The 288,358-nt window shown below is 42.8% G+C and overlaps 1 protein-coding gene across 1 annotated transcript; it reads right to left on the bottom strand.

Annotated features, from left to right (window-relative positions):
- Nucleotides 1-61,103: 61,103 nt before the first annotated feature.
- On the bottom strand, nt 61,104-230,446 carry MED13L (mediator complex subunit 13L). Its single transcript, XM_054646098.2, has 31 exons — nt 230,312-230,446; nt 211,365-211,602; nt 149,378-149,462; nt 145,011-145,094; nt 107,308-107,453; nt 105,353-105,547; nt 104,778-104,969; nt 100,685-100,847; nt 99,773-99,877; nt 96,744-97,472; nt 95,864-96,086; nt 95,322-95,427; nt 94,180-94,304; nt 92,921-93,020; nt 89,407-89,627; nt 86,125-86,330; nt 82,954-83,900; nt 82,122-82,301; nt 80,260-80,483; nt 79,504-79,696; nt 78,649-79,096; nt 77,152-77,371; nt 74,649-74,837; nt 73,031-73,254; nt 72,441-72,583; nt 71,101-71,259; nt 69,708-69,884; nt 67,459-67,613; nt 65,404-65,565; nt 64,990-65,102; nt 61,104-63,953 (listed from the first exon to the last, which is right to left on the bottom strand). The coding sequence occupies exons 1-31, from the start codon at nt 230,381-230,383 to the stop codon at nt 63,821-63,823; spliced, it is 6,657 nt and encodes a 2,218-aa protein (XP_054502073.2). The 5' UTR covers nt 230,384-230,446; the 3' UTR covers nt 61,104-63,820.
- Nucleotides 230,447-288,358: the final 57,912 nt, after the last annotated feature.

Genomic DNA, 288,358 nt, shown 5'->3' with positions numbered 1-288,358 from the left:
TCACTGTTTAAGTTTTAGATTACTAGCACACATATTTGTTTTCAATGGTAAAGAGAATATTGGGCTCAAGAATTTTTAATTGGACATTTCATGTTCATATCCATAACTTAGGTACTTAATGTGATTTTGATATTTCTGATAACTTTTTTCCTCCTCTGTATATATTTAAAGAAAATTTAAATACACATTAAATAAATCTAATCTGTTGGTATTTCAAAGTGTTTACTTAAAGTGAATAATAAAAATAATAAAATAAAAATAAAAATAAAAATAAAAATAAAAATAAAAAAAATAATAATAATAATAATAATAATAATAATAATAATAATAATAATAATAATAATAATAATAATAATAATAATAATGTCTCCCAGTAGGAACCTGTACAAATATTGTACATCCTTGGTATGATCCTGTTATATAGGACTACTAACTGCAAAGACATCTATTTGTGCTTACAGTGATGCTTTTAAAGAATCTGTAGAATTTAAACAAGGTCTAATATCGAATGAGTGGAGGTGTCTGCCTCATATACTGTCCAAGGAGTTACAAAATATTTCAAACTCTGTTAACAAAATCATGAAGTAGAAGGAAATGCAGCTATGTCAGATAAAAACGACCATAACTTGTCACTCATACATTATGAATTTACACCAGCTCCATTTTCCTTTCACACCAAGCACAGAACAAGAATCTCATCCTTCAGTTCTGACACAACCAAGACCTGCATTTCTCACTGCAGCGGCTCCTGGATCCAACCTACCATTGTTCTGGGAAGGACACAACAGATCCCACTCCTTCATCTGACCTCCCAGCTTCCAAGCAAGTTCTGTACTTTCTAAACCCACCAGGAGAAAAGAAACGGACTCAGTGGCTCTAAATCAAGTAAAAGCAGACCACCACTGAACTTTAGAAATCATTTGTAAAAACACCTTTAGTGGGTGTTTAATGAAAGGTACTGCTCCACTGGGAGGAGGAATTTTTTGGTCTCCAACAGTCATTTAAATATCAGATGGAAATTACAACTAAAGTAACTGTACTTAAACACAGCTAGAAAATACAGGAGAGATTTTTCTGAGAAAATCACGGCAAATTCTGATTCTACTCCCCCAACAGCCAATGTTCTGCCTGGACAGATAAATTATGTTTGTATATAATACAACACTCTGGGAAACATATTTGCCCCCTTTTTGAGGAAATTAAAGACAATTTTTTAGGTCTGTGACACAAACCAACAAAAGCCAGGAAATGCAGTGTTAGGACTGACGTTGTGTTCTTACCTCTCTCATCATTGTGCTTTTTCCTCACAATAGCATGAGGCAAGTGGGGAATATCAGTCTTAACTTACATTTCCTGGCTTCTTCCAGCTGCTGTCCAAAACTTTACAGTTGTTTAGACAGAACTGAGTTCTTTTGTATTTCAAGTTTGTGTTGTGCAGGAACATAAAATGCATCCAATTATGAAGTCAACTAAGACTGAATACACAACTTTTTGCTGCGCTAAGAAAAAAAGATAAATCATAGTTTTATTTCTATGTTAGGAATTGGAAAGAACTAACAGAAATAGCTACCAATGAGATACAAACCCTTTTCTGTCATTAATGCCACAACGCTGTGTACTATTTAACATCACAGAGCATTTTAAACTACATTATTTACCAAGGACACCAATGTGATATAAAAAGAAGGCCTCAACCTCTAAAGAATTTTGTTTAAGAGCACAGTTGGTGAAACATCCAGGTATATTTGAAGCAAGTTGTCCAAAGGAAGATAAGCTACAAAGGGGAAAAAAGCAAGAAAAGAAAAAAGAAAAAGACAGTTTGAATGCTAACACTATTACTTAGTGCTTAATACTTCAATAATACTGAGTGATGAAAGACTGAACATACAGGTTTTCTCCATGTTGATTCTCTGAAAGTTCTTTTGCATATCTTCTTCTGCAAAATGTTTAAACTTTAACTACATTTTAGCATTTGAAGCATGATATATGTGCATGTAAAACTTCCAGTGTGTACACAGTTATTCATTAAAACAAGCTTTATGACACTCTCGGTTAATTTTTGCATTTTTAAGGTGCATGCAGAAAGTTGTGGGGTTTTTTTTAAAAGCATTTTGGTTGGATTTCATTGAATGTGTTGTACACCTTGACATTTTAGGTACTTTAATGGGGTTTTCTTAGTTACAAAAACGAAGTTCTTGAAAGAGAGGTTGAGAAGGGGGGAAATCCTTTTAGGAAAAAAGAGGGGGGCGGTATGCGTAAAAGGACTTTATTTTCTAAAGCTCAAATTCCAAAGGAGGAAGACGGGGAGAAATAGGAACTGAAACTAATTTACCTGCATTCCTTTGTCACTGCTTGGCCCTTGACTAGTAAATGATTCCTTTCACTAGCCAATAAAACCAAATCAAAAGCAGGCTTAGGGAGCAGAGGGGGAAGGGGGGCAAGAGAGTAGATGAGAGAATCAACTTAAACTTTGACAAAAAAAAAAGAAAAAGGGAAGAAAGCAAACTCACTTCTCTTGCTTTCCAGAAGCTCTCAGGAGCTGTAGGCCTGACTCCTTGTGCTAACTTCCCAGCATTAGCACAGCACAAAGACATTCCCTACCTGCTTTCTTGCAGCACTAGCTAAGGTTGTTCCATTGTTCCCCAGGACAGATAGAGCTGCTTTTGTCTCCATGCCACGCTGATCCCAGCCCAGCCAATTTAGGTACAGTGGGAGGCCTGTGCAGCGGCTTCAGAGGTGAGGGGTATCCCAGAACAGGTTTGCTCAGCGCTAACCTGATGCCTCAGCAGCAGATCTGTGAGACCTGGGAAATGTTCACTTCAAAGGAGGCACCTTCAGTTACATGACAGCAGCGCTAAGAGCTCTGAGGATGAGAGCCTGGCATCGTGGATGCTGTGCAAACATGCACCCTGGTATCTTCTCCCCTAGAGCACTTCACATTCTAGAGAAGCAAGACAGGGCTTCAGAGAAGGACACAGAACGTACAGACAGGGTCAAATTTTCAAAAATGCCCACATGCTTAAGGTATATTGAAGTCAGCTGAAAGATACTTTGAATTCTGATTTTAATTTTTACCCTATTAATTATTTTTAATAAATGATTGGTGGGAAAATAGGCTAGATAAGCTCCTCAAAACCAGACAACAGAAAGTATGATATGGACATTCTTTGTTCTTGAAACCATTACATCATATTTTTAGCATCAAAGGGGTTTCCTCAGAGCTCAGTATATAGCTTTTTTCAGAACTGAATTTTGTTTTCTTCTTTCATGCCTCTCTTGACTAAAAAGAAGAGTTGATTAGAATGACAAGGAGGCAGTAAAGAGCATAATGAACAGGAAAGCCAAATAGATCTCTCAGTAACACGCACATATTCAAGTGGTTGTAGTGCTGCCAAATACAAGTCAGGACGTACAAGCGCAAGTGGAAATAACTGCTTAAAGTCCTGTCAAGGTCAGGATCATTTAAAGCTTTGTATTTTAATTTTAAGGCATTGTATTTTAATTTTAAGGTGTTGCAAGTCTGTGGAGAGAGGGTGCAGGGACTGGGTCAGACAGAAGCAGAGCCTACCAGCTGCTCCAGCACCCTACGTGTGTTGCTTCACCAACACTCACAAAAAGTCCTAAGGAGTGCAAACTCCACAAAGACATGGATCAGCAGCAGAGCAGAAACTGGACCAGATCTTACCAAGACATCAGCCCTAAACACTGTCCATGACCCTGGGGTACCTCTACAGTAGAGGTTAAGGTACAGTCACAGACAAATACTTACCTATTTTCTTCCTGCCTAAATTAGTGGGTTGTGCCCAAATGACCTGTATTCATCTCCAGGGCAGAGGAAAACACCATCAGTGTATGCACAGCCACACAGTATTATTGTCTATATCTGTAAAAGATATAGGCTCACCTTGGGGAACTTGGATGAACTTCCTTCCCAGGGGAGAGGGAGAGCTGCCTCAGGAGACCATGACAGTTCTAGCTGGGGTCAATCAGCAAAATCTTTTTAAACTTTCCACCTTAGGGAAAAGCTTCCTCAATAAATTAGGTCAGCATTCAAATAGCAGGTGAAGCAAGCATCCTTTCAGCGGCAGGGAACAGTCAAGATTCCCGCTGAGCAGTGTTTGGGGTATTTATTCTAATTAGCAGTAAATATAACACATACAATAAAGAATTCTAAGAATTCAAAATTTCCCTTTCTATAGTACGCATATACATACACACATTTTACAGTCCTGCTTTCCCAGATACTCAAGCAAACAATCACAAATAGAGGTGTAGCCTTGAAGAACTTGTTAAGACATTTAATATGGGAAAAAGAGTACAGTAAGTATCAGTGTGACAGAAGATTTCAGGAGCTCTGGGTACCTGCAAAGGACCAATGCTCTGTAATAAAGGGTTCCATTTATAGTGATGAAGAAATAGAAAACTAAAATTCCTTAGTGTAGCTTGAAACTGCACTAGGCAGGTGTACACACTGTGATGTGAACAAAGAATGAGATGTGGCACACAAAGCACCCAAATATCAGACAGGATAAAGGTTAGTGATACAATTACCAGAGGGTGTAAGATCTAACAGAGCCATAAAGCCCCAGAACCAGTACAGTGACACCAATGTGCAGATTTATTCTGGAAATGACAGAGACATGTGCCAGCTCATACATCTGAATTCACTGGGTTTTCAAATGTGGACAGCAGAAACTCTGGACTGGTGACTACCTCAGTGAAATCCCATGGAAAAGAGGCTGCAAAATAAAGTTATCACAGAAGAAAACCCACAGAACACAGGGTCACACTTCTTCCTGGTATCTCAGAAAAATACTCCACAGAAGTGTCAGCTTTTCAGTGCAGATGTTAATAAATAAAGTGTAATTTTTCCTTCTGTCAGAAGACCTTCACCAGATTTATGCATATGTCAAGATATTCAGACTCATACAGAAGGATGGTAATGGGCAATAAAAATTACTATTAAAAGCAAATTAAATCAGTAGGTATCTATGATGTCTGTAGCCTACCTGAGAGAAGGTGTTAGGAGCTTGGTTCAAATGAAACTCACTAAGCCCATGGCAGAGCTGTGTAATGTAAATATGAACAGCTGAAGGCATTGCAGTCATGAAAATCCAATGGGAATGCTGGGAAAATCTTAGACATTTGCTCTAACGAAAGAAATTGTGAAAAGATGGAGTACATAAGAAAAGGTAAAAAAAAAATCTCTTTTGAAAATAAATTACTATACAGAGGAAAAGCATTGCCCAGACAACCAAATTCAGTCCAGACTGAGACACTGTTCTATTAAGCATGGTAGGAGCATATAAGAAATCCTGGCCCCGTCTTGAAGTATTTGCATTTAGGATGATGAAAGGAATTCATAAATGCTGAATAGTTGGGATGTTCTATGGTCTGTTTGCAGACAAACCATGAACAAAAACAGGGATGGAAAAAATTAAATTAATCAGGAGAAAATATGCACCATTACTTATCCTAGCAGACCTCAACAAAGCCAAGGATTCAGTTGTTGTTTTTTTTTCAAAACACACAACTGATCAATGACAAATATTTTTAACAATATCAGTGTACAAACATATATTTCTTTGTGCATTCTTGGACACTAACTTGGAAAGTGGAGTGAGTCAGTCATCAAGTGTAGCTGTAGGAACTTCAGCATATTTAAGGCCTCTAATTTTTCCCACTGAATTCTGCAAAGTTTTTTAGACTAGCAAATTATAATAATATTATGCTTTGTGAAATAATCTTCCTTGCTCTCCCTAATCTCTTTGTCTCCACAAAGTCTATAATTTAATGGAGCAGGATGCTTCAAAATATTGCCAAGGCCATTATCTCCAGTGGTATTAATAAACTTGCCTCCAAGACACGCCCATACTCACATTCCCACATGCACCCATTTCACATGGAAGGCACAGAGAATGCCTCAGCCCCTGCGGGCAATATTTCTGAGTGCTCTGAAAGAAACAGTGCTAAAGCAGAAATAGGTAGGGCATGGCAAACACATGAAAAACCACTCCCATATCCACGAGAAAGCAGGCTGAGCAGCCCATTTGCCAAGCTCCAAGTTTCCTGGAGCAAACAAGTTGCAGGAAACTCCTCAAACAAGCCAGAGCTGGCCACACAAAAAGTGTAACCCCTCCCTTTGGTTGTTACGTTATAATGGGGCAATCCCTGGCCAGAGGGCTTGAGGAATAGGAAGGCAGGAATAGGAAATTTCAAGATCCAGTTCATGGAATACCACAGTGAAACATTGGCTACCAGAGCACAGAAAAATACACATCCCCATCAACTTTCCCTGATCTAAAAGCAGAAAATAAATGGTTCAGGGAGATAATGTCTTCTCAAAAATTTATAGAACGTGTCAGTCACCCATAATTTGTCTAATAAATACATCAATGCACAGCAGGTTAATACAGGCACAGACACACTCAGGGAGGCAAGCAGTGAGCACCTCCATCTACACATGTAACCAGCTGCCTTTCTTGGTTCCACAGGAACAGGTGATGAGGCTGGTCAGCTACAATCATACCTGCAGGAGGAAAACACCACTGATTTCTGCCACACAGTTCTGCTCCAAGCTGCAGGCCAAGTTCTTATTCACTGAAAACAATGCAGGCACAACACATTTCTTAGACCAACCTAGTACCTGTCCTACCCTACTCTCTTCTAGATGCTTTAGGACAGCTTTGGCTTTAGGTAAGAGGATGATTTACAAACACTCAAGATCTAGCAGCTTTTTCCTCCTCTTTCTGCTGATCAGGATTGTTCCCTTTGCTGGCTCTTAAAACATCTGCTAACTCACATCAGGACACTTCACCTCCTCTCCACGCTTTCTGCAGTGTCTGGTCTCTTGGAGCAATGCAAGAGGTGTTCATCTTTATCCCCAACTTCTCCATGCTCCCCTCACAGACCCTCTTTGCCACTGGGTAGAGCTCTGTGGCTCACTGCAACTGCAGCAAAAGCAGCACGTGCGTAGTTTTACACACACCGAATTTACTGGTGACAATGACCTCTCTGCCATTTCACACCTCACTGCTTCCTACCCTTTTTCCCCTGCATCCTTTAGTATCCCTATACCCATTCCACCTTTGGCTTCCCCACAAACCCTATCCAAGATGGTACAATCAGTCCTTAAACCACCTGCCTGCTGAAAACTACAGAAGAGTTGCAGATACTTTATTTTCTCTCAGGAGTTCACAAAAATCTCTCTGCGCAGGCACTAGAGAGCTGGGTCAAAACACCATGTTAAAATAACCAAGCTTTGGGTTTTAGTTTTCACCCAGAGAAGGAAGTACATTCCATGCTTTGCCGTTTCCAGGCCTTTCTTTAAAAATCCTTTCTTTTCTTTAAATAACAAGGGGTAGCAGTCAAGTGAAAGCAAGGGCTACTTGATCCATTGTTTGGCCCCCAGCCAGGTTCTGCTGGACCCGCTTTCCCTCTCAACCACCCGTTTTTCTATCGGTCCTGTAATTTGGGGAGATTAAGATGTATAGCCTGTAAATTGGCTAAACTTTTCCAGGCTGCTTTAATGAGACTTCATATAATAGGGTTGGCTTTTTTTTTTTTTTAATATTTTCCTTAACGTGACCCATATGGAAATAAAAAGATATATTTTTTAATGTATGCTAGATTATGGCCGACATTTTCCTCAAATTAAAATCCATGCTTCAGCAGCAGCATACATTTTCAATGATGTCAAATATATTTTTTCAGCCAACTGGCTGGGGTCACCCTTATAACTCAAAGTTTAAGTGTGCTGGATAATCAGTAGAACATGTGAGACTCTGTAGGGCACTGTGGCTGCCTCGGTGCCTGCTCAGGAGCACACAGGGCCTATTCTACTCCAAGGCACTCGAGGTAGGAGATATGGAGTAAGACAGGGATAAAGCTCTGCCTCGGAATGGGCTGACAGCACACGGCTCACAGCAGGAACCAGGTGGCTCCAGCCCAGGCTGGCACCAAGCTCTTCTAGCAGAGATCTCCAGGACACCATCACCACGCTCAGCTATAGGCTAAGACTAAATTTACAGGCTGAGCTAAACCCACCAGCACTTCTCCACTGACAGATGGGGTGTCCTTTGTTGAGAGGTGCCATACAAGCCTTGTCAACCATTCCTGTTATCATTTTGTTGGGAATGACACCCCATGGGAGCAGCCACAACCTAAACAAGGGCTGTTCTTAGCTTTATTCATAACATTACAGAAGTACTTATTTACCTGATCTTCCCACCTTAAGAATAAAGTCAGAATATTATCTATAGCAAATGTTTGGGCCAATTGACACTATGTTTTTAAACTTTGTTTTAAAGCAGCTTGCACAGATTCCAACTAAGGCTGAAACAGAATTTAAATAAATTTCACATCTGTAAAGGCTAAATTCAAACAACTTGGAGAAACATTTTCCAAATTCTAAAGCAAAAGAGAGAACTCTAACAATTGCCATGCAGAAGTTCAATTTTCTAACAACTCTTTTAACTCATAAGTAGATTATAATGAATCCACAATTGTGTGGGGAACCACAAGAAACACTGGGCTTTCAGCTTTAAATAGGTTTTCCCTTTTTATTTTTTTTTTACAGTTTGTGGTTAGAAATTGCATTGTCATACAATTCAGTCCAAAATTCCCATTTCCATCAAAAGGATGTCCATTCAGCTTTACAGAAAAATATGCTTTAAGTCATTTCATAGCTAGCACAGGTAGCAATAGCTTAGAGTGGAAAACTGAAACCTGGCCTATACTTAAAAGTTGCATAAGAATACTGGTATTGACTGGGTGTAGAGAGTTACTCCTGTAACCCTAATATGGATGAATTCAAAAATGGGCAAAAAACCCAAAAGCAAACAACCAAAGTCAATTTTCTTCCAGGGCTTGCCTCGGGCATGAGGAAATCCTTATAAACTATGCAGACAAATGGTTCTTTTAAAGCCGAGGCTCCACTCAGAAGATTCAGTGATACAATTGTATCGGGGTATTTATGGCAGCAAATACTTTGTAGGTAATACATAAAAACCCACCAAAACCTCATTTACAGTGGAAATTACAGGTAATTAAGATACAAGGGATTATGTTACTTCAAAAAAGATTCAAATAGGTTATGGGATACAAGTATCAGGCTTCCCCCATAAATAAATTTGTTCAGTCATACCTGGTTTGCCCAACCCCTCCGTCTTCCCATCACTATTCTGCTCCTCTTCTGTTTAAAATTTCACCCTGTAATATTCATTTTTAGCCCAGGTCTCACAGATATTGAGCCCCCTGGGGCCTTGCTCTATCACTGTACAACTCTAATGGGGTTTTACTAAACAACAACAAAATTATTTCTAAATAACTGTACTAACAACATATTTGTGACTGCGTATATTCAGATTTCCTGGAGAAACCAGTCCTGCCTTACTGAATGGAGCCCAGACGGGCCACCAAAGGCTCTGGAGCAATTTTATCCCAGGATGCAGAGGACACAGTGGGAATTAAGGAGAAAATCATGTGACCCTAAAGGTATGGATCTGCTGAACAAGAATAAAAGAGTTTTGATATAAACTGTCTATAGTCATAAGCAGAAACAAGCATAGTATTGGAAATGCAGACTAGGACACAACCAAACCTTCAGGAAGGTTGTCATTGAAATGAACATGAGATTAACTATTGATACTGAAACAGCCAACCAAGAGTTTTAAAGTCATTTGTAGCATTTCACAAACAATACCTAGACGAAAGGCCATAAACTACAACACAAAAAATTCTACCTCAGCATGAGGAAAAGCTTCTTTCCATGGAGGGTGGCAGAGCTGGAACACCTGAAGTCTCCCTCTTTGAAGACATTCCAAACCCACTTAGACATGTTCCTTTGTCACCTGCACCAGGTGGCCCTGTGTAACTGGGTGATCTGAGAGGTCCCCTCCAACCCTGACTATCCCGCGAACCTGTGAAAGCCGCATTTACTGCACCTGAGGTCACTTTCCTTATCCTCAACCTCCTCCCGCCGCCAGCGGTCCCTCAGAGCCGCATCACCACCACCACCGCGCTTCGTGTCCCTCCGCGCCTCATGGCGTCGCGCGCTCGAGACCCAGGGCTCCATCTCCGCGCCTCGTGTCCCTCCGCGCCTGCCAGCGCGAGCGCATCACCGCGTTGCTCGCGTACCCCTCCGCGCCTCATGGTTTGCGCGTTGGAGCCGCAGGGTCGCGTCACCGCGCCTCGTGTCCCTCCGCGGCTCGGGCCGCCCTCGCTCTGCCCTCCCTGTCCCGCCGCCACCGCAGCAGGTGGCTGGTCACCCGTGTCCTGCCAGGAGCACATTCCAGCGCCAGGGACATCCCAGGTAGGCTTGAGGAAGAGATCAGAGATCCTCTCGGATGTTAGAGAGTCACAGAATGGTTTGGGTTGGAAGGGATCTGTAAATTTCATCTCATCCCAAGCCCTGCCATGGGCAGAGACACCTTCTACTATCCAGGTTGTTCCAAGCCCCTTCCAGCCTGACTTTGGGCACCTCCATGGATGAGGGAGCCACAGCTTCTCTGGGCATCCTGTGCCAGGGCTTCACCTCATAGTATAGGGACCCTGTAAAAGGAGAATGTGGGCTACCCTCAGGTAGGAGATGAGGGTGACAATTATTTTCTAAACTCAGCTTTGTGGCATTCTGTTAAACTCACTCATGGCATTGAGTCAAATAAAATAAATTTAATTAATCAAATAAATTTGTCACCAGAAAATAGACAGAAAATGCCTTGGTTTCCTCTCCCATTGTGAGAGCTTGAGTGGCCTTTCCCCATCTCCTGGTCCACACTGGCACTAGCGAGACTGAAGCATTCAGATAATACTGAAGGCTGAAACTGAGGCAAGTAACAAGAATCTAGGTGATTCCCAATAAAATTAGTTTCACTCTTGGTTACAGCTTGGTGCTAGTAACATCAAGGTTGTAGTTTCTATCCCTGTAGGGGTCATATATATTCAAGAGTTGTACTTGATGATCCTGTGGGTACCTTCCAATTCAGAATATTCTATGACTCAAAATCAGTGTTTACTCTATACTGTCATGTTTGTTGAAATGAATCAAAAATATAGAAGGTAACTGAGGCAGTTTCCTGAAAATCAGAAAGTTATCCCTGGGGTTCTCATTGTTCTGAAGTTTGTTCTCCTGTGTTTCTCTCTAAACTCTGTATTTAATCACCTTATTGTCATTGATCAGCCATACTAAAGCAAGGCTGCAGTTCTGATTGGATATTACTGCATTTTAGCTGAGTACCAGAAATTTTCTTAATGGTAAGATCTGTTTTAGACAGTTGAACTCTCTTCCAGTGGAACTCACAGAGGCCCTGTTTTATAGCCAGTGGTAAATTCATTGTACAAAATGTTCAGTAGGCTGTAGTTTCAGGACAAAACTAAACTAATGTTCTCTCTCCAGGATTTTGGGGAGTTGCTCTGTGAACCATGGGAGCTGTGAAAAAGCTGGGGTTTCCCAGCTGCCTTGCCTAGATTGCTTACACCTGTGAATAATTAAGAGTTCAGTTCTATAAGCTCTTCAGAACTTTCTGGAAGGTCATAAGTAGCTGACTCGCCAGATCATTGAAACTGTTCAATTTTCAGTTGCAGAGAAGGGTTATATCAGCAGAATCAGGTCCCTAATAAAATTCAGGAATGGGCAAGAGCAGCCTTGATGCAAAATTTGAATATAGCATTGATATATTTATTTCTTTTGATTGTGAACATTTTCACACTCTACAGTAGTAACAAAAGCATTAAATTTGCATTTAAATCTCCTTATTCTATAGCTAACACATTGAACTGTTAAAAAGATTCCAGACTATTTTTCTCAGATCATTTCTAGGTGCCCTGTATCTGCTGGTTTCGTTTAGGAACTGAAGGACAAAATGGAACTAAAAACTAAAAGCCAGAGTGGTATCTTGAAGTTAAAATATTATGTATTAGGGTTCCATAAAATGTTCTCAATCAAACAGGTCTATGGAAATATATCTAACTATCAAAGCAGAGTACAAAAAAGGGTGAAGAGGAGGAAGAATGCAGATTTTTAAAAAACTTTGGGAATGCTGAACAGAATAAATCTCCAGTAAGAAACAGGGAAAAAAATCAAGTAATTGTTTTTGCCTCAGCACGAAGCATTACAGAAATACCTGCTTTGGCTGATGAGAGGAAAAGACAGGGAAACAGAAGATGTTTTGAATGTTCAGTGCCCAGGCAGTGGAGTGGTTTGAAATGTGCTCTGGTACAGCTGTGTTTTGTCACACAGCCATGTGCAGGCAGCCTTTGGTCTGCCTGCCAGGACACTCAGGTAAGAGTGAGCAGTGTCAGCTCCTGCCACCTCCCAGCCCTGGCTGTGCACAGCAGGTGCTGCAGGCTCGCTGCCAGCTGAAAGCCCCCTTGTTTTCCCAGTTAGGCATTCCACAGGGTTACTGGAAAACAGCTTCAAGTGGCCATCCAGTACTAGGGAGTGTTTTTCACCACATGAACTGATTCTAATGGACCCTAGAGGGCAACTGGTATTTTCTAGTATTTGCTATGGCACTTCTGGAATGAAAATAACTCTTGCCAGACTAAACAAGGCTAAATTAAATGAAAAAAGATCCTGTCTCTAGGACAAGTGCAATAACTTGTAGTTATAGGGCAGTGGAGGAACTGACAGAATAGTTTCTTTTGGATACGATGATGTCACAGTGCACAGCTTTGGTCTATTGACTGAGGTGGATTTTGTATTCCCATGTATCTTATCATCAGCACTCTCAAATCAGTTTTACCCTTTTGAGGAAGGGAAGTGAGAGGTGGAAGTTGGATTTTTATTGGGCACAGCTGGTCCAAGGGACGTCATTTATTCCTAGAGCCAGGGCTGTCTTTCATATGAAACCATGGGGTGGATGGTGGGCAGGGGGAATCACTCGAAGTAGTTTCAACAGCTGGGGGTCAAATTATAGGGAAAAGTGGAGAGAAGTGAAATTTATAATCTATAATTTGAAACCAAAATAAGAATGAGACAAGCTTATTTGAAGGACTGGAAGGAAAAGGATGTGATATATGGCCTGATACAGCCAAGCAAAATGAACACTGCCATTGCACTATTACTTTGCAGACAATCCAAAAAAACCAAAAGGGCCTATTAAGGCTGTCTCTGTGGAGATCTAATTAGGTCATACAAACAATCTCTTGTTAATAGGACCCTTTAACCGTACCTGGACACCTTAAGAAGTCTGTAGCAGATATAGGCAAGATTCTGATCCATGAAGGGAATAAGAAGTGAGCAAAAGCAAAGAAATAACAGATGAGAAATTGGCATAGGAATAAAAAAAGGTCTATAAATAGAATTATTGAAGTAGGAGAGGAACGTGAGAGCCTTATTCTTCCCTAGAGGTGACGTTGTCCTATTCTGTGAGACATGATCTGCTTTGCTTGAAGTTTAGGGAATGGAGAAGAGGAATTGGTAGGAAACAATGCATTTTGAGGGGGAAGAAAAAGCTTCCATGGGAGAGTGTGGGAAAGATCATGTTAAAAAATGTGTTTGTTTAGAGTGACTGATAGCAGTGACTACCTGTATCATCCTAGGGAAGGAGATGTAGAGGTGTAAATTAAAAACAAGTGCAGTGGCACCACTTCTGGCTTCAGGGAGTGTGGGTCCTCACTTAGTGCAGACTGGACTTGTTGAGACAGCACCAGCACCAAGTGACCCACTCACCCTACACTGGAGGTGTGGTCCTTCTCTACACTTACCTTCTGTCCCTCCCAAGTTTCCAGGTAGCAAATAACTGTTTCACACCTGATACTCCCATTATGTCCCAATAATACTCTGTCCACTTCTCTAGCACAGAACCCCACTCCTGTACTTGTTATAGCTAAGGGTTGACTAATATTTTTATGAACATATCCTATAATCTTGAAAGAGTTATGGACTTAATCATAGCAGGATGCTCTGTGGGCCAGCAAATGTTCATTGTATATAGCAGTGTACCTGAATAAGGGAGAATTTAACATCTGAATACCTGCAGAAAGCACACACTGAATGAGCAGTTGTTCATGGCATACTTGGAATGTGCTGTTCAGTCACCAGTGGGTGTACAGTATTTCTGTCACCTGAGCCCTGTAACTGACTCACTTGGGGTGAATTTGCAGGTGGGATATTCACAGTGGCCTGGTTCTGAGCTATTTGCAACAAGCAATATTGCACACTAACACTTACAGGTAGTAAAGCATCTGAAATTTCAGAATGTCACAATCCACTTACAAATGGCTTGATACTATAAAGAGCCTAATTTAGTACTCAGACAGAATCTCCCCTTGGGTATTTAAGTCCCACTGAATCAGATGCTAAGAGAATCAAAACCATGAGAAAAAACCACTTTGGACACCTTTATATGCATTTCCATCCAGCAGTGCATGGCCCTACAGCATTTTATCATCAGTATTTAAGCTCAATACCCATCTGAAAACCAGAGAGGTCATATGGCTTTGCTTATGCTGTGCTGAATCATTTCCTAAAGAGTGTGTAGGTAACCTGTAATTCAGCTGGTAAAAAGCATCCCATCCCATCCCATCCCATCCCATCCCATCCCATCCCATCCCATCCCATCCCATCCCATCCCATCCCATCCCATCCCATCCCATCCCATCCCAATCCTTCACCCCTCATTGAGGAAGACTGCAAGTATAGCTGTCCCAGGGAGGGGATGGCTTAGGAGATTTGTTAGGCTTCCTTTCTGGCCTGTTTTCTATGACTCTCTGCTGTGTTCTATAAAGTAAGTCTGACACTCCACTGCTTGGATTTTGGAGCAGCCAAGTTATAACTAGTTTAAAAATCCCAGTGAAGGGACTGTGTCTACTCATCACCCTGGACAGTTTTTACCAGTATGTGTAACCAAAGGCAAAGTAGGAATACTGCTAGTCTCAGGAGGAAGCCAGGAATTTTAGAAGCAGCACTGAAAATAAGATGAGCTACCTGTGGCAGAATTTCTTCAAACTCAACTACATTTGCATAGTAGTCTACAGAAAAGTGTCCTCATTTTAGATCACTTTATTCACAAATCTGTCATCTCTTGTTGTATATGCAAAGGAAGCAGTCAAAGAGCTGCCTGGGAGTTCACCCTGCCATGACTGAGCTGCATTTCACTTTAGATTGAGATGGAACTTCTTTACAATAGATCTTTGTCTACCGCAAAAGTTTGCAATCAGGGGTTTCAAGAAGGCAAAAAATAAGAGTCCAAAAGCTAATTTTAAGTATTTATAACAAAATAAGTAATCTATGTGCCAGTTATATACAGGCACCCTGTACATCAGCAGGTGCCACCACGTATAGGAAACTCAAGGCAGTGATTTGGTAGCAAACCAACTGAGCTGATACCATGTTTTGTTGGTGACATCATCACTGCTGGATGGCTCTTTGGAATAAATAACCTCTTCCACATGTCCCTAAGCACACAGCTCCCAAAATAAATTTCAATTGCTGTAAGGCTCAAGGACGTCCTAAATTACCTTGGGTTAATAAGCAGCAGAAATGGAAAAGGAAGGAGTCCAGGATTTGTTTTTATTTCACTAGAAATACTTCAGATGAAGCAATTGTTAAATGCATTAAATACTATGCAGGGCGAGCAGGAAATAAAAGCATGAAGGTGGGAGAGATGTTTATATCAGATTAACGTACTGAAAACCTGGCAGGAAATACTGCTCTAACTTGTGTATTGCCAGACTGGAAACCATTCAAGATAAGTTGAGGTTCTGTAACTGTTTAATGAGCACTGGTTTTGTCAGGAGTTTTTGCAGTGGGTTATGTTAAATATTTCAGAATATAGACAAAGTTTAATGTGAAACTTCCCTGTGGAAAGAAAACCCCACAAGAATACTTGCATTCTCACTCACAAACAGCAGAATTAATTCCCAAGGAGATGATCACTGAAGGGTGGGCAAATATAACTTCCACTTAGACCTAATCTGTAATTCTGAAGTGTAAATGGTACCTTTATCTCTTGCTCTGAACGGGGAGAATTTAAGGAAGTATGAATAGATATGTTATGGATGAGTAATGCCAGTTTATTTAGAAGTGTCCAGAGCAGTTGATCTTCTTCTAACAGGTGAAAATGAGTCCTTAGGCAGTTTATGCTGGTTCTCTTCTTAAAGAAGTTGGATTTAATTATTCTGATGTGGTCTTTGCCTATCAGTCTGTAATACTGTCTAGAGACACTTTTGCATTTAACATGCCCTGTCATTGCAGCAAATGGTAAACACTATTTTAATACTCAGCTTGTGTTTCTCTGAGTTTTTGAGAATTTTGGCTGCTGCTTCAAGCCTTGCACATCTGTGTAATGCACCACAGAGAATACCATGGTTGCATTCCCTGATACTTTGTGAAGCTGGAATTATATTTAAATAATAATTGGAATGTTATTATTATTAATATTGATTAAGTTCCAGTTTCTAAAAATATACAAAGCATAAGGAGGAGAGATGTAAATAAATTATGAGTGCACAATATAAGAAAGATCTTGTCCCTACAGCTACAGAAGAGATGAGGGATTTCTCTCTGAATGTAGTGGATGTTTTCTAAGCATCAGGTTTGCCTTCTCCCTCTGCCCTGTTAGGATTTTTTTCTTCTTACAACAGATAATAACAAAGCATAAAAGCACAAGAAGCTGCCCTGAGTAGTGTTTTACCCTCAAGACCTGTAGGGAAACCATTTACAGGAGTTGCTACCTCTGTACAAAACTAAGAAGGAAATAAAAAGCTCATGAATTTGGAACCATCTTTCTGCTTTTTGTGAGAAAAACCAGGCTTAGCTTACAAGTGCAATGGGAGAAGCGACCAGTGTCCAACACAGATTCCCTTTTTCTTTTTTACATGTTGCACTATGGAGCACAACACCACTTTGGTTCATGACAGAAAATTAAAAAGGAAAGACAGCAAGTGTAAAAAAACCACTTGCTAACCTAAATGGTGGGTGGTTTTGGTTGGTATCATTTGGCATGTCCGGTGGTGTGCAGCTGAACTGGGCTGAGAAGCTGTGACAGGCAGGCTTTCAGAGAACTGGTACATTCAGAAGTCCCATTACACCACTCATCTCTGCTGGTTTTTTCCTCACAATGCAGTATTTTCTCTTGTTCTTTGTTCAGTGCCATCTTAAAACAATTTGAACATCACAGTTTAACGAGACCCTTGCAGACTGCACTTACCATTCTGCATTTCATCCCATCCTACTTGTTCTACTCCCCAGAGAAGCTGAGGCAATCCCTTCCACTGCCTGGTGTGTTCCCCTTGCCCACCACGGCTAGGACAGCTGCCAGAGGTGGAGGTGAGCAGGAAGCAGTGATGGAGAGAGCAGAAGGGAGCATCTGGCACTGTGAGATCACACTAGTAAGAGCTGGTTTAAAATTTCTGTCGATGACAGGCAGTTCAGAGACACTTGACAGTTTTATCACAGCAGAGCACACTGTAATTTCACTGTTTACATGGTGCATGTGCTTGCATTTTACTGGTGTTTGTCCACCTCCCCACCACAGTTACATGAATGCAGTGACTTGAGTCACAAAGTGACTTTGCTCTCATCCTCTCTGTCCTATACCACATCACACTGAAAATCCAGCAGGGAAGAATGCCATCTATTTATCCCATCTCCCAGGAAATACTGGCAAAGACTGGATGTTTTAAAAACTCTGAATAGCACAGGAGTTTGAGTATTCCACTCGGTGGAATTTTCAGAGACTTAAGCCTTTTATGAGCATTTCACCTCATATTTGCTGTGTGGAAATGGTTCTCCCTGTCCCAAATCCATCTCTATATATCCTCTGTCCCACCTCTCATGTTTACAGAGAATGCCATAATCATATAGTGCTAGGGCTTGTCACAAAAGAGATATGTCTAAATGGCAGCCTTTCAGGATTTTAGCTCCCTCTTCCAGAAAACTGCAGTTGCAATTGTTTTCAGCTGCATATCCTCAGCTCAAATCAGCTGAGATAGAGACCTTGGCAATCATTTCTCAGAAGCAGAAGTGCCAAAAATGCCTGCATTGAGGCAGATTTTTGTGAGCCTTTAGCAATTCCACAATCCTTCCACAGACAGTGAGAGCCTTGTGTGGCAAACTGTAAGTATGTGAGTAAAGATTATTAGCATATGACTCCACCACCATGTTTTCCATGGCAGCAGGGCACAGTGCCTGGGACACTGAGGGAGCAGAGGTGGGGGGTGACCGGGCTGTGCTCCCTGACCTCCCAAGAAGAGAACCCAAGTAGTCTCTGACAAGCCTCGTCCTTCACACCCCGAGACCTTGCTGTAAGCACTGTTCCTCCAGATCAGTCAGGGCAGCAAGAGGAGGGCTGGGACAGAGGACAGCAAGCCCAGGGAAGTTTAGGTTAGCAGGCTATAAATCCCCCTTCCCCTCCTCCCTTCTTTATTGCCTGTCTTTGGAAAACACAATCCGATATAAACCAGAGAGAGTGGAAGCAGGGCAATAAAACTGTACGGCAGGAGCACGAGTGTCACAGGGGTGTTATATTACTGGCATTCCAAGTGGCTGATGTCAGGCAGTGAGCAGCAGGGCCCACAAACCCACCAGGGCAAAGAAATGTCCCAACTGTCCTTTTTGGCCCTGTGACATCCCTTTCCTTCAGATCCATTCTCAACTCTTATGCTATTCATCTCTTCTGCCCTTTGCTACTCCCGAGTCCTTGTGTTATGATTTCAGGGGTTCTGGTTTCCAGGCTGTTCAAGTTGAGCACTCAGCCCTTTTGACCACTAGTCAAGATACTCTTGAAACACATGATGTGTTGTCTGATCCACGTGTAACAGGATCAGCAGTGCTGCACATACAAAAATTACTTCTTGATGTGCACATGGTTGGATTAAAATATATATGTATGGATTTATTTTAAAGCTAATTTATGCGAACTCAACTCTTTTTAGATAGGGCCAAGAGTCTCAAAACTGGTTAGCAGTTCTGAATGCCCTACATGAGTGATGGTTTTCACAGGACTGGCTCCCAGCATTTTCTGAAAACCAGGCCCCTTTAAGGTACTATTAATTGTGCACTTAAAAGAGTTTTCAACTGTTGTTTCAATATTTGCTGTGAAAAATTGAAGGAAAGACACTTAACCACAAGTTCTGAGGTATAAATGTTGCTCAGAAACTCAGATGGACTTCCATTCATAGGAGTTGGCACAAGTACGATTTCTTGGGGCTAAGTTTCTTTCTCCTCAGTTGTCTTCAGTTAGGTGTTTGCTATAAATTAACTTGCAAAGCTCATAAAATTGGTAGACTGAAAGAAATATCTCTGGAAAAGAATTCATCCTGCTTTTTTTCGGATACGGTCGCACAATCAAAATTAAGCCAGCTTAAGTCAAGATGCATAACTCATGTTTTTCTCTCTCTTCTTGTTGTTGGTATTGTTCAGAGTTGGTTTGGGTTGGATCAGTTTCCCAACTTGATTTGTTCCGCGGCTGTATGAATGCTTGCTGGCACATGAAACATGGGGAAACATGCAGCTAAGGACAAGGGAATATGAGGTGAACTTTTGGGGACAACCTCCCCTTATGTGGATCCACAGCAACCCTGTAACAGCACCCTCAGAGATGCCTACCACGATGGCTTTGTCATCCTCTAGGTTTGCACACCTTTTTGTGGAGTTAGGACATGTAACAAACTTAGAGATCTCACTTTGGACAACCAAAGTTTGGTGAGGCGGATCTCACCATTTATCATTTAAGTATATTCCAGTTCTAAGGGCTACTCTGCAGTGCCAGTATGCTTATTGAAATGGTAAATTCTGAATGTAGATTCACAGAGACCTGTGCTTGAATTTCTCTGCCATTTTATAAATATGACACATGTACTCTGGGGTAGCTTTGGAGCATGTTGGGAAAAATATCCAAATTAACTTTTGAAGTGGACCAATTAAAGCATAGTAAATCCCTGTGTAGACACTCTTCCTGAGTATCAAAGAGGCCTTAATTCAGGTCAACCTAATTTATTTTGTATTGAAGTAAAACAAATCAAATAAAGGTCCCTTTAATCCTAAATGAGAGTGCCTGTGCAGGCGGGTGGAGGGGGCTTAAAGCTATTCAGAATTTAATGGCATTTGATAGCAATTACTTAGAATAATCTCCTTTATGAGGGTTTTTGGACACTCCTCTCAAATTCAGTTGCACTGTTTGTTTAATTATATGGAATAAAGTTGACATTGAAGAGTTAACGTCAGAAATTGAATTCCAAAGGGTTTTCTGTATGTGAAATGTTGAGATTTTGAATGACCAAGGAAGCAGGAGAAGGATATATGATTATCTCACAATTATAAATATGCATTGCTCTCCATCTCATTTATTTCTACACATTTTCTCAAGTCTGCATAGCACTGATTTTTAGATCTGAGTTAACTTTTTAGTTCAACACAGCACTCTGAAGAGAAAACGAGGTTCTTTTCATTGTCTTCTCCATCCACATGGAAATTTAATGTACAGAGTACCATACTATTTTGCATGGACATATCATATAACACCTCTAATCCTGTGATCCTAAAGGGTCTTCCAAATGTCAGTGAACAAAGCCTGCCCCTGAGAAAATCAGAGAAGTTCCATTATCCCAGATTTACAGATAGGAAAGACACAATCCTAAGAAGTGAATTGTCTTGCCTAAGGTCACACACAAGGAGAGAATGACTGCACGGAATAAAACCAATTCTTCTAAATCCCTGTCTTGTGACTCAGTCACAAGACTCCCTTCTCTATTGTTTTATAACAATAAACACAAGACTTATTTCCACTATCTCCCCTTCCAGAAATTCTGCTGTCAATACAGTCCTTTCTGTGGTAGCCACATTGTCTGGCAGTATCTATTAGGAAAGATGGAGAAGTTACTGGTGGTATGCTTTAGGGCTGCCATGGCACTTGAGTGTGGTGGGGTCTTTCTGCTCCTAATCCATTGTATCAGCTCCTGGCAATTCAAGCCCTGTCTACTGAATTGCTGGGGGTGAAAGGTCAATGCATTAAGCATAGCAGATTAATACACTGCAGTAAATCCCAGAACCAGCACTTTAAGGAGCCAGTAATATTTCACACGTGATTGTTCTACCAATTGATTGCACCATCTTGTGAGCGCGTTGTGTGTGTGTATTTCTTTGACTCCATTTACGAGCTTTCCCAAGCTCCCCTGTTTAGTGGAGATTGCTGTGTCCCACACTGGTTGCACTTTGATCAGGGAAATTCAATACCTGAGGTCTGGGCTTTATAGGAAAGCAAGGTCCAGATTAAGGGAATTAGCCACAGTATATCACAACTAATAAAAGAGTGATTGAGCCCCACCACAGTGCTGCCCCAGGGGATGGCAGAAAAAAGGAGGGGGGCAGTTAGTGGAGGGGGAGGAAGACTTGCAGATAAAGCCATGTCCATAATTAAAAATGAATAAACCTGCCATCACATCATGCCTCTTACTGTGCTAGCAACCAAAGCAACATCTTTTCACAAAATGCTGCAGCTACAGCCTTTTCTTTACTTTTTTCCTTTCCCGTTTCTTCCTGTTGACCTTGTCCATGCCCACATTTTCAGTGCAACTAAATGACAAGTCTTTTTAGGAATTTTGTAGAGAAATAAATTGCATATTTGTCTGATTCTTATGTCCATTTCATGGCAGTGATTAAATGACTCAGGTCAGTAGGGGCTAAAATTTCAGACACTTGACAAAAGCAGGAGTAGGAGCACCAACTATTGTGTGGATGCTGGGATTTCTCTCAAGATAAGTCTTGAGAGTTTTGTAAAGGGCAGGCTGTTGTTATTATGAATCCAATCAGAATCATTAATCTTTCTTTATACATACTGCTTTAAAGGAAAGAATTAAAAAATCAAACCAGATCTGAGCATGTAGTTTGCTCTTGGACTAAGAAAATTGCTGCAATAATTTTCTTGGAAGGTTTTCCTAGTAATAGGCCAAGACACAGTGTAACATCTGAATATCTAAATCAAGAGAAAGTAGGTTTTATGATTTTACAGACAGTGACTGAGGAAAGATTACTGATCATTCTATCAGAGGGAATCAGACTGCTGCAAAATCCAAATCATTCAGTTACAAAAAGATTTTGCATCAACTGTCTTCACTAAGGTTGTGAGCCTCACTTTGTTCTAATTTCCTTGCCCATTTTTTTTCTGAGTTTTTAATCCAGACCAAACTTCCCTCGAGTTTTTCTTATTCTTTTTAAAGATAATTGCTTGAACTGGGAGTGGCAGAAAGAGTAGAAAAAGACCCAGCACATGATGCCTGTGTCTGGCATCTCCTTTGTCATACACACGGCTGGGGCTGGGTACGCTGTTAGAGGTGCAGTTGTGCATGAGCAGCCTTGATTTGTTTCACAAACTGAGTACTTGATTTTTCATGTTCTTTGTCCATGATATTTGTTTGGAAAACAAATATAGAAAAGGACCTAATTTTATAGTTTCTCTTTGCATTTAGAAGTCTGATCATGTAATGAATTTGGAGCTTCCTAATTTGAATCTCCAAAAGCATTTTAGCACATACCTAATCTGACCTGTTGTGTGCTCTAGGAGTTTTCCTGCAGTCAAACACAAGGCTAAGTGCTTTGGTGAGTCAGAGCCACAGCAATTTAAACTGGACCCATCATGAAAGGAAGAGTGTGTTAACCATACTTAGTGCCCTGCAGAGTTTTAGGATTTCTGTGTGTTGGATAAATGTCAACATCCTCTCCAATGACAAAGTCCTATCTTTTTGACTAAATCTTTTTGTTTCAATGCTCTTCAGCATTCCAGCATGAACAATGGTCCAAGCCAATGAAGCCAATGGAAAGAGCATGTTCAACTAAATGCATATTTCGTCAGGTTCTTAAAATCCATTTTTACCTATTATTTATTATTACTGTTTATTATTATGGTATAAAGTAGATGGCTACATAAATACATATCCTGTCTAATTAGGCTGCTCTGCCTGAAATCATCATTCATTTACCAGATAATGCATTTTCATGCAAGTGGCACAATAGTATTGATTAATCACAGTAACTCTTGACAGTGTTTTTAGAACACCTGACCATGCACAGTACTTTGAAAGCATCTGCAATTTTTTTTTGTCTCCTTGTGCCAGCTAATTAAATTTGCCCCAAGTTTTCAGAAGTACATAAAGTAGTTTTCTTCCAGGATCAAGATTTCCTGCTTTCTAACACTTCTGTTTTCCTTAAGACCAGGAATCTTTGTGCCAAAGCACACATTTGTGCTTGTCACATTCTCTCTAAGCAAGCCAGGTTCCCAGCCTCCTCAGCTTTATCATTACAAAAGGAGATACAAAAAGTGGACAGAAAAGAATATTCAATCCAAGTTTGTTATGTTGTGAAAAGTTATCAATAATTCAAGACAAATGGTTGGTTGACTTAAGCAGAAAATTTTGGTTAAGTATCAGGTCCTAGAAGGATTTTTTTTTTCATGACACAATTGAGCCATCTTTTTGAATTGTCAAATTGTCTGTCAAAAGTGGGCTAAACTCAAAAGCAAAATTATATGTATTAGTTGAGACAGTGACAGTGCTGAAATGTATTAAACTTGTTCAAGTACAAGCAAACCCATGTTACTGTGGTACAGAAGTTAAGCACTCAGGAACATATTTTATTTGAAAGTAAAATGTAAATAAGGTGGAGAATTTCAGTTTTGTAACCACTTGCTGTTAAAAACTTAAACCTAAACTTTGTGTCCTATAAAATCTTATTAGATCATGTGCTCTTATGTAGTCTGTTACCTCACAGTAATTAAAGATCAGCTGAAGCAACTTTGTGACAGCACAGCAATGCTTACTGAAGATGGTCAATGCTGAGCAGTTTTTCTCTCTCTAATCCCCCACTATTGTCTGTAATTCTACTGGTTTAGATTATTTGCTTTCATTCTTCACCTGCCAAATAACAGGGAAAAAACATAAACCCCACTTTCTCTAAAATACCTTCTAGCTGTCACATCAGAAGATGCCTTTAACCCGGTGTCCTGTGCATGAATGGATTGTGGATCTGGGTATCAGTGAGACAAAGTTGTTTAGGGAAATCATGTCAAAAAAAAGCAGTGAAGCTTGTTTGAGAAACCCATTTTAAATTAAATGGGCAATCAATGTACCTAATGCAGTTCAGCTTTCCTTAGCATCCCCAGTCCAGTCCCTGATACCTCTCCAACCTACAACTAGTATAAGTTTACTTCACAGTCCTGAAACTTTAACATTTTAATGAGGAAATGTTTTGTCCCATAGAAGCTAAACTCTACCAGAAATGCCTAGGTAAGAGCCAAATACTGAAATTTTTTATGTACACAGTAATCCTTTTTCATACAATACTGCCATACAGCTAAGAAATTGATTTCTTTCAGAAGAAAACAAGAGAGCAGCACCCATTAGTTCTTAGTTAAATATTAGATGAAATTACTTAAATGCAAAATTTATGGCATTCATTCAGTACAGGATTCAGAATAGTTTTTTAACTGCTTTGTTACTTTTTCCAATCCATGAACAATTTACATGGTGAGGGATTATCTACCACTTATTTAGGCATTTATTCCTGCTTCTATTCAAGTGAATGGTAAAATTTTGATGGGTTTGAACAATGAAGAATCAAGGCTGATATGAAGATTCCCATCAATCCCCATAGTCTTTGCAGCAGGATCCCACATGAGTGTAAACTTGAAGCAGCTCAGTGGAGTTATTCTAAATAACCCAAAACAAGTCTGTTACTGTAACTTGAGCCTGTTTTATGAAGTGGCAGGAAATGAAGACACTGTTGATGGGCAGAACTCAGGAAATTGATTAAACCCCTCAAAATCTCTCTTTTGAGATCCATCTCCACAAGCAGCGGATGAATGCTACAAGTGATGATGAAATGCCAGTGAGCAGGGCCAGCCCACATCAACTGTTTCATGACTGCTTGCCAGACAAACAGATTGGTTGTCAGAGCAGCAGGAGAAATAACTTGGACTGCCAATAACCAGAAGTTGAAAATCTGGCAAGGTCAGTCTCTCCCTCTGATCCCAATGCTCAGATACTGACTTCTGATCCCCCCTGACAATGTGATAAAATTCATATAAACTAAAACTGCTTTAAAAGTAGTTAGATAGGTAGCAGCTAGCCATTAAAATATTTGTGTGAAGATATCCTGAGCTCTGCCAAACAGGATGCACATTGCTGTGTAAAAACCATCCAGACAGGACGGATGGTTTTAAGCATTAAAGCTTATGATGCTGTCATCTCCACATAGTCACAAAAGATACTTTTATGAGACTTCCACATCCAGCTCAGCATATCCCCAGTTCCAACTAGACTGTGCCTTCCAGTAATGCTCTAAGTCCAGTCTCAGCTATCCAATAACATTTATCTTTCATTTGAACACTTTTTATCCATTTATGTCAATATAAAGAAAGCCCATTTGTCCTTACCATTTCATAGGTAGGGACAAAATTATTTACTCAAAACACTCCAGTGGCAGAGCCAGCAGTAAATGCAGTTTCCTGATTCAGTGCCCTTTTGGTGAACCACACTGTGCTAGTCTAACATTCCCTTATATCTACAATCTCATACAGTAGATTGGTTATCAACCCCTATTATCTTTAACAACATGTACTGTAGTGTTTGGCTCTTCTAAGAAATGAGAGACTAGCAAATATTAGGTATAATTTTCTGATTTTGATTACCATTGCCCTAAATGGATAGTATCATAATTACCACCTCCCCATCCCTCTGTTCCTACTCAATCAAGTATTTTGAAACCATTTGCTAAATAAAACTTCACTCTACCAAGGGGTCTGGAGAGATTTTGACCTATACAGTGCTACTGTTCTTTCGTTGTTGTTGTTTAAAATGGTCCCTTATTAAAATGGGAGCATCTACTTCAGTCCAGATTATCAGTATGGGTTCTGTGTTCCTTTTACCTGCACTCCAGGTATCTCTTCTCTGTATTTACAGAAAACTGTAAACAGTTGTCACTGGGACAGCTGAATGCAGACCTTCTGTCCATACAACAAGTGGATTTGTTCATCCTTTACTTGAGCTGGTACCACTTATCCTCCCACTGTCACCTTCTACCACAGCACAGGGGGTACTAATGTTCTATAGGAACAGGTTCTGACTAAGCCCTCAGGCCTCCAGTTTTTCCTAGGGGACAAAGAATAGAACACTCAGGTCTGTGGTTAATAGAAGGTGAGCAAAATGCTTCCCAGGTCAGCTTGAAATCAGATGTATTGAGGAATATTTTCTTTGAATGTGTTCTCACAAAATATTCAGAATGTTTTCAGTGCTTCCTTACATAATGATGGCAGTGTGCAAGGAGCTTCCTTGGCAAACACAGAATAGAAATCTTTGGTTTGGGAAGCTGACAGATCTTAAACCTTAGAGATGACTATCATTTTACCCTGGCAGCTTGTAGTTCTAGGCTGCCACATTTGGCATGCTTTCTCATCAGCATTATGCTCTGGTAGACAAAATACGTAACATTTTTTAGTCAGGCTGCTATGATGAAAAGCCTTTTCTACACAGTGATTCTGGCTGATCTCCTCTTGCCTGGGGTAATCCTAACAAATGAAGTGCTGCAGTCAGGAGTGAATGTCAGTATACACATGTTCAGAAAGGGCAAGTTTATTGCTAAAGATAACATGGAAGTAGCACAGTGAAGTCAGTATCTAAGTGTGGTGATGCCCCCAGTATGGACTCCTGTAACTGCAGGCTCAGACACACAGAGCCTGCTAGAACTTTCTATTAATTTGTTTTCATCTGGTTTTGTAGCCAGTTGGCCCATGAGAACATGTGTACAGCCACAGATAGGTATAAGATCTGTTTTTCCTATGATTCTGATGGCGTGGAGGATTGTGGAGTTCAGGAGATCCCAGGAGAACCATCACAAAGGGGTGAAGGTTGTTTGACCTGAGCATCTTTGATCTTCTGGACAAGAGGCTAGTTTGAACTGGAAACAGAGGTATAGGTGACTGTAAAAGGCAGTAGAAGAGTGAGAAAAAAATCTGCTGTTTGGGATCAGTGCACCTGGATTTGCCATGGTGCTATGTAAACAACTAGAGAAATCCAGACTTCCACTGTATAAATGAAGATAGCTTTTCCTGGGAAATCTGGCCTGGCCTTCCATAGGCATGGAATGCCTTCAAGCAGCAATAGGAAGATGATAGAAAAGTCCAGTGAATAAAAAATTTAGATAGATACCTAGCACCCCAAGAATTTCTGTGATTGCACATGGGACATCAGAGGATCTAGGCAAGCTTCAAAACTGGGAAGCCATGGGACAGTTTATAAATTGCCCTTTTGTCCTCCCAAGTGGCACCACGTCCTCTGTCCCTACTCTGCTGTTTACTGATGGCACTTCCACACAGTGTCCACAGAAGCCGGTTGCCCAAGAGGAAGACTCTCACAGAAGTGAGTCCTCAAGGCCATACTGAGATAAACTGAATGCTTCACTGTGATTCTGTGAAATTTTCCAGCAGGTATTCAGAAAAATATTTCACTGCCCTAAAGGCAGGTTCTTAATTTACTTCCTGCCCTGCACGGTATCTCACTCTTGCTTGTGTTTTTCTCTTTATTTTGAGAGTAGGGGACTGGGTTTTTATGGTGGCCATGTTAATCGTATCCCTGGTGGTCACAAAGGAGTTTAATAAAAGGGGTGGGTGGCTGGGTTAATTATTTTTTCCATCTGTCTTAGGAGAAGAGTGTTTTAAATAAATACAGCTCTGTTGGAGCAGAGGGGTTGCAAGGGTAACGTTTTTGTTTCCCTTCCTTTGTCACCCCACCACCCTCCTTCCCACCCCCCACTTTATTTCCTGCTGTGGAGACAAGTGACTTAATAAACTATTATTTATTTGTTAAAGATGTCTCTTTGCAGCACTAGCTTTCCTGCTGGGGAGATGAGTGTCTATAAAATATTTCCAAAGGTGTACCTCCTTTAAAGATTTAGTGGGTTTCCCAATAGCACACTCCAAGTTCTGCTGCTGTAAAAGTTGCTGGCTGTTTATTTTTCAACATGTTTAAGAGCCCAAGTGATGGAACAAGAAGAAAGTTTTGTTCTTCCACAATTTTTTTAATCTGCTTCTACTTTGAGTCTCAGTTCTGTACAGCAGGAGCAAACTGCCAAGCCACCACTGAGCCCTATTTTGTTTAACAAGGCTCTGGTTTAGCTCAACTTTATACCATGCAGATTTACTAAGCAGGATTGAGACCTTCATTTTAAACAACTTTGTGAACAGTTGCTGAGCAGGGAGGCTTGAAGTTAAACTCTGGGCTGGAAGGCTCTGGGCCACAGATCTCAGTATCACAGTGGCACTCAGTTTCTTTATTGTTTCAAGACAAGTTATATTTTTACTATACCAGCATCTATGGAGGAGACTAAATACAATACATTCCTGCTGGGAGAAAAGTCAGCATGGACTTTTTTTTCACCACTGACACATCGATTCATTTTTTAAAAACGGAGTTTAATTTCTAGTTTTTGCTCAAAAATCCAGTCTCTTGTGCTTAGTGCTCTGTCCAGCACCTTTCTGCTTTCCTCATAGAAATCAGTAGAATATACTACATAAATATTGCATCCTAAGAGTACATATCTTCACAAATGGTGTACAGTTTCTCCTACAATTCTATAGAATTAGGAATTACTACTGTAGGGATCATGCAATGTGTGTAACACATACAGCATTACAGTCTGGTGGCCCAGACAAGCTTAACCTGCCAACTTCAGGAGCCATGATTCTGTACAATATCACATCATTTGCTTTTTATAGCCTCCCTGTATTGCATCATCCCAAAGCTACAGGTGAAACCCCACATTTGGGTCCAATTTTTCCTTGGGAGAAACCCTCAAAACTGATAGATTTGAGGTATGAGGATGCCAACCAACCCAGTGTCTCTTTTGAGTGAAAATTCCTTCCGATGTGTGGTTTTGGTCCAAGTTCTGGTTGTTTAGTGCTGGTGTTAGACCTGGCACAAATTTTAAGCCTGAAGCTTGGCATATTTAGGAGCTACCTGAAGCAGGAGAGTACTCACAAACCTTCCAAAAGTAAGGAGCTCAGTGTGGTTCTCTGCTTCCCCCAGGTGGAGGTATCTGTGCTGGCATGGTTCTGAGATGGGCACAGCCTCTGCTGAGAGCTTTCCTCAGAAGAGGGGAGAATAAATCACTAGGGGATCCCTGAGACAAACTAGGTGGGAGGAGGAGGCTGCTGAACAGAAGCCTACTGGAGACATGAAGAAGGAGGAATTCCCAGCTTGGGAAGTGGATAGAACTGAGATGCCCAAGGTATGACTGCTCACTCTCTGTCCACTGTTCTGGGTGAGTTGTATGTGAGTTTCTGCCTGACATCTTCATTGAGCAAAAATACCATCTTGCCATCATAGGATGAGCTCAGCATTCTCTGTTTGTGCATTACTGCTGAAGATGTTCCAAGAATATTTGTGTTCACCACCTAGATGAACTAAGAAGGAGAGAGCTATGCAGGGAGAAGATAGGGGGAGCACTAAGAAGATTTGAGAGAAGAGTTGAAACATCATTAGAAAGAGCAGGCACTGACTTGAGTTCTCTTAAGCCTGGCCTTACATTGTTTGAGATAACACATAGGACTCCTGCATCATCTCGCATTGTAAGACAGGCCTACTGGATTGCCTTGAGCCACAGGTCCACACCAGGCAGGTCACTCTGAATGTAGCTCCTTGGGACATTAATTCCTTCCAGTTTGTGAAAAGTTGCAGAGAGGTTGCTTCTCCACTAGGTACAAGGAGAAGGAAGGAGCCTGCAGAGGGAGTAGAAGACAGTTCAGGAGTGTAACTACTGAAAAGATGCAGTGGAATCTGCTAGGGGAGTGCAGGGCTCACTTCCTCTGTGTAGATGACCTTGTGTTGAACAGAAAGAATGCAGGAAAAGTAGAGAAGGCTTGGAAAATGGTTCTTTTTTGACAACTCGATTGTCTAATCTCAGGAGGGCCCTGAAGAGAGATGAACCAGTGCATGATAAGAAACTAAGAGAGTGGGTGTTGGAAGCAGACTGTTAGCCAGCAACAACTGACAGCTGTATAAAATTCTGGAGACAGATAATTGCAATCAGGATTCAGTTATGTGAATGCAAACCAGAGCACAGATAACTGAATGGAAAAGAAATATTTCATTCCTGTATAAGACTGAAAAAAAGCTAGGAAAAATAGGTGAAGAGACGTCCTATGTACCATGAGTGAAATGATTATATTATTTGAAACTTCTGAAGTTCAGGCATTATTCAACACCCTAACTATGTATACATCTGCTCAGAATGGCCTCAACTGCAAGGGCCACTTAGAGTTTGTGGTTTTACCCTTGTTCCAGATTTGGGGTTTTTTGCTTAAGCAAAACACCAGTGTGAAATTGGAGAATTCTGAAACATCCCTGGATTTAAAGCAGTGGAATCTGAAGCCAGGACCTTCCCTTAGCTTTGGCATTACCTCTCTCATTTTGTCCTCATTGATTTCAACAGTATTGCATGTGTAATAAAGTAAACACGTCAAGATTTGGCCCATAGCAGGAGTCATAAATTCTTTGTTTTTGAAGGCCTGATCCTTCATCCACTGATGTTAATAGAGGAATTCTTATTTGACATCATTTGGGAGGAACAGATCCCAAGGCGTTTGTTCTCAGGCATATCAAAGCAACTATTTTGTATTGAAAGTAAATTAAAATGCAATATTCCTACATTTGCCAGGAGTGTAAATCTGAGCACCACAAATCAAATTAATTGTATATCTATGTCCAATATTTCAAATGAAATCTGTGACAGTCAGACAAGTTGTTCGATAACTGATCTTTTAAAAACATCAGAGCAAGATTATTCAAAGGATTACTTCAAACCACTATTTAGTGGCTGAAGCACGAAACAATCTCAATTTAAAGTTTAAGTTTAGCAATTTAATTTGAAGTTTCTCTGTATTTTCTCAAGGATGTTTGAGGACAGAATGTCACCTGAATGAGCTACTCCCTACACTAACCAGAAGATGACTGGATAGTTTACATCTGTGTACTTATTGAAAGGAAGGCTGAAGAATCATTTTTGTTGGTGAGTCTTGCAGCAATGTTATTATGTGGGAAAACAAGTTCTTAAAGAGAAAAAGAGGAAAAAAAAATTCTAAATGGTCTCTGATCATATCCAGCTTCAGAACAATGTGAGGATGTCCAGGATAATTCTTGATTAATCATTTTTAAATCATTCCCCATTTAGTTTAGCAACGCACCTCCCTACCTCACTTTTGTTCATTTTTTTACAGAATATTTCTGACACTATAAATTCACTATGTAGGGTTACATCCTTACTTTAGGAAGGAATAATTCCTTTGCTTGTCTTGCTAATACTTGGTTGTTTTATGTGATTTATGTGTTTTATTTGTTGTGGAAGTCTTAGTGTATTTGTGTGTATACACATACTACCTATATATAAATATATGTATATAAGTAAATTAGTTTCTTTTCTGTTTTTCTGTAAAGTTTCTTTCTAGGGAAGGCTACTCTTTCTAGGTTTTTATAAGCTGATGGAACAGGCTTGTCAAATAGTCTTTATGAGAGAAGAAACAGGAAGATGGCTTGGTTTGCAGACAGAGGGTTATTGGGCAATTATGTTTTTTATAGAGCTGTTGTAGGACAAATCACGGGCCTGCTTTTGCCTTTGATGCTACGAGGCAGACGGCCCAATAAAGATCAGAACAAGGGAGGGCAAAGGGGGTCAGGGACAGAGCCTTCCCTTGGGGTCCCGCTTCTGCCGCTCGCCTCAGAAACCAGACACCCCTTCCAGATGCACCATAGCTCCACTGTGACCCTCCTGATGGGCTATGCTGGGAAACTGGGAGTGCTCCAGGAAGTGTTCACCCTGCACAACCAGCTCCAGGGATACATGGATGCTGGGGAGAAAGCTGCCCTCTGTGGTGTCCTGGCACAACCACAGAGATTGTTTGCTCCCATGATTATAAAAAACCAACATGCAAGAAACTTTGTGTGGAAAAAACAGCGTAGCTTATTCAAGGTTATATAAGTGGCAAGACTCTCACTGCATTTGTCCCTTTCTTTATGTCTATTTCCTTTTGTACTTCTGAACTCAATTTTCAGCCACTCTCTAACTTCTCACAATTAGGAAGAATTCTCCTTGGGGTGAGTTGTCCTATTGATTTTTATTTTGATTCACCTTCATCGGTTGCAGTTGGGCCTGTAAGAGAATCTTGGCTTACATAAACTACAAGTTATTTGTCTATGCCAATTCTTTTATATATAAACAGTTTTCAGTAGAAAGGAGTGTTTATTTTGATAATGGAGAGTCATCATATGCCCATGTAGGGGACACTGGGGAAATCTCATCTCTGGAGTGTTCCCAATCTCCAAACATTTCTGCTGCCATTTAGAGATATTTCAGTTGGGCAGTTCATTCCAAATACATAATAGATAAATAAATTTGGAAAAAAAAAAAGTGGTTGCACATTTTACATCATCTTTCCTCATTATTCAAAGCAGCACATTATATGAACCTGAGCTATTTCTGTTCTGCTTTATTTTCCTTTGAGATACTTTGATGGCATTAGTTAGGTAAAGACCATATCCACATAAATGCTGTGACTAGTGTACTAGAGGGACCTTTGGGAAAACCCTGCTCAGCTCTCAGGGAGTTGGTGACTGGGATAAGTGTCAGAGTCCAGAACTGCATGGAAAGGAGCCCTGTACCTCCAATGCTTGACTGGCCAAAGCTATAAAATAAATACATACACAACAACACAGGTCCACCTAGGAAAACCTGGGGCAAGAGATCTGTTAGAACCAAATTGTTTCATAGGGTTAAAATTGTGGCTCAGTTACTTAAGACAGTTCCTGCACTGACACCTGGCACAGGCTTCCAAATTATCTATTTTGATCGCCTTCACCACTTTTTTCCTCACCAGGAAAGTGTGTTGTGTCATGGATATTGGAGAGACCAGAAAGAGGGGACTAAGGGTGCTAGAATCACAGAAGTAGATTCAGTGTGCATTATGTCATGGAAGATGGAAGTATTCCGCGTGCACGTATCAGATTTTGACCCCTAACTTTCCCTGCAAAAAGTATTGACCCCCCTGCATCCTCAGGCTATCACAAAATTAGCTGTTTGCAATGAACTGAACTTAGGAAAAGGTAGGATTTATTAAATACAAAATGGACTGACAGAGTGGAAGCTCTCTCCCTTCCAGCATGCCACTGATCTACTTGAATACCAATGGGAAAGGGGAAAAAATGTATTGTTTAATGAAACTCACCAGTGTTTGCTTTTTATTTGCTAAATGCTTGACCAGTTACAGAGAAAGTAGAGCATTGTCAAATTCCTATTGAAGTACCAGCGAGATTAGCTAGGGAATACCTAAGAGAGATAAAGATGGATCAGTTCTGCCTGCTACACTTCCTTTTACTGTGACTAGTTTTCCTGTTTGATAAACCTGTAAGCTTTCCCCTTCCTCCACTACCAGTCACAGTTACACTTTTCCAAAGACATCTGCTCCTTGTTTTTTGAGGAGTTCTTCAAATGATTGTTGGTCTGTGGCTGTTTTCAAGTGTCTGCTATAAAACCACAACATGACTAGTTGATGTTCATTGTTGTTATTCACAACTCAGCATCAAAAATTAAGTCTCATTCTGCACTCTGACAGAGAGAGAGCTCTGAAACACAGCGCTGGAATTGCCACCAGCTTCAGAGCCCTATATCAGGACTTTCTGCAGGATATACAGGATTCTAATTTCCATGTTTATAAGAAACCTAACTACTTTGAAATGTAAGACTTTATGGACAACTAATTAACATGTAGTGTATAAGAAAATAAAAGTTTAGGGCTCAGAAGGACCTCCTTAACATGAACATTAGAAGTCTAAAAGTCTAGAAGATGGCTCGGTACTGGGCTTACATCTTTCCCTCCTAGAGCTGAGGAATCCATATGTGTCCATTGGCTGAGCAGCTGGTCCCTGACCATCAGGAGAATTCCAAGAACAGTCCCTTAGGCTTCCTCCAGTGGAGTCACGGGCAAGAACCAGGCAGAGGCACCAAGCTCTGTGCCTGAGACATCTTGAAGACTTAAATAACTGCACATTCCCTGCCCTCCTCTCTGCCTCTGCCCCCCAGTCATATTTCACCTACCTTGGGAAATCTGCAAAATTTCACCTGTGACAGCTCTGCTGACAAACAGGGGAGATCAGAGCTTTCATCTGGGTGATGAACTGCCAGGCTGTCAGAAGAGCAGAGTATCTGTGCCGTGGTGAGACAGGTCAGGGCTGCCGCAGGGGCTCTGCATCCTGACCTTGGCAAGGCTCAGGGAGGACTGGGCTGGAGCTGCTCCTGCCTCTGCAGGACAGTTGTGGCATGTGTTCCCTTACAAGGACACAGAGACAAACCAGAGACATCCCTGAGCACACACATGGCTTCGGGAATGGTCTAGGATTACACTCCATTTCTCAAATGAGGGCCTCCCACACTGGGGAATTAGTTGGCAGAGAGGTTATAGAAACTGATAGTGAGGTAATTATATGTAAAATTAGGTATTTTCATTTGAATATCTGACTGTGAAGCCATAGCATTATATTTCCCCAGCTGTTATACAGCACTATTTAATCCACCTGAATTTTGGTACATTTATAAAGCACCAAGAGTAGCAACTTGTTTTTCTGCATGACACCATATACAGAAGAGGACTGTGTGAGTATTTAAGGAATTTCTCAATATGTCCTCTTCCAGCTTCACTGGATCTGGTTTTTGAAAAGAGAAGGATCTTGTCTGGACATTTTGCTATCTACTCACATACATGTGATCTGGGTTGGGAAAACTCTGCATGGTTGTAACTTCCTAGATCAGCCCAGAAAATTGGAACAGGAAAAGAATTTAGAAACCCCAGTTTCATGCCCTCTTTCTGTTTGAAGTAAGCTGAACCCACGTCTAATTCTCTGACTGGCCTGAACAATGTACTTAAATCTTCCTTGTGCCTAGGCTAAATATTTTATTTTTAAAAATGGAATAGAACTAATCCTGAGCATCAAGAATATCTCTATGTTCTCAAATATCCATCAGCCTTGTGTCAGTGCTTTAAGGAACATGCAAGATCCAGGGTTCAGTCAAAAATCAAATGAGGGCTTTTAAGCCAGCTTGTTAGTTCCAAGGATGAAGACTTTGTCAAGCTCTCAACTTTGTTTTAACCCCTCCTTACAGATGAAGTCTTCTGTCATCTCAACATGAATTTCTGTCAACATGTGGGGAATTTTGCTGAGAAATTTTCCAATCTTAACACATTACAGATGCATTTTTCTGCAAACATCTTGACTGCAGGGTGGCAGTTTCAAAGCAGAGACAAGAAGGTAGGAGAGGTGGGTCTCACTGCAGTGAAAGCCTGTTATGAGAACATTAGTCACCTAATCCCTAATTCCTGGGGGGACTGGGTTGGTACAAGATCCCTTAATACTTGCCTTGTTTCTTACAAGCTTTCCATTTGCATCTACTAATGACCATTGTAACAGACAGGATGCTAGGATAGATTTAGCTGTGATTTAACCCAATCTGACTCCTCTTGTGTGATTTGATAGTGTCTCCAAGACACTGTCTCTCCAGTGAGAAGATTTCCAAGGTTTACTCAATTTGAGTAGTCCCCATCAGTGGAGTTAGGGAGCTGTGGTGCCTCTAAGTGCTTGACAGAAGGACAGTGACTTTGTTCATCTGAAGTGGGACTGAGAGGCCTCTCGAGGCAAGTGCCTTAGTGAAGAGCAAGTGCTATAATTGTTCTTTCCCTTCTTGCTCCCTAAATTTAAGACACTGAACTGTTAAGATCAGTTGCCTGAGGTGAGAATGTTTCTTGGTGCTATAACAGGATTCTCTTCTCCTGGGGAAAGTACCGTGTCAGACTAGTTAGTACCTCCTTGCTGCTGGCAATTTATTTCTAATGGCAGGAGCCGGAATTCCCCTTTTTCCACAGGAGACAAGGAAGACATGAGGCTCTGGCTGTTTGTTGGCTTTTCTTGCCTTTTCAAAATACTATTTAAAACTTTCTAGATGTAGTTTTGCTCATTCATAGCACAGCGTAGTGCTTCTACACCTATGTATGTTTTCTCCCCCAACTATACCAAGAAAGTTCCCTAGTGAATTGCAATTAGAGTGTGAATGCCAGGTTAGCTGGACCAGTAGTAAAATAATAATAAAAAAAAAAGGATGCAGCAAGCTGTTGACTGCAGAGAGAATCTATGACCAGTAGAAGGTAAATAGAGAGGGGAGGAAACCTCAGCATTGCTGATTTGTGTCTGTAGGTATCACAGAATAGACTCACTGAACTCTTAACTGCTTAAAATTTTAGAAATAGACTCTTCAATGTGTTTTGAACCTCTCTGCTGCTCTGTTGGCATATAATACCCTTGCAGGACTGGCAGTGAGGGCTCAGGGGCAGATTACTGCATGGGGAGTTCTCTCTCATCATCCAGTCTTGTATGGAGCTCTCTGAAACTTAAGAAGCTTAATGGTAACACAAGAGGAACACTGGAAAATAGTAATACAAGTGTTTGGATGGTTCTACACTAATGCTGTGGAGCAGTCCCTGGAAAGATGGTATAGTTAAAATGGAATAATGTGCAGGTCAATGTCAAGGGCAAAGTGTAGTCTTCTACATCTGTCCTTGCATTGGCAAAGGAACAAGAAAATCTGCTGAACATTAATTAAACCTTTGTTTTTTTATTTTCTTTTCCAGTCACCTCTTGAATTTAGATCTTTCAGATTTCAAATATGTCCCAGAAGTACTGCAGAATAGTGAAATATCATACTTACAGTGTTTGAGGAATCAAGAGGAAAATGCTTAAACTCTTCAATTATCTGTTTTCCCTCTAATCTCCCTCCTTTGTCAATGTAAATTAAAACATATTAAATTCCCTCTTGTTGTGGGGACAAAACTAAGCGCACAAGGGGAAGAGTGGGAAGGGAAAAGGAAGGGAAAGAACATGATATTCGTGCACTACAAAGTAAACAGGTCCAAAACAGTCTTAAGTTTTACAGGAAATGCACAGCATGCCAAGTCACACATCCCCTGCCACCTGCCTGCCCAGAGCACAAAGGGGAGTCTTTGGACACACTCAATTTCATATTGGGTTGTGTCACTAGACCCAGGAACTGATGGGAAGAAGACAGGTTAAAGAACCTTATTCTTAAGGCAGCCCTCTTTATTCCCAACTAAAAGCATCAGAGAGGGGCTTTCCTCTCCACTTTGTAGAAAGAGCAGAAATCCCATTTCACCCTCCTGTTCAGAACTGCCTGCCTGTACCTGCTCCTCCTGCCTCTGCTGGTCTGCTGTGTGTGTTTGGAATGAAAGATTTTCCCTGCAAGCCCTGAACCTCTTCCCTGGCCTGTCAGGCTCTTATCAGCACAGGTTCCTCAGTGGGCCACTATGATTTACTGTCCAAATAATGCTGTTCTTTGTCAGAGATTGTGATTGAAAAGCCTTACTTTGCAGCTAATAAGCAACTCTTCCCTTTCCCTCATGTTTTTTTACCTTTCTTCAAATATTGTTTTACGAGCCCATTGCTTGCTATCTGCCTGACACAGAAGCTGTGCCTCAGGGCATCATTTTCTCACCTCTAAGCCAGAGGGTTGTTGCTTTGATGCTGGGTTTGAAGAGCTTGGAACAGCTCCATGAAGGGTATCTACCCTGTCTCCCCAGGGCAATCTGCTCAGGTGAGGAAAGTTGCCTTCATGGTTCATACTGGCATTCTGCACATTGCTGTTTTGTTTTGTTTTTCCCTGATACAAAAGTAAAACGTTTTATAAAGGGAGAGGGCTTGACATTTATCAGATGTTTGAAAATGGCAACATGAACAGGAATGGGAAAATGCCTGTTATTCACTGCAGGTTTCTAAGGCTAAACTTCCAATACTTGAGCACTTTGTTCTTAAGAGGTCAAAGCAGCAATCAGGGAAGGGGATTCTGGGCTGCAGTATGCTTCCAAAAAAATAGGAAAAGACAATTATCCTTTCACTAGCCCACAACTTTAGTTGCTACTTGTCAACTTTCTTCCCATATAAGAAAGGCGAGGTTTTCTTGTTGATATCAAGCAAACCAGACATTCTACGGCTTCATTTTCATTAGAACTTCCTATTAATCATACTATTTTCCAGAAAGATCCCATTTCTATTTATGCCTAGAAATTCACATACTGAAACTATGCCCATAACCTTTAAACTAAGTCCTGTCCTGAGATGCCTTCAACCATGCAGGAAGATTTGATAGCATGGACACTGCAAATGCTTTTTATCTTTAATTCAAGCACAAATACAACAAGACACACTCAGTTGAGATGATATTTCAAGCACAAGGCAATAGAGATGTCCAGACTACTCACAATTCCACTCAGAATTGATTTTTTTCTTTTTTTCTTCTTACTTTACATAGAGGCATGCAAGTGTATATTTCACTATTTATCTTCATACTGTAGAAATGTGTATTTTACCTTATCATTTTTCTCAAATGCATGTTATTATCTCGGTGTACACCTGAATGGTGACTTGACAGCCTGTCATTTTCACATGTTAGAACACATTTTAAAGTGTCTATCAAAGGAGCCTGTTCTTAGCACCAGCTCTGTCACCCTTCAGCAGGACTGCTTATTAATCATCATTCACATAAAAAGCTGTTTCATTTGTGCAACAAACATGAGAAAAATAAAAGGGCAAAAAGGTAAAGATGCATAGATTCTTTGAGATTTAGTGAAGTGCAGTTGAAGCTTTCGTGCCACCTCAAGATATCTTGTCAGATTCCATGCATTTTAAAAAGAATTCCAGAGCAATAAACAATAAGAGCTCCCAAGTTAATGCAGCACTGCAGGTAGTGACGTAGATCAGCAGGGTTTCTAAACATGCTGCAGCAGTCTTTGCAAGTACAGAGGTGCTAAATCTGACAACCCCTCCAAATTCCAGCTGTAATTGTTTTCTCTCCATTAATGTCTCATTGCATTTTCAATGGAGACATCATTCCTTTCTTTGTCCTGAGCTCATGTGTAACATTCCTCCATCACATTAAACTGCTGCCAATTTCTGCCCTGAAGGGGGCTGCAATTAAGTGGAGGATTAATGCTACTCCTTCTTTGACCCAAAACAAGCTTGAGTCCTTGCTGAAGCAGAAACTTGCTCCAACTATTCTATTGGATTTGTTGTTTCTTGAAAGAAAAAGCAAACGTGGACTTCACACCTGGCTCGGAGTGTGCTGATAGGAGAAAGTCAAGCGTAGCTGTGAGTACTCTTTGCTGTTTGACTGGAGGCACAGAGCCTTCCTATGGTCCAAAATGGGCAAATTACTGATACAGTGTCAAACTTGACAAAACAGATCAGATTAATGCCTTGCCATTTAGTTTCTTCTTCAAAGGGGTACTAAAATAGTATCTAGTCCAAGAAGAGCTCCTTCTTATTCTATTCATGTAGCTGTTAAGTTGAATTAAGAGCTTTTGGTGGTGGTGGAGTTTTGTTCCTTCAAGTCAGGTTTGAATTTGGTTTGTGTATGCCAAGCATTTGTGTGATCTACCTGGAAGTGCTCAGCATCAGTGATTTTGGTTGAGAGACAGTTCTGGTTTTGTGGCTCTCAGAGGTGGTATTTCTCACCCTTTTCTGAATCTGAGCAGCACTTGAGAACCAAGACTTTAATTAATGATGGCATTTCAGGCAGCTGCTGGTGGCTGCCCTCTTAAAGCAGAGTACATCTCGGGTCACACTGACAGCAGAGGGGGCAGGGGAAGAGAAAACGAGGAGACCCATGTGCACAGAATTGGAAACCTATCTTCTGCTTGATTGTGTTTTAGCAGTTAGAACAGAACTGTTTAGGACTGCTTTATTTTTTTTAGGTTCTTAATTGTTGAACAAGCAGTTCAGCATTTCAGTCTCCTCTGCAGTTTTCACGTTGCTTGTGTCAGAAGGGATGTCTCTCATCAGCCAAGTGCCCACTGGCACAGGCACTGAGAGTGTCCAAAATGCCAGCTGCAATTAAGCATTTCTGTTGTGAAGCCCACAGTTTGTGCATGGTGAGAACAACTTCCCTCCCTGAGCACGAACTGGAGCCTACCAACCTCAGCAGCAAGAAACCACACATCCTTTCTCAGGTACTCACAGGCACACAATACAGAGGCTCACGTGTAAATTGAGCAATATATGGCCATTCTGTGCATCCATCCACTGCTTACAGAGAGCAGAGGTAGAACCAACCTCAGTGCTGTCCTTAGATTTCTCCCTAAACTAATGGTCTGCTATGTGACTGCTTACTTGGCAGCCAGTCCTATTCAAATTCAGGGACAGATTTTTTTTTTTTAAATTTTAAACCCCCCTGTTACCCCTGAAGAACAAGTACAGTCAAGGAAATAGTGCATTTTTATCACTGAGTCACAGAGCTGACACAGGTTTTACTTTTGTCCATAACTATGTACACAGACAATATGTGATGGTGTGGTTTAGCCCCAGGCTTGGCCTATAAAGCTGAGCAGAGGGAGGCTGAGGCAGTTCCCCCTCCCATTTCAGTGTGAAGTCCTGCTCATCTGCGTTTAGCCTGGGTTTGCAGAGCTAGCAGTTCGAGTTGCCATCACTTCACTTGCAGAGACAGCACATTTGAGCTGAGGTCTATGGAATGCAATACAGAATAATACTCCCTTCTCACTGGGAAATGGCCCAAAAGGCTCTTGCTTGAATCCTCAGGGTTTATGTGGGACTCAGAGTTATCACCTCAGGTGGCTTGACCCACCTGGTTGTGACCTCCAGCTAACACAGTTCTTCATCCTACACAAACAGAGGGTTTTTCTCCTTGGTACAGAGCAAACAGTTTTAGATAGTGCAGATTTGCTTCCTTCAGGCTGAAGGAGACAGAAGGCTGGAGCAATAAAATCCATTATATATATAATTTTGTATCTCCTTATCATGAACTCCTAAGAAAGGGAACTAAGAGGATCACTACTGAGAAAAGCACTATAATTGTAGCTCCTGAGCAGCACATGGAGAAAATTGCCAAGGCAACCAATCATTCCACAGCAAGGGCAGAGGTAGTTGAGTTGAGGTTGTTACAAACCCCTGCTGTGCATAATCATATAGTAAGCAACATTTTTAAAAGGCTCTTGTAAAAAATAGGACAGAGTGGAAAGGAACGAGAGAAATTAATTTAGTCCTATTTTTCTGCTTGTTCACTGATTGAGGTATAAGAGCAAATTATATGTGTGTCCTGCACCTGAGGACACTGGGGACTGGCAGGGAACAGCTGCTTCCTTCAAAACAATGCAGAGTGTCTGACACATAGGGCACTGGGCTAGTTTTACCTGAAAAAAATATACTTTTGTTTCTAATGTATTTTTAAATATGAAATCTGAACAAAAGTGCTCTTCTGATACAGAAGATTAAGTCTTGGCTCTTTGTTACAAATTGTGTTCTTGGGGGATTGATTGAAGCCAACAAGATTTTGTGAATAGGATTTATTCCTGAAGTATGAGATTTTCAGATCAAATCTTTGAAAATTAAAAGGGTGTATCCACACCATCCTTCCACCATCAGCAAACTCTTCTGTAGCAGATCTTTTCCTGGATTCCTCCATCCCATTACTCCAAGCTATTTATCTGAGCTGCTAGAATTCAGCTGTATAGCAGTACAGTGATTCACATGGCTGGATCATCATCTGAAGCAGATAATTTTAATTCTTGTTCAAATTGACCTTTCCAGGCAGCTATATCAGTGGTTCAGCCTGTACTGCTGCCCCACAAACAGTTAACCAGCAGAACAAAGCCATGACCAAAGCTAGGTACCCCAAGTACAAACAGCTGCCAAAAAATTCTGTCGCAATACTTCAGTGAACAGCACTTGTCACTTTTCCAATTCTAGACACTGCTTTCCTCCAGTGACCTTCTACTTAAACAAGGAATAATTACTGCTTCACAAATGCCTGTTTCTATTAGGTTTGCTTCTTTTTTGTTTTGACCCATACTGGCTCCAGCTAAATAGTTTGCAGACCAGACTGGAAGCGTTCTAGACCCACTTGTGCAGATTTCAATTTCCACAAGTTGAACTGACCCCTAGTTTCTGTAGCTAGAGCTGTCTCCATCATACATGTGAGCATCAGAAGTGGGATTCACCTGGGATTGTCCCACAGTGATGCTCTTGTTGCATAGCTCAGCAGTAGCCATATAGCAGGGAACAAACCAAAAACATAACCTACGAAACAAAAACACCGCTAGCTGTCTTCATTTATATGACCTGAAACCAGACAAGTACAATTAGTACACTCTGAAAAACTGAGCATAAAACCTTTTGGAAGAACAGATGCCAGCTGAAAAGCTGAAGCACCACAGTAGCTTGTGCTGTTGTGTGAAATTTTGCCTTAGAAAAGTCACATGTAATAAATATGATACTGATCTTTGCCTTATTGGCAATTAGCAGGGGTGATTTTTATTCAGACTGGTATCTTGTGGCAGACTAACTATAGAGCTCTCCTGCAGTGTGGTCTGATTTAGTGATGGTACAGCTAAAAACCAAATAACACTTGCCCAGACCTTTCTTTTACTAAAATTAAACGCCAGCTCATTCCTAAACAAGTTTGAACTCTGTATGTTTGCCCTTCAGTTCCCTCCAAATGGAAACTGACATTCAAGGAACTGAAAATCAAATTCTTTAGTTAGCACAGGACCCTTGAAGAAAGTGGTTTTTCCATACACATGAGGTGACCAGAGAGGTGGATGACTCTCTTCTGTAATATTCTGAACCTATGGAAGGATATTTGCTTGTCCTGCCATTCAGGATTCACTTCAATATTGATGTTTCAAGCCTCCAACCCTTTAAGGGTCCTCAAAGTAATCTGCATATCTTTTTATTGACAGATTCAGCTCTTTCCCAACCTTCATTTTAGTAGATGAGTCCCAAATTCACTGTTTCACTCTTGCTTTTAAAATATTTTTCCTGTTTTATACATCACCTTCAGCCTGCAATACCATATCTTTCCATAAAGAATTTAGGTGTGGGGTTTGTTTGGTTTGCTGAGGAAGGATGCTTTTATGTTGAGGCAGACAACTGCAGTTGAGGGTATTTAGGTTGTGCCCACAGGGCTTCTCACAGAGTGAGCAGTGTGTAGCAAGTTATTACTTGACTTCTATGGCATTGCTAAAAAAGATAGGGATAATACTTCACTATTTCAAGGTGATACAAAACTAGCATACTGCTTGAAATCATGCTGAAACAGCCTCTTTTCCCTCAAATAGAAGGTGTAATGGAGGCAGCAGTTTGTTATTATGTATTTACCCAATCTCATCTAGATTTTACATGTTTTTGCCCTGTGGTTATGTCAAATAGGGAAGAATATGGGAAATATGATTATAGGCTGTGAAGTAAATTGCTCTTATTTGCTGTTTTGTCCATAAAAGCTTCTTGGGGGAGCTAGGAGCTCAAAGGTAATTTTAGCTATGTCAGAATGGGGTTTATGCACCAATGAAAGCATTATCCTCTTCCCTCTCCTCTTAGCAACCAGAAAGTGATTTGGGTTCCCCCTCTCCTGCTCCACCAGGTTAGGAAGGAGCCCATCTGGGGTGGCAGGGCTAACTGAGCTACTCAGAGCTGATTTGCTTATGAGCTGCACTTGCAAATTCATCTGTGGAAACACAAGCTCAGAGCTTGGCATGGCCCATCTTAGAGACACAATGGCCCTCCCTTCACTTAAAGCTGACCACAGCCAGGTTCCCTTCTGGTATCACTTTGAATTACTGTGTTTGACAGAAATTATATAAACAGTATTTGTACACAACAGCTCTGTGCCCACCTGGTCTTTTCTGCAGCCTTAGGAAAAGAATTGGACAGTATTACAGTCATCGAGCTGGTGCTGCTTGGGCTATTCTGGAGCTGAGCCATGGATCAGTGGGCTCCTTTCTGGCAGCCTCTTGCCACTCCTGCTTTAGTTACTATGCTTTGCTTTACTCCAATTTCCACACAAATTGTGCCTAAGTGTGCAGGAGAGGTCTTAAACAAAGATAGAGAAGTCTTGCCTGGTTTTTCTGGCTTTACAGTCCAAGTCCTACACGTGTGCTCCGGGAAGCCCAGTGGCTTGGACTGAGAGAGCAAGACTCTCCTGGAGGCCTGGTGTTACAACTTTGGCTTGGCTCAGAGAAGTCAGGAGCTTCTTGAGTGCTTGTCAGTGCTCCTCTTGAGGCTGAAAACAGCATTTCCAGTCCAGGGAGCAAAGAGCAAGAGACAAACCAAGGTGTTCTACACATCAACACAAGGCACTTTGTCCAGATAATTCCAGACAAAGAGCCTTATGTTCATGCCTGTGAAGTTTTGCCATTAAAAGAGAACCTCTTTCACTTCCCTTAGATTTGAAACAATGCAGGTGCAGCTCCAGGTCGTGAGGCCTGAGATGTGCAAACCTGGCTTTTTGATCAGTTCAAAGCTGTACATTCTGATGTCTCTCAGGTCAACCTTTATCTCCTGAAATATATTGTAGGAGCAAAAGAAGTTCTTAAACTCTGGGGAGAAACTGGTTCCTTTCCTGTGAGACTTTGCTCACTCTCCCATTCCCTATGAATGTCATTGTATCTGCTGTTTGCTGAGCAGGAAATGCATTATTAAAGCAGTTTCTCCTCCATAAACTGCTTTGCATCTGACTGTTCCATTGTAAATCCGTAGCCACAAAGTCAGGCCACCTTGGGATAACCCAACGTGAAATCTGACCTGATGAAAATGGTTCATGCCTCCCAGCCTGCATTGCAACCTGTGACAAGGGCTTTTATTATTTATTCAAAACCTGTTTAAATCCCCCTTTTTCTGAAACAACCATTTTAAAAATATTAAAACACCACAGCTAAGCTGGGAGATTAAACAAGTTTAAACCTTATCATCGCAGGTGGGATATTAGTCCAATAAAATGAGGAGGGATGGCAGGCTGCATGGTAACTGGAGCCCCTTCTACTCAGTAACTAATCACTGAGAAAGCATTTGGGGAAGGAGGGGGAGAGGGGATGAGGGACTGACACAAACAATGCATCCAGGCTCCTGGCAACCCTCTCTGTTTACCATGGTGATGCACAAAAGGAAGAATGCTGCACAGAGTAGCAGACCTGGATCTGTCCCCATAACACTTGCCCTAGATTCAAGTGCTCTGGGAGGCTGATAATGTGACCTTCAGATATTTTTTCTGATGGGTGATGCTGTAGCTGGACAACACTGTTCCAAAGCTGTCAAAAGGCTGCATAGTATTTGCCTACATTTCTTCTATTACACATTTTTCTTTTACATCTTTAGCTATCAATGCCTCTCTTCCACATTTCTGCTCTTGTACTGAGACTTTTTAAAGAAAGCCACAGTCTTTCTATGGGCCTTCTTCACTCAGAAGTGTAACTTCATTCAAAGTATTTGAATTAAAACTCATCAAAATCCGAAGTTTTCAGGTGAGGGATGACTATTTAAAATAATACTCTTCTCTCTTGTGAGTAGTATTTTCTAATAGGCCATTCATGCATAAGGTTCCCTAACTTCTGTTTTCCAGCAGGTGTATTTATGGGAACAACTTCAATGTCCTACAGCTGGATCAGCCCTTCCCTTCTGTCCCCAGACTTCAGTCCAGGAGGACCACAAGTGGAGGTACAGCCTGGGGAGCCCCAGCAAGAGAGGAGGCACTTCTAACCCTGAGGCACAGATGTGCCAAACAGGAAAACCCTTCACTGCCCAACACCACAGTAAGAAAGGAGTTTATCAGTACAGGTACTTGACCATCTGAGTAGTGAGACAATCATTTCATGCTAAGAGAAATTACATTGGTTGCTTACAAGTTTAACCTCTTTTGTCACCAGCATTGAGACCTATGATGTTTCTGGGGCATCTTTACACAGACACAGACTTACAGTGGAGAGGATCCAAAGTGAAAAAAACCAAACAAAACAAGCAGTGCAAGCAAGATTTTCAGGGCTACATAAATGTCCTGAGTGAGGGGCAGTAATCACTCAGTGATATTTCAGTAATTCAAGTTCTCCAGCCTTGAAAAGTTTTAGGAGGAAAATTCAACATGTATAAAAATCCACTATGATCTTACATAGATGAAGACAAAAGGGCTAAAAACCAGAACACTACTCCTGTCCCTCACTGTTGATTCTGATAAAACTTTTAACCAGAAACTAACACTCCTCACTCTTTACAAAGGAGAAGGAAAGTTTTGAGAGCTGGAAGCTGGTTTATTTGAGCAGGACAGGTTTCATCTGGCTGTCGTTGAGGAAAACTTTGAGTGCACATTCATTTCTTTTAAACACAAACCTGTTTCTAACAGAAGAATTTGTGCTTTTATCATGTATCACAGGTACCTAGGCAGGCAGTGTGCACTGTATAAACCCAAACCATTAAATAGCTCTTGGCCACTGCTTAAAGTGAGACAAGGATCTGCCTGAGCTATATACTTAAATGCTTAAGAGAGGAAAAAAAGGGGAACAGAGTTAATAGAAATCTCAGAGCACTAATAATGCAAGTGTAACTCCTAGAAGAAGAACTACTGAATGGTGCATCCAGAAATACTTAGGAGGAATCTGAAAATAGTAAATGAGGTGCTTTGAAGGGGTCACCAGTGGGTGTGAAGGACAAACACAGTGTTAGAGACTGATGGGGGAAACCCTCTAACCTTGCTGGGTTGCCTGAGAGCAGAGCCAGGGGGAGAATAGGTCCAGAGCAGGTGTGAGATGGTCCAGCTTTCAGGTATTTTTGAACACACTTACCTGTAAGCCTGTTGCCCATGTTCCCAGCCCTTGATGATTGCATCTGCCTCTCCTTGTCACTAACACACCTTTTTTGGTGGGAATTGTAAAGAAACATTTAGTTGTGACTGAAGGAACACTCCACCAGGGAGTGTGAGAAGGCTGATTTCATTGAATTAGAGATTTCCATGAGATTCTAAGGAGTAGCACAGAAGTGAATATACAAGGAGGATCCACATGGGCCACAGAACATCCTGATTCCTTTTGGAGGATGGACTTTCTACTCATGATGTAGTTCAAGTACGTTTCCAGCTCTCAACTCCAAAGGGTTGGAGTAATTCCCCAGAGGTTTGAGGTTGTGTTAGCATTCTTGGATTCTTTGGGGTTTATTTAACCTCTCTCCCATTAAGTATGGCCTCTGCAGTATGAGAGGTTTCCTTTTTCTGAGAGTGACACAAGCAGTTCATCCCCATTTATTATTCCTATCTACAGTTAAATTTTATGTCAGGGATAATCATCACTTCCTATCTCAGCTACATCAGTCTCTTCCTCTATACCAACTTATAATCAATGTAAGTTTGGGATATAATACAATTTTAAAGCTTGCTGCTAAAATATTCTTGCATCAGAGGTGTACAGAAAACATCTCAGTCTGATGTGTGTGGCTACATGTCCCCACACTGCATTGTCCATTGGTGCCCAGTTTGTACTTTGCAAACAGCACCAGACCAGCCAGTGCTGAGCCTCTGTTCCACTGGCTGCTGTATTTTCAAGTACAACAAAGGGATACCTTTGATGACCACAAACACAAGTGCTTGCAGTCATGTCTCATTCAAGTCTAATGGCACTCAAGATGCCCAAAAATCAAGTTAATTATATGGTGCACAAGATGCTCAATACTGCCTTCCACTCTCAGGACACAGTCCCAGTATTCTACACCAACCATGTCTTCAGTGAAAGTCTCTTTAAATATGTCTTCTTTAATTCAAGTAAAGCAGCTCTTTATCAGATCTATCCATATACATAATCTCAATTTTTTTTTTTTTTTTTTTTTTTTTTTTTTTTTTTTTTTTTTTTTTGGTCAGACCAAATCCAAAATCCCTCTGGTTTTGAACATTTATGAGGCTCTAGCACAAAGGTCACCCACAGAACACAATCCAGCCAGCAGCAGGGAGAGCTGGCAGGGAGAGCCCCTCGCCCTCAGCCCTGCTGCAGGTGAAGCCCCAGGTGTGCACAGGGAGCGCTGACTACGGGGACGTGGGAATGAGATCGGCAAGGGGAGCCTCAGCTTGCTGCTGCCACAGCATCTCACAGGAAGTGTCGCTGGAGCGTGGTTCTGCCACCTGGGGCTGAGGTGTCCCCTCGGCCGGTGTCCCGGTGCAATGGGGACACAGCATGTGAGAACGCAGCCAGTGCGTCCTGGCGCCTCGAGCCTTGGGCTGCGGCGACACCTCCCGGGAACTGACGGCACAGGAGCAGCCCCACTCCTGCACTGCCCCGGCTCTTGTCCGATCCACCATTGAGAGACAGTCTTTTGATTTTTAACATGGGGTCCGGAAACTTTCCCTATTTGATATTTGTTACGTTCATTCCTCAGAGAAGTAGCCCTTTGTTCTTCTACCAGGAAAACTTCTGATCTTGCACACAAAACCAGTATTAAGCTTGTAGGAGACAGGATTCTAAGCTCTTTTCTATAGAAGGTACCTGGAATTTAACTGCTGAGTGGGTGAAAAATGCTTGAACGGTGTTAGTTAAGAGCCCTTTTTGCTTCTTAACCCAGTCAAAGGGCCAGAACATTTCCCTGTATGGACAAACGCTGGCGCTGGAATTGGATCGTAGGGATCAGGAAGTACCTGCACACACTAGGAAAGTTGCTATACCCCAATCCAGCCCAAAGACTCCCAAATTATACAAAGCCTTTGTTCTGTTTATGATGTTTGAAAGGTGATATGTGAGAATGGAGGACTCTCTTGGGGAATGCTTTGGTAAATCAGTTGTGGTGTGACTGGGTAAGTCATTCCCACATCAGCCCTTGTGCAGGTTCCTGTCAGTGGTGTCTGTCACACTCCAGAGAGTACTGAGAATTTAAAACCCCTGTCAAAGGCAGAAGCTTCCAAAATCTGAGCAGCAAGGAAGAACACAAGATGTCGTTATGTGTTTCCTGCTGATGACTTCGGCTCACTTAGTAAAATCAAATGCCCTCTGTAGTTCCTCACCCCAATGGGATGCCAGTCCTTTACCAGGAGAACAGCCTGGTCACTGGACAGAAGCCTCACAGTCCTAGCTGGCTCTTTGTGGGAATTCCAGTGTTTTTACACCAACATGGATCTAAGGATGCACAAGTATCCTGCTAAGCTCCCTTTGTAAGCAAAACCTGGGATTTCACACAGGCTCAAGTTGTGGGGAAACTGGCCACTGAGAACAAGAAACAGGACTGACTTCTTCATGTCACTGCAGAGACCTCTCCTGTCAGCTCAGTCACATCCTGTCTCCTGAGCACGTTTCATTCAGAAAAGAGTGGTTCTTGCTGCACTTCAGAAACAAATATGTAGTGGTATCATTACATTCAGACATAAAAAGCAGACTAAATCATCTGAGTTCAAGCTGAAGTGGGACTTTAAATTGTTCTGCCAACTTGGACCCTTGCTGTCAGTTGCTGTGCAGTGGGCAGTGGAACAGGACAGTATCTAAGCACTCTCACTACCTTTCCCCCAGAAATGAGTGCTAGAGTTGTAACAGCAAGAGTGTTCCTAGATGCTTGTTTTTCAGTCTGAGCTTGTGGCCATAAGGGTTTTTTTTCCCCTCCTTAACAGAATGGCACAGTCTTCAGCCTCCTCCCCTGGTTCCCATCTTCTTTGGAAAATAAACAGCTCTGATTGTTGTGCGCTTGAGATTATGAAAACATCAAGTCCATTAGTATTTGGCAAAGTGCTCTCTCATTTCCTTCTGATGTAATAATTGAGAGAGAGGGAGCGGAGACGGCAAAGATAGCACAAGGCACAAGTTAATGACCTTCTCGCATGTATGTGTGGGCTCTTTGAGAGGGAGCCTTTTCCAAGCCCCATCTCGCCTCCACTCATACTGTTTCAGCTGAAACACTGCTTCAATGTGGCTTTTATTATTTGATCTGATGTCCCTTGGCCAGCCTTCAGAGGCAGCTAAATGGCAGGCAGGTGTGGGGGGCTAAGAGACAAAAAGCAAATGGAGCTAATGCTTCAGCAGGCCTGCTGCACACAGGCCCTTGGCTCCAGTTCTGCAGGCAAATGCCACTGGTGCCCAGTTCCTCTTGCCTGCTTTGGTTTCACTTACACATTTAAGTCTACAGGGGGAATGCATCCTGCTTCACTCTCTGAGGGAGATTCTTTGGAAGACTGAAGGCCTGATAAAAATCAGGACGTGGGTGGAATGGCTGAGTGTAGAAAGGGATCAGCTGTAGAAAGAAAATTAACTGAGGTCAGTGGTTGCTACTCTATAAGTGTTGGACTGGCCACCCACTTATTTGATTGCCAAATTTGTGGCTTCACTTTGGGTGCCTAGAGCCAAATTAAAGTGGGATAGATTCCACAGAATGGTAGTGGAATTTATCCATGTCCCCACTGTTTCCTGCTGGCTTTCTCAAGACTTTACTTTAGTCTTTTGAAGTGCTTCTAGAAGCCTCCAGAGATGTGTAGCTTTCCACATTAGCTTAACTGGAACCTAAGCCAAAATTCTCATCTCATTTAAAAAAAATAATCTGAATTTGACAGCTGAAGTTTTAGATTAATAAAAGAAAATAAAGATTAGCCTTTGCCAAGTGGTCCCCTTTGAGGGCTCCACCTTGAAGTGACAAGTCCCTGGGCTACCTGAGCCAAAGGGTGATAATATGGATACTCTTTGAAGCCCAATCCTTCCCTGTACCAGGTGTCCCTGCTCCCACTGGATTCACATAGTCAGCACTCTGGAAAGAGGAAGCATGTGAAGGATCACAAGTGGATTTCAGTGGGGTACTCCCTCCTGCAGCCAAGGGTTTCTGTCAAGGAATGAGTGGAGCTCTGAACAACCTGGTTCTATTGGAAGGTTCCCTGCCCATGGCAGGGGGATGGAACTGCAGGATCTTTAAGGTTCCTTCCAACCCAGGCCATTCTGTGGTAAAGGACTACTGATTTCTCTGAAGGATTGACAGCAGTGCCAGAAGGCAACTCCACACTTCCTGGTGCCTAGAGAAGGAGTCCTTCCCCTTTCCTCCCAAGTAAGGGTGTCCACCTTTTCTCTCTGTACCCGAAAGTGTTGCAGTGGGAGAGTTAAGCAAGTTAGTTTGATGTAATCCAAGTCTCATCAGGTTTGAGCTGGCCCCTGTTTGCCACCACAGCACCCTGGACTTACATGTTCAAAGCCAAACTATGTTCTTTGTGCGGCAGCATTGGAAGACTGCTGAGGAGGGGGATAAGTTTTACCATCTTTTGACCTCCCATTCAAAAAGGAACTGACAAATGGATTATAGGACTGATCTGTACCAGAAGCCACATTATTTTTAAAAGGCCCTTTAGAAGGTCCCCCAGTTGGTTTCAGGGCTGTGTAACAGTCCTTCCCTGCCAATCTAATATACCTTTATATTTGATCATGAAAAATTTCATATCAGAAAAATGCTCTTTTCCAGACCTAGCTGCAAGGATAGCCATTACCTTCCTCCCTGTACATTTCCTCTCCTCATATTTTATACATGCAAAGGCATATACATTCTTATTCCTTTCTGCCATCACACGGCTGCAGTTCTGATTTCATTGATTGCACACACCAGTGTCTGCAGAGCTACCTTAAGTAAGTTGAAGCCGTTGGGAATTCAAGGTGAATACATTTTTCTCCTTCAGATACGTTGTTTTAGTTAAAAGCCATTGCGGCTGCTCCATAACAAAACCAGACATAGTGGGCCCCCTTTGTCCGGCTCTTGGCCAAGGTAGCGTGTATGGATTAAGTGATGAATTGCAAAAAGGGCCTAAAAGCCAAGCTGTAACTTCACAAAAAGGCCATTAAAGGTGAGCACTGTCAGTGAAGTGCCCATTCAGAAGGGCTTTTATGACCCTCTGTGTTCCAGAGACACTCAGGAGCTACAAATGGTTCAGGCTCCCAGACTTGCTGTCCAAGTGACACATCCTCAGCTGAACCTGGCTGGGAGAGCTGCTCCTTGCAGGGATGGGAGTGGGACACTGGCACTATCTACACCCAGCAGGTGAGGAAAAGCAACACCTTAGTCCTGCTCAGACATAAGAAGTCATGAATTTAACCTCAAGGTGAAAAAATTGAGGAGAAAAAAATGAACAGAATATGAAAGCACACACTTTTTGGGCTACTTTTACCTCCTAAACTTCATCCTCATCAATTCTGCATAAAATGTAATTTTGTCTCTTCTTATATATTCCTTCATATGGTTTTCAGTGCATCTATAAAGCATCATAATTTCAATTACTGACACTTCTTTAGGAACATCTTAGAATTTTGTACAGAGTGGAGGGATCCACATAGCTTAAGTGACAGCAAATAGCTCACCTGTGGACTGTGACATGCACATCCTTTTGCAGCATAAAGCTGCTAGAGGTAAATTGTGCCTGAGTTCCCTTACACTCCATATTAATCTCTAAAAGATGAAGGAGAATGAATTAAACCTGAGCCTGATTGTTTCTATCAAGCTTTGAAAACACAGTTCATGGAGCAGCAGATTCATTACAAATATTTTGATTGCTCCCTGAAAGAAAAACATGCAACTTTCTTCTTCGTAGGGGAACTGAAAGGAGTGGTTTGTTGACTTCTTCGTGGTGCTTTGAAATCTGTAATTCAGTGCACTTGTGAAATGTTGGATGATGGTTTGAAATCATTTCAATTCAAAGCAAGTAAATCTACCCAGGCTGGAGCATTTGCTACCTCATACAGCCGAAGTGAGCAGTCATTTCTCACCTGGAATCCACAGCTGAGAGGTGTTTTGGGGCAACTGCAGTTTAGCTTGAACTGTATTCAGCTCTTGGCTGAGTTTAGTTTCAGACAAGACAGGTTGAGGTTATTTCTTTCTCCACAGCAGCAGCTGCTTTTCTGAGATCTGAGCCGTTTTTGCTGAGATCCCCTCACTTGTACCTCCACTGGCCCTTAAACCCCAAGTTCCTGCTTAGGTCCAGTTGTAATGCTGAGCTGAGATCAGCCCTTTCTCTCTTTCTTTGGCTGAGAAGAGCTGAGGCTGGAAGCAGCTGGGTGAACTTTTACCAGTTTGGTTGCAGTTATTTGCTGTGATGCTGCTGCTCCTCCATCAGCAGCTCCCTCCCCAGCACCCAGCCAGACACAGGCTCTGCTCAGCCCTGAGGAAACAGCTCCCCTGGCAGCGTGCCTGTGTTTGGGGCTTCACTCTGACATGTCATAGCCTCACACATTGCTGGGGAGGTGTTGGAAAGGCACCGCAGCCTCTCTCTGAGCGGTGCTCTTTAAACTTTCTACTGATTAGGGGCCTTTTAGCACTCAGCTGGCTTTTCCTAATGGATTTTGCCTTTTCATTGAGACTATTTTTTTTGCAGGCGTTGCCAAAGTAAACAGTCACGGATGGCTATTTGGAAAGCAGGGGAGAGAAGAAAGGGACCCAGAGTCAGGACTGGTCCAAATGTGTCCAGACAAGCACTATACATCAGCTGATATGTGTTGGGGGCAAAGTGCTGCCAGAGTTAAAATTTCTGGGAAAAGGAGTCCATTTGTTGAGAGACAGGCACAACAGATACAATTGCAAGGTCTTCTCTTGGTTCAAAGATGCTATGCCTGAATTCTTGAGCCTTTAGGGGGAGCAGGGTGTGAGCTTGGCATTAATCAGCCCCCTTCTGATTTATTTCCAAAGTCTTGAAGTCAGAGGAGGTGTTTGAGTAATTCCAAGCTTACAGAGTTCAAGCATATCAATCCTTCACTGCTCTGAAGCAGATAATTTAGCCTTCAGCCAGCTCACTGTGTGGGAACCTATCAGGCACTGTCCTAAATGAAACTCCCTTCCTCTGTGCTATTCTGGTCAGTGGATATCACACATCTCTGCAGAAGTTCAGAATTTGGTTCAGGCCAACAAAGAAAACTGGGTACAGTGGCTCTGTCCCCAGCTGGATCAGTGTGCCTGGTAACTTTGTGTAGACCCTGGATGCACTGCAGAAGTGTTTCAGGGATGTAATATATTTATGGCCTGCATCAGGCTCTGAAAAGAGTTCTAAATTTTACAGTTCCTTCTCTGCTGCCTTGACACAAAGTACAAGAGGAACAAAGCAGACCTTTTGTGTAGGAATATCTTCTTTGCTCCTTAGTTCAGCCAGCTGCTGAATGTTTGCTCTTCTTCCTCCTCAGATTAACTACAAGGGTTCAGAATTTTCTCCTTCAGCTGGGACTTGTTCCTTGCTGGAAGCTTCAGCTTTGTTTCATCTTACAAAGCAGTGAGGGTTCACCTGGCTCCTTCTGGTCAGATGAGCATAATTCATGGACAGAGCTTGGGCTACTGACAGCTAGATCTGATCTGTTGTCTCAAGTGCTTAGGACTCCTGCAGCCTCCTCTCCCCACAGCAGAGTCACCAGAATGTCCAGGGGCAGGCTCTCATGTGACTTTGATCCATGCCAGGGATGGATTCCAGATGGATACTTCCCCAGAGTTGGCCTACAGGCATGTTTCACACAGCATTGATGGGGTGTTAACGATGCTAAAATTTCAGCCAAGCTCCTCAGACATGCTGGGTTGGGAATGAGGAGAGGAGTTTTTTAATAAAAACCTGATGTAGACCGGGCACTTTTACCTGTAGTGCAGCCAGAGGAGCCATCAGAGCACCTGGAAGAGGGAAGTGAAGGTGCAGCCCCTGGCTGTTACCAACTTACTGAAGCACCACTGGATCTTGGCATTTCCCATGGCTGGGACGAAGCCATTTTTTGGAAGGTGCAGGGTGGTGTGCAAGTGGTGGCGTGATCCTGTGGGGTCTGGAGGGGTTTTGCCACCAGGAACTGTGAGGTGGCCCAGGGCAAAGGGAGCTGAGGGAAGGATCAGGCACATCTCCATGGAGCAGTGGCTGCAATCCTGCCTCCAGCTCCCCACAGGGCTTGCAGTGCTCTGGGACACACACAGAGCTCAGGGCAGTCCTGCGAAGGAGCTCAGGGTCTTCTCCCCTGCCCTCAAGTCCTGCCTGATTCCTGGGGTGGGGACATGCCACAGGCAGAATGGAGCTGAGCCACTGGGCTGGGCTTGGGCTGCCTGACTGGCATTTCCACACACCTGCTGGGGTCATTTTTGGCTCAGACATCCCACTTCTTTTTTCCTGAAGTGAATGATTGTGATCTGTATCCTAGTTTAGAGTCCATTCCACATCTGTGTGTTTGGCTTAATGGTTTAGGTTTTGTGTGTGTGTGTCTTACTGTGAATTACTTCTTATATTTTATTGGCCAGTTCCACAACATTCTGGGATCTTTCTGTAAGTCTTTGCAGAAGCCTGTATTTTTTGTTGTCCTAAATAATTTTATATGATCTTGACTAAAGTTTGCAAACTAATGCTCTGCATTCTGCTGCCTGAGAATCTTAAAATGAACCAGAGCTCAAGTGAGCCAGTGGCATTTGTTGTTACACAGGCAAGAAGTAGCAAAGCCAACAGTTTGCCCAAAATCCCACATTGGTTTGGGCAGCTTTAGAGTTTTGATCTTTCCTCTCCTCTCAATCCCTTTAGCATGCCTTCTTTACTTGCTTATTATATCTGGAGCTGTTCTTCTGATTAACTGCACCCTTAATAACTGCAAAGCCATTGCTCAGGAGGCTGAAGGAGTGGGCAGTAGTTGCACAGAAACCTGGAACAGCAGTTCCATTCCATGAGTGCTGGCCTCAGGCACTCTGAGGTTATGCATTAACACCGAGTGCCAGTGCCCCTCACCTGCACGGGCACCCTGGGCTGCCATCTCCAAGTCTCCAAAGGAACAGGGAACTGGGGTGGAGGAGCCCACACCAGAGTGCTGCACATGGAACAGAGGTCACCCCAAATACCCCTGACTGGGAATCTGTAGACTATAGCAAAGGATTTGTGTTTCCTGAATGGACAGGGGAGTCATTCAAGTCACCTAAATAACAAAAGTAGAGAGATTCTGGGACAATGAGAAAAAAAATCCTCTCAGCTTCTGACTGAATTTGTTTGGGGATGGAAGATTATGTTTTGTGGAAAGGGATGCTCACTTGTGTGGGATATTTCTTTTAAATAAAAGTAACATTTCACTAGTAAAAGGGTCCAACATCAAAAAACAAGTTAGCAACATAAAGTGCAAAGAGAAAGGCAAACCAGTGATGATGAGGGGAATCTCCAAGCAAAGGAGGGGTGTCCTCTGTCCCTCTGTTGCCATAAAAGCAACAGGGCCCTTGGTGGTATGAGTTGTTTTCCACTTGGGCTCTCCCTGTTGTTTACAGCTCTAGTCACCCTGAGACCAGGCTTGGGCCCATGCAGGTCCCTTTTCTGTCCCCTGCCTGTCCCTGGACACTGAGCCGGTGCAGCACTGTGTGCCATTGCACCATGGGGCACTGCAGTGTGTGCCATTGCAGTGTGTGCCATTGCACCATGGGGCACTGCAGTGTGTGCCATTGCAGTGTGTGCCATTGCAGTGTGTGCCATTGCACCATGGGGCACTGCAGTGTGTGCCATTGCAGTGTGTGCCATTGCAGCATGGGGCACTGCAGTGTCTGCCATTGCAGTGTGTGCCATTGCACCATGGGGCACTGCAGTCTGTGCCATTGCAGTGTGTGCCATTGCACCATGGGGCACTGCAGTGTGTGCCATTGCAGTGTGTGCCATTGCAGTGTGTGCCATTGCACCATGGGGCACTGCAGTGTGTGCCATTGCAGTGTGTGCCATTGCACCATGGGGCACTGCAGTGTGTGCCATTGCAGTGTGTGCCATTGCACCATGGGGCACTGCAGTGTGTGCCATTGCAGTGTGTGCCATTGCACCATGGGGCACTGCAGTGTGTGCCATTGCAGTGTGTGCCATTGCAGCAGAACCTTCCCCACACACCACAGCCTAACAGAGGGAAAGAAATCCAAGGGCAATTACTTGGAACTGAAATGTTGCTGAAGCCAGGAGCCCAGAGAGCTGCCCACAGCAGCGTTCTTTTAGCACTTCCATGGGCCATTACCCTGCTGGGATTAAGAGCCCCCTGCCCTGCCATGCGCACCCTGCCCCATCACCTGCCTCTCCTGGCCTGTCTTTTCCCCAGGCGCTAATGAAATTACCACCGAGACTGATTACAAGTGGGGTGGAGCACTTTGACCAATGAACCCACACCTGCTCGCGTGGTTGACCTTTAATGATCCAGCTCTGTAGCTCTGCAGTTTAATTTGGTTTTTTAAAGCCTGGTTTAGGGAGAAGCTGGAGTTTCATTTGCCATCAAAACATGACCCCTGCTGGAGGACCAAGGATGTGACTTTCAGTTATTCATAGGGACAACCCCACACAGAGAACGGCACAGTTGTGATTAATGTGATATGATACAGCTGTCACTGGCTGCAGGAAATCACAGACAACTAAAAAACGGTTGGCTTAAGAAGACTTCTTATTCACCCAACTCTAAAGGTAAAAAAGTTTTTCTCGGTATTGGTTTTTGGTTGGTTGGTTGTGGTTTTGGTTTTATTTTTGGGGTTTTTTTCATGCATGTGATTGTGTTTTACAGAATTGCAGGAACCAGTGAGCTTTTCCTGCAAGGCTCTGTGTCTGTGTGTAATTTTGTTTTTTTTTTAATGGGGGTTCTGGATATCAAATCATCTGGCAGAAAGTTCTCTAAACACTTGCAGTAGGAGCAGTGCATTTGAGGATGTAGTTTGTTCCTAGATTTATACCAGCCTGACATTTTCCCAATGGCAAAATATTTAAATAAAAACAAAGAGAGTGTCAGGCTGGTAGGAGTTTTTTAAACATATGTCTAATTTAGTGTGTAAGGAAAATAAATTCCACTTGTGAGGGCCCTAGGCTTGCCCTGGTTGCCACGTGGGCTGCAGCAGTTCCCTGCTGGCCTGGCTGTGTCTTTTAAAAGGGCCCAGCTGGAGTGAGCATCACTGCCTGGGGAGCAGCTGATGTTGCTGGGTAGATGACAGAGGTCCTGCAGGGGCAGGTATTGCTGAAATGAAACATCTGTCCAACAGGAAAAGGTGTGTGTGCTGCGGGAAGGAACCCACATTCCTGGGATGTGAAGGTGGAGGAGGTGGCTGGGTACCAGGGGCTGGCTAAGAGCTGAAAGCTTTGGGGAACAGGGGAGGTGTCAACAGTAGAGGCTGCTGTTGTATCCTCAGAGCCATATGAGAGTGGCCATGGAATGGGACCAGACCCTGTGGGGCAACCAGAGGGAGCAGTGAATTCCAGTGGGTGTTGCAGGACCACAAAACATGTTCCTGTAGAAAGAGTCCCCAGCAGTGCCATGTCCTGCTGGTTTGCTGCAAAGGGGCCCTTGTGCTAAGCTGGTTTTAAACCATGATTCTGAGGGGTTTCAATAAGTAGCTCTTACAGGGAAAAGCTGGTGTTTATCAGATAAAGGAGCATGTGCTGTATGGTTTTGGCTTCTATCAGCTGTACTGGAGATGTGTGTCCATGGTTGCAGTGGCTGACAGAGCCCAGCATGTAACAGAGCAGGAGCTGCTCATACAGAATGGCTCAGACTGGAGCCTGCCCTGCCTGGAGCAGAGCTCCTGAGAGATCCCAGCACTGACAGCTCAGGGCAGCCTGAATTCCCAGCTGGCCTCACACAGACACTGGGGCCATCTTCTTCCAGGCCTCTGCAGAGTATTTGAGGCTGCAAACAGCCCTGAAGTTTCCATAGCCCATGGGATGTGCTGTGGGATTGCTGCTTTGATACCTGGTAGGGAAACAGCCAGTGAAGCACAAACCAGCAGTGCCACATCAACTTTTGTCCAAGGGTTAAGGTTCAGGGTCAAAATAGGGAAGTGGAAGCTGCATAATTTTATAAATCCTGTTTTGTTGTCAAAGAACAAAGCCTTCCTATTTGGGGATGCAGGGCTGTTCCATTTCCACTGTAAATGGTAAGACTGCCCATAAACCTCATGTTTACTTCACTATTTCTGATGCTTTCTACATGTGCTGAAACAGCTTTCAAGTGGCCATGACATTTTGTCAAAAATAGAGATGGCAGTTCGGAAAGGAAAAGTAGTTTAATGTCAGCCTAATCTTGAAAAGCATTTCTTTACTGGAGTTAAAGAGCTGAGTCCATCACCACAGTGTTGCACACATTTGTTGTAGATGTTCCATTATTGTTACAAATCAACTGAGATTTCAGTTTTTTCATTCAGTCTTCCTTACAGTCCTCATGGAATGGATTATTTAATTGGTAGATTTTGTCTGTGAAGCCAGTGAATTAGACACAAAGTAATCTCCATGTACCAAATACTGCTCTGCAGTAATTCCAGGTACTTGCAGCTCTCAGAGGAAAAGACCAAATTGTAACTGTTCTGTACAAACTTGGATAGGGTAATTGAACAGTGTCATTTAGAATCATAATTTACAGTAGTACAGTGAAGTAAAAGATACGAGCTTGAAAGTTAAAAAAAAAAAAAGTAAAATCTTATATAGTAGAGGAAATGTATTTGAATTTCTGTATGGAGGCTTTGCCCCAGAGGTCCCCGTTGCCTGTGATGGGCTGCAGCTGTGATGTCCTTAATTGGGCTGCAGCTGTAACCAATGAAGATGACTGGGATAAAAGGGGGTGGGTTAGCCAGTCAGGGAGAGCCTTGGAGGAGCCCTGACCTGAGAGAGAACAGCATGCAGAAGAAGGAGTCAGTGAAGAACTGCAGCCATGAGAATACACCAAAGAGGTATGGACTTTAGAAATCTGATAGAACAACAGTATGGGACTCTAGAAATAATAGAACAACAACAGTTGGTGACCCTGACGTGATAGTTAACAGAGGATAAGGCGGCCAAGAGCTGCAACAGAACATAGCCTTTGGGTCAAGGAGCTGTGAAAGAGTATGGCCTTTGAGCAAGGAGCTATGTGGGTTGTACATGGCCTGTGAGTCATGGGGAAATGTATGTATTATACTTGAACATCTGTACAACTGTTAACTCAAAGTAAAAGAAAAGGGGGAAATATAGTAGAGGAAATGTATTTGAATATCTGTATAGAGGCTTTGCCCCAGAGGTCCCCGTTGCCCGTGATGGGCTGCAGCTGTGATGTCCTTAATTGGGCTGCAGCTGTAACCAATGAAGATGACTGGGATAAAAGGGGGCAGGTTAGCCAGTTAGGGAGAGCCTTGGAGGAGCCTTGACCTGAGAGGGAACAGCATGCAGAAGAAGGAGTCAGTGAAGATCTGCAGCCATGAGAACGCACCAAAGAGGTATGGACTTTAGACATCTAATAGAACAACAGTATGGGACTCTAGAGAAATAGAACAACAACAATCTTAGGGACTATTTTTGTAAGTATTTGAATTCAGAACTAAGAAGCACCAAGATTCAAATGGACAAGAAATAACATGAGGAATCCCAAATCCCATTAAAGAGGCATGGAAAGGAGTGGCAGTTCATCCCTCCAGTCACTGGAGATGTCATGGGATGCTTATGTGGGCTCCAGCTATTATGGAAAATGAGTTCTTGCAGGATACTTTAAGGGGGTGAGCCACAAAAATCAGCTGTGAGATGCTTGGAATCTGCAGAAATTCCTCCATCCCCTTTTGCCAGCCAGCACTGCTGTAACAGCAGCTGTCCCTGCAGCCTGGGGTGGCACAGCTGGCTCCAGCCACACATCCCAGGATGGCACAGCTGGCTCCAATCCCCACCCCCCACATCCTGGGATATCACAGCTGTTCATTAAATGTCATTTTTGGCACTTCTGTATTTGGGAATGACTCTGCTAATCCCAAGAGTGTCTTGCTCTGAAGAGACCTCCTGGAGTGCAACAGTCCAGCCCAGCTCTGCACACAGCAGTTACACTTAGCACAGAATCCACAATTAGCACAGAATCTCAGAGTATCCTGAGCTGGGAGGGACCCACAAGGATCATGGAGTCCAGCTCCTGTGGGCTGGGGCTTCTGCAGCTCCTCTGGGAAGCCTGAGGCCATGGCTCTGGTCCCTCATCCAGGGCTGTCCTGCAGCCACCATGGCCCTGTCCCCATCCCTGTGCAGGGAGAGGGGCCAGGCCTGACTTGCCCCTGACAGCCCCTGTTGGAGACTCACCTGCTGCACAGGGAGAAGTTCATCCATCACTGATGGACCCCTGGGTTTGGAGTTGCCCATGGAAAGCAGCCACTGCTCCTGTGGCACTGGATTATCCCAGGCTGCTCCCCCCACCCCTCTGGCAGGATTTTCCATCCTTGGCATCAGTGACACCCCATGTCCCCTCACAACAGCCATGGTTTGAAACATTTCATTCCAGTTCCATTCACAGCCCTGGATCTGCACCTGGCAATTCCTTCCCTGGGAATGCCAAAACTCAGAGCTCAATACAAGAATAAAACTGCACCAACAGTTTCAGTAATTCAATAATTTATTCATCTAAAAAAGTGTGTAAAAGTATATAGCTCTCATCCACAAGGTATATATGAATGACATTTAAAATGGAGGTCTTTTATTATTATTGTTTCTTTTTATCAAAGTCTTTTTTAGTGTATTGTACCAGCGATATACTGTAGATTTAAAATGAACTTCACATTTTTTTTTGTTTTCTTTCAAATTGTCGGCTATATATAAAAGAAGCTCACTGCAAAATGCTCAGAGAAAAAAAAAAAGAAAACAAAAAGAAATTCAGAACTCCCCAGAAATGTACAGCTTTTACATTTAAAAAAGGTTCTGAAATATACATACAAGCATGCTGGACATTCCCCACCCTCCCGCTCCCTTTAGCTCAAACAACTGTAATAATAATTCTGATTTAGGCATGATTTTCCAAAGTTAGAAATAAAAAAAAAAAATAATAACTTTCTTCACTCTGTAGGAAAGCCAGGGCTTGTACATTTCAGATTAATTCAGTAAAAAACTCACAAGTAAAATAATGCATATTTAAGAGAAATATTATACAGAACTTCTCACACTGAAGTACATAAGATTTTTCTTTAAAATCTATTGCCATTCATTTATTTTGCACAAAAACGTATAAATATGTCACCAGCTTCTCTTAACTTAAAAAAATTAAATAAAAGACACCAGATGAAAACTACTCCTTGCTGCCCTTTTTTTAATTTCTAATTTTTGCTTAGAACCAGGTTTGTGGGGAAGAAACGCCCCTGGATAAAAACGGCCCATTTAAAAACAATAAGCAAAATAATAATCCAAAGTTCAGATGAATCCTGGGAACAAATAACCCCCAAATGGTAAAAGATTACAAATGTTTACTTTACATTGTTTTCCTCCCCAAGTTAAATTTTTTTATACAAGTTTACAATCTTCATCTTTTTATGCTCTTCAAAAGGCCTTGAGAATTTTCTTTTCTGATTAAGAAAAAATAGTACTGCAATATTTTTAAAGTCAATTTTACACTGTACACATTAGATACAAATGGTTTGATATCAGATTTTTTTAACCTATACATTGCAAAGAGGACACCCACACGGAGGGGTGGAGCAGGGAAGGAAATAATCCATTTACAGGTTCCTCTCCTGCCTTCACCTTCTCATTACACAAGCAATTCTTTTTTTTTTTTCTTTTATTATTTTATATAATTTGTTTTAAATGTTACATTATCTCAAGAAAAATACTTTTTAAAATCATAGAATTTCATTTTTTTTAACCAGAACATGAAAGTCTTTTGGAAGAACTCTAAACTTGGTAGTTTTTCTTCACAGCCAGGGGAGGGGTCACCCAGCCTGATCCAAGTGCCTGACCCTGGCCCCCTCCTGCTGCCCAGTGCACCCCCAGAAATGAGGGAATGGGGCTGGAATAGGAACCCCTGGGAGCCTGGAATGAAGGAGTCATAAAAATACTTCAATTAGCCATTAACCTTCCCAATGGCGATCATTTCACTAAACAAAGTAACTTTGCCACCACAGTGGTGTAACTTCAAGTACTAATTTAATGATATAATTTTTAAAAATTATTTCTTTGAAATAATATTCCTATAGTCAGAAAAAATACACCAGATTTGTGACTGATTTAGTGTAAACAAAAACCGTATTTTTGGATATGTACATGGACGAGTCTGCCCAGAATTCAAGGGCGACTTGGCTTTCAGTAAATACTTTTCTAGCATCACTAAATTTACTGGAAATATATTTCAATCATAGCTCTACAAGAGAATAATTTGCCACTTTCCACTTGCCCTGAACTGGGCTTTAAAGTATTTTTTCCTCCCTACCTCCCTCTCACTCTTCTCCCTTAGGTAGTGTTTATCCTTCATTAAACACTGGCCATTCCTTGCTTTAACCAGGCTAAACACAGGGGAGAATTCCTTAAAATACAAGATATCCTTACCAGAACACGTTTCCTTTCCCAGACTTTGATTGTTATGAGCTTCTTTTGATTTCCAGGTCAGAAGAGTGAGAGGTCTGTAGATAAATAACCCTACAGTGGAACGGAGCTGGATTTTTAAGGTATTTCTACTGTTCCTGGTCCTTTATAATTTAATCCCTCCCCTCCCCAAACCTAAAAATAAATAAAGTATCTCCAGACCATTCATATCTACATGGACAGGTAACAAATGCATGCATTCATCCCAATCCACTCTGACAGGAACTCCAGGTAGACAGAAAACTCCAATATTTATACGAGACTACAACTGTGTGGTTTTGTGTTTGTGGTTTTTTCTTCCTGCAAAGTCCCAGTTTACGACGATCAAACAACAAAACACCTGAACTGGTCACTACAAGGTGGTTTTTACTCGGAGGGCTGACACTGCTCGTGGGTCTTTATCAGTTCCTAATGCAAAAAGATCCTGTAGTCTTCCTTAAAAAAATAAAATATTAAAAAAAATAATCACGCTGACCAGTAGTTACTGAGCCACCAAACTAACACTGGCTTGAGGTTACTCTGTGTTCACTGTTCTTGGATGTTCCCAGATTTTGGACTGAAGCTGCCAGAGATGTTAATGGGTAGTTTAGTTTTGAACACTGCAGAATTCACATGTGCTTTTGGAGGAACAGAAGCACAGCACAGGACTGGTCTGAAGAGAAGCAAACGGAGCTCTTTGCAGGTCGTGGCACGTTCCCGGGCGGAGGGGAGAAGCAGCCAGAAGAACAAGTGCTCGTGTGTGTCCTACAGGATGTTCATGATGGCGTTGTAGAGCTGGGTGAGCACCACGAAGTGCACGGGCAGGCAGGAGCTGCGGTCCTGCGTGGCCGGGTTACAGGTGAGCCAGGACAGGGCGTTGTACTGCTCCAGCACAAACCTGCACAGGAGGCACACACATCACAGCCTGCCCTGGGGGTGTTAATGGGCTCTCCTGGACCTGCACCCTGACAGAGCTGCCAGTGTGCTGGCAAAGGAGGAACCTCACTGAAAAGCAGGAGGGTTCAGCTTTGCTATGTCTGAACTATTTGCATGAAGGCCCTCCCAAACACACACAGACTCTAGACTCACAGTGGTTCAAATGCCACTGCTGTCCAAGCCTTGGGGATTGAACACCTCTGCCTCTCTGGGCACCCTGTGTTTGCTCACACTGTTCCTGTGATCCTCTATCTAATTGCAATTTCTCATCTTGTATTTTGTGTCTATTGCATCTCATCCTTTCCCTGTCCACTGCATTCCTGTTTTACTCAATACCTGGGACACCTGTGAGAGCTCAGTCCTCCAAGAGGACACAAATTCAGATCTTCTAGAATAATACACCCCCCATTTCCTTAGATTAGACATTCCTGTTCCCTGCTGATGTTTGTTTGTTTGTTCACTGGGGTGTCCCACACTGTGTGCTCTCATCACACAGATCTGTGTCCAGTCCCCAAAGGTAGGATGGAGGCAAACAGGCCCCACACCATCCTGAACAAAAAAACACACACCCTACATGCATTCAGGAACAGTGCCTCCTTTATACCCCAATGCTAGTACAGTAGCATCAGGGAGTGCTTTTATCTCCTCCTACAAATCCATTGGGTTCAGTGAGGTAAGGTAATGAGAGGCACAGCTCAGATTAGATGTCAGGGGAACAGAGCATCTGGGTGCAGGGCAAACCATGATGTCCCCCTAGCAAGGCTGAGCTGTTTTGAGTTTGCCTGGCATCATTGTGCACAGCAGAGGGAAACCCACAGAATTCCCCCTCAAAGCCCTGCTCTGGCATCTTGGAGGAGGAAATGCCCCAGGACACATAGGGCATGGCAGGGCTAAAATGTGCTGATAAGTAATTGTGATAGGTTGGAAAGGTTGCTCTGAAACCACTGAGCTCAGTCCCCTAATGCTTAGGGCAGAAATGAAAACCTAAAGGGTGTTACCTCAAGACATCTGATGTAGTTTTAGAGTCAAGGGGGTGAGGAACTCGCTGAGAATTTCTGGCAGGTAGAAGCTCGTCTGTCTGCGCTACAGAGATGTGGTGATGGAGAGAGGCCTGCAGAGGGAAAGAGCAAAAATTAACTTCTCACACAGCATGTACTGCTAAAGATTCCCAAGAAACATCCATTGTGAATCACCTGAGGACAGTGTGGGAAGTTGGCAGTTCTGTTTTGAACCCCCCATGACTACATGTATTTCCAAATTAATGGTAACAATTTTGAATAAACAGACTGGAGTTCTGCAGTTCTGGAATGGGAGGCCTCAGGTTCACTCTGACACCACAGACTCCAACTGCAGCTTTTACAGGCATGGAAACAGCAGTGGATAATGAGTGCTCCATGTGGAGCATGACAGACCTTTAGGAAGAGGGGACACTGGTTCTGTGCCTGAGGACAGGAGGACCAGAACCACTGCGGGAGGTTCTCCGCTTTGGCAGTCGACACAAAGTACCCCAGAGCCAGGGGCTGCTGCTTCAGCTCCTCGGGGGCTTCTCTGGAGAGGAGACGTTCACCTTGGCTCTGCAAGACAGGGAAAAGGCAGCTCTGGGGGTGCTGTCAATACAGCCCACTCCTGGAACAGGGACTTCATTTGCTAATTACTGTCCTGTGACAAATGAGCCCTCCTTTAGTCAGTCAGGAATCTCAAAGTTACCCAGGCCCTGCCTTATTCCCCTGTGGTTGGGTTCTCCAGGCTTATGTTTCAGAAACTCTGTAGATTCCTAAACAGCTGGGAGAGCAGTTCACTTCATCCATAAATGTCAATAGGTTAAGAAAAAAAGGCAAAGATTCCACAGCACAGAAAGCAGCTCAATTACAAATCCCTCCCTGCCAATCCCTTCCAGTGGGTCTGGACAGGAATCCAAGGCAGGAAAAAAGCCTGGAGCAGGGGGCACAGGGAGCCCAGCACACGGGGCTGGTGCCCAGCCATCAATTATTGCCCTGACCCCAGGCCCACGGGGGGATGATCACACACTGCTGCTCTGCTAAAGCCAAACATTACACTGCAATTACCAGGCCTGGCTTAATGGTTAATGGGAATTACTCGGGTTCAGCTGGAAGGGCTTGTCCAGGGCTCTGGGCTCAGGCCATGAACCTCCCAGGGCTGCTCCCAATGGATGCAGCTCCACTGAAGGCAAGCTCTGCATAGAAGTGGGACAGAATGGATTGCTGAGGGAACTGGGGAGAGAGAAAGTGAGGAGTTTTGATTTATGGCTGCAGGGTTTGGCAGCAGAATTTAGAAGTTTTCATTTGCCCACACACCAGTCTGGAATAACTGGGACAGCAATATGTTGTTATCAAGCCTTTGATGGGAGAGTTACACAATCCACACAAGGTGGTTGTGGACTGAGCTCACAAAATACAGGATTAGTATTTCTGTGGCTGAGGCAGGAGGCATTTCTCCCTCACTGACTGTATTAAAGCTCCACTGAGGCATTTTGGAAGAGTTTGCAAAGGAAACTTGCAAACTTCCTTCTACTTCCAGGGGTGAAACTACCACCATTCAGTCAGTCCTGTTCAGTAGTTAGAATTCTGATCTGGAGATGTCTCATTGGTATGTCAAAAATGGTATAAAAGTTACCCTGCTTCTCTCATAAAATACTCTATTATTTAGTAAAGAAGTAATATGCTAGTACTTCCAAGTTAATAGTTCTAGAACAAAACTTCACAGAAACTTGCAAATCACAGAACTCCGACCTAATTGTGATGGAAACCATTTTAAGAGAACAGCTCAGTCTTACATGATTAAATGTAGGAGTGAAAGAGTTCCATCCAACCTGATCCAAGCTAAGCCAATTCAAAAAAACCCCCATGATTTACTGAAAATAATTTGCATTTTAAGTAATCACTGATGTTGGAACTGACTTTATAAAAGCCACTTCAAACAAAAATAACTCCCAAACGCTGTGTGCTCTGGGCTAAATAGTCCTAAGAAAACAACATCTGCATAACCATCCAGCACCTGTGGAGTTTCCATGGGCAGAGTTTCATCACTGGGAGAATTCTCTCCCTCTTGCCTCCCCTGAAATGCATGGGAACAGGGCTGTCACAGCTTCCCTTCTCTCAAAGACTTGTCACTTCATGCCAGAGACATTCCATAGGATTTTCCAGGAGGGAATGGATGAGTACAGATTAAATCTATGCAGGGTCATCAGCTATGGCTGTGCCACACAAAAATAAAGCTGCTCTCCTACTGCTCTCTCCCCCTCAATTATCAACCAACAATTAACTTGAAGGGTGCAAACAGCCATTGCAGAGACACCTCCAGCAGTATTTAACCTTCAATTTTAAACTAAGTTTTGCTTGCTGTTGAGCTAATTATCTGTCAGGATCTAAAGGAAAAAGATTTTGTTGGAGGATTTGGGTCTTTGTATTTTATTTTAAGTGCTGTTCCCTATGGTGCTGCAGCCTTACCCTACTGTGATGGTAGTGAGATCCCACTCCAGTGCCAGATGGTGATCCAGGGGAAGGAACTGGGGAGGAATTTGGTGAAGAGTGAAGATTCCCTGTTATCAAAATTCTAATGTCATTGTCCATGTCATCTGGGAATGGGAGGTCAAACATGTCATCTGAAAAGGAAAAGAAAGGAAAATAATTTCCAATGTGCTATATTCTTTTCTCCAAGAAATTTTTATAATTTATTACCTTTCCCTTTAATTTATTGACTTTCCCTTTTTTCTTTTACATACTCCCAAGATAGATGAAAGCAGAGGTAGAAATTTTAATCCCCCTTAGAACCTTTGACTGCAACCACACAGACATAAAAGGGAGAGTTGGCAGGCAGCTATTGGGATAATGAGTTTTAGCAGTGGCCACAGAGTGAACAGAATTCCCATTGTAGCAACTCCATAAAATGCAGACTGAATTTTGTAACTGAACAACTGACACCTCTGTGCAGTTGGTCACAGAGACCCCTAAAACTTGGAATCATCACACGGAGCTCCAGGTGCTGCTGCCACAGGTGCTGCTCCTCAGGCTCCCAGAGCTGCACACGAGCTCCAGCCTCTGGGAACAGCCCTGGCAGCTCCAGGGAAACTGCCCCTGGAACCTGTGAGGACAGCAAGGCCCTCCTCACAGCAAGAGACTTGTGATTCTTTCAGACACTGCACCAGGATCCCCAACAAAACAGCCTTCACATCCCACTTTCACCTCAGGAGTTCCACATAGCTCGTTAGTACAATCGGCTGGATTAATTTGGTTTATGTTAATATAGGGGGAGGGCTAAAGATACTGGAAGATGTGTTTGCCTTATGCATTCCATTACTCATCATCTGCACACAGGTTACAATACTCTGAGTAAGTTATGGGAGAGAAGGATATGGCACCATCAACACAGCCAAAAATTACAGCATCACAATATGGTTTAGAGGGGTTTTTCTTATCTAGATTTCTCAGCAGGGGAAGAAATCCAAGTGTTTGCTGCCATTTAAAGTACATTTTAGTGGGTAGACACGTACAGTGGGAGCTGTCTGAATTAACCGCATTAATTAGAATTGTAACCAAATTTATACTAAAACACAAAGACCTAAATAGAAGTCATGCATCCTACATATAATAATAAATAACAATTTCTCTTGAAAAATATTAATTTACTCCATTTAAAATGGAAAAGTATATGTGTCCTGAACTAATTTCACCTAAAACCTCAGTACTGAAACAGGCAGGAGGTTGTTTTCCTTCATCTCCCAAAGAGAACCTCTGGATTGCCAGAGCAATGTTATAACTGAAGTTTATTAACTTGTGTCCTACAGCCTCAGTAAACAAACCAGAGCCAATATCATGCTCTGCTTGGCCCCTAGAGCAGAAATGAGCTGGCTAATGGCAGTAGGAAGCAGCTTAATCATTAAGTAGAGCAGAGTTAAGAAAATTAAATTTAACACCATTTTGGAAAAGGCCATTCTTGTACCTGACTCTAATTAGCATCTGCAGCACCAACGGGCAGGTTAATGCAGGTTAATGTTTGTCATGCTTGGGAGGGATCCCAGTGCCTCCTGGGACAGGGATTGAGAGGGGCAACTTCCCTTCAGAGGCCCTGGGACATTCCAGGAGGGACAGATCAAAGCCTTAAAAGCAGTAGCCTGCCTTTGTCTCCAGCCCAACTGCCCTCCTCATTAATACAGCCACTGTACGTGTTTGTAGCTACTCTTGGTTTAAATTGCTTTGCACTCATTTAAAGGATTTGGAACAAAGCAGGAAAATGCTTATTTGGATATGAAGCATTAACCAGAGTCTTGCTGACTCAAACTGCAGGTTCAGTGTAAAAGCACTCTGGGGGCATCAGGAAATCTCAGGTTGGGATATTTTCCCTACTCAACCACAAACGCCTCCTTTGTGTCAGCTCTGCACACAACAGGGCATGATGTGAAGCATGATTGGAAATCAGCGGCTGGCCTGAGCAAGTCACAACAAGACAAAGCACATTCTGGTCTGTGCCACTTGGTGCATTGGCTGGTCCTTGTCCCTTCTGGAATAAACCAGTGTGACTCCAAAATAGACTCAGGGAGAGCACAGAGTTTCCCCCTGTAGCTAAAGCCCTGCATGGTTCCCTTGCTGGGGTGGTGTGGGGTCTGTGCAGAACCCCAGCCCCCTCGGGGGTTCATTCCTGCCCAGCTCAGCTCTGCCGACGCCCTGGAAAGGCTCCAGGGGACTTCCCCCTCACTCACCGTTGGTGGGGCTGAAGCCATCCTCGTTGGGGTAATTTGCAGGTGCCACCTGGATGGTGGCAGAGGTGGGGAACACCAGGATGTGTGTGCAGGAGGCGTCCTGGGGGGTGTTGAGCTGGGACGACTGCAGGTTCAGCGCCGTGCTGCGCCCGAACACCGAGCCCATCGTCACCGCATCTGTGGGGACAGACACAACAGCACAGGTGTCACTGCATCACCTCCCAAACACGTGTCCAGGACACCTCTGCCCATCCCACCTGCTCTGCAAACGCACAGACACAGCTGAAGGGCCTTATCTTCAAAAGATTACATTGCTGCAAGATCTTGACATTAAGATCACCAGCCCCACCCCTCCTGTCATTCTGCTGGCCCTTAATCAAATATTTACTTGTTAAATGAGCAAGTTAAATTAATTTTTCGCACACATCTCTGTAGAATTATGAAATACACCCCACTTTGGTTGATATGAACACAAACACAAAAATAAAGCCGCACAACAATAAAATTTCTCTCTTCTCCTGCTCTATTCTTCTCAATTACCCACCAACAATTAACTTGGAAGGTGCAAATACTCAATGCAGAGACACATTCTTCGGCAGTATTTAGCCAGCACCTTCAATTTTAACCTAATTTTTGCTTGCTGTTGACCTAATTATGTGTCAGGATCTAAAGGGAAAAAAAATCTGTTGAAGGATTTGGGTCTTTCTTTGTGTTTTACTGTGATATGAAAAAGGCCTCATTTGCCATCTGTTTTCTCACATTACAAAATCTCTGCTTTGAAAATATTCAACATGATAAGTAATTTTCAAGCTTAATTAATTCTGCTCTGTATTAGTCTTTTCTTTCTAAACTTAAAAAACCCCAGAGTGGTTTGTAAGGATATGTTAAGGATGTGTCACCACATACATTAAAAAGTACATTCTTGGGTAAAATAACAAAGGGAACCTCAGCATTAAATTTCACTCTAACTTAAGCCCATGGACTGCTGCTTGTAAGTGAACTCTGAATAACTTCAGCATGTGAGAAAGCAAATGGGCTTATTCTAATTCCCATTTCCACAGGCTCCTACTCATTCCCACTGTGCCTCCTCCGGGCACGAGGCTGTCTGTGACACCACTTCCAGCCCATGGGAACTGGGCTGCCTGAGCCCATGGGCTCCCTAGGGAACAGATCAGCACTTTGGCAGTGGCCTACAGTCACCTTCCCTTGGGAGACTGCTCTCCTCACATAGCATCTCTCCATGGTATTTTGGGAAATTCTGCTGGCTCAACCTATTTTCTGCCACACGTAGCCATGCTAGTCAAGTTCTTCACAGAAATCCCAAGATTCATGTGCCTAAGTGTGAAATGTGATAAGAGTTTCTCTGGCATTGCCATAGTTGGCTAAAACATACCTGGCATCACCACGAATGATCCCTGTGGCTCCATGGCAACGAGGCAGGCACTGAGGATGGAGGGGGAATCTGCTGCAGAGATGCCACACATGCGGCAAACCTCCTTCAGCTGTTTGCTGATTGTCTGCAGGGAGCACTCCCCGAGCAGGATACTCCAGTCTGCAAGGGAAAAGCATCATGGGAGGACAGAGCTGATGCACAGCCAGCACCCACTTGGAAACAGCAAAACTTTCCCAACACTTGGCATTTCCCTAATCCCAAACTCTCCAGGACTGACTCCTGTGCATACAAGGGGCCCTGTAAACTGAGTGCTTGAGGAGTTCCTGTGGCATGTTTTTATTCCATGGCAGTCCGTTGGCTTTCCTTTGTTCAATACATTTTTTCCCAAGACCTTTTTGTTTGCTTAGTGATGTTTAAGCTGAGGAATCACAACTGAATCCTGTCTCTATTTCTGTGACAGGATAACTTCATTCAGAACTTTCTCTAACCTCTGATAAAGGCCCCCAACTTCCCATGGAAGGACAATGTGCAAATCCTGCACAACATGAGGGAGTAGCATCAGACCTAGGGCACAAGCAAGGAAAGGTTTATGGAAACCAATACAGGAATTCAGTGCCAGGGCAGGACTGCAGCCAGTTCTCCTGTAATCCATGCTGTCATGGCCCAGGAAATTCCAGTTTGGAGGATCCTGATGATTTCTCTGCCAGGTACTTTACACTCAGATCCACTTGGTCAAGTGGGCATCACTATCAAGACAACAATGGGGACAAAGGGAGAGAAAGGGCTTCAGCAGCTCTGGTGTTGATTATAAACTCCTAAGGAGCCCTGCCTGGGAAGCCTGGATATCTGGCTTCCCATCCATGTTTGCCCTCACTAATCTCTGGCAAAATAAACAACAGTCTATCCTGTCTGTGATGTGATTTGGCACACCTTGTTTACCTTTTGTAATGTCATGGTTCAAGGAAGCAGAGACAGGACTAGGGAAGGTTAAGCCAAATTCACCCCATCTAACGCCACTGTGTGATGGCAGAGTCTCAGCAAGTCTGCAGGTGATGCAAAACTGAGAGGAATGAACGGCCAAGTCCCCACCCCTGGAAATGTTCAAAAGCTGTGTGGATGTGGCACTTGGGGACATGGATCAGTGGTGGCTTCAGCAGTACTGGGGGACAGCTGGACTTGATGAGCTCAGAGGGCTTTTCCAACCTAAACAATTCTGTGGTTAGATGATTATCACTCTCAATTTTGACAGGTTTGTGATCAGGTCAGAGCCATCCTGCCTTGCACCCTAGGTCCCTGTCCCACTGCACACCCTGGGAGTGGCAGCCCTGACAATTGCCCACCTTTCAGCTCCCCGTGGCCCAGGCGGCCCAGGCGCCCGATGACGACTCTCCAGGGCAGGGACGTCATCTGGACAATGCCAATGCACCACTCCCAGAGCTTCTGCAGCCCAATCTTCCGGGCAGACAGCTTGCTCCTCCTTGACCTGCAGGGGAAGGAATTAAACACAAGAGGGAGAGGACAATCAAGGACAATATTCAGATTTCTGTTCTCTCTAATTATGTCACTGTTTACCACCTACAGAGTTCTGGGCAGTCCCTAACTTACCTTTTACTACTACTAAGAAGAAAAACCACATGTCTGCTTTCAGCACTGTTACTGCAGTGCCATCAAACTGCTGAGCAACACACCAGGTGTTCCTCAAGGTAAGATTTGTAAGCAAAAAAATTTTAAAACAAATTGTCAAACAAGTGTAACTCAGTCACTTTTCCCTGTGCAGATCTGAAAATCTGGAAGTGCCAACTGAAATGTTCTCACTGTAACAGCAGCATGATCTCCTGAGCAGGAAAGGGGATGGAAGGGATGTGCAAGGAGCTGGGTGAGGGATGACTCCAGCCATGGATCCATGGGAGAAGCCAGGGGCAGTGAGTACCTGCTGGGCAGGTCGATGTTGACAATGCAGGTCTCCAGCAGCTCCCCGTGCAGGTCGGTGCAGGACGCCAGGAGCCAGCGCTGGTCGTGGGACAGGCAGTACCCAACAAAGAGCACGTTGTATTTCTGACTGGCCTCTCCAAACGTCTCTCCCAGCTCCGTCTGCTTGTCTTTGATGGGGGCCAGGATGAAAGGAGGTGAGTACAGCTGGATTGGGCTGGGCCTCTGCAACAGAGTCAGGACAACCATCAGGGGACAGATCAGAAACTACTGAACACAAGGAACACACACACACACTGGCAGCGAGTACAGACACAGGCAAGTGTGAAACAATGAGTAAATTCAAAGCATTCCTAGTCAGGAGGGAGATTGGGAAAAGGGGGGTTATAGACAATTCACTGCTGCCAGTTAAAGCTGATGTGTTCAAACCTTATCTAAAGATTTCTTTTTATGTACAGGTAACCCAGGGTATGAAAGCAGCCTTTGGACCCGTCTCTGACATAGGCAGGAGTTTAAACCCCCTCAGCTGTCAGATCCTCCTGTCCCTTAATCATCTTTAGGCCCTTGGCTGGATTTGCTCCAGTGCATCCAAGTTTCTTGTTCTGAGGAACCCAGAAGGGAAGAGGACAGGCACCTCCCTGGCTGGGCTGCAGCACCTTCCCAAGTCAGCCCAACTGCTGCTCCTTGGGAGCATCCATCATGTCCAACAGGACCTCCAGGTCATCTTCTGCAGAGCTGCTTCCCACATGGGCACCCCAAACCCATCTTTGCCTTGGAACTCCTCTCTGGAGAACACACAGGAGGGGCCTCACCAGACGTTCCATAATTAAAAAACAGTCAGGGTATTTTCTTAATTCTTCAGCAAAGTTTGGGAGTCTGCAGTGCAGACTGAGAGCAAATGTATAAAATGCAATAAACAGAGATTAATTAAATGCAGTAAGTAAATGCCAATAGGTTTGGCTTTGCAAGTAGGTTTTTAAACCCTCCAAAGTAGCTCTTTATGCCAAGGTAAATGTTTAAGTGTTTTGTTAGTCCATTAGATCTAAATAAAATATTCATAGTTATCTTTCAAAGAATGCAAAACATTCATAGAAAGTAGGATGGATTATTCTTCCTTTGAAATCCCTGAAATTCCAGAATCAGGGCTTTAATATTTACAGTTTAAAATAGATAAAAGATAAGCCCATTGAAGAGGGGGATTTCTCCATTACCTCAGGGAATTAATATAACATCTGCAATTAGGCACAGGAACTTATTTCATATATATGCATATAGATGTGAATAGAAATAAAGGTTGGGTTTAAACTCTGGTTGGAGCACTATAGACTGAAACCACAAAATGACTCAGAATCCCAACTAACAATGTTCATTTTCTCTTCTTTCACACTTTAACCTTTTACTTTATGAGTCAAAACCAGAAGCTTAAAATGTAGCAAGTTAGCCTAATGTTTTTGTTACTATTTTCCATTCCATATTAGCTTGCCTTTTCCCTTTGTATCATCATTGTCTTCTATATCTTGAAAAAAATCCCCAACAAGTATTTTCTCTACTCTTTGATATTTGAGGAAAGTGGTTACAGTTCATTAACAGACTTTGATTTTCTTGCCACCAATACCAACCTCAGGGTTTTTGAGGGTCATCTCAATGCTGGCAGCTGGCCCAAAGCCTGTGAGGGACTTGATGTGGATCTGTGTGGGCAGGGGCCTCCTGCACTGGCAGTACACAGAGAATGCCAGAGACTTCAAGTGCTGAATGTAGAAAACCTGTTCATCCTTCATTGTCTGCAGCATGTACTGACAAGGCACAATCTGTGGAATTCAGACACACAATAAAACAGGGCTGAGAGGCTTCCAGGAGCTGCTCATTAATATCCAACCAGATCCACACAGTCATTAGTCACCAAACACCCAGCACACTTTGGGATGCTCCACGATTTGCATGACAGGTCCCTTGGCAGGAGTGGCTGGGATTGCATTCTCTGGGACAAAACTGCTTCCATCCCAATGAGAGTGAATTTTAATCCATAAAACCCAAACACTTGTATTCAAACACCCTGAATTTTTTACAAGTGTTTTTCTGGGCAACATCTTCACTTGCAGGTGGCCTCAACCACACAGTCCCTGAAGGTTGTGTTCAGGCAGGTTTGGCTCCATGGCTCATGGTTGGGAACTGTTTGCTGTCCTTGTGGGAATTGGCACTATGGTGTCATCCTTACACAGGGGTTTAGAGGGCACAATTAAGATTCTGTTACAATGATTTGTGTGGTTATTTCCCCTTTTCAATTTAGTTCCCAGTGGAAGCTCAGCAGCCTCAGCTGCTGCTCAGTTTCATTTGTTTCAGAAAGTCAAGGGAAGCAGCCCACAAGGTTTCAACCAGCAAGAACCAGAGCTACAGGGAGATGTGCCTGGGAGATGAGTTTGGGGGTTAAGACCCAACTACACAACAAGAGCAGGAAGGAGAAATGGCACAACACTCCTTCAGAAGGAAACAAAGCATGACAAAATCCCAGTTTTCAGATCAAACCTATTTTAAAATTAGAATTAAATCCCTGTAACCTCACAGTTTTTATCTACTGGTTTTATTGTAGAAGTCCTACTTGTGGCTGTCAAAGTGTCTTTGCTTTTACAGTGAGATCTTTGGGGCAGAAGTTGTCAATTTAAAACATTTACATTGTTGCCAACACTACAAGACCCAAAGAGATTCTTTCAACAAATATTTTCAGTAGTAATAAAACTTAAGTGTCACAAAACTTAACTACTTTATAGTTCTTGCTTGAACCTTCAGAATCTTGGCAGCACATTCTGCTTACTAAATGTGCCTGTGTGTTTTTAAAGCCAGCTTTACCCACGGTTTGCAGGAGCTGGGCTTTCCCCCTCTGTACAGAACGGTAATAAAGCTGCAAACATTTGGGTTTGATTTATTTTGAAGTAACTGCGTGTTGTGTGTGCTGTGGTACAGCTGTGAGAATACAGTGTTGGAACTGGATCATGTTTCCCTTGACTTAGAGAAAATTGCTGTTTTGACTTCAACTGGCAAAATGTATTTTGGGGAACAAACAGTGAATGTGGAAACAAACAGCACTGAGAAAAAGGGTCAGTGTGCTACAGCCTCAGCTCCAGTGGCAGTGCAGAAGTTACACAGTTCTTGTGTGCCAGACACTGTAGTGTCAGTGGCTACTTTGGTTTTAGTGTCTCCAGGTCTGGATCAATGAATTGCCTGCAGCCTAACAATATGAAGTTCTGGATCTGATTTTGATTTCATTCTCAAGCCTAAAATATTTTGGTGACAGTTTCCCCCATCCTTTCAGGGGACAATGAGGTCAAAACTATCAAAATTAACAGTTTTCCATGGCCAGCTTGAGACACCACAAGAACTTCCAATTTTATTTTTTTTTAACTAATTTGAAATACCTTTAAACCAAGGTGAGCAGACGTGGATAAGGTGCACAGAAATCCTTCCCACACCATTCCTGCCTGTGGCCTCTGGGCTCCCATTCCCCCCACATTAATTGAGGCTCAGCCTCTGTGACAGGAGGCCTGGCAAAACGCAACCAGCCTGGGCAAGAGGCCAAGAGCTGCCTCTGGCTGCACAAATTAAATTCTTCAGCAATTCCATAGTAAGTAACTGTTTTTATATGCCAAGTTACATGGTAAATTATTTTTAAGAAGCAGATAATAACAATACAATAGTTATATTATACATTAAATGTCTGGTTTCACGTACTTCTTTTGGATTAAACAGTATAAATCAAGGGAATATAAACAGCAAACAACTCAACATGAAAAGTAATCAAAGGAGCAACTGGCCAGTTTTGGCAATGGCAATTCAAGTTACAACCTAAATAATTGAAATCCCTCTCCAGGAAGCATTGAGCAGACAGGATTGCTGAGACAACAGGATAGAGTCGATGCAGGGATACTGCGGCTGCTCTAATTAATTTCCTCATCAAAACAAACACAAGGGGTTGTTTTAATATACAGACTTGCACTGTCAACAAAATAATTTGTAAATGCCACCTACATTTCATGCATTATCTCTCATTTATCTCTTTCAGCACAGTATCCATATCACACGTGTGCTGTGACAGCCTCAGCGTGAAGATACAGAGGAAGGCAGAATTACCTGGAGAATGAAAGAATTCCTCATATTCTCAGGCAAGTTGTCCAACATTTCTGTGTAGCATCTCATGAGGCTCAGGAGCCAGAAGTTGGTGGAGGCAGACTCCTCATCAGCAGTGTAGGTGAAGGGGTCCACCATGTAGATGACCACAGCAGGGGGGTAGGCGTTGCTGTCCGCAGCGTCCGGCTCCGTGGGGATCCCGATCCGCTCCCGCTCCGACGAGCTGGGGGCAGAGGCACAGGTGAGAATTGCTTGTGTCTGGGGCCAGGCTGAGCCAGGGGGAAGGAAAGCACCAGCAATTCTGACATCCAGAAGCAAAACTAAAACCCGTGAGGACAGGCATTGAGATGAGTTGTGCTCTCAGCAGCTCCTAACCCGAAAAACCTGGGGTTAATCAGGCACTAAAGGTACCCTACAGTCTAACAGCATCTCACTGAATGCAATCAGACCAGATTATACCTGAAGAATATGGAAAAGCTGACTCCTTAGCTGTGTGTCTGGGTTTTGGTGAAGTTTAGGGTTTGCTTTTGGGAAAGGTGGAAGGGGAAGAGTAGGAGTTTAGAAGTATCAAAGCAATTCATGGAGCCTGGGGTCCTGCTCAGGTCCAGGGAAGGCTCCGCTGGCAACAGAAGCAATTGAGAATTTTTTACTGGTAAAATGCTCCTCCCATGCCTCAGCCAGGAGAGCGAGGCTCAACATCTGTAAGTGATCAAAGCAGCTCAGCCTCTGTCAGAAGCCCTGCAGCTGCTCAAAGGGTGTTTTGCACAGATCAGGGAACAGATGTCTCAAGGACAAGCCCAGCTACAGCAGGATGTGGGCATTTCCCTCTCTGTAATACACACCAGGACCATCAGCAATGTGCATTATTATGAGAGTAATGAAAAACATGCTGCCTCAGGAAGTTACTTACATACAATGCTAAAAAACCTTTTCTTAATTTTAATGTGATGGATGGCTATTCATAATGAAGTCTTTAAAAAAGTTGTGCTGCCCAAATTTATTTTAAAGCAACAGGACTACAATTGTGTCTCCTGACCTTACAGTGTACCTGCTTGCAAAACAACACCTGCAATGCAAAAAAATTAGGGGAAAAAATCCATGGCTTGCATTTTGCATCTGTTAATGTTGCATGTGTGATGGAGCAAGAGGAACTAAGCTCCATGAGGTACCTGCAAGTGCCAAGCCACAGGTGGAGCACACCCCATGTGCTCCTGGTGCTGCAAGGAGAGGGCAGGTGGAGGGTACTAAGGCAGCTCCACATCCATGCAGCTCAATCAGGCTGGGACTCTTGTGATGGAAAAGGGGAGGGTGTTTTTTCCAGCTCCCCTTTGCCAGTGACTGCTTCACACAGGAACAGGCCCTGCTCTGCTGCCACCTGCTTGGCTGTGCTGCACCTGTCAGAGGAGCCTCTCCTTTGAAGGGTTTCCCTAAGGCTTAGAGGCTGTCTGAGCACAGGACAGGGGATTAGTGAGCAGCACTCTGGGCCATGTGAGCACTCACCCTTCCTGTCCCTCTTGCTGCTGCTGCGGCAGGTTGGGGCCCGGCTCGGTGTCCGCCCCGGGGCCCGCGCTGCCCTGCGAGCGCTCGGCTGAGCCTCCCGCGGCGCTGCTGCTCTGCCCCGAGCCGGCATTGCCGCTGAAGCCCGGCGTGGAGGAGGCGCCCATCTGGCTGGCGCCGGGCGTGGCAGAGGACGCGGACAGCTGTGGCACCGAGGAGCCCGAGGAGGACGCGCTCCCTGCCGGAAGGCTCGTGGTGCCCGCGCTGGGCGTGGAGCTGAAGGAGCTGCCCGTGGCAGGGGCCCCAGCGGCGGCCGAGAGACACGAGGAGGAGCTGGAGGGAGCGGGCCCCGAGCTCCCGGGAGCTGCCTGCGGCTGGCTCGGAGCCGGCGTTTGGTACTTGGGGGGCAGCAGAAGGCTGCTGTCCAACTGCAGGGTGGCCAAGTAAGGTGCTGGAATGGCAGGGAAAGAGGGATTAATGACAGTCAGATCAAAGGAAACTGCATCAGCCTGCAAATTGGATGACGTTCCCTGCACTTTTACAACGTTCTAAGAGTACACAAATGCTAAGAGAATTGAATCTTCATGACCAATGTTTGCTTTGGAATCCATTTCTCAGGGTGTCAGTTCAAACTGATATGAATCAATTGTCTTTAAAACCAGGACTGACTTTGCAGGGCTTTGTGACTTTAAGCTGGTACTGACACCTTCTGCTCTCTGGCCAAACCGTGCAAATACAAATACAAAGCCTTGTATTATCTTTTAAATTTTTAAACAGACCATAATCTGCATCTTTAGCAAACTCTCAGTGGGTTTGCAGATGCCCCTCGCAGTGCCCAGAGCCGGGGGTGTCACTCACCAAGGTGATGGCGGCAGACCTGCGCGTAGAGCTTGAGCCTGGAATGATTGTCACAGTCCTCGGAGCCCCAGGGCTGGCTGAACCACTCGCTCACCAGCTCGTCCGTCAGCTTCTGCGCCACGCTCTTGCCCACCCGCATGATCCCGTCCCGCAGCACTTTGCAGATGGGCTTGTGCTGCCCAAGTCTGCACATCTGCCAGGGGAGGGAAGCAGAAATACCTGTAAGGAGATGCCAGCCACCCCAGGATGTTACAGAGACTGGCTTGTGGCTTAAGCCCCTTATTCTCAGCACACAGCTAGGGGCTTCTTAATAAATATCTAAAAAAAAAAAAGTTACATTTATCTTTTGACTTGAACTGCACTCACAGCAAAACTAAGGAATCTGACATATTGGGGAGTACATGCTAAAGAAATAAATGCTTTTATCCCCAGCCTAGCAACTGTGAGAAACCAACAGCTTCTTTAATGTGCTCCTTGCTCTTTAGGCTTGGTTGGGCCATCACTGGGAAGCTGCAGCTCTATTAATGCTGCTGGGAAGAGCAGACAGCAACAAACACTCCAAAATGCCCAGAGAATCCCAGGGTCACTTAGACAGCATTCATGGACTCTGAAAGTGCAGAAAGCCCTCAAAATGAAAAAAAAACCCTTATTCTAATAGTTGTTACTTTAAACCCCATAGATGTCTCTCAGTGGACATGCACTGGAACAGCAATGACACTTAAGAAGCAATAAGTCAATGTGGTCCCTCTTTCCAACCTCGTATACAGCACTCAAGTCCCTGAAGAAAGTTTTGGCTCCGTCGAGCAAGGCCTCATTTTCTGGACACACCACGATGTAGGCGACATCCCGGTGGCCCCCATAGGGGTCCAGCAGGAGCCTCTCCCAGAAGGGCAGGGAGAAGGGAGAGATTGTCAGGAAGTCCTTGTCATAGCCCACCAGCAGCGTCGGGATCGGGAGAGGCTCAGGAGATTCCTCAGAGCCTTCACAGGAGAAAAAACAAAGAAAAAATGTTAAAATATCCGGTTTAACAACAGTGGATCTCTGATGGCCCAGGAAGTGGTGGGCTCTTTTACAGGAATATTGGAAATCACTCATCCCTTGCTGTTCTGAGTGTCCTACATGTTTAGCATGGCGTGGAAATGGTTATCAAGGGTGTGCAATGTCTGATAAACCATGTGCTCCCAGCCTTTCTTCTTGGACAAGATATTTAATAAAGGAGAGGGAAGATTTATATCATACTTAAGGAATGTCATATAATCAAAGTTGTTGGCCGAAGTAGAGGGAGCTGATCCAAGCACCACTTAAACTTTCCTAGAAAGCTGCAATAAAACATCTCCCAGTGTACTCCAAGTTCATGTACTGCCCTTCCCGAGGCTTCATCTCCTGGTTTTCCTTTGTCGTATCTATAACCATAGCCATGGAGTTCCTATTCAGTCACAAGTAATAACAGGAACACACAAAATCTGACCTTACAGCTCTTCATCCACCTCCACCTGGTTGTGCAAAATTACTGAGGCTTAGAGAAATTCATTCCCAGGTATATAATACTACACAAAGTTATAATTCTAAAAATTGCCTCCTGCCCTTCTCCATAGGATGTGCTCCAAGCACTGCTGTCCCCACAGAGAGGATTATTACCCTGTGTAACAGGGTGTCTCCCAGATACTGCCTCAGAAGAAGAAATATTGCTGAAAATGTCAAGCTAAAATATACCCAGTAGTTCCTGCAGAATATAATTCAACTTTATTAAAAAGTCAGCATCCAGTAAAATTCACTGACTTTCCATCAAAGGTTCTGCTCTGCACTCTATGGGAATTTTGGTGCTATTCTCTGGTAACAATTGGCAAATCCTAACTCTTCAAATTACAAATGCTGGGATAATTATTAGAAGTGCTGCTGGTGGGGCACAACAGCTTTAGACAGGAACTGGAGTTACCCCCAGTTATCCCAGCCCCAAGGAAAGGAGCAATATATCAAATGCCAATAGAGAGCAAAGTGTGGTGGAGCTGGTAGGAAAAACATTAAACCAGACTGCACTGGTTAAGCCTGAAATAAACTGCAAGCAAGAAAATACAGATTGAAATGTCAGTCGTTATTCTGCAAACCTACACACACAAAGTCTGGGTTGTTATTTTGCATTTTACAGAAGTGCCACTTACAGCCAGAAGATACTGAAAACTTCTCATTAAGGCTACAGGAACCTGCATGGAGAAAGCATTCCCAGTTTTTCAGGATTTGCAGAGCTCACACAAGCTCTGTTCCCATTATGATGTGGCTGATTTCAGCAGTCCCCTCTGCTCCCATTTCGTCTACACCAGGCTGCTTTGGTCTAACCTAACCCTGGTCTAACCCTGCTTTGGCCTGAGCCAGCCCCCCTTCAGGTGGGGGGGCTGAGCCTCACCCACAGTTTCTGCTCCCTTTAAATCTGCATCACCTGGAGGGGTAAAACCTTCACCAGGGTGTCACAAAGGCCTTTTGAGGCACTTGAAACCTCTGTGAAGAGCCCCCCACCCCATGACCCCAAGCTGTATGAACAGCCCCTTCCTATCATTTCCAGGACAAAGTGCCCTTTTCTAGGCAGCTGCACTCTAGCTTGGCACAGAGCCCAGTGTAGGTACCATAGGTCCCCCGTCCTGCCATCTTATGGAATTGCTGCCAGGTGAGTGGTCCCTGCACGTGCTGGATGTTCTCCCAGGTCCTTCCTGTCCGCTTCTTCTGGATGGCATCCTGGAGAAAGGGCTGCAGGGAGAGCAGCATGCGCACCACGTCCTGGGAGGAGAGCATGCTGATGTCCAGCACTGCAAGGGACAAGATTAGCAATCACTTCAGGGAGGGACAGCAATCCCTTGGACATAGCAACAGCTTTTGTAGATTGTTCCTTGAATTGCTCTGCACACTGCCCATGGACTTTGGGCACGTCTAATTAGGTGGACAGTACTCAATGTGCCATTTCATGGCATTTTCAAAAACACTGCTGTCACCACAGGCCTTTACACACACATTTCAGTATCACTGGTGTCCAGCTCAGGTCACAATATGTCAGAGCTGTATAACTTCAGTATACAAACAAGTAATATTTAATTATAATTTCCCCCCCCCCCTTGGTACTTTTTCCCCCCTAACTCAAACAGAGCAATTCTTTTCTGCTGACTGCTTATACCCTTCTCCAAAATCAAAAAGGGCCCCTAATTTTCCCTCCCCCCAAATACCTGAATCTGCTTCAGATTTGTGAACTTCCACAGACTCATTCCCAATTTAGGCCACAAGGTCTGAGGACAACTAGATTATTGGTACTTTAGGTGTAATTTACAAGCTTTCAGAAATCTACTTTTATCTCTAGCATATTTTTAGTCCTGTCATTTCCCACATAAAGATCATGTGGGTCACAACTAAACAAATTTACAGAGGTCTCAACACATTCAGAGACAAAAGGCTCAGCTGTGCATGTACCGTTGCTGTGAGGCCAGGAATGGACAGTGGCACTTCGGACAAGGGCTTCGTCCACCTTGCCCCCCGTGGGGTTGTCCACGTACTGCCTGCCCTGCTCCAGGGCATTGAAACATTCCACCCAGGAGTCGTTGCTGTCAGCCTGCAGCCGGTCGTAGCTCAGGTTGACACAGGGCAGTGTCTGGCGGTTGTTGGAGGCCATGTAATCCAGGCAGCTCAGCGAGGTGAAGGGCTGCGTGTGCTGGTTCTGCAGCAGCAGCAGGAGGCTCATGGGAGGCTCCTGGCTTCTCCTGGCTCCTTCTCCCATCTGTGAGATCAAGTTGCTCTGGCAGATCATCAGTCGCCTTTCTGCAGCCTGGCCGATGTCCGAGGTCTTGCCGAAAATATCCAGCTCGTCCTCGATGAAGAGCCCGGAGTTGTAGCCGAGCTTGCGGTTCATGATGGCGCTGAAGCCGCAGGTGCAGCGGTACTGATCCTCATTGGAGGAGTCGGGGATGTACAGCCCCACGTCGGCGCCCTTGATGTTCATGTTGCAGGCGCAGATGCAGCAGCTGTCGAAGTTCCTGTCCTTGAAGATGTTGAGCACGGAGTCGGAGAGGATCAGGGTCACGTACAGGCTGTGCGCCTCCGGGATGGGCTGCACCGTGCCCGGCTCCACCGAGTTGAGCGGCCGCGTGGTGGAGGGGGTGGAGGCGGGGGAGCCCTGGTCCGTGCTGTCGTACTTGACGGAGCCCTGGCCGCTGGCGGTGCCCCCGCCCCGGGGAGTCCTGGGCGTGCGCGGCGTGCGCGGCGTGGGCACCGAGAAGCGCGGCGTGGCCGGCGACGGCAGCACCCCCGCGCCGCTGTTGCTGGCGGGGGCCGCGCTGTTGAGCGTCACCGGCGTGCTCATCTGGGGCGTGCTCATCTGCAGGTAGTCCTGGTCTGCCAGGCTGCCCACGCTGGGCACGTTGCTGCAGGGAAGGGATGGGAACAGAGACCCGTTCTGTCAAAGCTCATTTTTAAATACATGGAGATAGTGGAACTCACTGAAACTGCAGTAAAGAACACTCTGGTCATAACCTTGACTCATGGCTCTCAGCAGAACTCAGAATTCTCACCACTGTTTCTTATCATTGTGATAAAAAGTATTACTTCACCCTCTTAAAGATTATTCTTATGGCTTAAACCTCAAATGCTCTTGAGAACAATTTCTAGATAAATGATCAAGTTAAGATTTAGAATGTTTGCAACTTTTTTAGAGAAAAAAGAAAGAATAGTAGCTTTTATTTTAAACATCACTATCTGTAAAGAGATACAGATTAGTAGGAATTAAACTATTTCAGAGTGATAAAAATCTTTATTTTAGAAATGATCACTTGAAATGGCTGTCAAAAGTCAGACATGTGGCTCTGATACACGGTGTCACCTGATGGACACACTCTGTATGTCTGATTCTATAAATGCAAATCCTCATTTCGGATTACACAGTCTGTGGCACAATGGGATATGTTCCATTACAAAGTCTTAGTCCAGTAAAGCTAAGAATCGTATTTTTGGGTCATCTCCATTCATGACTGAGTTTTATTACTTTGGTTTTGTCATTTCCTGCCAAATTCTAGTGACCACAGAACAATTTGTACATTCCCATGAGATCTGTCTTCCATCTGCAAGGACTTAATTCTAGAAACAGGTAATAAGGGCCCAATCAAAGAAAAAGATCTTACTTTTCTCTTTCCACATCTCTTCTAACCTGCTTACTTTTCTTGTACTGTGTAAATTACATATCAGAATGAGGAAAGAGTGTAAGATCTCAATAAGTCTCTGGATAAGGAAGGGGAAACAGGATTTTTCCATGTTTGTCTGTCCTCACAGTGTATTTTGTGTGTCATTGTAAAGGACTAGCATTTGAATGCCCACCTATCATTAGTGACTTGAAAAGGAAAACATTGAAGACCTCTTTCCTTACAACCACTTTATTACCTTGAACTGATGTGTGTCCAACTCAAAGCAGGAGAGGGGAAAATAATGAAGCAGAGTCTGAAGGAGTTGTGGAGCTGCAGCAGCGTGTGTGCCTCAGACTAATAAGAAAAGGTGACCTAGAAACCCTGATTGGCAATCACCACTCTGTCGGAAGCCTGCAGTAATAATCCTCACTCTAATTGGATTAGATTGAAAATGAAAGGGTTTTTTCCCCCAACAAATACCTGAAATTAATAACCAGCTCAGGCCCGGTGCATCAGTTACTATTATGAAAAAACCTGAGAATTAAATTGCTCCCTAGGCACTATATCAAGGGTTTACAATTTCTTCTTTGCAATTCTTTTGAGAACACTGAAGGACCCTTTGGGGCTGCAAAAGGACTGATTTAAAAGATTTACAGACTGATTTAAAGATACAGACTGCTTCCTCTAGAAGTGAAGTAGTGCAGCAGGAGACCTTTGTACTATTACTATGCTTTTTAAGAGGTTTTATTAATTTAATGGTGCAATTATTGCTAGCTTTCAAAACCTCCAGCAATGAATTTCCTCCATAAACATTGCTAATTTCTGAGAACTGAGTGAGGAATCCAAGCTTTGAAAATGAGTGTCAGTGGTTCCCTGTAGGTCACATCACTCTCCTCTTTTGGTCTCAGGAAGGGTGGGACAGGGCAGGAATGGACCAACATCTGTCTGATCAGCAGCTCCCCACAGCCCCACTCAGGGACACCACAGGAGCTCAGAGGAGCTCCACTGGCCCACTCAACATTTTCAGAGCCTTCAAAATGGCAAATGGAATCACCAGGATCAGAGATCACCAGGCTGGAGCTCAAAGTGACACAAGGGAGCCTGGCTGAAGGCTGAACATGGAAATGGGACAGCAGAGATGTGATGGGTTGAGTGCATTCAATTTGTTCCCCAACACTTGTGGTTTCAGTTGAATCACAATTATTTTCTTGTATCAGAAATTACCATTAACTCAGGCACTGCATGTTCCCGTTCTTTTAAAAGCATTGAGAGTGGACACACTAACACCCCTGACTGCCAAGGCCAGCGTTAAATGTTCCTGCTTTCAGAACTGTTTTGATCTCAGTCAATGACAAACCTAAAAGGTTTAAAATACATTTGCAGGCTAAAGCACTGTCAATACAAACAACCATTTTAGTTACCCAGCTTTAGGCATGGGTTTGACAGACCCATTTCCTCCAGCTGTACTTACTTGTAGCCATCTCTGATGAAAGTGGCTGCAGGTGGCAATGGAAGTTGTTCAATTTTTGGAGGGACAGCCCAAGAAGGCCTGAAGATGCAGGCATCTGGAATCTTCAGAGGTAGGAGGCACTGGCTGGGCAGGATCTTCAGTGGAGCAAACAGGGAAGAGCCCACGAAAGGTTGAAATGATGGAACTTTGTGCACATACGAAAAATCCTGTAACATCCAAGCGACCTTGGTTACAACAATGTGGTCAGGCTGCTCTTTGAATATTTTTTAAAATTAAAATCTATTGTACTGTTTGAACCCTCTACAATTACCTTTTTACCCCCAAATGAACTATATTTATTCCTTCTACAAGGCATTCAAGAGTAGTTCCTTCAAGGAAACTCAGCTGAGGCTCCCTGTTATCCTGAGATGCTGCACAGCTTTATGGCAGAAGGTTTCACAATTGCATCAGGCTCATTTCAGACAAGCTGTGCCTGAAACATGAGTAGTGCACCATGAAAATTTCACACTACCTAACTTTTAGCACCTCGTTTAGGCACTTAAAAGGTTGATCTTTGCAAGACTTCTGTACTGACAGTGAGGAGAGGCTGCCACAGTGTGAGGAACCCTGAGGTGCCTTGAGGCAGCCTCTAAATAACCCCCACTGTGGGGGTTCACATCACTTTGGCAATAACAGTGCACACTTTGCCAATCATTACATGGAGTGTTAAATCCAAATATCTAAACAATCCAGCAAACACAGTATTAGCTATCAATGAAGTTCAGCCCAGCTGGGCTTGCAGTGACTGTCACATTTGCTTGCAGAGAGTGATGACAAGAACTTCAGCCAGAGTTTCTAGAGCTATTCCAGCTCTTTCAGGAGAACAGAATTAGTCCTCTTGAGGCACTACTGCAAAGTAAAAATCAGCATGAAAACAGTAACAGCAGTCTCAGTATTTAACATCTCATTAGAGCTTTGCATTTTTTTCCCTTGCACCTTGTCAAGCATTGAGGGATGAGGAATGTGTGGATTTCTATCTCCAGCTGCTGAATGCTCAGCACAAGGAATCTACTTCCATGTTCTCAGGATGATCAGCAATGGGTTTAGTGCTTGTTTCCCCCACTGGTGTGTATGAGCAGGTGTGACACACACAGAAGCAAGTCAATTGTGCTGTTGAAAATGTTCTCAGGCAGAATTGAAGTATTTTAATACTCCTGTAATGGCTGTGAGGGAGATTAAAATATCTTTGGTATCGGTGACACCCTGAAATCTGCTCCCACTCCAAAACCTTCAGCTCAACGAATTCCAAGACAGACTTTTCTTTTTCCCAGGCCCAAGTTATCCTATTCTTGAAAAAACAATTTACTGCACAAGCAGAAGAGAAAAACCAGCAAGGTCTGTGGCAAGGCAAAGTCTTACAAACCTTATAAAAAACCTTATTTCAAACCCCTGTAGTGGCATAACAACTTGTGGATGCAGCAGCTCAAGATGGGCAATGGAGACTGTCCTGGAGCACACACTGAGAAGGTGCCTCTTCCCAGTGTGCCTCCAAGTGAGAGCTCAGGGAGGGAGGGAGGGAGGAAGGAAGGAGAGATCTGGCAGTACCAAAGCAGACTTGTGCCTTGTCCTGATGTCCAGCTGGCTTCTGCCATCAGGAGGGACACTGGGAATTCCCTCCCACATCTGCAAAGCCCCTTTCTCCACAGAAGTGCTGGGACAAGCTCCCCACAGCTCAGCCCTTGGCAGGGGAATGAGCTGGGAATTCTGGGGTCTGACTGGACACCCTGGACTGGCACCAAAACATGGGAGCACAACCCTGGAATTCTGTCCCACACACTGTCCTGCTCTCTGGCAGGGACAGGGACTCCCTTCTCTCCCAGGGACAAAACTGAAAGCTCCTGTGGAAGAAGTCACCCTGTGGGACTTGCCACAGCCTCCCTTGCAGTCTGCCTGAGGGATGCTATTCCTGCTGGCAGGAAAATGTCCTGGCTGACAGCTGAGCACATCATTTACACTGAACAAAGGCATCCATCAGTATCCTCACACCAACACACAGCCACTTCTTGTCCATGCAGCTGCAAGTGTGCCCTGGCTCAGCAATGCAGACCCCTAAAAATCAGCCCTCAATCAATTCCAACATGGGCACAAAGGAGAGGGAAGGAGGTGGTGCTGGGGACAGAGACAGCTGCTGAAATAGAAGGAGCAGGCTGTGGCACAGGAGGGACAGAGTGGGTCTGAAGGAGAAGAATTAGGCTATACAATCAAAGGCTGGGGACTACCAGGAAGCCAGAGTTAGAGTGGGCATCTCCCTTTTTATTCCCTGTGTACAGAGCAGCTTGCTGCAGAACAACATGCTGTGCATTTCCACACAAAAAGTGCATTTTTATTAAAAAAAAAAACCCTCAGGCTGTATGCATGGAAATATGGCAACTGTACCTTCTGACAAAGGTGACAAAAGGCAGCCCCAGAAGTTCAGTAATGCAGGACACACAGGCAGAATGATTTGTGCCCTGCTCTTACCCTGTGATGGAACAATGACACAACCAATGTATATCAGTGCTGATGCTGGGTCCCTCCATGGGATGCTATGGAGAAATGGCCACACTGGGATGTCACAGGAACCCAGAGTCCCCAGCTACAAACAGCTCTTTACTGAGACACTACAGGACTCAAGAGAGGAGGAACTAGGTGACATTACCTGACCTGTGTTATACAGAAAGTCAGATAAGAATGGTCCCATCTGGCCTTAAAACTTGTGAAGTAACATCAGCTGAAGAAGAAACAGAGCAAGTTCAACCCCTGGGCTTTCTCATAGAGTTTCAACCCTAACCAAAAAAGGAACATTTCAGAGAGATAAAGGCAGCCTTTCTACATGCACCACTTTATCCCACTGTGTGCCAACGTGGCAGCAGGGAGGGGGGCACAGCAAAGGTGCCATAGAGAAATTATCTAAAGAAATACATCATTTAACAGCTACTTAGCCACAAGTGTGGTGTTTTTCCACACATGGACATTCTTTCTGTTAGGCACAGGGCTCATTTCACATACAATACTGTTTGTTTCCTGAGAACACCCAGAACCACTACAAACATAATATTACAAAATGTCTACAGTTAAAATCAGGGAAACAATTAAAAAGCTCTTCTACTAGAAAAGAATATTTTTGCAGCTCCAGGCTGACAGGTTCTTTACACAGGTCCAGCTCACATTTTTAGTTGCTACACACACTACATGGGACTTGTTTATAAAACTCAAAGTGTGCATAGAGGACTTTGTAAAAATCCCACATTGCTGGCATGTTACCTTAATTTCTTCAGGTTTAGGGCTACCTAATCCATCCTCCACCTCCATTTTAAACTCAGCCAGCTGTGTTGGAACCATGTTGACCATAGGACTCTCCATCATTCCCAAGGCAGTCACGGTCTCTGAACTTATTCCATCTTTGTAACTCATCACTGGGGAGAAGGCAGGGTGCTGTTCTAAAGAGGGTGGTGTTGGGAACATCCTTTGGAGATCTGCAACAGCTGAAGAGGATGAAATAACACAGTTAATCATTCAAATATACATTCTCAAGGAAATTCAATAAAACAGAAGAGACCAATTCAATGCTAGCTCTTATTTCATCAGTTAAAAACTAGCAAAGCTTCTCCAGATTTACTGGGGTTCTGACAGCAGTGTAAGTGTAGGCCAAAAGTTAACTCCTAGGGATAAATTCCCCAAATTCCTGGGGATACTCTGCAAAGTTATTGTTCAGCAGAAACAACAACTTGGTAGATGGACAAACAAATGCAGAGTTTACCAGCAACTAATAAATCCTTCATAACTGGAGAGCTGAATTGGCATTAACACCAAGCTCACACCACTGACTGTTTCTAAGAAGCCACAGAGGAGTTTTCTCCCTTTGCCAGAGCTGACCTAGCCCTAAACCAGGAGGCCTTTGGAATTCATGTGTCCTGAGCTGGATTTCTCCACTCGGTCATTGTAGCCTTGTCTGGTCCATGGCAACACAAATCCTGCCACAAACACAGGCAGTTCTGCCCAGGAGCAGATTTCCAGGCATCCCAAAGTTCCAGTGCCAGAGAAGCCACAAAATTATTATTTTCCATCACAAGATATTAAGCCAGGAAGATCCCTAAATGACTTCTCAGGAAATGAACACAATGGAATCATCCACTGTCTATTTTTCTTCTTTAAGCAGAACCAACCCCAACAGAGATGCTCTATACAGTGTAATGCAATCAAACACTAAGTATTGCATGCTCTCCTTCCAACTACAGCTTCCATATTTATTTTGTGTCACATTCAGCATAAATGCTTTCTTTTCCTGACTTAAATTAGGACAAATCCTCTCTGGACAAAACCATCAGTGGCTAACCACTCTAATTAGAGGAGGGTGAATTCCCACAAGTGTCTCCTCTTAGATACTTTTTTGGACAGATTTAATGCCCAATCCCATTTCCATACCCAAGCTGATGGGACACAAGGACACCCTTATACTCAGTAACATCTGCAGCCTAAAGATAATGGAAAATTCATAAATTAATACAGATGGGTTTCTGACTGGCCAACACTGTGTTGTGGAAATCCCAACAGGTAAGAAGAAGTACTGTTCTCAAAAACAAACAGAAAAAGGCAGAAATAAGAGATGGGATTAGAATTATCTATGGACTATGAATACCTGCACTAACAGTACATTTGTGTGGGATGCTGCAGCCTCAGGATGTGTCTCCACTCTACCTTAACAGAGCCAGCCCTGCATGGGATGCTTTTGTGCTCAGAGATGACACAGTCAGGCTACTGAACCCTTTAGACAAAGGGATACCACTCAAATAGGGGCAGTCCTCTCAAAATGCAGTTCTGTTGGTAATAGCTGTCCCAGCTGAACCCAGTCCTTCACAATCTGGAGCAGCAGAGTAAACAATGGGCTATGAATTATTCCCACTCTGTCCATATTCTTTTTTCCCCACTCTTTCAGTATCTGAATTTAAAAGCCCTTAGTCTTGTCCTGATACAGGGATAAATTAAAGCTGAAAAAAAGTTCAGCAGAATGGAAGAAACTCTTTTCCATGAACATTAGTATGGAATACAATGTTCAGGCTGGCAGCTGTTTCTCAGCAGAGAGAGGTGCTTTAGGCACTGGAAGGGGACAGGGAGGAAGGTGAAAATGAAGGGTGGCCAGTAGGAATTTATGATGCTGTACAAGGCACTTCAGCTCCCCACAGACACTGCTGTGCCTCCACAGCTGGTGGCAAGGCCACGGCTACAAGTGGAGTGTATCTGTTTAACTTCACACTACATCATTTTCTCACCTCCAGCTCACTCCACTTAGCAAAATTCTGCAGTGCAGATTCATAAAAAAGTTTAATTACAAAAAATCCCCCAACCCTACAGCAACAGGCAACTATCATCATTCATTTTCATGTGTGTCATGCTTGAAAAAGCTTTGCATATTTTAAAAAGCTATGGATCAACTAAACCTGTCAAAATCCAATCTCTGTATACTTCAGACTTCTACATTTGAGTAAATCAGCACAGCTTTTATGGGTCCATAAAACTCTGACTCATCTCCTTCAGACTGGTTTTTTTCTTCACCTCAATTTGTTCTCATTACCAGCTGAAGTTAATGAGAAGGTATTAAAGAATGATTTGCAGAGAGATTGGATTTCTGCTTATAGTGGCCACAGAAATCAAACCCTCTTTCCTTCTCACCACAAAGTAATTTGTAATTTGATTTGTTACTATTATACCAAAAATTCTCACCTTCCTCCTGTCCCACAAACACAGACACATTTCTCCTTCATCTCAAGAGAAATGCCACCTACACCAGTAGAATCAGAGACCTGTTCAGGTCAGAAAAACCCTCTGAGATCATCAACTCCAACCACTCCCAGCACTGCCAAGGCCCCACTGACCCATGTCCCCAGGTGCCACATCCACAGGGCTGGTAAATCCCTCCAGAGATGGGGACTGCAGCACTGCCCTGGGCAGCTGTGCCAGGGCTTTACAACCCTCTCAGTGAAGGAATTTTCCCAATATCCAACCTGAGCCTCCCCTGGCACACTTGAGGCCGTTCCCTCTCCTCCTGTCCCTGTTCCCTGGGAGCAGAGCCCGACCCCCCCGGCTGCCCTCTCCTGTCGGGTGCAAGAAATGCAGCAAAGCCCTCAAACCTCAGAGTACAAGTTACCATTCCCAACACCTGTTGGCACAGTCCTTAGAAAAAAGCCCTGTTGTTTTAATGTAATTTCATACAATTTCAGAAGTTTCCTGCACTCCCATCACCTCCCTTGTCCATGTAAAGAGCCTGCACAAGCATCACTACCACAACCAACTATAAAAGGTCCACACCATACCTCCAATTAGAACCCAGCATTTTGATTTTAATCATGCCTTTCCCAAATCCAGATTAAACCCTGAAGGTGATTTTAGTTTTAATTTGTCAAATGTTCAATGCAATTTTCTTCCAAGACAGGTTGAACCATCATGGCCATGGTTTTAAATTCTTCGATTTTGTTAAGTAGAAGGATTTATACTTAAAGAGGGATTTGGTAGTGGCTGAAGTGCCCAACAGTGAGCAGAGAAGAAAGGGGAAAGCTTCCAAAGGAAGATTTGTAACAAATCCCTCCCATAGTTCCAGACTAAGACAACAATGTCAACAGAAGAGTACCTCACATATCAGCAGGCTCATTAAAAATCCATGTCTGTATTACCACTGCCGTCATTAAAAGCTAGCACGGGAGCCCCCTGAGTGAGCCCGGAGCCCCTGCAGGGCTGTGCAGTGACCAGGGGCGGGGTGTGGGCTGAGGAGCTCGGTACTCACTGGGAGGGTAGGGAACCGCGGTCCGGCCGTCCTTGCCCAGGGGCCGCTCCTCGGAGCCCGCTGCCGGCAGCTTGGAGGAGCGCAGCGCTGGGGACACGGCCTGCAACACCAAACGCTGCAGTCAGCACAGCCTGACACCTCTCGGTGGCACTGCACAGCAAACACAATGGCTGCTTTTCTACTCCCCCACCCTCTGCCCACAAGGAGTCTGGATTTTTTCCCCCTTCAACACTAAAAACAACAAAAAAATTTGCCTGTCTATATATTCCCCCATAAATTGATGCATACATATAAGTATGCATTTTTATAGTTCTATACACATACAAATTATATTCAAAATTTTATCACAAGCCCTGGGCTTGAAATGTATGTGGCTGCTCTATTTATTTCCATGTTTGGATTACTTCAAGGTAGTAATGGGAATATGACACAGAGTAAGCCCAACACAGGCAAATGTTAAGGCAGGAAAAACATTAGGGCTGTCCAGGGCAACTTCAGAGAAGAAAGTAATTTTTTATTTTGACAGAACAGTCCTCTGGTAGATTTACATATTAACTGTGGCATCTGAAGTGCAGTTTGTGTGGAACCACCATAAGGAAATTGGTGCACTTATAAAGTCCTGCCAAGAAAAGGCATAAGACTTTTAAACACTGTTATCTACTAACAGTCACTTTAAGACTACCTTCTGGATCATTATGGTTGTATTAGATTATGCTTAAAGATAGTGACTATCCAAATCTTTGCCTTCCCAGGAAATTTATTGCCCCTCATAACTGATAAAAATCTGCACTTCCCTCTGTATTTCCTAACATGCAGCAACTATTTCTCTTTGCACTGAAATGAAGTGCTCGGAGGAACATGAGGTAACATGACTCAGAGAATTACTGGAATCCTGTAAGGTTGAATTTATTTTTCTTTGGGCAGGTTCTCGGACAAGGTAAAAGAACCCATCACCAATTAATAAAACTTGGATCTTTTCCACCATAATTCTCAAACAAAAAATTCTGATGGAAGTCCAGGACACAGAACTAGATATAATGGATTTATAAAGCAACTGCATGGCTCTCCCTATGGAAGCTCCTTATAGTCTGTCCATGCAGGATGGATCTCCTGAAGATCTCTCTGTTTGCCAGCAATCCTTCCTAGCTAAAATCCAAGTCTGCCTACCTGGAAACTCTCTCCCATCTCTTAGGGATAATCATTCCCACTAGGAATCTGTTTCTTGGCCTACAGAACACTCATCCCCACAAGGAACTCACCCCAAGCTCATCCTCGTCGGAGTTGTCGAAGATGTTGTCGAGGTCGTGCAGGGACGGGGCCAGGTCGGTGACCTGGGTGAGGCTGCCGGAGCCGGCCCTGCCGGCAGCGCCCTCCTGCCGCGGGTCTGCCAGCATGAATGGGAGCAGAAGAGTGAGGGAAACTGAGCACGGGCAGGGAAACTGAGCACGGGCAGGGAAACTGAGCACGGGCAGGGAAACTGAGCACGGGCAGGGAAACACAGCACGGGCAGGGAAACACAGCACGGGCAGGGAAACGGAGCACGGGCAGGGAAACGGAGCACGGGAGGGAAACGGAGCACGGGCAGGGAAACACAGCACGGGTAGGGAAACACGGCACGGGCAGGGAAACGGAGCACGGGCAGGGAAACTGAGCACGGGCAGGGAAACTCAGCACGGGCAGGGAAACACGGCACGGGCAGGGAAACACAGCACGGGCAGGGAAACACGGCACGGGCAGGGAAACACGGCACGGGCAGGGAAACACGGCACGGGCAGGGAAACACGGCACGGGCAGGGAAACACGGCACGGGCAGGGAAACTGAGCACGGGCAGGGAAACTGAGCACGGGCAGGGAAACGGAGCACGGGCAGGGAAACTCAGCACGGGCAGGGAAACTCAGCACGGGCAGGGAAACTCAGCACGGGCAGGGAAACTCAGCACGGGCAGGGAAACTCAGCACGGGCAGGGAAACTCAGCACGGGCAGGGAAACTCAGCACGGGCAGGGAAACGGAGCACGGGCAGGGAAACTGAGCACGGGCAGGGAAACACAGCACGGGCAGGGAAACACAGCACGGGCAGGGAAACTCAGCACGGGCAGCAGCACAGCAGCACCTCTGCCCCGCAGCACTGAGCCCTCTGCTCTGCTGGAGCCTTGCAGGCTGAGCAGCAACCACCCAGGGTCAGCCAAGAAACAAGGAAGGAGCTGCTGCTGCTCATTTAATATCTAAAATATATATCATTGTTTTTATAAAAAGGACAAGGAAAATCAAGTTTTTTCCAGCTTGGGACTGTCTGTAGCTCTGATGTTACAGACAAAAGTTCAGATGTGATTTTTCCCTCCAGATGTTATGGCATATAGGTATTTTTGCTTTGCAGATCTAATTAAAGAACTGTAACTCACCAGTTTTAGGAGCAGAACTGAAAATGGACATGGCATCTTTTCCATCAGGAACTGGTGTGGAATGACCCGTTGGGGGGATCTCCTTGGAACCAATCCCATCTTCTGACTATACAAAAAATCAAAGAGATTTCATGACTATGAATTTAAGCCATGTAAGAATAAATGTTTTCCTATGTCCAGCCAGAGTCAGGGGTCTGAGTTGAATATAAGATTTACAAAGGATTCCATGGACATCAATTGAACTCTGACAGCCAGTCCAGGTAATTAACCACCTTGAATTCTCCAGGAAAAAACATCTTTTAGAATGTTTGCTTTCACAGCCAAACACCAAAACAGCTCCATAAAGGATAAGATACATAAGGAGCATCATGCACATGATAATATAAAGTAATAGTTTTTAAAAAAATTAAATATAAATATATACATGTCTGATTTTGTTTTATGGAACAGACTTGTGTCTTCCAGAGAGCTGTAGAGCAAACACTGTGCACAGGATAAATCCCACAAGATCATTAATGCCAAAGACTGGATTTGCACCTTACCTTGTTCTTTTTCAAAGGATCTTTCTCAGCCCCAAGTTTGCATTTTTTATTGACAGTGAAACTGTACTTGATGTCTCCATCTTCAAAGGTGTAAGGATCACTGGTGTCCCCCCAACCTTCTCCAGGGGGTTGTAGTAGAGGCAAGGGGTCAAGATAGTTCAGGGTCTGCACTGGTTTCTGCTCTTCCAAAATTTTAAACCGTTTATTAGGTTGTGCTAAGAGCCTGAAGTGAAAATAAACAAGCAAGGCCAACATGAAACAAAACCAGCACGATCTGCAGCTGTCACAAACACAGCTCACTCCATCCCCCTTGATCAAGTAGAAATGTTTTTTTCCTCAAATAAAGGATGTATTGGATATATTTAAACATTAAATACCTTACTGTATTAAGACCTACTTTGGGACAATGAAAGAAGAATCAATTTTGTCACTGTATAAATGAAAACACTTGGAAGTCCAGCCTTCCTGTGTTTTTCAGGCTGAAACCCTTTTCACCCTGGCAAACTCCATTGTAATTATCAAGCCCAATAGTCTTTTAACTCAATAACTCTTCCTCAATTAATTTTTCCCATACATTTTCATTAACTACTCTCTCTGGTGCATTTTTTAAAATGCATTATCAGAATGCTACAGTAATTTTTAGGCTAGCATAAAATACAAAAATAGGTTACAAAGCGATTGATCAGTTTTGTAGTGTCCAGCAGAAAGCCAGAAATGGAAAAGGCAAGCATGCTGCACTAGAGTGTTTCTATTTAACTATTTGGTGCTCTCTGCAGCACCTGTGATGGTGAAGCCTTAGCCTTTCTGAGTTGAAAAGCAGAAATTAGAGTTTGGTGATGAATAGAGCTGCCCAGCTCCCCTGCTCAGAGTGCTCTCTCACCTTTTCAGTGCAGTGCTGTCGGGGTTGATCTCCATCCTGCCATCCCACCTCTCACACGGCAGCTCCGGCGGCCGGAACTCGGGGTCGTCACTCGAAGGGACACTATAGGTCCTCCACACGTCCACGGCCTCGTTGCTCTGAGTTATGCCACAGTACAAGGCTGTCTCACTGACCTCTGCCATCAGAGGTAACCTCTGTCCCACCAGGACTGTCCTGTCATCTAAGCTGGGCAGTGGCTGCAGCTCCAGCCCGCTGCCGTAGAGTGCTGGGTTCACAGGAACGGAAGGGGGGTCCAGGTTCTCTGCCTCCTGACCTCTGGGCTGGGGGCTCAGGGTGGGAGGCAGAGGGGAAGTGGGGGAATGGGGTGAATCCATAGGATTCATATTAATTTGCTTGCTTGCATTTCTAGCAGGTAGCGGGAGCGGCTTCTCGTATTTCCTGGAACTGGGGACTTCCAAGGCGGCCTCCATCCCGGCCAGGCCCAGCTTCTGCCCGGCCGCCTCCTGCTCCATGCAGAGCTCTTCAGTCACCGAGGGCCGATGGTGGAAAGGCATCAGGGGCCTTTTCTGCAGTTTCTCTCCCTTGTCCTGCCGCTCGGTGGTTTTGTGCTTTGAGGAGGCAGGAGGGGGCAGTGCCGAGGCCGCCGCCGTCCCCACGGGGAAGCCGGGCTGGGGCAGCGTGGGCGGCCGGCCCGAGGCACCGGCGCAGCGCTGCTTGAACACCTTGTGCCTGCAGGAGGAGGAGGAGGAGAAAGCACTCACTGCGTGCTCCGGGCAGTTTCCCACCTCAGGGGAAAGGCAAACGCAAAGAACAGCCCTGAGAAACCTCCCGTCTGCTCCTGATATTTTAACAGCCTTTTAATTTCTGCCTGATGGAGAAAGTCTGGATAAATATTTTTAAATATTCAAAACAAAATAATGCAGTAACATACAATCTTATTACTGGCTTCATGTGGCATTTTTGACTTTGCATCCAGTATCTTTGAGAAGCACAGGATTGAATTTCAGTGTTTCAGGTCCTGCTAACAAGTATTTTCATCATACTGATGATGATTCCCAACGATGTGACAACAGGGATATAACTCTGCCCATACTTTTACTGGTCTTTTTTGTTGTTCAGGGCTTTTTGTTTAGCTGTTTATTTGATTTTATTACGCTAAACAGAAATTGAAAGATGTGTTTGTGCTTAACATTGAAACCTGTTTAAAAATAAACACCATTTCAGAATGAATCACTCCATTCCTATTTTATGAACAACAACAACAGGACAACAAAAACGCATTTCAAAACATGTAATGTGCTTTTTACTTAAAAAGATAACCCACATGATCACAAGTGAAGTGGGCTACATTGGAGACACCCAACCCTGTATATGGGTTCAGACACAACATTTTGTGCTTGCTGTCCCTGTTCCCTGGAAGCATCCAGGCTGTGTGGGGTTATCCCAGCTTTCTGCAGGGCTTTGCTGTTCCCAGGACATGCTGCAGATTCCCTGCAGCAGCAGATGGTCTGTGCCTGCAATCACCCTAATGTGCAGCTAATGCCCTGGTAACTGGAGATTTGCCTTAAGCATGTTCTTGTAACATTTCATTGCCTTAATTCTCCATCATTCACCGTATTTTAACTGGCTGCAGAGAATTATTTCAGACATTCTGCTCCTCATACACCAAGCTGGGTCTGCAGGAGACTGAATTTGATGCTGAGTACCAGACAGCCCTTTGAGACTCCAGATCTAAGATCATATCCTGTCATTTATCCAGTACATGGAATGGGCACAGAAATGACTAAAACAATTTCTATATGCCAGTAGCTGCTCAGGTTCTGCAGCTACACACAAAGTACTTATTGCTGTTTGAAACCAGGTACTGCCTTCATTTTAAGGATAGTGTTTCCATTTCCCAGTTGCTGTGTTTACCAACCCCAGCATGATGCAGTTATCACTGGAAGAATGAACAGACAGTGTGAAATTCCAAGTGCAGCTGAACTTATCCACAGAACCAGGCTCCCACTGCCCACTCTTGATCCCCTTGCTTTCCAGGCAAAGCTGGACCTCAGTTTTCCACAGGAAACACTAGGCATTCTGACAAAACATTCATCTGTTCCAAATTCTTGAGTATATAAATACAAACAATGTGTATAATCAGGGGGGAAGAGCTGCAGAAAGAATCCTCTTACTTGGGATAGAGCAGGGAGTCTCCAGGTTGAACATTCCACCCTTGTAGGATGCACAGTCCCTTCATCCCTTCCTCTGACTACACAAAGAAGAACTGCATCCTTAAGGAATAATTTCTTTTGGTCAAGGTGCTTTTATCACCTATCTTACAAGTAGATGGTGACCTTGGGAATTTCAGTAAAAGTGTTTCACAGGACTATTTCACTGCAAACTGGAGCCTTTTCTAGCCCTGTAAGAGCTCTCTGATAGTTTTAAGAATGGTTAAACATATTGGTGATGATGGTTTGCCTTTCCTGAGTGAGGAGTTCTGGAATTTTAACCACCCAAAGATGACAGATAACTTTAATAACCTCCTGAAGTGTTTGTGTGTGTGAACTGTGAATTCTTTCTGATCCAGTGACAGAGGGTGACCAGGCTGCAAAGGTTTCATATTCTCTTCTGTGGGTTTGGTGCCATGGCAGATTGACCAGAGGCACATGAAGTGATTTGCAGTATGTTTTCCCTCTTCCTCCAAATACCAGGATGATCACAAACTTAGGAAGATCCTGCCCTCTTCACCACAAGCCTTAACAACTTAACCAAAGGTTACAGCACTGAAAAGCTGCAGAATGAGTTCCTTATGAATGGGAACTGTTGGAGTGATCCTGGTCCCAGTAACATCATTTTTCCACTTGGATCCTGCAAGTGACAGTGGGCTGAGATGCAGATTCACCCCCCAAATGTGATCACAGGTTGGATACTACAATTTCCTCTTGTGTCAGCTAAAGCTGAGGTAACTCCCTTCTGTAAGTGTACTTCTCTCTGAATTAAGCAGGGCTCTCACAATATGACAAATGTTTATTCTCTTCAAAGCTCACCTGGAACAAGAACAACTGACTCTTTGGACTGGATCCACAAAATCCCATGAAACACTATTGTTAGGAACTTCCTCCTCCAAATTTGCAGCTGTAATTTGATTCCTCCTGAAGAAGAGAAAATTATTTTAGTAATCACCACCTTTTGAGGAACAAAATTTTTAAAATGTACATAATTCATATATGTTCCCCTCAGATAAATTATTTCCTTCTACTTGACCTTCGAAATTGACAGCAGATCCCTGCACTACTCCTTAAATTTACAGTTTGATTTATGTAGGAGGAATGTCTCAGCTCTGTGTCAGATAACTCTGTCTGGAGTCCGAGCACAAGAAACAAGGGCAAATTAGTCTGACATACCAAATGAAGAAATTGCATGGATATAAGAAAAAATAAATATTTCAGGGCTCACCATGCCATGATACACTTTAAATCTCCAGTACTAAAGGTCTATGATACTAACATCTATTTATACACTCTTGTCAGTTGAAATTTTAGTCTAACTCATGTAAGGTTTCTCATATACTCCCCTTAGAGCCCTAAATATCAAATATATACAATGTGTCCTGCAGCCACCCAGCTTTCAGTGTAGTAACTACAACAGGAGATGGAAGCTGCCATCTCTAAATCTGAGAGCACTTGGCTGAAGGCACAACCTATGGATGTGTGACCTCAAGGACTGTCACAATTAGAGTACACAACTGCAAATTCAATGGGAAGCGTCAGGAGTTCTCAGCTGAACAGAGGGATAAATTTTCTTTAATAATACATTTTCTTTGATAATGGTGTTTGGCATCATTAGCTCTGATTGGTGGCAAAGGAACCCCGTAAAGAATAACAATAAGGCAAACTATGACAATTTTAGCTGTATATTATGTGTTATAAATAAGCAAAGCATGAGGACTGCTGCCATACTTGGACTGTGCCCTGTTGAGGATGCATTCCTTCCACACACGGTGAACAATACGGTTGTGAAATTTGGGAGTAATCTTGCTTGTTTTCTTTGGACTGTGGACACTGACTGTCCCCTCCTGCACAGCTGGATGGCTGATGCTGCTCTGAGAGCAGCCACTTTCTCCTGCAAGAGAAATAAAGCATTAATGTCAGAACTGTTCTTCATACTGTCACTTGTTATTTTTTCCTGGAAGTCTCTTAGCAGGCTGCTGACTACACCAATGTTCACATTCACTGGGAATGCTCAGAGCATCCTTACAAACATATTTAAAGCAACGCGTCCTTTGAGGTAACAAAGATGGCACTGGCTTGTACCACAGGCATGGGCAATAGAGTTGTGCAAGTACTGCACCCCATGTGATGTGATACACTCTGTATATTCTGTATCTCTGTGTATCTATAAAAATACACTCCCTAATAAATGGAGGTACTTTGGATAACCCCTACAGCTCTGGACTGAATCACCAAGAAATAGTGAAGATAGAGCTTTTTCATTATTATCCTGTATGCTAAACTTGAATTTATATAGTCTTTGGTGAGTTGCTTTAAAGATGAAATTTATTGTAATATGGATGGTCCTAAAAGCATCTATTAAGAAAACTAATAATTTATGTAGACTATTTCAAAGCAATATCAGTTCTTTATACTTGATATTAAACCTCACTGAAGAAACGAATGGATCACTGATGCTTTCCTACAGACACAGGCTAGGAGAGCTGAGGGTGTTCAGTCTGGGGAAGAGAAGGCTCCAGGGATAGCTCAGAGCCCCTTCCTGGAGAGGGGGCTCTGGGACAGAGCCCCACTCTGGGCTGGAGAGGGACTTGGGACAAGGAACAGAGGGACAGGACACAGGGAATGGCTTCCCACTGCCAGAGGGCAGGGAAAGATTGGTAAGGAATTGTTCCCTGGGAGGGTGGGCAGGCCCTGGCACAGAGAAGCTGTGGCTGCCTCTGCATCCCTGGCAGTGTCCAAGGCCATGCTGGACAGGGCATGGAGCAACCTGGGATAGTGGAAGATGTCCCTGCCCATGGCAGGGGGGATTGAGGCTGGTGTCCTTTCCAACTCAAACCACGCTGGGATTCTGTGCCATTTCTTTACAATATGCTTGAACTGAAATATTAAAATCAAAACTGGCTTTGGTAAGATTTTCCAGTTGAGATCTACACTACTACAGAAATTTCCAACAGCTTATCACCAGTAGATACACTATTAACACAGCATATGATATTCTCAGTATGTATTTTCTGTGTGGTTATCAAAGAGATAACAAATGAAGATATTACTTCAACATGTTTGAGAGCCTGAAAACTCTCTCCACTCCATTCCTTCCTGTGATGCAGCAGCTTTTATCAGCTATTGTACAAGCAGATGCTTCTTTTCCTGCCCTGCAATGTGTTTCTGCTTAGCTGAACTGAACTCCAGCACATCCATCTTGCCAAGGCCGAGCTGCAGCAGCAGAGGGAGCTTTTTGTCCACTGGCCCGGGCAGGAGTCGCTGCTCTGGGCTGGAACAGCCAGGAGGGATCTGCTGCATTTTCACAAGGTCACGCCAGGGTACAGAACACTTCGTCCTCCCACTGACGCAATCCAAGCAGCCTCAAGTGTGAAGTGCTGAAGGGACTCAGAGCTGCACATCACTGCAGCTAACAGGGAATCCTGCTGCTTGCCACCAGGTGATTTGTAAAACACAACTTCTGAAATGGTGCACAAGCTGCCTAACCCTGCATCTTCTTTCATTCTTCATGTTTTTATTTCTTTCTCCAGTTAGATCTTCCCTGATTATCTTTTTGTAAAGTCAAACATGGAAACCCCTGGCCATACTGAGGCTTGTGCCTCTAACCATGCACTTCACTGGCTTTCAAATGCTCTCCAACGAGTGGGAACTTGACAGATAATCAGAAACCAAACAGGTCAGAACTTCAGAATTGGCAAATGTGCCCTCCTTTGGAGAAGGAATGCATGTATAGACAAACATCACATGGACACAGAGGCATCACGTGTCAACAGCAGGAGGAAAACAAGAATAAGTCTGATGGGAAGGGAAGGACAGGAGGCACAAGAGGATAACCAAGGAACGACCAGGGTTTTCAAGGTACATTGGAATGCATTAATTATTGCTTTCCATTATTATGTAATATTTTGATACTATACAGTACAGCAATATACAACATAACAGGAGACAGAACTGCACAGCAGGCAAAACCACTTTGTTCTCACACACTGACACTAATTTTTGTCCATGAACATCCCGGGCACAGTCCTGGAACACAGAGAGATACCTCTGGTAGGTAATGGCACAGTGAGTGGAGGACACAGCCCCCACCAGGGGCCACCACACAACCCCTGCAGTCCAGACTGGTTCCACTGGTGAAAAGTGCCCTTCTCCAGTTCCAGCAATGATTTATTTTGTTACATACTTTAGACACAACCATGGAAAATGTGATTAAAAGAAAACATCTGAAGAGATCATCTAGTCCAGTCCTTGCTTTAAAGCTGGATCAACAAATTTAACTAATCTTTTTCTTAAAAACCTTAAAAATGCCCCCACCAAACCTCCCAAAACCCATCACCCATCTGCTAATGGAGCTTCTGTAGCTTCCCAACAGCCAACTTCCTCCAACATTTCATTATCCTTCCTCAGAGCAAGTTGTTCCTCCTGTTTAACCCAGTTTTGCTTCGCTCCAGTTTAGATTCATTACATACTGCTTGCAGAGAAAAGCCTGTTCTTTTTCTCCTTGAAATTCCACTTCTCTAGACTAAATCACCTCAATTCTGTCCATCTTTCCCTGGAGGTCCTGTTTGTAAAATCCAGGATCACTCTCACTGTTCTTTCTTGGACTCCAGACAGTTTGTCCACATCTTTAGGTGCTCCAAACTGGGCATGGCACTAAACCCACATTTTAAAAGTATTGGGCAGAACTGAAGTATTATTTCTGTGCCTCACACTAATCCAGTTATGGGTCCCATTAGTGATTCTGGACTGCATGACATGCTTTTCCAATCCATTTCTCCAGTTTTTCAAAGTCTTTTAAAATGGTTTTTGATAAAAAAAGAATTGTTTCATTGTTTGCTGGAGAGGCACCCCTCTGATACAAATTCATGCTGCCCTCAAACAATAGCAGAGATCAAACAGAAGCTGTGACTGCCAGATTGGACAACATGAACACTTTTACATAAAATACAGTTTATGAATATTCAAAAATAGAATCCCCCTTGTAATACTGTACAAGTGTAACAGGGTTTTGAAAATCTTAAAAATACAATAGCACATTAAAATATGCATCAATACTTGAACAGAGATTGTTATTTAAATGGTGATTGTCTTACTTCACTTAGTCATTAATTGGCTTCTTGCTTATTTTAACTCTCAGTTCCTTTGAAAAACACCATTCCAAGTGAATTTACATCTCATATTCTGACTTATTAGCAGTAAATTCTAAATACTTTGATTGTCTTCATCTATAGGCTCTAATCATGGACAAGTGAATCCAGACATGTTCTCTTTGCCTTTGCATCAAGGTTCAAAGGTTGGACTTGATGATCTTAGAGGTCTGTTCCAATCTCAATGGCTCTGTTATTCCAGGACTGACCCTGTTGATGTGACAGAACTATCCCATAAAAGCTAAGCTTGGGAGCTCCTCAATGAGGGCATAACAAGGATTCTTTAGCCCCATCTGGCTGCACAGTCTCACAGAAACTTGTAGGGCCTTTGTGTCCTTGACACTTCTATTGCTCTGTGAATTTTAGTAAGAGCTCCCCGACAGGTTCAAAAATTTTCAGAGTTCAAGCAGAAGGTTGCCTGGTGGTGAGAGGTTTGTGCTGCTTTGCAGCACTGCACACAGATGTGCCTACAGGAAGGGGAGCTGAACTGAGTTTACCCTGTTTTGTGTAAAGGGGTGGTCACAGCACTGGCTTCCCTTCACCACAGACCTACAAAGTCCCCCCCAACCCTCCTCTCCCCTGCCTGCCTTTACCCTGCCCCTGCTCACACATGCACTCCCCAGGAGCTGAGCAAAACCCAGAGTCTGAGCCCATCTCCCCAGGCCACTGCTTACCCATAACAGCCTGCTCTGGAGAGGTGGGGGGAGTCAGGGGCATCCCACAGGTACTGACAGGATCCTTCACGCTTCCAAGCCCCTGCTGTCCCACATTTATGTGGCCTGCAGCACTGGCAGAGCTCTGTGACACTGGGATGTCACTCTGGGAGATGAGAACAAAGGCTGAAGGATACACCATCCTCACACCCCCTGCAGAGAGATGGAAAACCACAAGTCTTAGACACACCTGATAATATCCAGCAACCACAGCTACTTCCACTTGTTTTCAATGTCAATTTGACAAAACTTATTATCTGAAATACAAAGAGCTAAGGATTTCCATGCTAATATACATCCAGCCCTCTGTAACCAGCACAGAGCTGAACCAAGTAGCTCAATCCAGTGAATAATGGCATGTGGGATACAGGGAGTACAAAAGCTTGAGGCGACAGAACTACTCAGATGTTCTGGTGTCAAGAGAGCTACAAGAGAATATAGGAAAATTATAATGGCTCTTTCTGATTAATTAGATGACTTTTTTTTTCAAATCACGGGGAGGAAAATAATCCTTCAGGCAGAATATTGAAACTTACCAACAATGACTTCAACTGCCACAGGGAAATCGTTGTCATATCCCAGCTCTTCCTCCTCTTTCATGCCTTCCTTTTTCTTCAGCACCATGGGGTAGAAGTACTGCCACTCCTCCATCAGCTTCCGAGTGGCAGGGTCTGACATCTTGTACGACTGGCCCGTCAGGGTCCCGTTCAGGCCATAAGGACTCACCAGCACTGCAACACAACAAACAGCAGCCCTGAAGGACTCAGCAGCACTGCAGGAGAATGAGCAACACTCCCACAGCAGGGCTGCTCCAGCTCTGCCTCTGCCTGAGGACTGAAGGGTCCAGGGAAAGCCACTGCAAAACCCAGTGCAGGTGTGAATCCAAACCCACAGAGCACTGAGCCCTCCCGAGCTAACACAGGACCCTGTGGCAGTTTGGGTTCATCATTTCCACCGTGAATGAAATTCCAGCAACCCCAGTGTAGTGAAACAGCATTCAGGGATGAGCACTCATGGAAAGAAGACAGGACAGGGGTATTGGAGACTTCTCAGCTTTAAAAACAATAGATAATACATAAAGAAGAGTCACAACAAACAAGGAAAATTACTTTCTTAACAACAGGTATTTCCATTCTGACTCAATTTCAGTTGTATTGCTTTTAGTTGTATTTGATTTGAGTCATGAATTCAGCTCACTGAAATAAAATGTATGACTGAAGTGCCTGAGCCTCTGTCAAAGCTTTATAAGTAGACACAAAATGTTTTCAATAAAGCTTCTATAAATTAACGTGTCTATAAATTATCATTTCATGTGTCTCTGGGTGGTTTTTTTTATTCTGTGTTGAACTTTACTAAGATTTCTTGCTTTAATTGCTTTGAAATTATAATTTCAGACTGTAGTAAAGACAGCATAATGCAATGACTCAAAATTCTTAATGTTTTTCTTGGTTTTTTTTAGAGCATCATATGAAAACTGCATTATGAATTTACTAAGCCATCAACTTAATTCTGTAAAATTTTAATTTCTTACAGTGGCAAATAAATAGTCACAGATACTTAAAGTTTTTCATTGTTTCTGCTACATTTTCACACCCACCACTCCTTGTTTTTAAAATAAACCACTAAATAGTTGCCAATGTATGAATGAAAAGCAGTCCTGAACCAGATAAGCTCAGTATTTGCATCCACATAGGATTCAGAAAGAGACCATGTCAGAAAACCACATGTGTGCACTGACTTTCTTAAATACTAATTCTTTTTAAACAGAAATGATTGATTTGTTTGTGTGAAAATTGCGTATTTTATCATTGGCTTTTCGCAAATATTTAAATGAATATTATATGTGTTGTGTTAGAAAGTAATGCTATATTAATTCTCTTAAGTAGTGTGCTAAATATAGTTTTAGGTTATAACATAATGTTAAAATAGAAACGATGCTATGTAAGCTACTTTTTTAAAGAAAGGACTCGCAGCGAGATAGCAGCCACAGGACACCTGAATCTTTCAGAGAAAAAGAATTTCTTGCTGCATTATCAGAAGAAACAAACCTCTTCCCACCTTGCTCAGGCCTGAAGGCACCGTTAGGATTCAGAGGAAGAAGCTGAGGATGGTCAGACAGAATCCTTTGTTTGAATGGAATGTATGCATCGTGTATGAGGTGTATGAATATGCAACAGGTTAATGTTTTTAAGGGTTAATCCTCTGTTAACGTGGGTCCCTTTTCCGGCTTATGCTGCCCAGAAAAAGGCACCCAGACGTCCATAACTCTTTGTTTCTATTGTCTCATATTGTCCTAATTCAAATGGTTCAAATTATTATTACTCTAATTATATTACTATTTTCATAACCACTTTATTACTATTAAACTTTTAGAATTTTAAAAACGAGTGATTGGCGTTTTTCACATTTGGCATGGAAGGTTACCACCAATGAACAGACAGCAAGTTCTGGAGAACCACCCCGTCAGGGCCATGTCCCGGGTGCTCGGTACCTTGGAAGGGCGAGGGGGAGTTCTGGGCCATCTGGATGTGCTCCTCGGTGATCAGGTAGATGGGCTGGTGCTGCGCGATCTCCACGCTCGTGCACACGTTGCTCTCCCCGTGCAGGAAGAACGTGAAGGCACACGACAAGTGCTCACTGCAGGACACAGGAGACAAAAGGAAACATTGATCGGTGTTAATGGGCTCCAGGAGGGAAATTCAGAGCTCCGAATTTCACACACCCTCCTGTCCTGTCCTGAGGCTCATTGCCTGGCCGGGAATCATGTAAACAGAGGGATCTGTCACCAGACAAATACCTGACAGTGTTTGCAGCTGTCTCATCGATATGTTTTCCTACTTGTTTCATTACAAATAAATGGGATTTTAAGCAGAATTCAAGGGGTAAAATTACGGGTCTTTAGAAATTCTTCAAAGTTCACCCTGTGAGAAATAGCCACTCACTTTTCATAAATTTAGATAGGTTTATTAAACCAACCAAAAATACAACAGAAGACTGAACAGAGAAAATGGTATGGTGCTGGAAGCAAAGGATCTTCCCCACCATGTGCTCCCCCCCACACAATGGAGGTTTTGCCTTTTAATCCCTCCCAAAAATTCTGTCCATCAACTCCTTCTTCACTGTCCAGTGGTGGAGTTTACTTTCTCAAATCTTGATTGGAGGTCAGATGTCACCATAGTGACAAGCCGACCCTCCCAAATATCCCAACCCTGGCCGTCCCTTGATAACAACTCAGGGGGTAAAAAACCCAACTTTTCTTAACCTATATCCATGATATTTGTCTGTTAATTTTGAGTGTCAATCATCACATTACTCATCTATCACAACCCCACAATGAGATCCAGATGAAAAGAAACAAAGGAATAGGAAAGATGTTTGCATAACATCTAATGAGAATCTTGATTAAAAAATATAAAAGCACGTGAACGTTACAGAAAGTTGTCAACAACCTAAGGTGAACCATGGATTTGCCACTGCTGACCAAATTTAACTTGAAATGAACTGCATTGAAAATATTTTCACTTCATTCTACCCATAGAGTGACTCACATCACAGCAAAGTATTTGCTTAAATATTCCTTGCTACAAAGCCACAAGAAAAAAGAAAACAAAGCACACTTCATGCTTTTAATCCTCATTTTAATCAACTAAAAATGTACAGAGCTGCAGTAAGTGTGCAGAGATTTTCCTGTCCAATTCAAGAGCTGCGCACAGTTTTATGGGTGTTGGCTTTGGCACAGGGCCAGCCCTAACGGGACCTGTGTTTTACACACAGCTCTCACTACCTGCACCAAGAGGAAAAACCAGAGGCAATTACAACCATCTCACTTCAGCGTTTAAGTCAACCAACTGCTCTGCTACTGCTGCCAGTTGGCTTTAAACAAAGGCACTGATGGTCTAGAACTGGGAGCTGCTCTAATCTCACTAAATCTCTGAATGATTCCACACATTGGGCAGAGTAACTTCTCATCTTGTAGCCCAAATTACTCTTCTGTGAGACTCAAATCCTACCACAATAAGAGACCAGAAGAAAAAGTTCAGCTGAGAAAAATCTGGAGAGAAAAGGTTACTGTAAGGACAGGCAACAGCCACACTTCCCTGGCACTGCCATCCATGATTCTGAAGAACTTTGTAACAATAATTCCACTAAATAAAAGGTTTCATTATGTTCAATTTTCACTAAAGAAAGAAATTTCACTGTCCTCAGTGATGAAGTGGTAAATGGATTGTTATGTTACATGGGGGGAAGGGAGGGAACAGGACATGGGACAAAATGGGTCAGACTCCAGGTATTTCTGTCCTGCCCCAAGAAGAGAAGCAAATCAATTAATGTAATAAAACCCCCTGAACAGTGGATTTCTGCACATACAAGAAATACAAAATTACAGCAAAGTCCAATCATTTAAAAAAAGTCCATTAGTTTCCTTACACAGCGTGAACAACTTTAATATAAAGAAGGTTTTAATAAATAAAAACCCCATGAGAAATCCAGTGTAAGATCAAGTGGGGATAATGTCTGCATAGAGTTCACGTGCAGCAGGTCAGCATTTCCAAAGCAGAGAGCAAAACTGTTTTTTTTTTTTTTAGCTCCTGTCTTTAGGATACACACAGAAACACTGGATTTTGCAAGCTTCCTACAGGATTTAACTGTAGGTCTTGCTTGGCTGCTATTGAACTGAAGGGAAAAAATTGAAACCATCCAGGGAGACTCTCAAGTGTCTTGCAAAGTGCTCTGGCATGAACAAATCATGTGGAATCTTATGCAACACTCACAGCTACCCATAAACACTGTGAGGATAAGGAATACACCAAATCACAGCTTGTAAGTCAAAAGATTCATTTGATTTTGGAGGGTAGGCAATGCATGCCACTAACTTTCAACTGAGAATCACCTAACAGCAGAATTAGTCACTGAGATCACAGAATTAGATAGCTTCAGACTAAGAGTACAGACAACTAATTATGGGGGGGAGAGGTGTACAAATACAGTATCAGCCCATTTCTCTTCCCTGAATGCCAGACTAAGGAGTAACAGTAATGAATGTTACTGCTCACACCCAGCAATAAGGACGTCAGCAGTGAAAGTTGGATCGTTTCTGGACTGGACCCCAGTGAAACCATGCCCAGCTCTAGGAAGAGTACAACAAAGCTCACTCAGTCCAGCAGTGCTTTCCTTCAGACCAGAGCTGGTGAAGCTCTGGCACAAGCCCCCCTGGCCAGCAGGTGCAGCTCCAGGCAGACCTGAGTCCTGCTGCCCTCCCTGACTCCCCACAGCTCTGCCAGAGGAGAGGCACTGACACACAAGTGAGGCTCCCTCTGGTGCCAGTCACTGCCATAAGCTCAGCTTTCAAGACCAAAAATAATCAAGATCAATGCCTGAGGACTTCCTGCAGTTCCCAGGTGACAGTTTGCTTTAGTAACAAATAAGAATTGGATTTGAGCACACGCTGCTGGGCCCTGTCCCACCCTGGCATGTGCTGCCAGCCCCTGACATTCCTGCATGCAGCACAGCTCACACCACTCCTGAAATACCAGCCCAAAGAAATCACTCTGGCTACAAATGTGAGCCAGATCTTGGAATAAAATCCAAGTGGAGAAATCTCACCCAGCTCCAAGCAGCCAGCCCTTCACACAGCCCCAACACAAGGCTTCACCTGATCCACCACTGAGCTCCACTGTACCTGCTCACATCACATAAAGTTCCAAAACACACAAATTGCTCAGGCCCTCACCAGAGTCTCCCAACATTACCAATATCCAGTTTTCTTCAAGATCCACTTCTCTTTGCACCAACAAAAAACACAATATGCAGATCAGGCCAGGATTCCAAAAAACATTCAACAGGATGTTCAGACTGATTTTTTAATTTTATTTACATTTATTTCAACCCAGTTCAAAAAGTGAAGTTGACAGGCTTTTGAGAAGTCACTCTCTGCAGGTTTTTAATCAGTCTCATTTCTGTATTCTTTTCTGATCAGATGATATAACTATCAGAAACCACCAGGAAGGCACATGAAATGGCTTCCAAATGATCTCCCTACTCCTCAGAGTCTGCTGAACACCTCGAGCTGCCAGCTCAGGACAAGTACAATAATGCAAAAGTTGCTCATCTTGCACAGCTGTGCTATACAGTCACTTTGCACACACTAAGGAATTACACCAGGAACAAAGGGCAGTCAGAGGCACAGTTTGACTCCTCTGATTCTGTTAATAATAAATTTACTTTATACCTTTAAATTTGAGCCTGTTTTGCCCTTAAAGTGTTTTCTCCCAGTCTTTATCTCAACTCATGAACCTGTTTTTCCCCCTCCTCTGCCCAGCTGTGGCAGAGGACAGTGAGTAGTGAGTGAACAATTTTTGTGGGTACCTGGCATTTCAGCCAGTGCCAAGCCACAACAGTGTGCAAATGTGTGCCAGTACTCTGGCCACACTAGGCAGGAACTCTTTTTTACAGGTGCTTCTTCAGAATCCTTCCTTTGCTTTCCAGTGCCTTACAGCTGCCTTGCTTAGGATGTCATCTCCCTCAGTGGAATGTATAGAACATATACAGAATATATGTTATTTTCTACTCTGGCTGCATGAGAGGTGAGGTGGGAAAAATGTTGAGCACTGGTCTGCAGCCAGCAGAACACTTTGGCACACACCTTCAACAATATTTCCACTACCTTCACTGAGACTTGTGTGCTAAAATTAAAACAACTGCTTAAATAAAAGGCATCTATTAACAGAAATACAAAGAAATAGCAATGTCAAATAACCTTCTGTAACAAAAGATCTGTGTCCTTTTAAGTATTACAGGTACTTTTTCTCTGTAACACAGAAAGATCAAGCCTTCACTTTGACACCTAATCACCTGCAGCTGACATTAGCTGTCTTTCAGGTGTTTCCTCTGGGACTTTAATTACCTCAAATAACTTTTGAGATGCCTAAAAATGTAGCTGAATACCTTGGCAATGTAATATTTAGGGCTTCCCATAAACTTTATGAATGCCAATTCCTTAGTTAGTATAAATGACTTAAAGAAAACATTACATTTACTTACATATAAAAAAAATCAGATGAGGATTATGAAAACTCAACTACATTTAAACTCCACAACATTGGCAGAGAAAGGGAACAACTGATGGATTCAGGTGTTGTTTCCAATACCCAGTGGAACCTGTTCTGCTTTCAAACTCTACATGAAAAAAATGCCAAGATAGTGCAATTCCTAACAGAGTTTGGAATGTATGTACTAATGTATATCTTGTATAAAGTTAAAATGCCCCCTATAGATTTCAAAATATACCACAAATGTGGAAATTAAACTGCCAGTAACAATTACTTTGGGATTTGGGGAAGAAGATCATACAAAAAAAACTAATTGAACACAACTGATTCTTTTTCTTATTAGAGGGATATTGAAACAGTAGTTTGATGGTATGAATTTTATCCTTATTATTTTAAGGACTTGAATCCATTCCCTGAAAACCCTTTGCTGCCATGCAGTGCCCAGTGTCTAAGCTTGCTTTGTCCCAACCACTGCAACTTCCTGACACACCTGGAAAGTGCAGTTGGGAGCCAGATCCCTAAAGGTTCCTTAGAAAAACACAGTGAAAATTTAAGAATCCTATATTTTTACATATCCATCCTCTTTTCAAGGCTGAGCATTTTTAAAATACTTATTTCTCCACAGAGGAGCTGGAGCTGCCATGCTCTGCCCTCCGGGCTGCAGACAAACCTCTTGTTTCTCCTTTACTTTGTAAGCAATTGTCCCCAAAGCCACTGACTGTGTATGATGAATTGCATTTTCTGACCAATAAATTGTACAGCTGCTCACATTCTCTTCAAAGTTAAGACTGGGATCTGAAAGCCCTCAAATCACAGTTACCCCAAAATAGCTTCATCAAGTCTGATGTCAGAAAAGAGGCAGCAGCAAGGCACAGGCATTAGGAAAACTGTCAAATCACTTGTTTGATGTGGATTACAAAAAAAAAGGGCATCAAAAGGCAAATTTGAAATAGAAGAGTAAGTGAGAGCAAAGTAAATACTTTCCTTTAAAGCTGCTGAAGCAACAGGACAGGAGCAGGTCACAGTGGGGTTTGGGCAGGAGATGGCAGCACCTGGACACCCCTACAGCCAATAACACTCCAACAGCACAGTAAATTAACAGTCCAGTATGGAAATCACCTCTTCTTAAATCTTCTGGAAATAAATATCCCCAGGGAAGCCTGAACTTGAACAAGCTCCCACTAAGGGAGCCTGCTTTGGTTTGAGAGAAGGCAGAGCCCCAGTCCCAGTGCAGAGTGGGTTTAAATGTACCAGTTCCCAGTTAGGCACTTCCCTAAGCTGAGGGCAGGGGTGCACTCCCAGAGCACCCAGATCCTCCAGGACACAGCATGGGCCAGGCAGGAGCTGCAGGGCCCTGCCAGGCCACTGTGGTGGCAGAGAAAGCTTCCTCACACACACCAAGAGAGCAGAGGAGCACCTGGAGCAGCAAACAAAAAAGGCCAGGCCATTTTCTGGCCCTTAGGGAAATCACACATTGAAAGCCACAACTAAAGCTAAAAGAAAAACATTTCCAGGCATGAGACAATTCCAGAGTTTTCTGGACACCACAGCCTCCCAAGAGCACCCAGCCCCCAGTTCTGCACCAGAATGGGAGCCCTACAGCCAGGTTCTCTCTGCTGTGGCCCCAGACACAGATCCACACTGAAACATGGAAACACCAACCTGGAGCCTGCTTGGGGCTCTGTCACTCCACACACCAATCCCTGCCCCACTGGATACAGAATTCCACACTGAAATATGGAAACACCAACCTGGAGCCTGCTTGGGGCTCTGTCACTCCACACACCAATCCCTGGAAAGCAAGGACTCCCTGCCCCACTGGATACAGAATTCCCTGTGTGCTGGAGCCAGAACAGGGCTGAGGACTGACAGTGCCCAGCAGCTGGAGCTTGTCCCAAGGCTAATGAACACCCAGCTGAAACCACCTGGGCAATTATTTCACTGTATCACAGCACCTGAAACAACTTCTTCAGGTGAACACACTGCTGGCTCATGAACAAGGGAAACTGATGTCTGGTTATACATCTCTGCCCAAAGTCACTAGTTTTTGTATAGCACAGAGTAAGAATACAGGAGGCCAAGCTGCAGATTAAATCATATTGCTTTGGCAATGACTCCTTGTCTCTTGATTTTGTTATCTCTTTCTCTTCCCCAACTCAAAGAAATAAAAAGAAGAGCAGGGAACAGAACATCAGTTCCCAGAACTACCAGATCTTTAATAATGGTATCTCTAAGTCCATTTGTTGTCTCACATATTTGGTTGGATTTTTTAAAAATTATGAGATGCACAGACAGAAACTTTGTATACATATGAATTGCCTTTAATGTTTTTCCAGTAGTGAAGTAAAGCACTAAGATAACAGTTTCACAATGCAGCAAGCATTTAGATAACATTATCTAAACACTTGCTGTGTTACAGACTTATTGTCTCAACACTGCCTCAGTTGTCACCAGCAAAGCCCTGACCAAGGCCAACACACACCTCCCTAACAGGATTCCCTCCCTGATCCCATCTGCAGCAGCCTCCCACCCTCCCCTGTGTATAAATGTATGCTCAGGGTGAGCTGCCAGCCTGGGGGACAGGGGGGGTAATTCCTCCAGTGCATCCATCGATCTGCAGCGTGACAGGGGAAGAACAGCAGCACCTGCACAAGTCTGGGGAAATGCTGCACATCCCATCAGCCCATTCTGAGCAGCAATTCCATTGCAGGATCACTTGGAACAAGACCCACACCAAGTCTGTGCTGGAGGCAAGGTCATGTCCAGCGTCCATAACCTTCGATGGGAACGTGGCACAAACTGCTCCCATTCCCTGCCCTGGCTTATCCTGATGTCTCAGGCTGGGAGAGCTCCAGGTTTGGGATTTCTGGAGATGCAGAACAGCAGAACAGGTTTGGCTGTGAGTAAATACCACAGTGACAGTGCTCCTGCTGAGGAGTTAGCACCTTAGGGAAGCAGAGCTTCACCCCACAGGCTCCTGCAGGGAGGAACAGGTTCTGCAGCAGCAGCCATCCCATGCTTGCCTGGAAACTATACACAGAAATGAGCATGTTTTTATTTACTGAAGCAGTGTTCAATATCTGAAATAAAATTCCTGCAGTGAAATCCCAGTGAATGTTCCTCCCTTGGATGGTGAGGGATGCAGCCAGGACTGTACCACACCATGGAGCTCAAGGCACTGGGGATTACTGAGTCCATTATTTGTTACGTTTGTGCCCCACTTCAGAGCTGTGCTGATTTAGAACTGCAACTATTTTGAATTATATAAGATGTCAGTACCAAAAAGTGATTCTGCAAGTTTATTATATTCATTATGAATTAAAATTCATTGTGATGAGACTCTGGATCCTGCCCTATTTAGAAAACACAGAAGTTGCTGTGACCATATTTCTACTGTACTACAGGATATAGACTTTAAAATACTATATAAATGCACACCAAAAAAGAAACATGGAAGTTATTAAAGTTATTTTCAGGTTAATGCCAAAATAAACACATATTTTTCACTGGAAATTCTGAGCTTTTTAAGATATATGTCCTTAGAATTCAGGAACTTGCTTATATCTGTACCAGCATTACCAGGTATTACAAAAACAATAGTACCAGCTGGTGAAAACTACAAAATGGATTATAATTAACTAGAAGATTGTCAGAATGGATGCAATTTTTCTTGCTTTAGCATACTCAAAATACCAACACATCAGGAAAAATTGCATATAAAGCTTCTAAAATCCCTGCTGTTATCACCCTCTGTCATCTCTCTCTCTCTGTCTGAAGCACTGTGTTTCCACACAGGGTCTGAAATGGGTCCTTTGGAAAATTAATTTCCATGAGAGATCTGATACCCTTTCAAACAAGAATGGAGGCAGATAAGCTCATATATTCAATGTGCCCCATAAGTTATTCATGGCACATGAATAAGTTACATGTTAGTTATATGTGGAATCTCCCCAAAAGCCTTCTTTTTGTGCTGTTAGTCTCAGCATTTCTTAAATACCATCCAGGCCTCAGAACTGTCATGAGCAGTTGTGCTCTGGAGATCAGGACTGAAAAAATCCTTTTGAATATTAATAACCCCAAACTCCAGCACGAGCCTGACGAGCGAGCGCTGATGGAGGTTCGCCAACCAACTACTGCCTTTTTCTTTCCAGCCTAAGGCATAAACTGACCTTTCCTTAACAGCTCAGCCCTGTAAAGTTTAAATGCTGGGTTCCCTTAAATTGAAGCTTTCTGTGGCAGTTTTATCTCAGATAACACAGCTATCAGTTACTCTGACTCACAACTCCAGCTGGATTGTTGACTGGCACAGTCAAAATGATTTGTCTGTGGGTCACAGACCCAAACAGAGCTGAAGCTTTGGAAAAAGGCTTTCCTCCACCCCTCATAAAGGGGTAAAAATGTTATCCTTTCTACTGAGGTTTGTGTTGCACACTGGCCATCAGTAGGCAGTTAACTTTACCCAATTAGTCAGCCCAGTTTTCAGGCTCACATCTGAATTGCAGGAGTTGTGTGTGAAGTCAGTGATGAAATCATGTTCAGCAGAGAAACAAAAAGAGTATTTAACACTCAGGTATGAGGGAGTATCAAACCACATTAATGTTGGGAGCTTCATTTTCATAAATTAATGTTGCTCTAGGAGTAAAGCCACAAGTCATCAGTGATGCCTTAGTAATTGCTTCAGACAATCCCTTACTTTAATATGTCCTTGTAGCACAGATTCACTCAAAGCCACAGCTGAGTTTGTCACCAATATTTGCTCTGTGCTCTACTGGATTTAAAACTGCACATTTAAGAAGAGGATCAACATGGAATACCACAGCAATTTATCTGTAACAAATTATCAAAAATCACCTAAATTCTGTCTTGATTTATATCACAATTAGCTCTGAAAGCTAGAAACTGAATGCATCTGATAGTCTGTTTTGGCTTGAAATGGCTTTGATCTCAACAGGCATTTGTCAGAAATGACTACTGTGAAACCCCTGTAACCTGAGTGAGCACTGTGATGTGGATAAGCACTGCTGTGTGTTTTACAGGGCTACTCTGTTATTATGGAGGCAGAGTCTGAAAGGTCACGTTATTTGTTTATGTAACACACGTGGTGCTCTTACAAATAACAGCTCTGAGTTCTTCAGAAACCAAACATTCCCTCACCTGGGAACACTGAGCTGCAACAACCGCCCAGTGCTCTGCAGACCAGGCTAGGGAGACCTAAAACAATTAAAAATATGGGAACAAAGCTGTCAGTGCTCTACAAGAACCTTGACTAGCAGGTATGAGGTACAAGGGGAAATATGTGAACATCACATCATTCTCAGACTGCTCATGGCATGGGAAGAAAGTGAAGCAGCCACTGACACTTATTTCTGCTGGCACCACATGTTTAAATTAGGGAGGAGTTGTGTGAAGCTTTAAAATTATTTCATCCAAATTCTTTCAAGATAATCAGTTCTACAAAATCCTAAAAATGAAGTTCAAAAATAATGAAAACTAAAATGCCATAAAAGAAAAGATATGTGTTTCTTACAAGCAAAGAGCTGATTTTCTCCCATCAGCCAGGCTTCTCTCCCTGCTTTGTAAGTTGAGCAGCACTGGCCAGGTAACAGTGCCCAGTAATTCACAAGTTAACAGACACCACAATTCGTTTGCTCTCTCCCAGTTTAAATTCCTGCAGTCTCAGTCACAGGGATGCTCTCCAGACGTGCACACAGGCTCTGTCACCAGAGCCAGAGCACAACCAGGGTGTGTCCCGCCCATCTCTGAGCTATAGAAATAAAGCTCAGCCCAGCCGAGGCCCCTCCTCTGCTCTGCAGGGCCAGCACTGCCTTGTTTTTCCTGCCTGCTAATGTAGGTTAATGCACCCTTCTCCCCTTCACCCCATGGAGACTGAGCTATCATCCAAAGCAGCATTATATTAGATTAAGGCCATTCAGAAAAGAGATTCCTGGAAAAAAGACAGCAAACCAAAGGGGAAGAAGGACCACATGTCCACTTCTTGTTTTCATTAAGTTCACTCCATATGAAATTAAATGTATTGGTTTCATTCACAAAGCAAGTACATCAACAGGGGGAACTGTGGTTACCCAGGTTGTTCAACACAGAAATAATAATAAGAATATTGTTCTCAAAATATCAAAACTATTAATGCAGTTTTGATTTGTGCTGCTTACTGTGGGCTCCCCAAGGGAAAACGGGGTGATTTTTATGTCATAGATTCACACAACCTTTAAAAAGAAATTCAGATTCTCCAGGCATTAAATCCTTGTACCCTCTCTCCAGTGTGAGCAAAGTTTGGTTTATCTGGCAGGGGAACACCAGCACTGGGAGCTCTCCAGTGAGGAACCAGCCCTGCTCTCAGAACGTGGGAGCTGGGGACCTTCTGACCATCTCACATCCATTTAAAAGTGGTAACTGAAACAGGACTTGTAAGTGCTACAAGACTTGATCCCCCTCTAAATTAATTTCTTCCCACAAACCAAAACTTCTGATATCTTTACAGGATTATAAATCTATAATAGTAACTAAGGTATTTTCAATTACAGAACACAGGTGAGTCCTGATGGAGAGCTTTAATATTCCCAGGACTCACAGCTGAACCCTTAAATGTGACGGGACAACAGCACTACTGCAAAATGGAAGGAAATAATGCTAAAGTATACCCTGATAAAATTAAATAAAGAACCAAACCTCCTTATCCCCAAATGACAAAGAAAGCCAAGAGCCTAAATCTCTCCAGATTACCTCACACAGCACACCTTGCTCAAGTACCAAGGACTGAGCATAAAATGCCCTTCACACTTCTAGGGAAGAGCACAAGGTTTAATGAGCTACACAGAATGGAGACAAAGTTTTAAGAGACCTGAACCTCATTTTACAGCACGGTCTCAGAGAAAATTTGTTCTCCTTTGCTGTATGGTGTGTAAAAGAGCCTGCAAAGGCTGTAAACACCTCCTAATGCACACTGAAATTTGTGCTGTAAGCCTGCTGCCAGCTGTCCTTTAGGAGGATGGCTGCACAAAATTATTTCACATGCGTCCATTATGCAGCATGATCACAATTAATGGAATAAATTTTATGATTCAAAACAAATTAAGCAACATGTAGAAAATTCTAAAACCATGAAAAATGCATTAATTTATTCATTGCCATGCATTTGTGATCTTTCCACTTCTGGAGTACAGTTTAATTGACTAGTTTAGAGACCAATTAATCCCTTTACATTTAAGTCAATCACTGAATCCTCTCCAAATAATTTAGCTCCTACATGCTGCCTCCCATTTGATGTCCCTGGAGAGTGACTGCAGTTGAAACAGGTGGCACACAAATCACATTTAGGAATGGAGAAAGAACTGCACTAGCAGGGATACAAAGCATTAAAGATGCACAATTCAGTCAACCACGTTCACTCCCTGATCTCCACTACTCCCAATCACATCCTGAATGTTTGGGGGGCCTTAAATGACAATTGCAGGTCACACATAATTCTTTTAATTTTTGTTACTTTCTAGTCCTCACCCACCTACTGCTCCTCTCTACATTTTTTTTACAAGGCACATGGAAATAATTCAGTGTCAAGGATAGGGAGAGATGGATTTGTCACCAAGGGAATCATTCCTCAGGAGGGGAACAGAGGTATTGGACACCAAACCAGTAACCTCCAGCATCACAATCTCAAGAGGAGGGAAAAATCCCAACATATGGAGGTTTTTTTGCCTATTAAAACCATTCACAATCTCACCAATATTGGGATGGGACAGGACCTTTTATTGTCTCACAAAATAAAACCTTGAAAGGTGTCAGAATGAAGGTAGAGTTTCTCTATTTAAATAATAAAGTAAATCTGAAAATGAGCCAGGGACTTCACTCCTTCTATAAGGTGTTCAACCAAGAAAAAAAGCTTGAAAAGAAAAATTATTTCAAATAAGCTAGGACCAGCTCCTGAAACCACATTAAGCCCAAGTAGAAATGAAAGTATTATTTTTGCACATAAATCCAAAACTTATTGCATTTTAAACATTTACATAGACACATAATAAACAAATTATCTGAAACCTAAAGAAAGTATGCTCCAAGAACACAATTCATGAAAAATCATGAGAAGGAAAAATAATTATTCTTGTATCAAATGTAAGATTTTGTGTTTTCAGTTCCACCAAGTAATCTTATAATATAAATTATTTTCTGCCTCATTTTCTTCTTGAATTAAGAACAAGTTTCTGTCAGAAAATGAAAAGAAAAAACCCTAACCCCACCAATGCAGAAAACACTTCTGCAGTGAAAAGTATTTTACAGAAATGCCTGAAATACCAATTCTGTGTCTTGGCAGGACTGAAACTCCACCCAAGGAGTGAACCAGACCGAGCTCTGGTGGCCAGCACCCACCCACCGTGGGCCACTAGCACAGAGTGAGCCCAGAAAAAGGGAAACCAGGACCTTTATCCATGCCCCACCTCCAGCAGTTCCTGATTTCTCCCTTCTGAGACCTGGGGGAGCTTTGTGCAGCCTGGGGGGCTCAGCCCTGCAAGCCCAGGGCCTGTGCCCTGGCCTGTGCTGCCAGATTCTGCCTCAGGATCTCTGCCAGGCCAAACAACTCCTGAGGCAGGAATGTGCTGCAGCCCTGCTTTGTGCTCAATTCTCACCCACGGACACAATTCAATATTTCAGACTTTCAGGCTTCTTCTGTGGTGCTGCCTGTGCTGGTGGCACAGGTTTGTGTGATGTTCAGAATGACTTTGACCCAAACATGGATATAAAATTAAAGAAATTCCTCTAAAAGCTGGATTAGCCCATTAATTGCCAGGCAGAAATGACACTGCTCTGCCATGGGTAATACTGAGTATCAGTGCACAGTGCAAACCCACATCCAGACAGCATGCAGGGAAAAAGCCACAGAGCTTGCCCTGATCTTCCAACCACACCTCTTCTCAGCAGACTCAGCATGGGAAGGGAATGTACCCACAAGGAAAAGCTGAGCTCCATGAACTCAGCTGTTAAAAGGTAAAGTGACTCCATAGTGTTCAAACTGTTCAAGTTCACAAAACTTAACTCTGACAACCCCTAAAACATCATTATCTCTAACAGGTCACCAAGATTTGGCAGGATTTTCCTCAAGGTCAGACATTCTCTTCAGGCTTTCAATTAAATGCTGTTAATTTTTGACTGAATTATAGGGTGAAGGAAAAGCAAATAACCTCTTCCCAATTCTGGTTCTTCCATGCTCAACCTGGTCACTTGACAGGCTGCCAAAATTTCTGGACATTCAAACTCCAGTGTGTGCTACAGCTATGACAGCTACCATCCTATTCCTGAAGGTTCCAGGAACAGAGAAAACACAGGATTTAGAGTGAACATGGGAGAAGGGAAATGAGTTAGACTGAAATCACAGTGATATCCCTCAGTGTAGTCTGCACCTTCAGAATCCAAATTTTTCCTGTCTAGCCCAGAGAAACTGTCTCACACTACAATTAACAAATGGAACCACAAGAAAAGGAATTTTATATCCATTTCCTCTCCTCTTTCTTAACATCTGCTGCAGTCTCTGGTGGCTCTTCCAATGTCTCTGTGTTGGCACATCCTGCCCTCTGTGGGGTGCACAACTGTTCTGTGCCACGTGCAGCTTTACCCCATCCTCAATCTGCTCTCCAGGGAGATCGACCAGCCCTGAGCTGCACCCACCTCTGCTCCAAAGGGAAGACAGCTGAGAGCAGAAAACAAATTCTTTGGTAACACTGAATAGCTCTTTTTCACCCCAGGCACCTGAAGACAGGCAAAGTCTTCACAATATTGTGTTTAGCTGGCCTGTGAAAGAGGAGGTGGCTTCCTTTTGAAAATATTCTGGTAAATGGTGGGACTGGTCACCAGCCTGATCCCTATCAGGAAACACGAGCAGGTTTTTGAGGGTGTGAGCACAATAGGCTGCAAAATCTCAGCACTGTTCCCACAGAGATGTCAGGCCTCTGGACACAGGCCTGGCTCAGGCTCCCTTGTTTCAGCACAATCAGCTACTGCAGGGGATACATTGACAATTCCAGAAAAAAGGACCTGTAAATGCAGGTGAGCAGGAGAGCAGAGAGGGAAGTCAGAGGGAAGGTTATTTATAGTGCATGGTCTTTTGTGTGGAATTGGTTGGAAATGCTAAGATTGAAGATGAATGAAGTAAAAAACATGCAAATTATTCTCCTTTTTCCCCCAGTAGTCAGGCTGCCCACCCAATCTACCCATCAGCAAAACAAAAGCCTTCTTTGTTGATGCTCAGTGACTTATTCAAAACTCCCTGTGTAAAATGAGATGTTTCAGGTGCTGCAGAAGGTCTTGAGAAGCAGAGATACCATTATTTACTGGTGGCAGTGGTTACATCACACAAAAAGGTACCACTGATGTCCTTTATTCTGTCTCAAAAGTTCCCTGACCTCACTGCCCTGGAAACAGCAGAACTGGCCTAGGGACATGTTCTCCCCAAGAGAACAGCAGCAAGGGCAAGGCCACACTTGCATTTCATTCCTTAATTGAAGTCTAACATGTAAAAGGAAATTGTTCCCCCAAAAATCCATGGATTTAATAGAAAATGGCCAAAAATACAACAAGAATGCTTAAAAGTGCCATGAACATCACCCTAAAAGAGTCTTAGCCCTGATTTTCTTTTAAATTATTTTAAAGCAATTAATCAGCAAGAGAAGATTCTCTTAGCGGTCCCACTGAGAAAAAAATTCTGAATGGACCTGACATTTTCTGGGCAGGCAGAAAACATGACCTGTAAAATAGGCTACCAAGTTAAGGAGACACAGAGCAAAGGAAAACACTGAGCTTGTAAAATATGTTTCTTTTTAGAGAGGGGAAAATCAAGATCCTTATTCTGGAAAGTGGAGTACAGCAGTTCTGTTGGTGGGGGTTTGCTGTGCTTGGGTTTTTTTGAGGTATAGGTACTGTGAATGCAGATTCAGAGTAAGTCAAGTGTTTGCTAGAAAGAAAATCACAGGAGTGCTTTACATCCAAGAGCAGGGAACGTGTCATGAGCTATAAAGGATCTGCTGCACTCCTGCTGGGAACTCTGCTTGCTCCACACACCATTCCTACAGTTACATCTTATTTTGTTACTCCCTCAAAGAACAGACTGCAGAAAGCACATCCCTGGGAACTGCACCTTCCTCTTTGGCAGAGAAGACAAAATAAACAATCCCACTGTAGCACTTGTGTCACTGATGCAATTGCCTGTTTGTATTTTTAACAGCACTGGCAAAACAGAAATTACAACTGCTCTTAAATAATAGTGTAAGCCCAACAATAGTGTAAACAAAAGGTTTTGAATGTCTTAATTCAATATTTAGCAATGAAAAACTTATCACATACCTACACAGAGCAGAGAAATGCCACATCCAACTCTAAGTACTTTGCAACTTCCTATATACAGCAATAAATCCACATAATGGAAACATGAGGAAAAATACTACTGCTCCTGGATGAGAGAAGCTAGAGACAAATCAGTTTAAAGAAAGCACCTGAAGAACTGGCTGAAGAAATGTTTTCTAAGAAATAACACATGCTGTTTCAGCAAAGAAAAAACTGAAGGTTCTGCCATTATTCTACTTTCAACAAAATTAGGAGTCAAAAAGGTAAAACGAAAACAAGCCTCTAAAATCTGTCATTAAGTTAAGATGCTACAGTAAGCAATCAAGCAACATGCCCAAATGGAAGAAAATGGTTTTTTTGTTCTCTCTCATCCTGTTTCAAGAACAAAATCCAAAAGCAGATGTAGGAAATCACTCTTTAGATCCATCCATAAAGTTACACTCATGCTGTCTGACTGCAGCAAGGCAGAGATAATGGCATTGGGGCAGGAATCTCTTTAGGATGTGGCCAACACTGCAGACAGGAACAAGACAAGCAATGAACAGCCTCCCACAGGGTTTTGCTTCAGCTTGGTTCCCACTGCAGCACTGGCTGGCAATCCTGACCAGCTCACAAGGCAGGGCTGTCACCTCTCAGGTGTCTGTGTTCTTGGCACTTACAGGAGACCTAAACATTACCCAACCCAATAAATAGATAAAAATCTGCTCCTTCATTAGTTTCCACTGGAGCAGGACTCCACGAGAATCAAATTCCTACCCATGGAAGAGAAAAGGCTGAGTACATGAATGAATGAACTCAAAGAATTTCTGCAAAAACAGAAGATTGGCACTTTAATGAGAGAAATGAGAGCCTTGAAGGGCAGGCTGGATGATTAAAAGACTGGAGCTGGGAAAGGAAATTGATTTATATTCTCATCTCATCAATGTAACTTCTGCTCAAACACAACCACTTAGACTTAAGTACACAACTCCATCTACATTTCTCAGTGAAATGAAGTTTATTAGGCAACTTCATAAAGTCCACAGAGAAGTCAAATTAAGCAAAAAGAAACCAAGGAGCAGAACATTTATGATCTGGAGGAAGCAAAAGATCACACACCGTGTCCCAAGTGCAAACGAGCAGAAGCAGCAGTGCAGCAGCCTGAAGTTATTAAATGTTATTGTGCTTCCATCATCAGCAACAGGATTGGACAGGAATCACTCAAACTTCAGAAAGAAGGGAAGGCCCCCATGCCCAACACAACCCCCCAGCTACATTAACCAGAGGCAAGAGGGATTTCACAGCCTCTTGGTACTCCAGTGGCCTAAAGATCCAAGTACCTCCATTTCTTATGCATGCTGTTAACTACAGCTTCCCTCTTTCACACACTAAGACATTTTTAAGACAGGCTTTCAGAAGAAAAAAAAAATTCCCTGAGAGTACCAAAGAACACAGTCCTTATGTAAAAATTAAGTGTAAAGTTATCATTCATTAACATTAAAACCCATCAAGTGAGAGGTTTTGTCACACTGGCCAATAATCCCTAAGTGACAGAAGCTGTGAACATTTTCTATTCAGCCAGCCAGCAATTTGCAGCAAGTACCAGCAATGAGACAATTTGCTTCTGTCCGTGCATCTGAATCACACAGAAATTGCTAACATCACATAAAAAGCTACACTTTTATATTTTGCAGAAATGGAACTTTCAACAGGTATCTGCTAGAGGAAGACACATTTCCATGATGGAAACGGAACGATGTGTTTGTGAAATTACTTTTGTCACACCATCAGCTTCAAAGGGAGATCTGCATCCAAAATCCAGCAGGAATCTCCTGTTGTTTTGCCCCAGCAGGAGTAGGGCATAAGTTCTGTAATGGCTGGAAACTGTCAGCTGAATGTGCCATGGATCCTTCTACAAGGAAGTTTGAGTGCATAGTGATGGAACACGATATTCTTATTCCAATCACACAACCAGTCCTGCACCAAGCTTCCAGGGAAGCTGTTCTTTCTGGGACTCCTAATAATATCCAGAGTGACTTCAGAGATTCACAAGCAGCTCCTCTCATTCCAGACTTCTTGTCACTTCTGACTCATTTCACTGATTTCTTCTTGGGGAAAAAAGCCCCACAAAAACATCAAGAGAACAAATACAATGACCCAGCTTAAGCTGAGATGAGCATGGAACACTTTGAGAGGCTTTTTAGGTGTAAAACTCCTACCAAAGCACAGCCAGCCCTTGAGAACATTGCTGATGCAAGGAGCAGAGCTCCAACCTGTCTTCTCCTCACAGAGATAACGATGCTGGCAAAAGCTCCACAGGAAATTAATCTCTATAACCCAAGAGTTCCCTTCTTCTGTTAATACAGAAGACCTTCTTAAGACCTGCTTTAAACTGTTAGAATACAATATTTTTTGCAAATTGAAGCTACGCCAACATCAGGTTTGGTGGTTTCCATTTCTTCATAAGCCCCAAGTAGAGAGAGATTTTTCAGTAGTCCTACTTGTTGGGTCACTACAGTCACCATCTGAGGTGGGAAGGGTGAAGTGCTGCTGAAAACAAGACATCTCTCTTAGGGTTTTAAACATCTTGTCAGTAAAAATATACATACACTGATCCCACAGAGTACAGGTGAGCTGTAAGGATAAGTTCAGCCAAGTGAGAAAATACATTTTCTGGATTCCATACAGCTTCATTTTTTCTTAACCGAACAATACCAAGATTCTCAAAGTACCTAAAAACAAGTGTCTCATGAGAACTTTGCAGTTAACTGTGTTTTTCCTCACAATTTTTCCTTCTATAACATAAAGGCTGATGATAAGTAGTGCAATAGCAATCTTAGCTAGCCCTGAAATTTCCATTTCTAAACTTCTCTCCATAAAGCAGAAAGGATTTCAATTTTCCAGCAGCCATGGGAATTCAGAGGAGCAGGAAGGGGGGGAAATAATTTCAGATAGATGTCAAATTTTATCACACGTGGAAGTCTGAATGAAATCTAAATCTAGGAAAATTATTTAGAAAGAAGACACAGTATGGTTTTGTATAAAACTACATAGATTTAATACCAAGGTAAGACACTGCCAGCAAATGGCTTTAGCAGGTTCTGTTTTTCTTGTGTTGGGATCAATTCATGAGCTGAGCACAAGGGAAGACTTCCTTCAGGGTTGAAAGGGTAATTTAGTTTCTATGGTCCATTAATTTCTTGGCTTCTTTCCCCAGCCTGCTCATTAGTGTGAAGTGCAGTGACGAGGTTTAGAATATGGAAGTCGAAACGGCACCTACAAAATTTCTTCACACAATGATTGCAAAACATCTATCAGAATCAGCAGAGCTTTGAGATGTTTTGACCTAGAATTCAGACTGGTGGCCTGCATCAATAACCATTTCTACCTTTAAAGATGGCACCAAGTCAGTTAATGACATTATTAATGGCTCCTCACTATTATCCATCAGCGTTTGCTCCAACAGCCTCCAAACAGACAAACTAGTTTTACTTTAGCTGAATTAGTAACAGATGGAGGAGATGCATTACCCTCAATCACAAGGTTAAACAGATAATTATGAAAAAACACCCGCAAATCTCAGATATTATCTGATCCTATTAATGGTGCAGGCAACGGAGTAACACGGAGCCCAGCAGAGGAAGCAGGAGAATTATTTAGGTCACTTGAAGAAACAGATTTCTCTCTGATTTCTTTCTTTCCAGAAGCACAGACTGCAAGTGAAGCAGCCAAATTTGGCAGCATGGAGGCAGATAGAAATCTGGGTGTAAGTTCTAGACTCTCAGGGAAAGCTCCCACTCTGCAGCAGCACTTCCCTGGATTAAACACTACCAGGGTTTGACCCTTCCCTTCCAGAGGGCAGGATGAAGAGGTTTATGTTTCATTCTGCTGGCCTGTGTAAGCCAACCCTGCCTTACACCTTTCTATTCTCCATCTGTAACACACAAACAAGTGCCATCCCTTCCCACATGGAATTAAGTGGTTAAAAAAGTATAACAACATTAAAGCATAACCAGAAAAAAATGTAGGACTGTTCTTGATGCTATTCCCACTCTGGACTTCAGGGCAAGGTTGTTCAATTTCTTTTTGAAGAAAAGCCTCACTTTTTGAAACCTATAGTAAAAAAAGGTAAAACTCACAAACTAACAATTCTTAAATCTCAATATTTAAAGTACATTCTCAGCAGAATAAAGGAAAAGTTTGAGTAAAACCAGACATACATTAAAAAAAGTTGAATTCAACCACTTCCTAGGACTTGGCTGTTTCATTGACAGCACTTGATGCAAGAATATAAACTTCACTAATTCCTGCAAGCCAAGGTGTCCTGCAAGATGCACCACTCCTGACTGCAGGCACCTGGGTGGGTGCAAAGCCCACCCCAGTCCTGGAGGAAGTGTCTGCTCCCTGCTCTGAACAGAACCCTGCCTGTGTTTTCCTCAGGGGAGCTTTCTGTGACTGCCTGGAGGCCAATCCTGTGTCACTGCTCCACACAACACTTCAGTACACCTGATGGTGGAGAGGCAGATATTAAATAAGAACTCTGCACAGGGATAATTTATTTCTTTGGAAAAGAATCAGACTAGGTAGTTCTTTTCTTACTTTCAACAACACTCTCCCAATATTGAAATAGCCCGGGTGGAACAGCTCAGCTCACATTTTTGAACCATTAGAGAATGTTTTCCCAGTGCTCCTGTTGAAAGACAAAATTTTAATAAAATCTGTAAGATTCTTCAGATGCTACTATCTGTTAAGAAGACTAGGTCAGAGCAAGTAGCAGACAAGAAAAATCTAAATATTGACTTAAAACTATGTTACCTGGCCATAAAATTGACACATAATATTAAGCTTCTAAAAATACAATTAGATATTTGAAGTGCTCCTTGAAATGCAAGCTCTACTGTGTGCACTCTGCCAGCAAAGTAATCCCATGGAATCAATTAGAAAAAAGAAATACAACTGTGAGGAGACCATGGCATTTATAAATATACATACAGAGCTACATACACAGTCATTTCTCAGCAACCTCAAATAATCACCAGGACAAAATCTAAAGGTCACCAGGGGAGTAGGGAGGAAGCAGCAAACTCCCTTCATCCTGGGAGGAAACCCAGCCAAGGTTTTCCATACACACTGTGTACTTTGGAACTCATGTCATGGTGGGAAGTGTCAAGTTTGCAGAGGTGCATGGCTGGTAGCAGATAAATTAATCCCAAAAATATGTGAATATAAGCATTTAGCACAAGACAGAAAGACAGGAATACACAGTTCCTGTTTCTAAATGTGTTGGTACAGCAGGAGGGGTTTTATTAATACCCATTCAGGATTGCTGAAGGGCTTTGCAAGTGGAAAGTCCAGCAGTGAATTAGGCAGCTTAGATGCTGGCTAAGCCCTCCCATCACACAGTCTTCTATCCCAAACATAGCTAACACCTCCCTGAGGATGCAGGCCAAAAGTTGCCCAATTTTAAACAGAGCCATGGTTGCACACTCAGATCAGAAAGCTGGAGGATCCCTGGCAGCAGACTGGGCTGGGAAAATAATCTCTTTGAAGCTGCTCATGAGTTTGGAATGTACAAATGAAGACTGTACCCTAATTCAGCCAGACAGGGAAGGCAGGACATAGCTTTAAACAATCATGTGGTTACAACGGCTTCACTGGAATGTGATAGTCTGAAATTCTGTGCAGCTCAAGTGTTTTTAAATAAGAACTTGAAGGAATCCAACCACAGGGAAGGAGGCAGAGCACTCTCAGACCAGCACACACAGCCCTCTGTACCTGATGGCACAGCTGAGGCACTCAGAGAGCAGCTCCCAGCCCTTGCCCTCCCAGGTCAGGTCAGAACTCCCTGCACTGCTGGGTGCTGGTGCTGCTCCTGGGAGGAGCTCACCCCCAAAGCCAGGCTCTGAGCACTGCCCTGCCCAGCTCTCTTCACTTGTCATTACTCACAAGGCTTCCTTCAAACCTACAGCAACATTCTTGTATTTCCAAGAAACTCACTTGAAAGAGAAAAACTTAAACAGTGGTTAAGTATTCCTTTGCTCTACAATTATTAATATTTTAGGACAAGTCTTCTGTTGTGTTTGGGGTTTGTTTGTAGTTGAAAACACCAAGTTTTAGGGTGTACTGGTACAGTAGATCTGTGGTTGGGGTTTTCCAGCCCCAATCTACACAAGCATAATTTAATTTTTCAAACAGACCTTAGTAAGGTTTTATAAGTAACCCCAATGGAACTGTTGTCATGCAAAAGGAACTGAGAGTGAAGTATTCACCACATATTGATCTTAAAGTGATTCCACTAAGCTTAGGAAATTTAAATTAATTCTAATGACTGTTATTCAGGTTTTTTATAGGCAAAAAATCTACAGAAAAAATATTCATTTATTCAACTACAAAACAGAAAAGAGGCTCTGTATAAGCATTTTGGTTTTTAACTAAAAATATCTGAAAACTATTCTCCTTAACAAAAAATCTAGTTAAAAACAAGAGCAGCAACACATATCTATCTATAGCAATGATGTAATGTGTGTGCATATGCAGCAAGGATCTACAGGCACAGTCCAGCATCCGTAGGCATCACATTTTTGGACTGCTTTTCCAGTTTATTTCAGTGTAATAGGCCTCTCAACTAATAAACAAAGCAAAAAAACAACGGGCTGTTAAAAAGATAATCACATGCAGATATGCCATTTGTATTAAGGCAGAACTTGAATCTCATTTGATCAGAGCCATTCTTTGGAGCATGGAAGGAGCCATCTCCTAGCTAGAAAAGCCATTATCACAGGAAATCCTTTGACTTCACTGACAACACAGATAAAAGCACCTCATCGAGGGTCAGGTTTGCATGGTCAGCAAAAAAGAAAGTAAAACCAGCTTTCCACTCCCCCTTCTCCTGGGAAGGCTGAATATTAGGCTATTAGGTAGTCAGATACATTATTTTATAGCTTGCAAAGCCCTTGGGTAATAAAGAATGAGTGCAACTGCCACAGGCAGCTTTACAGGAAATTGTGTGAAACAATGACAGATGCTCCAGAATTGTTTCGAAACAAGAAAGCCAGGAAGAGCAGTGTGTCAGCTCAGGGGTTTTGTCCACAAACCATATTCTCTAACATGCTGACAGAAACTGTGTGCATAAAATCTGTGCTTGGGATTATGTGCATATGCATACAAACAGCCCCATGAATGCAGAGCTAAATAATTCTATCCATAATTAAACATTTCAACAAATATGTATTTCTATTGCCACTCTCAGAAACAGGTGGATTAGCCTCACTCATTTAACAAGAATTACTTGAGAAGCTACAAAGGAAAGTAAACAGGAGTGACAAAATTAAAGCTTTCCTATTGAACTCCTGTTGGATTTAATATATCATTTACTCACTGAACGCAGGACTTACATCACAAACCAACTTCAGAGCTAGATTTTAAAAGCAATTGATTGCTGTTAGAGGGAAAAAGACACCAAGCAGGATCTTGAAGAAACAAATAATGCCCAATTTCCACTGACAGAAACATGAAGTAGGTGCCTAATAGTGCCAGCAAACCCTACAAGCAGCTACCTGCATTATTAAATCACAGACACGCTCTTAACTGCCTCCAAACCCAAGATTTTTAACTACAACATAAAAATCTCTTACAGATTTTGGAACAGTAGCACAGAGATGATTCTTTCACCCAGCCCAGGTGGCAATCTGCTGCTTTTGGCACAATGACACTGATATTATTTTGCACTGCCATCTGACTGTTTAATAAATAGGGCTGCTTCTCTGTGATCTCCTGGTTGGTTTGTGTGTGTAACTAACCACATCTTTGTCTTGCTTAATCCATGTTTACATTTCCAGTGTGCTTTTTACTACAACTGCTTTAAACTATTTATTTGGTTTGACACGCTACCAGCGCAGTATGTAAAAATTCACTTCACTGGCTTTTATAGAGACTTTTAGAAAAAGTAATAATATTTAAAAGCTTAACAGTAAAATCACATCAATAAAGTCAGCCCAGTACTTTTGCAGACAAAGCAGTGGAATTCCAGTGGAGGATGCATCCGGTGAAATCACTGCAGCATTGCCAACTGCCTAAGTACTGGACTTCAGGTGTGATTCTCATTGTTTATTAACAATTACAAAAAATATTGTTATTTTTAAAAGAGTTTGGTCCACATTATTTCTGCAAATAATCAGTGTCTTCATTTAGAGAATATTGCTGAACCTTCTTAAAAGATCTTAGAAACTCTTGAAATGTGAAGCAACTGTATTCCCAAAGCTCTTGTAACCTAGCACAGTGAGGACAGAACATGCCCTGGCTCCAGAGGTGGTGGAAGTCACTTGTTCCTTTTTTAATCTCTGGAGTTTTACAGCAAGGAAATTGTGTGCTCAGCTTTATTAGAGCAGTTCAGACCAAAACAGGGAGCAAATTGCAAAAATCCACCTCCAAGTAGCAGACAGGTCACACGAGCACGTCAGTGACACAAAGCACACTGCCAGAAAAGCAGAGAGGCATCAGGACAGCCTAAAATAAAGCACTGCTATTTTTAGTTCTTTGTTGCTGTTCATTGCACTGTACCAGAAATAGATTCTAAAATAAGTATGGAGGTTTGGTGGAGACTTTATTGGTCCATCTGTTCTCCAGGAGACTTTGATTTTTCTGTAATACTACACAAATGACAAAGCTGAAGTACGTGAAGATATCCTTAAATATAAATATGTAATCAAAAGAATTTCCAGGAAAACATGCAATAAACCATAGTCAGTCCAGCCTCAAAACAGTGGTTTGCTGTTTGCAACTTAAGCAAAACAAAACCCCACCAAACTAACACTCTTATTTCAAGATCTCTATTGTGACAGTGTATTGTAAAAGGATTGACTGGTTTATTTTTTAACTCAAAGTAAATCATCTCCACTCATGCAAAACCATCATTCAAAATTGGAACATTAAATAGATTTCTCTTTTTATATTCTTGAACTGGTAATTTACATCCAAAATGAATCTTCAAAGATCATAAATGCTACATAAAGGGAAATGGAAATGCAGTTGAAATTACCAGAGAGTGTGTATGTGTGTGTGACACAAATGGGAACAATCATGGATTTGTTGGAAGAGTGGCCTTAAGAATAATGCAATACAAGAGCAAATCCTGCTGCACTGCACCCTTTATTACAAAGAACAGCCACTGTAAGAGAAGAGGAGAGATTTGGTGTCACTGACAGTGTTAGCTCCTGTAAATAATGTACAGGGTGGGGGAATGGACAGTTAAACTGGCTGGCCAGTAGAATTTCCCAGTCAACTGGTTCACAAGATTAATTCCTTCATTTAGAACAGCATTCTCTGTGCTAACTTCCTCCAGTGAGATTTTTTTTCTCTGTAACTTTTACCATCAATACAAGTGCTTCAAGTTTGGACTGAACTGTATTAAACAGATCTGTGTGGGCAGTTCATAAAGTGCTCCAGCTTACTTTAATTAGTTCTTTTAATTCTCTCACTTATACAAACACTACAGCTACTTAAGTGCCTCTCCTGAGATCACTTAGCCCTCTTTGATTTCTTCCACCATTGAGACACAGTCCTTGACTTAACTTTGCATTTAAAAGAGACATCACAATTATTAAGGCTAAATAATGAGAATTAAAAGAAGAAGGCAAACAGCACAGAAACAAATTCTGCTCTGATTATGATACTGGAAAAACTAGAATTTAAGGCAAAGAACTGTAGTACAACTTCAGATAAGTCAAAGACTGAATGAGGGGAAGGGAAAAAAAACCAACAGGGAAAAAAAACCCCCACCAAAACCCACCAAAATTAAATTCAATAGAAATAAACATAGAGAAAAGGAACAGGAGGCAAAAATAATAATTCCATACAAAGAACATAAGGAGTTTTCATTGTGAAGGAGATGAACTGAACAGAGAGAGCAGATGTGTACTAAAATCAAAAGGCTTGAGACAAAGAAAGATATAGAGTTACATTCTCTCATCCACACAGGAAGTAGGAGCCCTAAAGTACACTAATGAATGAAAAAATTAAACCAAAAATCCCAACCTTTTTTCCACCCATTGCATAGATGAGCTATGGTATTAATTACCAACAAGTATTTATGCAGGCTGAAATTCTGTGTGGGTTCAAACTCAATTAAATGCACAAAAGAAAAATTCATCAACAGTTGTTAAACATAAAAATATGTTAAGTTGTATTGTCAAACCCAGCAGGAACCTGACCGAGTGTACAGAAAAACAACTGAATTCTTGACATGATCTGAAGACTCTTCCCTGAGCTGTCCCACTTCTGACCACTGCTGGAGACAATTTTTATGGTAAGGGATTATTTAGGATCTGGGTATATTCCTTTTTAAGAAATTAGAAGCACATAATCATAGGCAGCTTCCTGAAATGCCCAGAGTAACTATTACACTGATTTTTATCTGACTTGGCCAAATGCTACATCTCTCTCATGGCTGGGGCCAAAGTAGGCAGAATCTGATACTCTTCAGGCAACATTTCCACTCCTGCCTAAATTAAATCTTTTTCTAGGAATTGGGCAGGGCAGTAAATAATTTCTCTGTATGTGTCTGTCCTAGGGAACTGCTCTCCAAAATGTCAGATCTAAACATGGTTTCAGCTACACTGTGTGCAAACATAGGCATTCCTAGTTTTCAGATTATGTAGAAAAGAGAGAATTCTTTACATTAGACATCCAGTTCCATATTTTAGACTGTTGGATCCTTCAACAAGGAAAACAAAGGAAGATATTTTAATGTTCTTCCTTCAGCTCTTCTCCATCAGCTTTCCAGTCAGCAGATGGAAATTATATAATTAGATGTACTGACATCATCATCCAAAAAACACTTGCAGTTCCCCGTGTCTTCAACAGCTGGCAACATGAAGAGATTAAAAAGAGATGAGATCCCTCCAAGTAATTTTTGCAGCTTGCTTTCCTCAGGAGACAGAAAATCCCCTTGGCTCATGGAAAATTCAATTTACCTCTGTATTACCACCTTGTCCTTCAAGATTTTTCTCCCCACAGTCCATGCCTGCAGACATCCTGGCCATCAGCATTAGTCTCTTACTCAGCCATGTCACATCATCAATCGTGGGACCATATTTTGGAAATCCTTGGCTCCTTCACATAGGCACCCACAACTCCCACTTCCCTAGAATGCCTTCCCCCTCCCACTCCTCCAGGGAGGAAACTCCAAAAATTGTCACCATGACATTCAAACTGACAGAAATCAGGGGAAGGCAACAGCCCTCCGTGCAAGTTTCCATTTACCCAAATATTCCAGTATCTAGCAGTGCATTGCTGTGCTAAAAGATGGCCAGCATTACACAATGCACAGTCAGAAAACTGTTTTTCAGTCCAAAATTGGACTGGTTCTTGGAAATCCAGATAAAACTTGAACAACAAGGCAAGAAGAAAGGGTGGGGGGAAAAGGGAGAAGTCTACTCCTGCAGGAAGAAAGTATCTTGCAAGTCTCCCACAGGGGAGTTTTACACAGGCATTGCTAAATGCAGGGATGCATGTGGAATTCCTGTGGGGTTTTTCCTCAGGGATCACAACAGATTTAAAGGTACTGCCAGAGATGTGGCCTGGGACCACAGGATACTTCATCTGCAATTCCCTGGGCAGGTGAGCACTGACCAAAATACTCACTGAAGTATCTCTGGACACACAGTGTCAGGACCTGGAGCCTTTTCCCTGAGTAGTGCAAACTCTCTGTAACTCTCATAAGCTACCCCAGAAGTAGCATTTCCCATCCTGAAGAACACTGTCCACATCCAAGCCTTATAACAGCAAATCTGCAGAGATGTCATCACAGCAAAGAAGTCAGGACCACAGGTGTTGCCACAGAGAAAAGCCACGCTGTGATCCCTGCTGCACCCCCAGACCTGCTGGCAGCAGCATCAAGCACAGTACTGGCAAAGATTCGTTTGGCAATGCTGGAAGAGTATTTTGCTGGGCACCTGGAAAAAAGGTCTGCTCCTCAGGAGTTATCCTCTCTTGGCTTTATTAACAGGGTGGAGTTGAGAGACTAAATGCAGTCTGATTTATTACAACAACATTTTATGCTTATTGATCTTTTAGAAAGAAACCATGACATAAATGCACTGTGTGCCATGACTGTGAAGCAGAGGGCTGCCCACATGCAGGTCCAGACAAGTGGGTTTGTCTATCCTACCTCAAGGAATCCAGACAGCCCAGACACACACACTGCTAGAGAACCCAATTCTTCTTTCCAAAATGTTATCCAGTCACTTGTCCAGGAATTCTCAACTTCCAAAGTGCAGACACTCAGAACATAAAAAGTCACTTCTCTGCCCAAGTGAGAGCCCTTGAGAGCTGCCCAGCATTTGGGATTGAGAAAGGAGCTGCTCCACACCTGCTCCTCACTCTGCCTCCATCAGGCCACATGGAACTTGTGCAGAGCTCAAACTGAAGGAACAAGGTCTGCCCTGCAATCCCAAGCAGGAGGAGAAGAGGCTTCTTCCTGAAGATTTGCCCTTCAAAGGGCAAAATTCTTCAACAATTCACCACAAAATCCCAGTTTGTGGGAGGTATGGCAGCAATGGATCACACATCCATTGCCAGAACCTCTCCCTGCCTCCCCCTCCTGCCCCACTCTTCTCAATGAAAAAGCTGGTTTTAACCATATGAGATTTCTCAAAGAGGAGAAGTAAAAGCCCTGTCACCAGTCAGTACCTCTTGCTACAACTCAGAGAGAGCATCCAAGAATAACAACCAGTGGCTTCTTAATGCACTTTACTAATCCAACTCTACCCAGTTTGTCCCACCAAACACCATTGCTCCAACTGCAGCTCCTCCCATTCTAGACAGGTTTAAAAGCAAATATTGCTGAGCTCAGGACAGTTTGGTTAGAGTGATTATGCAGGGGAAGAGAACAAGCCATTGGAAGCAAAAACCTCTGTCCTCTCACAAACATACTGCAGCCAAAATTCAGAATTTTGCTTTCTCAGTTGCCAACAGAGCTCACAAATGGTGATGCATTTTAAGATGAATCTGCTGAGTAATTGTTTGTATCAGCAGATTGGTCCTGTGCAATGTTCACTTCAGCCTTGGAAAGGCTGGCCTGCAGCTCCCTGTTCATTGTTCAGATATGGGTTTGTTTGTGCTAGACGCCCACTCAGAGAAACTGGTTTATAAAGCCTTATTTAGATTATATAGGATATACCAAGTGTTCATTCAAGTTTGCTGTCTTCTAAACCAGCAGTAAATTTCTACCAAAGCTACTTTAAAGCTGTGTCATTACCCTCAATCTGACCTTTTATTAAGTTAAAACACTACAGGCATTCAGAAGATGAATACAGTTTTTGCTCAGACAATGGTTCCAGACAATTAGTGTTTAAAAATAAGCATTTCCATAACATTTTTGGCTGCCTAGCAGTCACAAAATAACCCATTTATATTCCTATCATTTGAGGATTTCTTAAACAAGGGACCTGGTTGCACAACACCTAATGGACCATGTAGTATTGCACAAAAATCACATTATTTTGCAGTATTTAAAGGACTTGTTCCACCCCCTGCCATGGCCAGGGACACCTTCCACTATCCCAGGGTGCTCCAAGCCCCATCCAGCCTGGCCTTGGACACTGCCAGGGATCCAGGGGCAGCCACAGCTTTTCTGAACAATCTCTGCCAGGGTCTCCCCACTCTCATATTTAATTCACATTCCTAACATTTAATTTAAACCTACTCTCTTTCAGTTTAAAACCATTCCTGTCACCACCATTTTAGTCTGAGTCTTCAGAAAATAAGGGTTTCCAAAAATTTTTAAGGGAAGTCTCAGAAAACAGACTTTGAGAATAAAGAACCTACATAACTGTTATGAAACAAAGCTTTAATTCAAGATTAGGTTATTTAAAATAGATATAAAAGTGTCAGAAAAATAAATGAAAAAGGTATTATTGATGACAGAAATAATTCAATGGAATTGCCTTCAATTGGAGTTTTCTTTCCTGTTTTTGGAGAGAGATTGAAGATTTTTTTTTTTTTGGCTTTGGACCTCAATTTTATTTGTGAATATGAGAAAGTGTATTTACTGAATTGGACTGAAAACAATCCCCACAGTGGTACTGTTTTTGCAGAACTCACAAGACTATATATGAGCATTTTAAATCAGTCTAAGGCCCAAATCCAGCTTAATTTTCAGACACCCAGGCAAACCATTCTCTCCTGTTCCTGGAAGTTCCTACAGCACAGGGAGCAGAGCTGCACTGCACCTACAATTAAAGTTGCAGCAGATTTAAATATTCCAAACTAAGGCCCTCTAAATATCTACAGAAGCCCTTAAGTCAATTCATTACTGATACAGTAAGTGACAACACTTGTGTTTGGCAGACAGTGCAACTGGGAGCCCTGACAAATCTCATTAACAGCACATCAGGGGCACTTAGATTATCCTTTACACACAGTGCCAGGACTGAGTGTATAATGAGAAAAGGAGCTTAAACTTTAGTGGGACTGCACTAATTGGTCACCAAGTCCTGATTAAGCCAGGCTTCATATATAATTACTGAAGTTCAAGTATCTGACACAAATGTATCCAAAAACACATAATGAAGACAGTCACTTCTAAACTATACAAATAAAAAATAAGGCATGAAAAAGGAAAGAAACAGAAATAGGCAACTTATTCACCTGAACTACCTGCCTTTTGTACACTCCTTGTGCAAAATATTTCAATCATTTAAATAACTATATTTTTAAATTAAGAAAGTGTAAAGATAATCTCTCAATTACATTAAATAATGCAAATATTTAGAATATATACAGGCATTCCAGTAACCTTATATATATAAATAACATTGCCCAGAAAAAGTAACTACAAGAGAATGTTTTACAGTATCCAGAAGTTAAAGATTACTGGATCCATTTTATATATATTTGTTCATTTACATTAATTAAATCAGTAAAGAAGGTCCTTAACTTCAAAACTGCAGAGACAACTCTTCTGTCTTATAAACTGGAATCCATAGAAGTATGTGCCAACACATCCCCCCCAGGTGGTAAAAGAGGAAACACATGAAAACATAGCCTAACACACACATCCTGGATATCTTGGCTTTCTCAAAATCCTACAAGGAGGTAGTAGTTACAAACACACACTCAAAGCAGACAGATTCTGAGTATTTCAGAGGGGGAAAGGCAATCCAAAGTCTTGGGTAGCTCACAAAGATCAGACTGTGACACTCTGTGACAGCACCCTGAATGTCTGCCCCAGCTCAAACACAGCCCAGGAATGAGGGTGCCTTTGGAAGCAGCAAGCATGATGGAATTCTTCTTTCTCAGGACAGAAAGGGATGAGACCTCTGCTACCAATTCATTTCAGACTGGGGGATGTTGGTCAGGAGTATCTGCCTCCTGTGCTGGAAGCTCATGAGGAGCCAAACACCTGGAGTTTACATAGATCCCTCTACAAGACTGTGCCCCACCAGATTGTTCTGTGAGTACCAACCCTGCTGCCTCCTGCTGGGAGTTCCTGTGTGACAGGAGGGACTCTGATCTGCCGAGCGAGTGCCCCATCAGCTGCAGCAGCAGCACTGAGATCATCCAGACAGGAGGTCACTGCAGTCACAGAACCTCCCTTACCAAGGGTGCACTTGTGAAGAAACAACTTTTACCTCACTTCTATTAGCAGAATACAAGCTATGACATGACTGAACAGAGCACACCTACCAACATCCCTGCTGCCTTATCTGAGGTGGCTGGCTCAGGTCCAGGCCCTCAGCAAGCAGCAGGGTAAGACACTGCACAGCATCACCTGAATTGGCTGCAGCAGGGACACGCAGCAAACTGGAAGCACGGCTCCAGTGACATCTCACCAATGACCCCATGCCGGGAGCCCTTCTATTGTTCCCAGGACGTTATCCAGATTGGCAAGGGGCAAGGAATCTGAGGAATCGGTGCCTGGGGTTGCTTTGCTACTGTGTTTTTAATGGTTTTAGCCAGGAAAGGAGATGAAAAGGCCGGGCCCTGAGGCTGGGCCGGCAGCGCTGGGCTCCAGCTGCTCGGTCCCGTTCCTGAAGGACACCGCACAAAGGCGGCCCCACGCCCCGATGCACAGCTGGGCACAGCCTCTGCAAACTGGGTCACACACTTCAAACAGCAATGGAAATTTTACAGCACGCCCCAGCACGGTTCTTACCAGCTTTTAGGAAATACTGGTTTATTATCTTCCTTATTAAATAAAAAAACAATAAAAAGACAACTGAATACCAAATATCCCTTAATTTATAGCTTATCTAGAAGGTTACTTTGGTGATAAAGCACATGAACATTGAGCTGTTCAGTCCAAAATGCTTTTTCCCTGCACAGTGTGCTAACATTTTCGATCAAGAATTTTACATACAAGTTTCCAGAAATACAAACACACAAAATAATCCAAGACTACCAGTAGCATATATAAGAATAGATAAGTTATTAAAATGGTAATGCTTGAATAGCCTTTTCCCAAAACATCATAATAGTATCCTTAAGTAACCCTAAGCTGCTAATAGTATTTTGTTGTTTTGCCTATAAAACATAAAAATATATTATATTTATTAGTGGTATTCGATTAATACACTTGAATAAAATGATATTAAATTGCTTGGAAAACTCTATAAACATAAGCATGTTTATATCTTGATCTCACCTTGATATATTTGCAACTTTTGCCTGAAAAATGCATGCGGAAACACTTATTTTAAAATATCTATTTTAGAACTATTTCTTCTGCTAAAATACAAATTCAGACTATATCACATTGGGTACACTACACAATTTTTCAGAGTAAGTAAGAGTTAATGCAGCTTTAGCACACACAAGATTACCAATTAAAATAACACCAGCCACAGATATAACACACCAACTTGGTGTAGGGTTTTACTGAAACCATAAGTAATCCTCAGAAGAAATTCAACAAAGATGAACATAACATTTCAGAACTTAAACCTTGAAAATATGAAAATATTTCTCTAGGAACTAAGCCTCTTAAACTGAAATAGAAAAGCTTATTTTTACAGATGTATGAAGAATTATTGGAAAATACACAGTATTTCTTATTACTCCATATTTCTATCACATTTATTTTGACAAGTCAGGAATAAGAACACATTATTTAAAATTAAGTCAGATTGATTTTTATTATTTTGCTGCCTAGTCTCTCCTCATTTGTAATGGTGTTGGCAATACTGTACATATATATTACTATAGCATCACTAGACACCATTTTCAAGGCACATATATGATCACATTGCTGAATTTTTTAAGATGGCTAAAATACAAGTACACAAATGTGCAGCATTAAAATAACTTATAAGACTTCTTTTTCTCAGCATCAAGGAAATAAAACCCTCCTCACTGCATCACAGCAAACTGCACATGCACAGTCAGTTACTTTTTCTCTGCTGAGGAATTCCAATCTTCATAAAAATTTAAATAGAGCACTTCAACTCATTTTACTGTGCTTTTACTGCACTATGTCACCATGTAATGAAACACCTGAGTGCCATTTGCCAGAAGACATTTTCTGTGCCAGGAGCAAAGCTCTGTGTGGGATTCAGCCAAGGTGCTCTGGTGCTTCCACTGTTTCTGGCACAGCAATTCCTGTCCAGGGCTCCCCAACCCTGATGTTTCCATGTGAAGCCACTGACCTGACTGGCAGGAGCTCCTGGCATGGCACAAAGCAAATGCAGCTTGCAGCAATGCTCAGTGTCAACTCTGGTGTCACTGATTTAGGTATTCCTTGGATGAGTCCTACAGCTATTCCCAGGAAATTGAAGGCAATGATGATTTCAAGGATCTGAGAGAGGCAGCAGTGCTTTAAGTGTCTGCAGTCTTCAGATTTTGATGGCACTGATTAATGCCCAGTTTTCATGCTCACATAGAAGTGAACGCAGCTATTGACCAAAACTGGCTGTGGATGCACTGACTGAGCTTTTACAGAAGGAAAAGTTCCTGGATTAGGTCTATAGGACGAGAGCTGGCATGGAATGCTCTGGATATTTATTAAGGTACCCATGCACTCACAACTCAAGAGATCTCTGTGTTCCAGCAGATCACATGAGGCTGTCAAGTGTGGGACAGTGACAGCTAGAAATCTGTTTGGGAATGGCAGTCCAAGAGCTGCATGTCCCTGCAGCCTGACTGCAATGCCACTGCCCCGTCCATGCTGGTTCACAGAGGGCACAGGGGCTGCCTAAACCCCATTCCTACCTGCCAGCCATCTCACTGAGTAACAAGGAGAGGAACAAGCTCTAATTCTAAATATTCTACTGATGGAGTAGTTTCTTGTTAAGGCTAAAAATACCCAGCACACTTTTGGAAGAGGGGATGACCCATAAATTTAAGCTACAAAAAGCAACAATTATTTTTTTCATGTGTTCTTTACATTGAATTTCGTTAAAAACAGCTTAACAACTTGAGCTGCTCATACAGTTCAAAATAAACTGATTTCCCCCTGAATTTCCTACACACTAAGAAAACAATCACTAAAACAATCAGCAGAGATTCTTACATAAGATGGTCATCATTTTTTCTTTTCGGTAATTGTTTAACATTTCATTGTGACGCTTTCCAAAACCAAAAAAAAAAAACCCATATAGACAGTGAGAATGAATTTTCATCATACAGTGAAAGGCACTACCAATGCCTCAGATCAGACAAGTTCTGTGAATTCCAAACATACAGATCTCCTTTAGAAAGCTGTGTGAAAAAATAATGAAGTTTGCCATTTCCCATCAGTAGCGTGAAACCTATTTTAGACACTGTTGTAGGATGACAATAAAATGCGTAGAATTATTTAGGAAGTGACACATAATACTGAAGATACTTAGGAAAGGAAACCCACAAGTTCTGCACTAAATTTCCTGTCAAAAGCATCTGGTCTGCACTGAAAGCAAAACAAAACACAAGTATACAGGGATCTGTCTGGAACTCCCTCTGCTGTTCCCTCAGTCCTCCTGGAAGAGCAGCAAAGCTCATCCTGCACTCAGTTCCCAGCACTGCCTGGGAAGGCAGGCCAGGCCCTCTGTTGTTCTTAGGCCTTCCTCTCACATCTCATCATAAGTAGGTCATGGCCACTGCCATGCTCCACTTCATCTTTGACTTCATTCTGAAATCACAGCCCTCCCATCCTTCTCCTTTAATGCAATTCACAAAAACCACAGGCCCTGAAGGACTTTACTCCTTGAAAGCCAGCCCGTGACTTTTAACTCCTTCCCTCTTCACTTCCACCCAGCCCAGGACCTCAGTGTATTCCTGAAATGGCATCAGTAACTCTGGACATTGGAAACTTGACATGAGCAACTCTGCTACAAGCAAAAAAGTAGAAAAGCAGACTTCAGAGATGGTTCTGTTTCTTTAGCAGAATGACACCTGCTGGTTTCCACCATTCAAGGGGGGATATATCCATACAGATCTCTTTCCACACTCAAGGAGAACAGAGCAGGTGTTTTCAGCAGGGACTGCCAGTTCCCAGACTCCAATCTGATCACTGTACACACATGCAAGTTATTTCTATTACATTATATAATAATATGGCTTTAAGTAATATTTTATAAAATGCCTTTTTTGGCTATTAAGGTTTTATGTTAAAATACCTAAACACCCTCACAGCTGGCCTCTTTCCTGCAACAATTTCTTATTGCTTTATCTAGAACAAGCTGCTGCTTAGACCAAGAGCTTCACAAAGAATTTATCTGGAATTAACATGAATCAATTTGTGAAGATAGCTTTTTGTGCTATGCTGAGAAAGCTTAAAAGATTAAATAAAAGGTGTCTGGACAGATTAGTCCCCAAAGCCTCCTTCTACTTGTTGCTACTGTCCATAATTGACTTTACTCTCCAATTCTGCAGTCTTTTCTGCAATCTTTCAGGAAGATTAGTTAATGTTATATTTATAGCAAAAAAAAAAAAAAAATTAGCCTGAAATGACACAAAACCTATTTCAAATTAGGCATAATTATTATTGCTACATAAACACTTTTGAAATGGTGCATATCCAAAGGATCTATAGTGACAAGAACTTTATAAAAATAAACAGAGAAACCAACACCCCCCTCAACCAACAACAAACATTTTCTTCAAATCAAGAGTGCACCCTCCAACCCTTAAATCCTCATGTCAGATTTATATATGGAATACTTTAAACACAAGCTGAGGTTAACCTGAACTCAGGTTTTGTGACATCTTCCAGGCCAGATTTCTTTATGTGCAGACTGCACTTCTGTTTACAAGCGCAATTATCCCCTACAGAACCCTCACTGTGCAGGTTGATTTGGTGTTACACACATGTAACTCAGACACAGGATTTACTAATCTGGCAGAATTCTAAGGTGACATTACCCCCCACGCTAGTGCTGCTGCTGTTTTTGACAGACATCATCTACTGTATCAGATGCTTAATTTATTAAATTGATACACACCAGGAACAGGCAGGAGACTCACAAGCACATTTAATCTGAGCACTCAGGCTGCAATGACGTGGATAAAACAAACAGCTTTTGCTCAAAGGAGCTGCCTCTCTTTTCCAGAAACTGGAATTGACCCCTACTTACGTCACTTAAGGGAATTAATCTTGCAGAAAATTAAGCTGATGTTGGTATGATCAGAAAAGCAGCAGGAAAACACGAGGGAGAAAGGTGGTTACGCACAGCCAGGACAGGGGAAGGTACGGAAAAACCTGGACCTTTCCATGGCTCCTTGCCATTAGATCAATGTGAAATCAAAGGTTACACACACAGTGTCAGCCACAAAGTAAACAGTAACAAAGCAGGTAACCCCAAGCTACGTTAACACCTTCAGGTTTTAGAAAGGAGACAAATCCATGGTCAATTCCTGAATTATCTCAAAACCAAATGCACTTTATAAGCAGCTGGTTTGCACCAGCTTGCTACAGAAGGAAGCCAATGGTTTGTAGCATTGCACTGTAACATTTCTGCAGCTAAACCTAGCAGTGAGATCACGATGAGAGGGAAAAGACAGGTCTGATGTGCAGGATGATTTCCACCTGTCCCCACGCTGCCATCAGACGCTGTGTGACTGCAGTGTGGTGGATGGATGAAGAAGTTGCCACCCCACTTCATCTCCACTGCTCATTACCTTCAAATCTCCCAGCATAACTGCGTGTTTAGTCACTTCCTAACCCAGTTCTGTCAAAATGATTCCCGTTAGAAAATCTGTGTTTCAGCTTAACTCAGATTATTTTTGACAGAACTTGTTTAGCGGATGACTATAAATGCAAGTACCAGAAGATCTGAGAACATTGTAACCTTTAGAGCTGGAGAGGAAATAGCGAGCAGTGGAGCCAGCTACCCCTGTTCCACGGCTGTGTTGCTGTGGGAGAAGCACATTAATCACTCCTATAGGTCTGATCTGTCAGCCTGCCTGAGCAGGGAAAGCTGTGTATTGAGGGTGGCATCTTTAAGGAAAATAAATCAGGAAATCTATAGATGACTTATTTTACAGCTTAAAATGTCAGGCTGGGGTTTAGTGTCCAGAAATTAAAATAATTCGTTATAACTGCCTGCAATTCTGTTGTATAATGAGAGGAAAAGGCAGATGCTGCTCAAAAGATATTAATAAATGTGACATTTCTGTGGAGCTAATGGATAAATACCAACCTCGCCTTCTTATCCTAAATTATCATAACAAGGCCTGAAAACTTACTTAATTGCTTTTTATGTATTACTGATGTGTACATGGTGTCTGTGTTTTTACTTGTTATGTGGCAAAAGAAGCGGGAAAACTACCACCAAAATTCAGCATCCAATTACCACCCCACAATCCACAACACTGACAGGAGCAGGACTTGATGTAGAGCTCTCCTTACCTTTTATTAACTGGCTTCTCATCCTTGTCATAGGGCCGTATGAACCATTTCCCAATTCTTACAAAGTTTTTATCCATCAGGCATCTACAAAACAATTACAGCAACAATTACTAGTTACATCTAACAGTGTAATTAAAGGGAGTCTTTGAAGACAGTGATTCTGAGGGATTAGGCAGCTGAATTTCAATCAGACTGAAATAAAAGTTTGTAGGTTTTGGGTTCCACTTTTTTTGTTTTTCCACATCAGTCATAGAAAATCCCTGCCCCATGTCATGATGTTGTCACCAATGCTGAACTTCACACATGCATTTTCCCCTCATCTTTGCCACAATCTTTTCCACTCTGTGCTACTCTTTTTGCTGACTGATTCCTCATTCTACTTTTCACAATCCTCTTCTTGAACAAAAGCCATTCATTAGTACTGATTCTTTTCTATCCAGTCTTTCAGATTTCAGATGATAAAGAATATGCATTCCCTTATTTGTGGCACGTAAATGGTCAGTATAGGAATGACAGAAAATTGCATTAAGGAAATATTAACAAGGATTCAATTTCCCTTCACATAATCCCCAGCACGATTTCAGGTGCTGAAACTCCCACAATTACTGCTCCCTCTGTTAGAAACCTCACTTCATCAAATATACTCCTACATCACCAAAATTAGAGCAATAAGTTCCATTTTCTGTGGTCCCTTTGAAAGTCCATAGTTTCTTTTTAGTAACTGCATATTCTTCTTAAAAAAAAACCCCAACAGCGAGGACTCAAAGTGATCAATACCCAATTTAAATGGACAAGTTAGGGAGTGCCTGGTGCCTTTCTAAATCCACCTGTGCAGATGAATCACAGGAGCAATTTGCCAACCCTGAGTATGCCTCATACATTAAACATGTACACTCGAACATGCTGCCCAAGGGACCACACACAGAAATTCATAATTAAGGCATATTTTTCAGTAAGGTAAATAATATGCTTCAAAAATTCTGTAAAACTGGTTATTTGTTGCTTGTGGTTTATACACCATTACAAGTAATATGCAAGCCTTGCCCATACATTTCACATCTATTCAGTATTTTTAATTCAGATGAAAGAATTGGATTTTTCCCCTCTTCTAAGTTTTCCAATAGTTTATTTCTATAGCAGCTGCTAGAGATTAGCCAAAACAAAGGGGAAAAAAACCTAAAAATCACATGAAACTTTCTGGGCAAGTACATTCTGCAAGGTTCAAAAAGCTGTGTGATCTACACTTCAAAGCATACCTAGAAGACACAGGAAATGGACGACTGACAACGTAAATACTAATATGCTCCTAATTTTTCTGTATAAACTTGGCAGGACTTTCTAAAGTTAAAGCTGAAGAAAATTCTACCAGCACTTTCTCAATTAAAGCAAAAATAATCCACTTCAGTTGAATAACCAATATCTTAAACTGACTACAAAAGCTGAGGCAGCAGAGATCTAAAGACATTAACAGAGGTGGAGAAAAAAAAGCTTCAGCAACTATTTCCCTAGGAAATATTTGCTATCAGAGAGTCTGTCAGTGCCAGCATGTTTTATACAAACAAAAGGAAGTCTGTGAAGTTTACATCAGATCCCTAAAGAAAATAATCTGTAGTAGCAAAAAAATGTAATAAACTCTTCCCATCACACACACTTCAATGCCACATTGCTGTGTCTCACCACAGCAGGTTTAACTGCCTCAAGCTAATGCTGCTTTCCTGGAAAAAAAGTCTTCATGGGAAGATTTGTCCTTAAAAATCAGTCAACCCTCCATGCTAAACTAAATCATGGGTTATTTAAGGAATAATCCCATATAAAATCAGAGCCATGCCTGCAGCGGTGTGGATCTCAGATGCGGCCGGGTGGGCAGTTCACAATAGTATAGTTATTTTTGCTGTATAAGCACTAAAGGTAACCAGTCTTTCATAGTGAGCTGCAACAATGGACTTGTGACAAAAAAAAACCCCTAATACATGGTCATAAAAAGCAGTTAGTTAATGATATAAGGACATGAAACACCCTGCAGGTCCTGGCTTCTCTCCCCCCTCAGGGCTGGGCGATCCCTCCCTCAGCAGCGCAGCTGTTCCAGCACTTCACTGGCGCCTGACCTCCTGTATTTCTGATTTTTCCATGAAAAAATGACCTGCCAAGGGCACACCAATCGTTATGAAACAACACCGTAATATTTTGACTACTCATCCCTCAAATCTTGTAATGTTTTCTATACTGCCAATTAACATAATCTGAGCATTAGTGTGCGTGGGAAGGGCGGGGGGAATTAAAAAAAAATAACACACAATCAGTTGTGTAAAGGCCATTTTTCTTGCCTTTGCCAGAGTTAGGTCAAAATTGTCCCCACAGATCGCTCGGGCTCCTCCGTGAGGGGCCGCCCCCCCCCTCACGGCTCCTCCTCCCACCATTTCCTTCCCGCGACGGCCGATCCCCCTCAGCCTCCAGCAAAATAAACACAAAATAAACCCCAAACCCTGCAAAACCGCAACCGCCGGCACCACCCGGCACTGATGGGCCAGAAACGGATCCGAGCCTTCTGCTGTATTAATGGGGCTTTTCCTAAACACCGGGGAAAATAGGACTTTAAAGTGCAATTTAATAAAGCCTGCACACATGTTGCTATTACTTTAAATGAAGTAATTATTATGTTAAGTTCAGATTTAGTATGGCAGGCCAATTAAAAATAATAAATAAAAAGTGAATAACTTGAATTAAATTCAACTATGAAAGTGTAAAAACTGTAGTCAGCAGAGCAGCGAGAAGATGCTCATATCCAAGGCTGGGACTGCAGCAGGAGTTGTATCAGCTTATCATGACATGAATTATATCAGCTTATCATAACATTAATTATATCAGCTTATCATAACATCAATCATATCATCTTATCACAACATTAATCATATCAGCTTATCGTGACATGAATTGTTTCAGTTTATCAGGACATGAACTGAGGCTGTCAGCAAACACCTGAGGTGTGTTCACCAGCTACTGCTGGAAGAAAAAGACTTTCCAGTCACAGCTGGACAGAACAGTTCTGCTGACTCTGCCAAATGATTTCAATTAAGTTATATATTAAAAAAAAAAAATTTATTTCACAAGTTTAAAGAGGTCCAAAGAATAAAATTAGTCGCTTTACACTTTAAAAGTCAGCTGGCTGGGTACCACAGATTAATAAAGACATATCAAATTAATTTTCCCTTTTATATTATACAGTTGCAAAAGAACTAATGAACATTCTAGACTTGGAATTTAATTTTTATACTTTCATTCTAAGTACCCTACAAGTTTTATAAAAATCCCCTCAAGAGACTGATGGGATAGAAAACAGGGAATACAACAACTAATCCTTGTACCTGGGGATATGCACACAGGTAACTCAGTCACCCCATGGAAACACAGCCTTGGGAACATAATGCAAACCTCATTACCAGTAAATCTACATCAAAGCAAACAGGACACTAAATGAGACAAGATGAAAGTGTTCTCCATTTGCTTATTTTCTGAAAGAAAAAATATCCAAGGCTGCATTCTACAAAATTACTGCAACACAAAGGTGCATTCTATTTTGTTGTTGTTATTATTATTATTATTATAACCTCAGAGAAAGTGGGAATAGTCTAATAACATTTAATTGTAAGAAGATATCCAGATTTGTAAGAACTAGGATGTAATACAGGAAGGTGATGATGACCTGAAGAACTGCAGAAACAGAAAGAAGAAAATTATATAGCCCAAGATGCCATGTCCCACTCAGTGGGCCTAGAGAACAAGGTAATCTTAAAAGGTGATAGCTGGATTAAGAAGAAAAAGGGCGTAAGTGATTAACTAATCACAGAATAACTCTGCAGTCAAATCATATATATAAAGAAAATATATATATGGCTCATGAGAGCAAGGAACTGTTAAGCTTCACTCTGAATATTGTGCACAAATGTAGTCAAATTTTAACATTCATGAAACCAGGACAATTGAGAGAAGAGAGTTAAGAGCTTTTAAGATATGTATCATTTAACCTCATCAAGGCACTGAAGGTCAGATACAATTACACTCTCTAAGCACTTGCAGAAGGTGAAAACTCCCTCTTCTTTGCTTTTAAAACAGCACCTTAGCGAAAATCCGAGCAGAAATATGTATCAACATTATTGTTTGTATGAGTGTTTAATTTGTTTGCACAGCATTTTATGATAAATTACCAGTCAATGACTTAACAGATTCATCTCTATCCTGTTCTCTTGGATTCAAAGTCTAACTCTAAAAAATGTAGTTTAAGATCCATAATAAGATAATTGCTCTGGATGTATCCTGTATGATTTTAAGTATCCAAATGAAATATTTGAGAGCACTAGAGTTTTTCTTACCTTTCCAGAAGATTATGAATTGCTTTGAAGAGCAGGGTCCTACACTCATAGGAAAGTCCATTCTCCCAGAATCCTTCTTCCACCACTACAAAAACACAAAATGTCAATATGCTCAGAACAGGGAAATACAAACATTTATCCAAAACATATCTTCAACAGCTTTAATTTTCAAAGTAGCATGTTTCATTAAACTATTTCAACTATTACCTATATCACCGGAGCAGCTTTAATCTTTACTTGCCGAAGACGCAGCCTTTGAATTAAAAAAAAAAAAAAAAAAAAAAAAAAAAAAAAAAGAAAAAGAAAAAAAAAAGAAGAAGCAGCAAACACAAAAGCATAAAAGAAAACCCATTTGTTTGTAGCATTCCGTATTCAAGTACAGGGGTGAGGAATGCACGATCATTCTTTGCCACCACTGCTGAGAGATCCTTTAAAACTTAACCACAGATGCCGACAATCAAGAAACAAAGTGAATCATTAAAGGTGTAAAATCAATTTACATAACTGAAACAACATGAAACAACTCCCCTGAACCTCTCGCTGTCACACTCAAGTGCAATTCCTCCATTGTACTGACTTCAACTATTGCAGTTTTAGCAATACACAGCAGATTTTATACCAAAATAAAAACTGCACACTCAGTACTGAACTGCAGAGATTTCAGAGTTTAAAAATGTAAGTCTAATTATCTCTCCGAGTAGAATGCAGCCTGAATTAGTCACCTGAAGGACAGACAACCCTCAGGAATATCTGCTGTCCTTACTCGTGGCTTTTGGGTGCTAAAACTACCAGGAGTAGCACTATTTCTGGTATGCCTGTACCGGATTCTAAATCTTACTCAGCCAGAAGAAGCAGAGTGAAAACAGATGATGAAACAACTTTTTCAAGGAGTAAGAATTCGTTAATTGTCTGAGTTCTGTCATTTCAATTTCACAAGAGTAGTCGGCAAATCTTTAAAAGTGCAAACATAAAATTCTACTGCACCTTGAAAGCGCTGAATACTTCACACCCCTCCCTGGCCAATTTGCAGGACGAGACCTCCCAGCAGCGCGTCTATCGCTCAGAGATGATTATCTCAGCATAGTTTACAACCATGTTTAAAGGCAAGCTTCTAAGGAGTTAGTGCTCCATGGAAAATACCAATATTGTCAGCAGCCTTCAAAGCCTCGAGCCACTGTTCTGCTGCTTCGGCAGGAGCTGTAACTCACACACTCAGACAAGAAAAGGAATATTTTTTGTATGTGCAATGTTGTGATATGTTAATGTCGGTAACAGAGCCTCTCTCTTCGTGCAGAATGGAAAAAGCCGGGTTTTAGTACCTAAAATCACCTTATCTGACAGCACAGGACTTGCCGGGAGAATGGAGACACAGACCCGTGCCCCTGGGCACAAGCAGCAGCCAAGGAGCTTTTCCTAAGAAACCACTGCAGGCCCTTTAATGCTTGCCAGCCTCGCTGACACCGAGGATGTAATGGGCCACGGCTATTTACTGCACAGAACTCTGCTTTCATGGGTAAAACACTGTGCTTAAGGGACTCAGAACCCCCGTGCATGGTCAGAGCTATTGATGTATGAATTCTCAACAGCTCAGAACTACTGAAGCCCCAGAAGCTGCGAGGCAGGTCGAGTCTTGCACTTAAAAATTTCATAATCCTCAAATATATGAAAAGCAACAGATTAGTTACACTATGAGAGATCACACCTGCATGAAAATTCAGTATTTAAATTAAAAAATCAAATTTTTTGACAACATCATGAAGTTAACAGAACCTGTAAAAGTCAAAATAAATTCACTAGGCTGTACTGCCAGTACTGCCCCTGCTTTAGGAACTTAATCCAAAATAGGGGAGACAAGAATCAAGTCTGATTTTACAGGAAAGTTCCCACCACCAGTTCTGAAGTTCTCAATCCTAACTCCCTACCTACTCCTAGGTATACACAACAGACTAACAGGACCCTGCCACAGCTTATATCATCTCTCAGAACTATTTTCTGCAATTATAATTTTGCCATTTCAGAAGAATTCAGATCAGATCACGCTGCTTTACTGCTACACTGAATGTAATATTCTGTAGAGCTGGGATAATTTTAATCCCGAATTCTTTTGTGTCTGGACATCACCTGTATTCTTTTTCCCTGCTCAGTTTCCCTGGGCTAGCCCAGCCTGTTATTCCTCCACAATCCCAGACATGAAAGCACTACACATCCCAGCAGGAGGGACTGCATGAGGGAATGGAAACTGGCAGCACTCCCCCTCCCTACCCACCACCACAGCTGCATCCATGGCTGTCCTGCACTCAGCAGAGCAAATGCTTGAGAGGAAGGTGTCCAGCATCCTAGGAAAAGCAGGGAAAAGCAATGTTAACCTTGCAGCTAAGTGCCAAGGGTCAAGTGTGCCATGAGGTCAGACTGGCTGAGGAGCAGCAGTGGAGTGGGACAGGGAAAAGGGGGAAAACTGGAGTGGTATCAACCCTCAATATTGTAATTTTCCAAACTGCCTTTCTTAGTACACAGAATTCACATAAATTATATATGAAATGGAAATAAAATTACTTCCCTATTAAATTTAACTTTAAGTGTATCATAGGACATTGCCATAACCATTTTCCTATAATAAATAATGCCTTTAATTCCCAGCTATATTAAAGCACTATACTTATTGTAATTATCTCTAATGCTTCTTTATCCTACTAAAAAAGTACATCTTACAATTAAGAGCATGTACATATGTCTGATGCCATAATAACAAGGAGGAAAAATTTGAAGTGCAGCATTTCACTTTCTCTCTGCTCTTTGACTCCCTGATCCAGACTCCACAAGAAAAGTGTTAAAATGACTGGAGCAAGTTACAACTTCAGGATGCATATGGTGACCAATAAAAAAGCTTGGCAAAACACTACAAGTTAGACTATCCCTGTAAATTCCAAAGTTCCTGACACTTATTATTTAACTAGACTTTAGATTTTGAAGATTATTTTAAATTCCTTAGAGGAAATTGAAGCCTAGGAAATAGTCTCTGTCTCTCTACATGATGATTTCTAATGCTTTTAATACTCAAAACGTTCAGCTCCAGCCCCCTCAGCTTTCCCATGCTCCTGATAGCATTTCCAGGCACAGCCAGCAGAACACAGGTGCTGTGCAGGTTCAAAACTTGGGAACACCTCTGGCCTGTCCTGGAGGCATTTCTGTTACTTCAGTTGAACTATTTCTCTTTAGACCCAACAAATGCAACACTGAACAACAGGTGTGAAAGGCATCTTCCAAAACAGAGAACTTCTAGGAGAACAATCAAGGACAGATGGAATGTTTTAGTGAGGGAAAGCACAACAGAGCACAATTTTCCTCCACGGAAGTCAGAGCAGACGACGAGTTTGGAGAGGCAGCAAAGCAGAGGGGACAAACTGTGGGTCCCTGCTTGCCAGGCCATGGGGAGACAAAGCCATGGCTGATGTGACCCCTGTTTGCAGCAATCCCATCCTGGGCAGGGGTCAGGCTGGGTGACCTCCAGGAGCCCAAGCTCCTTCTCACCACAGTGATCTGTCAGGTGACTGCTCCTCCACTGGGACGGGTTTATGCACACATGTGCTATAGCTCTGTGTATAAATCCATATATTCCTCTATATGTTAACTACTCTATTCAGGCTTCTGTACACTCTGGAGAAGGATAACACCTGGGAGAAGCTTTTACTTTAACAGGCAGCTCATCCCCTTGTCACGGCTCTGCAACAGAGGGTGAACTTCACCAAGTCATTTCTCCCAAGTTGCTTCTCCCAAGAGAAGCAACTGCTTTCCTGTAGTTATGTTTTGTTATTTTTTTAAATGAAATCATCTCCCAAAATAAACCACTAAGTCTATTTATATTCTGTCTCTAAAAATCTGGATTCTCAGGGAAAAAAAACTATCAAGAATAGCAGAAAATCCAGGACAAGAAAAACGTGTATCTGACACTTATAATGGATAACAGTGGAAGTGTTAATCTCACTGCTGGTGTTCAAACAGAAAGGGAATTAATCAACAGTCTTAATATATAAAGTTTTTAGGCATTTGTTATGATTTTGTTTTCATAGGTTCAAAAAATGAATAAAACGTTTGCGCTGATTTTTATGTTTATTCTTGCAGATCAGATGTTAAAAGAATGAAAGACAACTACAATAATTTAGACTTACACGGGAAATTTATAATTTAAACATACATTAATGAGCAGATTAGTTGGCTTGGAATCTTTTTTATTTTCAAGTCAGAGATATTAAGGTCTTCAAAGTGTCCAACAATTTTTATGAAGCCAGCCATGTTCTCAAAAAAAAAAAAAAAAAAAAAAAGATCCATTATAAAAATTTCAAGGAGAGAAGTCATAGCAAAATATCAAAGCAAATACTTCAATAATTTTAGGTCTCCCAGCAGAGATACTGGAAAGATAATAAGATCTCTGTTCTGCTTCAGTGGCCAAACTGACATATTTTACTTAAAAGAAATATAGGAAGGAAGGAGAGGAGGCAAGTCGAGGCTGTGTTGGCGCTGCAGAGACAGTTATACCTTTAAGAAATCCAGCCACCCACATTTTAATAATTCAGGTCACACTGCCTTGTGCAGTTTAAAAGCAGAATTAGTTTCAAAGAATACATATTTCCTCAGAGCTATGTTACATATTTCCTTTTAATGTATCATATTGCAGCAACAGCTGAAATGAACGTCTAGACATCAAAAACAAGGCTTTATTCCCACCTACTGCTTTTTTACCTCAGGCATCAGAGCTAATGAAACCCATTATCCAGAACACTGCCCTCAGTTACCACATTGGCCACTGCAAATATGAAAAAACACTCTGGGACGGCACCAGTTATTCAGCCATTAAAATTACTGAAAATCAATTTCTTGCTGCACACTGCAGAAATACTGATAGATTAAAGCAGGACACATGGGACAAGGAGATTACTTCCAGGGAAGATTACTGTGTCAAACTGCTGAGGACAGGGACTTACTCAGCTCCTCAAGATTCGCATTCAGAGCAGCACATGCTCCTTCCTAGCCTTTGATATTTTGCTTCCTTGTTGCCATGAAATATGAAGGTTTTTTCAATGTTTTAAAAACACATGGCTAAACAACTCCCACAAAATCAGACATAAAATTACTAAAAGCAAGCATTTAATTTTTCATCTGTATTTTTATAAGCGTACCCTTAAAACAATATTTCAAAAACCAACGAGCATTTTGAAGCATCATTTCTCCTAAAAAATTGAGTTAAGAGAGTAACAACACAATGCAATGGTACATTAATTCTGAAAAACTATATTATACCCATAAAAATCCAATTAAAGACAACGCCATTGATCGATCATTGCTATACTGCCATTGATCACCTTGTAAAATCTGTGTTTGAAGTCATTAGTGATTAAATTGACTTATTACTAAATCAGAGTCAACCCACTTAGAGATCTAATTTCCTTGTGCTGGTTATGATCGTAGGGAAATTGTGCTGCTCACTTGTACAGGCCTGAGAATCCATCTTGGCTCTCTTCCCCAAGTCAGCTCCTCACAAAATGAACCAAAACACTGCAAATGCTCCCCAGAATGATTCATTTGTGTTGTTCTATTTCCAAACACAGGGAATATTCACTGGACACGCACAGAAGCGTTTCCAATCCGTATCCTCCCAAGGTATCCTTAACAGCTTCCAGGAAAATCAGAATATTAATGGAGACATGGCTGGAGATTGCTGCTCAGGCACGGCCCAAGTTTGCATCTCAATGCACCGCAATTTTCGATATAAAAACCAACACTTGCAAGCAGAGTTGACTATGAAACTAAAATTGTTGCACTTCAGAAGGATAAATAAAACCTTCAAAGGCAACAGCTGTTGAATATCACAGGAATACTCCGAGGCTTTAATTGTTGCGCATTGAAACAGAAATTAGCATAATAGCTATTTATTGAAAAACAGATGGTAGGTAACTATCTGCACTTAGATTGTGTTAGCACTACTTAAAGTAATACTTTTATCGCTTCCCCAGTCCCGGTAGGTACAGAGTTGTTTTTTATAAAATATACATTAAATGTTACATCCTCTCCCTGGCCCACACACTCACATTCCTGAGCTCCCGCACGGCCTCTCCTGCCTTTCACCGGAGCACACCACAGCCAGATCTTCACAGGGAAGGTTTCTCAGCAGCTTGGTTAACCAAAATTATTATCTATGAAATCAGAACGAGCATTTCTCTGCAATTACAGCTCAAGTCTGCTCTCTCTGTAGGAATGCAGATGAGCTGTGCAGAGAGCTGAGCTGCTCGCTCCTGAGACAGGACAGATTCCAAATCAAACCATGGGTTTGCCGTGTGGTTTTTGTTTTGAATGCTTTCTACAATCACCAGAAAGAGTAAAAGGAAAAGAAATAAGGCACACAATTTTATGTGGTTTACACAGTTTCCCAAAGCAAAGCAGGAAGTTGTATGCAATGGGAAACCTGCTCTCGCATGCCAGAAAATCCCTCCAATCCCTGATTTACGCTGCTTCATTTGTCCCACCATGTGTTTGTGTTAAGCAGGCTTATTTCCAAGGCACTTTATATTTCTTTGCAGAGGTATTTCCTATAAATGAAAAGCATAACCTGACCACAGTGAAAAGGCACTAAAGGTTTGGGGAGATTTTCACCATAATTTCCTAAAATGTACCAGGCTAAGGATACTAGTAGAAAAGAAGTATTTTCTTAACTTTACTCCCTGGAGTTTCTAGAATTTCCTCTCACATTTCTGAACTTTTCATTTTCCATCACGTGTTCAACTCTTTGGAATAAAGACATTAAAGGTAGTTTGTCAGAAGAAAATAAAAGCAACCCAAAAAACTTTGAAGGAAAATACAATTTTCAAAAGTATACTGTGCTTTCCTAATCCCAGAAACAATCTGTACTCTCCAAACTTGATTTGCTCTCTTCTTTCCCCTTCCAAATCACCCAAGTTTTCTCCATTCCCATTTCCAGTGACCACCTGGGCCTTGCAGCCAGTGTGACCCTCAATTCCACACATCAGCTGCAACCCCTACTTCTGCCTTTTGACCTCCCCAGGTTCAAAGATATGGAATTCCTGCAGTGCCTGTGCAGCAGGGAGACCTTCCTCAGCACCATCAATGCGATGAGGAGGACTTGTATTTTTCCTCTCTAAACACAACTGGTGTTTACTAGCACTGATGGGACACTGACTGCATTCCCTGTTCCCAGAGCTCTGCTGAAGGTAACGGAATGTACCAGGGCAGCGAGTCTCTCCGGAGAAATCAGAGCGAGTCCAGCCATCCCCGTTTCCTCAGAACAAGCCCGAGTTCAGGGCTTGTTCTGAGGAAAAATGCCGTCCCTATTAATCCCTACTTGGAAAGCGAAAGGAACCCGGAGTCTTCCCTCACTTCCCAAGCATGCAGGACGTCACTGCTGGAGCACAGCTCAGTTCGGAGCGCGGCAGCGGGCTGAGCCCTCCCTGCCCTTCCACACGGCTTCGCCTCAGAAACGCCCGCACGGCTCCAGACAGGCGATTCCGCTCAGACCCTGCAGCCCTGGCCCGCCCCGCTCCCATTCCCATTCCCACTCCCACTCCCACCCCGCCCTCTGGCCGTGCCTCCCGGTCATCCACCCCCACACCCACAGGGAGCTGCGGCGGCACGCCAGGGCGATCCCAGGAGCTCCCTCGGCCAAGGGAACATGGATGCGAGTCGCTGCCGTGCCCAAGGGGACATGGACACGAGTCACCACCGTGCTCAAGGGACATGGACACGAGTCGCTGCCGTGCCCAAGGGGACATGGACACGAGTCACCGCCGTGCCCAAGGGGGCCGCCGAGGGGCACGGCCCCGGCCCCGCCATGAGTCTCCATCCTCACCCCGCAGCAAGGCAGCCCGGGCAGCATTCCTCGCTGCCTCACGGCTGCTGCGTGCCACAGCCTTTAATCGATATGTTAGGAGGACAGCTGGAGGAAAGACGAGATCTCCAACACATCCAAGGAGACATTTCTGGAGAAATCCCGGGTGTAACGTGCCCAGTCTCCCCAGGCCCCGGAGCTCTGCTTCCACCCAGCTGAGCTCTGCTCTGTGGAACAAGAACTGGCGGTATTTCCACCTCAGCTGTACACTGACTTAACCAAGTCAACATTTGGGTTTCCATCAGTTCAAATTTAAGTTCACCCTTCTGCATAAAAATTAAGAATTGTGCTTATTTTTCCTCAGTTCACATCTGCTTTTGGTCCTGTATCACTAATTGCGGCCCCCAGGCTCCTATTTTCTTCTTTTTTTTTTCCTCCAACCTAATGGTTATAGAAATAACAATTTTCATTAGAAAATCTTATTTTCCTTAATTTACTTGTAATGCTATATTGTGAGAAAACAAGATCTGGACTTAAGTAAGGGATACAGGAAGTATTTTTAGAGCAGTTTCCGGTGTTAAATACACATCATGTTCCCCACACAAAATAGCCAAAGGTTGTATGTGTGAACTACACTAATTCCATTATACATGGAACATATTAGATAAATCCTCCTTCATGTTACTGTTTGAAAATAGGAAAATATGTGAATAAATATATTCTTTTTCTAGGTTGTACATACTTTCAAGGTAATGTTTTAAAGCTTTTTTTACTACTTGTTTTCCTACCTCCCTGCTGGAATTCATTATATTTTACTCAGGAATAAACAACAAAATGGATCATTTGTATACTTAAAACTTGCTGCAGCAAAAGCTGAAGGACGCAAAAAACCTAAACCCCAACCAACAATCCCCAAAAATACAAAAGAAAGAGTTAGCAGCAGGCAAACCCAAATTTAATATTGCTGGCAGGTTTTTTGAGTAGCAAAGTTAAGCAAAGGTCCCTTCCAATCCAAACCATAACATGATCCTGTAGGTCTTTCCAAACATGACTTTCAGCTTGGGATTTTTATCAATTAGGGAATAAATTTCAGCTTACAAGGTTTATATTCTTCAGAAACAGAGGGTGAGGCTTGAGCAATAGCCAACATCAGCACAAAAATGGTTATGGTCAGACCTGATGCTTGCAAATAAAATATTTGGAAAATATATTTTCAAAAGAAAATATTCTCAGTTTTGCAACCGTTTTTGGAAATAAAAAAAAATCCTGAAAATGCATCTTAAGTTGAGGTAAGAAGAACAGTGTAAAGGAAATATCTTTTTATAAATGTGCCAGTGAGAACCTTTTCCCTCATATCCATGTCTTTTTGGAGAGGCCAGGAGCCTTCCAAAACCACAGGCACAGAATAAAAACGCAGAACAGACTTCAAAGACAAAACAAGCATATTTTTGTCATTTTGTTTGTTCTTTACTCCCCATAAAACATGCCAAAATACTTTGTGCTCTTCTGTAAGCAAATGTTTACTGGAGTTTGCTGCTACTTGAACAGAAGCAAAAGCAAAATAACAGTTCTGTGTTGAGCTCTGCCAGTGAAGGGCCTGAACTGGAGGCAGCAGAATGTCAAGCAGGTTTTTAAGCAGGTTTTTAAATCTATTTTTGTCCTTTGATGAAACCAGCAGAGGGAGCTGGCTGGGACCCGGTCTGGGCTCTTCACCCAGGGGCTGCTTTTTCAATTAAGAAAAGGATCCAAGATCACACAAGCTAAAAATAAAACTTCAGGGAAAAAAAAAATCGACCACATGCAATAATAAACAAATTAGGAGGGAGCAGGTTTGGAGTGGGGACAGTGTAAGTGCTCCTTTTAAAATAAAACCCTCCATATGAAACAGCTTTGACAGCAGAGAAACTTCCTTGGAAAATAATCTGATCAAATGTGTGATCCCTTGGGAAAAGCTCTGGAAGATTCCTGAAATCCTGATGTCCATTACCTCTGCTGGCTGAACAGATACTTGCCCCAAACAGGTACCAAAAGCTCAGTGTAGGAAAACAACCCCTCCTTCTCCCCATCTCTAAGCAGGGACTACTGCAGATGCTCTTTCAGATGGGGATAGATAAACGATTTCTTCAGCATCACATTCTTATTTCTAATAGCATGTTTATTTACTCCTGTTTATAAACAGAAGGTATTACAGGGGAAAAATAATGAGGAAGACACAACATGGCATTGGGAATGGAAGAAACAAATTACTGAGGTCTGGAAAGCTGCTCTGAAATAGAGGAGTCCTTGGAATTCCACACAGTAATAAATTAAACTACAAGATTTTACAGACTGAGACTACCAAGTACTCAGCTTTTCTCATGATCTTTAAGGCTGAACATATATACAGCAATTATTAATTTAAAGCCAGACCTGTTCTGTAAGATCTCTCCTGTGAGAATTACTGCAAACAAGAACCCAATTGAGCAGGATTCCCTTGGGGATGAGCAGGCTCCCAGAGGAACACCCAGGAATAGAAAGTGGTGATTTAACTTTCTATTCAGTCAAAAAAAAGCACTGCAACTTCTGACTCCTCTGCACTTGGGACTCCTTCTAAAGATCACTTTTATAAAATTTGAGCCAACTGACCACATTTGACCACTACAAAAGAATTCCCCTTCCCAGGCATCCCCTGTGCTCACTGCTGGAGTTCTTTCCCATATCCATATTTCAGTAGGAGCCGTCTCCCTCACTGCTGGTTCTGCAATGCAAATGCAATATGTTGTTCACTTTACAGGCTGTTGCCATGGATATTAATGTGATGTCATAAATTGTTACATCTTCATTGCAGAAACAAAATGAAAGTGCTTGGAAGCAGGAGAAGAATAAGAACTTATCTAACCAAGCATATTTAAGAATAAGCAACTGTTGTACAAATCACAAAGAAAAAGAGGCACATAAATGTGTATTTTAATTTAGTGCTGTTGAATGTTTCTCTGTGTAAGTGCTTCCTAAAAGATTCCAAATTCCCTATTGAATTTTTTTACTGGACTGTTACCTGCACAGTGGGACCTCCTCAGCAACAGATGGAACAGCACTTGTGAAATTCAGCTTTTCACCATGGTTGGAAATATATTTTTCTGTTGGAAACATCAGTTTCTCAACTCTACTTTAAATTATCAGGCAGTGGCCAACCATCCAGGCAATGCCAACACATCTTGTCCCTGCTTTTCCTTTCATTCCAGAGAGCTTTTGACTGACCAATTCCATTCATGGCATATGGGCCATAGCAAGTACTTAATTTTCTAAAAATCAGGGTGTGGGTTGCCCTTAAAAATTATTACCAACAAGTATTCCTGAAGTTTTTCCTCTCCAAGGACTCCCGGAATCAACAGTAACAAAATGTTCCTCTGCCTTATTAAAACAGTAGCTAAGATTACAACAAGTTAATCTACTTTATCTGTAGATATACACACAGAGAAAAGAATGATTTAGCTTAGAGAAAAGCAGAATACAGTACAAAGCACACCCAGTGTTCACAGTCACAGAGGATTTCCCTCATTTTCAATTAGTCAAACTGTCTGGTTTAATCTTTTTCCCAAACAGTTTAGCTTTGCTGAGAGTGGATTTAACTAAGTCGAAAGACACACAGCAAGTGGGGAATGAATGGGCACCTCTGCTGACCTGCCAAGGAGTAACTGCCTGGGAATAGGGACAAACACATCCCCACTCCCTTCCACTGTCACCAAATGGACACCCAGAGGTGGAGCAGTACTTGGCCAAGGAAAATCCTGGTGCCATCTGACCCTCTCCAGACCATGGTGCCAGGAAACCCAGGCACTCCTCAGCTCCTGAGCATTTCCTTTGGCAGCTCCAACAGGGAAAAAAGCCTCACACCTGGCCTTCATTTCTGGGGTCTTGTGGCACTTCTAAGTCTACCCATTCAAAGGTGAGGAAGCCATCCTCTTACAGTGGTGAGGTGCTCCATTTCCAAACTCCCTTGAATTGCACATGGAATGGGATAGATGCACAGCCTTCCATTGAAATAGAGCATCCCACACCCCCACAGTTCAGACAACAGAACAGATCTCATCTTCAACAACCCAAGAGTATCTTCCCTGGTCTTGTCTGTGGCTTCCACTTCTGCATTCCATCTAACCAGGAGTCTTAACCTGTTCCTCCAAGTCTCTTACCCTTAACTCTCCATCAAAATTCATTAAATACCTTTTGTTCCTATGACCCCACCTATTTAGGGGAGGAGGAATACTCATCAAAAGACGTATTCACCATTCCAATATCTCCAAGACTTCAAAGGCTACTGAACAGCTGAACAAATAGAAAACAAAAATAAGTTTCTTGACATCTTCTTAAAAAGGTGTTCTGTAATTGCAGCTTTACTGGTTTGGGAGATGTTCAACGTTCTTGGCTAAACCTGTTTAATTCACTTGCTTATGAGAGCCCCTGCTGCCAGTAAAACCCAGTGAATAGTCCCCCTCCCAGTTTAGCCCAGTCCCTCTCACCAGCTGCATTTCTTGGTGATGGCACCAGTCCCACTGACTCCATGGCACTGGTGCATCAGGTGTTTTGGGACAATCTGAACAACTCAGGCAACACAGAGGTCACCTTTACTCTTAGTTTCAAATCCTATTTTTAATTCAGGAGCTTAAAGGGCAAAACATCCCCCAGTGACCCATCTATCCCTGCCCATCAGGAGAAGCCATTCCCTATGTCCTCTCCCTCCATCCCTTCTCCTAAGGCCCCCCCCCAGCTCTCCTGGAGCCCCTTTAGGCCCTGGAAGGCTGTTAAAAGGTTTTCAGAGAAGCCAAGGCTGCAGATCCCCATTAATTGCTGACTTCTGAAATACTTCTTGATTGGAACCATTTAATTCAATTCCCAGACCCAGTGGGTCCCTATTCTGGGGGAGCCACCCAACACAGAAACTCTGCCATGGCCCCTGCTCTGAGCAGTTAAGCAATAGCTGCTATGTGAGCAGTAATATTGAGAATTTATTGCCCTTGAAGGAATTGTCTCCTACAGTCCTACAGACTGAAAGTCCAGGGTCAAAGGGCAATAGAAGGTCAACGAGCCCTACAGGGCAGCCTGAACACACCATAGCACCAGGCTGGAACACCAGACACTGGGATCAGACAGGAGCAGGGGCAGCACAGGTGTTGCAAGAACACCTCTGGGATGCAACATGAAGGGCTTTCATCAAATTCCCCTCCCAGAGCACGCTCCTGAGCTGCATCCCACAGCTATCCAGGCAAAGCCACCGAAGAACAGTGCTCTGCACACAGCCCTCTGCTGTGAGCTTCTCTCTAAATCACGAGGGATCTGTGCATGTAGCCCAGGGGTTCACTGCACAGGAGAACACAAAATGCTATTTCTAAAATAAAAATAATTATAAATGGAGCTTTTATTAAAAAACCTAATTCTGTTTAAAAAGACAGCTATAAGAAGATTACAGCTCAGCCTACTTAATTTCCCCTAATATTTCAGTAAATAACAACCATCCATTTCTGCATTTCCATGAAAGCCCTTGGCTGTCATGCAGAGGAGCCACCCAGAGAAGTGAACTGGACTAAGACTGAGCTGGACTGCGGGGTGACCCCGTGAGCCCCACAGGGCTCTCGGTGTGCCCTGGGCACAGCCTGGCCTGGGCACAGCCTGCCCTGGGCACAACCTCCACTGGGCACAGCCTGCCCTGGGCACAACCTCCACTGGGTACAGCCTGCCCTGGGCACAGCCTGCCCTGGGCACAACCTCCACTGGGCACAGCCTGCCCTGGGCACAACCTGCCCTGGGCACAGCCTGCCCTAGGCACAGCCTCCACTGGGCACAGCCTGCCCTGGGCACAGCCTGCCCTGGGCACAGCCTGCCCTGAGCACAGCCTGCCCAGAACATTGGCACAGCCCCTGGACACCGTGGCAAGGAGCCAGCCCCTGCAGGACCCTGATTCAGTGTGACAGGGAACCCGCAGGATCGTTCCTGGTGGGGCGAGGAGGGAGGGATCTGCTGCCAGGCTGTGCCAGCTGCCATTTGGAGCCTGCAGTGGACATCAGCATTTTGCCTTTCTGTCAACAATTTTAGTGTCAAAAAGCAAGCACACACATGGCTCCATCCCCACAGAGTGCCTGCAACAACCACGGTTGTCCCTCGTGGAACAAAAATAAGCTGATTTTCCATCGCTGATACTTCTTGCACTTCAGAACGCCTACAGCCAAACCCAAATTGTCACCTACTTACCCCACAAGCAGCAAAACCAGACTTAACTGACTTTGTCACGCTAGGGATGTAAAAAACAACTCCTAACTACTGCAAACCATGGCTAAATACAAATCACAGCACTTGAGTTTCACTGCAAATTAACAGCGAAAAACCCCCCTGCCCCTGTGAAATCTCTCAGTGCCCTGGCAGCCCCACCCAGCTCCATCTCTCTGGGCCAAAGAATTGCACTCACTTGTAACATTTAAACATAATCCCACAGCAAATGAAGCTTCAATTGAAGATTACTAAAACTCTGGCTTTGCTTACTTGTCCCCTCTCAAGTAGAATATAAAACAGCTGGAAATATTTCCTCTTAGAAATGTGCTCCACTATATGTTCTTCATCCTGATAAAAGTTATCAAATACAACCAACAGATCAATGACTGATGCTACTGACAATTTATTTTCTTTTATGCTTCCCTTCTTGTTTATGTGATACCCCATGGCCTATAAGAAGCCTTTGCCTTCAAGCACAAAGCATCACAATAACTCCAGACATTATTTTGCTGGCATAAAACCCCAGCTACAATGCATTTAAATTTCCACAAAACACGTTTGGGTTGTTTAAAGAGGGTAGCAACAGGGAGATAATCCCAGTTTAATAACTCTGCATGTAATTGCTCTGAGCTACCATCTTAAGCTGTTTTACGTAAAACCCATGGCCTGGGTCACTCCTTGTGCCCCTTACCTTGGGAGCACAGTTTGTGTCCAGCTGCACCTCCCAACCCAGCTGTGCTCCATCCCCACCACCAGTGTCCTGCATCTCCCTGAGCTTTCTACATAATCATGGCAGAAATGGGCTCCCCTAAATTAATTCTCAGGATTTTGTAGAAAGTATCACATGAGGAACAAAATAAATCTTGATTTCTTCACATTTAATACCTAATATCTATGTTCTGTAGTGCTTTATTTTTATTTCATTGCAGCATTAGCACACCAAAATTATCAACATGCAGCTTCTTTCTACTAAAATTGCTAGAGAGGATTTAAAGTCTAAAGTAACTGCACTACCTCTGTTTTAGTTAAAAATACAAAAATAAAGGTCTCTACTGTTGGTACTTAACCTTTATCTCCAAAACTTAACTTTCAGCAATAACAGTGGTGAGTTCCACCTGGGCTATAAGAAAGGAATAAAAGTCAGATCAGTGGGAGTAATTCTAGAAAATTATTGGTATTTTTTATTTATGCAAAATAAAATCAATCAGGTCATGAAAACCTACCAGAACCTTAGTAGAAAATGCCTAAAGTTCATATGTTCAGGGAAGAGAAATAATTTCACCATGCATGAGAATCTTTTCCAAGACAGACCAGTAAGAGACAGACACATTATTTAACCAGTCCTTCACTTCTACTGGGGTATGTTTTGGCAAGTGATTCATACTGCAGTGGGGAAACGTGCCTGATGAGCAGTGTTTTACACCTAAAATTCTCCTCATTCCCAACAATTTCCCTATGAATTGTCAGCATATCTGTAAGGCAATAGATCCCTGTTCTCACTGCTGTCACTTTTGCATTTCACAGAAGTGGTCTGAATGTCTTTTCCTTGCCAAGACATCACCATTGGAATGCTGCATTTATTCTGCAGCTAAAATAAAATACACCCTACTCAACTTCCTTTTGGTCTCTCTATATTTTAAATGCATTTTCATGTGACATCAGGCACAAATTAGTCCAGAAGATTTCAAAGTTCCTGCATGTTGTCCCTTGCTCAGATTCCAGCAGTACTGGGCAGCTTCTCCTTGGCCCATCCACCCCAAACCCTGAAGTGCTCATTTCCAAGAGCTGAGCAGCCCAGGTGCCAGGGACTCCCTCCTGCAGCATCCCAGCACCATGTTTATTTGTAAATCAGCTAATTTTGGTGAAAGTTATACAATCAAATACACACAAGATTAGCTAAGAGGAAAAAACAAATTAACTTCTCGTTTGGCTTATTTTCAAACTCCAATTTAAGAAAGAAGTGGAAGTAACTGGCTTCATCCCACTGCTGTTTAATAAGCTCTTATTTTGGTGCATCAAAGGAACATAAGACTCTTGTATATACATATACAAATATATACTGAAAAGTCTTATACTCTACACCACCCTTTATAAACATTACATAAATTCATTATTCTAGAAAATATTATGGACAGCACCACAGATGCTTTTAAACACAATTTTAAAGAAAGTACTTAATGTAATAAGTACTTCTAATGCTAAGGCATCATCCAAACTCAGATATTCACATAAAACCAGTGAATGCTAGAACCTTGTCACTTGAAGATGTTCATTTATTTCTGGCTGGCTCCCCAGCAGATACCAGGATACATCTGAATCCAAGCAAGAGAACGGGAGGCAGGAAGCTCAGAAGCAATTTCAGATCTATGAAAATTGAAATATTACCTCAATACAACATTTTCACCCTGGGAGCTCCCTGCAGTAACTGTTGCTCTTTGGTGTGGTGTTTGTATCCAAGAATCATCTTCCATGATGCTGCTGCTGAGCAACCACTGACATCTCCACACTTGGATGTGCCTTAAAATCAAACCCACTGGATACAGCAACTGGGCAGCAGGAGCCAAACAGGGAATTGGACAGGGATGGTCAATGGGCAAAATAATGCTGGAAGGCAAGAGAACCAAGGCTGGTGTCCCTCTGCTCCTGAGGCAGCACAGGTTGGGGACATCACACCAGGCACCAGCAAAAAGTGGTGTCACACAAAGTGAGAACAGCAAAACAAACAGAAAAGATTCATGGAAGAGCAAAACAAAAGGCACTTGTGATTCTATCTGCAAGGTACAGCTCCCATCAGCATCTCCCAGTTTAACCCAGTTTAACTGGGGGCCATTTTGACAGCAAAATTACTCAGCAGAAAAAGCCCAAATGTGAGAGGAAGGGCTCAGGGTGAGCGCGCTGTCGGAGGGGCACATTTATCTCCTCATGACTGTTCAAGAGGGTTTGCTGTTCATGGATAAGTTATTTATAGCTCATCTGGGCAGCATCCACATCTTTAATTCTGTAGCAGCTTCCCTTGCCTTTTGAATTAAAAATTGAACTTTACTCTAACGGATTCTCAAGGGGAAAGCATTAAATGTGCCACATCCTGTTCTTTGTTTCAAAGCAGCAGTGTGAAATAATGTAAAGAGCTCACACAGCCCTGATGATTACTGCATATTTCATTACCACTCCAACACTCTTTGTCCCACTTAGAGCTGCCTACATGCCTTGGGCCATATGGAGCTGGTTAAGCAGGGCCTGTGATTACTACTTGGAAAAATCTACAACAATCATTCTCAGACAATTCTCAGCATTGTGATTATTTAACTTCCATTTTTTTAAACCAAAAAAAGTAATCGACCGTGTCTGGAATATAAGTGAGCCCCAATTTTTCAAAATTTATTAAAAGATGCAACTGATTATATAAATGACACACAACAAGTAAGTGAGCAGAGGTGCAATGGGCCGTACTTATTTTTGCCCATCATTTTGGGTAAGTTTGGGGAAATGTATGACTTCAAAGTCAGAAATGAGTGATCTTTTATAGCCAACACACATGGCTGGCAGGTGACACACATTATTTTGTTGTCTGTGCTGCCTAAAACTTCCAGACAGCTCAGTTTCACTGAATCACTTTTGGGCCTGTAACGTGGCCAATGTGAAATCCATGGATAAATTTGTGGCTAAAACAATTTCACCTGGAGCCTTACACAGAAGTGCCCAGTGACTCCCTCCCAGTGCCACCCCCGTGACTCTGCAGGCTCCAGACACAGCAGCATCTGCTCCTGCTCTCCAGACAAGCCCCTCTGCCAGATCCTCTATTCCCACTGTCCAGATATATTTAATTAATTACATCATGGTTGTGCAGCATCCAGGAAAGGGAGATGCTGTTAATAATGTAACCCCAGTTGACAATTCTATTTCAGTTTCCATGGACCTCTAAAGGCAATCATTCCATGGTGCTCATCCCCTGCAGGCTTGGAAAAGCTTTCCAGGGCAAGTTTCCAAAGGAGAGGCTTCCATGCTGCTCACACACACCTTGGCCAGAGAAAAGGACACATTTAGGGACACCTGTCAGCAGAAGAAGGGTGGGCTGATCTTTCTGAGGGCTGGCTAATTCCATAAATTAATCCTGATAATTCTCAGGATACACTGAAAGCACTCATCCACCCTCTTCAAGGAGAGCCCTGCCAGGGAGGTTTAGGCTGGATACTGGGAAAAGGCTATTCCCTCCAAAATCATCCAATCCCATTGAATCAATCATGAATTACATTGACATGGCCAGTGGTTTAATACCATCTACTCTGCTTCACAGCAGGTCCCTCACACGTCTTCAGTGACATTCTGTTACTTCATGGCTTATTCTACTCCCAGGATTATACTGGATACTGAAAAGCAAAAGTAAAGCATTTTATGCAGAAAAACAACACTTGCAGCATATGCAAAAGCTGGTTGCAGAGCAAGCCCAGAATTAGCTATACAGATATTTTTCCAAGTTTGACAGTTGAGCCTTCTGTGCTTGTCATGCATATGCCACATTAGAAAAATAATGTTCTTATGTAGTAGTGAACACATGTTTATTTAATGGCATCTGCCCAGAGGGATGAGATATTTGCTGGGAGCACTCACAGAACTGTTTCTCTCAACCCAAATCACGTTTGAAATATCTAGGTTAAAACCAATCTGGAATGGGTTGATTTCTGAAAAACAAGACCTTTTTAACTTTCAAGAATTCAAACCCAGGGTTTTTCTACACATAGCTGAATTTACTATGCAGGAAAATATCCCCATCTGAAAAGAGGGAGAGGAAATCAAATAAAAATATTTTAAATATTATAACATTTATAAACAGAAAATATGGTTTCAAAGAAAATACTAGGAAATTTTATTCTCTCTGTTCCCCACAAAACCACATTGTCTGTCCTGATCTATGTCTTTGGGCTACAGCCAAGGGGAAACAGAAACTAATCCTTCAAATAAAAACAGATTTGCTTGGGTTTGCCTTGCATTTGTGGGAGGGTTTTGTGTGGGTTTGGGTTTTTTCCTTTGGGTGGGGTTTGGTTTTTTTAATAAAGCAATGGAATATTATGACTTAGAGCATTTGTTAAAGGAAATCATCAAAATGAAGGGGGAAAAAAGCTTTTTGTACAAGACTTACTACCTTAAAATACAGGAAACAATGGGTAAGGCTCTAAAAATAAATAAAAATGAAAAAGCCTGTGTTCTGTTCCTTCTCTTCTTCCCAAAGCAATGACTTCAGCTGAGTAACTCAATATTTGTGCTTTGGCACCACCATCCATAAAGACCAAACAGAGTGAGTTCATTCATCTTAAAAAGACACAAAAGAACTCCATCCTTTCCCATCCATGACTAACACACACGTGTAAGAGACTGCAGACACTCAAAATGTGATGGCATCATTCAAAAAATGAGGAACTGCAGGGATTTTGGTGTCAAACCCAGACTGAGATCTGACTGAAACACGTGCCAGGAGTGCAGCAGTTACGGGGACCTGTGGGAAGGGACAAAACACCAGCAATTGTTTCAACCTTTGCATGCAATGGAGATTAAAGTAAACCTTGAAAAGGAAAATTGAAAGATTTAGGTCTTCTTCCCTTTCTAATGTTTTTTAATCTGTTTATGCCAGAGATCCTTGTGGGGCAGCCTGGCCTGGCAGGGCACAGGGGAGTTGCTGAGGCACATTTGAGCATTCAGGGATGCAGAGTGAAGTTCTGTCTGAGCCTTGGAGAAGCACTTGAGCCTCACCCTGAGTTTAATGCACTTTAATGCTGCTGCACTGAGGCCCTCAGGGTATTCCAAGTTCTGCAGTTTCCCAGGGTGCCATCCATGCCAGGGCTGGACATGGTTCCCTCACTGGGGTGACATTTTGCTCCCCAGCTCTCACAGCCTGACCCCTCTCAGCCTCACCTTGCTCCCCCTATTTCTCTCCCATTCTTGCATCCCCACTTTTCCCTCAAACTTATTCTGCCAGCACCTCTGGAGAGGTGCAGCCACCAACAGTGACAAAGATTAGGGCAGAGAAGCCCAGCTGGGAGGAATTGGTCCTTTTTTTGGAAGCAGATCAGATTGAAATTCAGATGATCCTGCAAACACAGCTGGAAGCATCTTCTCCTAGAGGCAAAAGCACCCAAGCCTTCCAATAGCACTCAGAATGTGAGCTGAGGGGGAAATAATCTAGAAATAGATAATAAATTGCCTGATCAATTGGTGTTTAATCAGAATTTCTGCTGTATACATGAGTGTTCTTCAGGGCTCACATGCTGTAAGCAACATGTCCCTGTCCAGAACATTGAAACAAGCTGTACATGGAACACACACAGCAATTACAAATAAATGTTGTGTTTCTGTGGTGCCTAAAGGGCTTAAAAACAGCTCCCAGAATATCTAAAATATTGAAATTGTGCTTCAGTGGCAAAAAGCTGCAACACATAAATAACTGCTCTGCAGAGCATCCAGGCAAGCCTAAAAAGGACATTCTATGTTATGGCATTTTTAGTGCTTTGGAAGAACAAACTTTGGATTTCTGCTGTTTCAATGAGGACAAAAGTCAGGAGCCACATCCCCCCCTTGCCTGTTTGCTCTGCTTCCTCCTGGCAATGTGGCCAGAACTTCTGGAGAGCAGAAAGATCTCCTTTGGTACAGGAATTTAGGAGCAATTCTTTGTCCTTTTATCAGGATTAGGGGGAGGATTTGGAGCTTTCTGTCCATTTTGCACTGTTTCCTATCATTTTACTGCTAAGCTAATAATAAATTGATGATGAGCTCCAAGATCCATCATGTATTTCAGCTGGATAGCTGAAGCTGAGATGTTTGTCATCCATTAATTAATCTTTCGGAGGGTTTCAGGGATGAGAGAGAGAAACAATAAACCACTGAATAAATGGGATTTAATTCCCTTCCCCTCTCATCTTCCATTACTCAGAACACACTCAGTAGGAGAAAGTCTATTTGACAAGAAGTATCAACATATTAAACACACACAAAAGCCATCCATCCTGCCAGTGCTTCCTGCAGCAGCAGCCACTAACTGTGATTAATTTACACTAATTTGGAGTTTAAAGAAAGACACTGATAAAATAATGTTTCTCCTGCTATTAAAAATATGGAGAAAAATACACAGAAAGCAGCCAGTAATTCAGCAGTGTGCAAGTCAAAAGTAAATTTACAAAATCTAAACTCTGTGTGTTATCATTGCCATGCTGCACCTGAGGACTGTCAGCATTCCAGGCACTGGCAAGGACATTTCACCAAGGCAAGGCCATCCCACGCCTGGGTCTCACCTCCCTCAGAGGCTTTTTGCTTTCTGAACCTTAAGAAAACAGATCAAAAGGGAGAAGGACACTGAACCTCCCCTCTGTGCAGGCAAACACAACCATTTATGAAAACTGCACATTTCTGGTTTTAATTTTTTACCTGCACTCAATAGATCCTGATTTGTTTTTGTAGCTGTTCACATTTTTTTCATGTAATGAGAAAAAAGATCTTAAATGTTTTATTAGGTCAGTGTTTGTCTGGTTACTTATGAATGTCTCATTTGTCAAAAAGCAAAACCTAACTTCTAATTATTCATTCTCCTTCTGTATCATTCTTCCATCCCAAGGGCCAACCTGGTTTTGATAAGAGAGATCATTCAGCAGCACTGCCCACACCCAGAGGCTTGGAGGAGCTGACACCATTAGCTGGGGTATGATCTCTTTCCTGGAGAGCAAAACTAGATGTTTTTATTTAATTGTGGCTTCCTTCCAGCTTGCAATAAGAAAAATTGCGTTACTAGTAAGATCTGAAGTTGTAATCCACACTGCACCACTAAAGCACTGCAATCCTTATCAGCTCAGAAGTAAATCAGAACTTCCAGATAACTCTTGAACTCCATAATGACTTAGATGTGTCTTACCCTTCCACCTACACAATAAATTTAATTATTCAATTATTTTCCAGTATTACACTGATTTGGGTGGTTGTCAGGCAGCAATTCCACCTGCAAAGCCATCAAAATCTGCTGTCCTCTCACAGCTAGCTGTGCACCCAATGAGCAGTGTCAAACCACTCCCAGGTGATGTTAAATCACAGTGAGAAAACAATAGCCAAAGTTTTATATCCTTACCCTTCCCCTGGGGCCACAACTCCAACCTATCTTTTATAAAGGTACATGCTATTGAAATTAGTTAAAATACACAGATTATCTGTGTGTTAATTTGAGGGCTTGAGATCATAATTTACTTTGTGTTTTCTCCTCTATCTCAACTCATTAAATTCTTTACAGCCATTAATCAGTGCAACAAGTGTCTGGAGCTATAAGAGAAATATTCCCTGTGGATCTTATCTGAAGCTTATCTATGGAAAAGAGATAAATCAACAAACAGGAAATCACCACTGTCTTGTGTCAGCACACCCGGAATTCCTTTAAGTCTAAGGCATCGATGCCCAAATTTAGGTTATTGGCTGCCCTGAGGTTCCAAAAACCAGGCCCATTTTATTCCAGCAGAGTTTCACAATGTGACATCGGAGCTACAATGAAAATCTGGGCCCAGGAGACAAAGTTGGCATGGAAAACTGAAGCAGAGGGAAAGGAGGAGTGGTCTGAGCCCTGGTGTAAATGTAAATACTGCAGGTGCTCCCTGAGTTCTGTGCTTCTGGAATGGGAACTGCACTCCAGTCACTGCTCACAGTGAGACTGTTCTGGGAAGACAAGCCACACAGTAAGAAAAGGGACTTTTTTTTTTTTTTAATTAGCATCTAATAATTCTGCAGTTTTCAGAACTGTTTGGAGCTGCTCTGTGGGTCACTCCAAAGTGAATTTCTTACCCTGACCTCATTCTACAGCAATTTGAAGTCAATGCACTGTGCCTGTATAAAGTATAAAGAGTTTCTAACCTTTCTTTTAATAATGTATATGCATGTTATCAGTAATAATATTTTCAAACACACAGCTCCAACAGCTTTAGGATAACACAAAACATTGGAAACACAGCCCTCCCTCCATGGGAGTTCCCAGAGGAGTTGAGTAACAACCAAATCCAACATTTCTTCAGTTATAAATCTCATGCTTTACCCCACAAACCATTCCAGCTTCCCCGAAGGCACAGAGGGATATCCAAGTAACAAAGGATTTAACAAAAGCTCTCCTAAGCTGTTTTATCTATTTATCAGAGCAAGAGGGATCCAGGCCTGAGTCTGGCTGGCTGGGGATGTTCTGCCCCTCGGAATCAGCCCTGGCACCACCTGCAGATGGTTTTATTCCCAGAGCAGGAGACCACGACTGGATGCTGAGCTGAAATCAAACAGCACTTCAGGACACAGCTCCAAGTTTCCTTCCACACAACAAATGATTCTAATGGGTTTTGAGGTTTTCTTACAGCTCCACTCCAAAGGTAATTCGGATCACGGCTCCAGCATGCCTGGCCCTCTGATACTCGCTCTGCCTCCTAAAACCACCAGGGGCATTCCTGCTGTGTTACCTCCTGGAAACCTTTCTTTCACCTTGCCTGGTGCATCTCTTGCTCAGCCTTTCCAAAATCCTTATGTATTGACAGAACTGGATCTACAGCCACCCCAAACATAAATATGGTTCTATTTAACCCTGACCTTCCTTAAGCTTGGGGACCGTGCTACATAAACCCAGCCTCATCCTTACCTTAATTTCTCTTTAAGGACAAATTAATTGCTCCTTAATTTCAGTAACTTTTCCTCCCACAGATGTGTGCCAAGCAATCCCACTGGAACTACCAAACCACTTTTCTTTGGACACTCAACAATCAGTCTGCAAGCAAGGAACAACCAGTTCTGCCCCACAGAAACTGGTGAAAATATCCAACACACGAAAAGCCAGGACTTGGTTGTGCATTAAAAAGATTTATGGTTGTGCTCTCACAACTGAACGTAGACTTGACAGGATGAATTGGCCTTTAAAGATAAGACAGGTTAAAATCCCATTTCTGCCTAATTAGCAACTTCCCCAAGAGCAGGAGCTGGTTTGAGAGTAGAAAATCCCATGAAGGACCTTTACATGATGATAGTTCAGAGGAAGTATTTTCCTGAAAGAGGAAGTAGATAACATGCTAAAAAAACATAGCTTGATTGTATCTCACAAATTATTTGCTCCCTCTTACCAACTTCCTGTAATTTTCTGACGTGTAATTCCAAGGTGGAAAACAAAAGGAGCCCAGGATCTCACACTAACTGGTCACCACCACCACCACCAAAACAGCACATTAAGCCTTGTTAACAATAAGGGCCCCTCAAAGTATCTTTCTTATTTTAAAAGTTTATTAGAAATCACAGAACATCCTGATGTTTAAATTCCAGTAGGGAGAAGGAAGGCAGCAGGGAATTAAGGCACCAACAGCATCCATTCTCCAGAGAGGAAAGGAGATCTGGCACAGCACACACATCCCTGCCAGGCAGTGACCAGGTAACATCCCCCAGACTGGCTCAGCCATTTATAGTTCCAAGGTCTGGCTTGGAATTTTGATGTCTTTTGTATAACCCAGCAGAAAAACCTCTTTTTGTTCAATTTACATCATCCCGAGTCCTGAGTGCTGTACTGCAGGGAATTGCAATTCTAAATTCCACCAGAAAGCCCATTAAAAAGGAAGAAAACAAGAGTGAAAGGACAGAGGGATGGTAAATGCTGTACTCCTCCTTCCAGGCTGTATTATGGAATGGGAACAATGCTTTTTGGGATATAAAAAGGGTCAGAGCACAATGTATCACCACCAGTGAATGTTCCAAGAGCTCTAAATAGCAAACTGGGTGTCTCAGCTCAGAGAACTTTCATTTCTTTAAGATTCAAATACTCCAGAAAAAATGCTCCTGCCTCAGAAAACAAGTGAAATAAAAGGGGGAAGATCCACACTGTGGCACAGAGGGCACCTGGCAGGGAAATTCTATTCCTAACGTTCATTTGCTCCTTGTGGCCAATCTCTTGACAGCAATCTTGTACCAAACCAAAGCAGCTTCTTCCCACAGCCCGAGTCTGCATCCACAACACACCTCAACTGAGGTGGTGGCTTCCAAAAAGCAAAGGAATCACAGTAAAATTTAGCCCAGAACCCTCCTGAGGCCATGGCCTGTAACCAAATCAAAAGTTAGCTAAGACTGCTGACACAAGCCTGGAGCATCTCCAGGGATGAAGATTCCATATCTCCCTGGACAACTTGTTCCAGTGTTTGAACATCCTCCTTGGAAACAAATATTCTGATCCAAAATGGAAATTTCTGCCCATTGAGGTAACTTTTTATGTTGTTTTTCATTTTGCCTGAGCACATCCAGAGCAGGAACCTTCTTCCCCTGCCTGCTGCCCCCCCTGCCTGCCCACCTGAGGGGCTCCCATGGAACCCAGGGCTCCAGGTGGTCCCACCAGTGCCTAAGAGAGAGGAATAAGCCATTCCCAGAGCAGCAGGGAATCATCCACAGGGGAACTGCTACTGATCCATATTCAGGTCCTTGTCCACCAGGAGCCCAGATCCTTCCCTACAAAAGCTGCTTTGCTGTCCCCAGGCTATAAGTGGTTGTCAGTGCAGGATTTTACTCCATTTCAGGTGCAACCTCTGGCATCAAACCCAGGTCTGACTCTGGAGAAGGGTGTTGCTAACCCAGAATGCCAACTGGACCCTGAACCATTCCCCCTGAGCCCAGCAGCTCCATGTGCTCCATGCCAGAGACCAAAACCACCCCAAAAGCCCTCTTTGTCCAAAGTCAAGTCCAGGACAGCAGTGAAATCAGAAAATTCCAAGATCCCCATGTCTTGTTGTCCCTTTGAAGACTTTCCAGCTTTTTAAACCGGCCCAGGCCAAAATTGTCCAGTAAGAACAGAATATCCATTTAAAAGATGCAAGCATATTTGGTACCATGCTCCTACACTGAACAGATCTCCTTCCACCATACAGCAAGTTGTGTATGCTAAAATATGCTAATTAGGCAAGCTAATCCTCTGAGCTGAAAACCTGTTTTAAGAGGAGGTAAACTTCAAAACATTTCTCAAAAAAGCTTCCACTGAAATCCATATTCATTACCTTGCAGGCATGGATGTACCACAGCTTGGTACATTTGCAATTGGGCTTGACAGAAACCTGAACCAAGTGCATCCATTTGTCCAGAACTGATGGAGAAGATGGACATGTGGGGGAAAAATCCTTTTCTCTTAAAAGAAGAAATTAGACCACTCCAAAAAATATTAAACACTGCCAGTCTCCCTCCTTGTACAAAGTAGGGAAGCTGTGCATGGTGATTCTCCCAAAGATTATTTTCCAAACCAACACTCCATCAGTGTAAGGAATTGGTACCATGACTTCATTAATAGGTGGCACAGACAACTGAGTGACACAATATTTACTGGATCACTGCAGAAGCTACTCCCTAAGGAAGCAGCCCTAGGAAATCCATCTCCATGAGCATTGTTAGCATTCTGTGCTCCAGGAAAAGCAAAGGGAATGCTGTGGCAGTGTCCAGTGGGTGACCATGCATGTGTGTGCTGTGCCCAAGCCCTGACTTCCATGGATACACAGGGAGCTGCACAGGCACATGGCAGAGGAGGCCTTGGAATCACACAGGTTGTGCAGAAATGAGGAACTGTCACATAAAATCTGGAATCTGTTACCGATCCAACTGTTCCACTTAATCAAAAGCAAAGAGACTTCTAAGAGCTCTCTTGCTACTTCTGACAGCCAATTTCCCAAAGAAAGAGCAACTGTGCTAACAGATCTTAATAATTCACAGGGCCTGGAGAGCTTTTGCTTAAAAAAAACAGGAGGGAGGGAGGGAGGCTTTTCTTTTTGACAAAAACCAGCAAATGGCCTCTTGAAAACAGCAAGAAAAGAGTCTGCCCTGCCTACATGGAGTCTGCAGAGGAGAGGGAGCCAGAGCAGCGCCACATTCCTCATTCATTCCCTGGATTTAATGGCTTTTTCATGCCTGGAATGATGAACAACATGGCTGTCTCCAGTGGATTACCTGTCACACAGAGTGCTTACCTCCAGGACTACACCCTCTCTGCTGCTGCTGCAGCCTTTTATGGATGGTATTGTTCAGTGTATGACCTTGTTAGAAATGATTAAAAGAACAACTCCTACCACAGCTGATTAATCTGAATTTAAGCAAAAAAAAACCCCCCAAAAAAAAACCCAACTCTGGTAAGAGATTTATTTTCTCTCAACAGCAGGAACAGTACATGCTATAACTTTGGTAGATTATGGTAAAGCCCTCCCAGAACAAGTAATAACCATTGCCTAATTCTTGAAAGAATAACCAATAAAAATGGCTCAAATAGAAAATGATTGAATATCACCCCTGTCAGATAAAACTTCCAAGCTCTGATAAAATGAAACTCGCAGAGGAATTTTTCTATAAAACAAACTAAATTTTATTACCAAACAGTAGAAAATTTCTGAAGATATTTGCAATATAGTATACAGCTCTGAAGAAGTGTTCAACTTTATTCCTCCTGATATCAAAACCAGATGTTGCTGCAGAGGGAAAGGAAAGCCTAACTTGGGAGAGAAAAAAATCCACAGGATCCATAAAAAACCCATAGGTATGGAAGTGGTGTTTGACAGCGAAGGTAACGCAGCTGTGCACAGCCACTGAGAATTCCCCAGGCACTTTGATAAGATAATTTCATTGGAAAGGGATTTTTCTATTCCAGACCCTTTTCAAAAGGCACAAGTGCCACTGCTGGCTGAGCTGTGGCCCTGCAGCCAGCACAAGTGGCAGAGGTCTCTGTCCTCAGGTGCCTCTCAGCCCCTCTCGGGGTGGAAGGAGCTCCCGGATCCGGCCTCCCGACAGGAAACGGCTCCAGGCAGCAGATGCTGGCTGGGACAAAGCCCATTCCCTGCCAGGAATAACTCTGAAACACTTCAAACAATAACATTTTTACTTTTTTGAGCACTGCCCAAAGAAAAATAAGTACAATGCTGGAAATGCTGGCGTGTTTATAGCAGAGAATAAACTACAACACAACCAAACCAACAGTGGTCACCAAAGTCTCCTTTCTCACAAAAAGGAGTTGTAAAGTTTTGGAAACAGAAGCAAAAATAATAGGGTAAAAGAGCTTCGTTAAAAAATCCACACAGAGAAAATTATTTTCTTGGCTGTTTTATGAAGGAATAATAAGAGCAAAATAATAAGAACAGGAGAACAACAAATGAGGAATCTAAGACTGGCTGAAAGTCTGTTTTATAGATCAGTGGTAAATGTTTTGTTTGCTTGATTTAAAAGCAGCAACATGCCACTGTTCATTTTCTGGTATTTCTGTTCATTTTGTTTTCTTTTACTTCTGGAGAAAGATAAGACCTTTGTTGCCAAGCCCATAAATCATGAATGACTACATGAATGCCTTCAGGGTCTCCTGTTGTCCACAGGCACTCCAGGCACCTCCTCTGTAAGGACAGAGGCAGAAAAGGTGGAAAGGAGGTTACACAAGGGAAGGAATCAGAAATATTCCCCAAACCTGCCTGCTATAGCTCCCCCCAAAGAGCAGCACAGCACCACAGCTAAAATACCAGAAATAATTGTCATCAGTCCTACAGGATAGTTGAGGCAAATTAGTTTGATGTCCATATTAAAACCTCATCAGTCAAGCTCAGGATCTGCAGAATTCAATGGAATTCATGTAGGACATCTCAGAAAGGCAAAGCCTCCCAAGTGGCATGAGCATTGCGACATCAGAGTCCGAATTTCAGATGTCACATTGCTGAACATGGAGTTTGAGGCTTTCAAGGAGGAAATATTTCAGCCAAGACTGCCATGGAGAGCATGGACTGCAGAGTGTGTGTTACACTGCACACTCTCTGCTGCTGCACAATGCAATAAGGGTGTTTCTGCAACACACACCATTATTTCCAAACACACCTGCCACTAGTCCAGGCTGTTGTGACTGTGTTAATAAAGTGTATTTTTCAAAGAAGCAAATAAAGAGTCTGTAAACAGAGGCTCATAAATAGAAGCAGCAGCACAGGTGATCATTGACTTCTGACATCACAGAAATTATCACTCTTGTGAGAAGTAATGCTCACAATAACAAAAGGTCACAAATTAAAGCTCATTCTCACCATTCAAGTAAAAGCATTAAAAAGATGTACAGGGGGTTCAAGAGTACTTGAATATCTTCTAGCCCTGACTATTCCTGACCCAGGCAGCACCAGTGTCTGAAACTCCCCAAAGCACTGGGGTTTATCCTCAGCTTCACCTCAGCCCCTTCTCTCAACTACTGTGAGAGCAGCAAATTTGATTTAACAGCACCAACTGACCTGTAATGCCATTAATGACAACAGTCAGTCTAATAAAACACTTAATGCCTCCAAACTCACATTTTGAGCCCATAAAGGCAGGAGAAAGGCAGATAATTAAACAGCTTTCCTATAAAACCCAGCCCCATCTGGCTGCAGCTCATTTTCCCAACTGCAGGATCATCAAGCACAAGACTTGACTTTTCATAAGGATAAAGGGAATGGAAAACTGGTTTTGTTGCCTTGCAAAAAGGCACTGCCATCCATATGGATACCTGTGCTGGATTCCAGCTCAGCCTGAGCTACAGGTGTGCAATATCCCGAGCTGCAGGAGGGACAGCTTAGAGGAGCAGTTATTACTTTTTTGGGGCTTATCAAAAACCATCCATAAAGGAGGATTTTTTGCTTTTTATGTTTCCCAAATCCCTGCCTGCATTATTTGATCACAAACAAATCCAACAAAACCTACTCACAGTATGCTTTTAACAGCTCATTTTAGCCTGATTTACATTTTAAAGAGTCCACCTACACATGACCATCTCTGCTAACTCTGAAAGATGATCCAACTTTTTCCATCAAGTCTGTGCCCGTTCAAACTCTTATTTTCAATTTTAACACCGAACAGCACTTAAAAATTCCTAGTAAATTATATCATTGTGTTTGTTCCAGGTGAGCCAGTGTCCAATTTTTTCAACAGGCAAGAGGGAAAGAGCTTGAGAATTTCAATCTGAGAGTAGGTTTAAGTGGGATATTGGTAAGGAATTGTTCCCTGGGAGGGTGGGGATGCCCTGGCACAGGGTGCCCAGAGAAGCTGGGGCTGTCCCTGGAACCCTGGAAGTGTCCAAGGCCAGGCTGGACAGGGCTTGGAGCAGCCTGGGACACTGGAAGGTGCCCTTTGCAAGAACATATTGAAAAGTGATTAGGGATTAGAAGCATGAAGTATTCCAGTTATGGAAGTTAAGAGAAGGTGAAATCCAACAGTCAGGTTACAATTTTGCACTTGTTTCCCAAATGTGAGTGTGCAAAGTAGAAATAATGTAATAATTGAGTACACAGCCTCTCCTGCAAACTTAGAGTGAAAGTAACACTGTGCTCATCTTCATCTCCAGGATTTGTTTGGGGTTTTTGCAGCAAAATAACAGCAGCAGAATTTCAAGTTTCAAGAAATGATGACAGGGATCTCAGTACCTACAGACACTGCTATCAGGGCCAGGAAAGCAATTGGCCATGCTTAAAATCCTTAAGAAATGCTTATCAGACAACATGAATTGCAATAAATATAAGAACCCAGCTCCCAGGGGACAATATTGCCAGGGCTACACTAGAAGGTTATTCCATGTAACTCCAAGGGCAGTTTGCCTAATGAACCCACACCTCAGCCAGCAGGCCTTAATCTTGTCAGTCTTCCTGGGTTGCCATCCCAGTAAAATTGGATTTGCTCTACAGGAAAAGCCTCCTTTTTGTTCTTAAAATGCAGCTCTGGGGCAGCAAGAAATTAAGAAGGCAAAGTCCACTGCAGAAGGGCCTGGTAGGGGAGAGCAGGATGGATCCACCTTTCTGGAAGCTGCAGGAATTCTAGAGGCTGCTTTGGAGCAGCTGAAACAAAACCAACCCTAAAACAAGCTAAAAATCTGTTTTATCAACACCTTTTCTGCTTCCACACAGACTAATTTTTGAGAAAGGTCAAAAAATGTTTGACTTCAGAAAGTCTCTAGGAATGCCTCATTGTGAATGAGAATGAGCCTACCCCATCCCTTCAGAAAAGGCGAATTCTGTCAACAATTTCTAGATAAATAATCCTGCCTCTTTCATGAGTTTTGCTAAACTATACATTTATGGAGCAGTATATTATGTGTCATGCTGAGCCTCAGGCCTGGGTGGAAATATAGGCTGCACCATTAAACTGCAAGAAAAACCCAATGTTTGAAGTGATCAACACCAACTCAGCTTCATGGACTTGCTCAAGTGATCTAAAATTGCTCCACACAACTCTGATGGCTCCAGAAAATCGGTGTAGCTAAACCCACATATGGGTCAGGATAAAAAAGAAAAAGAGAAGAAAAAAGCAGTAAAAGCCAAGTCCCAGCACTACAATGCAAGGATTCAAACCCTCACACAGCTCATTATGTATCCAAATAAAGCTGGCATGGCCTGGCCAGGGAATCTGTTCCATATGTTTGTGTGTACCCTCCTCTCTTTTCCTAAAGAGATCCCAGGAAATGGAACAATTCCTGTCTGCAAGGTGAGCCCTTGGACAGGTGTGGTGACCAAATCCTGTGCTCACCTTTAGTGCCCTTGGACAAAACCCCCAAATTTCAGGAATTTCATTTACAATTCTGAGCTGAAGATGACATTGCTTGGTCTAAGCAAACAAAGGGAGCCCCTGGAGACACTTCAGCCATGATTTTTTTTACACCTTTTTTCTGTAATAACTGGAATGCAATAACACTGAGAATAACCATTGAAAAGCAGGTAATAAATAACTATTCAATAAATACAGTCTCATAAAAACAGCCATATAACATTTCCCTGATCATTTTAGCAACACCCTTCACATCCAGGGCAGCCTTGAAAGTGGATTCCCAACAAGTGTGCTGATGTCAAGGAGCAGTTCACTGTGTCAATGGTTTTATCTCTTGGCTGAGATTCAGACCTCACAGTTCACAGCACCAGCGACCCTCAGCCCTGTGTTTTCCCAGAGGAAAGGCACCCAAAATGCAGCTCCTGCCTCACAGGGGCTGCTCTGCAGCCACACAGGGCAGGGCAGGGCAAAGCAGTAATAAAGCTCTGAGCTGCACTTTTATGCAACAAATAAATTTTAAAAAGGATGTGGCTTCAGAGCATTTCCCCCTTTCCTCCTCCTTTCATACGTGTCTTGAATGCATCTATTTCTGCCAGTGCTGAGGACACCTGCAAATCACAGTTAGTGCTTCCCACTCGCCACTGCTATCAGGTACCTCTTATAGTGAGGGAATCCCTTTAAACCACTTCCATTAATTCTTAAAAAAAGAATTGTTAGATTTAAGGAACTATGTAATTACAAAAGTAAAAGCTATTATTCAGCAGAAAGGTTATTTTAATTCTTTTTTAGCAGAGTGCCTTGCACCATCCATGAGGCCTTATTGCAAATGTTATTAAAACATAAGTAACAACATATTTATTCCCACTTTAAGCAGCAAGTTCTCCTACAGTTTTCCCTTTTATGCAGCACATCTGGATTAATACCTGTGAGATGCAACAAGGGGATCTCTAACACCCAACACATTCAGGGGTTTAATCACTTGCCTGAAGCCATCAAGTAGCAGATAAATATTGAAAACTGAGAGCAATTATGACAAATACAGTGCCTATACAACTGAGGTTACTAAAAATGCAAATAAAGACACTGCCATTCCGGATTTGGCTCACTCCAGGGAGTGCCAATTCCTCCCTGGAAAACATGACGGGATGTGGATCCTCCCTCCCCAGAGCAGGACCCACACTGCTTAAGTGAAGTAAGGAATGGCAGCAGTTCGGTGAGTCTGGATTAAACAAAGACAAATTATGCACGAAAATAAATCCCAGTGCCCCCACCCCGAAATCCCTGCGCACCCCTGACTCCCCCAGTTCAGCCCAGACACTAAAATACTGTGTTTACAAACCAAAACAGGTCTTGTCACAGGATCTACAAACATCACAAGAGGAATAATTTAAAATTTTGTTTACCCTTGACACAAATGAAGCCCCCAATGTGACTCAACACCACAATATATCACTCATGCTCAATTTCCACTCAGCCTTTTTCTAGAGACAGTATTTCTTTGTTTGAACAAATAAACATATTCTGAAGTATAGTCAAATATTTTTACAGCTGACAAGGTTCTTCCCTCATTTAAAATGAGAGTCAGAAGAGGAAAAACAATTAAGCAAGTGGTTAAAAAAAAGAAAAAAGCATCAGCTGTTCTGTGAATTCAGGCACCAACAACCATCAGATCCTAACAAAGGCTAAATTAACCTACACAAATTGCCAAAAGCCATTTGTGTTAAAGCACTACGTGCTCAACTTTCTGAAATAATATAAATTTAGCTTTGGGGTGTATCTCCTCTGACTGATGGGAAAACCTGCTAATTCTAGTTAGGGCAAACAAAAACCAGCCACCAGAGCTGGTGTTCTCACTCTAGCCCAGCATCCCCAGGGCTGGAAAAAGAAGACCAGTCCAAGTGGAACATTGGAGCTGGGAAGGGATAGACTGTGCAGGACCCTGCCCTCAGAAGGAAAGCAAAGAGGGAACAATGGCCTGACAAAATCCACATTTAACAAACAGAAACTCAAAGCAATATAAATGACTTGGTAGATTCTTTCTAAAGAAGCTTACAGGGCTTGGTAGAATTTATTGAAGGAAGAGAATGCTCAGAAGATGGGGAACAGTGCCAGCACATTCCCTGAGACCACAGCAGCAGCACAGAGCAGGAACTGATATTTACTGCCCCCCCCCCAGATGCAAACAGCACATCTGGGTGATGGACAAGGACACAGTGGCTACAGAAAAGGATGCAGAATTCCTCACATGCCAGGATACCCACTGTAAGAGCTGGATGGACTGGAAAACCAACTTATGTAACAGTATTTTATGGTGAGAGGTAAATACTGCTGCAGCCCCAGGAATTTCTTTTCATTTGAGAAGCATCAAGAAAGGCCAAGAGTGTTGAAACACAGAGACTCTGGGGGAGGCATCAGGGTATTTATTGTAGCAGCTTCTCCCTGTAAATAACCCCCTGCCAGGCTCAACTTGAGAGAAATTCTCAAATAATATCCAACCATCAGCTTCTTTTTGGGTGGGATGAGGAACACCCATTAGCCCACTCCAGCACTGGAAATATTTCAGTGCACTGAAGAAGCAGGGCCTGCAGGGGAGAGACTCTTTGGCTCTGGGCTCTCTCTGGCACTTTCTGCTGCAAGGCCATTCCCCTTTGGAGCCCACCCACAGCAGCCACACGCTGCCCACAGGGGCTGGGAGGCAGAGGCACAGGCTGGGGGTGCTCCCCTCTGGCCAGCCCTGCTGGAACTGGGCATGGGCAAGGCCAAGAGCCAGCCAAGTGCTGGTTCTGGAGGTGCTGGGAGCACCCAGGGAGGCAGCACCAAACGGACACATCTGAAGGGCACTTCGGGCCTGGATGAATCCAGGATTCAGGAATTGTCCCAGACCAGGTGCAGCACCTGGCATTTGGCCTTGTGGGACCTCATGAGGTTGTCAGATGAGGTTGTCTCCCACTTCTCAAGCTTGTCCAGGTTCCTGTGCATGTCCAAATCCTGCCGTGGTGCCCCTACCCCACTCAGCTCCCCCATCCCCTGCAAACATGCTGAGGGGGAAATGGATCCACTGCCTGTGTCATTGGGGAAGACACAGAAGAGCCCCAGGGCCAAGGCAGAGCCCTGAGAGACACCCCCCATCCCCAGCCTGCAGCTGCACATGGAGCCACTGCCCACAGTTGCCTGGCTGCATCCATCTGGCCAATGGCTCGTGCCCACAGTAGCCCACTCTGCCAAGGCAGGGCTCTGCAGGGTGCAGGTCAGGCTGTCAAGTGGGACCATGACACAGTGGGTGCACTGTGGGACTGCAGGAAGGGCCTGGGCAAGGGCTGCACCAAGGGCTCAAGTGCCCAAGTTCAGGAGCTTCTCCATGCAGCTTCCAGTGGGCCCAGCTGCTGAAGGGGTGCTGGGTGACAAGGGCCCTTGATGATGCAGGACATGACGGTGCCCAGAGACTCTTGTGACATCAGAGAGCTCCACCATGAGGGTGTATATAAGGGGCGCGGAGCCCTGGGGTGCCCAGTCCCGTGAGAGCTACTCTCATAGAAGGAAGCAGCTCCCGGGATCTGTCCGTGCTACAGGCCCTCCCTGTAGAGGCAGAAGAGAATAAGACAAACCTCAACTCCTTCCAGTCACCCAGCCCCCTGCCCAGCTGGGGGCAAGACCAGGCCCTCAGCGGGCACTTGGTGGGGGCAGTGGGTGCCTCAGCCTGCCCACAGCCAGACACTGAGGAGGAGGAGAGACCCATCACGGAAGAGAAGAAACCCGACATGGATGACAGCTGGGGAGATGTTGGGGCCCAAGAGCTTCGTCTGAGGGAAGAGATGAGAAGCTGTGAATTCTACCCATCGGTACAAGCAATGCCAGCAAAGGAAGCGTCCCAACAGAGAGCAAGGAGTGCCCACGAGCTGCACCAGTGGGAGGTGGCTCTGAGGGTGCTGCGTGGAGATGGGGCACAGCAACAGCCCTACCAGGGGCAGCAAAGAACAACAGTCCAGGAGCTGCCCCAAATGAAAAATGAGGTGACTGACCCAGAGCTGACCCAGCAAGGGGAAGGAAGCATGAACAACTGGGAGAAGCAGGCACATTCTCCTGCCCCCAGTGAGGTGCCATCAGCAGGGACACAGAGCCCAGTCTCTGCTCCATACAGCCCCTGCTGCCCCCCCAGCCCCTCACCCAGCCCACTGGGAGCCCAAACCCCCAGTGAGCAGCTGCAAGAGGCAGAGCAGGCGTCAGTGCTGGGAGAGGAGAATAAGGAGGGGACCTCAGCTGGGAATGATGATGACTGGGAGTTCTATAGCCAGACTGACCCTTCCAAAGAGCGCCAAGGGGAGGCAGAGCCTGAGCCATCCCAGGGAGAGTTCGGAAGCTCCCAAGACCTCTCCAACTGGGAAGATTGCAGTGAACCGGAGCTCAGAGAACTCCAAGACTCCATGGAGGAAGACAGCAGCAGCACAGACCTCCCACAGGACTGCTGTGAACATACAAGCATCTTCAGCTTCGGGCCCACTCCCTTGCTGTGGGAGGAGGAGGACGACGCCGACTGGGATGAAGTCAGCATCCTCGAGCTGTATGAAAGAGAAGGCAGGGCCCAAAAGCTAGCAGATCTTGCAGAAGATGAGCTGCCACAGCTCGTCCCTCAGGAGGTCTGGGTTGAGGGGCAGGTACCGGAGTCACTCTGTGCCTCATTTTCTTCCCTGTACAGCGAAGCCTCCGTGGGCCAGCAGGGGCCCGAGGCAAGGCCGCACAACCCTGGCGACGCCTCAGCTCCGCAGCCGGGAGCGCAGCCCCGCAGGCAGCAGCCGGCTGCTGCCCCGAGGAAACGGCCCGGCCGCCTCAGGCAGGCGCTGCGGGCACTGCGAGCACTGCGGGCACTGCTCTGCTGGCCCTGCCTGGCGCGGCAGCTGCAGGAGTAGCGCCCATGGCCCTGCCCAGCCCGGGCCGGCCGATAGCGGTTGCTCCCTGCGCGGGGCCCCAGGGAGCCACACAGGCGGCCTCGGCCTGGACACGGCCCCGCAGCCTCAGCGGCCCCGGCCAACCTGGAGCATCTCCCCAGCACCCACAGTCACTGCTGGGGCCAGCCCTAAACAGCGTGGGACACGACTGGTGCCAGAGCGCTCAGCAGGGAATCCCAGAGCCACCAAGGTGGGAGGAGACCCTGATGCTCACCCAGTGCCACCGGCACCCCGGCAGCACCATCACCACCGGAAAAGCACGTCCGTCCCCAAGGGCCACATCTGCACAGCTCAACACCTCAGAGACAGCGACTCCACCGCCTCCCTGGGCAGCTTCTTCCAATGCCTCACCCTTCGGTCAGAGAAAAATTCCTTCCGATATTGAATCTAAACCTCCCCTGGTGCCATCAAAGGCCATTTCCTCCCATCTTAAAGGATTCCACGCCGGTCCTTTGGGATTGTATCCCTGAAGAATGGGCACAGATGGGAGGTGACTGCAGGACTTTGACTCGTACCATTCTTCCAAAACAAATTAAAGTTGAGTTTAAAAAATTTAAAAATAGAATAGGAATAAGAAGATTAAGAAGAAATCGTAGTAGTAAATTTAGTAAGAATAGTAAGAATGAGAATAGGAATAAGAAGATGAAGAAGAAATAGTAGTAGTAAATTTAGTAAGAATAGTAAGAATAGGAATAAGAAGATGAAGAGGAAGATGAAAAAGTAGTAATTAATATAAGAATATTAAAAAAATAAGAATGATATAGTAAGTAAGCATAACAAGTGAATAAGATTAATTAGAACAAGAATAAGAAGAATATTTTGAAGAGGAAGAAAAGAAGAGAAAGAAGAAGAGAAAGAAGAAGAGAAAGAAGAAGAGATAATAATAAGAAGAAGAATATTAAATCAAAATGCACATCTACACGTCTTCTAGAATACCAGTATGCAGGAGAGAACCTTAAAAAATATCTACTTCCAACTGATCATCTTGTGAACCTTCTCCAAGACCTCTTTTGTACTTCTATCTCCCTAGCTCCATTTCTTGTTAAATAAAATCCATATCCAAAAAAATCTGGTTTTGTTCTCCTATTTTCTCATTTGTGCCTTTACTGGGGCAGAGGCACCTCTCCCTTATGACACCTTAACCGTGGATGGAACCATGGGCAGGTTCCTTCCAGCCACAAGCATTCCAGGATTCTGTCAGGGACTCCCTTCCCTTCTTCCCTCTGCTTCCAGCTGCAGAATGTGCAGCAAAGCCACCTTTGCTGTCTGCTCAGGGAGCCCAGCCAGCTGCTGGAGCCTGACCCTGCCCTGCACAGCTCCCCTGGGAGGCGCGGCAGGAGCAGCACCCTGGCAGCCTCAGCCTCATCCCATCCCATCCTCATCCCAGAACCCAAAAATTGCCCTCTGAGAGCTCTGGCACACACTGCAATGAGCTGCAATTCCAGCTTCCAGCAAGGAAAATATGTTCCTGCCCTTCAAGGCAAAATTCTGAAGGGGCCAAGACACAAGTGGAGCAAGATCTTACAAAGACATTTCACTGCCAGCCTCCATAATTTCATCCAGGGCTGTTTTAGCACCTGGATTGGGAATAAAAAAAAAAAAAAATCAGGGGAGGGTCTTTGGCTGGGAGCTGCCACAGGTAAAGAGAGACCCTGGAAGGGAAAAAGAGCAGACAAAGGAAGGCAGGAGAGATATAAGGACACAAATGGCAACCAGCAGAGAAGGTGGCACTCTGAAAACTAAACCTGAACTTATGGAATAGGAATGGGACAGAAATGAAGAATTATGAAACTTTATTTACTATGCTTCTCTGAGCAACCTGTGAAGCCAGGACTTCACCACCCTCACAGGGAAGAAGTATTTTCTATATCAAACCTGAATTTCATCCCTTTTACTCTGAGCCCAGTAAATCACAATGAACTCATTTGTGGTTATTTTCATAAAGGGCCCAAGCTCTTTGCTCCAGCACATCCAGCAAGCACCAGGCAGGACAGCATGGGAACCCAGCTCACAGCTGAGGGACTCAGAAAATCTAAACACCAGCAGGGCACATTTATCCTTTTTGCTACAATAGACAGCACTGAAAATGATAGGTAATGACAGCCTCTAATCACCCCAATCCTTTCTCCCTTTTAAACTTTCTCTGAAATAACCAAAACAGCTCTTAAAATTCCTTTATCTTTGTCAATCACAGATCTTTTGAGAGCAGACTCAGGAAGAGAGCACAACATTAATATGTTGTTATTCAGACATGGCTTGTTGTCCGTCTTTCCCTAGTAAATTACAGCAGTAGATATTGAGAATAACCAGGTATCCTGAGGAATTTTTCCTGCAGCAAGTTATTTTCCTATCATGGTCCATCTGTAATTTTATTACTTATTAAAAGACCACTATAAATACAGTACAGTACCTTGTAATTACTCCCCCTTATATTTATAAACCTCAAAGTCTTCCAGGTCTTAACAACAGGAAAAACCCTGTGTCACCCTTTTGGGATATTAACATATTTAGGGTTTGGACACATCCTCTGCAGGACTAAGTAGGAAGGCAGCTGAAGCTCCAGCAGATCCTTAATAAACTTTTGCCTTCTGGGTAGCAGGAATAAAACTGTGTTATTTCAGTCTCTTGATTTTTTATGAATTTAGTTATTGTCTATTAATTTCTTTTCTCTTTCTGACTTTTCAAAAGCTGATGTTACACAAAAATATGAGCTGTGGAAATCTGAAGCAAGCTGGGCAATTAGGGCTGAACTGCTCCATCTGCTTCACAGAGAATTTTTATTTGACCCCAGGAATGCTGGTTACTCAAGCAGACTAAACAACTTTGATTCATTTCAGCATGTAAGGAGTGGGGTATGCAGCTCCAGGCCAGGCTGGCAGGGTTGAACAGGAATTCCCAAACAGCACTGGAGTCATGATTCCCTGAGCATCCCCTGCTCCACCCCACCCCAGCCTGCTGGCAATCAGATTCAGCAGTAAAAGCACGAATTCTGAATATCTCAGGATTGCTGTACAAGGCAGAATGATCAAGCTCTGTGATTCCAAAATCCCATCTCAGGTTCTGATCTGGGCTAAAGGCTGTATTTTGGGTCAGGAACAAGGCTGCCTGACCTGGTCCAGCTATCTTTGATAGTTATCAGCACCTGGCTGCTCTCGGAGTCTACAGGAGCACAGAGCCACAGATAAACCCTGCACCAATCTGTTTGCCTAGAGACAAAACTTATTTTCTTCTGCACACCGAAGTTCCTTTCATGCCACCTGGTTTAGATAAGCTGCTCAAGTTTTGCCTGGTTGGATTTGAACAGCTGCTCCCTGAAGATGAAGGGACAAGGCCAGGAATAGTTAATAACTTTCTTAACTGGAAACACTGTTGAATCATTAGTTTCTCTCCCCACAGATTGCGTAAAGCCTCCTCAGTGTTTGAGTCTAACCAACCTTTTAACTGGAAATAGCAACTCTTTGTGGGATCTTCCTGTCCTGGCACCAGTTTCTCTCAGAACTGCCCATCTGGCTTCTAGCCAGAGGTATAAACTGCATTTATTAAAGCCAAATTTTGAGATAGGGGAAGGTGTGGGTGGAAAATTCAAGACAACAACTGAACTCTGAGTAGGTTTATGTCTACAAAGCACCAGGGTCATCTCTGTTCCCTAATTCACATTATTTCCTATCCTGCCTTTGACTTTAACACTCATTCTTTATACAAAAAAAAAAATGTTCTCTGTTGGCTTTTATAGCTGCAACTGTTCTGGTGTCTCTGTAGCCCTCCGAAGCCTTCAGTCTCCAACAGGACACCTGATTCCTAAAATTCCACCCCATGTATTCATTTACACTCAGCACCCCAGCTCTTCTCCACAGAGCTGATTCCCACAGGTCACCCCAGCCTCTGCCGGTGCTGTTCCTGCCCAGGTGCAGGACCTGCATTTGCCTTTGTGGGATTTCCAAAGGGTCCTCTCTGCCCATCTCTCCCACCTGTCCTGGTCCCTCTGAAGGGCTGCACAGCCCTCAGGGGATCAGCCACTCCTCCAAACCTTTTATCACCAGGGACCTCTCTGAGGAGCCATCAACCTCACGGGCTCTGCCTGTCCTGCTCCAGCTCCCATCACCTCTCCTATGTTTTTCACCATTCCAGTTGTTTTGTCTTTTCCCACAGAGCAATAAAATAAGAAAAAAATCCAGGTGGATTCATGCCAAATTATGCTGGCATATTACAGAGAGCATGAAAGACAACAAAACTGATGATTTTCTAAAGCAAAAGTACTATTACAGTCACAATAACACCTATCAAGGAAAAATCTGTTCCCTAAAGTAAGGAATAAATTTTAATATAAAGTCCCATCAGCTCAAGGTGGTACCAATTAATCAAAACAATTCACTTGCAGATTCTTCCCAGTCACTGTTTTTTAAATGGTAATTCTTTCCTTACTTGCTATTCCAGTGTTGGCACAAAGGAGGTTTAAGCTGATTTTCATCCAATCTTAAAAAACAAATCATAACTGTAATTTAAAATAGTTGGGATTGTTTACTCCACTCAGTTCTACATGCCAATTCAAATACTGAAAAAACGATCAGAAAACAGCACTACTGCCAAAATGAACACCTGAGAAATGCCAAAGTCACAATGCACAGTGCAGAGCAGTACTAAAATCTGATTTTTAATACAGTATGAGTAGCGTACAATTAGCAAACTCCAAGTATTTTCTGAATTCACATGCCCACACACACCCCAAGTGTGCACCTTAATAAAATTAAATACTCATTAACTGTGAACAGTGCTGGGTATTTTTATGAAGATGTTGAGTTGCTAATTGAATCTGAAGCACAACAGATGCTTAGTACTCCAACCAAATGCTGCTTTTCTTATATATTAAATATATATATTTTTGTGGATACATACAAACACTCCTCAGCTACTAAAGTAATTAAAAAATATCAGCCAAAGGGCTTCTGCTTCCCCATGGCTTAAGAACTCAAGCCATGGGCTAAAAACTTCAGCAATTCCAGAGAGGAAGCACTGCAGTGATGCCACAGTAAACACCAATTCTGATTAAAACACTTGAATTTATAACAAAATTTTTTTTAAAGTTGAAAAATATTTTTGGACACGGCTTCTGAACAAAAATCCTTTTCCACGAGTCTGCCAACTACTACAGAGCTACTCAGGGTTTAAAGTGTTACTCCAGGTTGTGCCTGGGCCAGCAGGGCAGAGGTCAGAGCTCTGCAGTAAATTCCTGCCATCAGGCAGCCGGGAGATAAGGGTTGGGAAAAGAAAAAAGAAAACAAACACAACAAACCCCAAAGCCCCACTGGCCACATCTCCTTAGAGTCAGAGACCTTGTAAAATATCACCTATGTCTCCCCTGATGCCAAACTCCTGACAGAAGGTACAGAACAAGCACGGGTGAAAGAAGAACTGAACAAACCTAAGCCACAAAACTTGTCTTGGACTTTGTTTTTTGAGTGCTTTACAATTTTGCTCTCAGAAAGTCATGCAAGTTCCATGAAACTTCCATGGAATTTAAATCAAAGATTTAAGCTGTAATTTTTAGCCCTGTGCCTGAACACTGGTACCTGCACTTGTGTGCACACACTAAAATAGATAATTTCTGTCAAACTCTGCTCCACAACACCAGGAATGGGAACAAAGCACATCCATGTGCATCTGGCAGTGACAAAACACTCAGACCCACCTGGGGATGCTGCTGTCAGCCCTTATGCTCTGCAAAACCTCTTCTACCCATTTCAGGCTTCAATATTAAACACTAAGCAAAATAAAATGTTGCAGATACTGCAAAGGCCATCTCTTGCAATTTCTCCTTGGCAGACGTTTGTGCAGATCCTTCATCCTGGTGGAGGGGAGGCTGTTGCTGAGTATTCTTCCTCCTGAGCCCCTCAAGTGACAGGAATTTCAGTTGGGTTCACAGCTATTCACAGCTACCAAATCGGCTGTCACAGACCTGACAAAGCATTAGGGCAGGACACAGCAAGTTTCACACAAAAGACATTAGGATCTCACAACATAAGAAGCCACATATGGACAAGGAGAAAGGTTTGCTTTATGCAATTCACAAAGAAAATTCTGATTTAAGCACTGTAAAATGAGCTTTAAAATAACAAGGCTGCAACAGATGCTCATTTAATGAAACAACAGCAAACTTTCACATTTTCAAGTGTCTATTTAATCATAACACAGCTTCATCCTCACCATCATCCACTAGATGACCACAGACATACTGCAGCTTCCTGAAAATGTCATCTAATCACTTCCTCTGCAATCCCAATTAATTTCCCATAGCACAGCCCCAGCTGGGCACAAGGAAGCTGTGGCTGCTGCTTTGTTTCCTGAAGTTCACATGTATCCAACTCTGCCCATGGTTACAGGTGTTGTTTGTCACTGAATTACAGAACCATGGACTGGGTTGGGGGGACCTTAAAGCCCATCCAGTGCCACCCCCTGCCATGGCAGGGACACCTTCCACTACCCCAGCCTGCTCCAAGCCCCATCCAACCTGGCCTCGGACACTGCCAGGGATCCAGGGGCAGCCACGACTTTTCTGGACAAGGCATAAGGAAAGTGGTTGTGCTCCTCCACACATGTGAGTCAACCACAGTGGCAATAAAACCCTGGGCATAAGGATGTACTTAAAAACATCAGAGATGGTCCTTGTGCTTTTATAGGTAAAAGAGATCAAATGTTATATGAAAACAGTCAGGACTTCAATGCGTTCAGAAGGGCCTTTCATGAATGTTAGGCAAGAGGACAGAAATTAGAAAATACCTTCAGCCAAGTAAAACTGGCTCCATTCACTGAAACTATAGTAACCATCTGCTTTTTGTTGCCTCTGTGCTCTTACAATACTGTCCAGAATGACCATGTTCAGAGAAAGTGAACACAGAGGGGGGGAAAAAAAGAATTATTTACAGCAGCTCTACAGCCCTCCTTTTACTTCGATGCTCTATTTAAATATTCTGGCTGTTTCAAGGGCTTGGTGAAACTGGCTTTTGTAGACTGAACACAAAAAACAAACAGGAGAAAAATGTAGCATTTTCCCCCTCAGCCAGAATACAGTGAGAGCACAGTGGTTAAGCAAAGGCAGAGTAAGCTAATTACCAAGTACACAGCTGCTCCTACCTGGCAGAAAGCAAAGGAAAAAAAATCCCATGAGTCACCAAATGCAGTTCCTAAATCTGGAAAAGCCTTACAAAAATAAACTTCCACGAAGAAGGGACCAGCTTCAGAGGAAAAAAAAAGTGATGCAGATAATAAAGATCATTATTTCAGAACAAAAAACTATTTCCAGTTTGAAAGGAAAAAGTTTTTTTGGCAAGGCAACTACTAAATATGTCATCTAGTTAAAAACAGCTTCTCTTCTTGTGGTTTGTTGGGGCAGAATGAGCGAAGAGATCTTCTACCAGATTCTTTTTTTATATCAAACACTGAAAGGGGGTGGGAAGGAGTCATTTCTAACCCAGTTTAGAACAACTTTATTCCTCCCATGATCATCAGCATTTCTTACATCCACCTTCAACACACACAGAGTCCCAGATATTCACTAAGAATTCAGGGTGAGTTTTATGTCCGTTTGAAACAGGAAGGATAATCCTGACTTCCCAGTTTTGCAGACACACAGGGATACAAACACACAACTGTTTATTCTTTGGCAGAACTTCTGTTTTGCAAAGCTCTTACTTGTGTAGTTTCTCATGTATTTTAGAAAACAGCAAATGAGTCTCTAAATTACTAGTAGCAAAACAAGAGAATTTGTAGCAAGCATTGCTTGAAATTTTTATTTTTCAGTTTTGTTGCTAACTCTAAATTAGTTTGCCTGAGTTCTTTTGGGACTCTTTTCTTGCACTCACACATGGTTACTGCTGAAATAATATTACATTGGCCAATAAATTTCAAGATATTTAAATTTTAAAATTAAATTTAAAAACAGAGGAGCTGAAAACTTCAAATCAGGTGTGAGCTGTTGGGGGAAGAAGGGTGTTGTGAGCCTTCTGTGTGTTGGGTTTTTAACTGGGTGTCAGAGGAAGTGAGCTCTGACCCACCTGTACTCCCACACTAAATGAGCACTGATTGACACAAGAGCTGCCCACACATCCCCCAATCAAACACAGGAAGCCAAAACTGCATTTCCTTCAGTTTTCCAAATAGATTTTTTGATCTAAAATTTGAACAGTTTAATTAAAACTATTTCTGAGGAGAAACGCATCAGCTTCACAACCTGATCCTATGAGCTGCTCCATTATAAGCTGCAAAATATCCTGATCTCAAAAGTCTTTTTCAACCTAAATGATTGTGTGACTCCATATTTAAAATAAAGCTATGGAGTATTCTGAAACAAAATCTCCTTTTCAATTATCCTCCAAAATATCTTAGAAATTGCAGTGGAAAGTTCTCCTTTCTGCCCAAATCACCAGATCCCCTTTCAACTACCCCAAGTTTCAGCTACTTTATACTCCCACCTCTCTTTCCTCCTAATAACAGTTACTAGAAATTTGCTTCAGGTTCATTTTAGAAGGAAATAATTAGATTTACAATTAACATTCCAAAGTATTTCTTGTGTAACATTTTCCCATTGCTAATCATTTACCCAGTGGCAAGGCACAGGAATCCACACAGGGTGAGTGTGCAAGGACAAACAGCCAGGGGCTCTCAAAATGCAGCATTTAAAGTGAAAAAGGCCATGTTTTACAGGGAAAACAACTTCCTTTCAGACTGGCCTGTAATTTCCAAATCTTTCATTTCCAAACAAAATTGGCTGACTACTAATAAGTTTCCTTTTGATATTTTCTTCTCTTGATGTCTGGCTGGATTATCAGCAAAAAACAAGTTCCTTTTTTTCTCACTCAAAAAGTATTTGACTGCACAGCATCTCCCCCAAACAGACAGCAGGAGACTGACACAGAAGTAAAAACACAAACCTCAACAAAACAAGCAAAGAAGAAAAGAAATACAATCACACACATCATTATAGATAGCAATGCTATTTGATAAAAATAATTATTTATGCTCAACTGCAGTGTAATTCTTCCTTCACCTCTCCTGCATTTCACAAGGTTTTCTTAGCAGGTTTAATCAAATTTTCCAGAATCTTGCTGGATATTTAAATAATGACATGCCCACTTAATTTGCACAAAAGAAAAGGCATGGATTAAGGTTTGCTTTGATTCATTGGTTAAGCATTAAGTAATTAGATTTGCCTTGTTGTTAAGGAGAGGATAAACACGTTGCTCAGTTATGATCTAAACCCAAAGCTGCCCCTCTGTGCTTTTTTACCCTCCAAAAAGTTTCTTCCAAGTGGACACTCAGAAATGACCTAAATGAAACAAGGGCCTTGAGGGACAGGGCATGGGGAACCACTTCCCACTGCAGAGGGCAGGGATGGATGGGATATTGGATATTGGGGAGGAATTTTAAAGAGATAAGTTAAATTAATGTGTTGTGCTCTTCTTCCAACACAGCCACAAATCTTCACACAGATAGAAATTATCATCCCTGACTCTAAACCAGCTCTCATAACTAAAAAAATGGAACTTGGCTCCAAAATTATCTTTTTTTCCATCCTGTTCTTACTATGTACTACCACACAAAACAAAACAAAACAAAGAAAGAAAAAGGATGGCATCACCTTCTTGATTGCATACACAAAGACAGCTGGAAAAAAGTAATTTATACACTGCAGGATCAAGTGAGCAATGGTGACACAGCCTAGAATTGAGAATATACCAATCACCCTGTACAGTAAAAAGAAAATTTGATGCTTATTATAAGTTAATACCCACCAGATTGTTCACAAAATACAGTGTCTAGAGACATCTTGTTCACAGCATTTACTATTGAAAAAAAGCCACAGAAAATAAATCTAAAAGCCTCATATCTTCCTCCTATAAATCTACTCCCAGGGCAGAGCTGTAGAAAACATTTGTACAGGGTTTGAGCTGGGGAAGGTTTCCACACTCACCCTGCTTTATACTTCCTGAAACTGTTTATTTAAGTTGCTATTTTCCATTGCTGTTGTGACTCCTGTCATTTGAAACACCACAGAAACAGCCACAAAGTGTCAGTACAAAGCCAGAAAAACAACAAGACAAAGCTCAGAAAGAACAAAGCCTGTTTTGAAATCTGAAGACACCTGTACAAATACTTTTTTTTTTTGAAGAAAAATAACCCAAAACTTTTTCAAGTGAAAAATAACCTCTCCATAAACATATAAATTCAAGTGAAACAGTCAAGATAAAAACAAGGAAGTTCAAATGCACTTATACTGGATAATAAAAGAATTGGTTTGTTTGCTATCTACAGTGATTTTTCCTAAGAAAACATTCACCAGAAGACAAATATTTAATATTACTCAAAAGCAACAGTCCCTGTTTAAAGCTGTTCTGTAAGACCAACAACTCTGTTGAGCAGGCAGTGTTTATAACAAAAACGTGCTTTTTATATCAGACAGTTTGTGCTAACTCGGCAACATTTCCAGCTCAGTACACTCTGTACCGCCGGGGCTTGCCAGAAACTCGGCTCTCCACCAGCATTTTCCTATTTGTTAACTATTTCTTCCAAAAGAAAGGAACTAATCCCAGTGTTTCGAAATCCTCTTCCCAGCCATTTAACAAGGAATTCATTTGCCTAACAAATACACAAGGAAATACTAATGTAAATAGAATAATAGCAAAATAATTTCTGCTATGTAAATCAGAGAATCCAGTGGTTTAGTTTTAAACCAGAACAACACAAAGCCAAGCATTACCATGTTTCCTATAAGGCTAAATCAGAGAGGAATCCAAGAGGCATTAAAGGCTACTTATCTTTTCCCAGCTCTATTCCAGATAACAGCCAAAAAAGCCCCTTTACATTTGGATTCTGTAGGGTGGGTCATTTTTTATTTAATAAATATTGATGAAATGTTAAAATATTTATTAATTCAGAGAGAAAAGGGTGGTTGATGGTCTAGCTTAATAGATGGGCCAGGAGCACAGGCAGCCCTTCACAGAACCACTGCTGTTCAGAGTAGAAAATTCATGGAATTCAAGGAAATGTGCATCCTCAGTCAGAACCTACACACCTCCAGTTGCTACATCTCTTCAAACCTCAAAGCCATGCTCAAACACAGGGACTCTGAGCATTTAGGGGTGACTTGCAGCCCCCAGCCCTGCAGAGGAGGAACTTGGCTACAATCAGCTCAGCTCAGCTCAGCCACACGTGCTGAACACCAAGGTCAGGGTGCAACACATCCCTCACACATCCAAAGCAGGGCATGTGACACAAATACCTGCTGTCACAACAAATGGTGCCTCCTGAGGGCAATAAGCACCAGGGCCTAATGCCACCAAGCAATGCACCCACTGCAGGTGAGTGACAAACCCAACTATCACACTGGTATTGAGGAACAATAAATGCTGGGCAATCACCAATTCTCACTGCTCTGTCCCCTCTGGTATGTACAAAATGGGTTCTTTTGGCAGCAATGAAATACTGAGCTCTGAAAAGCTGAATCCACTTTCACAAAAATCTGATGATGGGATTTCAGGTTATGATGGCTGTGCCTGCCACTTCCTTTGTGTCTCACCCTCTTGGACACTGCACAGCACAGTCAATTCTTTGCAAAGCTCCCATTAAATAAACTATCATTACATAAACAGCCCTATTTTCACAGCACATATGGTTTTGAAAATTCCCTTTATCCACTGGGCAGCTGTGATGCTGAACAGAAGCTATGGCCAGAGTTATGGCACATGGCAGAAAGTTCTGTGAATCCCAAGTTTCTGTGTGTTTTTATTTGATTGCAAAATGTCATATTTCTGACATATGATGGGGATTTACATCTGCAAATGCTCAACATGTCACAGTGACAGACTGGGGCCATGCTGACTGTGTTTTGTGAACACTGACAACAACCACAGCCAATAAAACTCTGGGAGTCTTTGTACTCCAAATGCATTCTGTATTCTTTTCTAATATATTTGTACAAAATATCTTCTTCCATTTTCCTCAAGCACTCTATATTCAAAGGCTTTAAAAAGTTACAGTTCATAGGATTTCAGGGTTGTATTTTCTTTTGTTCTTTTTCCTTTTCATTTATTTATTTATAATCTCATCCCAGATGTGGCATCAAATGCACACAGCGGGATATCCTTAAGCATTACTTTGTAGAGTTCTTTGTGTCACCATCCAACATTCTTAATCACATGAAGATTAGCAGAAAGACTTAGCTGGGAGTAGTGTGAGCAATGGGAGGGGAAACTGGGTATCTGCTGGTTTAAAACAGTTCCACACCAGCTCTGTCTCCTTTTCCCAATTTCCCCAGCTCCCAGAACACAGAGACAAGGTGGAGCAATAACCAACCTTCCCTTCCATTCACATTTGCATTGCCTGCTTGTTCAGCACAGCACTTACAGCAGGGCTCCCTCCTCCTCCTCCATCCCACATCCTGGATAACTTCACAGCTTAGAGCGGGTGGCCAGGGGGGAAAAGCTGAACACAAAAGCTTTGGCTGAGGCAGCTCCCAGTTCCTGGTTCCAGTCAGATCTGCAGCTCCAGATCCCAAAGCAAGAGCAGCCACTGGTGTGGTTTGCAAACCACTGCAAACAGCCAGGGAAGGAGGGTGTAAGGATCTGAGAGTTCAGCATTCCCACAGAACTTGTCCACTGCAGGAGGAAGCCAGGACACCAACAGTTCCATGTGTAAGACAGGCAAACAAGGAGGCTGGACTGATTATTGGCCCCACAGGCATTGGGAAGTTGTGGATTTCCATCACAAGTCACTGTTCCTAAACCAAGACCACTTAACATGTGCAAAGTAACCACAGAAAGCTTTTAACAAACTGTATAAGTGACAAGAAAAGTAATTTTTAGGATGCAGTAAATAATTCCTCATCCTAACATGTTAATTTAAAATGATACCTGGGATTAAGTGGCCACAAGCCCAAAAACGCAGAAACTGCATTGTTAAGTGTAATAGGGAAACTCCAGAAAAGAAGTAGATCTGCTGACAGCACAACTTCAAGCCAGAAGAGGAATGACAAATTTTGCCTCTGACACATATGGACTAACAGGAAAACAAATTAACAACAGCCTGTTCTCACATGAAATTATGAGACAGCACAATAGTGTCAAAGTCATCTTATATGCAGAGCTCTTAAAACTGAATTAATAGAGGACTATTGCATAGTTACTGCTGGTTATAATTTGGAATACATTAAAACCTTTACTTCCCCAGACCAATATTTAAAATAAACAAGAAGCAGTGAGCAGGCACAGCCACTTCATTAAAGTGATTACATAAACTCTCAAACCAAGACTTAATTTGAATTAATAGTAAAGATAAAATTGAATGCATAAACACGCCATGCAGAAAGAATGAAGTTCTGAAAAGAATTAAGTGGTTTGATGATATCACATAGCAAACACCTGATGAATTCATTAAACACAAAGGGTTGCAGATGCCACGATACAGGGAGCAGTTCCTACGTGAAAAATCAGATGGATGTCAAATTTACAAAAAACTACTGAGTCTTAACAGCTGCAGGACACAAGCAGAGGTTTTGCAAAGCAGCAGCAAAATTTGAACCCAAGACTGATACAGCCAAAATATCGATACCAGACATTATTAGTTCCAATGAAGTTAATCCAGTGTTTGGAAGAAGAGCTTTTATTTAGCTTGGAAGTGCCAGGGATTTCTCCTTTAGAACTGCCCTGTAGCTGAGATCCACTTTCCCCCAGGCACGTTCCCCAGGGGAGACCCTCAGCTCATCGATTACATAAACTGCTCTCTAGTCTTACTCACCTTAGCAGGGCAGCTAAATATATGCACCAAGACATAAAATCTGCAGAGCCATCAAAGCACTTCTGCTGGAACAGAAGAGCTGACAATTTATGGGCTCTTCAGTTGTGCCTGCTTTTATCAGGCTGGTTAGTTGAAAGAAAATGCACACATAATTACTTAATCCCATTAAAACAAAGACAAATGACAGCAGAGAACTCCCAAGCTCAGCAGTTTGAGCACAGGAAGATTCTGAACTCACACAGAAATGAATCACGGAGCCTCCTCTGTGGGCAGCTCCTTCCACAGCCCCTCTTATTTTGGCTACATCAGCATCACAGCACTGATATCCAGCCAGCTCCAGAAAATGGCATCTTGGACAATGAAGAGCTTCCGGATTTCCCAATGTACCAATAATCCAAGGTCTCCACTTTTTCAGTGAAGTGATTACATGTCAATTAAACAAAGGAAGTAAATTCACAAGAAGCTACTAATAAAATTCAGTTGCTTCTTCCAACGTTTGGGGAGGACAAGCAGGAATCCTAAAGAGGCAGCAAGTGGCAATTTGGGGTTGGTGCTTAATTTTAACATTTTGAGTTTCAGAAAGTTACAGGAACTCCTGTTCAGTGCATTAATGACAAAATGTAAACAATAGTCAGTACCTGAAGAGGGAAAATGAAGCAAATTAACATTTCTCTAGGGGATTTATAACACAGGTTTGCTGGCATGTTTACTATGCAGGAATAAATAAATGGGTAAAATAATTGGAAGAACTCATTGAAGAACTGAACTTATGTAAATTTATATTAAACTCAAAAATCACTTATTTTTAAGGCAGCAATGATTTTTTATTTAATACAAATATATATTTACCATACCTCTAAGCACCAGGATCTTTTGTCTCTGCTGTTCCCACACAATAATCTGAGCCCTTGAATGTGAGCAGTGTCTCACCTCCAGGCTCAGCCATCCTACAGCAGCTGTCTGGGACAGGACAAGCAAACAGTGCTGAGTGTAATGTTTGCTCACCAATTACCCTTTTGTGGGCTCACTGAGAACCTCCCTGGACAAGGCCAGGCAGGAACCCCTATCCCAAAAGGGGAGGGATTAGGAATTTCAGTACTAGAGTGCATTACTTTTGAGACTAAGCAGTAACAGTCTTGCAGGCAAAACATTTTTCTTCACACTTTCCAGGCCTTAACTGTGGTTTACAGCAAAAGAAATAGTAATAAAATAATGCTTCCTGCAGTCTGGTTTAGTTTAGGAAAAAGGCAGAGAGGGACTGAGCCATAATTCCACATACACCTGGGACAGGGGATATCTGTCTGGAAGTTTTCCACTTCCAAGGACAGCTTGTCCAGGTACAAAGGCTCTCTGGGGAGATCTCTCAAGCACACTGCTGTTCATTACTCTCAGCTTTACCTCACCTGCTTATTAGTTCCTGAATACATTATTTCCCAAAGAACAGGAATAAACAAGTGGGAACTCCTCCATTTGGACTGCAAAACCCTGCTGGGTTCATTCCATGGGCTTGTGCAGAGGACCAGAGGGCCTTACTGAAGCTGGAAGCACCAACACCAGCAAAGAACCAGCAGCAACGATGGTGACACCACTTCAGGACAGCCCAGTTTGAGTGAAGTATTTAATTTATTTTACTATGGTGCAGCAATGGAAATCTTAATTTGCTTTGTATAGAAAATCCAAATTAGACTCCTAACTCAGGGCTGTTAGGGATGGCAGGAGAATCTTTAAGTTACTTCTAAGTTATTCAACTATAATGTTAGAACAAAATAAAAATAAAATGCTATCTTTCAATAAGCCAACTACACATTAAAGAAAACCTATAAAGATTTTGTCAGGAACACAGACTCCTCTTGACCAGCAGCCAGTTAAAGTGGTAGAACTCTCAGGAATATCTCTGGAAAGGGCAGGATTGTCAGTTAAGCCCTTCACCATTCTATCCCAGCACAGTCCTACATCGACTCCATCCCTTAATAAGAGCAGAGGACATCACTCAAATACAGAAGCCAAACTTGCTTTGCAGTCACACTGCTCATTACCATAATATCAGAAATCATATCCTTTTCATATAGAAGAGACCAAAAAAAATGACAGGGCAGACAAACACCACACACTTCCCCTCCAGCTCCCTTAGAGAACAGATTCCAGAGAATTTCGTTGACATATGTAGCCAAGTATTGCATAGAATAAATTTTGTCAAACTCCAAAAGGACCAAAAAATTTTCCTTCCAGCTCCCCAGAACCATAAACCCATCAGACTCCAAGCCCTGCTGCTCCTGTTGACACAATAACACTGTCCATACTTCCCATCTCTTTAGAGAGCTTTAAAGAATAAGTACTTTAAATTGTTAAAGCCATTCCAGTAAAAAAAATCCTATAAAGAGACCCTTTCATCACCTATGACTGGAAGTTTCCCTGGTGGGAAAGGTGTTCTATTACTTGTGTTTCAGAGGTAACCAGAATGTCATGGAACAACTACAAAATAGAAATGTTTTATTGCAAATCTGATATTTATTTCCTGCTTAGAAACTGCCACCTTCTGCTCCTCCTTCTAAGACCAAGTTTATCAATATAAGCACTTTAATATAGTAAATTCACATTTCATCTCCAGGAATTTGAGGGGCTACTTTTGCCTGGTTATTTGTATGATCCACCCATCAATTTGTTATAAAAACTCTAAGCATTTCAGTTTGACTCCTCTGGGTCACTGACTATTCCAAAGCAATAAATGTCCCAGGATTTGGTGCAAACACTGTCCAGGAGGAGCAGAGAGATCAGGGCTGTGAAGGTGGAGCAGGAATGGCTGTCAGGACAGTCAGGGAACACTGGAGGTGCCTGTGCCAGGGCCCAGCCCAGCACTGGGCTTGTGCCAAGGCAGAGGCAGAGGCAGCTCAGGGAGCTCCCAGCCCTCAGCACGGGAACAGAAACTGAAACTGTGCCGGGCTCCCAGCAGCGCTGAGCCGAGAGAGCACAGGGACAGCTGCAGGGCACTGCTGGGACCAAAGCAGCACCGCAGCCTTTGCTGCTCTGAGCCAGGCTCAGCACCCACACCTGGGCTGGGGCTGCAGCTCCTGCTCAGCTCCAAGGACACATTTAAACATGATTTACATCAACAAAGAGGCAAAAGTATTTCAGCTGTGCCCACCCTGCAGCGTGCCTTTCCTCTGGTTTGTACCTTTACTTCAAACTACTGAGCATTTCAGCCTTGGAAAATCAATTTTACACTGTTCCACTCAAAGCTCTACTTATCATTATATGGGTGACTGCAACACACGGTGCTTGGTTGGTTTGTTTGGTGTTTTTTTTAACCAAGAGACTAATATTTAACTAACAGCACAACTCCAGCCTTTTCCTTCTGAAACCCCCACTTCCCACAGGCAAAGAGCAAAGGTAAGAATCCACCCTCATTCTTAACCTATCCCATGTACTCAGTTGTTTTCCACTTGCTCCTCTCTTCATTCCACACAGAAATATGGTTTTGTTTGCTTCTTTGGAAAGGCCATATTCCAGTTTCAGGGCCCAGGGTTTCAATAAACATCAGGAACAAACGTCACATTTCCAAAGCTGCCTCCCTCCCCGTTTTCCTGGCTGATCATTGGCACCCCGAGCCATGGATCACATCTGGGAATTGCCACATGGACACACTGCCAGCTATCCAAGGCACTTGTCCTACAGATTACAGTCAAATCCCAGGATAAGTAAGTGCAGGTGTATAATGAAGCCCACTTAAAATGAAACCAGTCTCAGGCTTGGGGTACAAGAATTCTGTAGTAAGATTTATGACCTTTAACAGGAACTTCATTATAAAGAAACTGACTTTTATATAATGAAAACCATGTCTCTCTTAAGAGGAATGATGTGTTAACATCAGCAGAGCTGTGTTTCAGTGTTTTCTGTTTGCAATCCAGCACCGTCATTGTCACTTAAAGTTCATTAATTATTCTAAAAATGCCATTACCAAAATACAATCGTATGCAATTTTTTAACAATTTTCTTCAGAAGATGGCATTTCACCTATTTTTAAAGTCTAAATTTTCCAGTAGAGCTTACCCTGTGTTCTTAGAATTACTCAATACTTCCAAATACAAACATTAGTAATGAACCCTATTAATGCAGATTTCATTTCAAGCTAACATAGATTTACTTCACACAGTTAAGTGAGTTCATTTCACTGGAAAAAGAGATTCCCTAAAGGAAAAAACATCAACTACTGAGGCTGATATTGCCCAATACATTGCTGAAAAATAAATTCTACTGATTGGATTTTTTTCATTTCCCCCCTCCCTGAGCAGCACTTTTAAAAATACAGTATTTTAATGATTGTTTAATTTTCATATAACTAGAATATAAATCCTTTACATACTGCTTTGCTGCAGCTGCAGCATAATGTCTCGTTTTTCATGGAAAAAACCTAATTACGTGGTTCACCAAATTGCCTGTGGTAACACATCAATTTTATTTACATTCAAAATTTGGACTTGAGTTTGTTCTCAGCACTCCAGTTAATTCCAAGCCCATTTTACACAATAGTTCTCCTGGATTCATTTTTAACACCTCACTCTGCTGTTATTGGGAGGGATTCCCAGCTATCGGAACCTTGCTTGGAATTCCAGTGCTTTCCAGGCAGTTCCACTCCCACAGCTCTATCCCACTTTAAATATCCTGGATTTGCTCCGACTCTGGCCTTGCTGAAACAGTTCTGCCAAAGGACCATCAAATTTCCCTCCAGAAGGCAGCTGTTAATATTGCCTCTGGAATACCAACTCCTTTTCTCACAAAAACACCAGAAAAAAACAAGAACTATTGTGTGGCAAATAAAACCTAAAGGTTAATTACTCAAAATTTCAATTATTTCAGTCAAACTGAGCTTCTATTTGGAAAGCAGAAAGACTATGAGGAAGCACATGGATTCAGTAGAGAATTTCTTGGCTTTGCCTTCCATCAGTGTCTTTCCTCTAAACTGTTTCCAGAAGGTAATTTGTTGCAATTAACAGGAAAACCTCCAAATTCCCAGCCATGAACAAAATTAGGATGATAATTCTTGAGGGATACAAATAAAATAAAACAACAAAAAGCATTAGGCTTTTTTACATATGGCCCTTTGGTAGATTTCAGACTTTTAAATAACTTTTTAGCCTTAGATATTGCCAGCTGTAAGAAGAGGGAAAACACACTATGTGAGAATGATCCATGGAATATCCTGAGCTGGAAGGGACCCACAAGGATCAGTAAGGTCCATTTCTTGACTAGAATTTGTAATGAATTCACAAATGCCACATGTACTCATTGGATCTGCTCTGAACACTGAGATTCCCTGTTCATAGGGAGACAAAACCACTGAAGGAAAGAGGAATTAAGGCAAAGGTAAGTGCAATCAGAATTCCAAACAGGACACTCAATTTTAATTTTTTTTTAAAGACTCCCACAAACCAACTTTCAAGTAAAAGGAGTAGAAGTGGTGAGAAAAACATTTATTTTTAAAAGGAAGCAAAACAAAATGAAGACATCTTGCCCAGACACAATAAGGCTCTTGTCAACTTCATGTGTATAAAAGGAGTTGGCATTTTCCCATGAAGCAATTCCTTAATCCCAAATGATGGCATAATAACCTCATTTAATATGCCTGCTTAAAAGAAAAAGTTTATTTTGTCTAAGCTGAACTTCAACTGGCAATCACTGGACACCAATTACCAGTGTCAGATATAAGGGTCACAGAACAATTCTGTGGGCTGAGAAAGTAGGAATTCACTTTTCAATCCCATCTTCTTGCCAAAAGAATGGAAAAGTTGAACTTTGTTTTCATGTCTTTGGGAATAATCTATGCTAGGCAATTAAGAAAATGCAAATTACTTATCTTATTGAAAATAATCAAGCTAGAAACAGACTTTTCAGTAACTTAATATTCCAATAAAGTCTTCTGTCACAGGAACCTACTTGTTAATTCCACTCTGCACTCAAGAACCGGCAATTAACCATTTTCAGATTTCACTTCAAATTATTAATAAGTGGTACTCAGCTGCTTGATATTCATTGCTGCTTTTTAAATGGAAAGGCTTCCAAAAGCCTTGCATTTCAGATCCTTTATTCCTTGTTCGTGAACTGCTTTTCCATGTCCTGGCTGCTCTCCTTCGTGGTACCACTGGGCATGACAAGAGTTCTGGGGTTTATGGAGTTACTCAGAGTACAGAAAATTGTTGTAATACACATCCCATGCTTTCACCAAAGCCCAGGGATCGCAGGAATAACATTTGGGCAAATCCAAGGAAGTCTCCAAGTCAGCTGTAATGCAATTCCAGCAGCAACTCCCTCCCTTCTTGCCCACTGCTGCCATAATCTCATGGTAGAATGAAAGGACTGAGGAGCACTCTGATTTGAACACCCATTTCACAGCAAGGGGGCTCAGCCTTCATTTCACGCATTGCTTCCCAAATGTGTTTGAACAGACAGGAACATCTCCTCATTCAATAATTAACGTATCTCACTACACACAGCTTAGAAGATACTCTAATTCCTGACAGAGCTCCCAGTTCCTCACAATTGCAGAAATAATATCGTACCCTGAAAGAACCTTAAATAGGCTCAAATTGAGAAGGAAAGTAGATTTTTCACTACCTTATTCTCTTTCACATTAGTGGAACCAAAAAATATCATTTTTTCCAAATTTTCCCTTATTTTTCTTTAATCCCTACTAAATGCTGACAAGCACCAACTACTAAACATTTACAGGTTAAACACTGACTTGACTGCTAAATGAAACTTTGAAATCTGGCAGTTCATAAGGGAGCATCAAGAACCCTTCCTAGCAGGAATAAAAACAACTAAATTGAGTTCTGGGGCAAGTTGTTCTCCTCAGGAGAAAATCCTTAAAAACAGAGCTGACATGTTCTGCTTTCCTGTAGGTAAAAATCAGCAAACTTCAGGCAGAGAAACAGTAAGAAAAATTAATTTGGGGCACAACCACGTGGGTTAATGTGGGTGCCCTGCACACAGCTCTTCCTACAGGCAGCATTTTTCCCTGCTCACTTTTATCAGCACCAGGGGATTACGGCTGCGCCAGCCTGATATGCCAAGAATTCATAAACAGGAACGAGCTGAAGCTCCAGGTTTTTCCTGTCATAGCTCAAATTTCAGCTACGTTTTTAAACTTACCAAGCTGCAAAGATCATGTACAATAATCCTTCAGGAAAGACTTGCCTAATTCATTCAAGATCATCTATTCTTCATAAGCATTTCCATCCCAATTCTTATATTCTACACAGCAGAAAGTGAAATAGTATCATATTTCTGGGGAAGGAGCTCCAGAAATTAATGGATCAAGTGCAATATATCGATGGAAATCCCAAATACCTACCAGAATCAGTGAGTTCAGGCACACAAGCTACTAAGCTGAAAGAGGCAGTTTTACCTAAAGAACTATCAAAAGAATTTATTCATTTTCAAGCTCCTGTCTCACATCCTGCTGGCCTTCCAGAGTCCACCTCCAGTGCTGTGCTTACAGTCACCAACCTGTATTCTCAGTAGTGGTACATATAATCCCTGCATTAACCCTGAGAATTCCAATATTCTGTACCACAAATGCAGCAGACAAAGAGCAATAGATCCATAAATCTAGATCAGAGATTATAGACAAAACTGTCAGAGAATTACAGAATATTTTGAGTTGAAAGAGACCCACAAGATCATCAAGTCCAACTCTTGGAGTGGTGTAAAATGTCAGGGCAAAGTGCTCTTTGGAAAAGCCAAGAAGAGAACTGAGGAACAGATCTCCCTTTCCTATAATCTCTGTGGAACCCACAGGGTCTAGGGCAGGGGTGGGAGAAGAAAGAAAACCCAAGAGTTGAGTCTAAATTCTCTGTGATGCTCCAGATGGTATTTGGTCACCAAATGCAAATGAGAGCTCTGCAACTTGCAAATCCACAACGTTCCTGTCAAAAACGCTGCCAACAGTCAGACACTCCCTCCTCTCCTTCCACTTCTTCTGTGTGATGTAAAAAAAAAAAAATAAAAAAAAAAAGATTTGTGGAGAAAGGTACCAGAGCTGGAACAGTTGCCAAACCTCTCCAGGAAATATCATTGAAAAGCATTTATCCTTCAGAAAACCAAACTTCAACAAACTTAAGCATGCCCAACTTTTTCAGACTTACAGAATCACTCCAGTTTTTCCTCACTCACTGACTCCACCCCAATCAGCTTTTTCCACCCAGGATTGAATAGAGGTCTTTAACCTCTCATCCAGTTTTAAATGCCAGCACAATAAAAACCAGAACACCACAGTCAAGGCTGGTAGGAAGAAGAAATGTAGGAGAATGTGCAAGAGACAGTTCTGAAGTTCCCAGCTGCCTGGTTAATCCAACCACTCCACTGATCTATAACTGCTCTGCAAATAATTGTTTTTACTTAATCTCCCATGACAGCATTTAATTATCCACAGTTTTGGAAAGCTACTACATAAACAACTCTCCTCATACCTCCTGTTTACAACCACTAAGTTGTTTTCCTATGACTATTTGAAATTCTTTTATTAATGGCAGATTTGTTGTTTACCAAATCTTCAATGTTATAAAGATAAAGAGTTCATGAGCAAAAGTTTCTGCAGTGCTTCTGAAAGCAAAGCCTCAGTTTGGACTTTTCCTGTTTACTGAAAGCAGTAACTATCATACAGCACTATTGCACTGACTCAGTTATCCACAAAAAAATCAAAAATTATAATTTAGACTTGAATTAATAAAACATAATATTTAAAATTAAATTCTTTAAAACTTAGTTATCAATAAAATATTTCACTTTCAACACACAAGTCCTAGGCAGAAGAAGAGAAATCCAAAACATTATTCTTGATAAGAATTCATGATCTTACTAACAGGCATTATTCCCTATAGTCCCTATATCTCAGATGTCAATGTTTTGGAGAGACTCTAGTCTTCCTCTTGGATTTGCAGCAGATTCCTGGGACTTGTGCTCCTGAAGATGTGACAGCACAACAACAAAGTTCTGGCCATGGAACTCTAAGTCAAAGTGACAATCCAACCTGCAGGAACAGCATTTTAAGCCAAAGCAGCTCATTTCCTGAGTAGGTTATACCAGAAAAAGGCAGCATGTTACCCTGGCCCAGCTGACAGGTAAGGAAAACTCTGCTTCAGTAACTTTCCTGTTTTCTGTTTGTATACCCACATGGAAAAGCCCTTTATATTTTCAGGAAGCTAATTTCAACTATCAAATAGTTCAGTACTGTGGCCTGTTTATACCATAAAAAACAGAATAAACTTGTTCAGTTTGCCTTCTGGCTGCATGAAACAGTGAACACAAACTGTGTCCTTTGTCCTGTCTCGAGGAATCAATGGACATAAATGCCTTGTTCTGGCTGAATGTGAGGCTCAAAATTTTGTCAATACTGATGTTTGAACTAAAATGTACTGAACAGAGCCCAAGAGCTCTATCAGCAGAAAATGTACAACACTTACACAATTTACATCACTTTGAACTATATCTGATAAGTCACTACAAGTGTTTCAATGTGCTTTTAATATAGAACAAGGAAATCTATCCTTGTAGGATTTACACACATGACAACAAACGAGTTTCAGATTGAATTCCACTCAGAAGTTACTGCTCTGAAGGCTCCAGCCTGGATGTGGGAACACCTCAAGTGCTGTGTCCAGTTCTGAGCCCCTCAGCTCAGGAAGGACCTTGAGGGGCTGGAGCATGTCCAGGGAAGAGAATGGAGCTGGGAAGGGGCTGGAGCCCCAGGAGGGGCTGAGGGAGCTGGCAAAGGGGCTCAGTCTGGAGAAAAGGAGGCTCAGGGGGGCCCTTCTGACTCCTCACAGCTCCTGACAGGAGGGGACAGCCAGGGGGGGGTCAGGCTCTGCTCCCAGGGAACAGGGACAGGAGGAGAGGGAACAGCCTCAGGTGTGCCAGGGGAGGCTCAGGTTGGACACCAGGAGGAATTTCTGCATGGAAGGGGTTGCTAAACATTGGCTGGGGCTGCCCAGGGAGGTGGTGGAGTTCCCATCCCTGGAGGTGTCCAAGGAACACCTGGATGTGGCACTCAGTGCTCCAGCTGGGGGATCAGACACAGGTTGGACTCAATGACCTTGGAAGTCTTTTCCAAACTAAATAATTCTGTGATTCCATACAATTTTGAACAAGGCAGACAATGTGTGACAGTGCTGCTTTGCTATATTCTGCCCCACAGTGCAGGTTCAGCTGTCCAGACATTTAAGTGGATTTCCAGACCACCACCACTGGAAGCAGCATCACATTGTTGTAACCAAGATGTCAGATATAAACAAGCTCCATCAATTTACAGAAACAGAAGCATCACCTGCAACTCTCCTCAAATAAAAAGACACTTAAGTCCCATCTACTGCATTTGAAATATTAAATAAACTATATTTCACTAAGAGAAAAGCATATATTATTAAAGCTTTGCTGGGTAAGTAGAAATATTACCCATCCCTCATTCAAAACAGGTGCCTCATAAAAAATGGATGTCAGTGGAATGGCTCAGCACAGCACTTGTGAGCCATCTCTTTAATTATACATGATCACAGGGCTACCTGTGTGGAACACACCCCAAGGTACTCAGGCCTCCATATCTGTGATTTCACAGGCTCTGGTGCCAAATTAACAATCTGGCAGCCATCAAAGCAGGAAGTTTGGAACTGTGCTTAGAACAGAATGAAAATAAATGAATTTATCATAACTCAGGACTAAACAGTGCAGGGTACAGGTGGGAGATAAAGGACAACTCAAGCACACTTGATAAAGAAAATACTCTGTGTACTTGAAACAAATTTTATCACCAAGTCACCAGAAGGTCTAAAGGCCACAAGGATAAAAAATTATTGCAAGAAACCAGAACTTGATCCTTATGATTGTCTTGGGTTTCTTTAACTACTGTTATTATTCCAGAACTGGTGAACTTCAGTTGTTTTCTTGCAAGACACAAGGTGAAAATGGAGGTAAAATTCATCAGCCTAATAAAACACCTTGTAGTTCAGGCAAACTAAGACTTGACATAGCAGCAATACACCACTGAAAAGAAAATAATACACACTGGATATAGTCAAACCCAAACAGGATCACAACACAGTAGAAGTAACTTTATCATGTTAAGGCCCCACATTCTGGTGACTCTGAGGACAATCCCAGTTGCACAAAGCCTATAATCACCAAATTATCACTGTCACCTCTGACCTACCTGCCATTCCACTCACTTGTTGCAACTCGCCTTGGATCATGCTCAAATCCTGCAGCACGAGCAAGTCCTGACCTCACAGATTTACCTGGGGTGCCATGGAGTTCACATGACTCCATATTTATTCCATCAGCTACTACCTTATGCCAGAGCTGAGGTATTATTATCATTATTATTATTATTATTATTATCATCATCATCCCTTGGAACGAGAATATACTCTACTTTCAGAGGTTCCACAAAAATCCAAGTTATGATATTAACTACAGGTCTCCTGAGTTCAAGTTTCACTTTGCATTTTACCATGTGGCAAAAAAAGTCAAATTTACAGGTTTTTTGTTTTCCTGTAGGTCTTAAAACATGAACTATGACAAAAATCACATAAGGTATCAAGTTAAAGCATTTTTAAAAAATCATTTTTCACTGGACAAAATGGAGGAAATTGAGAAGCAAAGAGAGGCTTACTGTGCAGCTCGCGGTGGATGACATCGACCAGGTTGGGCTCGTCCCCCCACCAGAATATCCAGAGCTCCTTGCAGTCGGGTTTGACGTCCCGGCGCCACACGCACAGCAGGTTGGCCTGCAGGCAGCGGATGAAGCTGAGCAGGATGGGATCATCCTGGGCTGGAGCTGAAATGATGGGCCCACAGTCCCCATGGCCTTCAAAGTTGTACCTACGCCATTTGATGCCCGTGAGTTCGGCCTATGGGAAACAAAAAGGAAGAAAAGAGTCATTGGATCACTTCATAATTTAGTTATAGTCATAGTTTGTTTCATTTTCATTAGTTAATTCCTCAATTCAAGTTCAAAAATCCTCCTATTCATATATTCCCCTTCAAGGAAAAGAATTTAGAAACAGCATTGAATAAACCTGGCTTACCCCTGCATTTAGGTTTTCACCACAATCTGACTCACTTCTATTCATTTCTAGTCTATTGATTTCCAACAGCTTCATTACATTTCTAGCCTTATTGTTATCTTATTGTCATCTTACAAGTTAGAAAGGAAAAAAAAAAACAAACAGGGAGAGTGAATAAGGTTCATTTCCTACAGGCTGCTTTGTGGCCACGTGAGATCGGTGTCAGCCCAAAAGTTGGCCACTTGAAAGTCATAAACAAAGCACCACAGTACTTAAGAAAACCAGTGACTTACTGGAAAAGCTGAAACAGTTTCACATTGTGACATTACATGTTTAACAAATGGGGTTTTTATTTTTATTTTGTCCAAATGAACAAAAGCAGAATATGGAAACTTGCCATTTACTGCCTCTCAACCAGACAGAATTCTCTTATTAACCATCAAGGATAAATGAAAAGAACAGGTTTGCTACCCAGATGTTTGGGAAAGGCTTTCTTTGGGCACTGAACAGCTTCCCCACGGAATGGGCATGGCCCCAAGGCTGCCAGAGCTCTAGGAGTGTTTGAACAATGCTCTCAAGGATGACCAGGGTGGGATTGTTGGGGTGTCCTGGGCAGGGCCAGGCGCTGGATTAAATTATCTTGATGGGTCACTTCCAACACGGGGTGTTTTGTGTTTCTGAGATTTTCCTCCACTCCCAGTTTGCCCCGCCCCTGTTGTAGCCTCCCCCTTTCTCTCCACTCTCCAGCACAGGACAGGGAATGCTCCCAGGACAGTCTGGTTGTTATCAAACACAACTGGTGTGTGTATATCCTGCTCACAGCGGGCTTGTACTCTACTCTCTACCTGTTACCACATTCCTGCTGCTGCTATTCTCTCCACTGCTTCATTTCCAGTGTTCACACCTTCCCTTGGCTGCCCAGAAGCAGCTGGTGCTCAGCTCCCAAGTGCTCCTGCAGGAGCAGCCAGCTGGTCTGCCACAAGGACTGCAAACACTCCAGGGCAGCACCACACCTCTGACAAGAGAGGGAATTGCCAGGGACAAGGGAAAGACCCCCACTGGAAACACTGACTGCAGGAATGGATTTCTACTCCTAAAGAAAACCAAAGACTTGTAGATCACGTACTCCTCCCATTGTCATCACCTGTGTGAGGACATTCAACTTCTCCTCCAAAACCCAAACTCCCCATCACACACAGAAGATTTCCTTTTTCAAGTCCACAAACTTTGTCCATTTACAAGTTTAAACTCTAGAATTTTCTTCTACCCACCACAGTAGGTGGAAGGAGCCAGCCTGGTTCAAGAGGTGGCTGGTGAACTGCTGAGGAGCTGAAGGTGATGCTCATCATACCAACAACAGAGCAAAAAACACAAGTATTTCTTGGATCCTGTAAATACATTCTCTGAAAAAGTTTCACCTCATTCCTGTATAGTGCCTGGCACAGCAGGACTCTGGCCCATGGCTACAGTCCCTGGGACTCTGCCTCAAGGACTATTTCCCCAAACACTGATTATCCAGACTGCCCATTTAACTGACCCCTGAAGAGGCCTCACCAGGCACATGGCCACTCAGTACTGCACTGGGAAGGGGAAAACCCTAAGGAACACTAAACAGCAAGGAAATTTGGTTTACTGCTTGCAGGCCCCTAAACCACCAGACATCTTTAGCTCCACAGGGCAGAAGTGACAGTGCCATCCTATATCCTGCCAGCAGGACACCAGTCCTGGCTTGTCCCAGCTGAAGGCTCCCTACAGCCAGCACTCAGCCCTTGCACTCAGACAGAAATGCTGATCAGCCACCCAAAGGGTTGGGAACTATGGAAAAGGAAATAGGAAAAGATAGTCCAGAGTGGCTGAGATACACAGCCATGTGCCACTTTCCTGGCATGATAAGGGCAGAGGAATGCAGGAGGAAGAGACAAAATGGAAGGAGTAAAGTTATTTTTTCCATAGTAGGGTGTGCTAGAACACCTCATACACTAAATAACAATCTAAGAAAAAGCACTCCTCCAGAACATCTACATCTGCTCTCAATGCATCCCCAGCTATAGCTTGGAAAAGGAATGGGCCGAGTTTCTGGAACAGGACAATGAAAGTAACTACAGACCACAAAACACCAAGAATTAGTGCCAGCATAGGCAACCTGTGAAAAAAGGTTAAATGTTTGTGCCATAACCAGCTAAGAACATATGCTAAGTCACAAAGACCTTGGAACAGGAAGATGATGAAAACCAAAACCAAAAAAACTCAACTGAACAAAGGACGTTACCCAACAGCAGCACTCGCTTGATCCACACAGCAAAAGCCAGAGCTCAGCTGTTTCAAAGAGCAAAGAGGCTCCTGTGGCTTCCTGCCAGCTCAGAGGTATCACCCCAACATCCCCCCCCAGAGGAGGGATGAAACAGAGTCAAGGAAAGCACAGTGAAATCAGCAGAGCTGCACCCAATTTAATTCTGTGCTAACTCCTGGAGTCTGTAATTCTGTGGACTGTGAGGAATGATAAACTACTAACCTGGATCACAGCAGTGCCCACCCACACACAGAGAGTCTTAAAAAAAAAAGGAGAGACAAGTCCTGGGGCTTTGGACCCAGAAGCAGCATTAAATGAGCTCTCACACATCGTTTCCCAGTTCGAGTTGCAGAGATGTGGTTCAGCACATGTATTGGGATATGTCTGTTTCTGTTTAAATTTTTAATAGGTAAGCATCAGTACTAATCCCTCAGAACTTCTGGATTGTGTCCTCATGTTAATTAAAACTGAATTCAAATAGAAATTTGAATCCAGAAGTGATACACAAGAGCAGACTACACCCAAAACACTTACACACATTCTACGCCTCTACTGATGTTCTGTGTAAAGCATTTAACACACTATAGGGAGAAGATCTGCATCCACATGGGGATTTATTTACATTAATTTCTTTAAACAAACCAACAGCCCTGGTTTGAAGAGGCCTCCATCTGTTGAAGGGTTTGTACAGACAAGACAAGCAGTGGGCTGTGGTTCTGGGAACTGTTCTGAAGAGCCAAATGTGGTTTCATTTGTGCTTCACTGGCAGTGAGCACAGGCTGACCAAACAGCCTCATCCTCAGCCCCAGCCATGCATTTCCATGTCCCAGTCTGACACTGGATCTACTGGTCATGGAATCATTTTGTGAATGGGATCACTTCACCAATTTAAACAAGTGAAAGACAAACATTTCCAGGCTTAGCACCCTGACAGCTCATCCTGCAGCCAAGGAGTCACCGAGCAGCCCCAGGAGAGGAGAGAGAGCAGCAGAGTGGGATCTCCCCTGTCAGGGACAGCTCCAATCAGATAAAACACAACCTTCAGTGCACCCACACTGCTGTTCTGGTCTGGGAACACCTCAACCAACACAAGCAAGCACTGGTGCCAGGGCAGGCTTGGCCTGGGTGCCTTCCCTGCAGCACTCAGCTGCTGCTCAGACATTCACACTGAGCTGGGCTGACTCAAACCCAGAAGGGTTGGATTAAACGACTTTTTCCTCTACTCAGATCAGTCCCCACACCTGATTCATTAAACAGCCACAGAGATGCTTGTACCGGGAAGTCTGAGGACAGCAAAGCAGGTCAGGGAGGGCAGAGATGCTCTGATTAGTAGAACTGCTGGTTTGAAAGCAGCCTGAAACACTGAGACAGAAACCAAAATTGCCAACCTGAGGACAAAACTGTGAACATGCTGTTTAACTCACAACTGGCTAGAGATGAATGCAGAACAAAGCAGAACTCTTGCCAGGTGATGTAACTGACTGTTTCTTGCATCTCTTCCCATATGCATAGTTTTGGCTTATTGCAGTTGCTACAATGTTTTTAGAACTAAAAAGCTTGACCAAAAAACCCAAGGAACTTACAAATACTTATTATTATCCAACACTGTAAGCAAATCATGCATTAAATGAGATTTTTGCTTTGGTTTATAAAGGAACATGTGTTATGGAGGACTGTGCTGTGAAGGGTTTAACTTGCTCAGATAAGTGGGGCTGTTTTAAAATGGAGTTTTTTTCTAAGTTCAGCAACTGCACTTGGACACAGAATATTTGTGAGACGCCAGTTCTAAATGCACTGGGCCAAGCGTGTAAAGAAACAGAGAAATTGGATCTCTAACAGTAATACCCAAACCCTTCACTAACATCCAACTTCTTACAGAGTAATTCCCAAGACACAAAAAGATCTGTTTCTGATGTTTTCAAAAGCAGCTGTCAGGGTAGAAGAGTGTGTTCAAATTCCACACAGGCATCCAAAACCACCCAAAACATCCCCAAGAAAGAGGCATTAATGAAAACAGTGCATTGCCAATGTCTTTATTCAGATGCATGGCTTTAGAGTGATCACACAGAGTCCCTTGGAAAGGAACAAACTCAGGTTTCAGTGACCATCATCACACCCTGCAGAGTGAAACAGCCTCAAAAGAGATGAGCTGAGAGTGTTCCAACCTCTGATCCCCCCTGCACACACAGACAAGCAGAGAGACACAGAAAGCAAATGAGCACTTTCTTTCACACCCTGCTGCCCTAAATACAGACACCTCCACGTGTACCTGCCACAGCTCAGGGCTCCAGGATACCATCCACGACTGTGAATTCCTAGGAGACAGAAAACCTAAGCTCTCATTCTTTTCCCCCTTCAGGCTTAAATCACAATAATAGGCAGGCTGGGAGGGTCTTCTGCTGATCTCATCGTGCTCCACTCAGATTGGTAGAGTTTAGGCTGCTAAAAATCACAATTCCCCAGTAACATTTCACAGTGCACAACTTGGTGCTGGCATGCTCCCAGCAGCCCTGAAGATATAATTAGTGCTGGGTAGCCACTGTGACTGCTTTCCTCTTCTGCAGCCCTTGCAGATGGAACACAAACAAACCCATCTTCCACCTCCTCTTTTATTTCCCATCTCCACCAAATGCTTTTTGGCCTCAGTTTTATGGGAAATGGACAGGCCAACTCTAAATTAACTTCTCCAGATCACTTGAGTAATTCCACCCATTTTAATACACAAAGCTCCCTTGGAGAGATCATACAATAATATAGACACAACAGAAGGAGAAAGAGGGATGTTTGAGATATTCTTGTATTTGGCCACATTAAGTGTAAAGCAGAGCTATTTTTTAACTACTTTGTGCTTCTCTACATCAAAAACAATGACTAAAACAATATAAATGTGCTATTTTCCCTGCTTCATATCATACAGAAAAGTAAGAAAAGCTAAGACAGTCAGGCTGCAGAGTGCAGAAAATCATCTGGTACTTTCAAAATAGGAAGGATGCATTGGAAAGGAGGTAAGATCATATAATGAATAAAAGAACCAGATATCAATCATGCAGGCCCTCAGCTCTGACCCTGCTTTCTAAAAGACTTTCAACACAGCAAATTTCAGGTCATTTTATTTTTCACACTTCTCCAATTTGAAACAAAACAAAAACCAAGTATAAAATTACTTCCCAGTTGCCTGCCTAAAAGGTGCCACTCAGACAAATTCAAGTCTTCCCAGTGCTTCAAACACAACTTTCTTTAATGGTCATAAAAAACCAATGCAATCAATGGAAAAAAGCAAGCCACACCATCACTTCTACAAACACATTTCAGTTAAACAAAGGAATATAAAAGCTTTCATCAAATGTCCTTCCAACCCAGGGAAAGATGTTAAGCTGCCCAGGGTACCTTAAAACATTGTATTTACCAGCCTCTGAAGTTAGGCTCAGTCTAAACAATTCCTCTAATCTAGAATTTTGTTTGCTTCTTCATAGGAAAGCACTTGCTAAGTATCTTTAGTCTAAAATTTATGTTTCAAATTGGAACATAAAACATGTAAATGCCATATATATGTTTGCCAGTTTTATTAGTGTCTCATCTTGAGAGTTTCATTCAAGTAAGTAGCTATTCTGAAGCCACCAGAGACTCATACTAAGGACTACTCACATGAGTGAAAATCTGCATAAGAAAGCCCTTAGTTCATAGTCCAAGAATTTAAACTGTAGTTAAAGGTGTCATGGGAATTACACCACCATTTTAATTAAATGCTGTAAGATCTTGCAGACAGACTCAAGATTAGCACCATCTGTTTTGGTTACAGTGTCTCATTTCACTGCATCATCCTCACACGGCAACGAAATATTGCACACTCCACTCCAGCCATTTAAATACCAGATAAAAGTTATGTCATGTTGATACACTTCACTAGGAAGGAAGGACAAAAGGACGAGGACAGGAGGACTGAAAACTACTCTGTAACAATGTGTTGCTTGTGGAGGAGGCAAACATCATCCCCTCTCACAGTGAAATAAAGCATTTAGTAACATCTGCCGTAGTCCCTGTCAAGTGAATTGAAGGAATAGAGGAGATTGCTTAACTAAAAAATTCGTTTTCTTCACAGCTTTACAGACTGTTTGCACACCCTGAGAGAGGCTCCTATTCCCACAGCACAACTGAGCAGTGCCAGCACCTGTCCACAGACATTCCCCATCTTGTCTGCTGGGTCTGAAGATCTCTGGGGTGTGAAAACCCACAGCAGACTGACCAGCTCAGCCCTGCAGAGTCTCCTGAAATCAGATCGTTCCCTGAACTACATCTTAACATCCTCCTCTTCATGCTTTCCATTTTAAAAAAGCAAGGAATGGTTTGTGTTCCCTTCCCTCAGGGCTTATCCCTTCTGCCCCTGTAAGAGGGAGGGATCACATGGCAGTGAGAGGCCTTGCACGCACTGAATGAGCTTCAAATGGACATTTCTGTGAGGCCAAGTATAGCCATAACTGCACAAAGTCCTCCAAACTTGCTCTGAAATCAAGAATAGACAAAAAATAGCACAACAAAAAATAGCTAATTCTGAACTGGGTGTCCCATGGCAGAATAAACACCATGCCATGGTTTGTGCTTTGGAGCCCAGTGCTCAGCCTCAGCCCTCTTAGTATGCAACTGAGCAGCAGCAGAATGACATGTTTGACTTTAATCCTCTCCCTGCATAAGCACACAGTCAAGTGGCTGGAAAAAAAGGGATAAAGGGCAGCCACTAACAAGCTTTTAAAAATGAAGGATGAAAAAATTACCTTTTTTTTTTGTTGTTATTCCTTGGCTCTTAAAACCAACATGAAAGTGAGCATGCCAGTGCATGCAGCACATGTGCCTGGAACAGCTTTCTGCTGGATAAATCCCTGCAATCCATGATGCCTCCTTCCCTCATGCCCCCTGGAACAGATTATCTAAATGCTCCTACTCCAGAGCTGTTTGTGACAAGCAACAGTGTCAGGGCATTTGTGTGTCATCTTTTACCTTTGCAAGTCTCAGAGAAGGATTAGCTGTAACCAAAATCCTATTATCAGATATCCCCCTGATGGACTTCTGTACCTGGGGACATCTGAGATCCCGTATCACAGTATCCAAGACCAGCAAACCAAGGCATTTCTAAAATAATAGGTTTCACATTATTAAAAGCCACAAACTAACAGCATGAACTCTTATGCCTAAAAAGTAAACAGGACTGACAGAAATGAGGTATTTTTTCCTCTTTCTCTCCAGCGTGAGGGTGACTTTGCCCATGTAGGAGAGGAGGCAGCCAGAAAGATTAATTGCTTCTTTCAAAGAAACAAAAATCAGACCCATTTCAAAAAGAATTTGAGGTGGCAACCAAGTACCATCTTTCCCAGTGGAAAATATAAAAGGACTCCAATACTAATGCTCAAATTTCAGCAGCTCTGGCAGATGCAGCAGTTACCAACAAAGGCTTTTTGAGTGGCAAGCATAAAAGAAAGAGCAATCTGGTAAAAGCACCCAAATTACTGATATGGATCCAAACCCTCACAGAAATTCAAGGTTAAATACTAAAGTAGATGACTACAATCAAGCACAGCAGAGGAAAATGAGCACACACTGACACACTGAAAGAGAAAGTATCTTCTTCCAGTCCACTGCAAAAACAGGTTGGCAAAACAAAACCAAATGTGAGAAATTCTTATAAAAGAAACAGAAGGTGACATAGAAATTGAGGCCATTACAATTCATCTGCAGCTCTGCACATTCATCACAAACTGCAGCTCTTGTTTCACAACATCAAAACCAGAAGAATTACAGGAATGGTCAAAAAATATATATTCCATACAGTTGAAAAATCATCCATGGATTAAGTCTGGTTGGTTTATAAGACCGAAAGTGAGGTTCTCTAGAGAACAGCTGCTGGTTTTCTTCCGGATATAAAATTAAATTAGCAGAACACAGACTCAAACCAAAATGAGGCGGCTGAAATTTTTGTATCAGGATAAAAACTTACGCACTAGTTTAGAATTTTTCTATAAAATAACTACCTGGTACAAGAAACCTTTCAACCAAATACTCAGAGAGCCTGGGAGATAATTCAAGGGAAGTGCAACTACATCCACTTCAGCAAATCCAGCAGGCCAAACAAACACTGGCCACCACTGAGACAGGACACTTAGGTGGAATTGTGATTCCACAACACTGTTCCATGCCCCTTCATTTAGCCAGGTACCAAGAGGTACCTTGGAAGTCTCATCAGCACACAAAGCACTCAATGGTCACCCTCAGAGCTGCCATCCTCAGCCAGGACCCAATGTCCACCTATAAAGCACCTATAGTCATTCAGGACTAACTGCAAAAGCTCTTTAAGAATTATTTAAAAACAAAGAATTAAAGAGGAAATTTTTGATTAAAGACCTTTGAGTTACATCAACAACTTTCACCTGCAGTGAAGGCTTTGGTTAGCAAATCTGCAGCCCTTAACAAATCCAGCAAATTCAGAACATGGTCCCACGCTGGTGCCTGGCTCGGCAGCTCCCCTCCACTGTAACCCAGTCCAGGAGAGATGGGAAAGGATAATGTGATAAGCATGGCTGGAAGCCAAAGGGCTGAGACTCAGCCATCACTTGAAAAGATACTTGCAAGCCTAAAATATTCAAGACATGAACATAAGGAAACAGAAAGATGGCAGCAGCACTGTCCCAGGTCAGCGTGGCACTGAGACTCACACAGGCACTTCCACACACGTGTCCTGCTGGCTCTTGCACCAACACAGCCACACAACATGGGAAGATGCTGTGCCAGAATCCCATCACCAGGAGTGAGAAAGGGAAACAGGAAAGGCAACCTGCACAGCAAAACTGAATAGGCAGAAATTTGGGGGTCAGAGGATGCACAAACCTCACCCATGTCCAAGCATCCATCTACCTGGGGCAGCCAAAAGTAACAAGGCATGACTGGGTTTGCTTTGGCTTAGGTGTTTTTTATTACTGGGAAAAGGGGGAGAAGAGGACTTGATCTTGGAGCTCTTTTCCAACCTTAATAATTCTACATGGAATGAAGCTTACCCATGGCAGAGCTGAACATTTACCCCTGCAGGCTGTATGGAAGCACACAATGCCTGGAAGCAAAATGCCATCTCCAAGACAAAAGACAGAAGCAACTGAAGAAATTCTTTTCATATTACCAAACCCTGGGTTAAGGTAGTGACCCACCCCACAGCTCAAGTCACAGACACTATTTTACAGAAAGGCATCTCTGAGTTCTCCATCACTTCAGACAGTTTCTTCACAAAAGGGAATCAATTATATTTTAACTTCTGAGTAGATGGTTGAGAACAGATAATAAAATGGAAACTACCACCGCAAACTTCAATAGCACACAAAAAAAAAGCAAATAAAGATGCAACTTGCCAGCAGCCAGAGTATCCCTCCCTTGTTTTCAGACAGGGTGAATGATGAGGTTTGACTTCTTTCTTCAGAAAGAATCAGAACTGACTACCTATTTTCCAAATTTAAGGAAGTCCCCTCTTGGAGAAAGCTGGACTACAGAAAAGCAGTCCAACACGTGAAAAAAAATTACAAAAACAAATCTGCAAGAAAACAAAAGAATTCTCTATATTCTTCCCAAATTTAATTTTCTTTTCTAGATTTTTTTTAACTGAAAGAGGAAGGAAATGTCAAACATCAGAGTCATACAATGGACTATCAGCTGTTTCCCAAACCAAGTAATCTGACATATGGGCAGAAAAAAGAGGGGGGAGGGTGGGCTGGAGGAAGTAACAACCCGAGCAGAGTAAACTTTGGCACAGTGAGTTAAAGACTGTGGTTCCCTTTCTTCCATTACACAAAAAGCTGCACCGAGGACTCGGAACATTCCTGTGCCCCACATCTGAGCAGCACAGCAGCTCCCACGGGTTTACAGCTGGGTCCATCCCTGCCTGCCCAGCAAAGCTCAGTTTTAACCCACGTCCATCCCTGCCCTGCTCACCTCTCTCCCTTCCCAAAAGAGCCCAACCCAGGCTCCTGCTCTGGGACAGAGAGGCAGGAACAGCACAGGAATCCCATCCCCCAGCCCTGGTTCTTCACCCCTGTCCTCATCACTGACACCCAGCAATGCCCAGCTTGTCAGGAGCAGCCAAAATCCCTCAGCCCTTCAAAACCCACACCTGGAGAATCCTGGTGTATGAATCTCCTGTAATATGGAAAGTAGTAAATAAAGCCACTGCATGACTGGTCATGTAGATTCACTTTGCCAGCTCTCTCACTGTCATTCCTGCAAAGACAAGAATCCAGCACCTCCTGCCAGAAGGGAATTATGGAAATTCACAGAGAGCTCCAGTCAAAATTTTATTAAAATACACACGGAAAATTAAATAACTAGAAACACTGGGCTAAAACTGAAAGCAGCTTTTTCAGAATAAAGTAATTTAACCAATTCACCTTTTCTCTCAGCAAAGAACTTTTTTTAAAATAAAAATATCTGACATGGCCACTACAAAACATTCCTGGTATTAATTTTGTGTCTCACCAGAGCCGCCTACAAATCCAGTAACATTGTAGACATACATGAAGTGAGACTCATAAAAGTCCAACACTAAGAGACTGCAGATATATTAAACTAGGTTTGAAAACTTCTTAGTAAATCAGAGACTCCTATAAGTAAAAAGTCAGGAGTCTATAATGTAAAAAACCAACACATTTTGACACTTACGTCCCATAGCTGTCAGCTATGAATGCATTGTTATCAAAAACTGGAAGCCTGCCAATGCCTGATCAATAGGTAAAGAAGAGTTTTCCTTTAAATTTTGCTTTCAATCCTCTGTTCTCACAAAATATGGTATTTTATGGGCAAATATGGAGTCATAAGAACAGGCAACCACAAGGCCCTGACCACAGCATAGCTCTTTTAAAGCTAAAAGATGAATGAAATAAAGTTTTACTGAACAAGCTTTAAATTTCCTTCTCTAAGACACGGATTGTGGTTACAAAGCCACTTTGATCTCCGTTCAATCCACGCCACTGCCAAAACGCGGTGGGGAGAGAAGAATGAGGGGAACAGAGCTGCCTTGGGAGAGAGAAGGGGGAAAAGATTTTCACTAGGTCAGCTCCACACTCCAGGCTTAAATATGAATTTATGGACCTTTCTGGAGCCACCAATGCATGGAAGAAAAGTGAAGGGGGAGGAACAAAAATGTAAGGGGGGGAACCCAAATTTTTTCCTCTGTAATTATAATTTTCATAAACAAGAATATACTAAGCTGCAACACTGTCTGATTAAAGAAAGCTGAGGTAACTGACTCACAAGAAGTGATACAGAAATACATGTGTCATATCTAATTACTTTTGTAATAGAAGCCCGGCCATTTTTCTCTATTTTCATAAGCTGATTAAATACATTCCTTAATATAGGGACAAGGTCACTGTGTATGTTTGAGCTCATCTGTGTTAGTCACATAAATGTAAATATTGCCTCAGGGCACCTTATACAACAGCACCACACAATAAAATTCCCCATCTCAAAGAAACAAAAGCAAGGATGCCACTAAAAGCTCCAGCCACACATCCACATGCACTACTGCAATTCTGCTCATGGATTAAGCCACACATGACTCAATGAGAAATAACGTATTTTTACAGATTAAGGTAGAAAGTGAGAGTCAGAATTCATCAAAATTAATGAATATTCACAGCACAAGCCAAAAGAAAGATTGTTTAAACGTTTTACACTTGTGAGTAAGGCAGCTCCTTACTACAGGAGAAAATGCTGAGAACACTCCCAATGTGAAATGCTAAACTTCTTCCCTGGTATCAGAGTAGGTTCTGCTCAGCCCTCATTATCATTTTGCAGTGCTGGGATCACACTATTGCACAGCTCTGTAACGAGCTGGGCACAGCAGGAAACAACACAAGCTGTCATTGCCAGTATCCCAGTCCCCTGATCCTGCCCTGTGTGCTCACTCCACTACTGTGTGCACAGGGAGCCCAACACCAGCTTTTAGCCAGATTTTGAGGTCTGCAGAGCAGAATATTTTTATTAGCTGGTTTCTCTTTAAAACTATCAGTTGATGTCAGGGAACTCAAGGAAAGAGGATCTATTTTTAAAGCAATACTTTGAGCTCAAAATGAAAGCAGTGGAACAGCCTGGTCTGAGGAACAAAGATGCCCCCATGTAAACACACACTCCTTATAAGCAAATCTTCTGGATTTGGGTTGGGATCTTCTGTTGGAAACACTTGTGCACTTTTAAAACTGGCAAGTTAATACTAAAACAAGCATGTTTTCAGTCAGAGCAGTATTTTTGCTTATTATTTGTGTTACTATGGCACCAACAAGATGCAAATGCCACCGTGACAGACTCTACACAACGAAGTACACGACTCACCCACAGAACAGTAAATGAACACACACAGACTCCAAAGTTTTGTGTAAACTACACTTGTCAGCCTTAACAACAGTGGGAACAGCCCAACCACCTACCCAGTGTTACTGGGTTGTCCAGAGGATTCCACACAAGCTCAGGAAAAGGGGTTTTGTTGGTCTGTGGACATCAACTGTCATCTTCCACAGCTACCACAGAACAACTAGAAAAAACCAAAGGACATAAATCTATAATGAGGTGATCCTGGCATACACTGGAGCCAGCACTCAAGGAAAAATAAAAGGCAGAGAGGCAGTAGGTGTAACATCAGGGAGACAATGAAGGAATGCAGCAAGCTGCCAACCATTCCAGCCACAGGATGCGAGAAAAAATTTGTAGGTGCATCCCTGCTCTGATCAGAGCAAAACCCAAACCCTGATAAAAGTGTGCTGCCACAACTATGATGTAAAAGTGGACTGGGGCAGGTGGGAGTAATTCCATAGAGAGATCAAGGAAAGGGGAGACAACAGGTGCATCCTCACTCCGTGAACGGGAAGCTTCAAACCAGCCCAGGTGTTCACCCCACCACAAAGTGCAACGGCCCCCTAACACTGATGGGCTTTGGTATTTAAAGGCAGTGCATCTGCACACACACATATCCTTTCATGTAATGCTTCTGAGAACTAGAGAGATGAAAAAATTAAAACAAAATCCATAAAGATTCCTTCTTCATCTAATGACCAAAGTTACTCAAGTTAACACGCTCAGCAAATATATCTCATATGCAGCACACTTATTTTTTTCCACCGAAGATCAAAACCTTCAGTTTCTTTAGATTTTCTTCAAAAGAACTGCATTGTCCAGAATGAAAATAATAGAAGAAAGGATTTAAAAGTTCTATCTGTAGATCTTTCTTTATTCTTTCATATGAGGAAGCACTCTCAGAAGAAGGCAAAAAAATCCAAGATCAAATGAGTCAGGGTGGGGAGGGTGCTTGAGAACTGGGGTTATGATGTCAATTCTGTATTAAAAATGTAGAAAAATAGAAAAATCTATTTCCAGATAGTGTTTAAATTCCTGTTCCTAAGGTGTAGTTACCTAGGATATTTTTTAATACTTCACCCTGATATTTGGGTATTAATTTTTTTGTGCTGATGTTCCCAACAGCAGTCACACAACCCGACTCACAGTGCCACCAGAATCAGGACAGAATCCCTGGGGAAGGATTTCCAGCCCCAGGCCATGTGCACATTCACAAGATACTCAGGATTTCAAGGAAACCTCACTCAAATATTTCTTAGTGATTAGCTTGGGCACACTTATTCTGAGCTGCAAATGTCACTCCTGCACCCCCCCATTTTTTTGGGAATATTCCCAAAAGGTTGGTTATCCAACAGGTCCCTCAATTCTCCTCCTGGAGCAGGGCACACTGGCTGAACGTCACTGTCCCAATCTCTTTGCAAATCTGGGTCTGTTCACTTCAAACCCTCTCCCTGGCACGTCCCATTAAACTGTCAAATACTCTGACAGGACATAATATAAACCTACCACTGAAGTGATTTAAAACCTAAAATAATCTTTTATTAGCAAGAAGTGAACAAGCTTTCTAATGTCATCTCTCTACTTCTTTTCTGTCTTGTTACCTAATAAAACTCAGGACAAAGATAACTAGAGAATCAAATACTTTTGCACAACTTGAGAGTTTAATTCCATTTCTTAATTATTTATGCATGTAAATTCACACCTACATAAAATTCCAAACAAGCAAGATAGACACTGTGCAGTGCTGAACATTCAGCATGCCAAAGTCCCAGCCCACTGCTCGGAGCACTGCATTTATGAAAACACAACAAGCAAGGACTACTGGTTAATTCACTACTACTGAAGGCATTGAGCAATCAACATTTACTATGAAGTCCTTTACTGACAATTATGCAACACCAAGGAATAGCTCACAGCAGCCTCTGCAACCTTCACTTTCTGATGCCATGAAGAACCTTTAGGAGAATAAGCCAAATGCCACCTCTGATTGCTTTAATTCCTTTTATTTTATGCTGGAAACATCAACAAAACTCACTGATCAAAGGGAACAACTTCTGTTCCTGGATGTGAACTGCAAAAAGCAACAGTAGTGACAGCCTTCACTGTTTTTAACTTTGCCTTTTAAACAAGAACAAAGACAATTCCCACTGCCTGGACCCTTCTGGCAGTGGGTTTCTGTAGGAATGCACTTCTACAAGAGCACGGGACATCTTCCATAGCAGTTTCTCTAACCTGGTCTCACTTCCCCAGAACACAATTGTGTCTTTTCCAGCATGAAGATTCCTACAGTACCAAATCTTTCTACGCCATGAAAGCTCCTCCAAATTTCAGGTCATTCCTGACACCCTTGGCCGTACTCTCCAGCTCCAGTATATCCAACGTTATGCAACTTCACCCCAATTTCCCAAGACTGAGCTGTGCTTTGGGATCCACCATGGCACCAAAGCCTAGATAGTTGAAGAAACATCTTCATGAAAGCCCTCACTGTCATATGAGTAACCCTTACTCACAGGAAAAGTCAAATTAATTTCAGTAAGACTACTTTTATGATTAAGGATTATTCACAGGAAGACTGCTGCCAGCTGAGGCTGAAGTTTTAATACAAAGCATATTACCTCAGAACATTTTGTCTCTAAATAGTTATTAGACAGCTCTTAATTAGTATTTAAATAAACTGGCCCATACAATGGCTTATTAAATACTGTTTATCAAAACAGACATTCTTTTCAAAAGCAGCAGCAGACATTTTGACTACAGCAAAAACAGAGCGAGGATAAATATCATTTTTCCTACTGCTGAGCTAGGAACAGCAATTTCAGACAGAAAGTGTATTTTTAATGAGCAAGGCTTTATACTGAGCAGATTAAACAAGTTATTATTTGAGGAGTACTCTGATAACAAAGATGCAAACCAGCCCTTCCATCACCTTCCTAGGAAAGGCTCCACGCTCAGAGCAGGACTGGGATGCATGTGCAGGCTGGCTGGGGGTTCTGCCTGCTCATTTCCCAGGGCGGCGCTGGATCCCCGCGCTGCCGGAGAGCACCACACACACTCGGTGCTGCCAAGTGCTGCAATCCAGAGGGACATTCCATGGAACCCAGCTCTGCCAGCCCAGCACCACCCCCAGCACCTGCACAGCCAAAGGTAACTTTAAAACCTTCACTTCAGACCCTCGGGTGACACATTCTGAGCCCACACCACTGAGGGCCTCCACAGTGTCTGGACATCACTGATAAAAGAGAATCAGTTACTAAAAGCTTTAAGAAATCACTTGCCATCAAAAGATTCAGAAGCAGCAAAGGCTCCTAACCTCTCTAGCATGTCTAGAAAAATAGAAATCATGAATTGTTAAGCCAACCCAAATCCACCACAGCAACCAGACAGAGCTGACACAGAGCTCTGGCTTCTCCAGGGCAGGGAGACAGCGTTCCTGCTTCCACAAAACAAATGTCTGTGGCAAGGAATATTATTTAACCATGAACAAACAGTATCATGATAGACTATAATTATTTCAGAACTGTAATTCTCCAGTCACGAACATTTATTTGTGATTCACACACAAAACAAAGCCTGCAGTTGAAAAACCCCCAACTTCTAATAGCAGAATCAATTTTCAAAATATTTGTAATCTACCATGCTGTTAAAGAATTAATGGATTCCCACCAGCTAGTGGTTTAGATTTTGTTCTGTTACAGTGAAAAAGTAAATGATTAACAAAGTTTCTCTAACTACTAATCCAGACTACTGTAGCTTAAACACTTCATAAATTTTGAAATTAATATGACAATCTGAGGTTAAAGGGTCAGTGGTGCTGGCCACGTATTTCCAGTGTTTCCATTTTCAATATCTTTCTCTGCTAAATAAATCCCAAAAAAAACTAACACAAAATAAAATAAATCTTCTGAATAGTTTTCACATAGGCTGTATTTTAAAAATACTACTACTTGATCCCCTTTTTTATTTTTGTAGAGCCAGAATACAATAAAAACAGAGTTTCATACACAGCACCACATTAAGGCACAGATACCTCCCACAAAATTACATGGGAGATTAAAGGGTTGCACATTAAACTCATTATTATTAAAGCCACTTGCAAAAGAATTTCGTTTAACTTATTTCAGTGATATTACACACCCATTTAAAATTGAACATTTCCCTAGCCTAGTCAGGTGGGAGAAAAAAAGCAACCAAACCACAATAACTATGAAATAGCTTCACTTTATAATTTATGCTAATTGCATGCCAACAATTATTTTTACCAGTGACAGATTTGCAGATTGCAACTGCAGGAGAAGTTCCGCCTCTCCAAACACACACTCCAGTCTGCATTAATGAACGGGGACTTCACAACTCTGTGAGGAGCAAACCCTCCACTGCCTCCCTTCTACAATCAGATACGATTGTTCCCTTCATGCTTCCCGATTTATTTTCCTCCCCGGCTAAGAGCAGCCGTAGTCAAAATCACCATAACAATCCCCCAAATCACCCTTCCTGCATCTCGATACACAGAGCACTGCTACATATTTATAAATATTACTACATGCCTTCAAACAGAAGCACCGATACAAACTTACATAACGTAACAATTCGATAAAAAGCCAAAGTTAGAAATGTATCATTCTCACAGAACAAGCTCTTGGGCCAGTTTTCTAGCAGTAGAAAACTACAGCTCTTGTTCAGATTCTTAAAAGGTACAAGCAAAATATACACCAAATTAAAAAAAAAAAAAACAACAACAAACAAACCCTGAGACAAAATAACAAATACACTACAATAACGTTAAAAAGCATAAAACAAAGAGCTTGATCATTTGCATTTCTAAGTAATTTCCTTTTTTCCCCCCTCTCCTTATTTTCATAAGGGAGCTAAAAACAATCTCTTCCGTTCTATCAGAAGAAGAACATATGCACCCACCTCCAATTCTGGCAGAGCTCTGCTGCAGGGAGGGGGCACCCACCACAATCCTTTCACACATGCTACCCCCAAAGTTGCATCACAAGGTTTTAACTCCACCACACCACGCACTGAACAAGTCCCTCCTCCCCTCCGACATTATCCCTGTAGCACTGGAAGGCTCCCGACGATCCAGCAGCCCTCTCGCTCACTCAGCTGTTGCCCAGCCAGAAGGGATAATGTTCCTGTGCGTGCCAGGTAAAATAAAGCAAAGTATTTCCAAATGACTTTGCCGTTACACACAAATTGTTTGAGTATTTTAAATTTAAATTGCCGGTCTATAGCCAGCCAAAACTGATATCATGATTTCTGCAACATTAAACCACGCCATCCACGTCGGAAGTTCCCAGTGAGATGGGCAGACGGCATCTATGCAAACAATCCGGCACACTACTGTCAGACGCTGTTGTTCTTCAGAGAAGAAAAAATTAAAAGGTTTGGGTTTTTTTTAACCTCTTGCCCCCGAGCACGATGTGTGCAAAGAGGAGAGCAGGCTGTAACAGCAGCTGACACGCCGTCACAGGAGCCCAGAGCTAAGTCCGACAGTCGATCACACTACATGAGCGTTCGTTGCTGCTGAAATGGCGTTTGTCATTGTGAGAGGAGAGAAAACCCCCCGGTTCGGTGGCACAAAGCGCACAGGGCACGGAGTGCCAAGGGAGGCGGGGAGAGGAGCCTGTTTACCCGGGGAAGATGGTTGTGCAGGGGACACAGAGCCGTCCCCTGCCCGCTCTCCAGCTGCGAGCGCGATACACAGACCCGCAGCAAACCACGCTAAGGAGCAAAATAAACACGGGGACCGGGCCGGGGGAGGGGCCAGAGCAGGAGCAGCCCCGGGCCCTGCCTATAAACCTCCGGCAGCTGCTCCCGACCGGCAAACCCGGCGCGGAGCCACCTGCGGGCGCCCACCCGCCCACCGCCCGCTCACTCACTCACCAGCGAGAAGAGGTTGGAGTGACAGTCCTCCAGGCTGGCCCCGTTCGCCACCCAGTTCGCTGCCGCAGTCATGATCCTCGGCGAGCCGGGCTGCCACGGCGGGGCATGTCTGGGGGGACGGCCGGGGGGCGAGGGGCAAGGCGGGCGACCCCCGGGGCGACCCCCGTCACTGCCTGGGGCGGCCGCCGCGCTCCGGCCCCTCGGCCCCGCGGGGCCCCGCGGCCGGGAGGGGACGCACCGAGGCCGGGGCGGGCGCGCTGCTCCTCGCTACCCGCCCCCGCGCCGATAATCCTCGAGCCGGGAGGCCCTTCTCCGGTGCAAGCGGGGGGGACGCGTCCCCCGCTCCTCCAGGCCGGGAGAAGAAGAGGAGGAAGGGGGGGCCCGGGGCCGCCCTTCCGCGTCCAGGTGCGGCCCCCCCCGGTCGGGGGTCGCGCGGAGGGCGGCGGGTCCGTGCGGGACGCGGGGCGGGCGAGGCGAGGGGGGGTCCCGGTCCCGGCCCCGTGCGGAGGCGTCGGAGGGCGGGGGGCGCTGTGTCCCCTCCCCGCCCCGCCCGGCCGCCCCTCGCTGCTGCCGCCGCTGGCTGTGCGTGGATGGTGTTTTCCTCCTCCTCCCGCTCCTGCTGCCGGCGCCGCCGCCTCGTCGGCGCTGCCCGCGGGGTGACGGCGGTGCGGGCGCGGCCCGGCCCGGGCAGGGAGCGCTGTCCGCCCGCGCTGTGCCGGCCGTGCCCGCAGCGGCCGCAGCTCCGCGCCCGCTCTGCCTCCTGCGCTCTGACAGCAATGGCGCCCGGGCCCGCACCGCGCCGCGCCATTGGTCCCCGCCGCACCACGTGACGCGGGCCCGGGGGCGGGGCCCCGGGGCGGGGCGCCTCCCGCCGCCGCTGCTCTGCGCCCGCCGCCCGCCGGGGGCGCTCGGGAGCGGCGGGGCCGGGGGGTCCCGGGTCGGGTCCCGACCCTCGGCACGGGATCGCTGCCAGCGCCCGGAACGGGCCCGGCCGGGCAGGAGGCGGGACAGCAGCGCCAGGTTTTCCCCCAGGAGGGTGCTTGGGCACTGAACGGGCTCCCCGGGGGCCACTCGAAAGTCGCAAAGTGCCACAGGACATTAGAAAACCAGTGTCCTACTGGAAAAGGAGAAACAGTTTCACATTGTGATGTTACAAGTTTACCAAAGGGGCTTTTTTTTTTTCTTTTCCCAAATACATAAAGAACGGGATAAGGAAAGTTACTATTTACTGTCTCTGAACCAGACAGAATTCTCTGATTACCCATCAAGGAAAAGCAAAAAGAACAAACGGGCTACACAGACACTTGGGCAAGGTTTTCTTCGGGCACTGCCCAGGCCCCCGAGGCTGCCAGAGCTCCCGGTGCACTCGGAGAACGCTCAGGAATGCACAGAGGGGACCTTGGGGTGGCCCTGGCAGGGCCAGGAGCTGCACTGGGTGCTCCTGGTGGGTCCCTTCCACCTCGGGATGTTCTGCGGCACGGGGACCGTGTCCCATCCGCGGAAGGGAAGTCGCTCGGGATGCCAGACACGGGGCAATCCTGATCCCGGCCATTCCGCGGATCACCGGAGGGTTTCCCCAGCACCTGAGAGTGCTCAAAGTAATTTTTAAAAGGCCTCAAAACTCGTCCGTGGTCACTGCGGTATCAAGGCACGCCGAGCTCCCCTTCACAGCCGAGTTTAACCCCACGTCCTGCACAGCCCTGGAGCCACTCCGTGCTCACCTGAAACAGCTTCGAAGACGTTGGGTGGCTATAGCTTTTTATAAAGGGAGTTCGAAAACACCTGAGTTAGATAAACAAATAAAATTCATTCCCAAAATAATCATGGTCTGGAGAAGAGCCACAGATTATTTTGAGTTGCCAGGGGCCCACAAGGATCGTGGAGTCCAACTCTTAACTCAGCACCATGCAAGAAGAAGATACTCAGTTTAAAAGAGATAATTCATCACAAATAACGTTTTTACTGTTTGTAATGACCCTTTGATTTGAACCAGTGGGAGCAGATTTAGGCTCACCTGCTTGAGTGAGCTCTCCTGACTGGAGAGTTCCACAGGTGGTAGAAAGCAAATATTGTGTTTAACAGGTGAAGATATGGAGCATTTCAGCTCAAGCTTTAATATAGAAATGCAGCACATTTTCAATGATGTGACTCAGTGGAAAAAGTTCTCACTCTGTGCTCAATGGCAGCTTTTCTTATCGTGATTTTAATCTCATTTAAGCGTCTTTTTTGCAATTTACTTTTCTTGGCAATAAATTAAGATTAGCATCTCTTGCAATGGCTGACTGGAGTTTGTTTGGATTTACCTCACAGTAACAAATCTCTCCCACAAACAGGCATCACATTTACCTGAATTACGTACACAGAATAAGAGACAGAATTTAAGCCAAAAGAAAAGTTCCACCCAGCTCAGAGTTCTTACTGTGTGTGTGTTTCCTCTGACAAATCCATCATCCATCCAATCCCTTCCCTGCCACACCGAGCAGGAATTCTGTCTTGCAAAGACTGAGCCTATACTGTGAGGAAAAATGTTTTCAAATACAAATTATTAATGTTCAGTTACAATTGTAATTTATTCAGTCCAAGTGTCACAGCCTTGAAACTGCTTGTTACATCCTGGCACCCGCAATCAGGGAAGTACTTTGGTCCATGTTACTCCCCTTCCTTTTGGCACAAGTCTTATAAACAGAGAACACAATCTGACACTTGTAAATATGTCAAGCAATGTGTATTAACCAACCCCAAACCACATCCTTCCTCATTAAAATAGTACAGCTTTTGTAACTCCACTGCAGCACCACGCACCCATCCTACCACTACAGGAGGCCCAGGCACAACAAACCATTCGATGAAGTATCCATCCTATTTCTGGTATAAAAGAACATCCATTACCATGAAAAAAAATTATTTTTCTTATTATAGAAAATATTTTGGAATTGTGAGTCATGATTGAATTGTGAATCCAGATAAATACTGTGCAGGATTGAACACTGCAGAATTACTGGTTTTTCCATATGCTGCTTAGCCTCCAAATGGTGTTTCCAGTCAGTACCATTCCTCTTATATGGATCTTTCAAGTAGTGGTGACTTATTATGCTTTATTTTGTCAGGAAAATGTGGGGTCTAACAGATGATTCAGGTCCATTTTTGTGAGGAGAAATGTTATCATACTCATACTGTGCTGCTTTGGCCACCTTCCAGTACTCTTACGAATGTTAAATACTTTATACATTAAAAAATTGTGAAACCATAGAATGGCCTGGGTTGGAAGGGGCCTTAAAGACCATCCAGTGCCACCCTCTGCCATGGGCAGGGGCACCTTCCACTATCCCAGGCTGCTCCCAGCCCCATCCAACCTGGCATTGGACACTTCCAATGATGGGGCAGACAGCTTTTCTGGGCACCCTGTGCCAGGGCCTCACCACCCTCACTATAAGCAATTTCCTCCTACCATCTAATCTAAATCTCCCCTCCTTTAGTTTTACTAAAATCATGTAATGTAATTCAATTACCTGTTTTGTGGCAATGTTCTGAAGTTGAGTGGCTGGTTCTGGCATTTTGGAATTGGTACTGGTCACACATTTTGACCACCGCCCTCCACTGCCAAGTCTATTTTGGCTTTAAACTGAAAGAAAGGTAAAATTTCTTTTCAGATACCCTTTGTCAGGTATTTGACTTTATATTGCATTCAGTTATCACAGGGAAGGGAAATCATTACAGTCTAATCCTTCCCAGTACCAAACTAGGGAAGTTCCCTTGTTGTCTCTGACAGCAGCACTATTTCAAACAGACACTGTTCCACTTACAGATATCACACACAAGTGACACTTCCTCCTGCATAATTACCTGAGATGGTATGTGGTGGAACGTGTTCCTCAACTCAGGGCATTCCAGTTTTATTCCCTGTTTTCTATAACCTCTTTTCAAAAATCAGTTCACATGAACCATTGGGGTTTCTACTGTACAAAATAACCATTTTTCTAGTAGGAAGATACAGTCTTAACTAATGCTGTCAATGGAATAATTTGCAATTCCAAAGTTTAACCACTGAAAGTTCCCAAGCTCGTGGAGATCAGTTGGGTCACATTCAGCCTTCAGCACACAGAGCTGGGAATGAGCCAGCCCTCACTTTGACAAAATTACCCTAAACAGTGATAGCCCAGCTTATTCCATTCTAGAACAACTTACCCAGAGCTCAGAGTAATGATGAAACCTGTTCTTCCAGGAGGATGGCTCAGCACTTCCATGGCCTTTGTTTTCACCAGCAGGTGCTGCTTAAACTTCAAACTAGACATGGGGGAAGACACAGAGGTGTCACAGGAGGCTCCAGCAAAGATGGAATAGCAAACAGGGCCTTGGCTTTGCTTTGTCCCAGAGTCTGGCCCCTTTGCTGCACATCCAATCCATGGGAAGAGCATTTCCTGAGGAACACAGCTGGCTGGAGCAGCGGGCTCAGACAGGGCTCTCCTGGCTCTGGCTGTAGAATTTGGCCCTTCTCACATCAGGAGCAGAACTGGAGTTCAGCCAAGCTTTGTCCATGTCAAATCTCAGCAGCATTGAACATTCCATGACAAAGGCAACTCATCTCCAGGTGAAACATATTTTTCTATGTATTTTAGCTGAACATTATGGTTACTCACTAGAACAAAGTCCAGCGGCTGCAGTGCCACTAAGGATTGTCTTGTGTCTTATTTAATCAAGTGTTATTTTTACTGTTTTCTGTGTTTTTCTCCCCAGTAATGGAAATAACAGGGGGGCAAGGGTGAGATGATACCTAAATTATGAATACTACACAAGCAAGTGATCTCCAACTGTTCTACACAGCAAAAAGCAAAAAATAAAACAATTCTGTTTGCCCCCACTCTTGGGTTGCCCTTAAATAAATTGTATTCAAGTGAGCAAGTTCGTTGCCAAGGATTAAAAGTCACAGAATTTTAGAAGATTTTGACCAGAATTTATGTAATCTCTTTTTGTATGCTCTTGTGATACAGCACAGCTGAGCAGCCTCACTCCAGGTATGTTCTCAGTGGTCTCGTTGTCCACTTTTTATGAGATTGCATAAATTTCTTATGTGTTTTTCAATTTATTCAATACTTATGTATTTTTTTCAAGTGTTTATAAACAACAACTCAAAATTATTTTGTTCTTAAATAAAAAAAATTTACTCCCACAAATTGGAGACTTAAGAGGGAAAAAATCCAAAACCAAACCAGCCAAACTAATTCATTGGCTTAATTAACAACAACTAATTTTAACATCCAAATAACTTTAAAATTCACAAAACAAACCAATACCCAATAGTTCTTTTTTTAAACACTGATACAGATTGCCTGTAAACTCACATTTTCATTTTAATTTTGTTAAGCTACAGGAGTAACTGCATTACCAAGTTTATTTAATCCTGGTAAAAATAAAAAAGTTATCTGAGTTTTAAAACAAGATATTGATTTTCTGAAGGGATGGATACTTCTAGAAGAAAATTAAAAACATCAGGAAAAGGCTTGTTTGTAGAGCAGTTGTTCATAGACTCACAGTTTATGTCCTGCCAGTGATCCGACTGTGGTCATTGAATCGGCCAACCTTGTCAAGGGTTCCACATCCCCCTGAGAGTCCTACACATGAAAATTCCCTGAAAATGATTTTATTTGCTTGTCTCAATCCTATACTAACAGTGCCTATTACAGAGCAGTTTGAGGAAAGATTAATGACCTGGAAAGTCAATTTGGGGAAGTTTTTCCACCTCCAAGATAATGTTGAAAGAAATCTGCAAACAGTTGTAGAGGACTTCCATTAACCGAAGGTCACATCATTAGGAAAGTGAGAAGAGAAAAAGTTCAAATTAATACTCAAGTTCTAATGACAAGAATGAGATGTCTAAGCTGACTCAGGAGCAGATGTGCTCCCATATTTTTATCAAAAAACAGACAAATTATCTTAGAAGCCGCTTGTTCTCTGGCTTGTAAAAGATAGAAGAGAGGCAGGAAAGGAAGCAGCGGCAGGCAAGGGGAGATAAACAATCTTGTGCTTTCTAGAAAGAGAAAAGATCATCTCTGACTGCTATGGATGGAGGAGCAGCAGGAGCTCAGTGAGAGCAGGGAGGAGTGGGATGGACAGAGAAGGAACAGTGAAAGAAAGGAAGGTACCAAAGGTGCCCAACTCATTCTGAAGAGCAATGCTTGTAGCTGGGTGCCTTTACTGGTGATGGAAGTGTGAGGCAGCCAGGGAAAAAGGATGGCTAAATTTGTCTGTGTGAAGTTTAAACTGCCAGCAATGAATCCGAGAAAATCTCTAGAAATGTGGCTGTGGATGAAAGGATAAAAACAGTTCAGGAGCAGAGTAGATTGATTCCTTCCCTACATCACAGTGATATTTAGATGACATTTCAGGTATAACTGGTAGGGATGAAGCAAGTAGTAAATGCAAACTGTTACTTTCAAGCAAGTGTAATGCTAAAAAATAGAGGTTGTTGGAAATAGAGATAAGATTTAAAAATCAAGCTTCAGGCAGTCCCATATATGCTGACCCATTTGACAGTCAAAATGTGTCAAAACCTGTGAGCAGGTTTTCACTTGGTTTTTTTTTTTAAAGAAAGAATGAGAATGGTCTATGTTTCACAGAGGCTTTGGGAGCTTCAGGTGCAAGTGGGACAGAGAACTGGCCAGAAGACCTTGCAAGGAAGGCAGAGGAAGGAATTTATTTTCAAGTGGAAGTGAGGAGCACTTTTGTGCTCCAGCTTGTCCTGTTGGTTTCTGTGAGACACCATTGCAACTTGACATTTAAATATTCTGTAGAACCAAAGCAAATGAGCTGCTTGGAAAAACAGAGAGAAGCAAATGACAACTGAAACTACTCAGGAGTAAAAGGGAAGTGTGATTTAGGCAGAGCAAAACTGCAAATACTTTTAAATTGTAAATTATTTTTGCACTCAAAAGAGGAAAGAATGGTGATTTGGCAAGGTACCTTGCATTAGGAATAAACATACCTGAGTTTCTGAAGGATTTAATAATCTAACATGAAGCTCCCAGTAGCCCTGCAGGCAGAGGATGGGCCTGTTGGGTCATGGTTTCATACCATCAAAGAGAGAGATTTCATCTTTCAGATGTTGTTGTGCTCGCTTGGTAAGAATTCAGCTTATTAAAAGGTGTTAAATAAGATACAGGATAAAAATACTACAAGAGAAAAAAATAAAATATTTAAGTCTAAAAGGCAAAGTAAATATGGAAATAACATTTGGCAAACACATTCTGAGAACAAAACTCAGAGTTTATATGTTGGAATAGGTTGTGGGGTAGCTCTGGATGGGTGATGCAGCTTGGTGTGCCATGACCCTGGAATCAGCCAGGCAGGCAACACCCCGTACTGCACATGTGGAATGTGCAGCTTTTGGCATGGGAGCCCAAATATTAAAATTGGCCCATAAATCTGAGTACAGTTTTCAGGGTTTAAGAATCTTATTTTATCTGGATTAAAGTCCTCTTCCCCTCTGGCATTAGAAGGTGTTTATGACTGTAAAAACAAGAATTGAGAAGTATTGCACTGAAATATCTAAGGGCTTCTCCTGCCAAACTTACAAGGTTTACTTTGCAGTTTAAAATTAAAACAAACAAAAAATTAATCTGCCAGTATGGCCTTTGTGGACAAAGTGCAGGAAAAGAATGGACAAGTATAATTCATCACTCCAAATATTTTTTGGAATTCTAAAAATAATTTTCCTTTTCTGTGATGGGAAAAGATAAGGTGAATTTTTTCTTTTAAGTCCTAAGAAATTTTTGGAGTTTTTGAAAGTCATGCTCACATAATGTTACAAAAAGGATTAATAAAAACTGTGGCTCCTGTCTGTGATCAGTGACCACATCAGAGCCTGGATTAATGCAGCTCTTTGCCTTCTCTTATCTTCCAACAATTCCTCCTTCAAATATCCATAGGCAAAAATAGCTGCCACAATCTGGAAAGGTATAAAAAACACTTTCTAGGCAACAGCTTTGGAACTTCAGGCCATCATCAACCACTGTGCAGATTCTTTTGTTCAAATTCAGATCCTTATAGGCACTATTTAATAGGAGTTGCCAATTTCTCCTCTTCTTTTCCCTCTAGATTTATTTTTCTTGTCATTAAAACATGTTTTATTGTTTGTGCTCTCAAATTTTGTACATCTTGATTTCTGAGAGCACAAGGCTATGTTGTAACCTGAAAAGAGAACATTCCACAGGTTTGGGATCTGAAGAGGGGAGAGAAGCTGTGCAGTCAGTGAGCATTTATGGGATGGAGAGTAGAGGGTTTGGAGTATATGTCCCTGCCATGGACTTCACCATTTAAAGAGAGATTGAGGTTCAGGTTATACTCCTGAAAGGAACTCATCCACAGACTAAACCAGGTGCTCAGTGCCAGGTGTGCTCACCAAAATATAAAGGTGATATCATTGTATTTCTCAGGCACACACATTTGTAATAATTTCTGTATTATTCACATTGAGGTCTGTTCTTCCTTCTGTCTTTGCTTCCTCTCACCCCATTCCGAACTGGAGCCTGAACAAGCCAGTGGAGGCTCATCAGTAATAATGAGATTGAATAAGAAATGCTCTGTTTTACATTCTGCTACCACTGTGACCTCATTAAGGCCCTTTTGTTCTGGAACCTTGGTATCAGGACTTCCCTTCGGCCATGGAGCTGTCAAGTTCACTCACAGCTCACTTATAAGAAATGTAAATCAAAGCAAATAGTCAGCTCTGGCTAAATTCTGCCTTCAGAACATATATGAGCTGTGTTTTTATGGGAAACAAAACATGCAAAAGGCGAAGCTCACTCTGGTAAAGATCCAACCATTAAAATAATTTACTGGATATCTTTGATGTTCATTTTCTTCAGCTGTAAGCATTCAGTGATCCATCAACTGCAGATAAATGTTGTGCTGAAAGCTTTCTCTAAAATTATGAGAAGGAATAAAGGAATTAGAGCCATAAGACTTCCAGAGATGCCTGTGTTGACATCCCTGTTTCCAAGCCCTATTAAATGAAACAATGCATTTTTCTGAGGTTTTAAGGTTGCACATGCCCTAATTTACAATGGAATTACAGAGCAAATCCTATTTTGCTACCACTCCTACTATCAAAAATTTAAAATATTCACCTTACAAGATAATATACTTGTATACAATAAAATATTTCAACTGCTTTTAATTTAATCAACTGCTTTCTTGATTACTCAAGAAGCTATCCATGCCTTGAAATGTTTGTGTGAAGGGAACCTATCTTTCAGCTCAGAGATATCTGTTCAGCCTTCTGTTTTCCTGCAGCCCGGTGAATATTGCTTTTTTGGATTTTTCTGACACTTGTTTCAGGAAGAAACTGAAATGTTTGTCTTTCCTTGACGTACAAAGAAAGGAATTACACAGGGATATTTATTATTTTCCTGTGTGGAGCCTGCAGCCTCTTGGCCTTGTCACACACAGAACTAATACCTGCATTCCCTCTCAGCCAATCATTTTGGCTGACAATCCTTTGACTGAGATTTTATGCAGAAGAAATATTAAAAATTTGAGCGGGTTTGCAAAGGAGATGCAAACTGCTCCAAACCAAGGAGCTGTCCCTGCCTCCCCAGGGTTCACCTCTTGATCCAACAGGGAATGCTTCACATGAGCCCCTGTATTTTCTGAAATCACAGAGGATCCTGGTCCAGTCTAATCAGAGGTGACCTTCAGTATTCTGGCACATGGACCTAAAATGGATAAAGACCAGCTCTGCTGATTTAAACAAACCCTGCTCCTCATATTCAGAAACAAGTGCTGTTTGCACTTGCTGATCTGGGGCTTGATGGATACAAACTTATTCTGAAATGTGCTTGTTTTTGCTAAAGAGATTTTTTTAAATGATTGACAAAGCTACAAGTCACAGCGCTCTGCAGAGCCCAAATTCTATTCTATACCTTCAAGCTAATACAGTATTTTGACAAAACACAGTTGGTGTTCCAAATCTGTATTTGGAAGAAATGTGTTTGTGTAAAATCTAAACTCACATTAGAGCTGCAGAGTTTGAGTAAAAGGAAAAACTTAGGAGTAGCAATTCTACTGAATCTCTAGGTCTCAATATTAAGCCACTAAGATGGACTGGATGAAGGCACACAAATCATTGCTTTGTTGTTATTTACATTGTAGATACAAAAAATCTTTGCTAAGATTCAACTGGGTGCAAACCCCTTGGTTGCAGGAGGAGCACATTCCCAGTCTACATCCAGGCATTGGAATTATTTGCAGCTGAAGGTCAGACTCACCCCTTGTGCTCCTGTGGTACCTGCCAGGTACCTCCTCATCCTATCCCTCAGTGTGAACTATTCCAATCACTTATCAGAATACTGAAAACTTGGACCATGTCAAATTGGAAGGAAGGATTTGGAAGCATGAGAGCAGGGTAACAATTCCAGCACAACCCTCAGCTCACTTTGTGGTTTCAGGCAAGACTCCTGGCTGCCTGTCTGTGATACAGGTCAAATATTTTAGGTGCTACTCACAGATGTTACACAAAGGATTACATTATTACTGTAATAAGTTGCTCTAGAATACTATTTTTGAGGTAATTACACCATCTATGAGCCAAAATCCAATTTGTACCCTTAGAGCCGACTTGACCCTTTGGAGCCAACTGTCATAAATTTTCAGCCCGTGTCACAGTCCCAAGTTGCTTCTTGAGGTCAAATTTTTGATTCTTGAGGTCAAATTTTCCCATCACCAGTGCTGCCTGCTCACTGTGTGTGCTCTGGCTCCAGCCTGGGATTAACCAGCTATCTTTCCACCCAGGACAGTCTGGGAATCACCGCCCTCAGGCAAGAAGGGTACAATCCATGGGAGTTTCTGGCTTGTGAGCCCTCAGTGTTCCTTCAGGAGGTCCCACACTCAGTGGTGCCCCATTAAATCCACTTTTCATATATAATATGAGCTGTGTTGCTTTGACCTGAACACAAAATTTACATTGTAGCAGTTGGAAAATCCCTCCGGTCCATGTGCCCCTTATAATGGAATCTCCAGAAAATACAGACATATTCCACAGGCTGGAATGAGTGAGGTGATGTTCCACCTCACCTAAAGAGAACCCACTTTTAATGGAGCAACATTTTCACATTTAATTTAAACAAAGCAGCACAGCCCAGAAGTATGTCTGTGTATTATACCCAGTGCTTGGTGAGCTGCACTCCCTCTCTGGGAGCAGTAGGCAGGGAGCTGGGCAGTTCAGAAATAACTCCCAAACTCTGCTCTCTGGACTGCTCCTGTCTCTTGTAATTACTTCTACTTGGAGATGTCTGCCAAATTCTTCCCAGTGGACATATGGCCTCAGCAGGTAGGAACAGGCCGAAAGTGCTTTTCTTGCACTGACGTCAGTGGGGGAAGCGTGACTGAATGCAGCTCCCATGAAAATTAAATATTACCTGACTCCTGCCCTTTTATCGAGAGCAGCATGGCCTAGTTATTCCTACAGCTTCTTGAGAAATCTTCAGGCTTTTGCCTTCATATAGAAAGTGTCTTTACACTTAATTAGACGACAATGCCAGTCAGCTTCTGCTAATTATTTGTATTTTTGCTTAACGCTTATAAATCTACTTGTTCAGGTATTATTACAAGCTAATATTTGTCTTGTAACACACATTAGTCATTACAATTAGCAAGTAGAAATAGATTAGTCATGCGTAAACAATCTCATAAATGAAGTATTTATGCCCCCTTTGGGGATGGAAAGGAAGGTAATTTGAGCCTTTTATGATTATCAAGGGAAACCTGACTGCTATCTTCTATTCATACTGTTGTTTCAAGATTTCTTTTGGGGCAAACTCACTGGCTGGGGGCTTCCTTTAAAGTCCAGTAGCACCACAAGAAGTGTTATGGATTTAATGAAAACCATCAAGTGAAAACCATCAAGTGAAAACCATCCTAAACTGCTGGTCTGCATTGTTCAAACCCATCACTTTTTTCTTTCAAAAATCTGTTCAGTTAATTTTCAGCTTTTCCTGTGGCTGCAGGAAAGCTTCCTTTCCCATCTCTGAATTTAGATGTTTTGTGCAGCGAACAAGAACATTTATCCTCAGATTTAGGGCTTCCGTCACCTCTCTCTGAGAAAGACAGACTGGAGGTTACAAAACTGTCACCCTAATCTGTGTGAGTGTTACCTGTGGCATGGAGAGCTCCCTGCTCAAAGCCAATCCAAGCCATTATCGTGAACTTCAAGAGGTATCTTCTAAGATAGAGGTTATGTAATGAGTTGATCAAAAATGTGTTACCAAGTTTGCTTTGAGCAATTGTAAAAGGAAAGAGTCTGCAGAATTCCATACTTTTTATTCCATTTCCCAGTGGCTTTTCTGTGTCTCCTTTACATAAAATTTCATCCTATTTCTTTCCAGTTTGGTGAGCCACTCATAGACACTCTTTGTGTGTGTATATAAAATCTCCTAAAATGTCACTTTTAAAATAATTGGCCTAAGCCAATCCATAATGCCATTTTAAAATGAAAATTCCAAGTCATTTCATCTAAGTTAATTTAACAGCTGTGGATTTTTCCCACTGGTTCCCTTGCACTGTCCACAGGTGAGGGCACTGTCCCTGATTGTAACAAAACATCCTATTCCCATTCAGGCCTTTGTTTTTCCCTTTGCTCTCTTTAATTTCATCTAATATTTCAATGCAAAATCAAGCAGCTCACAGCTCTTCCTCAAGGAAACATTTTTCTCCAACTAAAGAAGTTGTCAAGCTTCCCGAAGGAAGGTGGGAAGAGGGGAATATTTGTTGCTATGTTTAGCACAATTACAGAAATAGGTCACATACTGTTTCTGAAGGAAATGGATCACCAGCATAGAGGCCCCCACAACTCATCCTGGTCTCCCTCCCTCCACCCCCGTACACAGTGCTTGAAGCATTCCAACCTCCTTGCCAAATTCCCTCACAAATACTTTAATTCTTTACGTGCATGTCTCATTCCATCTGTTCCACATGCTCTTTATGCCATTTACATTCACTGGCAGGGGCTGTGAGATGACACCACACAGTGTAAATTTGCCGGGGTTTGAAGCAGTTTTGGGATCGCACGAGGGAAAAGCAGAGCAGCTCCAGGTCTGGGGTTTGCTCCTGAGCCCAGGGCTCATCCAGCTCAGGGTAGAGTTGTGGGAGTGTCACCAGCAGGTTCTCACTGCAGTGTCTCCAGGATCAAGAGGAAAAAACCACTCTCCTGCAGAGGATTTCTGATGGGACTGCAGGTGCAGGAGACTTTGTGCCCAAATAAACAACAACGACAAGGCAAGTGTGATGTAAAGGAGGAATAAAGGAATGCAGCACTCTATGGGGACTGTGGAATCACAAATGCTCTCCATGTGCTTCTCCACCACAGGAACAAACCACAGCCTGGGAGCCTTCAGGCTCTGCCTTTGGGAAGTATCCACTGGCTTTGGGGTTTGGCAGTGTGGTCACCCAAGCTCAGAGTCAGCTGTAAAGTCTGGAATGCACAGAGAGGCCATTGCAAATGTCTGTGGGACACAGATTTAAGGGTATTTTCCAGGATAAGAACAGGGAAAACCCCCAGCTCTTCAGGTTTCACTACAGGGACATCCACACCACAAACCCACAGATCAGCTGTGCGTGCTTGGCCACAGGCCTTCAACTCCTTGAACCAATTATATGACAGCCTCAAGCCCCAAAATTTCAATTATGCCATGACTGCTAAACACCAAACTCAGTCACCAAGCCTTTTCTTTCACCTGCATAAGAGAACCTCAGATGAAAGAAACATGCACTTAAGTGACACATAGGAGTCCAACAGAGATTCCAGGAAAAAAACACCAAAACTGTGAGGTGTGGGCACAGCCTGCCTTTGGGAAGGCACCTGCAGCAGGTGGACCCCCAGCGTACCCAGTACAAGGAGTTTGGTGTCCTGGCAGTGACAGCACAGCTGGAGTGCTGGAATGTGTTACAAGTATCCATTTCTCAGACCATTATGCAATACAACTACTTTACTGCTTTATTAAGAGGTTGTGAAAGTACATGCTAGATTTCATCAGAGGTCAGTCAACAGTTCTAACCTTCCCTTTTCCCAAAGTGAGACAGCTCAGCTTGCTTACCTGGCAAAACAGATTTCTCAATCTTTACCTCTCCATTTTTCCACATTCCTTTCCTCATCTTAATTTTCCTGCTTAGCTTGTGTGCTCTACCCCATACCCTGTTATCTTCTACCCCATCTCTCTCTTTGCTCCCTGCCTTTTATTGCTACACTGTCTTTAATGTTTGCCTGCTCCTTTTTTCTGCCAAGCTCCAGTTTTCAACCGCTGTGAAAACGTTTGATTCACACAGTTCATTGCTTCTTCTTCAAAGGAATCATCCTCCAAAATAACCTGCATGTGCTGGAGTAAAGGCAGGGAAGGAAAGCCTGGCGTTCCCTGCTGACTCTCAGTTTGGAGCCTTGTAGGCAACTGCCCAGCAAATGAGGAAAATAAGGAAAATAACAGCCACTGTCCTGGACGGGAAGGGAATTGAGTCTTTGCAGCACAGCATCAGATTTTTGATCCAGAATTTTCTCAGGCAAAGGAAAAAAAAAAAAACAACTAGATTCTCCATTGTGCAAACTCTCTGTCCTTTACACATGTCCCAAATTAACCTGGAATAATACATCTTGGATTCTTGATCAGTTCATACCTGCCTGATAAATTGTAGCAAAGGGTCAAGAGTTTGAGGTGATGGCATGAACCTGATGGTTGGTTATGTCTGAGGCTGAGAGCTCCCAGAGATGTTAATCTGTCTGGGAAAGAGCTGAGGGAGAGCTTGCAGTGGTGTCAGGCTTATGCATCACTCTGCCCAAGGGAAGGCATGGCTCTCTCAGGATTTCCTTGGCACACATGTTCATGGGGAAAGTTTGGTTCCCCAGCAGATGGACACAGAGACAAAATGTCAGTGGAAACCCTGAAGCAAGGGGGGGTGCTTGGAGTGTCTTCCTCCAGCAAGGTTTAAACCTTGTGGTCTTCAGGTACAAAGTGCTGACCTCTGTGGCCACCTCTGCTCACATCCCACAGAACTGGATCTCCATCCAAGATCATTCCCCTCGAGTTTAGGTACCTGAGTTGATCCTTTTGGAAAACATGCTCTGCAGACACTGGGGTAATGTCCCCTGTCACTGCAGTAGCAGGGAAACGGGAGACATCTCCCTAAGGAGGGTCAAGCCCACATCTTCCATGGAAATGACCTCAGTACTAAATTATAGGGTGTTTGTTCCAGGTGGAGCATTCCCCACCCTTGCTTTGATGATAGCCTAGTGTGCAGCACTGTGAGAGATACATTGGGCAGAAGAGAAGAATTATTAAAGCCTAATGAGTAAAGCACAGACTTATTTTGCCTTCTTTTTTCACTGACTGTTTTACCTAATGACAGGTAAGACCTTGTGCAAACACATCTCTTCAAACCACAGAACCACTGGAACCATGGGGAATAGGCTCATCCCATGAATTCCACTCACCAGCAAGGGTATTTTCCTTCTAAGGTTGTTAATGCACCTTTTAGATTTTTCCTCTATTTTGAGGTGTCTATTGTCTTTTCTAATTACTGCATTATCTTTACCTTTGGACATTTCATCCTTAGCATGTGCTGCTTGCAGAATTGTGGGGAGAAAGAAATCCCATTGTTAGCTCATCTAGTGTCCTGTTGGGGGGAAGAAACAGGAGAGTGGGATTCAATAAATGTTCAGTGGAACCATCTAGGTAAGTTTTTCCCAGTGGCTCCATTTCATCAAATTTAAGGGATTCTACAAGTGATTTCCCTATTTTACCTTTTGTCTTCTTTGCAGACACATTTGAAATTTTCACTTCTTCTCATTATAAAGTATCACAGAACCATGTGTTATATGCAGTATATATAATTTATCGTTTCTTATACTATTTTTGTGACCTTATAGTTGGCAGCCAGCACCACTTGAGAATGACAACTATGAGAAATATTTCCTATTCTTCACCTGGGTTGCCAAGTACAAAACCAGAAATATAGGTGAAAAAGTTCCTAATACAAATATGTCCATAAAATCATCCGTGTCCTTAGCAAAATAATTCTCATTAAGAAATAATTATGGAATAAAATCACCACCCAAATAATTTACAAGTGAAATATCAGGAACAAGGACACTGGGAACAGCAAGGCCACTTATTGTTTAGGGTAGAATTCTGTGTCTCCTGTGGTTTAGGTACAAAAAATCTTCTGAGTGGAGGGGGGAAACTGTTCAAGTGCAGAATAAGTAGAGGAGAAACAAGAGTAGCCAGTTAAGGCATGAAGAGAAGCTCCAGCCTTTGGAAAACACAGTGTGTATTCACACCAAGCAGCAGGCACAGAGTGAATTGAATAAAATAGTTCTGAGTAGTAATCCCAGTGGGACTTGGGCCAAAGGGTGAAAGGAAGGGAACACATTGGAGTTGTGATTCAAGATGTCCTGGAATCCTTCCTGACCCGCTGGGTCGGAATTTCTGACTCGACACCCTGCCTTTACTCAGAATAGGAAACTGGATCCTAACTGCAGGTTTCTTTTTATAGAGCAAACTTTATTGCCAACTTCCTTTGGAGCACAAGTTTATCCCTCCTGGTCTTTAGGCACTACACCACTCACAAGACACAAGTGCAAGAGAACGTGAGCTCTGTTCCCCAACATGACCCAGCCATTCTCCAGAAGGCAAACAAGAGGCCCAGAGCTTGTCTTTATTCCCTGTGTAGGGAACACAGAATGCACTGAAGGGTTTAAAACCAGCTGGCTCATCTTCAGCCTCCTCCTTCTCCCCCTCTAAACTTGGCCAACATGAAAGGACAGCAACGTGGGCCAAGAAATGCTTGCCAGGATTAGAGGCTAAATTGGAGATTTCTTGTGTAATGCAGTAACGGGCAGGGGATGGGAAATCATGCTCTGGGAGAGACCTTGATCACCAGGATTTTCACTGAATTTCTCCCACAGGACAGAGTCTGTCCTGGAGGATCAGACAAGACCTCTCTGAGTTGGTTTGGGACACTGCAGTTGAAAAGTTTGCATACCACAGTCTGGGGTGTGTTCTAGTTCTGGTGTTGATTACAACTTAGAAAGGGAAAGCTTTTAAATAATTGTGGTCTCTTTTGTATTATTTTACAATTGAAAAGGAGAATTTTATCCCTTCATTTCCACTGAATGGCAAAGATCAATACTGCATTTAAAATATATGAATCATGTAAGCAAGGCAAAACCTCTCAGAATATTTTTTGATGTTGAGACAGCACCTCCTCCTCTAAAATTACCCATGTACTTAAATCAATATTGATCATTTATTCCTATTGTATCTCACTTGAAATTTTTGGAGTTAATTAATCCCAGAACACATGATATTAATTAATCTTGCAATTTCCTTCTTATTGAGGCAACTCCTCAAGTCTGTGACAGAGGCAGACTTAGCAGGCAGGTTCTAGCTCTTGGCACCCAGTTTGGGTTTGAATGAAATGCAGGTATTAAGTGTCTTGCCCAAGGTTATGAAAAAAATTATAGAGGAGCAACCTAACATAGAAACCACAGAACCAAGTGAGGCACTTAAACAGAAAGGCCTCTTGTCTCATCCAAGAAATTTAAAAATAACATCTCTATAAAGAACAAAATTCCAGACAAAGGTGTATGTGATACCACATTTAACATTTGCTGTCCTATAAAGGAAATTCATTTTAAGAAGTCAGACATTTTAAGTAGTAAGCCAGTAATAAGATGCAAAGAAAGTCTTCCTATTTTCCCCACATAACCCAAACTCTCTGGATTTATGTTATAATATGTTTTCCAGAGGTAAGATCTTGGTTTTGAAAAACTGGAAGGAACTCCACCAGAACCATTTCAGCACCAGTTCTCTCCATGGTTTTAGCCCCTTCTGTTCACAGCACAGGACGAGTTTGAATGTCAGGGATCTGTTTCATGAGCTCCCCTGGAACCCCTGGAATGACTTCAGTCCTTGCACCAGGAGGAATAACATTTCAAAACTACTAAAATAACAGCTTCTAAAACAACTAATGTGTCCAGGCCCTACTCATTTTTAGTAGGATGGCTCTGATCTCATTTTAACAAAAACTATTTTTCAAAATTTCCCGCTTCAATTATTTGCCAAATCTGGCACAGAAACCTTGTCTAGGTGACTTCCTTTTCCCTCTTTTCCACAAATACAATGATTTTGGGAGAAGAAGGAAATTGATTTCAACATGGCTAAAAAAATATTTCTGCTGGAAATTTCTACCAAAATAAATTTTCACTAGTGTCTCTAATTTTTTGGTTTTTCACAGTTTCCCAGACATAGATGTTCATATACAAATTTATTTGTATGACTTTATAGCCAAAAAAACAACTGAAAAATTCAAACTGCATCTAGGTGAGATTTGGGGAGTTATTTCAATTAATATTCACTGTTGCTATTTCATTAGATTTATTCATTCTAATTAGCAGAGTTTTAAAGAGAAAATCCTGCTTTCATTGCCTCAAGGCACACAGAGCCAGCAAGTGGGGCTGGCTTTAACACATTCTCCCTCCACAGGGGAAGGGACCTTCCCCAGTACAAATACCAAAAGGATTCAGATCCACTTCATCCCAAGGGGTGCTCCCTGTAGGACTTTTCCATGTTATCTCAGGCATGTGACAGATGGGATGTGTTGGGGGGACAGTGGTAAGATGGAAGAAATGGAAGGACAAAGAATTTAAGGGCAACACTGTGGGGAAATTAATTCTTCCTGCACACAACACAGACTGCCAGGATTTAGGTTTGATGGCAAATTTTTACTTGTAGGTTTGCAGAGCTGTCACCTCGATTCAGGAAGGGAAACCACTCACAGACTTGTGCAAAGCCTTGCCAAAATCCCAGCTTCTCCACCAGATTCTGCTCAGTTATTCCAAGGAAATCTGATTGCAGAAGAACCAGCTTAAAATGGCTCCTCCCAGCATGAATTCAGTGCATGTCCTGATTTGGTTCTGGACATGGGAGGTACATCAGGGGAATATTCTCCCCTGTGACCCATTCCATGGAGCTCCCATGGAGGTCAGGGAAGTTTTCTGCATGAGTTGAATGCAGGAAGGCGCTGGGAATCTGCTCTGCGGTGACAGCATCTGCATTGCAGATTGGAGAGGGGAATTTTGCCCTAAGTGCCAAATCTCATCCTTTAGAGCAAAACTATTTTTGTTTTATACAAGTGCAGAAAATTATCATCTGGGTAATACAGAACTGAAGAGTTTAGAAGTGAAAAAACCAAGTAACTGCCCTGCCATTTTGCTAAGTAATTAAAAAATACTTTTTTCTAAGTTATTTTTAAAAAAATATTTTTGTTCCCACACATTTCTAAGACTAGCAGTGGTGACACAGGGCATATATATTTATTCTGTTGCTAATTTTCAAAACTACTTGGGAAGCTTGACCTTATGTGTAGAGATACCTCTTCACTACTGATATGGTTAAAAGCCAGCACCATTCAGGAGTAAACTGTAATCAACAAACTTAGAAGAGATTTTAATCTGATAGGAACAGTATGCAGTCGTATCAGTACAATATTTCCTGTCAGTTTAGAACAAGAAGAGAATGCAGCATAAAATTTAAATGCTGAAATTACAGCAAGAATTGTTTGGGTACACACATTTTTCCATCACTCAAATTTTGGGGTAAATTTCAGAATTAACACATTTGGTCAAGACTAGCATAAGGACCATGGGACATTCCATTCCACCTTTACAGCAACAGCCAGTGTTTGAGAAATAAAACCCTTCCTTTTTCTTTTTTCCTATTCCAGACAGTGCTTTGTCCTCCTCTCCCCCAGCACCCCCTTAATGATAAACCCAACATGTAATTTTCTGCCATTTCAAAGCCCAGTTTAAGTATAGGTTTAACAAACACTGTCAAGGAGTAGGTACATTTACTGATACACCTGATGATCTGAAAAATAGCTACTTCTGCTTCCCCAGTAAGTGTGGTGAAAGCTTTGTGTTGTGTTTCAGCTGGAAATTCATTTCTTCAGTACAAATGTGTTTTGTAGCAATGGCTTGGAGTGAGGAGTGTGGTGGTGGAGCAGTAAGAGGGGCAGCTTTGGTGGTGTCGATGACTAAAAATACAAAAAGAATTTGCTTTGGCATACAAACTGCCTTTGAAAATTGAGTACAGTGAGTCCATGCAAGAGGCTTCAGCCTCAAGTGCACTGTCAAACAATCTGTGGGGAGAGTGGCAAAGGACAGCCTGGACAACACTTGTAGCAGTCCTGCTCCTCCTTTTCCATTGGTTTGAAGATGGTGATTCCTTTAACCTGCACCAGTGATAAATTATATTGTTCATATATTTTTAAAATCCTGTGTGCGAGCAGCCAGCTCTGACCTGCTCCCCCCTGCCTGACCTCAAGAAATCTCAACAGATTTTTATGTGGGCACTTGAGTCTGTGAATTGCAACCTATCCTGGCATCCACTGAGCAAACCAGTGTACCCAGCAAAGAGGTGAACAAGATAATTCTGCTCCATATCAGTGTTCAAAGATGCTGGGTTTCACCACTGGGTTTTACTTTCTCTGTTGGTATATATGTCAGCCCTTTAGGCTGACACTCCTCCCAACAACCCCTGTATTAATCCAGACTTTCCGTGGCTTGGACGAAGTAGATAATGACTTAATCTGAGATTTGATGTAACAGCAAGTAAAATTTAGTCCTGACACCAAAAGCATTTGAGGGAAGGGACAGTCTTAATTGCCTGTACACAATACATCAGTCCCCCTGAAAAAAGGCTTTTACACTGTTTTCAGTGTCCAATTTCACAAGATGGCATTCTGTGATGTGTTCTGTATGAGGTGGCTCTTCCTCATCTCTGTTATACAGACCCTGAACTGTCAATTAATGAGCAAAGAAGTAAAATCCACCTATCCACTAGGCACTGCCTGCACTTTCCTATCAGAGAAACAATTACCTCACTCTGCCTCAGAAAATGAAAACAGGGGAAGAAGGAACTCTTCCTGACATACTTGTTTTGAACACGGTGTGCATTTCTCCCGTCCTGTATCAATACAGTTAGATCATGTTCTGTTTTCATCAGGTTACAGAACATTTCACTCTGTCAGCATGAGATAATTTGCAAGCGAGGTGATAGATCTCCCTTGCTGAAATAAAGGATCTTGTCATGCTACTTAACAAAGCTCTGATTCTAATCACGTCTATCGCTATTTGGTTCTGAAATTTGCTGGAGTATTTACATTAAGTAAAACAAAGTGATCTGCACAGACAATCTGAAAGGGAAAAAGAGGCTTTCAAGATTAAAAAAATGAGCTACAGACAAACCCTTCAGAAGAGAACCCGGTAGGACTTTGAAAGTTGCCATTTAAACTCTTGTAGTAATGTCTCTTTCTAAGATTTAGCGAGGAAAAAAGGGTTTTGAAAGAGACAAATCAAAATTTAATTATGCTAAAATGACTTAAGAAATACTACACACTTCTCCTTTCATTTGGTCCAGGAATGATGGATGTCTTGCAAGAGCAGTGAGTCATGAGGCAGGCGATGAATAAGATGTGGGAAACTCTTCCTTCAGTTAATACTGATTAGTTCTGAATGGGCTCACTCTATGCCTTTCTTACATGCAAATATTCATATTTCAGAGCCAAGAGAATTTTGGGTGTGCAAGCTGGGAATTATGCACATGACCAAATTTGCAGTTGATGTCTCTAATTGATACCTGGATTTTGTAAGAAAATCCATTTGTGGATGAGAATGACCAAACTATTCTCAAGTCACCTGTATTCATCCCTGTGAATTAATTTATAAGCAGCCTTTGGAATGTTACAATAACAGCTTTTCTGTGTAATAGTCCTTAAATTCTTTACAAGCACCAATTTTGGTGTGGAGAGTGTTGCCCTCATTTCACATGCACGCAAATGGAAGAGCAAAGCCAGGCTAGGACTCTGCATCAGTGACAAAACCTGGACTAACTCATTATCCTCAGCTCAGCAAAGAGAAAATGAAGACAGATGTAAATCCCAAGTGCCATGGATAAAATGGATGAAATATTATTATTTGCTGTTTCTCACATTACAATGATTAAGGAGCCATGGTGAAGAAATCTGCTAAATCCGTTTTAAACCAGACAAAAGATGGGCTTTTCTTCATAATTGAAACTGTGGGATTCACTGATGCAGGATGTTGTGGAGGCACTAGGATCTGAAAGGACTTAAGCTATTTCATGGAGGAGTGATCCACTGACAGTTATTAAACATGATGGTTTATGTGCATCCCTCCTGTAGGGACACACATAAACCACCACCTGTCAGGAGCCAGGAGGATTCAGCAGTAGGATCTTATGCTGTGCAGAGCCCTCCCACAGCTTGAGTTTTCCCAGTTACTGGGTTTATGTCATTTGTGTGCCATAGACACCGGGGTCAGAGGGGAGTCCTGGTGTTCTCAGGGAGTTTTTTTCAAAGAGTTTCTGCTTTGAAAGGAGTAGAGAAGACATGGAGCTCTTGGAGTGAATCCAGATGGAGCATCTCTCCTACAAGGAAAGGCTGAGACGATTGGAATTCTTCAGCCTGGGAAAGAGAAGCTTTGGGGTGACCTGATTATGGCCTTTTAGTGCCTGAAGGGATCAAGAAGAAACATGGAGACCATTTACAAGGGCTTGGAAAGGCAGGATACAGGGAATGGCTTCCCGCTGCCAGTGGGCAGGGAAGAAACCCTTCTCTGTGAGGGTGGTGAGGTCCTGGCACAGGGTGCCCAGGGAAGCTGTGGCTGCCCCTTTCCTGTAAGTGTGCAAGGTCAGATTGGACAGGGCTTGGAGCAACCTGGGATAGCAGAAGGTGTCCCTGCCCATGGCAGGGGTTTGGAAATAAATGATCTTTAAAGGTCCTTCCAACCCAACCATTCCGTTATTCTGATTATATAACCAAGGATACAAATGCCTGTATCAAACCATCAGAAAAACATCTGGATTTTAATCAAGTCCACAGGATGGATTTGGATTCTATGCCCTTGTCCTGGGGACAAGGGCAGCCAAAATATCATAGGAATATCCCACTTGAAATTTGAAGACAATTTAACCAGTAAGTAAAAGAAAAAGAGTTAAAAACATTTACACCCACAGCTTCTAACCCCAAGTTCATCTTAAACTTGACCTTCATCCAATTTTCTCCTTTTCTCCCTCATCCTGTGTATAAATTCTTTAACTGGGAATGAGCAAACCATCACAGAGCTGTCCAGAAACCTGGATGTATTTCCAGTATGTAGGACTTGCACATCTGAATATAGAGACCTTACAAGTTTTTTCTGCCCACTCTGCTCCAGAGAACTTCAGAGAGGAAGGAAGACACCAAGTTCCTGGGAAGAAATGGTTCTGTAGATTTTGCATTTTTTATCGAGCCCAGCTGATGGCTACATCCCACTTAGGAGAAATCATCCTCCCACAGCCCCTCAGAGAGAGCACCTCATGTCCAGCACTCAGGCAGAAGAAACTCTCTGCATTCCCCAGCTCCCTCTGAACTTTCGACCTCATCGTATACTGGAACCAGCAGGATTATTTTCACGACCTACTTTCCAATATTTTCCTGCTGCAGAGTGACATGGCCCAAGTGCTACTCGATGCTGGGGTTTTAACTGGCAGGGGCTGCTCAAGTGCCACTGACCAGGCTCCCCAGGGAATGGGCATGGCCCCAAGGCTGCCAGAGCTCTGGGAGCATTTGGACAATGCTCTCAGGCACAGGATGGGACTGTTGAGGTGTCTGTGCAGGGCCGGGGGTTGGACTCAATGATCCTTTGGATCCCTTCAAGCTCAGCATATTATGTGGTTCTTTTAAATCTTAACCTGTATGGCATGGCACAGTGCTTGTGGACCCTGTACAGATGCACAACTATTATTTCCTACAAAAGAGCCATTAAAAAGCATGTTCTCTGCTGCTGGAAGGTCCCAAGACATTGCAGCAAACAGATTCTGCGTAGTCCTCTGTTCCTCAGTCTCATCAACTCTGAAGTCAGAAAAGCAAGAAAAAAGCCAGACAGAATTTTCCTCATGGCTTTATTAATTAAGCAGCTGCTCCTGTGGGATTAGCATGTGCACGTCCTCCTCCAGAGGCAAATGTGTGCTCTGCCCTTGAAGAACTGCAAGGTATTGGCTGTACCACATGCAGCTGCCAGAAGAATGGCTATGGTAAAGTGTCTTCTGTCCTACCTCTGGTTCAGGGATGAACTCTGATCCTTCCCATCGTCTATGGATACACTTTTGCAAGGTAGGCTATCCTCAAATCGCCCTGGGCTCTAATGTTCATTGTTCCAGACACCCCAAACCCAAATGGATCAGGTGTGTTGGCCCCTTGGAAGGCTGAATTTCCCAGGAAGATACATTATAGGAAAGGTGGGAGTTTCACCCTTCTGCAGTGCTTTAATTCTGCCAGCCTCACTCTTGAATCCATTTCACACACCAAGCTGTAGGTAATAGATTGTATCAAAATTCCCAGAGAGAGATTAGAGAAGCCTCTTGTGATTCAGACAAGGACTAGAGAGGCCTCACAGCAGATCCCTTTGCCACACACAGTGCAGGCAGAGAACAGAGGACCTGTGCTCCTGTACAAGTTTGTGCTCCAGCCAAGAGCATTCCTGCTGAAATGGTGAATTAACAGTGGTGGGATGGAAAGATCAGCCACACACTGCTTTATCTGAGGGCTGGCTTTGGTTACCTTATGCAGTGAGTGGATTCTCCTGGTCCCAGCCATGTCTTTATTGGACATTTTAATAGGTCTGTAAGTCAGGCAGGAGCTGGCCCAGCATTGCTGTTTGACTGACACATTTGAACTGACTTTTCTTCTATTTTAAGTTCATTTTTGAGATCAGAATAGCTGAGTTTTTCCTTGTAATTGTCAGTACAGCTTTAATTACTGTCTGAACAGCTCTCAGCAGCTTCTCTACACTACTGCTACTTGACAGGACTGTAAAAGCAAAGATATACCCAAGAGCAGGAGGTCCCTGCCTTTGTGCCCATTGGCCTCAACATTTAACAAGAGGGAAAAGAGGAACAAATCCCAACCACCCAGCCAGGCTGGAGCCTTCCCTGGGCTTCAGTCACAGTTTCCCATCTTGTTTCATGTGATGCCTCTTTGTTCCCCAGACATTGCTCCAGTCTCTAATATTACACAGTCCCTGTATTTCCTGATGGAGTCCTGAGTCCTTCTGCAGTCCCCTGATCCCAGCCTGAACACAGCCACTGTCCTTTAGCCCATGCTCTTCCCCTGTGCTTTCTTTTGCCACAGTTCAAACAGGAAACACCACTGACATTCAGTCCCTGCAATTCCCATCCCTCCACTGTCACCACTGCTCTCCATCTCTCTGTCCTCTCAGCACCAAAAAGTCTACACTGCTCTTCATGTGAGAAAGAAGTCATCCTAGCATCAGTAAAAATGGCAAATGTCATGTAGGGATGCCCCCCAAAATAATCAGATGTACATTTTTAAAAAGATTATTGAAATACTTGGTTTGTCCACAGGCAGTAACTTTTCCTGTTCCTTTGTGGTTTATGTTGAATAAATACTCAAGGAACTCAGAGTTATGTAAACCTAAAGGAATAATCTACACAACTTTTTTCAAGAGAAGCCAAAAAGCAAGGACAAGCCATATGAGAAATTTCTGCATAAGGCAAACATCTTGAGGTTATAATAAAACCAAGAATTGCTACCAAGTGAAATTAATCCCCAAATTTACAGAAGGTACAACACAACCCCAACACTCCTACTCCAAAGAACAGGTAGGGAAGTTGTCAGGATGAGAATTGTTACGCTTGGAAAACACCTCCAAGGGCATCACATCCAACCTTTGACCCCCATGCTCACTAAAACACATCATGAAGAGCCCACAAGTCTCCACTTACTTTTTTGATACTTTCCAGGGATGCTGACTCCACCCCTGCCCTGTAGAGTCTGTTCCAATGTTTAACCACTCTTCCAGTGAAGTTCTCCCGATATCCAGATTGAACAACCTCTGGTGCAACTTGAGACCATTTCCCAATGATGGGGATTTGAGGGTGGCTGTGTCCTGAAGAAACATTTCCCAGGCTTTGTCTGAACCAGAGAATGAAATTGTTGGAATAACTCTGAAGCTTAATTCAAATGGTTTACATTCAAAGACTTGTGTGTTTGCAGAGGCTAAAGCACTTCCAAGCCTGGCTCATCTCCACAGTCAGGCCTTTTTGGAGCGAGTTTGGAGCCTTCTGTGCATCCCTGATTGACCCCCTGGCCAAGGCTGAGGAAGAGCCCCCCTTGGAAAACAGGGGAATCCAGGGGGGAACAGGTGAGCTGTTTCAGCTACTTCACATCCCCACAAATAGAGCAGGAAAAAACAACAGCCAGAAAGTGAAACTATTCTGAAAAATCTGAGGCAATACTGTAAACAGTTCAGAGCACTTCTCTAGAGCACAAGGAAACTCGGTAGCAGGATCTGTTTGTTCTTCCCTGGTAAATTTCTCTCCTGTGGAAATCCATAACAAACACTGTTTAAAGAGTTATAGCCCTGAGTAATCTCGATGGCACCCAGCCAGTATCACTGATTCTGTAGGAGGCCTCGTTGGAGACATATTTGGAGCTAGTCTTGACTGACACTTATCCTTCTCTCTCCTGCTATAAAAAGAGTGCATTTGCTGTGTTGTTTCTAAATGAACTATTCTTGTTCATGCTATGGAGGAAAACCCAACGTACACATCATTAACGAGCCACTGAAAATAAGACAGCAGGACTGGAGTATCTACATTTCAAGTTTTTCATAACCCAAAGGGAAACACTAAAGTGGTTGGTTTATTGACATGTAGAAAACACCAGAATTCATCACCAACTTTTGACTTGTGTTGTTCTTTACAAAATAGATGAGAAAAAAGAATTCTTTCACGTTTTCTAGAGGCAGAGCACAGACTGAGCAGAGACCCCAAAATACAGGAAAAGCTGCCTTGGCAGGGTGAAGTGTCTGAGGGAGAGCTGTGCCTCAGGATTAGCCAGTGAATTACCCTTCTTCAAATTCTTACCTCTCTAACCCTGCTTTTCCAAACCTTCCATCACCAAATGTCCACACAAAGTGTCTCCCTTGTTTGTGAAGCAGAAAAATTAAAACTTTCTTGTAGTATCAGGTTTGTGATTCTTTTTGTACTCCGTAACAGGAGCATTTTCAGCACCCAGAAACCAGAAAATCTGTCATGAATTAAATGTGTTTGGAAGACTTAAATGATTTTAAAACACTCACTCCCTATAAAAGTATTGTAGTAGTACAATTTTATGGTATATACAATTAACTCACATTGTAAGTTCCTTGAATGTTTTAATAAACATGTCATTTTGCTGGGCTTTCTCCTTCTCCTCCAGCTCTAAAGTAGCCATTCCTGCACAAAGGGATATGAAATGTTCAGAGTCTGGGGTTGCAGGTACATCAGAGAACACTATGGGAGTCACAGTGCAGAGAAATTGCTGTTTTGTTCAGAGATCTGTCATAGCTCCAAACCCAATGCTCAGAGGAAGAACTGCCAAGCAGAAGTTGGTAGAGGAGAAGGGTGAGTAGGAGCTCTGAGCTGGAGTAGAAATCCCGGAGTGACATAACCAAGGATGTCAGTCCTTACACTTTCAGTAAAACAGGCACAAAATTTGTCCTCTTGAAACTCACTTTGTATTGCTGGGCTGTAAATAAATTCTTTTTCCCACAACATGATTTTGCTTACTGAATGTGAAGGGACAGGGGATTCCCTCTGCTCCCCACTACACTGGGACTTTCTGAGCATCACCTCTACTGGTGCTGGAGAACTCAAGAGCAGGAGACCCAAAAGAAGGATGTCAGGGGATAGAGAGCTATGTGCATCCCTCTTGGAGGAGCACTCACTGATAAACCAACAGTCTCAAGGGAATTTGCTTTTCCATCTATGTTGCTACTTTTAGGCCTGAAAATCATAACTTTATAAGACTGGCCTGCAAAGACTGAGAGATTTAGGAACACCTGCATCAAATTCTTACTCAGAATTCAAACAACAGAAGAAAAGTAATAAAACCCCTAAACAAACATGGTTTTAGTCCACCTTCTTCCATTCCACTGGGAATAGGAAATCCATTCCCAAGTTTCCCTCTCTAAGCTGCTGATGCCGGGTTTTTCTCCTCTTACTTGATTCTACTGGCATTTCCATCATTCAAGAGCAGTTAATTTATGGCCCTTGAGTTTCCTTTCTTTCAGAGCCAATAATTTCAGCAGGGAAGGTTCAGCACCAGGTACTGCTGCCATCACTGCCATTGGTCTATGCTGACCTTTGGCAAGTTATTTAACCTCCTGTTGTCTCCATTTGCCAGCCTGATGAATGGTGATGAAAACCACCTCACAATAATGTACCTTTTAAAAAAAGTCATTAAATACTTGGCAATTACTGGATAAAGATGATTCTTAGCCCTTCAACACAGCTCCATCTCTTAGTAGATATTCAAAGTAGCTTTTGTCCATGCTTGGTGCCCAGACACTTTTGAAGTGACGAGTTAATTTTTGCAGGAGAACAACACCTTGTGCACATCTCAGTTGCCTGTCCTCCTTTCCCAGACACACAGCCTCTGCTGCACTTATTTCTCAAGCACAGTGAAATACACACAGTCCTTGTTTCTAGGTCAGCTAACCATGACAGCTTATTTTAAATGGGAATAAAACAAAAGATGGTGGATTTAATTTTTTAATGTATCGGTGTTCCATTCATTCCTCTTTTTACTCATCATTCACCTCCAAGAATCATCTTTGACTTCACTTGCTCTTGTGTAATGCTCAAATTACCAACAGCTGGTCAAATAGCAGTTTCTAAGCAGTGACCCCAAATTCCTGGAGAACCACAGAAGACATAGAAATGTGACCTGACCTGCTTAACCCTGTCTGACCTCCCTGGCCATGCAGCCTGACCTGACCTCACTCCTTTTATTCCTCACAACATGCTTTAATAGATTCCACCAGAGGAAAGCAATGGGGGGAGAAGGAGTCAGTCTGCCTTAATGTCTTATTTCAGAGAAGTGTTTCCTTAGTTAAACATCATAACTCTCAACAGTGATTTCCAAATTGCTGGAACATTACCTCCCACCTTGCCACTGCAATCACTGCTTTGCCTGGGATATTCAGGAGTATTCCAGAGCCACTGTGCCTTTGCCAGCAGCACCTCAGAGAAAACACAACACATTCCTCAGCAAGGATTTCTTGCTATCAAAGAAAACTTGTTCTGCAGAAGACTGTTTGGGAATTTTATTCATCAGTCTGATAGATACTGCCACTTGGATTAGTTGGGAGAGGACAGGGAGGTGTCAGTTTGCTGCCATATAATCCCCATCATAACAGAATAATAAACAGGCCCAGAGAGTTGTAAGAGCAAACTGTCCCTCACAAGACAGAGCCAGGATTAGCATTGACCACACCTCTGGATTTCAGCCAGTGGCTCCTCATCACTTACTCCCTGTTTCCAGAGCATGGAGATCCTCCTGTCTTTCCAGGAGATCTGTATTTGCAGGCAGGCTTGGAAACTCAAAGACATAACAGATGTCTCCCTCCCCTTTAAATTTCTGCTTTTTCTCCACTTACATAATGCTAATTAATTTGGGCTGAAATCTCTCTGATTCCTTGCTTGCACAGCACACATTCCAGACTTGCTGCTCTCATAGGCAGTCTGAGCAGCATTACACTGAATGTCCCTGCCAAATTCACTGTGCTCTTGTAACTAAACCCCTGGTCTCCTCTTGTCTCCTGAATATTAAATATCCATGGTTTTCAGTAAGGAAGTAGTGTAGCATAGTCATTTCCACTGAGAGGTAAATGCTGTTTTCCAGAATAATCATTCAAAAGCATTTCTTAATTACTATAAAAAAAGTATTCTATCATCCCAAGGAGAAAGATCTTTAAAATTAGGTGCACACACAAGGGAAATAAAACCACTGAAATGGAAGGAATCCATGCCAAGGAGATCCTATGTATGGAAATTCCATCACCCAAGGAAGTTCTGCTGAAGGGTAGAGAGAAACTCACGGGAATGTCAAACATGTAATCTGAAAAAATGGGTTATCCCATGTCACTCTGCTGATCAGGATGATTCTATAGTTTTGGCACCATAAGATGTGTGGGAAGAGCTGGCAATGTGAAGCTCTACTGCTCTTCAGGCTCAGCTGGCAGCAGCCAGGCCATGTCTGATGGGCAAAATGGATGCTGGAAAATCCCAGTACAAGATGACCAGAGACTTCAGCACATCCAGAGAGACAGAGCTGGCTGAGGGAATCCAGCACCCAACACTACCATCAGCACTGTGAAAACTCATGTTAATTTTTAAGTGGGCCCCCAGGGGAGGTTTGGAAAACAATGCAGCCCTTCCAGCAATTAGAAGCAGACTTCTTTAAAAGAATATGAGAAAGCAAACCAGCTAGCCAAAACACGATTTCCAATGCCCAAGACTTTTACAAAATTTGTCCCAGTAGTCCAGTAATAGAAGGGAAAAAAGTCATGGCATTGGGCTGGATATCTGATTTTGAAATTCCCAATGGCCACAGCAACAGTCCTAAGCCCAAGGTAATGAACAAATACCTATGATCAGCAAGAGTCTGAATATCTGTTTGACTGCTGAACTTGTGCACTGGGCTTCCCTTTATTTTGTACACCCATTTGTTTCACATTGGAAATCTTCCAAGACATCTTGGTTTCTTGTTTGGAAAGCACAGGGCACAGGAATAGTGTCTTACTCCCATCAAGCCTTTTTTTTTTCTGTGAAGAAAATCAATTTTAGCCCAGTCAAAACATATATCCAGCCCTAAAGAACAAATTCCCACAGCCTCTCTTTTCCTGAAGTGCCTTTTCTTACTGATCCCTGGGCTGTTGTTCACTCAGAGCCTCTAGACCTTTAGAATCTCCTCACAAGTGCCTGGTTCTTCACATTAAATAGACAGAGGCTGAAATTAAAATTACACTTCCTGAATCATTTAATAATTTGATGTCAAAACTGTGGAGACAACCTCCCTCCTTAAGACTCCATCCAAAGATGGCAGCAGCAGGGCACAAATGCACCTTCCTAATCACTCAATCAGATGGGAGAAAATAATTTCTTGTTTGGAACTGATACGATCCTTGCTTCAAAAGGGAAGGTTTGCCCTCACATTCCAGGCAGAGCTGGTTTGGGAGAAGAGGAGAATATGTTTTCCTTCTCTACCACCCATTGTTTACACATGTGTACACTCAGAGAGGGCTCTACTGCTGCAGTGCATCCCTTTTTGAACAGGTTAAACAGTTGCTATATCTCTGTTAACAATTGGATTGGGATATCCCAAGAGATCATCAGTACAGCTCCTGGCCCTGCACAGACACCCCAACAATCCCACCCTGTCTCTGAGAGCGTTATCCAAACACTCCTGGAGCTTTGGCACCCTCAGGGCTGTGCCCATTCCCTGGGGAGCCTGGGCGGTGCCCAGCACCCTCTAGGGGAAGAACCTTTTGTTGATATCCAACCTAAATCTCCCTCAGCTCCAGCCTTTCCCTGTGTCCTGTTCCTGAGCAGAGATTGGAGCTGCCCTTGGGAAGAAGGTACAGATTGATTTGAGGTCTCCCCTCAGTCTCCCCTTCCCCAGGATAATGGGAGTTGGGAACTCTGTGTCCCTGAAACTGCAGAGGGAATCTCAGCAGGCAAAATCTAGGAACTTACTGCAGGCTGGAATCTGGCCAGCTACCAAATTTCTCATCCCTTGCAGAAAGTGCTAACACACAATGGGAGGTCAGAGCTCCAGTCTTAAGTCTCATTAGAAAAAAATGGCCCTGTCAGCAGCACGGGACCCTGTAACTCAGCAGTGACCTGTCTGGTTCCATCAGATGTTTCCCTTTGCCACCATAACTCCCACACTGAACAGCACAGGCTGCTGGCACCAGCTGAGTTCAGATCTCCCTTTCCTGGGCTCCTGTGGCTTTTCCAGCACAGAGGCAAAGGCTTAAAGAGCACTGCTGGAGCAGTCAGGCTCAGTTTGTCGGGAGGAATAGGCTGTGCCCAATCCACCCTGCGCAAATCAGATGAATAATTACAGCAAAGGGCTTCAGGCAGTTCACAAAGAACCTGGTGCGTAAGGCTTTGTTCAGAGATGAAATTTCCTCCTTACCAAAGCTCATAAATATCTTTCAAACCTTAAGCAAATAAATTTGCCATTTTTCTCATTGTACAGAACCAGTTTTTCTCAGGGCAAAGCAATGGTGGCTCAGTTCATATAGAAATATGAGGTTTGTACTGATCCAACTCAGGGCTTATCAATGGGTAGAGAGGAGGAGAACACACAGCATTCCATGTTGGCATATCTGGTTCACTTGCTCTGTGCCTGTGGTTATTCTGGCACTGCAGAACAGTTCAGATCTCTGGGACTGCTCCCTGAACACACTGAAGGGCAGTGTCCTTGTCAGGCCTGTAAGAGAATCATGGGATGGTTTGGGTGGGATTAGTCCCTAAAATCCATCTTGTTCCCCACCCTGCCATGGGTGGGGCATTTCCCACAAGCCCAGATTGTCCAAGCCCCTTCTAAACTGGCCTCAGACACACTTCTAGGGATGGGTGCCACAGCTTCTCTGGGCAACCTGTGCCAGGGCTTCTCCACCCTCACAGGGAAGAATTTTTTCCTAATATCCAGCCTCTCTGCCTTCTGTCAGAAGAAAGCCATTCCCCTTTGCCCTGGCACTTCAGGCCCTTGTTCCAAGCTTCTCTTCTCTAGCTGAACAATCTCAACTGGCCCAGCCTTTCCTCCCAGCAGAGCTGCTCCATCCCTCTGAGCATCCTGGTGCCCCTCTAGATTTGCTCCAGCAGCTCCAGGTCCTTCCTGTGCTAAGTCCCAGGGCTGGGGCAGCTCTGCCGGTGGGGTCTCACCTGAGGGGGCTGAGGGGCAGAAAGGGAGGTACCAAAGCTACTCAGCAATAACACCACAGGTGCTTTCATACAGGCATTGAGCAGAAACTTGGGATATTTCTAGGCACTGCCAGCCATCCAGAAAGATTGTATTGGGGCTGGAGCTGTCCTGGCTCACACTGCAGTCTCCAGCAACAGCCAGACCATCCTTCTCCCAGTTTCCCACAAAACACTTACTGTATACTCACAAAATAAATTTTAAAATATGAATAATTAAAAAGCAAAATATGTCTTAGAGTTTAACAGCTATGAGGGAGAACGTTCAGCCACAAAAGGTATGGTTTTAATAATTAATTGCTGCTTTATTTAGCACAAAAGCAAATGTCTTAGATCAGAATTAAAGCCTTGTAAGTGAGTTCCTTGAAAATGGCCAAGCAAAAAGTGGGATAAAAACTTAATCACAAAAAGCAAAAGAAGAAGGAGAAAAGAGTTCTATAAAAGCCTAAACTGAACAAAATTTTAAAGAGTTATTTAAAAAAAATCCACATGAATACTTTGTTCTCAGTTCCAAAGAATGGATGTAACCCTCATGGATTTATCCCATGTGTCATGCTCCTGTTTCCATCTCCCTGCTGGAATGCCATTTCCTGGGCAGGCAGCACTGCAGGAACACAAAGCTCTGCCCTGCCAGGCCCCCCTGAGGTGACCACAGAGCCCAGGCTGTGCTCACCCTGCTCCTCCCCAGCCCTTCCTCTCCCTCATCCAGCCATGTTTCGCTGGAAAAAAGCAGCTTTTGGGGCTGGAAGGAGACAAGGCAGCAGAACATCTCTCACAGCAGGAAGCTGCAGGGAGGAGAATGGGGCAGAGCACACAATAAATAGCATAGAAAGAGGAAGAAAATGTATTTTTCTTGATTACTTTCCAGTATATTAATAAAACCTGCTTACTTCATGTACCCCTGAGAACAGTAACATCTCAGATGTGTTTGCAACCCAGTTACCATAACACTGAATTAGTGCATGGGACTAAGAGAAAACATGTTAAAAAACCCTAATCCTGCTTTCTAGCTCCCTTAACCAATTCACAGGCTAAACTACACGAGTGTAGAGAAGAGAAACATCAGTAGCTACCAGTTTGTAGCAATAATTTATTTTGTATAACAATTTGCAGCATGGCTACAAATTTTCACTGTTTATTTCTGTGTTTTTAGTTTCCAAGACTGAGCATGGAAGCACAATAACCTTTTTGTTTTGAGGATTCCTGCAACTAATGGAGGAGATGCCTTTTCCACTGCAGTCTATTCACAGCTAAGATTTAAAATATATTCTTCAAACCCCCCAAAATTAAAAGGGAGGATGAAAAATATGAATGAACTTTCAGGACTGGATTCTCCCACTCCTGAGCTTCATGTGAAAGGATGTTTAAGCAGGAGTGGAGTCACAAAGTGGAATCACAGTCCAGCCTAGGGACATCCTTTTCAAACTGTAGTTTCACCTAAGCATTCATGGAAATACTTTTATGGTATTTTTGAGTAATTTTATATGCTTAACCAATCTTCAGAATTTTATTTTGAGTTATCTTTTCTCCTACATTTTCAATTATCATTTAGTTATCACTGCACATCATTTGCTGCACTCTCAAAACCAATAAATGAGTCAATATAGACGGTAATCAAGTGGAAAAAAGTACTGGAAAAACAAAGATATCCCTTAACAGAGGAGAACTGAAGGCCTATAACAATGCTTCTGCCTTAATGTTAAGAAAACATAGAACTGGCTGCTTCCTCCCTGTTTTGCTGTTTCACAGGAGAAGCTTTGTGGCTGATGCAAAAGGCAAGTTGCAAATCCAGCTCCAGGTGCACATGACAGAGGTGGGACTGGAATAACAGGGATATCCCAGTCAGGCTCAGAGAGAAAAGCAGGAGCTTGTATGAGAACCACAAGATGGGATTATAAGGAATGAAATCTCTCTGCAGAGTTGCAGGCAGCATTGCATGCAGGATTAGGGCTTGGGAAGAGAGAATTCCAGAGCCCCAGACCAGCAAGCAGAATGAGTTGAGGAGTTAGAATGTGCTCTCTTCCAGGAGTTCACAGTGAGCAGGAGATCCCTAAGCTTTTTCCTTGACTGGTCACCTCATTTGTGGCAGCTGGAAAAGAAGAGACAGGGACTGGTTGCAAAGGGGAGGAGTTTTCCTTATGAGATAATTCTGCTCATGAGAAATAAATTAGAAACATTTGGAAAATAGGGTGTGTAAGTTATTACTGCCTGAGGGCAGCAGGAAATTACGAGAATAATAGTGTATGCATGTCTTTGGCTATTATTTACCTTGGCATTCAATAAGCCATGGGGAGTTGCCAGAGCAGCTTCTACACCAATGGTACAAAAGCTCCATGAATGTTATTTCTCCATCACAGAGACACCAACACCCACACACCCCAAAAAATTGAAGTGACAGGGTGATTTTGAGAAGGAATCCTGGAAGTAGCAGCCTCAGGAGGATCTCCTTCTTTTGCTGGAGTAAATAAATGACTTCAAGGGATTCCTTTGGCTGAAAAAATGTTCACTTCTAACCCAATTGTGAATGCTGTGAGTGCCTTTAGCTGGAGCCTGAGAATGGCCGTGGTGCCACAGAATATCTGCATTATCACACACTGTTAATGAACCTTTCCCAGCAGTAATTTATTACAAGTGAATCCTGTACTGGATACTGAATCCTCAGTAAATCCTATTTCAATCAGACATCTCCTCTATCCTCTGCTTTCAGCCAATGATGACCCAAATTTTTCAAAGTCCAAACCAGAAAATATATTGAAAATCATGAAAAGGGGGAAAGCACAGCAGCCAAGGACAGGGGCAGAAGTGAACTGAGCAGCCCCTGATTTACACTCCACTGCAGGCACCAAAGGGCCTGGCACCTCCACCTTAAAGGTCACACGTGGTTATTAACTTGATTTAGGAACCAAAGGGCTGAAGGGAGACTTGGAACTTGATTCACTTTTCATTAATTTATTTTGAAAATTTATGGACAAGTAAAACATAATGATTTAGACAGGACACCCTTCCCAAACTTAGATCCTTGTACACATTTTACATAGTTGGAGATTTTGAGGGTGCTCCTGCAAACTGCTTTTGCAGGACAAAGCCACTCTCCAGAGGAACTTTGAATAGAAAGAAAAAAGCAGGGAAATATATTAAAAATTAAGCAGGATGCAGGAGAAGGCCAAAAGGAAAAAGAGACAACAAAAGTAGTTGCTGGAGATGGAACAGTTTTACATCTAACAATTCAGCAGGGGTTGAGGTGGTGTTAGGAAAAGCAAATGCCTTAAGCTGTGGATGGGTTTATGATTGTGGATTGAACATCCAGCAATCCCCAGTGGGTGTTTCCTGCAGTGCCAAAGGATGCTCACAACTGCAGTGATGCAGCCACTCCAGCATTCCCTGAGCTGTGGGTGAGCACAAAGGACAAACATGCAGACAGAGGCTTGGGACAAAGAGCCCAGGCTCAGACTCCAGACCTGGCATGCCAGGGAGTTGAATTTTATTTCCAAGCCTCACTGCACTGGGCTGGGTAAGAAGTGTGTGGTGGGGAGGGACAGCAGGGCAGTCCAGCAAAGAGGAAGAGAACAAATCCCAGGTCTGCAGTGGCTGTGTGGTGCCAGCACCTCCCAGGAAACCTGCACCAGCTGGGTAGAGCTGGGATGGAAATGAAACATTGCAAATTTACAACCAATGGACAAAATCATCTTCCTTTTCATTTGTAAATTTTGATCCCGTGGTGGGTTTGTAAATGATACCACACAGCAAAGTTATCCTTCAAATTACGTTATTGAGTCTAAGAAAAACACTTAGATTCTGGACAGAAAAAGGGTCACAATTTAAAGATGAGCAAGAGTCCAGTGAAAGAGATAAATAAGTTATTACCAAATTTTTCATTCATTTTTCTCATACACAGTGAAGTTCACTTTCCCCAGACTCTCTGAACTTTATTTCTCATTTTGTGTTTGACCATAGGATCTCAATCCAGTTTAGAAAAAATACAAGTCAGAAAGCAGATGGAGGACATTAATACAAATAAATAACTTGGGGTTTTTTCATTTGGGTTTTTTTTTTTTTTTTTGGTTGCACTGTGGGTTTTTTGTGAATTTTCTCCCGAGCACTCACCATGTGTGGTATTTGGGTTTTTTGTTTTTCTTGTTGCCTACCACAAGAGCTGTTCCATGGGGGTGAGTGCTTTGTCCACTCTCAAGGTCTTGTAATGAATCTCTGTTTTATAATGTTTTCTTTAGGCTCTAGTTTCTCTGGCCACACAACTGGAATTTTCCTTTTAGAAAAATAAAAAAAAATTTATTAGATTTTTTTTCCTTCTGTTCTGGATAGTGGATAGAAAAGGGGGAAAAATCACCAAAGAATCACAGTTTCAATAATCTCACGGTGGGTTTGAATTTGTTTTTTGAACATCCTTGCCATAATCCAGTTTAAAAAGTAGCACTCAGCAGGCAGATGTTTATGGAAGACCAGCACAAGACCAGTGCTCCAAACATGAACTGACGGTGAGGTCAATGTAGGTGGCCATATGAAGTGCAATATGAAAACAAATGAATATTTCACAAAATATGCCAATGAATGGAGAGAGATACAATAGAAGGAATTAATTTTCTAGGGAGAGACAAAGCTCCAGGAAACAAGTCCGTGAGCTGAGGAGGTTTCTGGAGTGACTCTGCAGCAGCTCCAGTTCATCTAACAAATACTGAGCACAAAGGACTGTCACTCACTGCAGCTCGGTGTAACCAAGCACCCAAAAAGGACTCAAAATCCTTCCCTTGGTTTGTGAGCTGGGAAATTTAGCACCACGAAGGTGACCTCAAACATCCTTGAAGCCTTACCTTCCCTGCCAAAGAGTAGGATGTCTTTCCTGGTGGACTGGGCTCTTCAGATATGTAACAATTGTCAGGTGAAAAAACAGAAATGAGATAGCACAGGCACCTTTGTCCCTCACCTGCACACAGGTAAGCAGCCCCCCAGGCTGTACCAGAGTCTGTTTGCTACAGATAAACCAATCTGTGACTTTGTTTCTTCCCTTGTGAAGATGGTAAATATTGATTTCACTGGATTCCCAGCATATTCCCACATCAGTCCTGAGATCTTCTCTCTCTCCCAAGACTTCAGCCCCACTCTCTTACTTTCCCAAATGGACATTTTATCCCAGAGTGGGGCACATTGAGCCTTGTTCTGAGCCCCTCATGACAAGGAGGAGCTTGAGGGGCGGGAGCATGTCCAGGGAAGGGAATGGAGCTGAGAAGGGGCTGGAGCCCTAGGAGGGGCTGAGGGAGCTGGGAAAGGTGCTCAGTCTGGAGAAAAGGAGGCTCAGGGGGACCCTTCTGGCTCTGCACAACTCCTGACAGGAGGGGAGAGCCGGGGGGGTCGGGCTCTGCTCCCAGTGAACAGGGACAGGAGGAGAGGGAACAGCCTCAGGTGTGCTGGGGGATGGGGGGATGGGGGGAATGGGGGGTGGGTTAGGTCAGATATTCTAAAAATTTTTTCATGGAAGGGTTGGTCAGGGTGGCACAGCTGCCCAGGGCAGTGCTGCAGTCCCCATCTCTGAGGGATTTACCAGCCCTGTGGATGTAGCACTTGGGGACATGGGTCAGTGGTGTCCTTGGCAGTGTTGGGGAATGGTTGGAGTCCATGATCTCAGAGGGCTTTTCCAACCTTAATGATTCCATGAGTCTGACATGCTGCTGGCTCTTCCCAGTCTGGAGGAACACAGTGTGACTCCTGTGCTCTCTGAGATAGAAATTACCCTCTTTGCACTGTGCAAAATCTATGAAAATGCTGCAGGGGACTATGGCCACCAGCTGGGAAGCACTCAGGAGTGCTATTTACTGACAGAAAAGGGACATTTTCCTGCCTCTACCCAGCAGCTAAGGAGACCTGCAGGGCTGCTGGCTCAGCCATGCCTGGAGGAGCAGCAGTGCAAGGGGAGGGAGCCTAAAATCAACTGCTGAGGCCTTGGAACCTCCTGGAACACAAGAGGTATGAGTTCATCTGCACAACTCCTGCTAAAAGCAAGGGAGGCAGGAACAGATCGCATAAAAAAATGGACTTGATGCTCATCTCAAATGGCAATTGCACCTTTAAAAGCAATTGCCAAATTATTCCTGTTCAAATCAAGAGAGATCAAGACTAGGAGCTAAATGGGGGCAGCAGCTGGAGAGCTCTGGCTGGCTGAGGGTGGAATTCAGCATCAGCCTGGTGATTATTTTTTCTCTTGCACATATTGCAAAGCTTCTGAGAAGATTTCTGGAAAACACCCACAAAGGGAAGAATTCATTATTTGAAGGAGACAATTTTTAGGCTGAGGCAAAAATCCAGTGTTGCCCAGTGGGTTGAACTGAATGTAATGCACATGGTTGCAGTCAAATCCAAATTTCTAAAGCACCATGTCTGGGAAGGCTTTCTCTCATTGGCTTTCCTGTTTTGCCCATGTACTCACTGAGAAAGACACGGGTTTTATCTTTCAGAGCAGGATTTAGGGATCACAGGCATTACAGAACAGTGAGGGGTACATGCTGGCAAGCTGCCCACAGACTCCTGCTTTGATCCACGATCCTGTACTCTATCCTGGAAATCCTGGCATTCACAGGATTCACTCCTCCCCTTTCACAGGAGAAGAGAAGTATAATATAGGGGAGAAAATGTCAAAACTAATTTTATCCAAATTAATTCTAAGGGAAGACTTGCATAGTACTGTCCTTGTGTTTTCTTCCCTAGCCCTGTGTCATCCCTGCTTACTCTCAGGGGGATAAAAAGATTATTTTGAATATGTAAAAGCCAGACAGTGGTGAAGAATTTAATCAAGATTTACAGCAACCATGATGGTCATAACTCAAACATCACATTTTTGGGCTTTTTGGGGAGAGCTGGTCTTGCAGTACTTTATACATTTTGTATTTCTCACATAGACACACCTCCTGGAATTAAGAAATTACTTACCAGTATCCCCTGTCAACTACAAGATTGTAGAAAAGTCTAGAAAACTGAATCCTAAAGGCCATCCAGAAAGCAAAATCCTGAACTCTGTTTCTGGGATCTGATTTATGACTTTGATACACTTTGAATGGTCTGTAGTCATATAAAAAAAAAATAAGTTGGAGTTTTCCCTCTCCTTTAAAAATCTGGCTTATAAATCAGTCTGAAGGAATGAAACTGTAATGTTCTAGGTTTTTCCTGTAGAAGTGTTAAGCTAAAAGACTCAGCACATTCCAGAAATGATTCCTGCATGCAGACAGAGTCTCTAAAACTCCTTTCTATTTTTCTACACACTCCTCTGAGTTCACATTCTCAGCTGAGAATCTAAAACCACCAAAGCTTAGTCAATAATAATGTATTTTTATTACATCAGAGATTGAAGACACAGATAACCCAACTCTGACAAGTCCATCAAGTATCACTCGGAATGGCGTGGCCAAACATCCCTGTGTTAGTGTAGAAAGGACCATAGAAATTAAGAATCATAATATTCCCACAAAAACACAGCAAGAAGCAATAGCATTAGGAGGTAATAATTTAGACTGCTTCACCATGAAATTTCCTAGAACTAAGGAGAACAAAAACTGGAATTGAAAACAATGCCAGCACTGCTTTTCTGTGAGAATTCCTTTGTTCCTCACCCCGTCTGAAGCGCTCCATATGGCAGAGCCCCCTGTGCTCTGACAGGATTCCTCCAGTATTGCTCCAGCCCATAAATCCATTGTGTCCCATCTCTCCCTGTGTGTCTGGGCTGTAATCTCCAGGCTGTAATCTCTTATCCTTGCACCCACACTCAGAGTGGTTCTCTTCTCTGTAACCAGCAAACCAATACAGGATCCAAGGGATGCACATTATTGGTTAAAAAAAAACAAACACAACCTTCTCAAAAATACAAACACAACCCTTCTCAAAAGAACCAAACAATTATGTTCATGCTGGTCATGAAGCATTAGGAAATCAGGGCCAGCCACAGGGCCCAGAGAGCCTGAATCACCCCAGCTGTTCCCTGACTCCAAGATGAAAGTTTTAAAATCTTTCCCGTTTTAGAACAGTGGCAAAATTGATGGCTCACAGCCAGAGCAGAGAACAGCTGCCCCACCCCAGAGATGAAAAACAGGAACATTTACCTCCAGCTTCCTTCTTCATAAGATCTTTGTGGGGAATGGAGGGAATTGAAAATTCAAGTTCCCTCAGGTATCCCTGTCCTTTGAACTGCAGGGAGCCCAATCTGCAGGGAATGCATAGGCATGTGGGACATACTAGTGACACCCACACCACACCATTTACCCTTCCCATTTCTTGATATTAAGTTTTAGCTTAAATTCTTTTCTGATAAGTGAATTTTCACAAATTTTCAGCTGACAGTTGTACTCCTGTGTGGAGAAAAGAGGGGCTGAGTTCAGAGCAGGGATGTGGTATGGAAAGGTGACCAGAAGTTGTTGTATCTGATACTGATACAAAGCTGAGGGACAGACACATGGTTGCTCACAATGTGAAATGCTGGGATGAACTGATGCATTCTGTGGGAGTCATTCTTGTTTCTCCTGTTCCTCATCTTTACATTTAATTCTGGCATTTAAACTGCAGCCAGTTCTGGCTACATCCTGCCAGTAATTTTGTACAATATCAGCACCTCAGTGGATAAAAGCAAGCACTAAATTCAGCCCTGGAATTCTGCTTTGGACTACGTTTAGCCTGGTTCCATGCACAGAGCAGCCCAGCTGTGTGTTTGGTTTAGGAGGATCTGCAAAACCAATCCTTGGTTTGGATCTTTACATCCCGGCTGGAGGTTGTGCTACTCCTAAAGCGCGTTTTGTGTTTAAGTGCCTCCAAAATAAATTGAGTCAATGCATTCTAAACCCACTCCAATGCAGAGAAAGCAGAACTGATGAGGGGACTCCCTTCAAAAGTGCACTCTTGCTCAAATCAAAACACTAATTCAGGTAAAGCTCCTTTAGCTGAAAAGTAATCACAGAGGCAGGGGCTTAGCAAGTGGTGTTTGATAAGGGTTCATTATCATAGCCACAGCCATTCCAGGGAATCCCAGCAGCTCTGCACCTTCTCACATGTTACCATCCTCCATTTCCTTGAGTCCCCTGCAAATCTTTCCCCAAACACAGGAAAGCCTCAGATTATACACAATGGAAAGAGGGATGGTTTGCGGTAAGCCGATGTCTGAACATCCCATATCCTTTCCCTGAACAGAAAGAGGAGGGACTATTTAAGGAAGTACTTGGAAATGTTCCCTTTGCTATGCATAGGACATGAGGACTCCAAAACATTACAGTCTAGGCTGTGGATGAGAACCATCAGATTTAGGAATCTCCATCACATCAAGGATAAATGCAATACCCTAAGCTGGCACAAAAGCAGGGATTGCCACTGAAAAGATGACAAGATATGGAGGCAGAGCAGGTCTGTAGTTCTTCCTCCATTAATTCTGGTGAATCAAGGAGTTTTCTCTGCTTCTACAACATAAAGGAACAGAATTTTCCATGGGCTTCCAATGCAGCAGTGGCCACAGGAATCCTCCACAATCAATACCTTTAGTCCCAAATCTGATATTTAACTGCCCCAAGGCAATGTAAGGAGCTGAACCCCCCAAACAGAGGCTCCAAAACCCAAAGCCCAGCTCAGAACCCGCTCAGCAAAGGTGCCAGGTGCATGGCAAGGCTGGTACCACTGAGTCTTCACTGGCTTTGCTTCTTCAGCAACTCATTTGATGTTTTTTGGACAAATGTGCATATTTGTATTGTACAAGACCCTACTGGGGGAGCACAAGATGAAACCTTTCCTTGGCAAAACCTTCTTTTGAGCTTCTAAAAAACTGTCTATGTGAAGAGTAGATTTAGCATTAGCACTTTGCACCATAAGAAGACAAAGGCTTATGTATTAAAATTTAAAATTATTTATTTACAATATGATCCCTGCCCCTAAAAGCACCCACTGCCAGCTAGACAGCAAACCCTACACAGTTGAGGCTGTCTCAGTGATCCTCGAGGATTCTGTTCTGCTGAACATTCTCCCTCCAGCAGCAGCTCTCAAACCACTGAAGGGCAATGCTCTGCTTTAGCACTGGCCTTGTTTAAGTGTCGGCACTTGTCAGCCATCCCCCACTTGGATGAAAGAGATAAGACCCCAGATAAGAGCCCTTCAGGACAACTCCCCTCCCCTCACCCTCCTTCCCTGCCTACAGACCTGCCCTCAGCAAAGGACTTCTCAGTATTTCTTCTGTCCAACCCAATCAGACACTCCGAGTTCAATGCTCTCTTTTTATCCTTCCACATGACAGGGAAATGGGGAAAAGAGCTGAGGGGGAAAGGAATGAGAATCCTGATGCTTTTGTGTGCAGTTAAAATTAAAGGGAAAAGGGGATGTTAAAGGAAAGAGGGGATGTTCTGCTACTCTATGTTATTTTTATTAAATCCCTTCATTAACCTTAGCTTGTTTTCACAACTAATTTAAGAGCCTCTTTTTCACCTATCAGAAACTCCCAGATACTGTAACCTGTTATTTCTGGTGCATCCTAGTATTCCACACAAAATGCTCCTCAGGTCTGAACTCAATTTCTTCACTGACACTACCCACTGGTGCACCAAAAAAAGATCCCTTTCCTTCAGGGCAGACATTCACTGTTTTACCTTTTTTCTCCCCTAAGAAGATCCCAAATGTGCTTCTTTCACGCATCTTTCAATTGCTGATTAACAGCTAACTACTTCCACTCTGGAATATCAGCCTATGTATTCCTTGCATGTTGTACATCAGGCTGAGACTGTAAATTCCTCCAGGCAGGCATCTGCTTAACCTACGTGTTTGAAAAAAAGGAGATTGGGTCAGACTGATTTTTCTCAGCTGACAAGGGGGAGCCAGGCAGAAATAAAGAAAGAAAATAACCATGAGGGCAAAAAGGGAAAACAAAGAATGGGGAATAAAGGTAAGGAAGGAAAAATGAAAATAAAAGGATTGCTGGAGAGTAGGAATAGAGAGCGAGCTAATACATTTGATGAAAATGCAACATTAGCAAGCACAGTGTGATTTGACAAGTGTGAACAAGCCTCCACCAATGTTAAAAAGCACTACATCTGGCAATGTGTCAATGTTTAAGCAGCACTTTCCTTCTCCTTCCCATGCTGGGATTCTGCATCCTTGATATTCCCTCAGATCCACTTCTAAGCTGTTTAGGTCTACAGGAATACGTTTGTAGAGGTGGATTGGACAGAGAGCAGATATAAATTTGAAGTAATTACAGTCACTATCATTCTCTCTCTCTCCCCAGGTTACCTCATTACAAAGGAAAAGATCAGCAAAATATTGTGAAATGCTGATATCCATCCAAAGATGGGGAATCATTTAAAACAGGAACATTGGGGTTAACCATATGGCATTTAACCTACCTATCCCCTTGTGCATATTCCTTTTACTCCAGCAAATATATGGCAATGAGATCACTTGTCTTTCGAAATACAGCAACAGTGCTGGGGCACTGAATTCAGCAGCTGCAGAATCTTAACCAGGGCAGGATACATATGTGAAAGGAATTTTAAAATTTCCTCAAACAACTTTTTCTCAGAACCTGTGTTGATATTTTCCTTAAGGAAAACTGGGCTGTGTGTAGATACACATTCAGATTGGATTGTAGGACTTGGCAGTGCATGTTACCAGTGAGCTCATACACCACACACTTGCTATTTTTATTAATCTCAAACTACCAGATTTGCTCCATGTTAACTGTTAGTTTTTAGCTGGTTGATCCCATGTCATTGTCAGCAGGGTTTGAACATTATTCTACATTTAAACCATGCTTAATCACAGCATTTTGTTCTTTTTTACCTATGGGTCCATTGGATCCATTATTCCTGCAGGTCTCAGTACAAACTATAGACTTCTACATTTAATAACATGAACTATGAAATCTGTAATGAAATTCCATTTTGGAGGTATTATGGAAGCAAAATATGAATTCTCAATACTTCATTTTGCTCATTATACTTCATCAATTTAAAGCAACCAAGCTCACAGCAACACAAACTTCCTGTTACTTGCTCCTGCAAAGCTTATATGAGCAGATTGTTGTTTCTCCTCATATGCTAAAGCATTTGGAAGCTATCAGTCTTTTGGAGGGGGAGACAAGAAAGGAAATTCCCAAGATTTTGCATGTAGGGAAAAATTCAGTCCCTGATTAACAGGTGCAAGAGTTATTGTTTTTGCCAGATTTATTTTTGCTTCTAGCAGGACAGAGCTGAAAAATCATGGGTCTAATAAAACAGATTTATCATCTAGATTAAATAGTTTCTTTATCCTCTGCACTCTGTGTCCCGTGCTGCTAAGGAACTCTTCAAAATTCTTTTGTTTTTGACAATAAAATTGTTCCCATGGCAACACCATCTGATGTCACAGGAACAACACACGTGAAGTCATAAATCCTTCAGAAGAAAAAATAAAATCACAAAGGAGGCTCAAAATTTTACATATCTGTGATTTGAGTTTGATATTGCCTTCTTTGTTCTGTACAGCTTGGTTTCACTCTCTTGCTCTTCTTTTTTTTTTCCCTAAATATTTTATTAAAGAAAAAAAAGTGGAAAGATTTGTCCCAGGAATTTCCTGTTGGCTGTTGTTCAGAAAGCAGAGAATACCAGCAATAATGTGAACAATGCAAATTTCTCCTAGGCCTGCCTGGAGCACAATTCCAAACCCTTCTCAAAGTTGGCTGAGATTTGACAGTGCTTTGGAGAGGTTACTGGGCTCCTTAGCCAGAGGTCTGTACAGAAACATTTTCTCCCTCCCGCTCCTTCCCCTTCTCCAGGCTCCAAGTTACAGGAATCCCACAGTTTGTGTTATGGAAATAAACATCCTACTACTGCACGGTGAGGAATCCTGTAAGCAAATGGATTCACAAGGGAAAAACACAAGCTTGGATGGGGGATATGATGAAACTCAGGCCATGGCCAGTGTAGGGGAGAGGAGTGGATGAGGTGAGACCATCAGCCAAGTGTTGTGTCAGCAGTCAGTTCCAGGAGTTTAAATCCAAGAAAACCTGCAGAAAGTCAGTAGTTGGGAAACAATTTACTCACCATTTTTTCCCTGCTCAGTGCTTTCCATGCTTCCTGAAAGCTCTGTGCTGGAACCACAGGCACACACAGACTTTTCCTCCCTTTCCCTGCCATTTTTCTCCCTCAACTATTCCCTGTTCCTCTCTGCTCCTAAGAACCAGGCAGCTCTGAAAGGCTTTGTGGAATTAAAGTAAGAAATTAGGCAGCTCCTCAAGAATCTGCCTTCAAGAGTCAAAAGAAACATCAGCAGATTTTCAGGTCACGTGATGAAGATTTTAAGGGCTGAATTTTTAATGTGCTTTATACATTAATGCATATTTAAGAGGACAGATGTGTTTTTCACAGCTTCCATCCAAAGATCTCAAAACATTTTTAAATAGGTTTCTAGTTTAATCTTCACTCTTTTATGAGGTAATGGAAAGGATGTTCTACCACTGAGGGAGGGATATCCAAGCTCCCAAGTAGATCATGGCAGCAAAAATAAACAAACAATACCTTCTTATCAAGTGCAAACATACAAAACTTATCAGTCATGCTTAAGTAAGAGACTTTGTTAAAAAGAATATATTTCTAAATTACATTTTTTCCCCCAGTCTTACAGTGCACTGAGTTGCTAGTTCAGACATTTCCCCAGCTGAGAAAACCAGAAGTGTGCCCTTTATGTAATGAAATAGAGTTCACATATTTGCATTGCTTCAGGAGCTGGGACTTTTTGAAAATACAGCTATCCTGAGACTCCATAAAATCACAGGAGCTGGCAGCCCTGAGTTTCGGACAGAAAGTAATGAATGGTAATGCTTTCACTCAGAACTCTAGGGATAGGTAGAGCACAATTACTAAAGTATGAATTTACACCAGGCTGTGCTTAAATATGCTCCCTGAAAAAGAAAAAAGTCTCTTATTACCAGAAGAGGCCAAAGTTACCAGGTGTGTAATACATCATTATCAACAAATAGCTCATACTTCAGTGTCTCCTGGAGCTATGCAGGAGCAACAGGTCAGAACTGGCTTCAGGAATACTTTTTACTCTGCCTTTGCTTCCTGCAATGTTTGGCATTCACCTGTGAAAACACTGACTCAGAGCAGGGCAGCTAAAGAGATAACAGGATCACAGCTCAACCTCTGTGGCTGTTGTTCTAGAGGGATGGGAGCACAGTCATGGAATACAGACATGGAATATAGGCATGGAATGTATCCCTGCTGGACTGACCAGTGCAGATACAGCCCCATGGCAGCCCCTGTTGAATGTTGGAAGTTAAATCCAGTGTAACAGAGAGTTGTGCCTACAGGTGCAATTTTCCATAACAACCAAACTTCCTCAGGAGGTGACAGTGGATGGTGCTGAAGTGCTTGGCTGTGGATGTCAGAGAGCTTTGGCTGAGGTGAAGAATTCCAGTTGCCATCCTTTGGATGTCAGCAGCAGAGGGTAATAACCAGTGATGACCTAAGAGTGTTATATATACTTATACCACATATGTGGCTATGGGAACCACCACAAAACTGCTGTATTTTCAAACCCATGATATAAATTTCCAACTATTATATAAAGTGGCTTTCCATTTCACTGCTAGGGTGCACTAGTCTCTTTCTATATCATTCCCAGCATAGTTACTATAGTAACTAATGCATTGCAAAAGAGAGGAAGAAGCTAAAAAAAAAAAAAAAAAAAGAGAGAAACTTTACAAATTATGAAAACCAAATATGGGGATTGTCTTTACAAAACCTAAAAACACACTGTGAAGATTGCAGGCACATGTGTGTGGCCATTTGTTTGGAACTGCCAGCTCCATTTCACTCAGGATCTTGTCACTTGTTTCACATAAAATGTTCAGCCCAACAGTTCTGTGGCCCGGAGCACTGCAGTACCAGACAGTCCTGGACTGCATGAAAAAAAGATTTTATTCCCTTCATCAACATGCAGAACTACAAAAAGAATTTCCTCCATGCTCCAATTAATACTGCAAAGCTTTCAGATCCAGGAACATTTCTATAGTTTGCATCAAATGATCATCTTTAGGAGAGATAAGTGTCTGAAATCCATGAAGAGTTTAAAATTTCACATTTTCAAGTTTCATGCGCGAAGCAGCTGTCTTTGGCTTTAGCAGAGCAGTGTGGGAGTGACAGATCGACACACAAAGTAACAGAAACTGTTACATAATAGTACATACTACTGAGAGAAACCTCAGCGGAACACAGGGCTGTCTAAAGCCAGCCATTAAAGAACTTCTAAGCATCACTTTACCTGTGTGCATGTATATGTTCATATAGTGCAGTCTGGTTTTCACTACCACATGCAAATCTTCATGTAAAATATCATTATCTCAGCCCCAGATTCACCCTGTTGCCATTCCACAGCTACAAAAAGCAAACCAGTCATGGGACAGTAAAACCAAACACGAGAAAAGAAATTCAAGAGCTTCAACCTCATTAACATTCCCTTGCCTAAGGATATTCCTGATAAAACCTCTAGCTCACTCTCTCTGTCGGCAGTTCTCTTTCCTCAACATTCTCTGATATTGTCCTCCTAATAGCAAAGCCATCATCTGGTTGTTTTGTTTTGGTTTTGTTTGGGTTTTTATTTGTTTGTTTTTCTTTTGGTTTGGTTTGGTTTTGTGGGTTTTTTTGGTCTAAATATTATCCTGTTCTCTGGAGTCTCCATGACGCTGTCAGGAAAAGCCACTCTCTCCATCACGTCCTGGAGAGTCATTTCAGGGATGCTTTCTGCAACTGACATTTCCCAAACACTTTTGAGAGAATGTGAAAAGCAGTAAAAATGGTTTCCACTAAATCTCTTGGGGCTGGATAGGTTGAGCCATCAGCTATTCAAAGGCTCTGGCAGCTGCTCCAAAGTCGCATGTCAGCCACACAAGTGAACCCTTTGGCTCCAAAGCAGACAAAGAGCACGTGGAAAACTGCCAGCACAATCAATTCAAGAATAAAAACATAGCAAACCAGTTGGAAATTTTTTTAAGACCTTCTTTCATTTTGCAAATATTTTGCAAACCTCAAAAAAACAAGGGAAGCTCAAAAATAAAGGGTTTGCCACCGGTTGTTTGGGTTGGCTGCAGGAAATGTGGCAATAAAGCTCAGCTTCAGCCTGCTCTAGGTATCAAACCTCACAGAGAAGAGGAGAGAGTAGAATCTCATGAACTAATGGCTATACAAATAAACCTGGAACAACTGGGGAGGGAAGAAAGAACTACACAGAAGCTTGACTCTTATCCCCTTGTCTAGAAACTCACAGAATGATCTCAGAATTTTAGAATGCAAAAACAAAGAAATTGCATTTTCTAATCAGCCAAATTACAGTACATAAAGAGCATCTAACAAAGAGTTCTAAGCTTTTCCCAGTGAACCTGAATTGACAAGTTCACCTGTATTTCTCATTCCTTTTGATTTTCCTCTTTCCCTCAACACACAGAAAAGATAGCACATACTCTTCAGACAGTCTAATATTTTTTTAATCAAAAGGAAATTAAAGAAGAGGCAATGATGTACATTCCTTCTGGGGAAAGTAGAAGCCTCATTCCTATCCTGTCTTAAAATAGCCTGATTGAACTACAATATTTGCATTACAATTCTGGGTCAGCTGCACCATGGGATTAGGCTGCAGATCAGAGGGTTGTTTAGTTTTTATTTTCAGCCTTGTAGATTTTTCACATTATACCCATTCTCCTGCACATTCCTCCTGATATTGTATATTGATGCAGTTTGGAACAATTGGAGAGATTTACTCCCTGGATATTTGGAGGAAGAAACAAGCCTAGGGCAGTTTTATTCATTGGAAGTGGAAATCTTTGCTGCAGAGTATCAGGTGTCAAAGTAGACAAAAGAGCCTTTGATTCTTTTCAAACATTGATTCAGATTCTGATATTCTCTACTTCTGGGTCAAAATCCAGCATTCTTCACTCCAGTACCCTGGATTTCATCTGGACTATATAAAATGAGGACCAAATAATGCTTATGAGGTGTCATCTGGGATAAAACCCTTTCTGTCAAGAACAATTGAACAAATGTCTACCACAGCTCAGGACAAGTTGCCAAATAATTTCACTTTCTTCACATATTGTATATCAAATTTTTGAACATATTTTTATCAGAAGACTGGCAGGTCTTGGTGGCCAGTTCACATGCACAGTTGAGGCTGAGGTGTTTGGTTACCCAGACCAGGTGATTCTCTTTAGGCAGCACTGACTCAGCAGTGCCCAGACCTTGGAAAGGCCCATCCCTCCAGAGCTGCACTTCACACTCCTCTCCCATCCCCTGCGTGAGCAAGGAGCCCAGCATTTATTGATCACAAAGGGAATTTGAAGCATTAATTAAAGCTCTTTAAAATCATTTGCTGAGAGGAGCTGCAAGAATATGAAATATTACCTGCTATGTAATGAATTAGTGAACAAATTTTTGAGATTGAAGAGTGTCTCTAGTCCCTAATCCTAAGCAGCAATTAAAGTATTCGAGGAATGATGCTCAGTCCTGGTCAGTGGCTGTACTTCTATCATATTTCCTAGAAATGTGCTCCTCTGTGCTCTGACTCAGTCAAGAACAAATTTCATCATCTCTTTTTACCTCAAGAAATTACACTCCTTTGTATCATCTTTAATGGATTTTCCCCAGAGTTTTTCCTTTGGGTTTTATGTTGCATGTTCTGGGTTTTCTTTTGCAACCTCACAGAATTTGTGATTTTATGAAATATTTTACATTATCAGACCATTTCTCTCTTACATTTCTCTACCAAGTTGCACATAAAAAAAAACTCTTTTGATTTGCCTTATGAGCCAAACCTCCAGATATTTCATGCTTCGAGTTGATGCTGATTTTTCCCTGCTTTGCAAAAATATTTTCTTAGACTAGAACTTACGCACAGATTATAATGCATACATTTTTAGGGAGAAAATCACTGGACAGGATCTGACTGGAGCAAGGAACAACCTTTCCAAGGAAAAGTTAATATTCCTGACTGTACCACAGAAAAAGGTGTTTTATTTTCATCAGATAATTTATCCTTATCATACCACTGTAATTTCAAAGTGACCCAATGGTAAATCTTCCTGTTCTGAGCAGTGAAAACACTTGGATTTATTTTGATAGCAAAAATATTTCCCTTTATTAGCATAAGAAATGGCCTAGACAAGACCAAGTGGTTGATGAGCTGTAATTACTTTCATGATTGATTAGTAATCCAAGTGCATGTCCTGTTATTTTTGTTATTCCTTTGCTATCATTTCTGATACACTGATATACAGGAACCTCAGTCTGATTTTTGTACCAGTGTGATCTGTCATGCAAACAGAGGAGTGAAAAAGGGCCATACAGTTTCAATTCTGTAGAAGATATTTGATTTTCTGTGATAGGAAATTATGATGAAGAAGCCAGAACATGACACACATTCCAACATGACACACACCAATTTGATTAAGAGCTGGCTGACAAGCCTGAAAACTTTAAAATTTGGAAAAAAGCTCCCCTTCTCACCCTGCTTGACACAAATCTCTGCTTTGAGTGTCTCCTAGATATGTAACATATATTCTACAAGAACAGAAAAGATTGGGTTTTTTAAACTACCTACACATGGACACAAACCAACTCTCTCTCCCACTTCCCCTTCCCTTTCTCTTTGTCTCTCCCACTTTCACACACGCAGCTCAGACCTGAGATGGAAAAGCCCCAGTTACCTCCTCAACAGAAAACAGGAACAGCATTTCATGTATATTAATGAAGATGCATTAAACATCTTTAGCTGTGACTGAGCAAAACAGTGATTGAAACCCAGAAGTTATTGAGAGGGGGAGAGAAAGAGAGCAATATAGAAACAAACACAACAGTCTGAACATGCCAAGGGCAAAGCACAGATTTTCACCTCCTTCCTCGGAGCATTTGTAATGGAGAGAGCACATCCCAAGTCTCATCAGGTTCTAGTGCTTGCTTGGAATACGACACTCCTGAGTACTTTTTTATGGCTTAATTTTGTTTAATGTTATTGTTGCTAATATCCACTTAGAAGCACGGAATTAAAATGGGTTTTGTTACTACCACCACCATATTTTTATGTTTGGTGGGCTGATTATTTAGCCTTCCTTCCTAATGGGATCTGAAAGGAATATGATGCTGAGTACTTTTGTGCCCCAGTTTTTTTCCTGGGTGTCTCCATCCTGCATTGCCCGGGGATGTTCAGTGTTACCTCACACTCCCTCTGCTGGCTCTCAGGCACTGGAGCAAAGAGACTGCTTTGGTTAGGTCCTACAAGCCCCAAATATGTTTATTATTAGTTTTATATAAAAACAATAGTAGAATTTAAAGGAAATTCCTGCTAGGACCATTCAGTCTTCCTTCCAAGAGACCCTTCAGGGGATCTCACCAGCCATGGAGACAACCCAAGTCCAGCAGCCAAGCAGGCAACACTTCAACTGCCAGTCTCAAATTAGATGTCTCAGAATCCTATACGACCAGATTTTCCCAAAGAAGTACATTAGACACAGCTAACAGTCACAACTATGAAAAACTTTAGGAGAAAATCACCAAGCCATCGTTTTAAAGAGATAAATATGAAAGATGGTTGATAAGCAAATGGATAGTATGCAGAAGGAGGAGCCTAATTAATACTCAGGATAGCAAGGGGAGCTCAAATTAGGAGATTCAGCCCTGCATGCCTACAAAAATATGTTGCCAACACCAAACATGATTCCTGGTGATAATACGACCCTCCTAGCCCATCACTCATGGCTATTTTCTGTAATAATTGTGGAATTAGCACACAAGAACCAAGAATACTCTCAACCATTTTGCAGCATTGTGCAAGAACCACCTCACTATCTGCATCTCAGGTCTTTTTCAACCTTCCAGCTGGCCCTCCTGCTCTTCCATCACCACAGTTGACACAGCTGACAAGTTTATCTATCCTAACTGTGCCCTTCCTAGCTCAGCAATAATTGCTGACAAGTATCTCTGCTTTCAAAACAAGCTGAACTCTGGGTTTGCTGCAAAATCATGTCCAGAGCAATGAAAGTATCCTGTACTCATGTGGAATTTCTTTTCCAAGAGTCTAGGTTGATTTCAGCTATTCTTCATAAACCTCCTGAGAACTGCTGTCTCCAACAGTGAGACAAATTCCTCCCAGGCTGAGGAGGATTCCCCCCAGTTCCTCCTCCCTGCACAGGAGCCTGGGAATCTGCTGACAGGACTATGCAAGAAGCACCAGCCTTCCATTTCACCTTCTATTGGGACCCTCCTAATATTCTGAAGAGACCAACGACTCACTTCTGAGTTTGTCAGACCAGTATCTCAGCAGTGAAACAAAAGACTCTGGACCAAGGTATCTGAGTAGAAACCTGCTACAATATTCTCTCAGTATCTACAGCAAAATGTACAGACAACCTAGTGGATATAAGAGGGAGGAGAAAGTTCAAACAGAAATACAATCAATTAACACCTTTTCATCACTTAGAACTCACACCTGTTCCCAATGGCAGGGTGCAGAGATGGGAAGAGTAGGAAATGGTTCAGTCCCACTGAAAGAGCGGCCACCAGTGGCTCAGGGATTGGTGAGAAGGGAAGAGCTCCCAGGAGCTGCAGCACCTGAGTGCCACAAAGACATGTCCAGAGACAATGGTCATGGCAATGACAAACAGAGCTAATGCATCCTGCTCAGGCACAGCAAAATCCAGGCCTGGCACAGACCTGTTTTGAAGGATACAAAGGTATTGCTGAAAAACTGCAGAGATATGCAATGAAAACAAAGTATTTTAGACTCTGTTTTTTAAAATGGATTTTTTTTCTAGCTCCTTATAACAGAACAGAAAATTTCCTCAGGATTTCTGATGCTTTGCTGGGAAAATCCTGAAATATTTTGGACTTAAAGGAAACAAACATAAGTAGAGTACCAGTCTCTCCATGTCAATCTGAAACATCCATGTTCAGGAATTTCTCCATACACCTGGGAACTTTCTGAACATGGTCCCTATTGCTGATCCCTGGTGTAATTGTCTTTATGAGAGAGTTCTGCATGCAGTGAGAGTGTGGTTCATGATAACTGAATGTTAATATTAACATCACTAGGCAGGTTATTGCCCACTGCCTGCAGTTCCTGCTCCTACAAGGTGACTTTCTGCTCTCATGAAGTGGAAGTAACACAATCCCTGGCAAAGTGCACAGAATGGCTGAGAAAAATATCACAGACACAGAACTACAATTCCCAAAACTGAGGGCCTTTTCCTTTAATGCAATAAATGAAGCTGCCTTGAGGTAAAAAAATATTAAATCACACCCAGATGAACCTAATATCACATGGGGTTTTACAGGTCTGTAAATAGGTAGAAGGAGTAAAATTTTTATGGGCCAAATACAAACCCATAGGTCATATATTCTTCAAAACCTACCTAAGGTCAGTGACAATGACAACCATGCTTTAATAAATCAGTTTGTCCTAAAAGGAAGCATATTTACGTCTTGACTTCCCTCAACAAGTGGTGTGTGGTGTGCAGCTGGAGCCACCTGGCACATGCTGGCCTGAAACACATCTGGATGGACAGTGCCTCACTGGAGGCTGCTGCCAGTGCTGCCAGACTCCCAAGTGCTGGCACAAAGGCTGAGCAAGACTTGCTCAGCATTTACCTTGGCCTCACAGGATCCAGGTGGATCACGTGCCAATGTGGGAACAGGCCAAGTGTGTAACTGCAGAGTTTAGAAACAGTTCTCTCTAAATTTCTCAGTGATTTTAAACACATTGAGTTAGATTTTGGATTCCAGGCTGGGGCAAGAACACTCTGTTTGTGTCTAAATGGAGAGATGTACAAGAATAAGAAAGATGCACAAGAAAAAACTTTCCTGGCTTTGTCCCATTCTGTCTATGACAGATGGATAGAACAGGAGCAAAACAAATTCTGCAGCACAAGCCCAGGATTTTGGCCAAATTATAACCAAACTATAAAATTGTGGGATCATAACCTGGAAGAGCCTTGCAATCTAGTCCTTCTCCCTGCTCTACAGTGAGATTCATTTGTCCTTATATAAATTCTTCTAAAAAGTCTTTCAACTTCCCTAAGAAATCAATTTCACTTTATTGCCATTATCATTTGAAAAGGTTTCCTAAACTCTTTTCTGAGGTTCCTTGCTTAAGTGTAGACTGTTTTCTCTTAGTTTATCCACAATAAAGAAAAATAGATCCCTTCTCTCTTTACATCAGTCTTTTATATACTCTAAAACTAATATCAGGTCCCTTTTATAGTTGGGTAAAGAATTATATTTCTGCTTTTGCTTCAGACAAAGGATCAACGGTATTTGCAGTCTCCCCCAAGCTATTGAGCTATAAATCTGAATAATCAGGTATATTCTCTTTGTTGCACTCCAGACACACTCCACCAGTTCAAGATCATGAAGATCTCTCAACAAGATCTCTTTTACTTGTCAAACTGAACCCCAGGCAGCAGGTCTTACTGAGAAAGAAGAAGGAACTGTCATCTCTCAGGCCTGAGAAGCAAATTTACCATTATACTTTGCCAAGTTTGATTTCAGTGGAGCCAAAGACGTTTCTGGTACTGTGACTTCCATCCCTGCTGTTCCAGCTGTTCCCTCAGCTGATGCCAAAGTGTAAGGTAGCTAAAGACTTTGTGGTGTCTGGGATGGAGGCTTTATATTCTCCAAAATTCTGTAGTTTGCTGCAAATAAATTGGACATGTGTGAACTGACAGATCCTCTGTCTTCTTTGAGGTGGAAAAGATCAGACATCACAGTCGTGAAGATCCCAAAGGTCAGCTCAGGTCTGTGTTACTGTACAATGCAAAGCCCACAGGGAGATAAAACATGGACAGCTGGGAAATATCTCCTCAGTTCCAAGCTCCATTTTATTCAGTCATTCCAATCCGTGCATGTTGCATCTTTGTTCCAGCAGAAATAACTCTAATGAAGAAATTATTTCAGTTAATGATTCTGCTTTTTCAATACTGTATTTATGCTAAAGACTCAAAAATACCACACGAATGAGAAATGAGAAACAGGACTGCAGTGAATGATAGCAGGTCTGGCACACAACTTCAGCAGAAAAGACAGGAAAACGAGTGAGGACCAAATCAGTCAGTGTTTCAAGAAAAGTCCAAATGCACATTTTCAGGCTGGCCACTCTGTTCTAGTACTTCAGTCGTGTGAACCAACATTCTTCATGTGATTTCTTCTCAACTCCAGAACTGGTGAACTAGACACCTAATCTTTTTAGAAACACACCAGAGAAATAAAGGGTTAACATTTAAATCTTTAAGTTAAAGGGAGAGCAATGATATTCCCAGTCTGACAGAAAATTGAAGGCAGGAATTATGTCCCACAATCTGCCCAAAATAAAACAAAATTCAGACTAATGCTGCTGCACTAAGCCCAGCGCTGTTTGCCCGCGGTGATCCTTGAACACAGAGCATGCGAGTGCGGGGAGGGCGGGCGCTCTCCATGCAGTGCATTAGTGCTCCATCACCTCTGCCAAAGTGAGCCATTACTTACTCAAAGTGCCCTCCTGACAGCCCCTTCTGGGACAGACAACCTCGCGCTTTGGCTTTCGGAAGGGGAGTTTGGAGGATTCTTCCATTTTTGTTGGGCAGTCCCCTGGGTTTCCAAACCTCATGCATTATGGATAGGATCTTAATGGAGCCTGGCTGCCTAAGCTCTTCTTGCTGAGCCTTTCAGATCAAGACAGTCACTGCTGCTCTGCACTTTCTGCTTCTCCTTCCATCGTATGCAAACACAGATTTTATTTCTGTTCTGTCTCTGTGAACCCCATTAAAAACCAATTCTGCTTATTACCAACAGCTTTCTTTAAGCTCCTTTCCCTCCAAGGATTTTCCCAGGTTCAGGACAAATCAATCTGCCATGACCTGGCCTGCTGCCATCTCTGGCTGCTTGGACTGGTCCCCCAGTTTGCAGTGGGAGAGCACCTCCACTCACTGTCACCTCACCATGCAACTGGCCACTGTGTTGTCCTTCTGCGCCCAGCCTCATCAAAAACGACAGTTCTTGGACATAAATGCCCTCAAATTACATCTCTCTCCTGTAACACAACACCACAATATTCTCTGTAGCACTTGCCCACAGGCTGTAGCTCTATTAGTGGTCTCTCATTGGCAAACACACCGGTGATCTGACTTCAGGCAGAAAAGAACTCACTTATGAAATATTTGTCAGTTTCAATAGGGAATTAATATCCAATAACCTCTTAATGAAGAGTCTCTGATTTTAATGCAGCTTTGTAGCTATGCCCTAATCTTCTTAAGCTAAAAAACTTGGCATGTTTTATGAAGACTGTGAAACCTCACCATTGTTAGATATAGGGGAATGTGAATGGATTCATGTCTTCTCTTACATAAAAGAAAGGGGCAAAAGAGAAATATTTTTCTTCCACACTAAAAATCTCAGTTTTCTATGAAAAGAAACAGCTTCAAGACAGTGCAGTGAGGGTCCTCTTCTCATCTCTTCCTAGCGACAATTACAGCTGTTAAAAGCAGAAAGTTGTTGTTTTGAAAACTATGTCAGAGTAGCTCGATAATAGACAATAAAATTGTCCCCCCTCCACAAGCAGATTATCTGCTCCCTTATCCTTGATGGTTACTTGTGCCTGGGCCTTCCCACAAATGCATATGAACACTTACTGCAGGCAGCACAGTTTTACAAACAATTGGAGACAGGAGGTACTCCAGATCTCAAGGAGCCTCTACAATGAAAATTTTGCAAATCTGGCAGTTTGAGTAGTTCTTGAACTCCTGTCCATCGATGTTGAGGCTGTTTCCAGAGACAATGAGGACCGATGCAAACATGAGCATTCCTCCACCCAAAGAGCTCTGCTGGGAAAAGGCTGATTCCTTATTGGAGCAGGAACCAGGGGCTTTGTGCAACGATCTCAGCTGGAAGTGGTTTGCTGACATAATATCTGCTGAGGGGTAGAGTTTATTTGTAATATTCTTTGTCTTCCTTCTTCTAACATGTTTTCCCCCGAAGATTTCTACATGGAGGAAATTTCCTTTTAATCATCCCCATGTAACATCAGTAGAAATATTTCAGGCTGTTAAACAGAAACAACACCCAGCCTTCCCTGAGCTGCTCTGCCTTTACTGTCTGGAATCTATCCATGAAGAAAGAACAGAATCAGACTAAAGTGACAAAAAAGCCATAATAGAGATATA

Source organism: Agelaius phoeniceus, chromosome 18, assembly GCF_051311805.1.
Source record: "Agelaius phoeniceus isolate bAgePho1 chromosome 18, bAgePho1.hap1, whole genome shotgun sequence".
NCBI classification, from domain to species: domain Eukaryota; kingdom Metazoa; phylum Chordata; class Aves; order Passeriformes; family Icteridae; genus Agelaius; species Agelaius phoeniceus.
Note: the sequence above shows the minus strand (reverse complement) of the source record. Positions and strands in the feature narration are given on the sequence as shown.

Bases quoted from the DNA above. Each gene is read 5' to 3' on its own strand.
- MED13L (XM_054646098.2), bottom strand. From the start codon at position 230,383: ATGACTGCGGCAGCGAACTGGGTGGCGAACGGGGCCAGCCTGGAGGAC. The intron at 96,087-96,743 runs GTGAGAGAGCAC...TTTTCACTTCAG, and splicing joins GACAGCACTGCACTGAAAAG to GCTCTTAGCACAACCTAATA. The intron at 72,584-73,030 runs GTACTCACTGCC...CTTCCCCTGCAG, and splicing joins AACATCGACCTGCCCAGCAG to GTCAAGGAGGAGCAAGCTGT.